This window comes from Heterodontus francisci, chromosome 25 (genome assembly GCF_036365525.1).
Source record: "Heterodontus francisci isolate sHetFra1 chromosome 25, sHetFra1.hap1, whole genome shotgun sequence".
Lineage (NCBI taxonomy): Eukaryota > Metazoa > Chordata > Chondrichthyes > Heterodontiformes > Heterodontidae > Heterodontus > Heterodontus francisci.
In genome coordinates, this window is record NC_090395.1 from 65,111,152 (window position 1) to 65,340,071 (window position 228,920).

Below are 228,920 nucleotides of genomic sequence, written 5' to 3' on the forward strand. Positions count from 1 at the left end.
ATTTTTTTTTTTCCTTTTTCCAGCCCATTGGGGTCAGGGTGGGAGGGCTGGCAACATGGTAAGGGAAGGCATCAGGAGGAGAGCCCATGTCTTCCTCTGACATGGCATATTGTCAGCAGTAGGCACCTCAAGCCACTTGGTCCAATTAAGGGCCACTTTGCCTCCAATTGTCAGGATAGCCTGCTGCTGTGTGGTGAGATTGCCAGGTAAACCCTGACGGCCTCCCAGCAGTTTTAGAATGGATGCCCTCTTGATGGGACCTCCCCTGCCCCTACAGCAATGGCTGCCCCTGACAAGTACAAAACTACCCCCCCCCCCCCCCCCCCCACCTCCCTCCCTCCCCAGCTGCCAGGGCTAGAGTTCCTGGCTCTGGCTTACTTGCCAAAAACCTACCTGCTCTGAGGGCTCTTCAACATAGAGGTGCCCTCTCCCTCATGTTGCAGCCTCAGCAGTGGTGCTGCTGGCCCTCTGCTTGGGCTGGTAGCTCTATGTGGTGGGCTGCTGTCCTCAATTGGATGGCAGCCTGTTAACTGGCTGGAGGCAAAATGCCACTCCAGGGGCTTGCTGTCCACCAGAGTGGGATCTGCACTTGCTCCTGGCAGCAGGACTTGGCCTCCTGCTGAAAAGTTCAGCCCATTTAAAAGGTTGCTGCAATGCTAATGTCCACCTTTGTGAAGTGAGGTGTTTGCTTGTGCTGTATTTTCAACTCCTCGTGCTCTCCAGTTGGGCAGAAGAGCTCTGTCAAATGGCTGGTATAAGGATCTGAATCTTCTGTATTTTGAAGAACCTGAGTCCCATTTGGACTTCAGCCAGCAGCTTTAAATGGGCCCTTGGACATTCAACAAAAATAAAACTTTGACCTACAGACCCTCAAGTAAACTTTTTTTTTTTTCCCCTTCTGTCTGTTGAGGAATTGGTGTAATAAACTGGTGTACCAAAAGGGTTGGAGTGCTGCAGTTTGGATTTAAACTGCTGCTAGTCTGATGAATCAATGGTATTCCGCAAAGTGTAATCAAGAACATATCTTGAATTGCTACAAATCAGTTTACACAAGTGGTGTGTAACTGTATGTGCTATTTGCTAAATGAAAGCAGTGGGTGCTTTTACAATTCTGTTGATTGAGCACATGTTAGTTATAATTTACAGCTAGTGAAAAGACAAGAAGTTGGGTTATTCCCTACTCAACAGATTAATTTTGGTTTGCCAGTTCTCCTCATCTTGAAACAATTGCAGGCTCCTGAATTTGAATGTTTGAAGAAACTCCCTGCCTAATAGCACTGAGGGAATATATTGGGACTGCAGTGGTTCAAGATGGCAGCTCACCAACACCTCAAGGGCAGTTGGGATGGGCAATAAATGCCAGCCTTGCCATTATCCCTATTCAAACAAAGTTTTGTGCAGCACTGTAGAAGAGAACAAATTTTAGGCTTTATGGGACTCGGCAGTTGCATAGCCAGTGAATAGTAATGTGAATAAATGTCGGGTAACTGAAGATGAGGCCATGTTCAGGCTCTGTATCCACTTGATTTTAGTTCAAAATCTTTTGTAGAGAATAATTTTTAATTTTTTAAACTTTCTCCCAGATTACTTTTGTAGATTTTCTAATGTATGAACTGTTTGACGAGCATCGTGTTTTTGAACCGAAGTGTTTGGATGAGTTTCAAAACCTTAAAGATTTTGTTAAGCATTTTGAGGTAAGAACTGGTTTAAAGCAAGCTTTTTAGCAAAATGCTTGACTGGTATGCAATCAAAATTCAGTTGAGTTTTAAAAACACATACCTGGCCAGATAATCTGAATTGAATTATCTAACTAGATACAATTGGCCTGTTGAATTGAATCTGGTAGCCATGTAGTTCTTTATCTATCTGGTGTGGAAGAGAATGGCATGCAGAAGTTGTACCATGTCAGTATAAGATGGGATCAACAGGCCAGCTGGTTTTTTTTTTTTTTTTTTCTCATGTTTGTATGAAGCTAAACTACAGCTCTGGTCATCTCCACATTATTTAAAAATAAAAAGCATTGGAGAAGGTGCCAAAAAGGACTTGCAAGGGTTTTACTAGAACTTTAGTAGAACTAGACTCAACAGGCTGGGGCTCTTTACTCTGAAGGTTGAGGGGTGACCTAATAAAGGTCTTTAAAGATATAAAGGGGTTTGATAGAATGGATGTAGAGAAAATATTTCCACTCGTGGGGCATCTAAAACTAGGTGTAAATATGCAAAAGCCAATGAATAATTGAAGAGAAACTTCTTTATCCAGAGAGTGGTTGGAATGTGGAACTTGCTACCTCAAGGATTAGTTGAGGGAAACAGTTTAGATGCATTTAAGGGGAAGCTATGTAAGTATGAAGGAGCAAGCAATAGGATATGCTGATGGAGTTAGGTGCAAATGTAGGGGAGAAGGCTAATGTGGAGCAGAAACAGCTGCACAGACCAGTTGGGACAGATGGTCTGTTCCTCTGTTGTAAATTCTCATTGCAACTAATACATATTGGGTTTTTTTTTTGCAGCTAAAGATTTTTCTTGTGGCTTTCTGCATTTTGAATTTGCAGTATGAAGTAATGAATTGAAAAAAACAAACAAAAAAAAAAAAAAAGTTGTTGAATTGCTGACCTGTGATAATCATTGGACTACCACAGGGTGGATTTAATGCATCCTACAATCCTCTACATGCTGAGTTTCTAGTGTTAGCTCTGCAGCCATGGAAATGTGGAGCAGAAGCCAAGTCCTATTCAAGAAAGGAGATAAAATTAGATGAGGTTGCACCAATTTTCAGGAAGCTGAATTCTTGTCCATAGTTGTTGCAGGGAGGCTTTTTTTTTTTTTAAAAGGAACAAACTATGTAGCTTATTTTGTTTTTGCTCTTGCTTTTAATTTTGCATTTCCTAACCTGTAGTGATAGCTCTTATTACAGCTGTCCAAATGTGTTTTTTTTTTTTTTCTGCAGGCTTTAGAGAAGATTGCAGCATACATGAAATCTGACCGCTTTATGAAGGGTCCATTCACTAACAAGATGGCTAAGTGGGGCAACAAGAAACAATGAATTATTTGACGTTCTGCAGCCAAGTAAAACCTGAATGTACAAAAGTTTTCAAAAACTTTAATAAAGGTTGAAATGAATTGTTAAAATATTGCACTACCAGTCTTTATCATTTTCATGTTCCTTTTTTATATAATGAATGATCCTTTTGTCTGCAGTCCATGTAGAACTGATCTCTTAAATTATTACAGACAGTAGTATGGTCAATATAATTCTTTAAGCAAAGGGACTCTAATGGGATGGAGAGCATCTCCACACCATGCAGATGTCAAATACCATCCACTGGGTATAAACCAGGGTAGCTCATGCTCTTATGAAACTTGGTATATTGTTGATGGACAAGTGCAAAGTCCAGGAGATTGATCAGTAAGTAACATGTTTGATTCTTTAGATCAGCCTTCTAGCTTAAATACTTTATCTTGACTGCCATGGTGTTCTTCAGAATCAGTTGCAGCAAAACTCCATGCACTTGCGTTGAGAGAATTGAAAATTTGTAGATTATATTTACATTTTATTACTGACCTGGTCAATTCAGCAGGTTGGGATATTGCATATTAAGAATAAGAACTTGATTTTCCACTTTCTTAAAATTGGACTTTGGATGAAACTTCAAGTTGTCACTGGTTACTTGTCCAGTAGATGTGTTCAGTGTTGTGCGAATTTCTGGTTAGACCATTTTATATATCAAAAACTATAGAAAAAAGTTTTAAAGTGCTTTTAAGTGTACTTATTTAACAAAACTGATTTTAAAAAGTTCAATAGTTGAACTATATATTTTTTCCCCTTCCCCTGAACATTTTTTTTTATTTTATACAGAGGAAGGGCGGCGCAGTGGTTAGCACTGCAGCCTCACAGCTCCAGAGACCCAGGTTCAATTCTGGGTACTGTCTGTGGAGTTTGTAAGTTCTCCCTGTGGCGGTGGGAAGAAACTCACGCAGACAAAGACTTGCATGTGACAGGTAAATTGGCTGTTATAAATTGCTCCTAGTGTAGGTAGGTGGTAGGGCATATGGGATTACTGTGGGGTTAGTATAGATGGGTGGTTGTTGGTCGGCACAGACTCAGTGGGCTGAAGGGCCTGTTTCAGTGCTGTATCTCTGAATATGGCTAAATTGCTTAGAAATTACATTTGTCGTGAAATGCAGCACTTTTTTTATCCATTGACAATTTGTTTCCTCCTTCACCACCTTTCTTCCTTGGTCTATCTGTTATCTTTCATCTCAGTCCTCCTGTCTCCAGTCCCATCCAGAGTTGAGTTCTTCCTGTCTGGAGCAGAGGGAAGGCCTGAACCTACCTTGGGTATTAACCATCCCACAAAGTGGCTTCTACTTTTGCCTTTTGATTTGATTTTTTTTCTTTTTGATTTAGAGATACAGCACTGAAACAGGCCCTTCGGCCCACCGAGTCTGTGCTGACCATTAACCACCCATTTATACTAATCCTACACTGATCCCATATTCCTACCACATCCTCACCTGTCCCTATATTCCTCTACCACCTACCTATACTAGGGGCAATTTATAATGGCCAATTTACCTATCAACCTGCAAGTCTTTGGCTGTGGAAGGAAACCTTTATTCTCCTATCTCTGCAGAAAGCTCCTCTGCTGTTTCTTCCCCACCCACTCGAGCAAATCTCTGCTCATCTTGTGCCTCTTTCAATTATTTCTGTGATCTTCCACTTAGAGACCCATTTATATTTCAAAAGGTACACTACAAGTAAGGTTCTTATTCACTACCCCATCCCTTGGCTGACTGAATTCTTCCCTTTTAAAGTTCATTCCCCTACCAAGATGTTCATTTTTCTGCCCAAACTGTCACAGCTGTGATGCTATCTGGACTGTCGCTTTCCAACCTGCAGCACTTTCTCTTATGAGCACCTTGCCCTGCACTACCTCTGTCTTCAAAGCCATTCTTATTTACCCACCGAACCAACCCCACCTCATTCCACTCCTCTTACATAAAATTTCGTGTTTCTCATGCTCCGTATCAGCTTTCAACTAAATTGCCAAGCCCCTTTTTGATATCTCTGCAATCTGTCCTTTCCCTCCACTTCAGCTCATTCACACCCTTGCCATCCTCCCCCTCTCCTCTGAAGTTGCTTCTAATCTGAGGATTCTGCTTACAACATTAACAAAAATTTGACCTTTTAGCAACTTTGAAAAGTGCCTTGGAACCTTCTTTAAAGCTGTAATCCATCTTAAGATGCTGAGCAGAAGGAGGTGTTTAGAAGGTTGACCAAAAAACACTTGGTCAGAGGTGGATTTTATAGAATCTTGAAATGAGGAGAATAAACTGGAGATTTATTTTTATTTAGAGATATAGCACTGAAACAGGCCCTTCGGCCCACCAAGTCTGTGCTGACCATCAACCACCCATTTACACTAATCCCATATTCCTACCACATCCCCATCTGTCCCTATATTCCCATACCACCTACCTATACTAGGGGCAATTTACAATGGCCAATTTACCTATCAACCTGCAAGTCTTTAGCATGTGGGAGGAAACCCATGCAGACACTGAGAACTTGCAAACTCCACACAGGCAGTACCCAGAATTGAACCTGGGTCGCTGGAGCTGTGAGGCTGCGGTGCTAACCACTGTGCCACTGCTGCCCATATGGAAGAGTGCTACCAACTGAGCAGAGGTGATGTCCTGTATTCACACCTAATACTCCAAAGGCTTGGACTAAATCTGAGTTCAAATCCCCTTATGGGAACTGGGCAATTCCAATTCAGTTAGTTTTTTTTTTTTTTCCCCTCCTGGTTTATTTAATTATCAGTAATGTTGACCATAACACTACTGGATTGCCATTTTAAAAACCCATTTCATGCACCAGACTTACCTGGTCATGACTCCAGACCAACAGCAATATGGTTTACTCCTAACTGTTCAATCATCTAGCAAGCCACTTAGTTGCCTTTCATGTGACAGCTCACTGCCACCATCTCCAGGGCAATAAGGTCTGAGCAATAAATGCTGGCTTTGCTAGCAATGCCCACATCCTGTGAATGAATAATTTAAAAAGTGATAGCTGCAGAGGTATTGTGGAAAATGGAAGGCCAAAGGCTTGACAATTGGTAACTTGAAAGTGCAATTGTAATTGACTTTAGGGAAGGTTCTTCTGAGTGGTAGATTCAGTTGGAAGGAGGTAGTCAGCTGTCGGTGAGGGATGCAAGAAAGTAGTCAAATGGCATTGTGATTGAGACCACGGGTTCTCAGAAGCTATGTGAGATAGCAAGAACGAGCGAATAGCTATGAATATAGATCAAGGGATTTGCATTAGAGCCCCCAATGTAAACAGACACCTTTTTTGTAGTTGCTGCATCATTCATGCTGGAGTGAGAGGTTTAGAGAAGTCAGGCAGATAGTGAAATCAAGAGATAGATCAAGGTGGGTTGAGATGGAGATTGAAATTGAGGAGGAGTCGTCTTCACAGTGCACCAAGATCTCCCCAGTAAGTGTCACCAATTATCTCCTTTTGTGAAGGGGTATTTCCTGACATTTGACACAGGTAACTAATCCTCCACTATTTGGCTGGTGCTCCACCCCTGTGGCACAGCCCAGCTTGGCTTCTATTCCTATGTGTCCCAACAAAACTAGTGCAGCTACCATGGTATTGCCTACTCAACATTGCTAAGACTATTGCCTTTTTGACTTTTGCCAAAATCTCCTGCACCTTAGCCAGACTCCATTCCTTTCACCAGATGTTTGCACAGGCTGACCTGAATGCTGTGCAACCAAAATGTCCCATTCGAATGTGAGCTCTTCAAACTTCTCATTCTACCGACCATCTACTACTGCCCATGTCAGCCTGACCTCACCTCTACGACTGGTGTCATTTTTATCTTTGCATTTATCACTTCTGGATTCTATTACTGCCGACTTTACAAGCTGTGCCCTTCACAAATTGCAGTTTGTTCAAAACTCCACTATCCACATTCCTACTCACAAAGTTCCACTTCTCCATCAACCATGACCTTGCTAATTTTCATTGGCACCTTATCTTTTAACACAATGATGTTAAAAACCTTCCTCTTACACAAATCCTTCAATAGTATAGACCTTCTGTCCCTACTTCTGCAGCTTCTTTCAGTCCTATATTCTAGCACACATCCTCCCCTTTCCTGATTCAGGTCTCCTTTACATCTCCCCTACCCCGAGCACGACACTCTGCTGGGGCATTTATTAACACTGACACTTGAGCTGCTGTTTTTCGCTCCCTTGGAAGCTATCTCAAAATGTGCCTGTTCTATCTGTGCTGCCTTTCAGTGAGGCTTAGTTACTGCCCTGTCTGCTGCAGTGCTTTGGGGAGGTTATATTGACTATTTAAGCCCAGAATTATGCTGTTTAGAGTAAGTGGTGGCTCAGTTGGTAGCACTGTCACCTCTGAGTCAGAAGGTCCCCATTCTAGGACTTCAGAAAGTCATGGGTGCAAGACCCCCTCTCGGACTTTATCACAAAAATCTAGGCTGACGCTCTAGTGCAGTACTGAGGGAGTGCTGCACTGCCAGAGGTGCTGCCTTTCGGATGAGATGTTTAACCCCCCTCTGCTCTCCAAAGTGATGTAAGAGATCCCAAGGCACTGTTTCAAAGAAGAGCATAGGATTTCTCCCTGGTGTCCTGGCAAACATTTATCTTTCAATCAACATCACAAAATATTATCTGATCATTATCACATTTGCTCTTTGTGGGAGCTTGCTGTATGCAAAATGGCTGCCACATTTCCCATACTACAACAGTGTCCTCTCTCTCTCAGGCCAACATCCCCAGTAGTGAGACAGTGGTCATGGCTAGTCAGTGATGTTGGGCAGGCCACATCATCCACATGCCTGACACAAGACTCCCAAAACAAGCTTTCTACTCTGAGCTCCATCACGGCAAGAGGCTACCAGGAGGGCAGAGGAAATACAAGGATATCCTTAAACCCTCCCTCGAGGAAAAAAAAAGCAACATCTCCGCTGATTCATAGGAATCTCTTGCCCGAGACTGCCCGAAATGGAGAAGAGGCATCCGCAAAGGTGCCAGCCAGTTCGAACGACGACGACGTGCCCAGGCAACGACCAAGTGCAAACAGCAGAAGGAGCGTTCGGAAACTCGAACATCCCATTCACTCGCCTCAGCAAACACCACCTGCCCCACCTGTGGCAGAGTGTGCGGATCCAGAATTGGTCTATTCCGTCACCTAAGGACCCACAACTCTGCAGTGGAAGAAAGTCATCCTCGTTCCTGAGGAGCTGCCTAAGGAGAAGAAGACTACAATAGCCACACTTCAAAAGTACTTCGTCGCTGTAAGGGGCTTTGGGACACCCTGTGGTCGTGAAAGGAGCTATATAAATGCAAGTTTTGTTTTGCCAGAAAGAAGGGTGAACTTTTCCAAGGGGCGGAGTTTACGCGTTGACGTCATACGCAGAGTGCTGGCAAGGCTGTCTGACGCAGAGTTAGGGCACGCACGGGGTGGGGGGCGGTCCTCCAACGTCAACACTCCAGACTTTTCCGTCGCTGCTGCGCAATCCGTATTCGACTGAAACGGTGGTCGATAGCGGAAGGTCGGCGACCGAAGGAGACTATGGCAGAGCTGCTGAAGAAAGGAGTCCCCGAGCCGGTGGAAACCAAGGACATGAAGGAGGCGCTGAAGGCCAAGGAGGTGAAGGAGAGCGCCAACGCTGAGAGAGCGCAGAGCAGCGAGAAAATCAAGGCTGACACCGAGAAGTACCCGCTCAACATGACGGCGCCGAAAGAACCATCTCTGGTCGTCTTCAACAACGACGGCGGTGCTGTCGCTTCGCATAAACCTGTCAAAAAGGTGTGTTGGTGGGGCAGGGGGGGAAAAACCCCTCAGTCCTGTGGACCGGGGGAGGAGGCGGCTGCACTGTGGGAGTTGTAGTTTCTATGGAGAGTTGGCGGCTTGTCGGACTCAGCAGGGGAACTACAATTCCCAGGGTGCCGTGTGATCCAGCGCATGCGTAGTAACTCTCACTGCGTCCCTTACTCTTTTTATTCCCCCTCACGTTTGTGGGCGGTGATAACCTTCTCTTCCCCCCCCCCCCCCCCCTTCAAGAGAATCATTGAGAACCAATGGTGAGTTAGTTGGTACAGTACAAGCTTCTTTCCCCCACCCCTGCCTAAAGTTTGAATTTTTGAAGGTTCCATTCTCCATGGTAGATTGGATCTGCGTTTTTCAGTTTTATTTTCAGTTTTCTCTTCTCTCTCTGAAAGGCATTGGGTCTTGCTAGATAGGGTGCCACCATGAATACCACTGGACCTTCAGTACCTTTGGCTAATCTGCCATTTTTTATCTGTGAACGTTCATATTGGTGCAATTTCCATGCACCACTGGCGAAATTATTGCCAGTGTCTGTGCACAAATATGAGTTGATGTGGTAAAAGCATTAAAGGGCAAGTTATTTTTGCCTCTTTTAGCAAGCACAAACTAGAAGTGTTTTTTTAAAAATGCCCTACTACCTGGGAGTAATGAAGCTATTTTAGATTGAGGTTCCAATTGTTTCAGTTAACCAAAGCACATTTGACTAGAACACCTACTGAGCACGCACAGATTCATTTTTGTTTTATATTTTATCTTATACTGTTGCAAAGAAATTTAGTGACCAGCATTGTTAACATTATCAATGAATTATCCAATCTGTTGATTCCAAAGAAGTATATAGCTATTAACCTTTTGTAGGCAAGTAACATTTCTGGTATAATGTGAATTCAAGTAAGAGTAACCATGATCTGGATCTCAGATGTTTGTCACCCTGTTTCCATGCAATATTGAAAATTGGCATGTCATCAATGGTGAATATTTAGACTTCAGGGAACACGCCATGTTGTCAGGGATCAGCTATCTTCTGAGCCATGCACTGTCCCGACTTGGAACTATATCGTTGTTCTTTCACTGTCGCTGGGTTAAAAAATCCTGGAACTCCCTTCCTAACACTGTTGGTGTAGCTACACCCCAAGGACTACAGTGGTTCAAGAAGACAGCTCACCACCACCTTCTCAAGGGCAATTAGGGATGGGCAATGAATACTGGCCTGGTCAGCAATGCCTGCATCCCACAAATGAATATTTAAAAAAAAGAATCATACCAAGTGGTTAAATCCATCAGTCATGTAGCATTCTTGGCAAAAAAATTGAATCTACTAAATAGGCTGAGCATTGTTTAGAAGGCTTACAATGCTATTAAAACCTGTGTTTTCGGTGTCAGTGTGAGCTCTTCTGGGACAAAGTCTGAGTAGTATTTCAGGTGAGGTTCACGATACTGTACTACCTGGTACCAAGAATTCTAATGTGTAATTACTGACCCTTAAGGAAGGGCAATGTTTTATTCCACAATTTCAGCCATTTCAGCTGCACTTTCAATATGTTGCCTGAATCGAAGCTTGCGGCCAGGACGCTGAAGATCTTTTTAGTGTAGCTGACCAGTTTGTCAACTTTACCAAACTCGCATTTCTACAGCTCGCTGACAAGAAATTATTTGTGCATTACATGTAATATAGACAGCATTAGACATTACATCTTATAGCACAGATTTGAAAGGTTTTGTCATGTATGTTGCATTGTTACTAATGAAAGCAGACATTTTGTTGAAATCTGCACTGCATTTTGAAATGGTTTTTATTATCGTTTGGGAAACTGTGGTGTAATTATCAGCTTCTGAGTGGATGCAGTTTGCGAGCACTGTTGTGAGCTTTCCTGACTGTACATCTTCGGCATTACCAGACATAAAATCAAACAAAACATGCAGCACATGTCTTGCTCATCGGTGGACTCATCACAAATAATTGCAAAAGGCTCACATGCATTAATCTGAGACTTCACCTCACAATGTGTAGCAAAAGCCTTCGGTACGTCATAGTTAATTTGCAGTCGGCAAGCAACCACTGTTTTGCACATTTTGTTGAATGAATATCTGCAGCTTTGGGCGATCAAGTTTTTCCACTGGTATGTTGGTGCTTGCAAAAGCATCTGCAAGTTCCATTGTAACCATCTAACGATTTTCTGAGCTTTCTGTCAACCTTTTTTTAAAAAGATGAAATCGTTGCTTGCTTTTTTTGTGTGTTCATTTTCCAGCAGTGCGGTGTTGGATGCTCTCTTTCTGCTGCGATGGCCTTCAGATTCTCAGTGGTGCTGAACTGTTGCCTACCGTGTGTGATCCAATGAAACAGTATTTCACCATCAGCATGCAGAATTTGGCTTCCAAATTCCTTCACTCGATGTGCTGCAGTAATAGTTGTAGCCGTTTGAGTTGCTCATGCTGGAATTCTCACTTGTCTGCTAATACTTGAGACTGTTTTTTTCAAAACTGCACCGGAAGCCTTCCCTCATCTACCTTGTGTCAGTCGCTAAAACGCACGATGTTTGCAACATGCCCAACAATCAGTGAGTCGAGCCTTGTGTCAGTGAATAAAATGTACAAAGTTTATAAAATGGCCAATTTCATGGAGGAGCCAAGATTTCACAGTCCGTGATGCAGTTTTCACGGCTGTGAATTTGGTAGGGCTCTACATATAGTTAAAATTGGTAATACAGTTATTTAAGGAGGGATATACTTGCATTGGAAGCAGTTCAGTGAAGGCTCACTAGGTTGATTCCTGGTATGAAGGGGTTGTCTTATGGGGAAAGGTTGGCAAGTTGGGCCTGTACTCATTGGAGTTTAGAAGAATGAGAGGTGATTGTATTGAAACATAAGATTCTGAGGGAGTTTGACAGGGTAGATGCTGAGAGATGTTTCCCCTCTTGGAGAATCTGGAACTAGGAGGCACAGTTTCAGAATAAGGGGTCGACCATTTAAGACCGAAATGAGGAGGAATTTCTTCTCTCTCCCCAGAGAGCTGTGGAGGTTGAGCCATTGAATGTATTCAAGGCCGAGGTAGACAGATTCTTGAACGAGAGAGAAGTCAAGGGTAATTGGGAATAGGCAGGTAAATGGAGTTGAGAACAAGATCAGATCAACGATGATCCTATTGAATGGTGGAGCAGGTTCGAACGGCCATATGGCCTACTCCTGTTCCTATTTCTTGCGTTCTTTTGTAGACCAGATTGAGTAAGGATGGCAGATTTCCTTGCATAAAGGACATTGCTGAACCATATGGGTTTTTTAACTATCCAGTAGTTTAATGGTCACTATTACAGATACTAGCACTTATTCCATATTTTATCTATTTAACTAAATTTAAATTCCCCAGCTACTGTGGTGGGATTTGAACTTCTGTCTCCAGTTAGTCCAGGCCTCTGGATTACTAGTTCAGTAACATAACCACTATGTCCCCATACTTGGCATAGATGACAACCAATGTGTGTACAGGAAAACCCCACAAATAATTGTGCGGTTAATTTTTTTTCTGTTGGTGCTGGTTGAGGGATGACTGTAGCCAGGAGAACACACTTTCTATTTCGAAAAAGTTATGGGATCTTTCACGCCCTTCTGCGCAGTCAGATGGGCTCTGAGCTTAACTCCTCATCCGACAGATGGCATCCCCAACAATGCAGCACTGAAGTGACAGTTTAGCTCGTGTGCGTGTCTTGGTGTAGAGCTTGAACCTGTAACCTTCTGAATTGTGGGTGTGCAATTAAGTCAGCCAGACATTTCGGTGTAGCAGATGAGGTTAGCATATTCTTGCTATGTCAGTTTGGTTTAGTTGCTAGCACTGTTGCCTCAGTCAGAAGGTTGTCGATTCAATATCCACTGTAAGCCTCTAGAACCAGACTTTAAGCGGTGATGGAAAATAGTTACAAGTGGGTAAGTTCACTGATACTGCATTCCCAGCAGGGAGCTGTACTCACTGGGAATGAAGATTGGCGATACAACATAAAGATTTGGTTCTCTAACCTGCACTTCCTTCAAGAGTAGCTCCCCACTGAGATCACAGAATTTACCCGAATATTCCATATGTGGTCCCACTGACATCTTTTGAAAATCTGAATCAGGGATGGTGTTCAGAACTGAAGGTCTATTTTTTTTAGGATTTTCTTTTCCAGTTTAAACATATTGCCATATTATTCTATTTATTTGGAAGTATTTTTATTTTCCCCCTGATTATCTGCAGAGAGAAATTCAATTGTCTGAAGCTGAGATTTGAATTTGAGTTTCACAGTTTGTGTTGCATTGAGACACGCTCATACATTCAGTGAGCTACCAACAGTGAGAAATGTGGTAAGTCAACTAACATCTGAGACATCCAAAATGATGGACAGATTAGACATCATATTAAATATGGTCTGTTGGGGCTGGGGCCTGGGGGGAATGGAAGAGACAGTAACCCCCATTGTCTTGGCTGCGTACAGACAATAACCTTTTTGACAAAAGATTAAATGTCAATCTCCTGTAGAATGAGTGTCATGCCAAGAAAGATGTCATATTTGCCAGCGGCACTTTGTGTGCACTGAAGGAAGTTTTTTTAAATCTTTAAAGTGAAGTATTTTAATCTCTTAGAGTGGTTTTGCACTTCTGTATTACTAGTTCATAATCATCGTTGATGTTTATAATCCATCATTGACCTGCCATAAAGCTTGAGATTTAAAGTCTTGGGTGTCTGTTTAAAACCAGAAGGGAGAACAAGCCTGGTAGGATTGTGCATGGGACTGATTGCTGGGACATCAAATTGGGGTTGATAACAGTTTTGCATCTGAAGTTTGAGTGTCATTGCATATTAATTGAATGAACCATTAGTATTTTTGTTGTGGTCGTACCAAGTCATAATGCATTTTTTTTTCCATGAGAAGGCTGACTATACAAGAGACACTAAAGTAGAGCTATTGAGCTATCCAGTGTCTGATCCCTGTGGATTTTCTTTGTCTGGAAGGATTAAGAAACTCCTGAGAATAAATAAACCTTAAAGGGGAACTTTAGATTTGTTACTTTTCCTATTCCTTGGATTTCTGTCTACAGTACCAAGATGAAGTTGAGGTTGGGGTGTATATGACTGGTTAGAGGTTGAGTGGAGAGGTTTATGGAGGGAATTCCAGAGCTTAGGGCCTAGGCAAGAACAGCAGCTGTTGATTCAGGGCTGTTGATTCAATTATGGCTCCTAGGTGGTCAACACCACAGGGAACTCCTTGCTGTGCACCTCCATCCTTGGTCATCCGTTGCTGTCCTTTACCCTTGCTTCTCCAATCTCCTCTCTTCCACTGTTTAAATTCTCTTGGCTCTGATCGTATGTTCATTTTATCCCTAACTGCTAGTTTCAACCACCGCTGTCCATACCCCTTCATGTGACTCCTTGCTTTCCTTAGTGAACACGCGATCTTATCTCAAATTTGTCTTCCAAATTCCTGGACTTCTGTGAACATTGAGTCTATGCTTATGCAGTGGGCTACCCTGTTAAAAACTCAGCTGCTGTGTCTCTGATCTGCTGCTCTCTTACTTAAATTTTGAAGTAATGCTCAGTTTACAATCCCTTTCCATCCCACCCACCCCTCAGCCACCACTGCAGTTCCCTGCTGAGCCTGTGATGGGCTTACTGGATCTAAAGGTTTATCAGCTTCCGTTAGATTCTGGTCCCTGGCCACAGATTCACTTTCCTGGGCTATAGTATATTTCTCTGCCGCTTCAGGATGTTATGGCGAGCTGCAACTTCGTCACAGATTTTTTTTCTGCCAGCAGTAGATTCTGCACAGCTCCTTGAATTTTCATTCCCTCGCACACTCCTCCAACTGTGTGACCTCCAATACTTGAACCTATAGCATCTGGACTTTATTTGCCTGCCACATTATCTCTGAACTTGGATAACAGTTTGCCTACCTATGTCGACACCATGGGACCTCTGACTTCAACTCTAAACTCCCTCCTATGGTCTCCTATCGATTTCCTGTTTACTACCAGGATATATGAATCCTGCTAATTGCTACGTAACCAGGTCTCTGTAACTTAAAATTTTGCTGTATCTATTCAAGTGCATGTTTTGGCTGCTGCTCCAGATCCAAGCCCATTAGTTCTGTTTCTTTCTACCCTTTTTTTAAACTTATTTTCTCCTTGCACTTCCTGGACTACCCTTTCCTGTGGTCATGCCTCCTTTCATTTCATTTTTCCTTTCTCGTCCTCTGCCCTCCTAAATTTCTACTGAGCCCTACAGCGATCCTATTTACTATTCCAGGATTGTACGAGAATGCAAAGGAAACCCCCGTATCCTTTTCTCTGCTGCATCTTCACGACCCCCTCTCCTCTGACTCCTCCAACCTCATGTCCAACAAGAAGTGTGAGGAGCTCATGAACTTCTTTGTCACTAAGATTGAGACCATCCGATCAGCTGCCTCTGCCACATCCCTCTCTTCCACTAGCATATCAGGCCATGCTTTTTCGAAGGTTCCCCCTGCCCCAGCCCTGAACTCCCAGCTTTTTCTCCTATCTCCCCTCAGGCCCTCTGTGACCTCCTCTTGTTCATGAGCCCCACTTCCTGCTCTCTTGACTTTATTCCCACTAAACTGCTGACCATCCACCTTCCCTTCTTGGCTTCCATGTTATCTGATATTGTTTATGGTTCCCTCACTTTAGGTACTGTTTCCCTGTCCTTAAAATCTGCTGTCATCGCCCATCTTCTCAAAAAAAAACCTTTTGAACCTTCTATCACCCCATCTCAAACCTCCCTTTCCTCTCAAGTCCTTGAATGTTCTGGTGCTTCACAAATCCATGCCTATCTTTCCCCGAACTCCATGTTTCAATCCCTCCAATCTGGTTTTTGCCCCGTTACAGTACTGAAGTAGCTCTTCTCAAAGTTGCAAATGACATCTTTATGACTGTAATAAAAATAAACTATCTCTCCTCGTCCTTTTTGACCTGTCTGCAACCCTTGACATGTTTTATTTATTTAGAGATACAGCACTGAAACAAGCCCTTCGGCCCACCGCGTCTGTGCCAACCAAGAACCACCCATTTATACTAACCCTACAGTAATCCCATATTCCCTACCACCTATCTACACTAGGGGTAATTTACAATGACCAATTTATCTATCACCTGCAAGTCTTTGGCGGTGGGAGGAAACCGGAGCACCCGGCGAAAGCCCACGCGGTCACAGGGAGAACTTGCAAACTCCACACAGGCAGTACCCAGAATTGAACCCGGGTCCCTGGAGCTGTGAGGCTGCGGTGCTAACCACTGTGCCACCCCACACCGTTCTCCTGCAATGCCTCTTCACTGTCGTCCAGCTGGGTGGGACTGCTTTTATCTGGTTCCATTCTCATCTATCCACTTGTAATCATTCCACCATTGGCGAGTGTGCCTTCATCTGCCAAAGTCCTAAGTTCTGGAATTCCCTTCTTAAACTTATCTGCCTCTTTTCTTCTCTTTGTTCCTTTACGACACTCCTTAAAATCTACCTCTTTGTCTGAGCATTTGGTCATTTACCCTAATATCTCCTTATGTGACTCGGTGTCAGATTTTGTTTGTTAACATTCCTGTGAGGTACCTCAGGATGCTTTACTACCTTAAAGGCACCGTATTTTATTTTTTATTTTTTTTTATTTAGAGATACAGCACTGAAACAGGCCCTTCGGCCCACCGAGTCTGTGCCGACCATCAACCATCAACCACCCATTTATACTAATCCTACATTAATCCCATATTCCTACCACATCCCCACCTTCCCTCAATTCCCCTACCACCTACATATACTAGGGGCAATTTATAACAGCCAATTTACCAATCAACCTGCAAGTCTTTGGCTGTGGAAGGAAACCGGAGCACCCGGACAAGTTATTTTTGGACAACTGAAAGCATGGCTGCCAATGGTGGAACAATTAAAATTAGGGATGTGCAAAAAATTGGAGGAGCACAGATAACTGAGGGTTGTAGGGCTGCAGGAGGTGACAGAGGGGAAGGGTGAGGCCATGTAGAGATTTGGAAACGAGGAAGAGAAATTTAAAATTGAGGCATTGCCAGACTATGAGCCAGTGTAGGTCGTCGAGCACAGGGGTGATGAGTGCATGGGGTTGGTGTGAGTTTGGATGTGGCAGTTTGGAGTTATATATTCTTGCTGGTGAAAGCCATGACTACATCCCTTTTGTGATGATGGTAATAGGGGTAATCCACACTTCTGTTTCATCTCAGTTTCCTTGGTCGGTTAGTGTTGCTGAAGAGTGCATTGGGGTTTTTCTATTATAGTAGTATGGCAGTTTGATCTACACCTCTGATCTAACACTGCACAGTAAACTGCACAATTGTTGATGGCCGAACCAAAATCAGCATCAGTTGTTGACTTAGAGAACTATGTTGAAAGGTTTGTGCGATGTACATGGTGGCTCATGCTGTACTGTTCATGGAATTCCCTGGAAATTCACTGGAGATATTTTCTTGATTAAATTTTTAGTGTAATGTAAAAAATGTTAATCATCTTGAATGAATGTCATTGTGTGCCAAGGCTATGGTAAAATTGTGAATTAACATTCACTGTGATAGCTACCATTGGTGCAAAGAATGATCAAAAACAAGTGAGCATTTCAAGCCAAAAACACATACTATTGCATTGCGAATAGAAGGAAGTAGTTAGAAATGTCTAATCTTATCTTTGTGTATAAGTAACTCTATAAAGGGCTTAAAGTTTGGTCTGTGACTTTGAGTTCTGAATGCCTCAATTAGATTACAGCTTGCATTGACTCTCAGCTAACACGTTTTCTCGTGATTTTGTGCAGTGTGTTAAAATAGCAGCATGCTGTAGAATCCTCGCTGTACTAGAGGTTCAAACAGTGTCCTTTCACCTCTGGCATTTGGGTGAAATATTGTCCACATTAGATTTTTAAAAATACTTCTGTGGAATGTGGGTGTCGCTGGCAAGGCCAGCATTTGTTGCCCATCCCGAATTGCCCTCGACAACTGACTGACTTGCTTGGCCATTTCAGAGGGCACTTAGTCAACCACATTGCTGTGGGTCTGGAGTCACATGTAGACCCGACCAGGTAAGGATGGCAGATTTCCTTCCCTAAAGGACATTAGGGAACCAGATGGGATTTTGCGACAATCGATAGTTTCATGGCACCATTACTGAGACTAGCTTTCAATTCCATATTTTTATTAATTAATTGAATTTATTAATGACTTGAATTTAAATTCCACCAGCTGCCATGGTGGGATTTGAAGCTGTGTCCCCAGGGAATTAGTTTGGGCCTCTGGATTGCTAGTTCAGTGACGTTACCACTTTGCTACTGTTTCCCCATAAGATGTATATTTCCTCTATCTGCTGGCGTCATTGGCTCTCAAGTTAGATAAATCTGTTAAATAAAAACAGAAAATGCTGGAACTACTCAGTGGGTCAGGCAGCATCCATGGAGAGAGAAACAGTTAATGTTTCAGCTCGATGACCTTTCATTAGAACTGGAAGAAGATAGAGATGTAACAGGTTTTAAGCAAGTACAGAGGCAGGGAAAGGGGGGAGGGGAGGAAATCACAAAAGAGAAGGTCTGTGACAGGGTGGATGGCAGGAGTGATCAGATCCAACCTGTGTTGGGTCTCCCCAGTGTGCTGGAGACCATCCTGTGACCCGTGAATACAGTTTACTAAATTGAAAGTACAAGTAAATCGCCGTTTCACCTGGAAGGAGTGTTTGGGATTCTGTCATTTCCAGCATGATGGCACCACCAAACACACCTTCCTCTCCCCTTTCAGCATTCCTACATATGTGGGGAGGGAGGAGGTAAAAGGCTCTGTGATGTATCTCCTGTACTTGCACGAGAAGTTGCCTTAGGATGGGGAGGGGCAGTTAGAGGTGATTGAAGAGTAGACCAGGATGTCGTGGAGGGAATGGTACTTAAACACAACCCTGAACTTCGGCCGCTTGTCATTTTAATTCTCCTTCGTACTCCCACTATGACCTCTCTGTCCTTGGTCTCCTGCAGTGTTCTAATGAGGCTAAATTGAATATTGAGGAGTAGCAGCTCATCTTTCGATTAGGCGCTTTACAGCCTTTCAAACTGAACATTGAATTCAACAATTTCCAATCGTAACCATTGCTTACATTTTTTTGGTTCGCAGTTGCTGATAATGATTCTGCTTTTGTCATTTTTGGCTGCCCTGGACCTATCATTTGTTTCTTTTATTGCCCCACTGCTATCGGTTTTGCCTTGCACCAACACCCCTTTTGTCATTTAATCTCTCCTCCCTTTCACCCTTTCCTTTTGTCTTCCTTTCCCACTTTCTCTACCTCGGTATTTGCTTAAGTTGGGCGGCACAGTGGCGCAGTGATTAGCACCGCAGCCTCACAGCTCCAGCGACCCGGGTTCAGTTCTGGGTACTGCCTGTGTGGAGCTTGCAAGTTCTCCCTGTGTCTGTGTGGGTTTTCTCCGGGTGCTCCGGTTTCCTCCCACAAGCCAAAAGACTTGCAGGTTGGTAGGTAAATTGGCCATTATAAATTGCCCCTAGTATAGGTAGGTGGTAGGGAAATATAGGGACAGGTGGGGATGTGGTAGGAATATGGGATTAGTGTAGGATTAGTATAATTGTGTGGCTGATGGTCGGCACAGACTCGGTGGGCCGAAGGGCCTGTTTCAGTGCTGTATCTCTAAACTAAATAAAACTAAGTTACTCTAACTTTTTCCAGTTCTGTTGAAAGGTCAGCTCTATTTCCATCTCCACAAATATAGAGATACTGCCTCACCTGCTGAGTGTTTCCAACATTTTCTGTTTAAGTTTCAGATTTCCAGCAGCCACGGTATTTTGCTTTTGTATAAATTTGGGGAACCCCAATACATTTTCTTTTGACCATATGGTCACAGCATTAATTTGTCACTGCTTTAAAGAAGCCTTAAGGGCCTCTTTCAGAAATGCGAACCTCACAGTAGTAGAGTAAAAGGTGCTTTTTATGAGGTTCAGATACGATGTTGTTTCACCCTAATGACTACTTAGACTTTGATATGGAAGTGCTGAGTGTAAATAGATCAAGGTCTGCTTCTTACCAGTGCAAACATCTGCCTTTGTTTTAAGTGAGTTTAGAATTCAGTGTTGTGAATTAATAAGGCAGTATAGAGATGTTGAATGATAAATCTCAGCACCCGTGATCATGTGAGCGGAATACAGTGATAAGGGATGTGCTGACGGTTGGAATTATCAAGGAGAGGTGAAAAAAAAATCACAAGATAACATCCACTGAGGCTAATGCACTAGGATCTCTGACTCTCAAGGGCAATTAAGCAGAGCCTCAGGAGATTAATTGCAGCCTTTATTGCATTGTAAAAGTTAAACCTTTTATAGACTGTCGGTATGGTTGACCGGCACTACATCCTCTACTGTTTGAGCCTACTGATTTGGTACATTTCACCTAATTTTTTTATTTTATTCATTCATGGGATGTGAGGATCTCCTGGCAAGGCCCCAATTTCCCTTGAGAAGGCAGTGGTGAGCTGCCTTCTTGAACCATTGCAGTCCAAATGGTATAGGTAGATTGCTGGGAAGTGAGGTGCTGGGGAGTGACAGGCAGGAAAGTTGGAGGACAGCCTCGTGGGCCAGCTCCTGGACCTGGTTAAGGTGGCCATTCATAGGTTGGACACGGCCCATGAAGATGGTCATTCTAGCTGTCTGCCTGCCTGCCTTCGCGGCTTTATCTGCATTCGAGTGGCCCTGGAAGTGAAGTTTGCAGTGGCCAATGGTGCACTTGAGCCCTGCCACAACCAGTGGCACAGCAGAGACTGAAGTGTGTAGTAGACACAGATAAGAGTTTAATTTTTTTTGGATTTAATTTTCTATTAGTTGTGCCCCTTTAAATAGGGTCACTTGATGACACACTGGAGCAACCTGTTAGTGTAATTTCATAAGCAATCTCCATCATATATGTAGACATAGAAATTTATAATTGGTGGGTAAAAAGTTGACAGTGCCTGCAGATGTAAGATATCTATTATTCCAGATGTAGCTCAAAAGCAGGCAGCTACATAACCCATGATGTGCTATAGAGGGGCCTGAATGGAGCAGCAATATTAAAATTGTGAGAAAGAGACTAAATTTAAAAGCAGACACCAGTTTCTGTGACATTTTAGAGGCAGAAATACTTCTACTGAGGGTATTTCTTGCAATGTTAAAAGGCATAAAAAGACCTTTTATTATTGAGTTACAATGTGAGAAAGTCTTCCAAATCTATTCGATTTTGAAGGAATTCTTTTTTTCTAATGCTGGTTTCCAGATAGGAGCAACTTAGTTTCTAAATGTAATGAATGGATTTCTGAACATTGCCCCTCTGTCATTTCTGGTTCTGTGCAATTATGGGCTTGGTCTTGATGTTAAAAAGCTGAGGAATTTGAAATATTTTTGGGAGGGTGGAATTTCTAATTAAGATCCTTATTAGATTTGTACTATTGCGTCATAGCTACAGGATTAGTATTGATACAAAGTCAAAAGCATTTTGCACCAGTGCTAACCTTGTGTAAATGGGGTTGAAAGTTCAAGCTGATTTTAAAGTAGATTGAATGAAGCAGTGAAGGTCCTCCTACTTCGGTTCATTCTGGTGTCAGATCAGGCTCCAACTCTGAATTCAAGCAATGTTTACACTATTACTGCAGTACTGGTACAAAGTGAAGCCACTATAGTTGCAGTGTAACCGCATCTTTAGATTCCAGAGTTGTACTCTGATGCACCAGTTTGGTTTTAATTTTCAGGCATCCTTTTGGATCATTTTATTTGCGTCCAAAAGTCCTGTTGCACCTGGCCAAGTGTTAATTCCACTGCTCCCTGACATGATGAAAACGGCAGAAAGTAAATACTTAATGAGGAAGACTTGACAATATACAGCTCATCTTTTTAAATTGGGCATTGAAAGATTGTCAGTCACTTCAATATAACGAGCGTGGCACAATGTGTAGAGCAGTGTATTTGCACAGAATGCTGCAATGCAGACATCCTTGTTATAATTAGACCAGTGTAAAACATCTTTTCATATTCAACTCGCTGAAATGACAGCATCACTGATAAGTAGGTGTGGAGGCGGAAAATTGTTTTGGTTGGAATATTGTAAGTGCATCAATGCGAATTATCTCTGGTCAGTATTTCATAAATATATTAAAGACATTTTTTTTTTTACGATCTCGATGAGAACACTGCACAGACGAGTTTGATATTGCTTCATGTAGTGGCCAGAATAATTCTTCCTGTGGTTAGTTTTGAATGAGAAAAAAATTCAAAGGAGTTGGGGACCAAACTTGGATGTGTGGATTTTTTTAATACAGTCAAGTGCTTTATGTCACAGTGATCTAATCATAGCGGAAATATTCACTGAAGCTTGCATGTTATTAAATTTGGCACAAAGTCCTTACAATTGCAGTGAAAGCTACATAGAACTCATGGAGCCTGTGGTGCAAATTACACAATTAATGTCGACTCCCTGTTCACCTTTAATATGGCTGCATTGAGATCTGCCTATTGTTCAGTTACTGAATTTATGCACTAACACTTAAGCACTTAAGGACTTCTTTTCTTTTGGGCCTCCTTATCTCGAGAGACAATGGATACGCGCCTGGAGGTGGTCAGTGGTTTGTGAAGCAGCGCCTGGAGTGGCTATAAAGGCCAATTCTGGAGTGACAGGCTCTTCCACAGGTGCTGCAGAGAAATTTGTTTGTTGGGGCTGTTGCACAGTTGGCTCTCCCCTTGCGCCTCTGTCTTTTTTCCTGCCAACTACTAAGTCTCTTCGACTCGCCACAATTTAGCCCTGTCTTTATGGCTGCCCGCCAGCTCTGGCGAATGCTGGCAACTGACTCCCACGACTTGTGATCAATGTCACACGATTTCATGTCACGTTTGCAGACGTCTTTATAACGGAGACATGGACGGCCGGTGGGTCTGATACCAGTGGCGAGCTCGCTGTACAATGTGTCTTTGGGGATCCTGCCATCTTCCATGCGGCTCACATGGCCAAGCCATCTCAAGCGCCGCTGACTCAGTAGTGTGTATAAGCTGGGGGTGTTGGCCGCTTCAAGGACTTCTGTGTTGGAGATATAGTCCTGCCACCTGATGCCAAGTATTCTCCGAAGGCAGCGAAGATGGAATGAATTGAGACGTCGCTCTTGGCTGGCATACGTTGTCCAGGCCTCGCTGCCGTAGAGCAAGGTACTGAGGACACAGGCCTGATACACTCGGACTTTTGTGTTCCGTGTCAGTGCGCCATTTTCCCACACTCTCTTGGCCAGTCTGGACATAGCAGTGGAAGCCTTACCCATGCGCTTGTTGATTTCTGCATCTAGAGACAGGTTACTGGTGATAGTTGAGCCTAGGTAGGTGAACTCTTGAACCACTTCCAGAGCGTGGTCGCCAATATTGATGGATGGAGCATTTCTGACATCCTGCCCCATGATGTTCGTTTTCTTGAGGCTGATGGTTAGGCCAAATTCATTGCAGGCAGACGCAAACCTGTCGATGAGACTCTGCAGGCATTCTTCAGTGTGAGATGTTAAAGCAGCATCGTCAGCAAAGAGGAGTTCTCTGATGAGGACTTTCCGTACTTTGGACTTCGCTCTTAGACGGGCAAGGTTGAACAACCTGCCCCCTGATCTTGTGTGGAGGAAAATTCCTTCTTCAGAGGATTTGAACGCATGTGAAAGCAGCAGGGAGAAGAAAATCCCAAAAAGTGTGGGTGCGAGAACACAGCCCTGTTTCACACCACTCAGGATAGGAAAGGGCTCTGATGAGGAGCCACCATGTTGAATTGTGCCTTTCATATTGTCATGGAATGAGGTGATGATACTTAGTAGCTTTGGTGGACATCCGATCTTTTCTAGTAGTCTGAAGAGACCACGTCTGCTGACGAGGTCAAAGGCTTTGGTGAGATCAATGAAAGCAATGTAGAGGGGCATCTGTTGTTCACGGCATTTCTCCTGTATCTGACGAAGGGAGAACAGCATGTCAATAGTCGATCTCTCTGCACGAAAGCCACACTGTGCCTGTGTAATATACCCAGTGAAAGCAATACAGTTTATCGTGGGAGATGAAGAAACAGATTCTTGAATGTTACCCTGTTTCCTGCAAGCTGACTCCGGGTGAATTTTGTACTCATCGAGCTGAATGATGTGAAATGTGACATTTCCTATGCTGGGAGCCCATGTTCACATCAAGTACTCTTGGGTCAAATCTGGAAGAGGTACAGAGTAAAGATCTGCACATTCTGTCCAACAAGCTTTTTCAGCCTTGGGCTTTGAAGAAGATTCACTACTGCATCCTTGTGATGTTTCTCTATTCTGCCATCAGTCATCCTGTGGCTTCTTTAAGTTTTTATTCATTCATGGGATGTGGGTGTTGCTGGCCAGGCCAGCATTTATTGCCCATCCCTAATTGCCCTTGAGAAGGTGGTGGTGAGCTGTCTTCTTGAACCGCTGCAGTCCATGTGGGGTAGGTTCATCCACAGTGCTGTTAGGAAGGGAGTTTCAGGATTTTGTCCCAGTGACAGTGAAGGAACGGCGATATCGTTTCAAGTCAGGATGGTGTGTGACTTGGAGGGGAACTTGCAGGTGGTGTTGTACCCATGCATTTGCTGCCCTTGTCCTTCCAGTTGGTAGAGGTCGTGGGTTTGGAAGGTGCTGTCCAAGGAGCCTTGGTGCCTTGCTGCAGTGCATCTGGTAGATGGTACACACTGCTGCCACTGTGCGTCGGTGGTGGAGGGAGTGGATCTTTGTAGATGGGGTGCCAATCAAGCAGGCTGCTTTGTCCTGGATGGTGTCGAGCTTCTTGAGTGTTGTTGAAGCTGCACCCATCCAGGCAAGTGGAAAGTATTCCATCACAATCCTGACTTGTGCCTTGTAGATGGTGGACAGGCTTTGGGGAGTCAGGAGGTGAGTTACTTGCTGCAGGATTCCTAGCTTCTGACCTGCTTTTGTAGCCACGGTATTTATATGGCTACTCCAGTTTAGTTTCTGGTCAATGGTAGCCCCTAGGATGTTGATAGTGGGGGATTCAGCAATGGTAATGCCATTGAATATCAAGGGGAGATGGTTAGATTCTCTTTTTTGTTGGAGATGGTCATTGCCTGGCACTTGTGTGGCGCAAATGTTACTTGCCACTTATCAGCCCAAGCCTGGATATTGTCCAAGTCTTGCTCCATTTCTGCACGGACTGCTTCAGTATCTGAGGAGTCACGAATGGTGCTGAACATTGTGCAATCGTCAGCAACATACCCACTTCTGACCTTATGATTGAAGGAAGGTCATTGATGAAGCAGCTGAAGATGGTTGGGCCTAGGACATTACCCTGAGGAACCCCTGCAGTGATGTCTTGGAGCTGAGATGATTGACCTTCAACAACCACAACCATCTTCCTTTGCGCTAGGTATGACTTCAACCAGTGGAGTGTTTTCCCCCCGATTCCCATTGACCTCAGTTTTGCTAGGGCTCCTTGATGCTATACTTGGTCAAATGCTGCCTTGATGTCAAGGGCAGTCACTCTCACTTCACCTCTTGAGTTCAGCTCTTTTGTCCATGTTTGAACCAAGGCTGTAATGAGGTCAGGAGCTGAGTGGCCCTGGCAGAGCCCAAACTGGGTATCATTGAGCAGGTTATTGTTAAGCAAGTGCTGCTTGATGGCACTGTTGATACCTTCCATCACTTTACTGATGATTGAGAGTAGGCTGATGGGGTGGTAATTGGCCGGGTTGGACTTGTCCTGCTTTTTGTGTACAGGACATACCTGGGCAATTTTCCACATTGCAGGGTAGATGCCAGTGTTGTAGCTGTACTGGAACAGCTTGGCTAGGGGCGTGGCAAGTTCTGGAGCACAGGTCTTCAGTACCATTGCCGGAATATTGTCAGGTCCCATAGCCTTTGCAGTATCCAGTGCCTTCATCGTTTCTTGATATCACGCGGAGTGGATCAAATTGGCTGAAGTCTGGCATGAAGTCAGCATCTGTGATGCTGGGGACTTCGGGAGGAGGCCGAGATGGATCATCAACTCGGCACTTCTGGCTGAAGATTGTTGCAGATGCGTCAGCCTTATCTTTTGCACTGATGTGCTGGGCTCCCCCATCATTGAGGATGGGGATATTTGTGGAGCCACCTCCTCCTGTTAGTTGTTTAATTGTCCACCACCATTCACGACTGGATGTGGCAGGACTGCAGAGCTTAGATCTGATCCATTGGTTATGGGATCATTTTAGCTCTGTCTAATGCATGCTGCTTATGCAGTTTGGCACGCAGATAGTCCTGTATTGTAGCTTCACCAGGTTAACATCTCATTTTGAAGTACACCTGGTGCTGCTCCTGGCATGCTCTCCTGCACTCTTCATTGAACCAGGGTTGGTCTCCTGGCTTGATGGTAATGGTAGAGTGGGGGATATGCCGGGTCATGAGGTTATAGATTGTGGTGGAGTACAATTCTGCTGCTGATGGCCCACAGCGCCTCATGGATGCCCAGTTTTGCATTGCTAGATCTGTTCAAAATCTGTCCCATTTAGCATGGTGGTAGTGCCACACAACACAAAGGAGGGTATCCTCAATGTGAAGGCGGGACTTCGTCTCCACAATGACTGTGCGGTGGTCACTCCTCCCAATACTGTCATGGACAGATGCGTCTGCGGCAGGCAGATTGGTGAGGACGAGGTCAAGTATGTTTTTCCCTCTTGTTGGTTCCCTCGCCACCTGCCACATACCCAGTCTAGCAGCTATGTCCTTTCGGGCTTGGTCAAAAGTGGTTCTACCGAGCCACTCTTGGTGATGGACATTGAAGTCCCCTACCCAGAGTACATTCTGTGCCCTCAGTGCTTCCTCCAAGTGCTGTTCAACATGGAGGAATACTGACTCATCAGCTGAGGGAGAGAGGTAGGTGGTAATCAGCAGGAGGTTTCCTTGTCCATGTTTGACCTGATGCCATGAGACTTCATGGGGTCCAGAGTCGATGTTGAGGGCTCCCAGGGCAACTCCCTCCCTACTGTATACCACTGTGCCGCCACCTCTGCTGGGTCTGTCCTGCCGGTGGGAGAGGACATACCCAGGGATGGTGATGGCTGAATCTGGGACATTATCTGTCAGGTATGATTCTGTGAGTATGACTATGTCAGGCTGTTGCTTGACTAGTCTGTGGGACAGCTCTCCCAACTTTGGCACAAGCCCCCAGATGTTAGTAAGGAGGACTTCGCAGGGTCGACAGGGCTGGATTTGCCGTTGTCATTTCCGGTGCTGAGGTCGATGCTGAGTGGTCCGTCTGGTTTCATTCCTTTTTATTGACTTCGTAGCGGTTAGGTACAACTGAGTGGATTGCTCGGCCATTTCAGAGGACATGTAAGAGTCAACCACATTGCTGTGGGTCTGGAGTCACATGTAGGCCAGACCAGGTAAGGACAGCAGATTTCCTTCCCTAAAGAACATTAGTGAACCAGATGGGTTTTTACAACAATTGACAATGGTTTCATGGCCATCATTAGACTAGCTTTTTAATTCCAGATTTATTAATTGAATTCAAATGCACCTTCTGCTGTGGTGGGATTTGGACCCATGCCCCCTGAGCAATATCCTGGGTTTCTTGGTTACTAGTCCAGTGACAATACCTCTACGCCACCGCCTACCCCTAAGTGAGGTGCTAAATTGGACTCATTATGGATTTGCATCAAATATTTGAACTGTCTGCATGTTCACGGACACAAACTTCAGCTTGCTTCTACTCTGTTCAGCAACTTGTTCCAAGTAGCCACTTTCCCTTTTTAATAATGACACTTTTAAGCACCTGCATTTATATTCATTTAAACCTTACTGTTTAAGCATCGATGTTAAAAAATGAAATAAAACCGAAGTGCTAGAAATACTCAGCAGGTCTGGCATCATCTGTGGAGAGAGGAACAGAGTTAACTTTTCAGGTCTGTGACCTTTCATCAGAACATTAAGAAGTGAATTTGATGACCAGAAAAATGAGACGCTTAAATTTAAGTGTTTTTCACAGTATGACGCTGAGACCTTTTTTAAAAATAGACTAAATCTTTGTTCAACAAATGCTTGCAATTTATTTCTTGCTTCCTTAATGTCTGAATGCAGCATATATGCAGGAGAATTCTATATGAATAAGCGGCAGATAAGTTTTCTGGACTTCTCCAGAAGGCTGCTACTGATTTATATTGTGCCACATATACAGTTTGTGGCAGGATGGTTTTTTTAAAATTACTGGGTAGGAGCAATCAACAGTAGAGTCACTGAAAGCCCAGTCTGTAAAAAAATAAATAAATCCAAGGTTAAACTAGATTTTGAAGCTTGAGGAAGTTTATGGAACATCTCAACTAGAACATTTCTGTTACACTTACCAATATTGCATTAAAATTCTTCCAGTGGAACACTGAGCTGCAAGTTTAGAGAAGACCATGATGTGAAAATTTCCCTTCCTCTCCCCCTCCTTTCCTAAAGGTTTGGACTCCTGATGAGCACAGTTCCAGGGTGTGTGCTGCCTTTTTTATGTCATACCCAAGTTAATGCTTTTCAGGTGGAAGCCTTGACATTTGAGTGGCACTGGGCTGTATGACTGTCAAGAGATCACAGCAGGGCCCATTGCTGATATTTGTAAACTCGCCTTCATCTGGGACTACTGGACAGTGATCAGAAACTGAATCTGTGACTTTTTAATTCCCCTTCCTAACCTGGAGGTGTTGGTCAATTGTAGCATTCTGACTATTTTCCTAATGGAAATTAGGTAACACGTGGAGGATAAACACCAGCACAAACTGAATGGGGGGTCGAATGACTTGTTTCCATGCTGTAATTTCTATGTAATTCTATGGTAAATATATTTGTAAACAAATATTGAGGACAGTAATGGAATTTGGATGATTGTAGTTTGAATTCTGAACTCTTATGTATATTATTCTCTAAAGCATTAAATATAAATATTAGGGTTCATAATTTATTACATCATGTGTTTTTGCCCTGTTCAATATCAGTACCTGGAGAACATTGGACTTGTTTCCCTTTCAAAAATTTGACGTGACTAAAATCAGGCCAAGTTTTACTGTCATTGGGAATATGAACAGGTGACTTGTTCCCAGACCATATGTGTGCTGGGGTACACCGGATGACTGTTGGGAGATACACTATGTTTGTTCCCTTTTCCTTCCTTCTACTTGCCGTCTACGCAGTTTTCTGCCTTTTGTATCATGGATTATTTCAAAAACATGCCATATGTAAAATTATAGGCGCACGCATTCAAACTGTAAATCTTTCAGAGAATCTGTGCTGAATCGGGCAGACCCTTCTCGGTTACAGCAGTGATTATCAACTGGTTTAGAATCACCATGTTAGGAAGTGTGGAAATTGTAGCTGCAGGCATTACTTGTAACATAAGGTAACCAGCAGCTTGACAATCTTGCCAAAATTACAAATTGCAGACTTTTTAATTTGGATGGAAAAGTTTTATTGCTGATAAACTTGAACTACTGCATGTGTAAAACTCAACTAATGGGAGAATTCCTCTGACACCCCTTGCCAACATTTGATTTGAGTAACTTAGCAGCAGAACAATACAATGCGTTTTATTAAACTGCTTCACGTGATTGTAAAATGTATAGTACAACTGACCTAATAAACCATTATGATTTTATCTTCGCTTCTCTTTTGTCTTCTCTTTCACATTTGAATTCGTCATTTCTCACTGGGTTTGCTTCTGGACTTTTCTTTCTTTCAGTGAAAAAACCTGCGACTGGTTCACAGGAGCAGCTTTTAATTATCCTGTTAATGGTGTAACTGCAAAAGAGCAAACCAGCCACCAAGGTCGAAGAGGACTTGAAATAATTGACAGTCGTATTGTTTATGTGGGCAATGCTATCACAGCGTCAGGCGACACCCTTTTGATAAGCAATTTCCAAATGGTGTTTAGTCCAAGGTTAGGAAAATATACAGCAATAACACTGGGATGTGACATTCCAATCTAAACCTGTTAATCTTCAGTTTGCTTGAACTTATTTCAATGACTGTGGATAAAATCCAAGGTAAATGTTTTTGGTAACTTTGTTTCTACATTTTCCCTTCCTTTCCTTCCTTCTCCCCTACCATTGTGTTTGGGCGAATTTTTCTGATTGAAGTGAGAAATGGATTACTTTTCTGTTCTTTGCACCTAATGCTGAGCACATGATGGTGTGTAGTACAAGTTAAATTTAGGGTTCAAGTCCCTTCTGTTATCCCAATAGTGTGGTTTAACCTCAACCCTCAATCTCTCAAATTGTCCCAACGGCATCAGTGTACTATTTTCTTTTTTTATTTTCGTTCATGGGATGTAGGCATCGCTGGCTAGGCCAGCATTTATTGTCCATCCCTAATTGCCATAGAGAAGGTGTTGGTGAGCTGCCTTCTTGAATCACTGCAGTCCTTGGAGTGTAGGTGCACCAACAGTGCTGTTAGGAAGGGAGTTCTAGGATTTTGACCCAGTGACAGTGAAGGAATGGCGAAATAGTTCAAAGTCAGGATGGTGTGTGGCTTGGAGGGGAACTTGCAGGTGCTGGTGTTCCTATGCATCTGCTGCTCTTGTCCTTGTAGGTGGTAGAGGTCGCAGGTTTGGAAGGTGCAGTCGAAGGAGCCTTGGTGAGTTGCTGCAGTGCATCTAGTAAATGATACCCAGTGTTGCCACTGTGGTTTGGTGGTGAAGGGAGTGAATGTTGAAGGTGGTGGATGGGGTGCCAAACAAGTGTCCTGGATGGTGTCAAGCTTCATGAGTGTTGTTGGAGCTGCACCCATCCAGGCAAGTGGAGAGTATTCCATCACACTCCTGATTTTTGCCTTGTGGATGGTGGACAGGCATTGGGGAGACAGGAGATGAGTTACTCACTGCAGAATTCCCAGCCCCTGACCTGCTTTTGTAGCCACAGTATTTATGTGGCTGGTCCAGTTCAGTTTCTGGTCAATGGTAACCCCTAGGATGTTGCTAGTGGGGGATTCAGCGATGGTAATGCCATTGAACATTAAGGGGAGATTGTTAGAATCTCTCTTGTTTGAGATGGTCATTGCCTGGCACTTGTGTAGTGCGCATGTTACTTGCCACTTATCAGCCCAAGCCTGGATGTTGTCCAGGTCTTGCTGCATCTGGATATGGACTGCTTCAGTATCTGAGGAGTCCACGAATGGTACTGAACATTGTGCAGTCATCAGCGAACATCTCACTTCTGACCTTATGATGGAGGAAAGGTCATTGATGAAGCAGCTGAAGATGATTGGGCCTAGGACACTACCCTGAGAAATTCGTGTCGTGATGGCCTGGGACTGAGATGATTGACATCCAACAGGCACAAACCTCTTCCTTTGTGCTAGTTATGACTTCAGTAATTCCCATTGACTCCAGTTTTGCTAGTTTTCCTCCTTCCACGGCCTATCTTTTGTGGCATGTCTGAGTGAAATAGCCAAGTCATATAACCATCTTTACAACAATAACTATTTATATAACACCTTTAATACAATAAAACGCACTTTGCAGGAGCATTATAAAACAAAATATGGCACAGAGCCATGTAAGATATTAGGGCAGATGACCAAAAGCTTAGCCAAAGAAGTAGGTTTTAAGGACCCTCTTAAAGGAGGAAAGAAAAGTAGTGGGGCGGAGATGTTTAGGGAAGGTATTTGAGAGCTTAGGCTTGGCAGCTGAAGGTATGGCTACCAATGGTGGAGTGATTAAAATCGGGATGCTTAAGAGGACAGAATTAGAGAAGCAGCAGTATCTCAGAGGGTTGCGGCCAACGTACCCTCTAATTTTCTTTCGGAGTGCGTGGGCAAATTATTGTAAGTGCACAAACCCTTTAATTTTTTTTTGCGCAGCTGCACGTGTGGTAAATTGAAGGGGCCAACTTGTGCATGGCCTGCATGGGAACCTTGGAGTTGCTGCAAGTTCACGCACATTAGAGGGAACATTGTGTGTGGGGCTGGAGGAGATTACTTAGAAAGGGAGGGGTGAGGCCGTGGAGGGATTTGAAAACATGGATGAGAATTTTAAAATCAAATTAAAAATAGAAACATGAATGCACAGTAAATCTGGCTGATATTTTTGCCATATTGGCGCTTGTGGTTTAAATGCAGTGCAAAAATCCCAGAGCCATCAAATCTAAAGTGACTCTGTCAACTTTGCTGCGACTCATTTACATTGATGGGAAGGTGATAAAATAATTTCCACTCCAGTGAATCAACATAATCCAAATGGATCATAATGCACATTAGAGCCAGCTTGTATCTCGATCTGTTGGTGTAAATTTGAGTTCTTAAGCATGTAGCTGATGTGTTAGTAAATATTTATAGTGTGTGTGCATCCAATTTATACTGACAACAAGCAATTGGACATTTCACTTCCTCTCTAACAGTGCAGGAGCGTACATGTTATATAATCTATTGCATGTGTGCTTGCATTTGTGATCTGAGTTTCTGAGGAAGCTACAACACTAAATAATTTGGCTGGAAAAGCATAGATATTTATTGTGCGCTACTGACCAATAGTTCAGTGCAATATGGGTATGATTTATTTCTGAATTCCTTGCATGTGCTTAGATTCATGCCTACTGAAAACTGGATAGATTTGTGTCTCAGGAATAATATCCTAGAGGTGAAAGGGTGTTGTGTAAACAAACTGCACCACCTAGTTCTACCACTTTCTCCTTCAGTCCAGTGCAGGACACTTCAGTCTTCATAGGATTTGCTGTCCATTTAGTTGTTTTATGCAGATTTTTTTATTCATGGGATGTGGGCATCACTGGCAAGACCAGCATTTATTACCCATCCCTAATTGTCTTTGAGAAGCTGATGGTGAGCTATCACCTTGAGCTACTGCAGTGCTTGTGGTGTAGGTACACTCACAGTGCAGTTAGGGAGGGACAAAAACAAGAAATGCTGGAATCACTCAGCAGGTCTGGCAGCATCTGTGGAAAGAGAAGCAGAGTTAACGTTTCGGGTCAGCGACCCTTCTTCGGAACACGAAACGTTAACTCTGCTTCTCTTTCCACAGATGCTGCCAGACCTGCTGAGTGATTCCAGCATTTCTTGTTTTTGTTTCAGATTTCCAGCATCCGCAGTATTTTGCTTTTATTACAGTTAGGGAGGGAGTTGCACAATTCTGACTCAGCGACATTGAAAGAATGGTGATATATTTCCAGGCCAGGATGGTGTGTGACTTGGAGGGAAACTTGCAGGTGGTGATGTTCCCGTGCTGTCCTTGTTCTTCTAAGTGGTAGAGGCAATGGATTTGGAAGGTCCTATCGAAGGAGCCTTGGCATGTTGCTGAGTGCATCTTGTAGATGACACACACTGCTGTCATTGGGTGCTGGTGGTGGAGGGAGTGAATGTTTAAAGTAGTGGATGAGGTGCCAATCAAACAAGCAGATGATTTGAGTTTGGAGTCTGCTTCCAGGTCTCCATGGCAGGACAAAAACATGCAAAAAGAGATTTTGTAAGAGGATACAAAGAGACAGTGAGTCTTAAAGTAGGCAGGAGGTAGTGGGATGGGCAAACTTACAGAAAGGGAGGGACAAAATCTGTGAAAGAAACTGGGAGAAAATGCAAGAACCATTTAATGATGGGATGAAGGTAGAAGGAGTTGGAGTGGAAGATGTTCAACGTCACAGTTACAGAGAAACACATTTTGTTTTTATTTTGTTCGTGAGCAATGTAACAGAAACCAGCTAGTACTCAGCAATAAAAGCAGGTTAAAATATGTTTAATTTCTTGTGTGTTGTATTCAGAAATAACACATTACTGATGTTACGCATAGTAATGAGAGGAATTCTTATGCATGGTGTTTGGTGTCACATCTTGAGGTTATTCTTATGTGGCTGTTGCTACTGGTCAGTATTTGCAAGTATGGTAGGCTGTGCAGTATGGTGAGTTAACTATATACCTGAAGGGCAAATGCTGAACGAGGGTGCAATAGATATGCTCATCAGAGTGATAATGGAGAATTCCCAAGTACTTGCTCTAGTGAGGATTTTTGGCCATATTGCAGATATCCTCCTCTCATTTTACTTAATTAATTGGTTTTCATTATGTCCAGAAACAGTCTAAGAATCAAGTTAATTAGATTTGTGTTGCTGCCTTTACATTACAGAACAGCTTGAAACTTATGATGTGGGGTAGTTTCCAATGCCCTGGAACAATAGACAAACTGTAACTACAGTTTGAAAGTCGTAGGAACATTGCTGCATTCCAGAGGTATTTCTTTACACAGTTCAGTGCCTCTGAAGGGAGCTGTGTCATACCAATTTCCTTTGTGTTGCCAGAGGCAACTGTTCTGGAAGAAATGCAGCATGAATCTCCTGGCATGGTATCTTATGAAGTGATGACTTCAGTGGGTGCTTCAGGGCTCATAATTAACCTTCTTTTGAACATTTCCAACTCGCTGATGAGTTATACTGCCACACCTAGTTAATTTGCATGTTTATCGTGAAACCCTAGTTTTCAACTAGTTGCTGCATACAAGTTTCACCAGCACGTGATGTGCTCCAATAACACTTGGCTTTATTAGAGTTGGATCAAAATTAAGATAAATGACCAGTTAATACACTGCCGGCTCGCCATTCCACATGATTCTTTTGTAGGCACCAATTGGCTCAACTACTCCTTTGTCTCCACCTTTGATGCCTTTGTCCCCAGTAAAACCTACCTTTCTCCTGTTCTAGTCTTTCCCCGTGAATACAACAACAATTTGCATTTATATACCACCCTCAAGATAGAATTTCCCAAAGTGCTTCACCGGAGCATTATCAAATAAAACTTCACAATCAACCACATAAGATATTAGGACAGATGACCAATCACTTGGTCAAAGAGTTAAGTTTTAAAGAGTGTCTTAAAGAAGGAGAGGCAGAGAGGTTTAAGAAGGAATTCTGCAGTCTAGGGCCTAGACATGGCTGCTGATAGTGGACTGATTTTGAAATAGGGGATTCACAAGAAGCCAGAATTGGAGGAGCACCGTGATTCTTGAGGGTTATAAGGCTGGGGAGATGGGGAGGAGTGAGTCCATGAAGTGATGTGGAAACGAGGGTGAAAATTTTAAAATTGCAGCTTTGCAGGACCGATGAACCAATGTATGTCAGTGAGCACTGGGGGGGTCAGTGAACGGGGCTTGATGCGAGTTAGAATACCCTCTTTCCCCCCTGCCCCCCATGTTAACTCCCTCATGTCCAAGCTGCGCAGAGTTATGGGTATCTGGTGCACAACAAGTTTAGTCATTCCTCAACAGATCTAGCTGGACCACATCAAACTCTACAGGACATTATTCTCCTCTGCCAAACTGCTCACTACTTTTGTGCATTTTCTCCACCGTCCATTTTTGTTCCACCATTGTTGGCGTATCTTTAGCCATTTAAGCCCAAACTTTGTAATTCCCTCCTTAAATTTATCCACCTCCCTCTCCTTCCTTTTGATGCACTTCTTTGACCAAGTTCTCCCCTCCTAATATTTCCTCCTTTAGATCAGCATTTGTTTTTGATTATGCCGCCTGGAAGGATGGTTTTCTAAATTAAAGGCCCTGTAAGTTGTTAATCTATTTTAGTGTAATGGTTGAGGGATGAATACTGACCAGAACATTGGGGGAGCTACCTTGTCCTCTTCGGAAAAAGCTGCGAGATCTTGGACTCACCTGGACAGGCAGATGAAGCTTCAGTTTAGCATTTCATCTAAAAGATGGGACCTTCAAAAATTAGACACTCCCTCAGCACTGCACTAAAGCGTCAGTCAAGATTATTTGCTAGAGTTCCCCGAATGGGCCTTGAACCCACAACCTTTCTTTTGGGCCTCCTTATCTCGAGAGACAATGGATACGCGCCTGGAGGTGGTCAGTGGTTTGTGAAGCAGCTACCGATTCAGAATTGAACAAAGAATTCACTTTTCCTTGCTTTTCATCTTAGCAGCCTTCTAATCCCTCACACAATGACCATTCTTCATGTATGAAAATTGCGATGACTGACTGCAGCTTATTCAGCTTCAGAATGGGAAACAGGGCTACGTCTGATTTTGCTCTTATCTGATGTCTGTGGGCTCCTACTTTCCCGTAGAGGTCACCGAGAATGATCAGAAATGGGAGTGCTGCGGCCTGTGCCTTCATTTTGGAGTTACGATGTCCTGCACCACTGGACCAGAACTAAATAAATTCTTGCATTGTTTTGACAATCCAGAATAGTCACATGAAGGTCAGTCATTAATGCACTCCCAGCCATTGTTGAGTGCTGCTCTATAAAGTCTGTAATGAACTGAGAGATGCTTGAAATAGTTGCATGCAATCAGCAAGTGTTCCTTTTGTGTTGTAGTTCTTAACTGCAGGGTTTGCTACCTTTGAAAGTATTATTTTTAGAGTTCCCAGTACTGTGCTTATTTTTTCTGCAATTGTGATTCTTCAAAAAACGCTACACTGAAAAACTCTGATATCTGTTACGTGTCCTTTTTTGTGTTTCCAACATGTTAATAAAGCTAGGCTGATGCTTCGTGCATATTGAATGTGGGAGGAAATCATAAAGCAATTTCATGTTCCATTCTATAAATAGTATTTCACTCCTGTATATTCCACCCTGTAAATTTCTTGGCAACAGTAGCATCAGTTCATCTTCATAGGTCGCATTATTTGGAAATTGCAGTGTAATGGTACATTTCTTGTCTAGCACAAAGGCAAAACAAGCACATCTGTTCCATACAAAGTCTTGATGTACTGTACAGTATGCAGTTTGTTTTAATCTTGCTTAATTATAACCTTCATTCGTTCTTGAGTGTGCTTCTTGGTTGTCCTAGCACTGGGACCCAGTAGGGACGTGCAGTATCTACTAGCAAGGTTTTACTGCCATTTTGTAGCCTACCTTTTCATGCCTCTTTTGCAAAAATGGCCTACACTCACTTGGACACGCAGCTTATATTTTCTTGTAAAATGAATTTTTTTGTCACTGATAATTTTTACTTTTTTTAAACTTTAAAGTGAGTGTTACTCTCATTTTTGTACTCCTGTCTTTGTAATTCCCATAATACATCGGTTTCCTCCCACTGCCAAAGACTTGCAGGTTGATAGGTAAATTGGCTATTGTAAATTGCCCCTAGTGTAGGTAGGTGGTAGGAGAATTGAGGGAAGGTGGGGATGTGGTAGGGAATATGGGGTTAATGTAGGATTAGTATAAATGGGTGGTTGATGGCCGGCACAGACTTGGTGGGCCAAAGGGCCTGTTTCAGTGCTGTATCTCTCTATGACTCTATGACTCCATGACATCATGTACTGTACTCTGACCAAAGGTAGCAGGGTGATAGACTTGGATACACCCAATGCTGCGCCATACCCTCTACTCACAGGAAGGCTATAGCACCGTGTACTGACTGGCTCTCATTTCTTCTCATCCTTCTCCTCACTCTTTCGATAAATCTCCAGATGGTAGTGGTTGACCTGTTTTGCAGTTTACTTAGGGTGCCTCTGTTTTGAACTTTGCTGCCTGCATTTCAGACCTATGCAGTAAAATTGTATGAGTAAAAGTGATTGGCAGTAGAATTTAGCCCACATGTGCGAAAGGGCCAATAACTCCAAGTACCTTGAGTATGAATGGATTGCAGCTAAAGGCCGGCTCGGGTCTGCAAATGAAACCCAATCTGAGCCCGACAGAACCACATCCGACCCGGCCCGAGTCCTTTCATTTTTTCCTGCGTCCGACCCGACCATCGGTAGTTAACCTACCTTCCGTTTTTCCCTTGGTTGCTTAACTGCACAAGCTTAAAATAACTAACAAAACCACCTTTCAAGCCCAAAAAGTACATTAACATTGGAGCCCCTTACCAGAGGTGGCGATAGAGCGTGTCCGACCCGACCCAACCCGAGCCCGAATGCTGGACCTGGAAGTGCGACCCGACACGTTGGGTCCCATCTGGTTCGGGTCGGGTAGCCATGTTCTCATTTCAGCTTTGATCTTCCTATGTTATAAATCCTGTATTGATCTATTGCAACAAATGCTGTTTACACGCAAAAGTGTGGTACACTAAGTTATTAAAACTGATTTTAATAACTTTCAGCCATTTATAGGCATGAAGAACCTTTTTATTATATCTTTTTGTCTGAAATTTTCATTTCTAACCAGGAAATTATTGGCCATCTTAAAAGTCCTTTGAGCAATTTTAAAGTTAGAATTTTGGATAGGTATTGAAGTTGCATCAATAATTTGTCATGAGACAAGATTTATTTGTAATGGTGCTGCCTTTTATAAGCAAAGTACCAGTGTTCAGGATACTGTTTCAGTTGCTTTCCTGACTTGTATATTTCAGTTACCGGTCACAAAGCCGCAATCTTAAAACATGTTTGGGTTCTGTGTCTTCAGCAATGTCACCAATCTAGAATCTTTAACTAGCCCTACAATAGACTAAAAACAGTACATTTTAACAGAGATCTGAGATTAATCTACAGACTCAATGCCGTATAGTAGTTATATTTGTTTTCATGGGATGTGGACATTGTATTTATTGCCCATCCCCTAATTGCCCTCGAGAAGGTGGTGGTGAGCTGCCGCCTTGAACTGCTGCAGTCAATCTGGTTCAAAGCTGAGTCAGCAGGATCCTAGGTTGAATAACTACTGAATAGTCTTGATTATAAGCACTTATCATATTCAAATGCTTACTGTGTAAATTAATCATTTTTCATGCCTTCTGAAACATAAGTAGACTTGGATTGCAGTCTTCTCATCCTGATCACATAGGCTTATCATCTTACTTTAAACAGTACAAGTGGTAAGATGGAAGGAGGCTCGTGTGGAGTTTAAACACTGGCATAGAACAAGGCTATTCGATCCAACAGTTCTATGTTTGTAAATTGCCCCTAGTGTAGGTAGGTGGTAGGGAATATGGGATTACTGTAGGGTTAGTATAAATGGGTGGTTCTTGGTCGGCACAGACTCGGTGGGCCGAAGGGCCTGTTTCAGTGCTGTATCTCTAAATAAATAAAAATAAAATAAAAATTTTATGGAAGTCCAGGTTACTGCACACCTTGTCCCACGTGTGATCTCCTCCAGCCATCTCTATAAGGCTGTGACTCATTGGCTCTACTGAGGCTTCTTCATTTTGAATTAACAGCAGAATGATCAAATGTGTGTGCATTCATTTAAATATAAAAGAACCTGGGGAAATGGACTGATGAATGGCAGATGTCATTTATTGCAAAAGGATAATAAACTGCAGCAATGTAAACAGGACAGGACCCAGGGGAGAGATTGGAAAGTACTGTTGGATAGATTGGTTCAGCAATCAGTACAGTGTGCAGCACCGCTAAAAGAAAGCAAATAGATCATTGAGCCTGTATAGGACATAAAACTTAGGACTTGCTTGAATTTGTGATGGATACATTTAAAGAATGATGTGCTGTTTTGGTCAGAGTATGGGAGGGAAAAAATCCAGATTTTGGAGACGGTGCATTGAAGGACAACAAAACAAATACCTAGGATTCGGCACTCTGTAGTGAGGAGATAATACAGAAGCTGGCACTGTTTGCACTGCAGAAGAGAAGGCTGAAGGTGCCCTTATTAAAACCTTCAAGATCCTAAAGGTTATGCACAAGATAAACATCACTCTGCTGAAATCAGTCACAGATTCTACAACAAGAGGGCTGTCACATTTTTGGGGTTTTTATAGCAGCCACTACAAAAGATTTTCTTCTCCCTGCTGCTTTCACATGCGTTCAAGTCCTCTGAAGAAGGAATTTTCCTCCACACAAGATCAGGGGGCAGGTTGTTCAACCTTGCCCATCTAAGAGCGAAGTCCAAAGTACGGAAAGTCCTCATCAGGGAACTGCTCTTTGCTGACGATGCTGCTTTAACATCTCACACTGAAGAGTGCCTGCAGAGTCTCATCAACAGGTTTGCGGCTGCCTGCAATGAATTTGGCCTAACCATCAGCCTCAAGAAAACGAACATCATGGGGCAGGACGTCAGAAATGCTCCATCCATCAATATTGGCGACCACGCTCTGGAAGTGGTTCAAGAGTTCACCTACCTAGGCTCAACTATCACCAGTAACCTGTCTCTAGATGCAGAAATCAACAAGCGCATGGAAAAGGCTTCCACTGCTATGTCCAGACTGGCCAAGAGAGTGTAGGAAAATGGCACACTGACTCGGAACACAAAAGTCAGAGTGTATTAAGCCTGTGTCCTCAGTACCTTGCTCTATGGCAGCGAGGCCTGGACAACGTATGTCAGCCAAGAGCGACGTCTCAATTCATTCCATCTTCGCTGCCTCCGGAGAATACTTGGCATCAGGTGGCAGGACCGTATCTCCAACACAGAAGTCCTCGAGGCGGCCAACATCCCCAGCATACACACTACTGAGTCAGCGGCACTTGAGATGGCTTGGCCATGTGAGCCGCATGAAAGATGGCAGGATCCCCAAAGACACATTGTACAGCGAGCTCGCCACTGGTATCGGACCCACCGGCCGTCCATGTCTCCGCTTTAAAGACGTCTGCAAACGCGACATGAAGTCCTGTGACATTGATCACAAGTTGTGGGAGTCAGTTGCCAGCGTTCGCCAGAGCTGGCGGGCAGCCATAAAGGCGGGGCTAAAGTGTGGCGAGTCGAAGAGACTTGGCAGTTGGCAGGAAAAAAGACAGAGGCGCAAGGGGAGAGCCAACTGTGCAACAGCCCCGACAAGCAAATTTTTCTGCATTACCTGTGGAAGAGCCTGTCACTCTAGAATTGGCCTTTATAGCCACTCCAGGCGCTGCTCCACACACCACTGACCACCTCCAGGCGCTTACCCATTGTCTCTCGAGATAAGGAGGCCAAAGAAGACTACAAAACAAGACTTCATGTCTCCTACAATCCAGATTGTATCTTATTCTGCCTAATATCTGGGTAAGACTCGGGGATCCTGAGATGCTTTTTACAACAGGACTGTACCCCATGTTGCCACCAGATTCTGTCTTCAAAAGCACTGAATAGACATTCTCTTGTCAGACTTAGACCAAGAGTATAAACCAACATTAAGACTGGAAATGCTCAGCAGGTTTGGCAGCATCTGTGGTAAGAGAAACCATGGGGCTGAATTCTGTTGTCCCGCCTCTGGGAGCGGTGGCGGGCGCAGAAAATGGCGGCCTCACCACGTGGGATCCATGTCGCCGCGTTTCTTCAGCAGGCAGCTACTTAGCATATTCACGGTGGCCATGCCCCCCCCCCCCCCAATCACATGGCTGGGGCAGCATTGGCGACGCCGTTCACAGCATCACCTGCTGCAGGAGGAGGTGCTTGTGCCATTTTTAAAAGGCTGCCAGCCCTGCAGACAGTTCAACAAAGTGCAGTGTTCACTCCTTCCCTCCCTCGCCCTCCCCCCACCTTCCCTATACACAAAATGCAGTGGTGACCCCTTCCCTTCCTCAGTGGTGCCATCTTCTGGACGGGAAAGCAAAGGCGAGTGAGTGCCGCACGTTGTGCTGAAGATCGGGAATGGATGGGAAGATCGTGGTGGATGACATGGTCGTATATGCAGATAGGTATTTTAAATATTTAAAGCAGGGTCCTGTCGCAGAGCAGCGGAGAGGCTGCCACAGAGCTTCCCGCTGCCGGGAGGATCAGACCTGGCAATCCCAGTGTCTGGTTCCGTGGAGGTTGCTGCAGCTCCAATTCTCCGGTCCCCCCCGCCACGAAACCGACGTCGGGCTGGGAGCAAAATCCAGCATATTCTTTCTACACAGATGCAGCTGGACCTGCTGAGTATTTGCAGCATTCTCTGTCTTTATTTCAGATTTCCAGTGTCCGCAGTATTTAGCTTTTACATTAGTGTGAAGCAACAAATGATTTTATTTAAATAAACCAGATAATTGAAAAACATTGAGTATAAAAGATGAATCATACACTTCATTATTCTCCTTGATTATATAATATAATAAGTGTCCCACCCACTCACTCTCTAAACATAGATTTCTAAACAGAAGCTCACTTCTCTTGCCCTGAAACAAGCTGCAGTATCAGATGGACCTAGCTTTTGGACTGGCATAAACTCTGATGACTGGGAAGTTTCAAATTGACTCCAAAAATCAAATGGGCTTCCCACAGAAAATATAATCCAAATCTCTTTTAAATAATACTGAAAAAAAGACAATAGATATTCTATAATTACATTAGATTAAAAATTATTTACATAAATTTACATTCTCTTATCAATATTAAATAGGTAGCCAATCTTTGACACTGCTGAGGATTTTTGCCCTTTCATTCAACTGATCTGTGATAATTGGAATTAATTGCCTCTTTCATCCTGCCATTAAAGACACTGTGAATCAAGTACCATTCAATGCCTGTGCACTCAGCCAGTATTAACATGTGAAAACGCCTTCTGTTTCACAGAAATCACCACTGCATTGCATATTAATTGCAGAGACCAACTCACAGCATAGTGCAATTAATCCTGTATATATTGTTTTGAGTAATTATCTAAACTATTATCTAATGCAGACAAAACGTAAATTTTTGTCAGAAAGATGCAGCCTCAAATGCAGAAAAGGGAGGGTGAAAAAGGATTTAAAAATGCACATTCAAAGCCTGGGTCCAGAGCGTAAACTTGGTACTAGATGGCAGTCTGATTTGGAAAAGCTATTGAGTGCCAAGTGTGGGAAATGGGAAATATTCAGACAAATCAAGAGCTTATTCTTTGGCGAACTGTGCACTGTACCGGACTGAGGTTGCTTGATGCTGATTGTGGATACCTCAAATGGGGCGTTCTTCAGTTTCCTTGCAATAGCATCACTCACCTGAACATTATTTTTTTTTTAAGGCAGTGGGAGTGAGGTGATTGGCATCAAAAGGCATGCATGGTGAAATTATGATCCTTACATGTGGAATTTTGGAACAAATGGTTCACATTTGCTCTCCCTCCCTGTGATAAAAGTGTCTAAACAAAGTCTGATTCAAATCTTGCTCTTGTTATTATCTTACAAAATGTTGACCCATAGCTGGGTGGAGGAAATGTTTCTCAATAGAATCAAGACCTCATAATGACATGGTTGCAAGTTAAATCGTCACTACAGTTTCCGGTAAATTACCTTATATGAGAGGACCTAATTATTTATTTTGCAGTGTTATTCCCTATTGTTAAACTATTACTTCATCCTTGTTCTCCACCTTGTCCTCCTCCAGATTCTGAATTTAATTTCGGAAGATAATTGACCAGTTCAACAAAAGTTCATCAAAGATTGGTCTTGTACTGTTCCTTTATTTACTTTCTTTCTCACTGAGGCAAATGGAGTTCAAGTGAGGAGAACGCAAACACCTATGTATTCTCGTATGTGGTTGTAATTTTCACAGCTTTACAACCTGATGTAATTTTTACCTTTTATAAAGCACTCGGGAAGGTTTTTTTTTTAACCTCTGTTGTTTGTACATGATGCACATTTTTGCAGATTTGAAAAGAATTTACGTTTTTAGGGAGACTAATTCAGGGTGAGCATCTTCTGTCTTGCCAAATTTGAAGGAATCGATGTCCTGATACTGCCATCTCCATGTTGCATCTGCTGTACACAAACTCATCCACGTCCTCCATTTGTATCTTGCTTGTTCTGTGGCTTCCAGGATGACTGATGGCAGAAGCCAAATAAATTGCAGCTTGAAAAATGAATAATAAAATTTGAGAAGTATCTGTTAAATGCAGTGTGGTGTAAAAGTCGGAATCATACAGAATGCGTTACTTTGTCTGGTGGCGTGAACAGGATATGTTGGAGTGATGACAGAGCAGTGACAAACCTGTGCAAGTGCTGCTGGTAAACCCCATTCTGTGCATGTTATACTAACCTCATGCTCGCAATCCTGTTGGGTGGCTCTTTAGTGTGATGCTTTCCTGTCTTTACCACTCCTGAACCAACATTATGATTTTGAGGGTGCCGAGCACCCACGTGTCCTTATGCCATCTAAGGTTGATATTCTCCATTAGGATTCTTGGCTTATGTCGTGTGTGTGTGTTTCGGAGAGTGGAAGGATCAATCAGATTGAATTTATCCTTGATTGTACTACATTTGTCCTTTAAACTTCATTTTATTTTCTTCCTTCCTCACTGCATTACCCTCACTCGAGCAGTCCTGTGTTTCAGTTTGTGCCATGCCACTGAATCTCACCTAACCAGTCTTTTTTTAAGTTGGTGAGTTCTAGGGAACTCATGATTTTACTCCTGGGTCTCTACTCTGCAATAATTCTTTATTGGAGCTGTTAAAAAGTTCTAATACGCGGGAATGAGTGCAATCTTTCAAATGAAGAGTCTGGAAAATTTGAAGGTTTTTTTTTTATTCATTCATGGGAAGTGGGCATTGCCCATCCCTAATTGCCCTTGAGAAGGTGGTGGTGAGTTGCCTTCTTGAACTGCTGCAGTCCATATGGGGTAGCTACACCCACAGTGCTGTTAGGAAGGGAGTTCCAGGATTTTGACCCTGCGACAGTGAAGGAATGGCAATATAGTTCCAAGTGAGGATGGTGTGTGGCTTGGAGGGAAACTTGCAGGTGGTGATGTTCCCATGACTTTGCTGCCCTTGTCCTTTAGGTGGTAGAGGTCACGGATCTGGAAGTGGTGTCTGAGGAGCCTTGGGACATTGCTGCTGTGCATCTTGTGGATGGTACAGACTGCAGACGCTTTGCATCGGTTGTGGAGGAGTGAATGTTTGTGGATCGGGTGCCAATCAAGCCTCTAGTGATCAATCACTCTGGTATACTGCATAGGTGCTGTCAGTCGGGCATTTAAAAATTTTTTGGAAGAGTATTCCGAGAGGAATGTGTGGCACGAATTATGACATCATGATTTGCTTTGAAAAGCGAGTGTGTGGGGAGCTTACTATTGTCTCAGTATAGTGGTTATGTGGTCATTTCATGGTTTACAAGTAATTCATTTTTCCAAACAGTAATTATTTCATCGACAGACTTTGAGGCTGATTTAAGACTCTTCCTTAGTGTTGCATAAAATTTGTTTTCTGAAAACAGCAACTGTTACAGCAGGCTGCTTTATCCTGGGTGGTGTCGAGCTTCTTGAGTGTTGTGGGAGCTGCACCCATCCAGGCAAGCGGAGAGTATTCCATCGCACTCCTGACTTGTGCCTTGTTGATGCTGGACAGGCTTTGCGGAGTTGGGAGGTGAGTTTCTCACCGCAGGATTCCTAGCCTCTGACCTGCTCTTGAAGCCATGGTATTTATATGGCGATTCCAGTTCAGTTTCTGGTCAATGGTAAGCCCCAGGATGTTGATAGTGGGGGATTCAGTGATGGTAATGCCATTGAATGTCAAGGGGAGATGGTTAGATTCTCTCTTGTTGGAGATGGTCAGTGCCTGGCACTTGTGTGTTGCAAATGTTACTTCTTACTTATCAGCCCAAGCCTGGATATTGTCCAGGTCTTGCTGCATTTTTACACAGACTGCTTCAGTATCTGAGGAGTCTTGAATGGTGCTGAACATTGTGCAATCATCAGCGAACATCCCCATTTCTGACCTTATGATTGAAGGAAGGTCATTGATGAAGCAGCTGTCGATGGTTGGGCCTAAGACACTACCCTGAGGAACTCTTGCAGTGATGTCCTGGAGCTGAGGTGATTGACCTCCAATGACCACAACCATCTTCCTTTGTGCTAGGTATGACTTCAACCAGCAGAGAGCTTTCACCCTGATTCCCATTGACTCCAGTTTTGCTAGGGCTCCTTGATGCCATACTCGGTCAAATGCTGCTTTGATGTCAAGGGCAGTCACTCTCACTTTACCTTTACTTTCTGCTTTTCTGTTTTAGACATTGACCTTTGGTTAGGTTTACATGGGATACCATAATACTTGAGCATTTCTGAAAAGTGCCTTTAGAGTCTCAGGATCTTCTGAAGAAATGTTTTAAAAGCTGAAGTAATGTGTTCTTAGTGATTGGTTACAAATGGACTGCTATGTTTGGATTCTGTAAACTTTCAGTGTTAGACTCTATTCAATACAGGTTTTTATTACTGCACTTAGTTGTACAGCTCATTCAGAGTTTTTGCATTTTGTATACCTGAAACTTTCAGTACACTTTGTATTTATAAGGAGCCATGTGCCTGTGTTGGTGAGAAGAGCTAATATTACAGTTCCACCAATTTTAAGAATGTGCATTGACTTACTATTTCCTGTTGGTTAGCTGTTTACGATCATACATTGAATGGATTACCTATTCTGCAGGATGTATGTAATCATAGAGAGAAACATTGTACAATGGCCGTCAGTGTGTCATGCCAGCTGCTGTCTATTTGGGAGAATTTTGGGGGTACAATTTGAACATGATCACCTCAATAAAGTTCACAAGTAATGGATACTCAGGGAGTTGTTGTATGGCTGCAGTATCATCTCGGGCATCCTAGTCCCTGCTAGGTATGTGGCTGGACCCAGCAAACCACAGCTATAAGGACCAGACTCATTTCCCAGGTATTGCATGAGATTGAACTAGTGAAAGTTCATAAAATTTCTGTTAGTCATGGTAGAACTTTAAGTGCCTACTTAGAAAGCCAATGCTATCACTGAGTGAGAGTGTGTGTGTTTGTATGTGTGTGTCTGTGTGTTAGGGGCGGTGGGATGGTGTGGGGTTGGCAGTGGGGCAATGATATTAACTGTGCACAAAAAGATCTTCTATGTCCTTTTGATAAAGACAAAAGTTAATACTCTTCCTTGGAGCTAAATGTCTATTTAAAAATTTGCCTAATATGGTTCGACCACAAGTTCTGATGGTCATTGAGCCTCCAGTGATCAGTCACTCTGGTACACAGCATAGGTGCTATCAGTGGGACATTTTAAATTAAATGTTCAACATTGTGTATTTTTTTGGAAGAGTATTCCTGGAGGAGTTGGCACGAATTGTGACATCATGATTTGCTTAGAAAAGTGAGTGTGTAGGGAGCCTGGCATTGTCTCAGTTTAGTCGTTATGTGGTAATTTCATGGTTTACAAGTAATGCACTTTTCCAAACAGTAATTATTTCATCGACAGACTTTGAGGCTGATTTAAGATGCTTCCTTAGTGTTGAATAAAATGTGTTTTCTGAAAACAGCAACTTAAGTGAATTCTTAAATCTGAGGGACAAAATCAGCTGTTTGCCTTAGCAGCTCACTGCTGCTGTTTCAGCAATGTGGAATAAAAGCATCACAATTGAAACGGCTCACCATGCGATTAACGCAAACCATGCAGAAGTTGGCAGAAAAAGATCTTACTGAAGTCAGCTGAAAGATTTGAATATTAATTGTTTTGTATACACTTCAGTCCACCCAGCAGGAGTATGCTGAGAGTGAGCAGTAAACTTGAATTCAAGTCTGGGCTGGATAAATTTTTTAAGTAAAGGTGACCTTCAAAGCTTTTGTTTAGCTCAAATATATACAGATCTTTTAATAAGCTCTGTTTGACCTTTCCTGTTTGCTTTATGCACTCGTGAGTGCTATGGAATGCCCTAATTTGCTTTTAAGAGCATATTTCTATTGTCAGGTTAAACACTGCATTGTAGTTAAGGTCATGTAAGGAGAGTGGTCACTGTCAAGGAAGGGGAAAGACCAAGAGGAGTCATGCACAGCGTTTTATAAACCTTTTGGTGATGGTGATACATTTTAATAAAAATGATGTATTTGTATTTGTGTTGCATGTGTTACTGAACAATAGGTGTTTGCATCAGGTTTTTAGGGCATTGCTACCCTTTGGTAGACGCAAGTGTGTGATGTTGCTGATATTGTCTGGCTATTTTTGCCTCTTGACTGTAAAGTAAGACAGACCATCACTGAAGAAATACCCTTGTCCTTGTATGTATTTCTGGTTTGACAGAATGGGTGAACCCTAATAAAGGCATTTGATAATTGTTTAATTGATACATTAAGATGATCTTTGCTTTATAATGGCCCATAAGTAGGTATTGAGTACTTAAGAGTTTTGAATATCAGACGCTGTCAAGAAATTTCACAATCAGTTAATATGAAGGCTGTTTTGTGAACGCCTCTGGAAGGTTATGGGAAATCAGGTCAGGTGACTAAATCTGTTCAACAGTGAAGTTTACTCAAAGCCTTGGGTGGGGGTTAGACCAATTCAATCCTTAGGAAATGAGTTGGCTGTGAAACACAAAATTATAAAAACACGCATGGGGAATTATTCTCCAGGATACAAAAGGAAGAAGAATGTCTCAGAAGCATATTAAGGTACAGTTTTAATTTTCTTCCAGTTTTTTGTTTAGTGCTAAATGTTTTAAGGCACCAAAGAGGATCTTGAATGGACTCTTGTCACTTAATTTATAAACTGGCTGCATGCTTTTGACTTGAAAACCCATCAGAGGTTTACTTTGAATCTGTGCAGTTAAAAATATGTACAACTACAGTGATCCAGAATCCAGAGTAAGAAGGTCCCAGTTCATTTAGAAGGGAAGCGTACATTTCATTTTATTTAAATGTTTTAGATTAACGTATGCTCATTCTTCAGCATCATGTATGCTTTAGAAAAATGTCTGCTCTGCTTTATCGCTACCCAAATGGCTTAGAGAGTAAAATCACTGCCCAATGTAGCACTGCCACTACTCTTATCGGGAAGGTTCCATGTTCAGTTTCCAGTTTATACTGGGTCAGCTGATATTGGCTTGGCTAGCAGTAGGGAGGCTGTTTGGCTACAGTGTTCAGGGTAGAACAAAATCAGCCAAGCTTCCCCCATCCAGCAGTAGCTGCTATTAAGAAGTGTGCTTGCATGTGTATGCCAGATGAAAGACAAGACAGGGTTCAGCTGTGATTGTCCCTAAAATTAAATAATCTGTTGATGCTCATTGCCTCAGTGTGAAAACCTGGGTGAGGTGCTGTGGGAGAACAGTACCTGGGGATATATGCCCCAATGGATGAGGGGAGAAAATCTGGATCTAAAAATATTTTTTGCCATATCTTTAATTCAGCTACGCTCTCCAGATCAGCTACACTAATGGATATATGTTGATTAAGCGTAAAGTACTGTGTGTTGAAAGGAAAAAAATGGGCAACAGAGGCACTTAGTGAATTATTTCAAATTAGCTCAGAGTGAAGTTGAAAGGGACCTAGGCAATCCTGGGACTTTTACTGGTGCTTTTGGGATAGCAGCCCATGATTCCATCTGTATTTGGGTGAAAATCAAAAATCAGTTGCCCGAGTTACAAGGAAAATCTGAAGAAACCTTGAAAGGAGGTGACTAAGAGGAGGTCATTTGATATACTAAATGTTATAGAAAAGTTAAAGCTGGAGCACCAGGTTAAGTTAAACCTCGATCATAGGGCAAGCACTACAGGATCAAACTGATGAAAGGTAAAATTAAGACAGGTCAGATACGACACCAAGGTTGCAAAGAGTCTGGTTCCGCCAGGGAGAGGGATGGACTCAATAGCGAGGGAACGGGAGGTTCAGTGTCACTAAATCTCTGATTGTAAGCATTTCTGAGATGTGAGCATTAGGAGTTTTGCAGAAATGAGATGTCCATGTTAATCTTTCATTGCTAAAATCAAATAAATAAAACTGTTCCGAACTCTTGTCACTAATTTATACCATACAATGTCCGAACCAAATGATAACTTCTCTATTCAGTTGGAAGTTCATGTGGGCAGATCACCTGGTCTTCTGATGGTGGATGATGGCAAGATGAAGAGCTGGAGAAGAAGGAGGAAGTGCAATCTGTAATCTTTGGAACTGCTATATATACATTTTTACTAACAGTGTAATGTAGTGAGAAGTAGGAAAGTAACTTTTCCTGCCTGCTTGCTAGCACCGCTAAACCTGGTACGTGTGTACAGTTTCCTGCACGAGAACACAGGATGGGTGGACTCGGAATAGCCATGAGGTCATGCTTTTGGAATTATAGCATTGGTTTCTTACATAATTTCAGTTTTCATACATTTTAAAAAAAAAACTTTGTGAGGAAATGTATCCTGAGGAGTTTCTGGACCCTTTTCCTGAAAAGGAGATACAAAAATAAGAAATGCGATCTTGGTTGGGCTTAGTCGGGCCACCAGATTCAACTTTAAAGGTAGGGACGCTTTTTTAAAAAATTGCAACTGAGGATCGAGCAGAGTACAGCACTGATTTTATATTATGTATTGCAGTTTCTTTGAAAACCCCTTCTCCAAGCAGATCATGTTTGCACAATTTTTATGACTGATTTTGTGAGGTTAGCAATCCTAGTTGGTTACGTAGGTACCTTGTATCAGGTATTTTGAAAACAGTTGCTGAAAACCCTTGGGCGTTTTGATTCCCATGCTAGTAATGGTGGGGGAGCTGTAGCAGCAGCTTCGGGGAGTGTCCAGACAGGATATGAGGAAATGTACTACAGATTCGTTGTGCTGTGGAGTCATCTTATTTGGCTGAGTTCCAGTGTGACATCTGAAGAGACATGCTATTGAAAATGACTGCTTAAGATCAGAATAGTCCAGCACAGGAGACCAGTCAGCCCATTGATTCTGAACCAACTCTTAGGAAGAACAATCCAGTTAGTCCTATTGCCCACCCCCCTTTCCCACATCCCTGATTTTTAAATATCTCTTGTTGCCCTAAGTTCAATGAGGTAAAAGTGCCTGTGACACTATTTAAACTGGTGTGTGTGTGTATGTGCGCTCTTGATATATTGAGATAGTACTTGTGTGACTAGGAGAGGCTCCGTCTAAAGCCTGCTGAGTTCATCAGGAGTACTGGTATTTCAACTTTATCCATAATAAAACAGTAATAAGCCAAAGATGAATGCTGGTTGGGCCCTTTTAAGTAATAAAGGAATGAATATTGCTGCCTTGGGACGGGGTTGGGAAAGAAGCGTTCCATTTTGGTCAAGCATTGTGATAAGGTGCAGTTGTGTGGAATCTGTGTTGTTAGTTTGGCCAAATCAATATGGTGTAAGCTTTTAAATTTTCCCAAATAGTTTTGAAGTATAGTTATTGATTTGCATCATTTCCACATAAACTCCTCTAGCGTGAAAAATAGAATAACCCTTAGGTTTGTGTGAGAGTGGTATTTTTGTTTTTATTTTACACCGCTCTAACTTGGAAGGTAGCTGCAAGGGGGTGGGTGAGAGCAGTGATTTGTCCTCCTTTCTGAAATAGTTTTAAAAACCACTTCTGTAGGTTGCTTGCTACCCTCTGCTGCAAGTTTCAACTGTTGATGTGATCAACTGCGATCAGGAACTACAGGTGACAATTTGGGTTCTAACAGTTCGCAATACAGCGAGTTGATGTATCTCAATTGTGTGCCACCATCTCTTTATAGTATTAATATCTTGTTTGTACATAATGTTGCAGGGCACATTCTTATGGGGTAATGGTGTTAAATATTGATTCATCCAGAAGGAATATAAAATTAAGCTCTGAAAAGCTGATTAAAATAATCAGGACATGTGGAACAAATAATTTCTGATTTAAAACATTGAAATCATTGCTGGGTTTTCTGTCAACAACATAGTCCAAAAATATCATTTATTGAAAGCTGTAATTCCCTGATTTTTTAAAACTCGTGTCAAATATTTTCTGGTTTGACTTACTGTCCTTTTATATTTCCATTCAGTTTAATGGAATGGACTTCAAATTTGTAACTAACTGAACTAAACAGATTTAGAAACCTGAATATAAACTGATAGGGCCAGTAAACTGAACCAGGGAAGTGAAATAAGATTCCTTGTGATTGTCCCTCTTAACCTAAAATCCTACAGTGGGGCTCCTTTCTAAAAAGGATTATCAAATGACCAGTTATACTGCAAATTTTGTGTTAGTTCAACGTGGATTTCACATCTTATTGCTTTTGGTTAACACAAGGGCAGCATAATTGCAAAGTTTACTTTTTGATTTAAAACGTACATAGGTGATCTGCCAGACTGTTTATACCGTTTAAAGGTTAAAACGCAGCTGATTATCCTTTAGGATTTCTTCTAATATTTGAAAATGTTGGGATACTTGAGTAGAACTGTACACATGTTGAGCTCCACTCTCTCAGAGAATAGAGTGATTTGAGCGGGGAATTATAACTTGGTCAGCAGACACAACTCTGATAGCAGATACCCTGATCCAATTAGTGCCTGCTGTACAGCGACAGCTTCCATTGTTACAGCTTATGCCAACTTAATGGTAACTCAAGTATATGCTAGCACCTGAGTATTTTTTTGAACAGCCCCCAGTATCTGTATGTGGGACAGTGCAGAATAAACACTATAGCAAATATCCTTAGAAAGATGGTCGTAAAACAGAAGGTTGTGAATATGCAGTTGGGGCTGTTCATACATTCCTTCCCTGTGTGCTTGACCAGTAATAGGGCATTGCACATAAAGCTCAATATGTATGTGTTGACAATTGATCAGAGGGATGCATGAACAATGTTGCTTTCCAATATCGAGTTCTGCAATGTGATCTTGGCACTATAACCCAGTCTTCTAGCTTTTACCTTTTGTGTTTTCCTCTCGTTCACATATGTTGTTTAAGTACCATCTGGGTTGTTCCAGTTGTGACTGGCTGAATGCTCCAGAGAGTTTTAAAAGAAACCTGTGTCTGCTGGAGAAGATTCAAAGATATGTCTAGAGAATTCTCTTTATTCTTGTGTAAGCATTATATAGCAACAGAAACCATATTCTTGTCTAAATGGCAAAAAGGACATTTTTGGTCGCATTTAAAATGGTGAGAAAAGACCTTTTTAAAACTTTGAACGAGGCTAGTTGGAGGTCAGAATTGGATCTGAAGTCTGCCAACATTCAGCTTCTAACTGAGCATGTAATCTCTCAGAGTTTTAAATGTCGAATCCACTCTGACTTCAAGTGCACTCGTGGCATGTGCTGACAAGTATAATTGCTGTGAAGATTTATGGTTAGACATGGCCTGACCATTGCCAGTAATGTCAGGGAGGAGAATGTTTGAACACACAGCATTTAAGATGTAAGCATACAGAATGGCTGTACTCTGCTAAAAGTCAGCAGTATACTCTTGAGGTGTTTTGCTATTACAGTGCCTTACAAATGGAAGTTGTTATTTAAATGTGATGGCTCTGTTCAGTGTGCATTTGGTCTAAGCAAGGGAGCTGCATGCAGGGCTCACACGATGAGCCTGCCACCAGTAGGGCTCAGTGTAAATAAGGCAGCACCACTTGATGAACAGATCTGGACAAAGCAGCTCCAATCATTAAAATAAAAGCAAAATACTGCAGATGCTGGAAATTTGAAATAAAAGCAGAAAGTACTGGAAATACTCAGCAGGTCAGGCAGTTCTGATGAAAGGTCACAGACCTGAAACGTTAACTCTGCTTCTGTCTCCACAAATGCTGCCTGACCTGCTGAGATTTCCAGCACTTCCTTTTCTTATTAGCTCCAATCATTATGCATGCCTGGATTCACACACTGAGCTGAGACTGTGATGCATCATTTATACTCATTTAAACCTGGCCATGTATTGCAGCTAAGAGGCAGCGTCACCTTCAAGGAAGGCATAAATAAACTTTGTTTAAAAATTGCAGAAAACTACCAGAACTTCCCTTTTCTAAATTTAATCATTAAAGCCTGGCTATCCAACCCAAACCCGACTAGACCTGACTACATGTGTCAGGTTCGGGTCCGGTTGAGTCAAAATTCCGAGTCCAGCATTCGGGCTTGGGTCGGGTCAGGCTGGACACTGCTTCCGGGAAGTCACGCGATCAGGCTTACCCATGATTCCCCACAACTGCAGCTGCAGGAATAGCCTGCTGCCGGAATAGACGATTGAGATTCATGTCGGGTCGGGCACGAAAAAAATTACAAGGCTCAGGCTCGGGTGGGTTTGGGTTGGCAGTGGTTGGGTCGGGCCCAGGTCAGGTTTTAATTTTATACCCGAGCCAGGCTTTACCATTCATTGTCCTGCTGCTGAAGAAAAACAGCAGTTTTCTGATTTGTGTAACCTCTAGGTCCGTGGCTACAGTGGGTTGTCCGTCTGCAGCTGACAATTGCTGTAGTTTGTTTTTGCGCTAAGCTGATAGTGAAAAACTTTCTCATTCAAAAAAAAATCAGTGTGCCAATGTGCACAACTGCAGTAAGTGCATGTTTCAGTAAATGTTTCTTTAGTGGTGTGTGTTGTGGATTTGAGAGCCTGCGGCAGAGAATGAGCATGCTGGAAGCCGCATCTCCTGGAAACACAAATAAACTGTAATATACTATGCATGCATCCTAAAAATACTGACCAGCCAGAGCATCTTCAGAAAATAGACTGAGACACAACCAGAGCTTCCTCTATTTATCACTGTTTAACACTTTACATTTAATATCGTTAAAAGTGACTTAAACCTTGATTTTGTAGCGAAATTCTTCTGATTATCCTCTCGGCAACAGGCCGACTTTACTAAAGCAGTGTGTGGGGACAGATCAAAAGTAAGCTGATCAGCTAACAAACTAACTGTGGAGCTGTGGAGCCAATTTATAAAAAATAACAAGCAGAAGCTAACAGGACAGCTGCAGAAAGCTTAATAGTAGCCTATTGTTTAATAATCAGCCTAACTGTTCAAGGAGGGGGGGCTATGAGACTACTGAAATAAAATGCAAAAATAAAATGCTGGGATGAATGAACCAATCATGCACTGATAACAGAAGTCTGCAAACCACTCAAACAAGGGGGGGGGGGCGTTACTAGTTTTGTTTGAATAACTATAAGAAAGGCTTGCTGTAATGAGCGCATGTTCTTTTGTTTTGTTTGTTTGTTTTGCTTTTTTGTTGCTTTTGTATCCTTGCAATGTAACAACCGTATACTGCAATAAAGTTTCTAAAAGTTACGGTCAGACTTTGTCTCTCTTTGTAACTGATGGGATCCAACACAGTGACCTTTTGCAGTATAGAGTGGAATAACTACTAAAGTCTTGTTCTATGTGTGTATTGCAATGTCAAGTACTCAAGTAATTAATTATAAAAATGAATCAGTTTCAAAATTGATTAACCTCATCTCTACTCATTGGCATTGATAGCTTGCATCATGGGTATTGATGCATCATTAAGATTTCTCAAGCTGCTGCCTGTATCATTGTTAGTTTGCTGAGGATCTGGGCAGTTGCATCCTCACAGTCCCATTAACTTGGGTCTGAGGGCAGACATCTTGATCCTTTCCCCTTTCCACTGTATGTTCACCCAGTTGTGATACAGTACATGAATTTTTTTTGAGGGTTTTTTTTAAAAAACATCTCGCCAAAATTAATCGTGTTTTATATCCAGAATGGATTTGAGATGCTTCCCTGCAGTAAAGCTAAACTCATGGCTACACTGAATACAAGTGCTGAACTGACCATAATTTATTTAAATTTAAGTTGATTTGAAATCTGTTTTTAGCTGTTGCAACAACCTTGTGTAAACTGGTGGCTGTTAAGCTTCTTGAGATGTTTGAATGGTTGCTAAAAATATTATCAGTCATTAGGATTTCGCTAACCTCCAGTGTTGGGTTAGCCCAGATAATGGGCAGATTCACCATTTTAATCCAGCGTCTGTTCATTTAGCAGATGATTTCAACAGTGGGAATTACTCTTTCCAGACCTGATCTGCTAATTTTCTTTCCATCCACCTTCCTCGTGTTCAGCAATGTACTTTAACGACATCTCATATTGGACATTTGTGTGTTTTTAAAAATATGTCCAATTGTTGGCAGATGTAAAATGAATAGTTCTTAATTATTCCAGGAATGTCGGTACACTGGAATTTCCATTCCTTGTTATAAAAAGTGGTCGCTTGCCTCGATGGATAATGGAATTTATCCCATTAAATCCAGCCCGTTTATCTCCACGCAGACATAAAGACTGGGTCTGAGAGTCTGGCACTGTGGTGTGGAAGCTGGATATATGAGTAAATGCTGAGAGCTCATGGATTCCAGTCTTCCAGAGTCCAAAATAAAATGTTACCATAGCAAGACTATTTTTCAGCTTGCAAGAATGCCAGTAGAGTGGAGCTTCCACTATTTGCTGTAAAGAAAGGACCCACACATCCTCCAGTTGATGGCAGAAAATGTCTGTCAAGGACCTCCAATTTGTCCTTGCACACATGTAGCAATACAATGTTCTGATCTTGGGAACATATGCACATAACAAAATGAACATTTTGTATTTTGTCGCATCAAGAAAAGGAGAAAATACAAATAACAAAAGAAAAAGTGCAATGAGCCAAACCAAAGGCTTGTTCTGCAAAAGGTGTGGTGCAGTGATGGAAATTCCATTGTGGTGAAATTTTGGATTTTCTTTGTTTTTGTCTTGTCTTTGTAATATGAATGTGGATCTGCTGGGTGAAAGCCCAGCACATTTAACAAAATATTGGTAACCAAGGCAATGTGACTCGTTTGCTGGGTGACTCATTGTTTCCAGGCCCATTGTATGCGCCCCCACATATGTAGCAAGCTTCTTGAGCATTGGTATACCCAAGTGACTATTTTTTCTTTAAAGTTTTGCACTTTTGACGGCATGTTTCTTGTGTCAGCCATTGATGTCCTGTCGTGTAGCCATTGCAGACTTGGGTTTTACCAACTGCAAGTTCTAGACATTGCCTTGAATTATATGGGTGTCTGCGATTATGTCAGGAGGAAAATCATTCATAGTGGATGGCACAAATATTTAACATATCATGATGTCTGTTTGCATGATTGCTTTTTTGTAAACCTGTTGAGGGTGGAAAGAAGCTCGGTGTATTAGAACCCAAGCTTCCTGTGTGATGCGATAGTGGGATATGGTTAGTGCCCGTGATTTCCCAAGTAGTGAGTTTCTGACCTCAACTTGCTCATTGTGGGAAGGCGCCAAATCAAAGCCAGATGCTTCTCCATACTGAAGTCGAAAATCGGGGAGATAATTTTCTGAGCTGTTCTCTTGCATCTAGCAGCAACTGCCTCGATTGTGGTATTGGCAGTATTGAGGGGGATCTTTGAGTTGAGTTGGGGGGGTGAGCTGGGAACAGTCTCTAATTGAAATTTTCAGTTTGAGATCAATAGATTTTTATTATGCGAGGGTATCAAGATAGATGGAACAAAGGCTATTTCCAGTGGGACTTCACAGGGCTGAGCACTAGGTCCCCTGCTTTTTGTGGTATATATTAACGATTTGGACGTAAATACAGGGGGAATGATCAAGAAGTTTGCAGACGATACAAAAATTGGCCGTGTGGTTGATGGTGAGGAGGATAGCTGTAGACTGCAGGGAGATATCGATGGACTGGTCAAATGGGCAGAAAAGTGGTAAATGGAATTTAACCCAGAGAAGTGTGAGGTAATGTATTTGGGAAGGTCAAACAAGGCAAAGGAATGCACAATAAATGGGAGGATACTGAGAGGTGTAGATGGAGTGAGGGACCTTGGAATGTATGTCCATGGATCCCTGAAGGTAGCAGGACAGGTGGTTAAGAAGGCATATGCAACCCTTTCCTTTATTAGCCAAGGAATAGAATATAAGAGTAGGGAGATTACGCTGGAACTATATAAAACTTTAGTTAGGTCACAACTTGATTACTGTGTGCAGTTCTGGTCACCTCATTACAGAAAGCATGTAATTTCACTCATGAGGGTACAGAGGAGATTTAATAGGATGTTGCCTGGACTGGAAAAATGCAGCTATGAGGAAAGATTGGAAAGGCTGAGGTTGTTCTCCTTGGAACAGAAGAGGCTGAGGGAAGATTTGATTGAGATGTACAAAATTGTAAGGTGCCTGGATAGAGTGGATGGGAAGGGCCTGATTACTTTAGCAGAAGTGTCCGTGACTAAGAGGCATAGATTTAAAGTGATTAGAGGGGAGGTGAGGAAAACGTTTTTTCACCCAGAGGGTGACGGGGGTCTGAAACTCACTGCCTGAAAGGATAGTAGAGGCAGAAAATGCCTTCTCATTTCAAAGGTGCCTGGATGTACACCTGAAGTGCCGCAACCTGCAGGGCTACAGACCAAATGCTGGAAAGTGGGATTAGGCTGGGTGGCTTCTTTTTTCCGGCCGGCTCAGACATGATGGGCCATGTAGCCTCTTTCTGTGCTGTAAACTTTCTATGATGCTATGAAAACACCATGTATGGCTATAAATAGGCATCACATACATTGTCTGAATAGATATTCAGTATAGTGTTTTCTCTGTGTTTTCTGTTTAAGATTTTAAATGGGCCATACCTTGCTATGGAAAATTTGGACTAGCAAGCAAACTGTGGTAAATTATTAAAGTGACACTGTGAAGTCCTGACAGGATATAAGCCTTCATTTTTGATGTTGCCCCTTGTTAAAGGAGTTTTTTTTCTTTTATCCATAGCCATAACTATTTTAAATACAGTGAAACTCACTTAATTGCAACTGCTCAGGACAAAGTTGTGAATTGGGATTAAGCAGGAAGGAACAACAGCAACAAAATATCAAGGCTGGTCTGGTGCACAACAACCTTAATTTGCTTGAATTTAATACAGCAACTTACAGCAAGGGTGAATACAGAATTGCTTCATTAATAAAGTGACGAATGCTGATATCTCACGAGTAACAGCAAAGAATTATTACAAGATGGCCACTGAACCCAATCAGATTGATAGATGAAAACTTCAGGTTCAAAGGTGACAAGTCTTGTTAAAGCGAGATTGCTGCACACAGCACTTGCATGTAAGTGGGAATTGCAATAAATGGAATTACAATAAAATGAACTTTTTGGGAAAGCACTAAGTATATGAGAAAAACACTTTAGAAATGTTTGCGTGAAAACAGGAATGACAATTAAGCGAGTTGTCAATAAACTGGTAGGGCTGTACTGTATAATTGCATTGTATGTACCTTATAGTGGTGCAGGAAGAACTCTACATTCAGGCTTGTTAGAAATTATGCAATATTTGCAAGTTTTGACAATCACAAAACAAATTTAAAAAAAAAATGATATTTGCTCCAACCTTTAAAAGTCCAATCCAGCAGGAAAGATACCTCGACAATGAGTTTGAAAATGTTACACACAGATCAAAGTCAATCACTGTTAGTCAGGACTGATATAATATGATTTTTTAATAAGTGAATTTGTTGGGATGTCTCTAGTAATGTGTTTTCCAGCTTCGTTTTATTATGGCTTCCTTCTTATTGGCAAGCAGCTGGCCTCTGAGTTACCTCTATATAGTGGGATGCTAAGATGCATATTGGGGCAGAGAGGGAGGTTCCAGCACTGATCTATTTCTGCTTAGTATACCATTTCCCAGGTGTGAAAATTGTGCCCCTTTTTGTTTTCTCTGCCTTTTTATCTGGCATTCAGCACTTTCATGCAGTCTCACAGAGATTGCAAGCCCTGGAAGGGTGGGTGAATTATCTCTTTATCCTTTTCACTCTACTGCACTGACCAACTTTGACATATCTATTGCAAAAACTGTAGTGGCTAAGCTTGCCTTGTGTGAACTGTTTAAGTTCTTTTCTCTTTATATGGATGCTTTGTGTTTGCAGCAAATCCAGTTTGCAGATGAGAAGCAGGAGTTCAGCAGATTCCCCACCAAGACTGGCCGAAGGTCTCTGTCACGTTCCATTTCTCAGTCTTCCACAGACAGCTACAGCTCAGGTAGTAACTCAAACATTTCCTTTATTTACCTTGGTCTTTCTCTTTATTTCTGTGTGACGAATGTTGTACTTGGAAACACTTTGAGGATAAATTAACAGTTTGTAGGTAAAAGTTGGGCGTGTAGTTTGTGGATACTTACAGTTCTTTCAAAGAACTCTTCATGTCCACTTGCCTAAGGTTTTCTAGGGTTAAAAACCTAGCTAGTATCTTGCCAATTTATTAAAGTTCAGTTTTAGTGGAAATAAGACCTGTAATTTTGGAAACCTCCAGAGAATAAAGAAACATACCTTAAGGCTTGGTACTTAAAATATGGCCAAAAAAACCTAATTGGTTTTAGTCACCCTTTGAGTATTGGACCTGGGGGTGACTTGGAGAAATTAGACCATCCTGAGGCAATATGACGTCCGGACATCATCTGTTGCATTGGACCGGTTGGATTGTATGTGAATTTCCAACTGATTTCAGTTTTGGCTCATGTCATGCCAAGTGGTTCAAGGTTGTAAATTACTGTCCCAATATAACGTGCCTCATACTCTGCTGAATTCAGTATTTTAAAGCAACTGCGCTTGTGTGGCCTCACAACTTGGCGGTTCACTTTCTCATGAAACTATGTTCTGAAGTGCTGATCCTCAGCTATGGACGCAATTGGCTGGCTGTAACCAATTTCTATTTATTCAGCAGGGTAACAATCACTACACTACAGAATGTAGTTCATTACTTGAACTGTTTTGCATCATTATACTGTGAAAGACAATAAATGTTTATTATTGATGTATGTTGCTCTATGTACAATAAAGCATCTAATATATGCACTGAAATGGTCACATATTTCTGTTTTCTGTTGCCTGCTCACCCCCCTCTCCTAAGGTCAAAGAGAAAGTAGTCTGATTTGGTTTTATTTTGTTCATTCTTTCAATTTCTTTTTTCTCTCTCTCATTTTCTTTCTCTCTTCTCTCTTTTTCTCTTTCACACTCTTGCTCTCTTTCTCCATTTGACCTCTAATGCTGTATTACTGTTTACTTTTTAAGTTGTAATGTTGTTGTCCTATTTGATAAGTATGTACCTGTCAGGCAGGGAGGAAGTTGTCGAGCGAGGGAGCCGTGGTTTACTAAAGAAGTTGAAGCGCTTGTTAAGAGGAAGAAGAAGGCTTATGTTAGGATGAGACGTGAAGGCTCAGTTAGGGCGCTTGAGAGTTACAAGCTAGCCAGGAAGGATCGAAAGGGAGAGCTAAGAAGAGCAAGGAGAGGACACGAGAAGTCATTGGCGGATAGGATCAGGGAAAACCCTAAGGCTTTCTATAGGTATATCAGGAATAAAAGAATGACTAGAGTTAGATTAGGGCCAATCAAGGATAGTAGTGGGAAGTTGTGTGTGGAATCAGAGGAGATAGGGGAAGCGTTAAATGAATATTTTTCGTCAGTATTTACAGTAGAGAAAGAAAATGTTGTCGAGGAGAATACTGAGATTCAGACTACTAGGCTAGATGGGATTGAGGTTCGCAAGGAGGAGGTGTTAGCAATTTTGGAAAGTGTGAAAATAGATAAGTCCCCTGGGCCAGATGGGATTTATCCTAGGATTCTCTGGGAAGCTAGGGAGGAGATTGCTGAGCCTTTGTCCTTGATCTTTATGTCGTCATTGTCGACAGGAATAGTGCCGGAAGACTGGAAGATAGCAAATGTTGTCCCCTTGTTCAAGAAGGGGAGTAGAGACAGCCCTGGTAATTATAGACCTGTGAACCTTACTTCGGTTGTGGGTAAAATGTTGGAAAAGGTTATAAGAGACAGGATTTATAATCATCTAGAGAAGAATAAGTTCATTAGCGATAGTCAGCACGGTTTTGTGAAGGGTAGGTCGTGCCTCACAAACCTTATTGAGTTTTTCGAGAAGGTGACCAAGCAGGTGGATGAGGGTAAAGCAGTGGATGTGGTGTATATGGATTTCAGTAAGGCGTTTGATAAGGTTCCCCACGGTAGGCTATTGCAGAAAATACGGAAGTATGGGGTTGAAGGTGATTTAGAGCTTTGGATCAGAAATTGGCTAGCTGAAAGAAGACAGAGGGTGGTGATTGATGGCAAATGTTCATCCTGGACTTTAGTTACTAGTGGTGTACCGCAAGGATCTGCTTCACAAACCACTGACCACCTCCAGGCGCGTATCCATTGTCTCTCGAGATAAGGAGGCCCAAAAGAAAAAAAGAAAAAAGAAACCGCAAGGATCTGTTTTGGGGCCACTGCTGTTTGTCATTTTTATAAATGACCTGGAAGAGGGTGTAGAAGGGTGGGTTAGTAAATTTGCGGATGACACTAAGGTCGGTGGAGTTGTGGATAGTGCCAAAGGATGTTGTAGGGTACAGAGGGACATAGATAGGCTGCAGAGCTGGGCTGAGAGATGGCAAATGGAGTTTAATGCGGAAAAGTGTGAGGTGATTCACTTTGGAAGGAGTAACAGGAATGCAGAGTACTGGGCTAATGGGAAGATTCTTTGTAGTGTAGATGAACAGAGAGATCTTGGTGTCCTGGTACATTAATCCCTGAAGGTTGCTACCCAGGTTAATAGGGCTGTTAAGAAGGAATATGGTGTGTTAGCTTTTATTAGTAGGGGGATCGAGTTTCGGAGCCACGAGGTCATGCTGCAGCTGTACAAAACTCTGGTGAGACCGCACCTGGAGTATTGCGTGCAGTTCTGGTCACCGCATTATAGGAAGGATGTGGAAGCTTTGGAAAGGGTGCAGAGGAGATTTACTAGGATGTTGCCTGGTATGGAGGAAAGGCTGAGGGACTTGAGGTTGTTTTCGTTGGAGCGAAGGAGGAGGAGAGGTGACTTAATAGAGACATATAAGATAATCAGAGGGTTAGATAGGGTGGCTAGTGAGAGTCTTTTTCCTCGGATGGTGATGGCAAACACGAGGGGACATAGCTTTAAGTTGAGGGGTGATAGATATAGGACAGATGTTAGAGGTAGTTTCTTTACTCAGAGAGTAGTAGGGGCGTGGAACGCCCTGCCTGCAGCAGTAGTAGACTCGCCAACTTTAAGGGCATTTAAGTGGTCATTGGATAGACATATGGATGAAAATGGAATAGTGTAGGTCAGATGGTTTCACAGGTCGGCGCAACATCGAGGGCCGAAGGGCCTGTACTGCGCTGTAATATTCTATTTCTAAATTCTAATTCTAATACACTGTGCAGATACTGCATGTATTCTGTGTCTGTCTATGGCTTGAGCAAGACATTTTCCTCTAATTTAGGAAACATTTCAATATAAGCCAAGTTTCTAGCTCCCGCAATGTCATGTAATAATCTTTGGCCATGTTTCCTGCCTTCTAGTTTCTACAGTTGTCCCGACTAGTCAGGGAGTCTGTTCCCTCAGACTGCCCCCCCCCACCCCACCGCCACCGCCACCCACCCTTCCTGCTTTCCTTGTTGTGGTATCCCTGATGTATTTTCCTGCTGTTGTCCGGCTCAGTCTAATTATGAGGTGAGCCACTTGCCAGCAGGCATTTCTTTTCAAGCAATTTGCTCATGAGAAGACTGAGAGATCTGAATGAAAACACTTATATTTCACATATCCCCCTTGTTTGTGTCCCTGTGTCTGTTGTACTCCTCCAGTAGGGAGGATAGGATGGGACGGTTGCAGACATCAATGTCTCAGTATTTAATGACTAGGTGTAGTGATTTGTTTCGGGACGTGAGTATGGATATCTCCTTCCTGCGTCCTTTTCCAACCCTGCAAAAAAATGCAGGATTTAACCTAACTGAATTCTTCACACAGTTTGGGATAGTTAGAATGTCAGTAAAAGCTCTGGTTTGAACACAGTTTTCCATAATGGAGTACATTGTCGAATACGCGATATTTGTCTGTGAGGTGCTGCAGTCCAACATTATTGCATGTATGTTAATGATCCCTTCATATCCTGTTTCTACTGCTTTTGTATTTACATGCTGTTGACTCATATTACACTCTGTGCATTGCATGTTTACCAGTGACATTATTGTTTGTGCATTGCCTTTCTTCCTTTAGCTGCATCCTATACAGACAGTTCTGATGATGAGACCTCCCCAAGAGACAAGCAGCAAACCAACTCAAAGAACAGTAGTGACTTCTGTGTAAAGAACATCAAGCAGGCAGAGTTTGGACGCAGGGAGATTGAAATTGCTGAGCAAGGTATGTTAGGGCAGAGATTTTACTGGGTGCAGCAGCAGATTACCCTTTTAGAAATCTTATCTCTCAATGTAATAAGTAAACTGAATCATGATTATAGAGGTTGCTTGAAGTCCTTTGGTAATATTTGGATAGGTTTCAGTAAAATATGAAGTTGTTATGCAGGATCAGAAGATCTGTATTGTTTTCTCTTGCTCTCTCTCTGTCCCTTCTCCCTCTTTCAGAAGCCCTCTCACCTTTGTGAGATGCAGAACACTGATGCTGTAAAGTAATAACAGCCAGCAGGCTGAACCCTACAGGTAATTTCCCTCTGATATTGCACTTCGCCTGTGTCCTAAATGCCTTGTTGCAGTAAAAGCAGAATCAATATTCCTATTGGACTACAGCTTCTGCCTTGTTGCTGATCCATAGAAGTTTGAACGATTGTTGCTCAGGGCTCAAATGAAATTGAGAGCTTTCCCTTTCAGATGATGTGCTGAAAAGGTGACTGGCTGACACCCTGTCACATGCCCATCTCATGAGAGCATCTTTAATTGGGCTGGTGATGCCAGTGTTTGCACTCGCTTGTAATGGCACAACTGTTGGAGTCTCATACATGGCAGCATTTCCATTGAAGTCAGTGTTGCTGTTGGTGAGAAATAATACAAAAGGAGCTATTAGTTAGCAAAGATCTCACTGAAAATTTGAGTACAAGCAGCTCACAGATGTTCTCTAGTGAGACAATCTCCAAAGACGTGCAGAGTACCACCATTAGTGCTAATTAATGGTGTCAAGAAAATTTACTAAATTTACTTATCTCTGTTTATTCTGTTACTCTGCTAGAATTATGTGAACTTGTTAAAAGTATTAATGCTTAAAAAGACACATTTGATCTTGGGCATAATTGCTTTTTTTACTATTTTCCATAGTTGCTTCAACCGTGCTGGCCTCAGTTAGGAAAGCCCAGAGCATGGAGATCTCCCACAAAAAGATGTTTTAAATTAGACCTGAGAGAGGGACAGCAGTGTGTTTCCATCAGAGTGGGTGTCGATCTTTGCTTAACATCATGGAAAAGTAATTGGCCACTGACCTGTGGAATATTTTTAACCTTAAACTTCATAGATACATTCATTTACTAATTTAGGGAGAGTAGAAGAAATTGAAAATTAATCTCACATTTGGAAATGTATGGATGCTCCCATAAAAATGCGAGTCCTAAGAAACACTTGTGGTGTGCTGAAACTGCAAAATCTGGGACTGTTTGTACAACAATGACACTATGGCCTTTTGTAACCAAGCAGTATTTCATATCAAAGACATCAGTACACTTGCTGGTTACTGCGTGACTTCAAAGGGCTTAATCATTTTAAGCTTCAAAATGTTTTTCATTTCCCACAGGATCACACCAATGCATTGCGTTTTGGTGGTAGAGTTCAGTTCAACTTTTCATTGCATCATCATACTAAGGCATTATCTCTGGGAATGAATTACTGCAAGTTGCTGCCTTTTGAGTTAAAGGTCATGGAGTCAACCCCCACTGTAAAACTTGTACATAATCTAGGCTGACACTTCAATGCAATACTGAAGGAGTGCTGCATTGTCAGAGTTGCTGGGGTTATTTTAGTGGAAAGGTGTAAATGGGTGCTGTGCTAATAAGGCATGCCTGTTTGAAAGTCTGGTTCTAACATGCAGTTTTGGGTCTAATTGCTGATTACCATGATTTGAACCACCTGGAGGTGCTAAGCAGACAACTGCAAGTTTAGCACACAAGTGCTGATTAGATGCAATTTTCATGCAGCATTGTATGTCGGCTCCACGCACCCACTTCCACTGAAGGTGTGGTTGGAGTGTGCTGGCTGACACGCATATTTCTGGATGGCTTGGACAAAGTGAAAGAGTGCACAGGTTTCCAGATAGAGGTACTATTGGAGGAGGTCCAGAGGAGGGATGTCCTGTACCCGCAGTGGGGGAAGGAGTCCACCTACTGTTGTGGGTGGGGGGGTGCGGGATTTAAACTAATTTGGCAGGGGGATGGGATACAGTGTGGAGGTACATATAATAGAAACTAAGTCAGTCTGAAAGGCAGAGCAAATATAGATCTGTTAAGGCACGAGCGATTAATGCAAGGCTGGATTGCATCTATTTTAACGCAAGGAGTCTTACAAATAAGGCAGATGAATTGAGGGCGTTGATTAACACATGGGAATATGATATTATTATTATCAGAGAGACATGGTTGAGGGAAGGGCAGGACTGGCAGCTCAGTATTCCAGGGTATAGAATCTTCAGGATTGACGGGGGGGGGGGCGGGCGGGGGTTGTAAAAGAGGAGATGGCTCAAGGAGTCAATTACTGCAGTAAGGAGGGATGATATCTTAGATGGTTCCTCAAATCTGGCCATATGCGTAGAACTTGAAAACAAAAAGGGGGCAATCATTTTGCTGTGAGTGTACTACAGGCCTCCAAACAGTCAGGGAGAGATAGAGGAGCAGATATGTAGGCAAATCTCAGAGAGGTATAAAAATAATAGAGTAATAATAGGGGATTTCAACTTCCGCAATATTAACTGGGATAGTCTTAGTGCAAAAGGCTTAAAGGGGATGGAATTCTTAAAGTGCATCCAGGTGAGCTTTTTGAGCCAGCACGTAGAAAGTCCTACAAGAGAAGGGGTGGTACTGGACCTAATCTTAGGGAATAGAAACATAGAAAATAGGAGCAGGAGTCGGCCATTTGGCCCTTCGAGCCTGCTGTGCCATTCAATATGATCATGGCTGATCATCCAACTCAGTAGCCTGTTCCGGCTTTCGCCCCATGCCCTTTGATCCCTTTAGACCCAAGAGCTATATCTAACTCCTTTTTGAAAACATTCACTGTTTTGGCGTCAACTTCTTTCTGTGGTAGCGAATTCCACAGGCTCACACTCTCTGGGTGAAGAAATTTCTCCTCATCTTAGTCCTGAAAGGTTTACCCCGTATCCTTAGACTATGACCCCTGGTTCTGGACTCCCCCACCTTCGGGAACATCCTTCCTGCATCTACCCTGTCAAGTCCTGTTAGAATTTTATAGGTTTCTATGAGATCCCCCCTCACTCTTCTGAACTCCAGCGAATATAATCCGAACCAACTCAATCTCTCCTCGTATGTCAGTCCCGCCATCCCAGGAATCAGTCTTGTAAACCTTCGCTGCACTCCCTCTATAGCAAGAGCATCCTTCCTCAGATAAGGAGACCAAAACTGCACACAATATTCCAGGTGTGGCCTCACCAAGGCCCTGTATAATTGCAGCAAGACATCACTGCTTCTGTACTCGAATCCTCTCGCTATGAAGGCCAAGAAACCATTTACCTTTTTTACCGCCTGTTGCATCTGCCCACTTACTTTCAACAACTGGTGTATGAGAACACCCAGGTCTCGCTGCATATTCCCCTCTCTCGGTTTATAGCCATTCAGATAATCTGCCTTCCTGTTTTTGCGACCAAAGTGGATAACCTCACATTTATCCACATTATACTGCATCTGCCATGCATTAGCCCACTCACTCAACTTGTCCAAATTACCCTGAAGCCTCTCTGCATCCTCCTCACAACTCGCCCTCCCACCCAGTTTTGTGTCATCTGCAAATTTGGAGATATTACATTTAGTTCCCTCATCTAAATCATTAATGTATATTGTGAATAGCTGGGGTCCGAGCACCGATCCCTGCGGTACCCCACTAGTCACTGCCTGCCATTCGGAAAAAGACCCATTTATCCCTACTCTTTGTTTCCTGTCCGCCAGCCAATTTTCTATCCATCACAATACACTACCCCCAATCCCATGCGCTTTAATTTTACATGCTAATCTCTTATGTCGGACTTTGTCAAAAGCCTTCTGTAAGTCCAAATAAACCACATCCACTGGCTCCCCCTCATCAACTCTACTAGTTACATCCTCAAAGAATTCTAGTAGATTTGTCAAACATGATTCACCTTTCGTAAATCCATGCTGACTCTGTCCGATTCTACCACTATTCTCCAAGTCCTCTGCTATAAAATCTTTGATAATGGACTCTAGAATTTTCCCCACTACCAACGTCAGGCTGACTGGTCTATAATTCCTTGCTTTTACTCAACCTCCCTTTTTAAATAGTGGAGTTACGTTAGCTACCCTCCAATCTGTAGGAACTGTTCCAGCATCTACAGAATCTTGGAAGACGACCACCAATGCATCCACTATTTCTAGGGCCACTTCCTTAAGTACTCTGGGATGCATACCATCAGGCCTGGGGATTTATCGGTCTTCAATCCCATCAATTTCCCCAACATCATTTCTCTACTAATACTGATTTCCTTCAGTTCCTCCCTCTCACTAAACCCTGTGTTCCCCAACATTTCTGGTATGATATTTGTGTCCTCCTTTGTGAAGACAGAAGCAAAGTATGCATTTAGTTGGTCAGCCATTTCTTTATTCCCCATAATAAATTCCCCTGTTTCTGACTGTAAGGGACCTACATTTGTCTTCACCAATCTTTTTCTCTTCACATACCTATAGAAACTTTTACAGTCAGTTTTTATGTTCCCCGCAAGCTTGTCTCGTACTCTATTTTCCCCTTCTTAATCAATCCCTTGGTCCTCCTTTGCTGAATTCTAAACTGCTCCCAATCCTCAGGTCTGTTGTTTTTCCTGGCAAGTTTATATGCCTCTTCCTTGGATCTAACGCTACCTCTAATTTCCCTTGTAAGGCATAGTTTGGCTACCTTTTCCGTTTTACTTTTGCGCCAATCAGGGATAAACAATTGTTGCAGTTCATCCATGCGCTCTTTAAATGTTTGCCATTGCCTATCCGCCATCATCCCTTTTAAGTAACGTTTCCCAATCTGTCATCGCCAACTCTCGCCTCATACCCTTGTAGTTTCCTTTACTAAGATTCAGGATCCTTGTCTCAGAATCAACTACGCCACTCTCCATCTTGATGAAGAATTCTAGCATATTGTGGTCACTGTTCCCCAAGGGGTCTCGCACCACTAGATTGTCAATTATCCCTCTCTCATTACACAATACCCAGTCTAGGATGGCCTGGTCTCTTGTTGGTTCCTCAACGTATTGGTCCAGAAAACCATCCCGTATACACTCCAAAAATTCCTGCTCTACAGTATTGTGACTAATTTGATTTGCCCAATCTATAGGCAGATTAAAGTCACCCCTAATTACAGATGTTCCTTTATCACTTGCATCTCTAATTTGCTGTTTAATGCCATTCCCAACATCACCACTACAGTTTGGGGGTCTATATACAGCCCCCACTAACGTTTTTTGCCGCTTAGTGTTTCTCAGCTCTACCCATGCAAATTCCACATCATCAGAGCTAATATCTTTCCTCACTATTGCGTTAATTTCCTCTTTAACCAGCAATGCAACTCCACCGCTTTTTGCTTTTTGGAATGAAGCCGGACAAATGGTAGAAGTGTCAGTGGGGGAGCATTTTGGGGATAGTGACCATAACTCTGTAAGATTTAAGGTAGTTATGGAAAAGGACAAAGATGGACCGGAAATAAAGGTACTGAATTGGGGGAAGGTCGATTTCATTATGATGAAACAGGATCTGGCCAAAGTGGACTCGTATCAGCTACTTGTAGGAAAGTCTCCATCAGACCAGTGGGAGCCATTCAAAAGGAAATAGTGAGAGTTCAGGGCCAACGTGTTCCCATAAAGGTGAAGGGTAGGACCAACAAGTCCAGGGAACCCTGGATGTCAAGGGATATAGAGGATTGGCTAAGGGGAAAAAAGCCTTTGGCAGATTCAGAGGGATGAAAAATGCGGAGGCCCTCGGAGTAGAGAAAGTGTGGGGGGGAGGTGCTTAAAAAAATAATTAGAGAGCAAAGAGGGTACATGAAAAAACACCGGCAGGCAAGATGAAGGAAAATCCCAAGGCGTTTTATTAGTATATTAAGGGCAAGAGAATAACCAAGGAAAGAGTAGGGCCCATTAGGGACCAAAGTGGCAATGTGTGTGTGGAGCCGGAGGACATAGGTGAGGTTTTGAATGATTACTTTTCATCTGTGTTCACTATGGAGAAGGACGATGTAGGTGTAGATATCGAGGAGGGGAATTATGATATATGTGAACAAATTAGCATTGAAAAGGGGGAGGTATTAGCAGTTTTAGCAGGCTTAAAAGTGGATAAATCCCCAGGCTCAGATGAGATGTATCCCAAGCTGCTAAGTGAGGCAAGGGAGGAGATAGCAGGGGCTCTGACACAAATATTCAAATCCTCTCTGGCCAAAGGAGAGGTGCCAGAGGACTGGAAGACAGCAAATGTGGTACCATTATTCAAGAAGGGTCGCAGGGATAAACCAGGTAATTACAGGCCAGTGAGTTGAACATCAGTGGTAGGGAAACTATTGGAAAAAATTCTGAGGGACAAGATTAATCTGCAGTTGGAGGGGCAGGGATTAGTCAAGGATAGTCAGCATGGCTTTGTCTGGGGGAGATCATGTCGAACAAATTTGGTTGAATTAGTTGTGTGTAGATGAGGGTAACGCAGTTGATGTCGTCTACATGGACTTCAGTAAGGCTTTTGATAAGGTCCCGCATGGGAGATTGGTCAAGAAGGTAAGAGCCCATGGGATCCAGGGCAATTTGGCAAATTGGATCCAAAATTGGCTTAGTGGCAGGAGGCAGAGGGTAATGGTCGAGGGTTGTTTTTGCGATTGAAAGCCTGTGACCACTGGTGTACCACAGGGATCGGTGTTGGGACCCTTGCTGTTTGAAGTGTACATTAATGATTTAGACATGAATATAGGAGGTAAGATCAGTAAGTTTGCAGATGACATGAAAATTGGTGGTGTTGTAAATGGTGAGGAAAGCCTTAGATTACTAGATGATATAGATGGGCTGGTAAGATGGGTAAAGCAGTGGCAGATGGAGTTTAATCCTGAGAAGTGTGAGGTGATGCATTTTAGGAGGACTAACAAGGCAAGGGAATATACAATGGATGGTAGGACCCTAGGAAGTACAGGGGGTCAGAGGGACCTTGGTGTACTTGTCCATAGATCACTGAAAGCAGCAGCACAGGTAAATAAGGTGGTTAGGAAGGCATAGGGGATACTTGCCTTTATTAGCCGAGGTATAGAATATAGAGCAGGGAGGTTATGATGGAGATGTATAGAACATTAGTTAGGCCACAGCTGGAGTACTGTGTACAGTTCTGGTCACCACACTATAGGAAGTATGTGCTTGCACTGGAGAGGGGGCAGAGGAGATTCACCAGCATGTTGCCTGGGCTGGAGCATTTCAGCTATGAAGAGAGACTGAATAGGCTAGGGTTGTTTTCCTTAGGGCAGAGAAGTCTGAAGGGGGACCTGATTGAGGTATACAAAATTATGAGGGGCATAGATAGGGTAGATAGGAAGAAACTTTTTCCCTTAGTGGAGTGGTCAATAACCAGGGGTCATAGATTTAAGGTAAGGGGCAGGAGGTTTAGAGGGGATTTGAGGAAACATTGTTTCACTCAGAGGGTGGTTGGAATCTGGAATACACTGCCTGAAGGGGTGGTAGAGGCAAGAACCCTCACAACATTTAAGAAGTATTCAGATGAGCACTTGAAACGCCATAGCATACAAGGCTACGGGCCAAGTGCTAGAAAATGGGATTACAATAGATAGGTGCTTGATGGCCTCCTCCCATTCCTCTTACAGACCAATGACTCTTGCAAGATGGCAGTGACAAAGCACTCCCTTTATACTGGTGACTCCTGTAAGGTGTCCAATGAGGTAGAGTAGTACAGCACTTACTCTATTTAGGCAAAGTCTTCAGAGAATTTCTGGAATAAATGTTGATAGAGTGTTGGTGAAGCTTTGACAAAGTGTCTCAAAGTCTCCTGATGTGTTTCAGAAGTCCTCTACAAACCAGCAAGTGAACAGTAAAAGGTGAAATACCTTTAAGTAGCACTTGAAATCCTCTGCGTGACTAGTTTGCTCCGAAACAGCTGATTGCTGTTAGTTCAAGTACTACCCACCAAAAGGCCGTGCAGCTTCCTGAATGAATGCTAGCGGGTGGTTTAAGTGGCAGTCAGCTTTTTAATGATCCTCTGGATGGCCTTTTCTAGCATAAGCTTCAACTGCTCTATAAAGATGGATATTACGCTAAATGAGGACTTAAACCAGTATCTCAGCTTAAGATCTCATCTTGGAGGTTCCTTAATGCCTAAAGTATCTGGGGAAAATTGCCCCCACTGTCTTTTGGATGGGTCTTTAAAATATGGCCGTGTCTGATAGTTCAGTTGGACATAAAATCCCACAGCACTATTTGAAGAGGAGCAAGAAATTCTACTGCCCTGGCTGTAAATGTATCCGTTAACCGACACTGCCAAAATACATTAGCTGGTCATTTATCTCACTTGCTAATTGTGAAAACTTGCTGTGAACAATTTGGCTGCTATGTTTCCTATGTATCTACTGCGACTACACTTCAAAAGTAATTAATTGGCAGTGAAGAGTATTGAGATATCCTGAGAATAGAAAAGACACTTGGGGTGAAATTTTATGCTGGTGGTGGAGGTCTCGACATTGGGGGAATCAGGCGCAGCGATCCTTTTGTACGGAAGGCCCGCCGAATTCATTGCCAATCAGCCACTTAACTGGACAGCGGTGGGCCTTCCTTAGGATTTAGGACCCTGTTGCTGGAAGTCCCAGCCTTCCAGAGCTGCTGGCCATTCGAAGGCAGCTGCAGCAACCAGATACCATGGAGTGACGCTGGAACCAGGCTTAAGATAGGTCAGGGTGGGAGGAGTCTTGTGGGGTGGCGGTCACGGGGGAGGGGAGGAGTGGGTTGGCAGCAAGAGGGGGGCGGGGGGTGGCCCTCTCTTCCAGATGACGGGTCCCTCATGCAGGCACCAAGTGCCTTTGAGGCCCGCCCACCCGCACAGCCTGGAAGCAGCCCGCACAGTTTCTTGTGCTATGCTTCCCGTGCGGCGATAGTGCTGCCCGGTGCACGGATAATTGTGGCTGCGGTGGGAAGAGGCCCTTAATTAGGGGTTAATTGTTCAGTTAAGGGCCTCAATTGGCAGCGGGATACGAAGGCTGTTCATGCCCCGGACTAAATTTTGGCCGAGGTGGAATAATGGCGAGGCCCCCCCCCACCCGGCCACCTTCCCACCCGCTTTTATGCACTCCCTGCCACCAACCCACCATGGGAGAAGAGCATAAAATTCTACCCTAGGTAAATGAAAATTCCTTTTGATTTCTTCCAAGTCTAAAATGGGATGAGGAACGGAAGGGGGACAAGGCAAGTTTATGAACACCCAAATTTTTATGTTTTCTGTACTGACCTGGGAAATTCATTGTAAACATCAATAACTATAAGACAGAGAAGTATGGGAAGGGAAGCAGAGTTTGCTTTTTAAACATTAGACTTCTGGTCTGCAGTTTACACTTTGGAGGCACACAGGTAGCCCACTCAAAAGCAGGACTGTCCTATCTGAAACAAGAGAAATGGGAACCCTAAACTTATCATTAAATAGCAATAGTTGATAGAATCAAAAGGCATTGATATTAAGAGTAATGAATCATTGTGGGACTTGTTGGCTGAGGTTCCCTTTCCTTTTTCTACCTTCCCCCTGCCACACTGGAAAAAAAAAACTTTCTCCCATCTTGGTTGTACTGCAGGTTAAGTCGCTATCTCCATTTTCTTTTTTTGCTCTCCTGGGTACTTGGCTGAAAATGATTCTCGATTCCCATTTTCTAGCAGTGCTCTAATGCACCAATGCATTGGGCCATGGTCATTCTTTGTGATTTAATAAAGTGTGGGCTTAGCAAATTCTCTTTGAATTGAAGGGATGTTCGTAGTTGTATTGATTCATTGATAATCTGTTTTGCCTTGTTAATTATTTCTTTCTAGAAATGTCAGCTCTTGTTGCTCTTCGAAAACGAGCACAGGGTGAAAAACCACTAGCTGGAGCCAAAATTGTGGGCTGTACCCACATCACTGCCCAAACTGCGGTAAGCGACTGGTACAGTAAGTTTGGGTAGCTATCAGTGACTTAAAATGGTCAGTTTGCTATTAGACGTCTTAAACTTGTCTCTCGGCTTCTCTCATTTGTGCGGTGGGTAAAGCCATTGCTTAGTGTAACATAAAATCATACAGACCCGGACATCATCACTGACAAAATGAAAAGGACCAGCTGCTTAAATGCGGTGGCTACTAGAGCAGCTCAGATGTTGTGTATTCTGCAGTGAGTGTATCAGTACTTGTCTCTCCAAAACCTCTCTACCACCTGCAAAGCACATGTCAAAGGTTCCCTGGATGCGTGTGGCTTCCACAACACTTGACACTATCCAGGACAAAGCAGTGTGCTTTATTGGCACCCCAACTACTGGCTTAAACATCCACTCCCTTCAGCATCTGCATACCATGACTGCAATGTATACTGGCTGCAGGATGCATTGCAGCAACTTGCCAAGGCTTTTACAGCAGCACCTCTCAAAACCTGAGACACTCACTAAGGGTAGCTGGCGCATGGAACACTAACGTCTCCAAATTCCCCTCCCAGTCACGCAGCTTCCTGACTTAAACATATATCAGCATTCCTTCTCTGTCACTGGGTCACAATCTTGGAACTGCCTACCTAACAGCATTGTGGGAGCATCTTCATTACACAGACTGTGTCAATTAAAGAAGGCCCACCACTATTTCAAGGGCATTTGGGGTGGACAATAAATACTGGCTCTGCGATCGACACCCACATTCCAAAAATGAATTTTTAAAAAAAATCTTGAACTTTTTTTTCCTTTGTTGACATCAGCAGTGCTGCAGTGGTTGTGTTGTGGTTAGTTTCAATCCACTAGACTAGGGAGACGAGAACTCTTCTACTGCCCTGTAACCAGCTATCCAGTAACCTGTGCTCAAAAGTGCATGGTTGAACATCAGCTGGTCAAGTAGTCTACCAGCAGTCACTGTCTGGGTTCACATGTATAGAATAGCTACTTTAGCAAAATACCAGTAGAATTGTACTGCAGGAGGGGCTGATGTTATTTAATGTGCAAGGTGGAGTAAATTGGAAAGTAAAAAACCTATTCCAGGATTTTTATTTCTCTATCTCATGTATCTTCAAGATCCGTTGTCATTGTGTAAGTATAGTAGAGGACATTTGGTGCCGGTGCTTCCTGGCTTACTGTCAGTAAAAAGTACATTAGACACAGATGATCAGCATGCAAGTCTCTTTGCTGTTGGGACTGTAGAAATAAAATGTGTGGAATATATTATTTGGTGGGGTGAAGTTTTCGTGGGTTATTTTCAAAGAGCCGGGAAGAAATTTCACAGTTTTGTGCTTATTCATTTCCATCAGGCAATGAACTCTTGATAGGATACTTACACTTAAGTTGTGAAAGAAACTGGTCCAACAGGCTGAATGGACATAAATATCATAAAAAGAGTTCCAAACGTGTCTCATACAGTTGGTTTAGTGCATTTTAAAACATAACTGAGTGGATCCTGTAGCTGCATAGAAAAGTTATTAGCTTTGTTTGAGACACAGTGTGCCACTTGTGTGAGAATTGCATTTTTTTTTTAAGGGCTGCATAATAAATATCTTCACTCCAGTGCACTGTCCAGAAATACTCAGGCTAACTCCATGTTTATTTTGAAATGCAACTAATGATGCAGGTGCTTTTTATGCTGGGTTTACTTGAATGGTGTGCCTCTGGGTGTGAGCTCTTGCATGGCCGGCACTAATGCATAATTAAACTGAACAGGTTCAGTAAGTCATCGTACTATAGATGCAGAATAAAAGCAGCTTGTGTGGTGGCATTAATGTGTTAACTTCTTCCTCCTTGTGTGCTTGCTGCAGGTCCTCATAGAGACCCTGGGAGCTCTCGGAGCACAGTGTCGCTGGGCAGCGTGTAATATTTACTCCACACAGAATGAAGTTGCAGCTGCTCTTGCTGAGGCAGGTATGTTCATATTTTATTTACATACCAGTTCACACTTTTGTATTTCAATTTATTTACTGCCAAAGGCTTCATTAACTCTTGTGTGCTGTTTATTATTCTGTACAGACTGCAGGCCAAATGCAAATATATTATAACTTGTCAGTTTTCTGCTCTCCCTTTTCTCTGAAGGCATTGACTCATTACTGGGGTACAGATCCATGAGTGCTGGTTACCATCTGTACTTCATCCAGGTGACGATTATTCATGTGACTCTTCACAATGCATTGTGAAAACTATTCAGGGGGACATCCTCACCAAACCTGAATCCTGTCCTCCAAAAATGTTTACACGTACAGCAGGGATTGTTAGATTGGGATCATTTTCTTCCTAATCGAGGGGAGCTGAGACTAATTATAGCACCTCAACTGTTGTCCTGACTCAGATTAGTGAACACGGAAAAGACTGGGGTTTGAAACTGCATTCTTGGTTTGTGTGACTTAGCTACTCATTAGATAATCTTGCTCGAGTCCTCGGGGCGGCCAACATCCCCAGCATATACATCCTACTGAGCCAGCGGCGCTTGAGATTGCTTGGCCATGTGAGCCGCATGGAAGGTGGCAGGATCCCCAAGGACGCATTGTACAGTGAGCTCGTCACTGGTATCAGACCCACCGGCCGTCCATGTCTCTGCTTTAAAGGCGTCTGCAAACGCGACATGAAGTCCTGTGACATTGATCAAAAGTCATGGGAGTCAGTTGCCAGTGATCGCCAGAGCTAGCGGACAGCGTAAAGGCGGGGCTAAAGAGTGGTGAGTTGAAGAGACTTAGCAGTTGGCAGGAAAAAAGACAGAAGCGCAAGGAGAGAGCCAACTGTGTAACAGCCCCGACAACCAGTTTTATCTGCAGCACCTGTGGAAGAGTCTGTCACTCTAGAATTGGCCTTTATAGCCACTCCAGGTGCTGCTTCACAAACCACTGACCACCTCTAGGCACTTACCCATTGTCTCTCGAAACAAGGAGGCCAAAGAAGAGGAGATAAATTTGCTGAACCATCAATGGAGCCGATTCTATTTTTAAAAAATTATACGACACATCCGTAAACCCAGTATCATACTTAACATCCATCAAATTGTAAGAGTAAGCAATCTTTGGAGTTTCTGTTTGCCTACTATGAAAGGCATGTTAATTGTATATTATTTGAGTGTTTAGTTGTATTCAGGGGTGGGCCTTTACTGGGGATTCACTTCTGCTCCTATAATATATGGGAGCAGACTGAAAGTGTGGTTGTTGTATTTAGACATACATATTTGTAGTGTGTGTCTCAGCAATTAAAAGCTTATAATTGTGTAAAGACTGGGCTCCAGTTCTATCCTTCACTGCCTGGCTATCTGAAATAGAACAAGTCATACTTAGAGACATACCCCACTTTCTTTAAATCTAGGGAGCTTAACTGAAGGTTGGCAAGAATCAAAGCAAAGGCACCCTCAAGTATACCCATGAATCCTACTGGAATTATTGCATCTAAAACCATGCAGTTTACCATAATGTTGTAAACGTTCTGCTGTTTCTCCAGCTAGGATCATAGTACCTATTGGCTCGCTGGGTTACCTGAAGCTGTGTGCCTGCACTGTTGGATCTTCTGGCCACCAGTCTCGGTGAATTCCAACAGTTTTACATTGGGTTTTCTGCTGGCTGCATGAAATCAGTGTTTCCAGGATCCTTTGTCACAAATGTGGTTCCCTTCCAGTGTAAAAGCTGCTGTAGCTACTCCTGCAAATGTGCTATTTTACATATACCTTTATAGGCCACTTCTGGGAGTGGATTCAGTTTTTTTTTTAAGGGAAGAAAGTATCTCAATCTTTGGGAGGGGTGGGTGGAGGGTGGTCACGGTGACAGTGTGGAGAGGGAGAGCTGGTATATGGGGATGAGATCTGGTAAGAAATTGGTTGAGTGTCTATATGTGTTGATGCCTTTTTCTCATTCCAGTTACATAACATAATATTGTGGCCAAGACTTGAAATTTTAACAAGAATCATAGAATGATTCAGCGCAGCATTGTGTATTACGAAGCAGCAGAATGATTAGTGCCAATCATTTAACATTATCTCTATTATATAACAAGGTTTGTATTGGCACAAGACAGTATAAAGAAAGCACGGAAGCATGGCACCACTAAATCTCCTCAAATTGTCTTCATTGTGTAAGTGATTGAGGAAGATATCAATGGACTGGTTAGCTGGGTGGAACAGTGGCAAATGGAGTTCAGTCGGAGAAGTGTGAGGTAATGCATTTTGGGAAGTTTAACAAGGCAAGAAAATATGCCATAATGGTAGGATACTGAGAAGTGTAGAGGAGCAAAGGGACTTTGGAGTGCATGTCTACAGATCCCTGAGGGTAGCAGGACAAGTAGATAAGGTGGTAAAGAAGGCATACAGGATACTTGCCTTTATTAGCAGAGGCATAGAGTATAAGAGCTGGGTGGTTATGCTGGAATTGTATAAAACTCTAGTTAGACCACAGATGGAGTACTGTGTGCAGTTCTGGTCACCACACTATAGGAAGGATGTGATTGCACTAGAGAGGGTACAGAGGAGATTTAGGAGGATGTTGCCCGGACTGGAGAATTTTAGTTATGAGGAAAGATTTGAGAGGCTAGGGTTGTTTCTTTGGAACAGAGGAAGCTGAGGGGCGACCTAATTAAAGTGCAGAAAATTATGAGGGGTCTAGATAGAGTGTATGGGAAGGTCCTATTCCCCTTGGTTGAGGGGTCGAAAACTAGGGGGCATAGATTTGGGGTAAGATGAGGAGATTTCGAGGGGATTCGAGGGAAATATTTTTTACTCAGAGGGTGGTGGGAATCTGGAACTCACTGCCTGAAAGAGTGCTAGAGGCAGCAACCCTCATGACTTTTTATAAAAAAGTATTTGGATATGCACTTGAAGTGCTGTAACCTACAAGGCTACGGACCAAGAGCTGGAAAGTGGGGTTAGACCGGATGGGCTGATTGGTCTCCTTTCGTGCTGTAAATTCCTAAGATTTCTATGATATTCTGTATCTTAATACCGTAGGATTGTCATTTTGATTTGCCTGCGGGTTAAAGTGGGGCATTAAATGTAGTAAATATAAAATGTACTGAACCCAGTTGATACGGAATGTGTGTCGAAGTATATCTGCACACCTGGTCTAAATTGTTTTTAAAAATTAAAAAAAAATTCCAGGCATAAGTTTTTCAGAAGTCCAATTAGTAAAACCTGTACACCCACTGATATGTAGATCTAATGTTATTAGAGCTCAAAGCAAAGCAGTTACAATGGACTATAGAAATGGAAGATGTTGATAGTCGATTGCACAGAGGTAGATTTAAATAAAGCTTTTATCATTGTGGATTTGGTGACAAATGACTGCTGACCAAGCTTCCTTTGCTCAGCAAATTAAGCAGTAAAAGCAAGGGATTAAGTTTAGGATTGTTGTATTTCAAGTTGCTGTGCTTCAAAATGAGAGAGCTTGCAGGTGCACAAAACATATTTAACATTGCTGCAATATTTGTTTTTCCACGCTCCTATTTAATTGTATTTTGGCTCTGGGGCAGTCCTGCAAATGTTATAAGTAAGTCCATGTGTTGTGTTGTCCTGTCCTGTCTGTCCCACTGATGCTCTTGAACCAGCTAATGACCTGTAGCTCATGAATATCAGGTTTAAGTGTCTGTGTTTATTTATGGAATAAAATAATTTATTTGCATTTGCTTCTCCATTTGCCCAGTAATTGTTTTAAGTGTGATGGATATCGATCCAAGGGACTAAAGGGCACTGGATGAAAGAGATTTATGAGTAATGCAGAAAAAAATAATTTAATCCCTCGAAGTTCTTTTCTTCTCCCACCTCTATCCTCCTCCAACTCCCATCAGTATCTATTTTGAAATATGTCACTGTGCACCTTAATTTGGTGGCAGTGAAACAATCTACTGACAATTTTTCAAGCAACCTGCCAAAATAAAACCTTCCGATCTTCTGCAAACTTGAGCTCATCCAAAAATAACCTGCGCATGTCCTAATTTGCACTAAATTGTGTTCATTTGTGACCACTGTGCTCGCTGACCTTTATTGGCTCCTGGTCCTACAGCACCTCAATCTTAAAAATCCCCTCCTGTTTTAAATCCCTCAGTGGCCTCGCCCCTCCCTATCTCTGTAATCTGCTCTAGCCCTACAATCCTCTAAGATATCAACACTCCTCCAATCAGCCTCTTGACCATCTGCGATTTTAATCATTTCACCATTAGCAGCTGTGCCTTCTGCTGCCTGGGCCCTAAGGTCTGGAATTCCCTCCCTAATCCTCTCTGCCTCTCTTCCTCTCTTTTTTCCTTTAAGACATCCCTTAAAACCTACCCCTGGTGATGACCAATGGTCAGCTGCTCTAATATCTCCTTGTGTGGTTCAGTATCAAATTCTGTTTGATACTGCTTCACTGAAGTGCCTAGGGATCTGTTTTGATAAAGATACTATATAAATGCAAGTTGTTGTTGCATGGGAATTGAACCAAAATGTAGAGTTGAATTGACAAACAATGCATTGATCTAATGACTGTGTTTGCTCATGCTAACTTAGCTCCCCAATGCTTTCTGATTCTTTAACTTTTCCATGTCCATTCTGCACCCCACTCTCTCTCTTCCCCTCCCCCCCCGGCCCAGCCTCCCAACCACCACTGCCAACTACATTGGGGGGGTGCAGGGAAATGCATTCAGCATATGGTGAGGAGAAAAAAATGTGGCCGCAGGTTATAGAATCTTGTAGTAAAATCGCTGTGATCTGTGAGAATCCTGACCAATAGTTTCTATCAGTTGCAATGAAAATGTGTTCTAACAACAGTTGGTACGTGGCTTAAACCAACATGACTCAGCAAGGGTGCCTAACCAACTAAGGTAATCAACGGATATCTCCAGCACTCCTATATTGGTGTCAGAAACGCTGTCCAACCCAAGGCTTGTCTTCAGCACTGAAATTCTAGCCACACTAATGGTGCGTTTATATGTCCACTTTAGCTGCAATGCTAAAGTCAGTGTGTAAATGCTGTGTCAGATCACTGATTGCACTCGGACTGTAAAATTGAAATCTACAGCTGCAGGTGCCTTACTGCAGTATAAACGTGGTCTTCATGCCAATAGTGAGCTCCAGAGCGTTTGGCTCAGTTTGCTGCATTCAACATAAAAGCATCGTAAAAATATTGATACTGAGACTGCCCAGTTCACCGTTACCAAACCCCACCCCTCTAAAAGAGTAGAAAATTTTTCATAAGGCTGACTGGAAAGTAATTGAGAAATGGCACACATGAGTAGTAGAAAAATATTATTTTTAAAGTAGAACTTGCTGAGAAAATATTGTTTTTTATACACTGGTTTTATAGCCAGCTGTGGTTGCTGAAAACTAAAGCTGCTTTTGCATTTTCCTTAAGAGGATGTTTGCTCAATTTGCTAAGACTGGTGATTGGGAGGATCTGGCTTTTCTTAAAGAGGACCTGGTCTTTCCAGAAGCTGGCCTTGGTGAGGCAGGCAAGTTTATATTGGGGTTGTCACCAGGTGCACAAGACGTGCAGGAACCAGAGGTTGCCGCACCCTCTACGGTGAATGTAAAAAGCAGCTGTATGCAATCTGAAATTGCGTGGGCCCCTCTTCCCACCTGCTGTAATGACACAACAGCATAACATTCTTGTCAAATTCCTTCAGGCATAAAGGGTAACCTACTCAAGCGTACCTACCAGCATCAGTCAGAAAATTGTGGTATTTCAAGTATTGGCAGTTGTATTACTGACCAAAAATTTAAATTCAAGTGAAAGTTTGGTAAAAGTTGGCAGTTCATTTATGTTCAGGACTGTGTGTAGTGGTTTGTGCACATGACTTTTATACTTTCATGCCATATAGTAATAGTAGTTTGGCAAGTATTTTTATATGCAGTAACAATATATTCAGAATAATAATTTTAGTGGCCAACCATTTTATAATGGCCATTTTATGGACCTGGATTCTAATTGTGTTGAGCACAGGACAGTTTAGACAGATGATTGTTGTACCCTCCCGAGGTATATTTACTGGCCCTCGTTTGGAAATGACCTTCTTTCGGCAGTGAGTAGCACATCCTTCTTTGGGGAGGAACAAGAGGATGATTTAACCACTTGCTTATCCCAGCTTTGGGCAGCAACACCGATAAATTTCCTGAAGTCGTCTGGGGCCCAGACTGTGCTGCTGTTTTTGCTGAGGGAGAAAGAATAATGGAGAATAAAAAAACAATCAGGTTCATTTCATTACTGGAACAGGGAAAGTTGAAATTCTGAAGGTGATCTTGAGAGAAAAAGCTTCATGTGAACAAAGATTATAGGTTTAATTTTTTTTAAAAGCCAGGAAAGTGTATATGGAGATGCGTTAGTTATAATTGCACCTTTTGAACATCTGCGTGGTTTGTATAAGCATAATTAATTTTGCGGATGTTTTGAATTAATCCCACAATTCTAACTGGGCAACTAGTCACGTTCTTTCAATAGAAGATCTATTGCAATATAAATGAGTATGAATCAGCTAGTTCTGTTTAGCTGAAATTCCTTTAACGAAAGATGATAGACTCCCTGTTTTTCTTTGCAGTTAATGGCACTTAAATGAAACTACTGGAATATGTGGCTTTCAAACATGCTGTCTGAGAAAGTGCTTTTGCTAATGGGCCTTTAATTAATGAGATACAAACAGTGATTTTCTGTTTTTCATTAAAAGGAGGACCTCTCCCCAAGGACTCTTCAAACTTGTGGGCAGTTGTTATTGGGGATGAACTATTCCTTCAATCACATGTTCTTTTAAATTAAACTTTTTAAAAGGGTGAATAATGTTTGTCTTTTTTGTTCCTAGCATAACGTTATCTCAAGAAAGTCTTCATTTACTTAAAATACTTCGTCTGCTTATGTAGTAATGTGTAGCTCTGTTTAAGTCTGATGTCTATAACACACTAAATGAGCCAAGATAGCACTCTGAGTTTGAGCTGGATTGAGTACCTAATGTCGGTGAACAATCCAGTACAATACTGTGGCAGTGGTGTGTTGTTGGAGATGGCGTTCTTCAGAGAAGATTAACCTGAGGTCCTGCCTGTTCAAGGTGATGTTAAAGATATAAAGAAGACAAAAGGGATGGTATTGTGGAAGGACAATAGCAAATGGACTGGTGATAAGGAGCCTATTTTGTCTCGACTTATCTGAAAAGTTCCTGAAGTACAGAAGATCTTCAATTAGAAAATATTGCCATTAGCAGTACTTCTGTGTTTTAATACAGTGTAATCTTTACATTTTTTTAAACTCCATTTTTGTCAGTTTGGTAAAATTTCCTTGCTAGTACCAAATAGCTATCATTAAATGAATTTAATTGTGTTGGTCTTTGTAAGCTTAGTAAAATGCTTTCACCCATGAAATGTCATCAGCTGATCCTTTTAGATTCTCATACTGAATACTGGAGAGTGTAGTTCATTGAGTTACCTTTCCTGCAGTGAAGTTTTTTTCAACTTGTATTTTGCAAATGTTAATCTGATAATTATAGAAAATCTGCTTGAAGTCAGTGGAACTCACTCAGTTGAACTCTCTGTCCACTCTTGAATCCTTTTAAGCTTATTATAACTCGGGTTCAAATATTTGAGCATTTCCCCATAATTATTGTTTTTTCCCCCCTTCCCCCCCCCCCCCCCCCCCACACCCCTCCCCTCTCAGGATTTGCAGTATTTGCTTGGAAAGGGGAGTCTGAAGATGATTTCTGGTGGTGCATCGATTGTTGTGTGAACATGAATGGCTGGCAAGCAAATATGGTAAATGAGCTACTTTTCTATCCCAGTTGAGGACTGAAAACTCTGATCATTGGGTTTTCTTCCTCCAAAGCATTCTATGCTCCAACAACTCTTTGAGCAAACTTCTCCTAACTTCTCACTCTTTAACAATTTTAAGTTGATAGGGCCTCATCATTAACTCCTCAATGAGAGGAAATAGTCTTTCCCTATTCACTCTGTCAAACCTCATACTTTTAAAAACTTCAATTAAATCTCCTCTTAGCCATCTTTGCTCCAGTGGAAATAGTCCCAGTAGTTCAAATCTCTTTTTTGCAACTGTAGTTTCCGATCCATGATATCATGTCGTCTATAAAGTCCTTTTTTATAATGGGCTGCCAAAGCTATACACAGTGTTGCCATTGTAACCTAGCCAATATCTTGTACAAATTTATCATTGCTTCTTTATTCTTGTAGTGTAATTCCCCCATCTACTGTACATGCCTTTCTTTCGTGCTGACAAGGATGCCAATGATGTGTGTCAGTGCTGGGAAATGGAGTGCTTTTCAACTTTTGTCAGCATTTCCATTAACTCCAGTCTTTGGAAGAGATTGTGGCAACATGAAGTTTTCTGTTTTTTCACACCAGCTGTTCTTGTGGTCTCTCAGACCAAGATTGCCAATATGTACCAAATGGTGTTTGTGCTACATGCCAATATGTGCAAGGAAATTGGCGCAGATGGTTCCTATGTGTTTAAGATCTTCAAGCCACAAATTGGGCTGGTCTCACATTCAGATTTTAGAGTTTAAAGGGCGATGTACTTAAACCAAAATTATAGTAGCGGCGAATGAGCTGTAAAGCTTTTCAATCAAAACTGGCATTTCATGTCATTCCTTAATCGTAAGACTGCAGTAATCAAATGACTTTTAGCCTTTTTAATGAGTACCAAATCCATTTATAATCTCCATAGTACCCTTTGTTTTCTTCCTGTCCTCCACCTTGCCATTCCCTAGCTGCAAGGAAATATGCAAGCAACCAGTTGCGATTCTTCTGACAGTCTAATGTAACTGAAATGGAATGGTGGGGTGAAACCAACATCCAATTATTTGGCCCTTTGGAACCTCAGCATATTGTGCTTCTGACGTGACTAAGCTTTTCTTAATTGGATAAAGGAGATTAGATGGCCTGAAAAAATATATAAGCAAGAGCTTTAGAAAAGTTAAACAGCATTTCGCAATATAGTAATTATTGATTTAGGGAAATTAAATTGCATTGTGAAAAGATAGACTGACATTTCGAAACCTGCAATATCCATTTCATTGCAAGTTTCTGTACTTCAGAGAACTGTAATTATTGAAATTGATATTTTTTATTCAGTTTTCATTTTTAAAAAAACTGAAACTCATTTAAAACAGTCACCCAAATGGAAAGTACAGAATTTTAAATAGCTGTTAGTTAATAGAGCCCCCAAGAGGAAGTAATCTGCTAGTACATTGCATTTGCTGCATAAAAATATTATGAAATGTTCGCAGCATTGTGTAGTAACTTATTACAGGTTGTATAACCATTAACACTTTTAAAATCTGTGAATGGGAAGGGTAATTAAAGGGAAGGAGTACAGATAAGAGTGACCTTGCAGAAGTTGAGATTAAACTAATGTGTTCTTGGAGGATACCATATCATAGAATTATTTTATAGGCTCCAGAACCCTGTTGCTACTCACCTTGGGAAAGGCATGGAAAGTTTATCTTTCCTTTTCAGTTCTGTTGTATAACCTTGACTAAGATAATTATGCCCATTGCACTAACTCCAGTGGCACTTGAGCAAAGTCTAGCAATGTCAAAGAGGTTTAGTAAGCTGCTTTTTTAAATTATGGGCTTGTGTTGATAATTCTAGGTCACAAAATAAGTAATTAAATTTTCCAAACTCCTATCTAGTTAGTTTTGGATGTTTAACCGTAATAGAAACAGAAACTTGATCAGAGTCATGAGCTGAAAACTTGAAATGAATTCACCTCGTAGTCTCCTTTCCTTTAAATAAGCTACGCCTAATTTCCTTAACCTTCCCTCATAGCCTAAAAATTTGTGGTCAATTTACCAGATTTTGTTGCACATACAAAAGTTAGTGATCTGTTTCTGTGTTTTTGCTCCCTCTTAGATTCTGGATGATGGTGGAGATTTGACTCACTGGGTCTATAAGAAATATCCTAATGTTTTTAAGAAGATCAGAGGCATTGTAGAGGAAAGTGTGACTGGTGTTCACAGGTGGGAACATTAAAAGTTTTCAGCCAAAAGAAAAATCTTGACAACTAGTAATCAGAAATCTTCAGTAAAACGGAGAGCGAGGGCATAGTGGTGGAAAACAGTGATTCTATACATAGTTAACGGAAGAATGAAATAACTAAGATCACTACTGCTGCATCAGCCTTCAGTGTAAATTTCTAGAAAATATGTAAAATGGATGAATAGGTGACTTAGTAGCTTAGTGCAATAGGGTATGAGCTGCTTCTGCTGTTTACCACATGCGAGATCCTGATCTCAACTTTCCTGCTACTTGGCAGTGCCGTGGGGAGCTCAGGCGCTATCCCTTAGGGACTGTGTTCTTGAGTGTAGGCACTTTTTACACAGCATTTCTAAGCTGAGTCTCATGCCAAAGGCAACATACACTATGGGATATTTGGGAAAGGATTTTGTTCTACCCTTGGAGGTGGGCACGGAGATGGGGGGGCAGGGGGCACTGCCAAACAAATTGGCACAGGTTGCTGCTCCTGGCATTGTACAGGCCCCCTGCCATTTTGGGATGGGGAAGGCAGAAGACGATCTTCCCACCCCAGGCCAATTAATGGTCACTTAAGAGCTTTCTTCCTCAACCGCACTCATCTGTGCCAGGGTCATCTCCAGTCTTGGATACTGCAGGTCCTCCTGTAAAGTCATAGACTTTTACAACACGGAAACAGGGCCTTCGGCCCAACGTGCGTGCGCCGACCATCAAGCATCTGTCCAAAACTAATCCCACTTCACAACACTTGGCCTGCAGCCTTGTATGTTATGGCGTTTCACGTAAAGTACCAGCAGTCACTACAGCTCCTTCCCATTAGCCGGCAGCTCTGGAGGCAGGAGCTTGTTCCTTAAAGGGATAGATTCCCCGACGGCGAGCAGTTAATTGGCTGCCTGCTGTCAAATGGCTTTGCGTGTCTGACAGAGGGCCCTGGTGGGATCTCCCCTCGCCTTCCGGCCCGCTGCTTGAACCCCCATCGCCAGAATAAAATACAACTCTTATATCTCATCTAGGAATGTAGTACCTGTATTTCTCACTTGTTTATTGGGCTTATGCGCACCAGTAGTGTCCTTCCTGTATTAAATATGCATTTTCTGTTGAGGTAAAAAGCAGTTTGGATTTCATATCAAGGCCAAGTATTCAGTTCAGCTAGAGTAGGTAGCTTCACTAGTGGCTGCAAAATGGCAACGATTGTGAATGCCCAAACTGACCACCGGGGAATATCATGAGTTTATTTTTCATCTTTTTAATATTAGTGCTATAATTGTTGAGTTTTCCACAGGTGCTGTCAAGGGTAAAGTGTGTTATGAAAGTGCTTCCATTTTTAAATATTTTTTGAGAACTCGCATTTAAAAATTGTGGAAATGGATTCATTTTCAAGACTGAAGAGATGCTGGACTTGTGCTTTTTTTAAAAAAAGATCACTGGAAGGACTTAAGATTTTATTTAAAAACAACCCTTACTGGATGTCACATGTCTTAAGCTAAATAAACGGCAGGAGCCTTGGTGACTAGGGGGAGTTGCTTACAGAGAAGTGACATGTCAGGATTTGGTTTCGTTTTGGATATTTGTGTGTGTGTGTGTATTGGGCTAATGTAGAAGGGAACGTTCATATTTCAGTCTGTGTGTTGATGCTTTGCATCTTTATTGAATGAGTCTTGTTTTATAATTAATTTGTTCATTAAAGAAACCTAGTTGGTGAATTTTATTCTGAAATAAAATTAGAGTATGTAATTGGCTGTATCGGTAACTGGGTAAACATTTAAATATATGTTGTGACCTGTGGAGAAGTGGAACTAGAAAAGATAGTGCACTCCTTCTGTCTTGGTCGTAACAAGTGTTGCGTAGCTAGAAATATGAAGACAGATAGTAAGAGTTTCTATAGATATTTTAAAAAAGAATTGATAAAGTGAGTGTTGGTCCTATAGGAAGTGAGTCTGGGGAATTAATAATGGATAATAAGGAGATGGCAGATGAATTGAACAGATACTTTGCATCGATCGTCACCTATTGAGGATGTAAGTAACATCCCAGTATTAGCTGTTGTCATGAAATGGAAGGGAGGGAGGAACTCAAGGAAATTACAATCACCAGGGAAGTGGTGCTGAACAAATTGTTAGAGCTGCAGGCTGACAAGTCGCCAGGTCCTGATGGACTTCATCCTAGGGTGTTAAAAGAAGTGGCGAGTGAGATAGTTGATGCGTTCATTTTAATTTTCCAAAATTCCCTAGATTCAGGAAAGGTTCCATTAGATTGGAAAATAGCGAATGTAACTCCTTTATTCAAAAAGGGAGGGAGACAGAAAGCAGGAAACTGCAGGCCAGTTAGCTTAACATTTGTCTTAGGGAAAATGTTAGAAGCTATTATGAAAGACGTTATAGCAGGGCATTTAGAAAAATTCAAGATAATCAGGCAGAGTCAACATGGTTTTGTGAAAGGGAAATCATGTTTAACCAATTTATTGGAGTTCTTTGTGGGAGTTACATGTGCTGTGGATGAAGGGGAATCGATGGATGTATTGTACTTAGATTTCCTGAAGGCATTTGATAAGGTGCCACATCAAAGGTTATTGCAGAAAATAAAAGCTCATGGTGTAGGGGATAATATATTGGTGTGGATAGAAGATTTGCTAGCTATCAGGAAACAGAGAATAGGTATAAATGGGTCATTTTCTGGTTGGCAAGATGTGACGAGTGGTGTGCCACAGGGAACTGTGCTGGAGCCTCAACATTTTACAAATTACATAAATGACTTAGATGAAGGAACCGATGATATGGTTGCTAAATTTGCTGATGACACAAAGATAGGTAGGAAAGTAACTTGTGAAAAGGGCATAAGGGGGCTATAAAGGGATTTAGATAGGTTAAGTGAGTAGCCAAAGACCTGGCAAATGGAGTATCATGTGGGAAAGTGGGAAATTGTCCACTTTGGCAGGAAGAATAAAAAATAAGCATATTATCTAAATGGTGAGAGATTGCAGAGCTCTGAGATGCAGAGGAATCTGAATGTCCTAGTGCATGAATTGCAAAAGGTTAGTATGCAGGTACAGCACGTAATTAGGAAAGCTAATAGAATGTTATCGTTTATCATGAGGGGAATTGACTACAAAAGTAGGGAGGTTATGCTTCAGCTATACAGGGCATTGGTGAGACCCCATCTGGAGTACTGTGTACAGTACTGGTCTCCTTATTTAAGGAAGGATGTAAATGTGTTGGAGGCAGTACAGAGAAGATTTACTAGACTAATACCTGGAATGGGTGGGCTGTCTTAGAAGGAAAGATTGGACAGACTAGGCTTGTATCCACTGGGGTTTAGAAGAGTAAGATGCGACTTGATTGAAACGTAAGATCCTGAGGGATTTTGACAGGGTGGATTTGGAAAGGATGTTTCCCCTTGTGGGAGAATCTAGAACCAGGGGTCACTGTTTAAAAATAAGGGCTCGCCCATTTAAGACCGAGATGAGGAGAAATATTTTCTTTCAGAGGGTTATGAGTCTTTGGGACTCTGCTTTCACCGCCTTTTGAGAAAGAGAGACTTTGAATATTTTTAAGGCAGAGTTAGATAGATTCTTGATAAGCAAGTTGGTGGAAGGTTATCTGGGTAGGTGGAAATGTGAAGAAATCAGTTTAGCCATGAACTTATTGAATGGTGGAGCAGGCTCAAAGGGCCGAGTGGCCTACTCCTCCTCCTAATTCGTATGTTTGAATGTTCGTAAATGTCACCAGTTGCTCCCCTAAATAGACCTTGCATTCACTACGATCCAAAATGTACCCAGCATCCAGTGAAACGATAGCATAACTCAAACTGTAATGGAGAAGTCCTCTTTATACAGGTTGCTTAAGTATAATGTGTGCCACCATGTGAATTAATTGTTTCCTAACGGAAGGCAGACTGAAAATTTAACCAAAAAGAGGCATACTTTCAAACAAACAACATGTTTATTTACACGATTACATGAATGAACAGTATTCAGTTTTCATAGTGAGAGCAATCAATTTTCCTTTTCTCAATTGTGGAAAGTAATGACAATGCTATTCACTTACTGTCTAAAAATAAGCTCACCTTTAGTCGCTAAATTTTTGAAGTGAAGCTGGTTCAGATTTTTAAAATGCAGATTATAGATGCTGTGAAAACTGAAACTGATTTTGTGTTCGTCTGTGAGACAGAACAAGCAAGGAGAGTCCCTTCCCCATAATTCTGCAGGATAAATGGTACATCTAAATGTGCAGTCAGTTGGTTCACTACCCTGAGGTGGCAGCCTACCGCTTTGATTTGAGTGTTGGGGGTCCTCATGCAACTACCTTAGTGTGTCTGCCTCGCTCGTGGAATGATACTTGGACCATCAGGGGTTAGAAGGAGCCATCTTCTTGCAGTAGCAGAATATGTTTGAGGTTATGCATAACGATCCTCCCTCTGAATAACTAATGCTTCACATCAATGATTAGTGTTTAAAAATTTCTGAATCCAGCACCACAGAAATATTACAAGTCTTTAAAAGAAAATTCAACTTAAGCAGCCCAGGCAAAATCCATTTTGCCACAGTTAGCAAAGATACATTAATTGGCTTCTTAACATGATAACATAATCCGAGTTTGGATGCTGTGAATGCTGCTCTGTGAATGTATTTCTTGTAAGCTACATATAGGGCCAGAAAGCAACAAGAAACATTCAGGATAACTCTTGTATATTATCTGCATATCATATCACCAGCATCCACGTTATCACTATATCGTTGATATATATCAAAAGTTAGTAAAAATGTTCAGACATTAAGATTTTGTCTCTTTTTTAATTTCAGACTGTATCAGTTGTCTAAAGCAGGAAAGCTCTGTGTCCCAGCCATGAATGTGAATGATTCTGTTACCAAACAAAAATTTGATAACCTCTACTGTTGCAGGGAGTCCATCTTGGACGGGTAAGGAAGTAGAAATGCAGTTCTGTTGAAAGTTTATCAACCTGAAACGTTAACTCTGTTTCTCTCTCCACAGATGCTGCCAGACCTGCTGAGTATTTCCAGATTTTTTTTTTTGTTTTTATTAGAAATACCGTAGTTAGTTTTTTTGTTTGGAAGGTTTTTGTATGTTATTTACCTGTATAATTTGTGGGCAATCCCCTCAATTTCATCAGAAGCATATTTCCATGTTTCTAACTGAAACAAAATTGCTTATAAGTCTACACAAAAAGCTCTGTTGAATGGATGATGCTGGTTTTGCACTGTTAATGTTGGCATGTTGGGACGTGCAAGTGGGTGCACAGTAGCACGATCATGGCTTATTTTAGTGTGACGTGAAAACTGCATCAAAATCCACTTGGGGCTGTTTGGGGATTCTTTGTGTTTGTTTAATCATTGGTCATTGTACCCAAAACACGTGTTTTCTCCCCTTGCTCCTCAATGATTCTCAATCATTGGATCACCCCATATGTTCCTCAAACTGTATTTTGTTTCCCTACCCAAGGGCGGGTTCATAATCTATTGAGCAGATAAAATGTTGCACAACCTTGGGGGTGTGTTGAATTATTTCAGTAAATGTTGAATGTGGCTACATGACCCATTCTCCTGTTGTGGGAGTCCCGTAGCATGACTGGAAGCAGTAAAGGAAACTTAAATGTATTTACTAAAGCTGGTAGCCAAGATGATCAGGTTGCAACAAAAAAAAAATTGTCATGCAGCATTGACCTAAATAAATTCAGCAAGTTTATTTTAATGCTGCTATTGGCTGCGTGAGTTTCACATGTTAGGAGCTAGGGACAGTAATACCGCAAGAAAGCAGCTGTTGAAGCTGCTTTAAAATCATTATCAACAAATAAGTGTCACCAGGAAGCTCCCAAAATCTGTTAATTCAGGGTATAATTGAAAGTGTGCTGTCACATTGCTCTCCCCTTCCCCAGTTATTTGCTTCCCACTTCCCTTGAAGGTACTCTGATGGGGGATATATCTCAACTGGTGCCAGCTGGCCTTCTATACCCTACTCAAGCAGTTATTCTTTGTGAACTTTGATATTGAAGGCAGGCAGGTTGTTGGGAGTATCACAGTTCAACTCAATCCCAAATGCAAATGCAAGCCCCTCGTTTCCAGCAGGAATCACTGAATAGCAATCTGGAGCAGGAACTCCTGCTGTGCTAGTTTTGTTGTTCTTCCCTAGCTCAAGGACACAGGCCATTTCAGCATCCATTCTGCTGCAGCAGTTTGAGATCAGCCAATCCTGCTGTCAGGGGAGCCATTTCCCTTTTAGCACCCTAACTAATGCAAGAGCCCCAGTGCGCCCAGAGGATTATTATTTTGGTTAAAGTTATAAACCTGCTCTTCACAGACAGCTCATAAACTATGAATCTCATGTTCTGCTTCTGTGTTTCAATGCCAGCTTAAAGAGAACAACAGATGTGATGTTCGGTGGAAAGCAAGTAATTGTGTGTGGATACGGAGAGGTAATGTCCAACCTACTCCCCAGTACTTCTGTAAATAGAGATTTTAAAACCATTTGCCTGAATGGCTTTTTAAAATTTTGTTTTGCAATCCTGTTTGCAATCTAATCTTGGTGTTAAATGTTATCAATTAGCACTCATTCCAGTTTACTGCAGTTTATGGATCTTGATTTTTGTAATTTTTGCCTAGTCACTAAGCAAACATCAAACATCTGATTTGTAAGCTGTTATCAGAGCATGTTCCTATTGATTTGGGTTGTGTGACTAATGCTGCTGCAGCTATTGTACATAAATGGACAAAGTGCTGTGACTTCTGAGCAAGCTAATATAGCACCAAAGTATTGAGTTAGAGCCCCTCTGCCAGTAAGAGAGCAACAATCACAGAAAGATAGCAAAGTCATTCATGTGTTACATATATTTTGTTCCCGTATGTTCCTTGCAAATGCAAAACTGAAATAACCTAAGTAAATGCTTTTGGTGTTCTAGGGAGCACTTTTATAAAGCTTGTCCCACATCCTCTTATCTATTTTCCAGATCAGGTAGAATGATGAATGCAGTAGTGAGCATGTCATATCTGTCACTCTACCTAGGAAACCAGGCAAGGCTTCATGTGTGGAAGATGGCTTATGCAGGGAGGTTTGGCGAAGTAGCAAGAATCTGGCTTTACTGGTTTTGAATTTAGGGAAATGAAAGCATTATTAGTAACTCTGCTGGTGGTAATGTTGGATCAAGAGGAATGGCTCTTTGAAAATAAAGAACAAATGCAGAAAGTATTAAAGAAGAAGTGGATTAATATTCTGGGTGCAAAACCTCATCACAAGTTCTAAAGAAGAATTGGCATCAGAAACGTTAGCCTGCCATTCTAAATCCAAATTTTTAAGGGGAAGGTGGATTAACAAGTGAGGGTAAAAGGAATAGAAGGTTATGCTGACAGGGTTAGATGTAGAGGTGTAGCATGGACTATTTGGGCTGAATGATCTGTTTATGCTGTATGTTCTATATAATTCTATGAAGCTGATGGCTGACTTGTGCATATTTCCCACAGTTTCAGTTTTCATGTCAAATTCTGTCTTTTGTGTTTTTCTTTATATTCTCCACAGCCACTTTAAATTTCCTTACAGCTTTGCTTTCAAAAAAGTTTGCAGCAAGCCACACATCAGTAAAATAATTCTGTTTAATATCTTTGTTGTTCCTCATTGTGAAAAATTGTAAAGAAAAAAAATAATGCAATGCTTTTCACGTTAATGTGTTTTATAGGTTGGAAAAGGTTGCTGTGCGGCTCTGAAGGCACTGGGTGCAATTGTATATGTGACAGAGATTGATCCAATTTGTGCTTTACAGGCTTGGTAAGATGACTGTTTCAGTGATTATTATAGCTCCATGCTCAAATTGCAGCTATCTTGGCTAGGGGAACTGGGGGGTTAGCAGAGTCCCTAAGGTGTAACTGAGCAGAATCTCCCTACCTGGTTTATAAGATACTTTATTTCCACGCATCTGATATGATGAATGTTTTGTCATGGATTAATTTCTGCACTGTTTAGCCAGCTACCTTATTGCTATGCTTCCCTTGCAGAAATATATCTAATTGAATTTTCTGAATTTCTGAATTTTTCATAATTGAGCAATGCAGGAAGACTTCAACATTGGAATTTCTTTATTTTCATCTGCATTTGCCACAAGACTGCAACTACAAGTAATTGATAAACGAAAGAAAAGGAGGATAATTTCAAAAGTTAAATTAACTTTTTTTTGATAATGAAGGAGTTTATATATTAAAATTTTTTTTATTCCTTACTAATTTTTGTCATTTGGTTTTTTGGGTGCTTGTGCTCACTCAACCACCCATTGGGCCTTAAAGGTGAGGGTCAATGGGTACTTTGGCCAACCAGGGTACCAAAGCTGAAGTTGGTCTTTTCCTCATCTAAACTCAACACCCTCCCATTTTTAGTTTTTTTTTAGTTTTTAGAGATACAGCACTGAAACAGGCCCTTCGGCCCACCGAGTCTGTGCCGACCATCAACTACCCATTTATACTAATCCTACACTAATTCCATATTCCTACCACATCCCCACATGTCCCTATATTTCCCTACCACCTACCTATACTAGGGGCAATTTATAATGGCCAATTAACCTATCAGCCTGCAAGTCTTTTGGCATGTGGGAGGAAACTGGAGCACCCGGAGGAAACCCACGCAGGCACAGGGAGAACTTGCAAACTCCACACAGGCAGGACCCAGAATTGAACCCGGGTCGCTGGAGCTGTGAGGCTGCGGTTCTAACCACCGTGCCACTGTGCCGCCCATTTCTAGTAGGTGCGACTGGATATCAATTTCATTGACTTTTTTCCCCTATATCAAATTGCCTAGGCCAATGTTCGTGCTCCAACAGGAGGCACACCAGAGATCAAACCAAGGATCATCTGGTCTGTTTTACGCTGGGTGGTGTACCTAAACAGTTAGCCAACAGAAGTATTAAGTAAATCTTCTACAAATTACATGACCACCAATTTAACGTCAAGAAGATCTTTTAAACACTTCCAAGCAAATAAGAAAGATCCAAGATGTGCATGAACCTCCAGTAGTATACTTAGCTTTGGCTTGCTTCCTAACCAGAAGCTAGAACAATCAATGTCATTATGTAAGCTTTTGGGTGAAGTACAAGAGGAGGGGAGGAAGAGTGGGTATCTACTTGCATCTGGAGGGCAGAAGAAAGCTGAACCCCATTTTTTCCCACCCTGCACCTGAAAAGAACAAATTAGGCTTCCCTCGAGATTCAGTGAGTAGCTGGCTAGCCATGATGTTCCTAGATTGAATTCCTTGTCCAGGTTGTTAACTAATCTTCAGCCACTGAAGGTCACCTGGGTCAGGGAAGGAAAAATAATTAATTGTGGGTTCTTGCTCTTGATCACTGTCCAGTGACTACAGCTGCGGACAGCATGGTGTTCAGCAGTGATTCCTCAAGAGTAACATGAGGAATGGTCATTTGAGATATGTGCTTGAGGCAACTGGCACAAGTGGAATTGTATTCCAGTAGGAATTAGTGGCTTCAGGAGGGAAGGAGAGCAACCTGGCAGGGAGAAAATAAGTTGTAAAAATAACACTTGTTAATTTGCAGATATTTTTTAGTGAGCTCCAAATCGTGCAACAAAATGTTTCGGTATCACCAGAGGATTAAGCCAATCGTTCAATAGATCTACAAAAAAATTATAATGAAGATCTTAATTTTTGTGCAATTAACTGATAAATCCATTGGACTATTAGTGATGTCTAATCAATCAACTTAATTTTGTTGAAGAACATATAACACCTGTTAATGCATGTGAATCAGAGAAAGTTAGCATGCAAGTACAGCAAGCAAATTAGGAAGGTAAATGGTATGTTCACCTTTATTGCAAGGGGGTTGGAGTATAAGAGTAAGGAAGTCTTGCTGCAATTATATAGGGCTTTGGTGAGACCACATCTGCAGTACTGTGTACAGTTTTGGTCTCCTTACCTAACGAATGATATACTTGCCTTAGAAGAGGTGCAGCAAAGGTTCATTGGATTGATTCCTGGGAGGAGAGGGCTCTCCTATGAGGAGACATTGAGTACAATGGGCCTCTATTCTCTGGAATTTAGAAGAATGAGAGAGAATCTTACTGAAACGTATAAAATTCTTGGAAGGTTTGACAGGATAGATGCTGAGAGGCTGTTTCTCCTGGCTGAAGATAGTCTCAATGAGGAGAAATTTCTTCACTCAGAGTTTTAAATTCTCTACCTGGGAAGGCTGTGGATGCTCAGTCACTGAGTATGTTCAAGACGGAGATCAGTGGGAATCAAAAGATATGGGGATACGACGGAAAATGGAGTTGACATAGGAATTCAGCCATGATCTTATTGACTGGCCTACTCCAGTTTCTGAGTTCTTATGCTGCCCAATAATATTCAACCCATCTGACAGAACTGACTAAAGAGACAAACTGTTTGGATCTCAACCTAAATGAACCTTGGAAATCACCAGACCATGGGTTATCGCTAGCATTAAAAAAAACTATGGTTCTCACTTTGCAAGTGCCATAGGAGTCTTCAGTGTGATCTGATAAAACTGTTAGTAGATGACCCTCGTGTCAAAAGCAAAAAACTTTCAGATCAAGGCATTTACTGCTTTATTTTTATTGTGAACTTTTTTCCCTCTGTAGTATGGATGGATTTCGTGTGATGAAACTGAATGAAGTCGTACGACAGGGGGATTTGATCATTACCTGCACAGGTACTGGAGAGATACAGGTGTAGTTACTGCATGCACAAGGTCTTAATTTGCAGCCCAGTCTATCTACTGTGATTGCAAATATTCCTCTCAAAATGAGATATGAGATGGGGAAAGGCAAAAGCTGTGGCATGCTGAAAAATGCCCTGAAAATACATTAAAAATGAAATGGTGACAGAGGTGAGTGAAGTATTAACTTCATTTACTGAATGTACTGTTTAGAAGCTGAATTGGAAGCATCCTTATGTATGATTCCAGGAGGGTTTAAATAAATTGGGGTTTTGGCGCCTGTTAAATGAAACCCTTTCAACGAACATTTAATTTAGTTGAAAAATACAGGCATCAAGCAGGATGTTTTAAGAACCACAAATTTATTGCACTTTTTTTGGTTTTCCTCACTTAAGTGAAGTTTTCTTCCGCTTTATTACCAGAAGCGAGTGTCCAGTACAGTGTGCAATGACTTGCGTGACGATGTCAAACTGACTTTTTAATGATTGGTAAAATGATAGCAGAGCTTCTGATTCATGTTCCTCAGTAACCTGCTGTGAATGAACATTCTTGTATATTATTAGCAATGATGCATTTTGTAAATTGCTTTTTAGTTGGTGTTTCAAGTGTATGGCTGTAGCTGTACTTACATATAGTGTGTTTTCTTTTTAAATGAATACATTCTGTTTTTAGGTAACAAAAATGTTGTTACTAGGGACCAACTTGACCGAATGAAAAATGGTTGCATTGTCTGCAACATGGGGCATTCCAACACAGAGATTGATGTGGTAAGGAAAGATTTGTCACAGACATTTACAATGAAATTAAACACTTGAGAAAGATACTAAAGCTGCAAGGAAAGAGCAGGAAATTGGGATTCGAATAGATAGTTCTCGTGGAGCTAGCACACAGGCAGGTGCATTTGGCCAATGGCCCCTTCTGTTTTGAGATTTCACTGATTCTGTGTAATCTTTGTTTAGTAAAGTGCCTGATATTTTCAGAAGCCTGAAATGTTTATGATATTTTGAATGTTATTCTTATTTACAAAAAAAGTTAGCTTAACAGTTTGCTACACTATTAAAACTTTTACTAAAATAAGAATCATTATTAGGTCAACAAAATATGAATTACTTTTGAGTATTGCTGAAAACAGAGACATTTTGTTGAAACTTTTCATCTTGCACTCATCAGGACAAGTAGCAAGAATACCAATGTAAGGGAAAGCAACAATTTATACTACATGAGAAGAGAATGCTGATTGGTTGGCAAGTGGACTCGGATTGGTCGAAGACGAAAGGCTTCGACAAAATGTCTCTTGTTTTCGACAATGCTCAAGTTCTGTGCTACCAAACGACTAATTAATTTTGAATGCAAACAATTAGAAATATACGAGTTTTTTTGTTTTGTTTTCCCAATAGTCTCATTGATCTGGATTTTGTAATATTAACATCTGCTTTTCTTCGCAAAATTCCTATTGCAGGCTAGCCTACGTACACCAGAACTGACATGGGAGCGTGTCCGGTCTCAAGTTGATCATGTGATCTGGCCTGATGGGAAGCGTGTTGTGCTTTTAGCTGAGGTTTGTATGCTTCATTCTGCTTCTAGAGCAATAATCTGTACAGGAATAAGTTCAAGATAGCCAACCTTATAGATGATAATATCATGGGTTCAAAGCTGCTGTGAATCACAAGGCAAGCATTTATTTATTTTTCTCCAATCCTGAAGGCACTGATTTTTATCTGGGTACAGTTCTATTGATGCAGGCAGCCATTTCGTAGCTTTTTCAACTGGCCTTTCGGTAAAATCAAAGGTAAAAACAGCAACCACTGTGGACGGAATCTTGCTAACCTAGCTTTTAAACGCAGGCGTGGACCATTTCTGTGCGCTGCCCTTGATGGTTTCTGAGGTTCACCCGCTTGCGATCTTCCTGGAGGTGGCCAATTAACAGGCTGCCTCCGGGTCTCCTGTCTGGTTAAGGATGGCAGGCAGGCTGTACAGGCGGGAAGGCCAGTGGGAGTGCCCGATGCTGTGGGCAGCAGCAGCCCCATCGGGAGAGGTGGGCACTGCTGCTGTAGATGGGAGACAGGGAGGTTGGCTCAAGGTGGAGTCTTATGAATGTTTAAAAATAAAGTATGGCCACAACTGACAGACCAGAATTATGGAGAAGTCCCTCCCCAGGATGACCTTTAGCAACTGCGGCTCCTTTAATTCCCCCAATTAAAGGAGCCCTTGGTGGCCCCCTTCCTGCCACTGGGAGGCCACCTCCAGGCACATGCCAGGCTTCGGCCTCAGCAAGGTGCCTGTCTGCTGTCAGGAATATACCAATGGCATCACTAATCTTCCCCCAAGCAGGCACTTAATTGGCACTAATGGCTACCTGCTGCTGCCAGGCAGGTAGATGGTACCGGTCTGACTTCGCCTCTGTCAAGATTACTCTGAGGCGGGAATGCATCAGGTAGGCAATCCGACCTGCAACGTGGCTGATAAGATTCCACCTGGCAAATCTGAAAGAGCAGCAGAAAATTCTGAAAACACATTACAAGTCTGTCAACTTCTGTGGTGAGAGAAAGACATGTTAAGAATTTAATAGGATCAGGAAGAAAAAGGACGGGAAAGGAAAACACAAGCCAGCAGTAGATACTGGATTCAAAAAAAGGGAAGGTTAGCAAAAGCAGGTACATTTTTGGGTGACATAATCAATCCTCTCAGACTGGTAGTAGATGGATGTTAAAGACACACTAAAACTGCTTATAGCTAAAATGGTGAGAGGGCCAGCTTTGAAAATGGCCAGCTATGGAGGAGAACTGGAAACAAGATAGCAAGTCTGCGGACAAAAACAGAAAATGCTGGAAATATTCAGCAGGTTGAGGTCACAACCTGAAATGTTAACTCTGTTCTTCTCTCCACAGATGCTGCCTGACCTGTGGAATATTTCCAGCATTTTCTGTTTTGTTTGAGATTTCCAGCATCTGCAGTATTTTGCTTTTGAGAAAGTCTGTGATCTCTGGTCTGGACATTATACTGAAATGCTGGAAAATGGAGGATTTGGCTAAGGTCTAAAGTTAGAGTTCAGAACAGAGGGCTGCAGAATGCCCATGAGAAAGATACGATACTGTTCCTGAAGCTTGCGTTGAACTTGTCTACAATAGTGTACAAGGCCAAAGGTAGACAGGCAAGAGTGGAAATGGAAGTGGGAGTTTAGGTGGCGCATTATAGGGAGCTCAGTATGACAATTATGGATGGAATGAGGATGTTCAGTTAAGAGGTTACCTAATATACATTTAGTGTCTTTTAATTTAGAGGAGACAGCACTGAGATGTAAAACTCATATACTGTATTAGAGGACCTACTTGTAGGTTGCTGTCTCACAGCGTAGAGTTTTGAGGCCTAGACAGTGGCATGGGGAAAAATGAATTGATAAGGATTTGCACCTAATGCAATTGCACAGGAAAGTATTTGATAACTATTTGAATCAGGAAAGGATACAGGTCTGTGGGGCAGTGTGATTAGTTATGGATTGCTCTAGCTAAGATCTGGCACAGCAATGGACCAGTTGATGTTATTCTGTGCTGTAAATAAGTCTATGATGTTCCATGGATCAAGAAGACCTGAGTGGAATTGAAAGAAAGGGCAGGATTTTCCCTGCGGGCTTTGGGACCCCAGCAGCTGTGTCAAATGGGGTTCAGAAACCTGCTCTGTGTGGGGAACAGTCACCCGGCTGTGAGTTTCCCTGAATTAGCCAATTAATGGCCAGAGGACAGGCTCGCAGGCTGTCTTTTCAGGTGAGAGAGAGAGGCGGCCTCAAGATAAAAATGACCTCTCCCCAGGTTTTATAGCATTTAAATAAAAAATGCCCTTCCAGCTGAGCCACCATTATGGAGGGGGAGCCCTTCCACAAGGTGGCCTGCAGCTGCAGCTGAAGCCAGGCAGGCGGGGACAGCCTCAAAGCCTGTCTGGAGCGCTTGTCCAACGGGTTGCTGCAGGAGGCTGCCTCCAGGCAGCTGGGCTGTTACTAAACTCCTCCTGGGGCCCAGAGGCCAACTGGAAAATTCCTGTTGGCCTCTGACAATAGGCCTTTAAAGAGCCTTAATTGGCTAATTGCTGCTTGTGGTTGGGTAGCCCTGCTGCCCACCATCCTGCCTTCCGGAAAATGGTAGTGTGAAATTCCACACCAGCCCGCCTCCATGCTCACCCATATAGGGGCCTAAGAATCTAACCCAAAGTATTCCATGTATTCTGAAAAAGGACTGCCACATCTGAGTGCCACATAGGTTTCTGTATTTATCGGGAAGAAGTGAGTGAAATAAAATTCTTTTAAAGAAGTGACTGGCCTGGAGTCTATCCTGGTGATTCATAGAGTCACTTACAGCACAAAAGGAGGCCATTTGGCCCATCGAGTCCATGTCAGCTCTCCACAGAGCTCTGCAGTCAGTCCCACTTCCTGGCTCAATCCCCACAGCCCTGCAAGTCTATTTGTTCAGATGGCCATCCAACTTCTCTTGAAGTCAGTGATCATCTCCACTTCTACCACCCTTGTGGGCAGTGAGTTCCAGGTCATTACCACTCGCTGCGTAAAAACTGTACTTCGTTATATTCCCCCTGCACCTTTTGCCCAAAAGATTGATCTGTGGCCCCTAGTCCTTGTACCATTTGTTAATGGGAACGGTTTTTCCTTGTCTAAGTTATTAAGGCTGTCATAATCTTGTACACTTTGATTAAATCGCCCCTCATTCTCCTTCGTTCTAAGAAGAACAAAACCAGCTTTTCCAACCTAATCCAGTAATTAATGTCCTCCGTCCCTGGAACCATTCTGGTAAATTTCTTCTACACCTTAAGGACTCTCACATCCTTCCTGGAGTGTGGTGACTAGAACTGGACACAGTACTCCAGCTGGGGCCTAACCAGAGCTTTATAATGGTTCAGCATAACTTCCATGCTTTTATACTCAATGCCTGTATTTATGAAAGTCAAGATCCCATATGCTTTACTAATGTTATGACCAGGTGAGAAAGGGGTCTTGGGGTTCCCTGTCAGCCTTTTCCTGGTTTGGCCGTAACAGGGTTTACTTTTTAAAACACCGTATTTTAGCTTCCCTCTTGGTGAGTCCTTGCTCACTGCTCTCTAATTGTAATGGCAAAGAAATCAACCAGACAGAAAGGTGTAAGTTTATTAACCTTAAAACTCTATTTCAGTTAAAACTACTAGAAATACGTGACGCAACCACGCTAGCATGCATACACAATAAACACACACGCAAATAGAGACAGAGGAGCAGAAAGAAGGGGAAAGGTTTGAAGTAATAGCTGGAGTTAAGTTACTTGTTTTGAGTTAGATATAAAGTCTTTGAAGCTAAGTCTCTCAGTTCTCGTTGGGGCCCAGTACACACTTTCAAACTTGTTTCGCTGATCTTCAGTCTTGAGGCTTAAGTTACTTCCGTGGGTCCCTGGAGCTTTGCTTGGGACAGGGAGAGACCTTCATTCTCTTTGGTCTTCAAATTGCAGTCTCTCCCCAAAACTGTTCTGTGAGCACAATTCAAGAAACTCCAAGTTGGCCAGCAGGTTAGTCATGTGACGAGCTCCTTATTTGGAACAACCTCTCTGGCAAGGTTTGTGGATTCCCCCCAAGTTGAGCAGACACTCTCTCTGGGTGGGGGGGGGGGGTGGGATGTGGAATGCTGGCTCTTACACATTCAGTGTCTCTTGATCAAAAATCCATCTGGCTAATTGAATCAGGGAGGCACTCCCATTGTCTTCTCCAAGCAACTGTGTTTTAGAATGCAAATGTGCTGCCATGTTTTCAGCCACTGTTGTGGTCTTTTTAAACAGGCTATTTCAATCCAGTAGCAGTTCAAAAATAATGTCTCATTCTGGCAGGTGTGGATTTAGTCACACAAACCACTCCCTGCCGCCTTCAAAGATTGCTGTACGTGCATCCCCAGGTCCCTCTGTTTCTGCACACTCTTTTTAGAACTGTGCCATTAAATATATACTGTGGGCTGGAGGCATAGCATGACTATACATCCACAGTGAGACGGAGATGAATGGAGCTGTTGGAGAACCCACAAACATCAAAATGGTAGGAGGTGTCACTAGTCTCAGATGTAGGTGAGTATACATATGAACAAGGAGTAAAAGAATACTGTTGTGATGGAGTAAAGGCTATCCTTCACACAGCCCAGCTCAGTGGCTGTAGGCAGACTGTTTGAATGGAGAAGGTCACAGGCAATTGCAGTGCTATCTTCACTTAACATCCAGACACAGACCCTTGCCAGCAGGAATCACTGATTGGGACGTTTCTCAGTAACTGTCCTAGTTTTCCGACTGGAAGCAAAGTTGCTGGTAAATTCTGATTTGACATGGAAAGGGCAGAAGTGGTATTTAGACTGAAATAAAATGCTGTTTGTTAAAGAGGGTAGTGGAAATTGCAAGTCAAAGAAAAGCTGTTCCCATTAGCTGAATGTACAAGGACTAGGGGACACAGATTTAAAGTTTTGGGCAAGAGATGCAGGGGTGATGTGAGGAAGAACTTTTTTACGCAGTGATTGGTGATGACCTGGAACTCACTGCTTACGAGAATGGTGGAAGCAGAGACGATGAATAATTTCATAAGGAAATTGGATGGATACTTGAGGGAAATAAACTTGCAGGACTACCTGAGTAGTGCAGGGGAGTGGGATTGATTGAATTGCTCTACAAAGAGCCAACATGGACTCGATGGGACGAATCGCCTCCTTCCGTGCCGTGATGACACTGGCTTTAAGGCAATGACCCATTTGCTGGAGACAGAGGATGTAAGCTGCAAGTATAAAGCTCAAGTGATACAGGTTTGTCATGTGAACCTTGAGAGGGAGAGATGGAAAAATCAACAAGTGGATCAATTCGGGCCACAAGCTTGCCTCCTAGCAACTGATTATGGATTAGGTGAAACCTGAAAGCAGGATACCTGCACTTCCTCTAGCCTGAATTCTATGTCCAAACATTGGGTTGGGAAGCAAGCAAATCTTTGAGAAGTGAAAGAAATGTAATTAAACTGATTACACTGTGAGGCTTGTTTCCAGGATTGTCTGGGGCTTGTGGTAAATTATTGCAAGAGAGGAGGTGAGTTAGCACTTGAACAGGAGCTCATTCTATGGTACCCTTGTGCATCTTTTGCTTGTGTTTCTATAGAAGGCTTGTGTTGCCTGTCAGTGGCTCACTTGTCTGCCATGTCAGTCAAGGAATGGTGCTCGGTGAAGACTGGTGTACAGTTTAAAATGTCAGTTTAATAATTTCTCAATTTTTTTGCTTCAGGGTCGTCTTCTAAACTTGAGTTGTTCAACTGTGCCCACTTTTGTGCTTTCAATCACAGCAACCACTCAAGTAAGTGATTGGATGGGAACGCCAATAAATAATTTAACTGCAGTGTGGCAGAGTCCTTCTCCTGTCACAATTTTTTTTGTGGGATGTGGGCGTCGCTGACTAGGCCAGCATTTATTGCTCATCCCTAATTGCCTTTGAATTGAGTGGCTTGTTAGGCCATTTCAGATTGTAGTTAAGAGTCAACCACATTGCTGAGGGTCTGGAGTCACATGTAGGCCAGACCAGGTAAGGATGGCAGATTACCTGCCCTAAAGGACATTAGTGAACCTGATGGGTTTTTACAACCATCTGCAATGTGGTCACGGTCATCTGCCGTGGTGGGATTCAAACCCATGCCCCCAGAGAATTAGCCTGGGCTCTGGATTACTAGTCCAGTGACAGTAAGACTACGCCACTGCCTCCCCACATATTACGTATATTCTGTACATTGCTATGATCATGTGACACAACTGACTAGTTTCACTCACCTCTCGGGCAGTAGTACTGGTTGGAGATGATAAACAAACATCCTGCATCTCTAAAAAGTTGCATGTGAAAAACACAGATAGCTGTAGAGATGGGCCAAATCTGCCCTGTTGAGTGAGTTCAAAAGCAAGCATCAGTTAAAACTATCAGATCTCTGGTCTACTTGTCACAAGACCCAGTGCTGAACTGTTGCAGCTGCCGAGCCACTTAATTTGTTTAATGGGCAATGCTGAAATATGAGCAACAAAATTTAAACAATGTTTTACAAAAGTGAAATTCCCAGGTGAGTATATCCTGCTTATCACGCACAAGTTAATAATCTGTACTGATCTCTGTGCAGGCACTGGCTCTGATAGAGCTCTACAATGCTCCTGAGGGGCGCTACAAACAAGACGTGTATCTTCTGCCTAAAAAGATGGGTAAGTAATAATGTGCTTTGCATTGTAGATGGAAAGAAGCGGAAGGACTGACACTGGCACTGAGGTGTTGAAGTTCCAGAGAAAGTTTAGTTGTCCTGATAAGTATTTCAGTCAACAGCTGGGACGCACAATTGTCAGAGTGCTAGCAGCTACTTGCATCAGTTATCCAGTATTGCTATCTGGCATTTATTTGTGCATAAATCTTGTTTCCTTACAGATGAATATGTTGCCAGTTTGCATCTGCCAACCTTTGATGCACACTTGACAGAGTTGACAGATGATCAGGCAAAATATCTCGGCCTAAACAAAAATGGACCTTTCAAACCTAATTACTACAGGTACACTTCATATAATAGACCTTGACATCAATGCACGTATTTAGTGGAATTATTTAAGATTTACCATGTGAAGCTATTGTTAGTATCGACTTAAAGAAACTAACCTGCCCTTGAGCACAGGATACTTGCATTGAAAAACATTGAACATCTTGTATCTTTGAGCATATGAATCTTTTATTGCTGTCGTAACTCAAAACACTTCCTAAATATTTCTGGTATGCATCGTTGAAAGAAATCCAGATATTCAGCTTTACCTTTACTGCCTTTACCAACTGAGCCTTCGGAGGGAGCTCAACACACACTAAACATGATCTTTCCCTTCATAAGCTTGTACCTTCATAAAAATATGGGTAGTTCCTCAATTTATGATCCATAGCTGTTGTCATTAATCCAAAAAGTCTTGAAGTAAAGAACTGTAATCACCTCATTCAATAACATACCAGTCTACAATACAATTTGATGCCCAAGTTCTCATCGTAAATGAGCACCTCATCATGTGGGAATTCTATTGTAGAGGGAAGGAAATGTTAACACAAATATTGAATAAATAAGCTGAGAAAAACTTTGAAGTATTGAGTTAAATCATACTGCGAGCATTTCTATGCAAAAATAAACATAAGTAAAATGCAGGACCATTCTATTTAATCTATAAATTATCGTGCGACGTCTAACCTGTAAGAGGGCACCTTATTTGAACAGAAGCAACTATTTTGGTGCTGAATAAGCAGGTAATCATCGTCTGTGCTTTGTTACAAGCACTCTTAAAAATAGCCTGTTCTATCAATTACTTTGAGTTTACTATCAATTACCACTAATAGTTCGATGATCAATAATCCATTGACTAGTGAAAAAAAATTTAGTCTGCAAGTTTAGTGTAGCAACTCTTCATGTAAAGAGTAGGATAGTAAGTACAATTATCTGTGCTTAAATGGAGGGGGTAGGACTTGTATAGACATTGCTAATCATTAATGGAGTTTTCAAGAGAACCCTTTACACACAATTTTTTTCCCTCTGCAGGTATTAGATGGACCAGAGCTACAATGATTGAAAGAAGGACCAAGTTGTCTGAAACCTCAGTAGAAGAATGTATAGTAGGAGCCAGCCTAGCTGTTTAAATGCTCACTAAATGTATTTGAAGAGCATTTCTGCACTCCTAGGCATTTTATTTCTTTAACAGCCTGGTTTTTTGCTTGCATTTTCTTTTCTATACTCTTCCAATTATAAATGAGTGTTTTGATTTTCTAATTTACTGCCGAGAGATGTAACTGTCCTATTATATTGTGACAGCACAGTCTCCATGAAATCACTTGAGCCTGTATATGATTGATGTGCAAACAAATAGTACTGTAATAATTTAAAAAAAATCTTTATTTGTTTGCTTTGTTGTTCCTGTTTTGTTTTAGTCCAAGACCTGAGCTTTAAGCTCAGTTCAAAATGTTCCAAAGGATCCTCTTGTTTTAACTATATTTTTTAAACCTTTTCTTGGCGGCAATTGAAACCTCATAGAGTCATAGAGACCTGTTTGGTAATTGTCAATATAGTTGCATGATACTCATGTCTTTTCAGGAACCAGTGCTGACTATAATAAATGATGAGTATCAACTTTTAAACAAACCCAATTCAGTACTAAAACAGCTGTAAATATCACTCTGTAGCCAAAAAAATGTGAATGGTTTTGTTCATGCAGAATTTGAGTTCACGTCTCTTTTCATGCAATGCTAGCCTTACTTATGCGCTTTAATAAATTGACGCCACTAGATAGTACACTTCAGGACACAAATCATTTTCAATCAGGCAAAGAAAATTAGAAGCTTACATCTGCCGGTTTAACAGGGAACGTAATTTTAAGGTGTCAGTATTCTAATTCTAGACTATTACATTTTGACAGAATCATATTAGCAAGTTTTGTCATAAGATAGTGCCAAATGGAGTTTGTGGTGACGAGCACTAATCGCTGGTTGAGTTTTGATGGTTTCATATTCCACAGGCACTTGCTGTATACAAACAAAACATTTCAGTGATTACGTACTATTTGTGACAGGGATTTTTATTTTGTCAATGCTTTTTTCTGGACCATGAACAAGCACTGGATTTTGATGGTGACCTCTATTAATACTGTGGGTTTTATGCCAATGAGCCTCTAAAGTTGTATACCCAACAGTGGGACCAGAAAATACTTTCACTCCAGTTACAAAGAAAAAGATATATTTAAAAAAAAATAAAAAATTTAAAAATCATTGTAGAAGCATGAAGGATTTTTCAATCAAAAAAGCTTCTGTATTGTCTTATGGGAATTGACCTGGGTGAGAGTGACACTGATTTGTTAATTTCGGATGTACAATGCAGCATCTGATACAGAAGCATAAGTGAGAAACATTAGTATTTTGAATGGTGAAGTCTGTTTCCTGTCACCTTATGTTCATTTGTTTAAAGTTAGATTATTAAATAGGAAGGAAGGGGGAAAGTCTCCCTTGCAATATTTTCAGGACTGCTAGTGTCTCAATTTGGAGCAATATGTGCAAAAGGAACTTAGTATATTTGATTTGTGATGCAGATTTCACATTCAGACCATCATGCCTATGCCAACTATTGGAAAGTGTTATCCAATTAGTCCCATTGACCCTCATTCTATCTCCATCGCCCTTCAAATTTCTCCTTCTCAATTATTTAGCGAATTCCCTTTTGAATCTGCTTCCATTTTAGGCAGCATGTTCCAGGTCAAAAGAACTTCCTGCGTTTTAAAAAAAAAAACTTCTCATCGCTCCCTCCCTACCAACCCAAAACATTGATCTGGTTCCCTTTCTCAATACATTTGAATAAATTTACGTGTTTTTTTAAATCTGTAGCCACCACCACAAAAATAGATGGGTTGTTAAATGTTGTTCTGAGATAGCAGCAAAGCTAATTGCTATATGAGTATGGAATGAATTGGTCCATTTTAACAGTAGGATATTGATCTTGCATCTGTCCTTGTTGGGGAGGGAGTTGTTGGATCTTGCTTCAGCTGCTAAGCAGAACACTTTTTTTGAGAGCTCCATCTCATGCAGGTAGGGCAATACCAGGAGCAGTCTTACCAGCAATGCATCTTCTTACTGCCAATGATGGAAGATCAATTGTTGAGAAGTCTAATGCACTTTGTCCTGGGAACTAAAGTAGGAAAACAAAGCATGGTGATGAACACTAGTTGACCAGTCTTATTTTTAAATTAGGAACTCTTGACTATACTGATGTGAGCTGAGCGATGGCACTGTAGCTCCAACTTGCATTAATTTAACACATGTAGCCATTTTTCTGAAACAAAAACAAGTGTCACCGAGGAAGCAGATGTGGCCATTTTTCTGCTTTGATTGCTGGGCTATATATATAATGAGCTCATTGCAGCCCCATATCATTGCCAACTTCAGGTAAATAATTCCTAAAATGTCATCTTAATAGCTGGTAATTAAACTTTTGCCCCATGAGTATTGAGGTCTAACATTTGATAAATGCTAATAGAGTAAGGCCATGAGACTGAAAACTTGCAGTGTGAATCTAACAATATTAACAGGCAGTAGCAGATAATAAGTGGTTCTGTTTTGACCATAACATCTTATTTTCCAAAACTGGTAAGATATCTCCTGCAGAAAAGAGAAGAGGAGGAGAGAAAATTGATAAGTTCAACTTGATGTCAAAAGTTACCACCATTCTTAATGTGGAAATGGAAGATCTAGTCGCTGCTTTTTAAATATGAGTATCTCATGACGGTCCAAACAATTTTTTGTAAACAGGCATTTCCCTTAACTGAGTGCTGCCATTAACAGGGTTTAGCTGTATTTACATTTACAGTATTGGTGGAGATAAGCCTGGATAGCCGCTGCTTGTTATGTAGTATTGTAGAATTTGTGTATTATGTCTTAATAAATGTGGAAATTCATGTTTTAATTTCAAAAACTTAGAGACCTCAAATTATATAATTTGTGTTTGAAAGCAGACATGCTAAACAATGAATTGTCTTCCTTTTTAAACACCCCAAACATTAATCTACAATAAAAACAGAAAATGCTGGAAACACTCAGCAGGTCAGTCAGTATCTGGAGAGAGACAGTTAATATTTTAGCTCGATGACCTATTATCCGAATGGGAAGATATTAAGCAAGTGCAGAGCTGGGGGGAGAAGGACAATTACAAATAGAAGAGAGCAGTATTAGGGTAGAGGACAGAAGTGATTCAATGTCAAAATTGATGAATGTCAAAAGATAAAGTTAGGTGATAATCAGACAGAAGACGGATCCAGAGGGGATGTAAATGGCTACAGCAGAGGAGGAGGGAAACATGGAAAATCTGACAAAGAAAGGAAAGCTCCCATGGCCTAGGAGTGTGACAGAAGAAAGGCAAGGAAACCCCAGGGGTTCAGACTTACCCATCCATGTACAGATGGTGTTCAGAGACAGACAATGAGGTGGTCTCGTTGAATGTCCACTCTGTATCCTAGCATGCATCAAACTTTGCCCAGTCCCCCTCATAAGAGGGCATGTTGTGGCTACAGAGCAAGTTTGAACTGCATAATTCTTTGAAGACTGTGTATCCTCATCAATTTATATGACTGCGAAAGAAACACAAAAGATGTACTAATTATATCTGCCTATACACTTCAGCCAGTAGACGGACATACAATTTAATTTTGTAGTTATTTTGAAGGACTGTAAAAAGGTTACCAGCTGGCTGCTACAGTACTGTTAAAATCTGCTTTCAAGATAATCAGTACTTTTCTTGCTACATCTGTGATTGGAGATTATTTTTATGAACATTTCTTTATGCTTCAAGGAATAGGGTTTTGTTTTCTTGTATTGAAATGATGTTCCTTGCTTCAGCTTAATTATGGGATGTACAACTCAGACTGTACCTGATTTGCTCATGATAGTGATTTCTAGTTGGAGTAAGGTTTTTGCATTCTTTAAATAGACCCAGTAATTATCCCAATGGAAAACAAAGATAAGCTAATCCAGCAAAGATGTTTGCTGTTGCAACAAACCTTACAGCCAAAGAACTCAAATATTTCTTGCTGGGAACAGGTGTTCCTTATACAGTTTGGCACAGTTGAGTGGGGAAGGTTAATGAAGAACGAACCAGGAAGCTGGTGTATTTTATTTTTTGTTCTTCCGTGTCCCCTGTACTGAATTAAAGGAAAAGTAACTCTATATTTATGAATCGCCAATTCAGCCCTTTCCCGCTGAGCTCTGCAGAGATCTATCTCTAGTAGTATGGGAATCAATGCATTGAAGAGACATGGCAGGATAATTCTCTACAGCAGGTGCAATCTGTAGCATGGGGATCCATGTTTGTGGTGTTTCAAGTGACAACGATTTTGCACAGATTTTCATTTTGCAGCCATTGCTGGCAAAATTTGGCACACAGTTGGAAAGTTTTTCATCCCACTCCCCCCCCCCCCCTCAACCACCCTCTGCTAGCCTCTCGAGACTAAACTCTGTCTAAGTAAACAGTGATGACAATTCAGTGGACTCTCTGGGAATCTTCTCTTTTACTTGACTTCAATGGTTTTTCTCCACCCACGGACACTCAGAATAAGAACAGCATAAGAAATAGGAGCAGGAGGCGGCCATTATGTTCCCTTGAGCCAGCTTCGCTATTCAGTAAGATCACGGCTGAAATTCAATATCAACACCAATTCACTATCCTTTCCCATATTCCTTGATTCCCTCAGTGTCCAAGAATCTATTGATCTCAGTCTTGAATATACTTAGCAACAGAGCATCCACAGCTGTCTGTGGTAGAGAATTCCAAAGAAAGGAAGTTTATAGAACTCAATGAACTAGCTCTGTAATTGACTATAATTTTTTTTAAAAATTAACTTTAAAAATTAACAGGATGGGTTTCTTCATGTGACTACATATCTGCAGTGGTATGTAACAGGTCATGGGATGTACCAGGTGGGTGATTCTCTTTTATAAGTCTGTTTTCGATCAGAAATCACCAATGCTGACTGACCATAAGCAGCTAAATAATACACTCCCTATCATTTGATGGTCCAGTGAAAATCCAAGTTAAATACTCATTTATGGAAGGTAGGCAAAGATATTAAGAATCAGGAGAAATTAGTTTTAGGAGTTATGTGGGCTTTCTGGAATTACCATTTTCTATTAAGCATCATTAACATGTTACATGTGGTAAATGTGATCATAAGCTAGCAGAGATGGGAATATGGCCCCGAGGGAGCTGTGTTGGTTTTGGTGTATCTGTTGTTACTGACCCATGTCAAATCTTAATGGAGACCTATTGAATACTTTAAGGAGATGCAAAGAGGGATAAAGAAATTCATTGCCTTATATATTCTACAGAATTTTGATAACATTAAAAAGGACGAATACTTGCTTTTGTTATATGTTGATTACAGCTACTTTTGTGGTCCCCACCACTTGCATCACACATAGCAGTGACAAAAAATACCGGGTTTGTAAACATTGCTGCATACTCCTACCATATGCTTTACTGCAGCCGTTTGTAAATTTAAACATTCAGAATTTGTTCTTTTTATGAATTTTCTTTCCATAAGCTCCTGCTCAATGTTTTGATTTTGTCCCCGGCCCTAAAGCAGTGTCTTTAAGAAAGAACAAAGTGGAAACAATTAAGGCAAATCCAGAAGTAAATCAAATAACATTCGCAGCACAAAATCTCTACTGTTTTAAGTTTTGTATACCCTTCACAATAATGAAAACTTGTCCTTTTGTGATTTAAACTATAATGGATGTATATATAAGTGGGAAACTAGCTTGCTGGTAGCAGTCCATTTATATGGGTTGATTTCATTTGTGATGAAAGACTTGTGATTCATTACCACTTGTAATGCGTGTGAATTACACACATATCGTGGCTTGTGGAAGAACAATTAGTACAAGAAGTAGTGCAATATCCTGTTAGTTAACTTCTAAAAACCTGCAGAATTGTAACTGTGAACTTGGTGACCAAACCTTCTCTGAAAGTTTGGACTTTTTATACTGGTGTATGTTGTGCTTTGGATGAATATAAACCGTGACCACTGAAGCCAGAAGGTGTGAATGGGGGAAGGACACTGCCATGGGTGGATTGATCATTGTGGTTTTCTGTAACCACAGCAGTTTGAGACAGTAACATATTGTCACTGAAGTATGGTGTGACCTTTGTCCAAATGCAAAGTCATTGTCGTCATCTGGACCGGATATTGGATTTTATAGTGTGTTTAAAATAGGTAGTGCAGTTTCTTAACCAGTACTACTCATTGTTTTCAGTCTGATTTTTCAAAGGGTAAGGCAATTGCTTGAACAATCTAAAAGGTCACTGGGTGAACCAGCAATGTGGAGTCTTACTCAATTTCAGCTAATTAAGAAATACTTGATACATTCAAAGTAGAGAACACATATTGTTCTACATATTATTTGATAATTTTCTATTGCATACAACCTTTTTCATTGCTGTACTGAGGACTAGTAGATGGAAAATGTCATTAACCTTAATAAAGGTCTTCTAAACAACCGTCAAGTTTCATTCGCACTTGTCTTTTCCGCCTCGTCGAAAAGTTTGTGTTTTTCATTTGTTGTATATTATTTGTCCGTTTTGCTTCAATACTTCGACGCTGAAGGTCATCCCATAATCGAAATGGAAGTATCCTGTTAATCTCTGATCGTAGCTCTGTTTCAAGTTCCAGTTCCCAAGAAGGGTCACTGACCCGAAACGTTAACTCTGCTTCTCTCTCCACAGATGCTGCCAGACCTGCTGAGTATTTCCAGCATTTCTTGTTTTTATTTTAGATTTCCTATTGCCCTGACTGTACTGTCTCATGTTCACTGCTCACCTACTGCAGCATAAATCTGTTGGTAGCTTTGTCCATTGCTCAAGCAGCAACTTCATGAATGTAATACATCGCAAGATTGACATCAGGTTAAAAAGAAAAGTTATAAACCTTATTGATTCTGAAAGCTAAAGCTAACATATTTTAATACTATTTACCTACAGAAGCAATAACAATTCCGGTAACTCACTGGGCATAGAGTGCTTTGGGATATTTTGAGAGACTTAAAGCACTATATAAATCCAAATTTATTTTATCTTAATTTTACTAAATTTGTTTAAGAAGCAAGTAACTTTGTTGATTCCTTTGCAAATCATGTCAGTTTGTTTACACTTGAAATATTTTTGTTCTTCCTCCCATGGGGAATTTGCAGTATTTATTCTTCCCTCCTTGAAACAAATTTGTATGGATGTAAAAAAGTTTATTTTCCCTACACAGTAGATTTGTAGTTCAACATTTTAAGTTTATAAGCATCTTGCCAGCACAAGCATAGTGACCCAAAGCCTGGTCCCCAATAATGCTGAACTCAGAATTTATTAATTGCCCTATATGCATTTTTAAAAAAAAGCATAGTTTAATTATTATTCTGATCTGACCCCTTGCCATGTATTCACTATACCCTCTGACCTTCCCCTCTCTGACGCTGACTTCTGTATTCAGCAAAGGACTCAGTTTTATCCCCTTACATCCCCACCTCAATGAATTCTGTGCTCGGCATGACGTTGAGCTCTTCTTCCGTCGCCTTCGCCTCCGGGCTCACTTCTTTGACCAGGAGTCCTCCCCCCGAACAGCGGACCCGTTCGCTCGTCTCCAGAATTCCCCCTCTACCTGGACCCCTTCCTCTTGCCTCTTACCCGCTCTTGATCTTTTCATTGAAAACTGCCAGCGAGACATCGGACGTCTCAATTTCTCTGGCACCCCCTCCCCCCCCCTGAACTTGCCGCACTCCATTCTCTCAGGTCTAACCCCGACATTGTCATCAAACATGCAGATAACATGCTGTTGTTGTCTGGCGTACTGACCTCTACCTTGCAGAGGCTCAGCGCCAACTCTCAGACACTTCTTCATACCTCCCCCTGGACCGTGACCCCACCAGCGAACATCAAGATACTGTCCACAGAACTGTCACTGATCTCATCTCCTCTGGAGATCTTCCCTCTACAGCTTCCAATCTCATAGTCCCGCAACCCCAGACAGCCCGCTTCTACCTCGTCCCCAAAATCCACAAACAGGACTGTCCTGGCAGGCCCATTGTTTCAGCCTGTTCCTGCCCCACTGAACTTATTTCTTCTTATCTTGACTCTATCTTTTCTCCGCTGGTCCAGTCTCTTCCCAACTACATCCTCTTCTGATGCCCTACGCCATTTTGACAATTTCCAGTTTCCTGGCCCTAACCGCCTCCTCCTTCACTATGGACCTCCAATCTCTCTACATCTCCATCCCCCATCAGGACGGTTTGAGGCCTCTCCGTTTCTTCCTTGAGTAGAGGTCCAACCAGTCTCCATTCACCGCCACCCTCCTCTGCCTGGCTGAACTTGTCCTCACATTGAACAACTTCTCCTTCAACTTCACTCACTTCCTCCAAGTAAAAGGTGTTGCTATGCGTACCAGCATGAGTCCCAGTTATGCCTGTCTTTTGTGGGATATGTCGAACATTCCTTGTTCCAGTCCTACTCGGGCCCCTCCCCAAACTCTTTTTCCGGTACATTGATGATTGTATCGATGCCGTTTCCTGCTCCCGCCCGGAACTAGAAAACCTTATTAACTTTGCTTCTAATTTCCACCCTTCCCTCACCTTCACATGGTCCATTTCCGACACTTCCCTTCCTCGACTTCTCTGTTTCCATCTCTGGGGATAGGCTGTTTACAGATATTCATTATAAGCCCACGGACTCCCACAGCTACCTCGACTACAATTCTTCACACTCTGCCTCCTGTAAGGACTCCATTCCATTCTCCCAGTTTCTCCATCTCCGACGCATCTGCTCTGATGATGCTACCTTCCACGACAGTGCTTCCGATAAGTCTTCCTTTTCCCTCAACCGAGGATTCCCCCCCCCACTGTGGCTAACGGGGCCCTCAAACATGTCCGGCCCATTTCCCGCACCTCTACCCTCACCCCTTCCCCTCCCTCCCAGAACAGCGACAGGGTTCCCCTTGTCCTCACTTTCCACTCCACCAGCCTCCAGATTCAGAGGATCATCCTCCTCCACTTCCGTCACATCCAGCGTGATGCCACTACTAAACGCATCTTCCCCTCCCTTCCCCGACAACATTCCGAAGGGATCGTTCCCTCCGTGACACCCTCATCCACTCTTCCATTACCCCCACCACCTCGTTCTCTTCCCACAGTATCTTCCCCTGCAATCGCAGCAGGTGTAATACCTGCCCATTTACCTCCTCTCTCCTCACTATCCCAGCCTCCAAACACTCCTTTCAGTTGAAGCAGCGATTTACTTGTACTTCTTTCAATTTAGTATACTGTATTCGTTGCTCACATTGGGGAGACCAAACGGAGATTGGGTGACCGCTTTGTGGAACACCTCCGCTCAGTCTGTAAGTGTGACCCCGAGCTTCCGGTTGCTGGCCATTTCAACACACCCCCCTGCTCTCATGCTCACATCTCTGTCCTGGGATTGCTGCAGTGTTCCAACGAACATCAACGCAAGCTCGAGGAACAGCATCGCATTTACCGATTAGGCTCACTACAGCCTGCCGGACTGAACATTGAGTTCAATAATTTCAGAGCATGACGGTGCCCCCTTTTTATGCTTAGTTCTTTTTTCTTTTTCCTTTTTTATTTGGTTATTTTATTTTAGGTTTTTCAGTTTGTTTCCACTGTACTTACTGTTTTGGTTTTTTTAATGTATTTTTTCATGTTTGTGCTTGGAGTGCTCTGCTTTGCAGTCATTTGCGGCACAGTGGTGCAGTGGTTAGCACTGCAGCCTCACAGCTCCAGCGACCCGGGTTCAATTCTGGGTCCTGCCTGTGTGGAGTTTGCAAGTTCTCCCTGTGTCTGCGTGGGTTTTCTCCGGGTGCTCCGGTTTCCTCCCACAAGCCAAAAGACTTGCAGGTTGGTAGGTAAATTGGCCATTATAAATTGCCCCTAGTATAGGTAGGTGGTAGGGAAATATAGGGACAGGTGGGGATGTGGTAGGAATATGGGATTAGTGTAGGATTAGTATAAATGGGTAGTTGATGGTCGGCACAGACTCGGTGGGCCGAAGGGCCTGTTTCAGTGCTGTATCTCTAAACTAAACCCTATCTGTACTAACGCTTTGGCTTTCAGCACACCATTAACATACCGTTCACCTTTGTTCCATGACCTTCTGGTCAGCTATTCTCTGTGACCTTGTCCTATCAACACCTTCACCTTTGTTATCTCTTGCCCCACCCCCGCTTTACTTGCTTAAAACCTTTTACATTTCTAATATTTGCCAGTTCTGAAGAAGGGTCTCTGACCTGAAAAATTAACTCTGCTTCTCTCTGCACAGATGCTGCCAGACCTTCTGAGTATTTCCAGCATTTCTTGTTTTTATTTTAGTTTAATTATTGTTGCATCCCTCAATTGTTTGTAAATTTTCTGACTGGTTGGCATGTGATATGGGTCATGTTGCACTTTGAATGGTGCAGTTCCATGACAGCATACTTCCCCATTCATTTTCTCACCATAACCCTGAAAATCTCTTCTCTCTCCCAAATCTTATCAGCTGCGCTCCATCCTTGAGCCAACGGAGAACACAAAAACTTATTCCCCAAACTTTTCCAATACCAACTTTGACCCAGTAACTAGGACTCATGGGTGTTAACTACTCTACCCTCCCTGTTCTTTTCTCCGTATAAGTAAAGCTTGCTGCCTTGAAGGCATGGTGCTGTGGGAAATTACAGGTGTGAACCAATGTCATGCAATTCTGACCATAATCCTGTTTATGGATCAAGGCTGGTGCACCAACAGGAAGGAATGAAATGGCCACGGGAAGTCTGCCTCTATTTTAGATGGTTTTTTTTCTTTATAGTAAGATCATTTTAAACAAGGCATTTGCATGCTTTATAGAATAAACATCATAAAAAGTGACGAATGCTCCTCAGACTAAACAATGGCGAAAAGTGAACTAGAAACCACCACAGTAAATAGATTCAGAGAGACATTGATATCACTTCATGGAAAGGAAGGGTCAATGCTACCCCATCCATTCCTATTTTTCTCCTTACTAAGATCTGAAGACCACGTTTTCTTGAGTAAAGGCAGCATAATTCAAAGATCCTACTACAGCTGGAGTGTACTTATGGTTCATTTAGTTGGCCAGGTGTTTGTTCACTGAGCTACTATAGACTATCACCCGGCCATTTTCAGGCAGTTCCAGAACGGTGTTCCAGAAAGAATGCTTAGCCGGATCTGTAAAAGCTCCCAAGGTCCTTGACTTACTTGATATACCACTTTGACAAGCTTCCCAACTTATGACACAATCCAGTTCAATGAAGTACCTTCATGCATAAAGATAGATGAGAACAAAATGATGCAAAAAGCAGTTTATTTAAAATATTTTCACACATGGTATACTATATCAAAATAATGAACTATTCAATGAACATAATTTTCATGACCAAATCTAAAGTAAATGTTTTTGTATAGGGTTATATCTGATTAGTAAATGAAATTGTATATCTTGCAGATATAACATTAAGTCAAAGTTGTTGACCAAGTGAATTGGATCCCACTAGTACCCTAACCTTTGCAAATTACCTAATTTATTTCTTCTTAGCAGTCTGTTCCAAATATTTCTTTAAAGAAGCTCATGTAAAGTACATTTGGGACAGATATCATCAATTTAATTTAGAGTCTTTTGGTCCTACTGTCCTGCTTTAGAGTCATAGTCACAGAGCCATGCACAGAAACAGGCCCTTCGGCCCATCGTGTCTGTGCCGGCCATCAAGTCCCATTTTCCAGCACTTGGCCCGTAGCCTTGTATGCTATGGCGTTTCAAGTGCTCATCTAAATACTTCTTAAATGTTGTGAGGGTTCCTGCCTCTACCATCACTTCAGGCAGTGTATTCCAGATTGAACCACCCTCTGGGTGAAAATTCTTTTCCTCAAATCCCCTCTAAACCTCCTGCCCCTTACCTTAAATCTATGCCCCCTGGTTATTGACCACTCCACTAAAAGTCTCTTCCTATCTAACCTATCAATGCCCCACATAATTTTGTATACCTCAATCAGGTCCTCCCCTCATCCTTCTCTGTTCTAAGGAAAACAACCCTAGCCTTTTCAGTCTCTCTTCATAGCTCCAGCCCAGGCAACATCCTGGTGAATCTCCTCTGCACCCTCTCCAGTGCAATCACATCCTTCCTCTAGTGTGGTGCCCAGAAATGTACACACTACTCCAGCTGTGGCCTAACTAACGTTTTATACAGCTCCATCGTAACCTCCCTGCTCTTATATCCTATACCTCGTCTAATAAAGGCAAGTATCCCATATGCCTTCCGAACCACCTTAACTACCTGTGCTGCTTCATTCAGTGATCTATGGACAAGTACACCAAGGTCCCTCTGACACTCTGTACTTCCTAGGGTCCTACCATCCATTGTATATTCCCTTGCCTTGTTAGTCCTCCCAAAATGCATCACCTTACACTTCTCAGGATTAAATTCCATTTACCACTGCTCTGCCCATCTTACCAGCCCATCTATATCGTCCTGTATTCTAAGGCTTTCCTCTTCACTATTTACGACACTACCAATTTTCAAGTCATCTGCAAACTTACTGATCATACCTCCTATATTCACGTCTAAATCATTAATGTACGCTACAAACAGCAAAGGTCCCAGCACCGATCCCTGTGGTACACCAATGGTCACAGGCTTCCACTCACAAAAACAACCCTCGACCATTACCCTCTCCTGCCACTAAGCTAATTTTGGATTCAATTTGCCAAATTGCTCTGGTTCCCATGGATTCTTACCTTCTTAACCAATCTCCCATGTGAGACCTTTCCCCTAGTATAGGTAGGTGATAGGAGAATTGAGGGAAGGTGGGGATGTGGTAGGGAATATGGGATTAATGTAGGATTAGTATAAATGGGTGGTTGATGGTCGGCACAGACTTGGTAGGCCGAAGGGCCTGCTTCAGTGCTGTATCTCTCTATGACTCTTAAGTCCATGTAGACTACATCAACTGCTTTACCCTCATCTACACATCTAGTCACCTCCTCGAAAAATTCAATCAAGTTTGTTAGACATGATCTCCCCCTGACAACGCCGTACTGACTATCCCTGATTATTCCCTGCCTCTCCAATAGTTTCCCAACCACTGATGTTCGACTCACCGGCCTGTAATTACCTGGTTTATCCCTGCTACCCTTCTTGAATAATGGTACCACGTTCGCTGTCCTCCAGTCCTCTGGCACCTCTCCCATGGCCAGAGAGGATCTGAAAATTTGTGTCAGTGCCCCTGCTATTACCTCCCTTGCCTCACACAACAGCCTGGAATACATCTCATCTGGGTCTGGGGATTTATCCACTTTTAAGCCCGCTAAAGCATCTAATACTTCTTCCCTTTCAATGTTAATATGTTCAAGTATATCGTAATCCCCCTCCCTGATCTCTACACCTACATCATCCTTCTCCACAGTGAAAACAGATGAAAAGTAATCATTTAAAACCTCACCTATGTCCTCCGGCTCCACACACACATTGCCATTTGGTCCCTAATGGGCCCTACTCTTTCCCTGGTTATCCTCTTGCCCTTAATATATTTATAAAATGCCTTAGGATTTTCCTTTATATTGACTGCCAATGTTTTTTCATGTCCCCTCTTTGCTCTCCTAATTACTTTTTTTAAGTACCCCCTACACTTTCTATACTCCTCTAGTTCCTCCGCTGTTTTCAGCGCTCCGAATCTGCCACAAGCCTTTTTTTTTCCTGATCCAATGCTCTATATCCATTGACATCCAGGGTTCCCCGGACTTGTTGGTCCTACCCTTCACCTTAACTGGTACAGGTTGGCTCTGAACTCTCATTATTTCCTCTTTGAATGACTCCCACTGGCCTGATGTAGTCTTTCCTACAAGTAGCTGCTCCCAGTCCACTTTGGCCAGATCCTGTTTTATCAAATTGAAATTGGCCTTCCCTCAATTCAGTACCTTTATTTCTGGACTGTCTTTGTCCTTTTCCATAACTACCTTAAATCTTAGAGTTATAGTCACTATCCCCGAAATGCTCTCCCACTGATACTTCTACCACTTGTCTGGCTTCATTCCCTAGGATTATGACCAGTACTGTCCCTTTTCTTGTAGGACTTTCTACGTACTGGTTCAAAAAGCTCTCGTGTGCATTTTAAGAATTCCTCCCCCTTTAAGCCTTTTGCACTAAGACTATCCCAGTTGATATTAGGTAAGTTGAAATCCCCTACTATTATTACCCTATTATTTTTACACCTCTCTGAGATCTGCCTACATATCTGTTCCTCTATCTCTCCCTGACTGTTTGGAGGCCTGTAGTACACGCCCAGCCATGTGATTGCCCCCCTTTTGTTCTTAAGTTCTACCCATATGGCCTCATTTGAGGAACCTTCTAAGATATCATCCCTCCTTACTGCAGTAATTGACTCCTTGATCAACAGTGCAATACCACCTCCTCTTTTATCCCCTCCCCTATCACGCCTGAAGATTCTATACCCTGGAATATTGAATTGCCACTCCTGCCCCTCCCTCAGCCATGTCTCTGTGATAGCAATAATATCGTAATCCCATGTGCTATTGATCACTCAATTCATCTGCCTTATTAGTAAGACTCCTTGCATTAAAGTATATGCAATCCAGCCTTGCATTTTTCACTTGTGCCTTAACAGATCTATATTTGCTCTGCCTTCCAGACTGACTCAGTTTCTCTTCTATATTTGGCTGTTCCTCACCCCCGACTGTATCTCCACTCTGTATCCCATCCCCCTGCCAAATTAGTTTAACCCCCCCCCCACCCCCTCCCCCTCCCACAACAGCACTAGCAAACCTCCCAGCAAGGATGTTGGTCCCGTTCCGGTTCATGTGCATCCTGTCCAACTTGTACAGGTCCTACCTTTGCCAGAAACAGACCCAGTGATCCAGGAACCTAAAGCCCTCCCTCCTGCACCATCTCCTCAGCCACGCATTCATCTGCTCTATCCTCCTATTCCTATACTCGCTAGCATGTGGCACCGGGAGTAATCCAGAGATTACAACCTTTTGAGGTCCTGCTTTTTAATCTGCTACCTAGCTCCCTAAATTCTTGTTGCAGGACTTCATCCCTCTTTCTACCTATGTCGTTGCTACCAATGTGTATCACGACCTTAGACTGTTCACCCTCCCCCTTCAGAATGTCCTGCAGCCGCTCCAAAACATTCTTGACCCTAGCACCAGGGAGTTAACATACCACCCTGGAGCCTCGTTTGCGGCCACAGAAATGCCTATCTGCACCCCTTACGATAGAATCCCCTATCACTATAGCTCATCCACCCCTTTTCCTCCCCTGCTGTGCAGCAGAGCCCTCCGTGGTGCCACGAATTTGGCTCTTGCTGCTTTCCCCTGGGAGGTCATCTCCCGCAACAGTATCCAAAGCGGTATATCTGTTTGAGAGGAGGATGGCCACAGGGGACTCCTGCACTACCTGCCTGCACCTACTACTCCGTCTGGTGGTCACCCATCCCTTTTCTGCCTGTGTGACCACCTCACTAAACGTGCTATCCATGATGTCCTCAGCATCGCGGATGCTCCACAGTGAATTCACCCGCAACTCCAGCTCCGTAATGCGGGTAGCCAGTAGCTGCAGATGGATACACTTCCTGCACACATGGTAGTCAGGGACACTTGCAGTGTCCCTGATTTCCCACACAGCACAGGAGGAGCATATCACGGGGCTGAGCTCTGCTGTCATGACTTACCCTTAGATTAATTAGTTACTCCCTTAATTAAAAAATACTAATTACACTAGGGGCCTTGTTCTACCCACTACAATCTAAAGTCCTTAATAAGTTGCACTGAATTTAAAAAAAACACTTTAGTATTACTCACCTTATGACTAGAGGTTTTTTCCAACAAAAAAATTTCCCCTTTTTTAAAGCTAATTAAATGCACTAGCAGCTGCTACTCACCCAACCAATCACCTTGCAGATTTCCTGTGATGTCACTAAGTTTTTTTTTCGAGTCTCAGCGCGCACCGAGAGAGAGAGAGAGAGCAGGTCCGCCAGCTGCCGCCGCTCCTGTCATCAGGTAAGTGAGGGCCTCGAGCCACACGCTCTCTCTTTTACAGCTCCCGCTCCGGATTAGCTTCCGCCCAGGTCCGCCAGCCGCCGCCGCCGCTGTCTTCAGTTAAGTGATTTAATAGTAAGGGATTAACTTGTGCCATTTAAAATAGCAGTTCATTTTTTATACATGGATGGAGCTTCCCCAATTTTACTAAGTGCTGCTTTTCTAAACTTTTTTTTTCCAAAATATACTTTATTCATAAAAATCTGTAAAAATTACATTACCAGTTTCAAACTGCACGAAGTCAAAAAATACAAACAGTGCAAAGGAGGTCCGTTTGCTTCATTACAATCATGAGTTGCCTCACAACCCTTCCATTTCACATTTAGTTTAATTTAGTTTAGAGATACAGCACTGAAACAGGCCCTTCGGCCCACTGAGTCTGTGCCGACCATCAACCACCCATCTTATACCAATCCTACACTAATTCCACATTACTACCACATCCCCACCTATCCCTATATTTCCCTACCACCTACCTATACTAGGGGCAATTTATAAAGGCCAATTAACCTATCAACCAGCAAGTCTTTGGCATGTGGGAGGAAACCGGAGCACCCGGAGGAAACCCACGCAGACACAGGGAGAACTTGCAAACTCCACACAGGCAATACCCAGAATTGAACCCGGGTCGCTGGAGCTGTGAGGCTGAGGTGCTAACCACTGCACCACTGTGCCGCCCATTTGTCATGCCAATTACATTTTTACATTTTACAGCAAATGAAAATTTTTCCGATACAGTTCGAGGGGTTTCCCATGGATTCAGCCCCTCAGTTCACTATGGAGGGAGGACCTTATACAGTGGTCTTTCTCCATTGAGCCTTTGCTGCGGCTGCCCCAAGCCTTAGTGCGTCCCTCAGCACGTAGTCCTGGACCTTGGAATGTGCCAGTCTGCAACATTCGGTCGTGGACAACTCTTTGCGCTGGAAGACCAGCAAGTTTCAGGCAGACCAAAAGGCATCTTTCACCGAATTGATAGTCCTCCAGCAGCAGTTGATGTTTGTCTCGGTGTGCGTCCCTGGGAACAGCCCGTAGAGCACAGACTCCTGTGTTACAGAGCTGCTTGGGATGAACCTCGACAAAAACCACTGCATCTCTTTCCACACCTGCTTTGCAAAGACACATTCCAGGAGGAGGTGGGTAACCGTCTGTTCCCCACAGCCGCGGAGGGGGCAAGACTTTGGGCGTGCAGGAAGGATCTGATGGGGAGGACTCTTCTCACCACCAGCCAAGCTACATCTTGGTGCTTGTTTGAAAGTTCTGGTGATGAGGCAATCCGCCAAATGACTTTGGCGGTCTGCTCGGGGAACCATCTGTTTTTCTAAACTCTAGAACCTTTTTAAAAAGGTTCTATTCATGGGAAGTGGGGTATTGCTGGCAAGGCCAGCATTTATTGCCATCCCTAACTGTCCTTAAGGTGGTGGTGAGTCACATTCTTGAACCCCTGCAATTCTTGTGTAGGTTCACCCACAGTTTTTCTTTGAGCTTCTTTAAATAATTTTGTTGTTTTTAAAACATCAAAGAATATGATTGGAAAGAAGGATTCAACCAGACCAGAAAACAAAAGCATTACTTTCTCTGTAATTTTTGATTTGTTTCATGCATACAAGCCCCTCTTCTTGCCTCCCCCATTTTCTTTAGTCTCATAGTCTTCAGGTGAATTGAGACTCTGACTTATCATCCCCCTCCAATAACATATATACAGTTCTCTTAACCTTTAGTCTCTTCCCTGCCCCCCAACTAAAACATCCAGATACAGAATAATTTTCAGAACCCTGATAAACTAAGGTTCTGGTAATTTACAAGGTCTACTAAAAGAATATTTCTCAGCAACTTTGCAAACCACTTAAATTCAACAAAATCAGATGCCAAACAAAACCAATCCACTTTTTAAAAAAACATTTTCAACTTAGTGCATCTTAATGACAGGAAAGTTTAACTGTCTTAGACAGAAGATGCTGGAAATACAGGAGGCTAATAAGAGCTGAAGGACAAAGGCAATGATGCAACATCCGATGAGGTTCAAAGGTGAAGGATGTAATGAAAAGAAAGGTACGTGAGGTAGATCAACAACAAAATGGACTTAATAGTTGTTTCTGGTTCAAAATTCTGTGTTTTTCTTGGCCTATTCAAAACTCGGATGGGATGCAAGCAACTCTAATCCCTGCCCTATCCCCCAAACTGCAACCCCATCTCTCTTGTTCTTTACGTTTCAGGGAGTTCTCCAAATCTATGTGGAAATTTTTGCACGTTGTGATTGAATTTTCCATTGCCAATTTTTGTTCCTAATGTGGGTTCAGAGTTAAACTCTTGATGCTTTACAAAAAACATTAACAAGGGTGCATTTGGTGTTTTTGTCATTCTTTCTCTTCACTTGCCAATGAAATCCAGCAAAAATGTGGAATTTTTTTTTGTTCTGTCCGGGAAGATTAAGAGCACAGGGAGAATTCAAGTGAAAATAAAGAAAAATAAAATTTCAAAGTGCATTCAGACTCAGAAAACCTGGTTTTAATAGATCTCTGGCATACATCTTATTTCTTGTAGATCAATTATTAAGAATAATTTTGGAATGCTTGAAATACAAATATATATAGAAATGATGGAATATTTATAGGGCAGGTCTGGAGACAAAACAGTGTTTCAGGTCCATGACCTTTCATCAAAACTGATGAAAAGTCGTTGGCCTGAAACATTAACTCTGTTTCTCTCCACAGATGCTGCCACACCTGCTGAATATTTCCAGCATTTTCTGTTTTTATTTCAGAATTCAGGCATCCGCAGTATTTTGCTTTTATAATTATAGAGCACTTTTTAAACTCAAGATGTAATTGCACTAGGATCTGAATGCCAGTGTAGAATATTCAACTGATTCTGAAGAATTGATCTTGATATCTCTCTTTTCCTTTTCCAAATCCTTCAAATTGGTGTAAGTTGCAGAACTTCCCTCCGTTTGAGCAGAAGGTTGAATGGTCACAGTGGAATAAATGATCGTATCTTCAGCTTCCCTGTTAAACTAAAATAAATACACCATTTAAATGCTTGAAGCTCTGTAAAGGTGATCCAACAAAGTATGTACATTGAGCTAATTACATTTCAATCAGAAATCGAGTCAGTTTCAATGCATATATTAGCTGGCTCTGACATTTAGCATTTCCAGCAGAATTTGGTTTGCACCCTGTTTTGTTTCTATCAAGTGGATTGTTCTGGACCTCTGTTCTCCAGTATATTGACAGCTTGCTGATTTTAAATGATTGAATATCATTAAAAGACTGGAGATTTCACTATGAAGGAAATCTTGCATGAAAACTATACTGCTTTCATTTTGATGTATAAAGCATTATGCTGGTGTAATACTTTAAAGTGAAGGTGTTGGGTTGGCTGAGCACTGCAACAAAGTGCCATCACCATGGTGGGTGAGTGTACATGAGCACATAGATGTACATACAGCAGAAGTGTGGTAAATTGTGTGAGCTCTTTGAGCAGTGTCACAATCATCCTCTCCTCTTGCTTCAGGGGCCTTTATGAAAAGTGCCAATCTGCGTGAATATGCAGTTAAAACTGAGTCTAGCAAAGAAGCTTGCATTAAGCAGCAAGACCAGCTGTGCAGATACATTTAGCTTGCATCTCAGATCATTGCTGTAACTGTGTCAGTGGTATAGTAGATCTGTATCTCTTCTATATCTCTAATATGATGCATGTATCAACATCAGCTTTTGTGCACTGTGTAATATATCACTAGAAGTCTTATAATTATTACACAAGCCCAGCGATGATAAGCACAGAAAAGAGTCATAGATTTCCATGACTCTAAGCTTAATCTATTAAAATCTGTATTGGCAAGGGTATACTGTGGTTGCTTTTCTGAGTAGAAGGAAAAGAAGAAGCAACAGAAAAGTTGGCATAGGCTGATATAAAATTGGCGAGAATGGTTTGTAGGATGCCGATGAATGCATATGTGGGTAAGGCAGAGGGATAATTCTAAAAGTACAAACATTCATAAAGACCAGCTGACCCAATAAACCTGTCCCATACTGATTGCCCACAGTGTCTCATAGATGCCCAGTTTTGAGCTGCTTGATCTGTTCTGAACTTATCACATTTGGCACGGTGGTAGTGCCATGCAACACGATAGCAGGTATCGTCAGTGTGTAGAGGGAGCTTTGTCTCCATGTGGATTGTGCGATGGTCACTCGCACTATGCTGTCATGGATACATGCATCTGCAACAGGTAGATTGGTAAGAGTGAGGTCTGATAGGTTTTTCCCTCTTGTTGGTTCCCTCACCACCTGCTGCAGGCCCAGTCTGTCAGATATGTCCTTCAGGAGTCAGCTCGTTCAGGCAATAATGGTGCTTCCGAGTCACTCTTGGTGATGGGCATTGAAGTCCCCCATCCAGAGTACATTCTGTGCCCATGCTACTCAAATAGCCTATCCACATTATTTTAAAAGACTTCAATGATATCTCCCCCCAGTCAGTTCATTTCTAGCTATGATCTTTGAACTCAGAAGCAAGAGTTCTAACCACTGAACCATGGCTGACACCTGCTCTCAGTTCCTATTGGTCTCAGTATTAAAAACAACCAACTTACTTTTTAATTCACTACCCTTACTTCAAATACCTAACTCAGATTTTAGTTCTTAAAATGAAGCTTTTGTTAAAATACATCTTATGAAAATGCAACAATAGTGCTGTTTGTGCTTAAATTTAACAATTACTGATCTACTAAGTGTAGAATAATTGAGAAAATCCCCAGAGTTTGCAACAGTTCCTTGAACCTACCTTTGATATTCAGCTGTTGTCATAATATCACCAGTTTGTATTTCATGTTTAATATAGATTTACTTTTATTCTCTCTCTTTCTTTCAGTGCCTGTCTGGCTTAACAACCTAGAAAATGACTCTAACTGTTCCTGTCTGTCACTTGCAATAAACTCAGTTCCATCTCTAGAAAAAAGTCCCACCGGCCATGGTACCTAAGGGTCTTTAAACTGAGATCAACCTTGTGACCCTCTAAAGCTTTTCCAGGACATCTATATCACCTAACATGTGGGTGAACCAACATTTGGACACTGTATTCTAGATGGGGTCTTACCAAGGTCTCGTACAAGGATTGTATATTGTTTTAAATTTTGTACCTGATCAATGCATCCTAGGAGTCTCTCTGCTTTTGTTATAGCCTCATGGCATTGGTAATGAACCTTCAAAGCTTTAACAGCAACAATAAATTGTATTTATAGAGCACCTTTAACGTAAGAAAATATCCCAAGGCCCTTCACAGGAGCATTAGAAAACAAAATATGACGCTGACCAGATAAGGAGATATTAGGTCAGATGACCAAAAGCTTGGCCAATGAAGTAGGTTTTAAGGAGTGGCTTAAAGGAGGCAAGTGAGGTAGAGAGGCAGAGAGGTGTAGGAAGGCAATTCCAGAGCTCGGGGCCTAGGTGACTGAAAGTACGGCCACCAAAAGTGGAGCGATTAAAATTGGGATGCTCGAGGCCAGAATTAGATGAGCATGGGTATCTCGGAGGGTTGTAGGACTGGAGGAGATTACAGAGATAGGGAGGGGGCGAGGCCATGGAGGGATTTGAAAACGAGGATGGAAATTTTAAAATCAAGGTGTTGCTTGACTGGGAGCCGGTGTAGGTCAGCAAGCACACGGGTGATAGGTGAATGGGACTTGGTATGAGTTAAGACACAGGCAGCAAAGTTTTGAATTACATCAAATCTATGGAGAGTATAATGCGAGAGATCAATGAGGCATGAATGAGGGTTTCAGCAGCAGATGAGCTGAGACAGGGGTGAAGTCGGCAATGCTACACATGTGGAAATATGTGGTCTTAGTGATGGCGTGAATAGGAGGTCGGAAGCACATGTCTGGGTCAAATATGACATCAAGGTTGCGAATAGGCTGGTTTAATCTCAGACTGTTGCCAGGGAGATGCTTGGAGTCAATAGCTAGGGAACGGTGCTTACAGCAGGGACCAAAAACAATGGCTTCAGTCCTCCCAATATTTGATTGGTAGACGTTTCAGTTCACCCAGTACTGGATGTTGGGTAAACAGTTTGATAATTTGGCAACAGTGGAGGAGCTGATAAAGGTGTGGTGAGGTAGAACTGGGTGTTGTCAGCTACATGTGAAAACTAACTCTCTGTTTTCGAATTGACGTGCAATGACACTAGTTCTTTCTCTCACTTGACTGCATTTGCAACTCCACGTAATGCACCCATGCTTGATCTGATCCCGATCCATAATACTCCATTTATTTCTATTAAGTGACCTGTCATTGCTTCATCACATATAGATTTGCTTGTATTCTATTTTTCATCTCAATATCTCCATCACATAAAGATGGCAGAAAGCAACAGCTTTAACACAAATCCCTGTTTGACTCCACGAGTAACTGATCCGCACTTAGAAATAGTGTCACTAATAATGGTCTTCTGCCTACAAAGATGCAACTAATTCTATACCAAACCCCATATCTACCCACTGATCCCATGCAACTGTATTTTGTTAGAGTCTATCATGTACACCTTGTCAAAATCTTTGAAAACCAAGGTATCCAATTACAATAAAAGCAAAATACTGCGGATGCTGGAAATCTGAAATAAAAACAAGAAATGCTGGAACCACTCAGCAGGTCTGGCAGCATCTGTGGAAAGAGAAGCAGAGTTAACGTTTCGGGTCAGTGACCCTTCTTCGGAACGCTGACGCCATTGCCGGGACAGACATCCACGTGATCGGGAGGGGGAGTCGACCCACCCTGGCTATTTAAATGAGCTGCCGTGCATAGCTTCAGCACCCCAAATGCAGGGAGAGAAGAATTGGCCAGAATTTCTGCCCCAGATGCTATCCAGTAATTCCTGTTAGATGTTCTATTCGTGGACATTGGGTGCGAACAGGATAAGCCTTGGCTGTGGTACCCACTGCAGTTGATTAGCCTGCTGATATTCACTGCCTAGGCTTGTGTGAAAAACGGCCAATTGGCTGAGGTGCGAAAGGGCAAACAGTGGCAATTGTGTTTTAACAAAGCGTCAGTGTCTTGAGAAGGAGGGGGAGAGAAAGGAAATAAAGAATTGAGTGCCTGTAATTTTGTAAACTGCATGGAATTACTGCAAATTCGGCTACGGTGGTGAATGCTGGAATGAAATGACTCAGGATCTCACACGATATTTTGTTCCATTGGATGGTGAATTTTAATGGAGTTCCCTCTCTCCCCAATCCCATGTGTTGGAATGGAAAGATTGCTTTAATCATTATACTTCTCATTAAATTTTTATATTGCTTATACGTCAAATAAATACCTACAAAGTTGTCCAAAATAGGTTTGGTGCGAGGGGCGAAATGTTCTTGGTTGGGTCACAATCCCAACGTCGGCTACAATGCAGGGTGGGGAACTCTGAATTGGCTGTGGCGGGATGTTGGTCGCAATCTTCCTGGAGGCGTTCAATTAAGAATCCGCCTCCAGGAGCCCCATCCCATTAAGGGCAGACCATGGAAGCGGGAGGTCCAATAGGAGGACTTGCAGCAATATCCGGTTGGCAGTCCCACTGGGAAAGGTGGGGGATACTGAGGCAGGCAAGAGGCTGTGACGGTGCCTCAAGATGGAGGCGCTCTCTGCAGCATCGGAAAAAGTTAAAGATTGCGCATGGCCACAGTTGTAAGGCCATCAATGTGAAAGTGGAGCCCCTCCACAGGAAGGCCTGCAGCCCCGGCTGTGGCCGTCGCATCCCTGTGGATCTGTGCTGGAGTGGAGGCGTAGATGGACACCCCCCCGGCTCTAATTGCCTGCTGTCTCCAGCCTCAATGGGGGATGGTGTGGTGGGGTGGGGGGAGCCCTTCTGCTGTTGGGAAGATCCCGGCTGCTCCATCACCTTTCCCCCAAATGGCACCTTAATGAGCCTAATCGACTACCTGCCACTGCCTTGCAGGTAGCTTCTGCCACATAGACTCTGCCTTGGGCAAGAGCGCTTGGAAGTGGGAGTGCATCTGATAGCCAACACAACGCACTATTTTGCAGCTTTACTCCTAGTTCTGCTTCCTAGCCCTCCTCTGCGGAACTGGGTAAATATAGCCCATCTATGTGTCTCTGATTAGAAAGTAGTTATTTTCTATTTTATATCAATTTTAATATTGTACTATTGCACTGTTCCATTTGCCTATTTATTTCAGAAAAATGTTTTCCTTGCTACTTACCCCCATTTCCGGTTGTTTTCGGCCTTTTCTTTCTCCGTATAAATAGAACCAGCACAGCTGCGAGGATGATGTACCATATTTTTTGGGCAGTATTACTAAAATATTGAAGTAGAATAGTTGAAACTAAGGCTTTGTACAGACAATAAAATAAGGGAAAACAATGCTTAGTTGTTTGAACTAAATAGAAGAATCGGTCTTTACTGTAATTATCCCTGAGCTATGTTCTGGTGAGACTAGCTCTCACTGAGGGTGCACTGCAGCAACTTGCCAAGGCTTCTTGGACAACACCTTCTAAACCTACGACCTCTACCTCCTAGAAGGACAAGGACAGCAGGTGTATGGGAGCACCATCAACTTCAAGTTCCTGTCCGAAACACATTATCCTGACTTGGAAATATATCACCATTCCTTCACCATTGCTGGGTCAAAGTCCTGGAACTCCCTACCTAACAGCACTGTGGGAGCACCTTCACCACATGGACTGCAGCGGTTCAAGATGGCGGCTTATCTTCATCTTCTCAAGGGCAATTTGGGATGGGCAATAAATGTTGACCTAGCCAATGATGCTCAGATCCAATGAATGAATAAAACTGAGTGTTTTCCATGTTGGAAGGAAATCAGAAGAAAGTAGTAATGCATATCTCTCATAGGATTGCCGAATAAACCATTATTGCTAGGGCCTGGAAAAATTCTGCTTCCTGATTTTTGAAATGATTGTATTAAACGGGGAAACAATTAACAAGAATTATGAGGAAATGTACAGCACTATGAAGGATGTGTGGACTGTGGTAGGTTTAAAGACGTCAGCATTGCTTAGCATAACTCGTGAGGGCAGCAGAATTATTTATTGATTGTGACTTCAATCAAAATGACTCAAAAATTGTTATTTTGAAGACAACTATTAAATCTTACCTTGTGATATTGCTGGGATCTGTTGGCCTTCCGATTGTCACTAGGAGATTTGTTAAAGTAAACAAAACACCTCGATAAATAACTGATCGCAATCCACAACACAACTTTTATCTTCATTAAAACTTACATTACTTAAGAAGATGAACGCGATGGACGTGTGGGGGCGGGTGAGCGGCAGAGGGGACATATTTTATTCAGTCTGAACATTGGCTGATTTCATTTCCTTAGGCCAATTGGTCAAATTCTGGATGAATGAACAAAGATGGATTGACCAGACTTCTTTGTCCTTCCAAATCCGCTACCTCTACTACCTAGAAGGACAAGGGCAGCAGATGCATTGGGAACACCACCACGTGCAGTTTCCCCTCCAAGGCACACACCATCCTGACTTGGGACTATAATCGCCGTTTCTTCACTGTTGTTGGGTCAATGTCCTGGAACTTCCTTCCTGCCAGCACTGTTGGTGTACCTACACCCCAAGGATTGCAGCAGTTCAAGAAGGCAGCTCACCACCATCTTCTCAAGGGCAATTCGGGATGGCCAATAAATTCTGGCCTAGTCAGCGATGCCACATCCCATGAACGAATAGTAACAAAAAATGCCATGTAATCTTGTGAAAAGGCAGTCTGAGGAAAAGCTGGATTCAGTTAGTGGGAGAAATGACACACGCATTTTATAAAGGGGCTAACAGTGTTAGAGACTCAACACTCTGTGAGGTGTAGCACAACCTTTCCATTTATTTTTATGAAGGTACTAGTGTACGTTTCTAAACTGTTTCTGGACTTTTATCCCATTTTTCTATGTACTTCTGGCCTGGCGCCACTGTTAAGAGGATGGGTGAACAGCTTGTTCTGAGACCACCATCAATGATCACTTTAATCAGCCACCAGGGGCGGAATTTTCTCAGCTTTAAAAGTTTCCAGACACTGGGTCCAATTCCAGGTCCTGACCCCACTCGCTTCTGCAGTACGCCTTCCAAAGCAATCTTATGGGAGATGGTCAATTAAGAGGCTGCTTTCACATTCACCATCCAATTAAGGTTGGCAAGCAGGGTGCTGAGGCAGGAGGCCCAATGAGAGAGCCCCGAGCACAGGATGCCCAGCAGCCCCACAGGAAGAGGTGGGGATTGGGAGGGCGCCTCAAAATGGAGACGCTCTCGAAAGCCTGCTGGAGGGCCAGTCCTCTTGCGCTTGGTGTGCTCTCATTGGGCTTCCTGCCTCGGCAACCCACTTGCCATCCTTAATTGGATGGTGTATGCAGAAGCGGCCTCTTAATTAGCTGTTAGAGCCATCAGTGTGGTGGGGGGGAGCCCCTTCACAGGATTGATTGTGGCCGCAGCTGGAGCCCTTTCATCCATACAGCTCAGTGATTGGGGGATTGAGAGGAGGCTCCAATGGCTCCTGGGCCTGCTGCCAGGAGGCCGCTTCCAAGTAGTTGCTGGGCACCGGCCTCAGTGGTGTCCGGCCCGACACCAGGAACATGCCGGCGGCTTCTGAAAATGGCCCCTAAATGCGGCCTTTAGGTGTCTGAAACCACCTAGATATGACTCCACCCTCTGATACTTTTCTCCCCTGTGTAGGGAAATACTACTCAATTTCTCGCTGGCCAGTGTGGGAAAACTCAAAATGGGAGAGAATTTACGACAGAGCTGCGTCAATATATTTGCCACTGAATGGAGCTGCTCTCCCTCCCCCCATAAACTGACTGAGATACAGCACTGGACCAGCGACTGAAATAAACAGGAATAATCCTGTCTTCATTGACTTCCCATCCTCACATTGTATTCATTGAAAGTGATTCCAACACATGTTTTATGTCCAGGTTAAGATGTCAATTAATCTAAATTTTTTGAATTCTATGTCTTGCCGCAAACAATAATATAATTAAACTTTATCGTACAATATGTATGAGCGACATACCATCCTGACTTGGGAATATTATTTTGTTCCCTCACTGTCAGTGGGTTAAGATTCTGGAACTCCCTACACCAGAAGGACTGCAGTGGTACAAGAAAGTAGCTCTCTACCACCTTCTCGAGGGCAATTAGGGGTTGGGCAATAAATGCTGGCCTTGCCAGCGATGCCCACATCCCACGGCTGAATGAAAAAAAAAGATGCAGAGATGTTTCCACTTACTGGGGCGGTGGGGGGTGGGGGGGGGGGGTGTTGCGAGGTGGCAGTGGGCAGTGGTGATGGTGGTGGGGAACCAAACCTAAGGAATTCAGGGAAAAAAGTTCTTTACCCAGAGAGTTGTTGGAACGTGGAACTCACTACCACAAGGAATAGTTGTTATGAATCGCACAGATGCATTTAAGGGGAAGGGAGATGAGGAAAGGAATAGAAGATATGCTGAAAAGGTCTGATGAAGTAGGGTGGAAGGATGCCCATGTGCAGCATAAGCACTGGCATTTGACCCATTGTTACATAGAGCTTACAGCACAGAAACAGTGAATTATCACAATTTTATATTGATTCTTACCTTCAGCAATTGTCAGGACTTTAACCTGTGTGATCTCTATGTCAAGTATTTTTTCTCTTCCACACCAGTACTCCCCTTTATCTCCTTTACTAACGCTGCTCATGGTAACAGCAAAATTATGATCATTGTTAGTAGTGATTGAAACTCTTCCATTATACAGACTTCCTATAACTCCATTAGAGCTGGCTATAATGGTGCACTTATCTTCAGAGGTTACTTTACACAGGAATTTCTTATAGTATTTATACTGCTTTGAGTACAGACATGGTACAGTGGTGGCATTTCCCATTATGCCATTGACCTCTGATAGGATTGGTTCCCAAGAATCTGTTGGTGAATGAAAAAAAGTCATTAAAATTTCAAAATGCGGAAAAACTGAACATCTTGCATCGCACAAAATATAAACTTAATTAGCCAAATGTTGAAAATGTCAAAAATCTTTTCTATTCTTCAAGTACGAAGAGCATTATAGAGCCATAGAGCCCAGTGTAACCACTGACGGCCCATGTGTTCACTTTCTGCCCATTCTAATACTATATTGTGTATATTTTTCACAATATTTCATATGTTGGTCCAAATTTGGTAAATCCTCTCTGCTTTCTGTAAATGCGGTGCAAACACTTAACATGTTAGGGTAACATTTCTAAATAGATAGGTAACTCCATATATAGTACAAGTCAAGAAAGAGACCTGTGGATAGTGTTGGTTATACACTAAAGATATGCAAGCAATGTTAGGTTGTTATTTATAAGTCAGATAGAGTTTTAATGTGTATTGCTAGAAGCTGATTTTTTTAACTGTATGCAAGTGGATGGGTTTGAATGAGTTAAAATCTTGCCCATTCAGTTCAAAATGGACTATGCAAGGCTGAGTTCATTCACCCTTGAAGTATTGAAGGTGAAGTCAATGGAAAAGAAAATTAGGAGGCATGGGAAACAGGCTGCCGATTCACAATCACCCATTTTGTGCTATTGCCCAAGACCAATTGCATCCCCATTTGGGCCTGAGTTCATTACTGCCCGTAGCCGGATGCAATCTGTGCAGCATGAAGAATGGAGAGGCCCATGGATCTTCCTAAATTAGGGGAGGGGAGGAGGAGGTGATGATTGAAGGTTGTTGGGGGAGGGGGTGGTGGTGTAAGCGTGGACTTCATGTGTTTGCAGCCTTAATGTGGCGGTAGGAGGAACAGGGCTGCAGGCTTTTCCAAGGCCTCCACTTACCCGATTAGGCTGCTGTAAAGCCTTTAGTCGAAGCTTGAAGTAACATGCCCTCCAACTTGTTTTGATGAAGTGACACCAATGGGTCACAGAAGATTCATTTCAATATTGAAATGACGACTACATTCATTTCAGGCAGCTGCCATTGCTGCTTTATAAAAGGGCGCACTGAATTAAACAGTATCCCAGACAGCTGGAGAAATTAGCGATGTTTTACTATGGAGATCTGGAGGTTCTAATGGAATTTAAAAAAATTCTTTCATGGGATGTGAGCATCGCTGGCTAGGCCATCATTTGTTGCCCATCCCTAATTGCCCTTGAGAAGGTGGTGACGAGCCGCCTTCTTGAACCACTGCAGTGCCTCTAGTGTAGGTACACCCATCATACTGTTAGGAAGGGTGTTCCAGGATTTTGACCCGGCAATAATGAAAGAATGGTAATCCACACCCAAGTCAGGATGATGGGTGGCTTGGAGGGGAACTTGTAGGTGGTGGTGTTCCCATGCATCTGCTGCCCTTGTCCTTCCAGGTGGTAGAGGTTGTGGGTTTGGAAGGTGCAGTTGAAGGAGCATTGCTGCAGTGCATCTTGCAGATGGTACACACTGCTGCCACTGTGCACCGATGGTGGAGGGAGTGAATGTTGAAGCTGGTCGATAGGGTGCAAATCAAGCAGGCTGCTTTGTCCTAGAATGTGTTGAGCTTCTTGAGTGTTGTTGGAGCTGAACCCATTCAGGCAAGTGGAGAATATTCCATCACACTCCTGACTTGTGCCCTGTAGATGATGGACAGCCACTGAGGAGACAGGTGGTGAGTTACTTACCACAGAATTCCCTGCCTCTGATTTGTTCTTGTAGCCACAGCATTTATGTAGCTAGTCCAGCTCAGTTTATGGTCAATGGTGACCCCCAGGATGTTGATAGTGGGGGATTCAGCAATGGTAATGCCATTGAACGTCAAGGGGAGATGGCTAGATTCTCTCTTGTTTGAGATGGTCATTGCCCGGCACTTGTGTGGCGCAAATTTTACTTGCCACTTATTAGCCCAAACCTGAATGTTGTCCAGGTTTTGTTGCATGTGGACATGGACTGCTTCAGTATTTGATGAGCTGTGAATGGTATTGAACACTGTGCAATCATCAGGCAACATCCCCATTTTCTGACCTTATGGTAGAAGGAAAGTCATTGATGAAGCAGCTGACGTTGGTTGGGCCTAGGACACTACCCTGAGGAACTCGTGCAGTGATGTTCAGGGGCTTAGATGTTTGGCCTCTAACAGTCAATATTTCTTTGTGCTAGGTATGACTCCAACCAGTGGAGAGTTTACCTCCTGATTCCCATTAACTTCAATTTGCCTAGGATTTCTTGACACCACACTTGGTCAAATGCTGCCTTGATGTCAAGGGTAGTCACTCTCACCTCACCTCTTGAATTCAGCTCTTTTGTCCTTGTTTGGACCAAGGCTGCAATGAGGCCCGGAGCTGAGTGGCCTTGGCGGAACCCAAACCTGCATGGTGAGCAGGTTATTGCTGAGAAAGTGCTGCTTGATAGTACTATTGATGATTCCTTTCATTGCCTTGATGATGATCGAGAGTAGACTGATGGGGCGGTAATTGGCTGGAATGGATTTATCCTGCTTTTTGTGGACAGGACATACCTGGGCAATTTTCCACATTGCCGGGTAGATGCCAGCGTTGTAGCTGTATTGGAACAGCTTGGCTAGGGGCGCGGCTAGTTCTGGAGCACAAGTCTTCAGTACTACAACCGAGTTGTCGTCGGGCCCCGTAGCCTTTGCTGTATCCAGTGCCTTCAGCTGTCTCTTGATATCACGTGGAGTGAATTGAGTTGGCTGAAGACTGACATCTATGATGCTGGGGACCTCAGGAGGAGGCTGAGATGGATCATCCACTTGGCACATCTGGCTGAAGATGTTTGCAAATTTAAGATTTGTAGAATTATGAGGGAAAGGATGTCTAAATAGGTTGATGGAGATAGTTAGGAATGGTAGGATGAGAGGTTATTATTTGATGCATAAACATTCCTAGTATGTGCTGCATTGTGCACAGGGAGCATGACAATAGCTGAGTAAGCTGAGCTCATATTATGGCCCACACAGCCCCCTGAAGAACAACAGTCCTGGTGTTATTGCAACCAGATCACATTATCAGCCCTATAATCTTTTGAAAAATTCTTACCTGTGAAAACTTTCAGTAATATAACATCTGAAATACTGATAGAAGTCTCATGTTTTGGTCCACAGAAGTAAGTTCCTGTGTCTGTCTCCTGAAGTTGTGTTATGGTAACAGAAATCAATCCATTGGCATTAGTGATCGATGTTCTTCTGTCATAATTCCTGTCCATATATTTGTTTGTGCTCATTATAATATTGCACCAAGTTTTGGAATTTGCTTTACACCAGATTACAGAGTTTTGGATCCCTGCCTGTGGACATTCCACAGTGACTGTTTCTCCCACTGCAGCTTTCACCACTGTTGATGCAGTTTGTGTCCGCAAAGCTGTTGGGTGAAATTTAACATTTTAAGAAAGCTGGAAATATCACAACGATCAATTTTAGTCAATCCTTTTGGCACATCACAGATAACAAATGCAAATGCTTCATCAGGGGGCAAAAGAAGTCCTGAAAGGGACTGGAATCAGAGAATCTTACAGAAGGGACCATTCAGCCCTTCGTGCCTGTGCCAGCTCTTCGAAAAGCTGTCCAACTTAATCCCACAACCCAACTCTTCTTCATAACTTTGCACATTAGTTCTCTTCAACTGCCTTTTGAAAATTCTTATGGAATCTGATTCCACCGCCCTTTTAAGCATTCCCGATCATAACAACCTTACTTGGGAAATAATTTCTCCTGCTGTCTCCTCTAATTCTTTTGCCAGTTATTTTATATCTATGACCTCTGGTTACCTACCCACATACCAGAGGAAACAGTTTCTCCCTATTTGCTCTATCAAAACCCTTCATAATTTCAATACCTCTATTAGCTTTCCCATTAACCTTCTCTGCTCCAAGGACAATAATACCAGCTTCTCCAAATAACTGAACTCCCTCATCCCTATTATCATCCTGGTAAACCTCTTCTGTACCATTTGCCAGGGCCTTGATATCCTTTCTAAAGTGCAGTGCCCAGAATCGAACACAATACTCCAACTGAAACCAAGCCAGTGATTAGTAAAGGTTTAGCATGACTTCTTGTTTTTGCATTCAATGGCTCGATTAGCAAACCCAAGTATTCCATAACTGCCTTACCATCTTGCCCTGCCATGTTCAAGGATTGTAAATATGCACCCCAAGCTCCCTCTGCTCTTACATCCCCCACAATATTGTACCATTTAGGTAATACTGCGCCTCCAAGTTGTTCCGGCCAAAGTGCATCACTTCATACTTATCCACATTAAATTGTATCTGCCATGTGCCTGCCCATTTTGCCATTCTTTCTACATCCTCCTGTTACTATCCTGATTTTCACCCTACCAGATAGACAGTGATGAGGTTGGCAGACTGGCTGCCACCATTATTTAAAGGGGCCTTCCCTTGCATGGCAGGAGCAAGCACATGTTTTGTGCAATAGGCCTCTTTGTTATTCAAATCGTACTTACCCATTCACATTCTTGTAATGTTCGACAGTATTCCTCCGTTCCCCTCCCTGAGGGAACTCGCTATTAGTATAGCTCAAATTTCTGGTGCATTGTCTCCTCCCTTTGCCTCACCATTGAGGGCTGCATTTTCAATTAAGTCCAACTTTCTGGAATTCTATCGCTAAACCCCTCCTCCTTGTCAACTCGCTGATCTCCTTTAAGACCCTCTTTAAAGCCCATCTCTTTTACCAAGCTTTTGGTCACCCCCCACAAACTCTCCTCCTTTAGCTCAATGGCTGTATTTCTTCACTCCTCTATGAAAATCTTTGAGACATTTTTCTATGCTGAAGGCACTACATAAATTCAAGTTGTTGTTTCAAATATATCATTGATAATCTTACTTGATATCAAAGTGAGGAACAGCAGAGCAATGAACTTCATGGTTCCAGCGAAGGTATCCACAATTTCCAGTAACCTATCTCTGTGTTGGTCAAAGGATTTGTACTGAATCATTTACTTTCTCGTAGAATTACAGATATCTTCCCTGTATTGCATAGCATAAGAAATATTGACAAATCCTACTGTTTCACAACTTGTGTGTGTAGACATCAACAGTTGCAGTTATGTAAAGATTTTTTTTAAAATTCATTCACAGGATGTGGGCGTCGCTGGCCAGGCCAGCATTTATTGCCCATCCCTAATTGCCTTTGAGAAGGTGGTGGTGAGCTGCCTTCTTGAACCGCTGCAGTCCATGTGGGGTAGGTACACCCACAGTGCTGTTAGGAAGGGAGTTCCAGGATTTTGACCCAGCGACAGTGAAGGAACGGCGATATAGTTCCAAGTCAGGATGGTGTGTGACTTGGAGGGGAACTTGCAGATGGTGGTGTTCCCATGTATTTACTGCCCTTGTCCTTCTAGTTGGTAGAGGTTGCGGGTTTGGAAGATGCTGTCGAAGGAGCCTTGGTGCAGTGCATCTTGTAGATGGTACACACTGCTGCCACTGTGCGTCGGTGGTGGAGGGAGTGAATGTTTGTAGATGGGGTGCCAATCAAGCGGGCTGCTTTGTCCTGGATGGTGTCGAGCTTCTTGAGTGTTGTTGGAGCTGCACCCATCCAGGCAAGTGGAGAGTATTCCATCACACTCCTGACTTGTGCCTTGTAGATTGTGGACAGGCTTTGGGAAGTCAGGAGGTGAGTTACTCACCTCAGGATTCCTAGCCTCTGACCTGCTCTTGTAGCCACGGTATTTATATGGCTACTCCAGTTCAGTTTTCAATCAATGGTAGCCCCTAGGATGTTGATAGTGGGGATTCAGCGATGGTTAAATGTCAAGGGGAGATGGTTAGATTCTCTCTTGTTGGAGATGGTCATTGCCTGGCACTTGTGTGGCACGAATGTTACTTGCCACTTATCAGCCCAGGCCTGGATATAGTCCAGGTCCAGGTCTTGCTGCATTTCTACACATTTCTACACAGACTGCTTCAGTATCTGAGGAGTCTTGAATGGTGCTGAACATTGTGCAATCATCAGCGGACATCCCCACTCTGACCTTATGATTGAAGGAAGGTCATTGATGAAGCAGCTGAAGATGGTTGGGCCTAGGACACTACCCTGAGGTACTCTTGCAGCGATGTCTTGGAGCTGAGATGATTGACCTCCAACAACCACAACCATCTTCCTTTGCGCTAGGTATGACTCCAGCCAGCAGAGAGTTTTCCCCTTGATTCCCATTGACCTCAGTTTTGCTAGGGCTCCTTGATGCCATACTCGATCAAATGCTGCTTTGATGTCAAGGGCAGTCACTCTCACCTCACCTCTTGAGTTCAGCTTTTTTGTCCATGTTTGAACCAAGGCTGTAATGAGGTCAGGAGCTGAGTGGTCCTGGCGGAACCCAAACTGAGTATCACTGAGCAGGTTGTTGCTAAGCAAGTGCCGCTTGATGGCACTGTTGATGACACCTTCCATCACTTTACTGATGATTGAGAGGAGGCTAATGGGGCAGTAGTTGGCCAGGTTGGGTTTGTCCTGCTTTTTGTGTACAGGACATACCTGGGCAATTTTCCACATTGCAGGGTAGAACCACTCATGGTGATGGACATTGAAGTCCCCCACCCAGAGTACATTTTGTGCCCTTGCCACCCTCAGTGCTTCCTCCAAGTGCTGTTCAACATGGAGGACTACTGAGTCATCAGCTGAGGGAGGGCGGTAGGTGGTAATCAGTAAGAGGTTACCTTGCCCATATTTGACCTGATGCCATGAGACTTCATGAGGTCCGGAGTCGATGTTGAGGACTCCCAGGGAAACTCCCTCCCTACTGTATACCACTGTGCCGCCACCTCTGGTGGGTCTGTCCTGCCGGTGGGACAGGATGTACCCGGGGATGGTGATGGCAGTGTCTGGGACATTGTCTGTAAGGTATGATTCCGTGAGTATGACTATGTCAGGCTGTTGCTTGACTAGTCTATGGGAAAGCTCTCCCAACTTTGGCACAAGCCCCCATATGTTAGTAAGGAGGACTTTGCAGGGTCGACAGGGCTGGGTTTGCTGTTGTCGTTTCCGGTGCCTAGGTCGATGCCGGGTGGTCTGTCCGGTTTCATTCCTTTTTATAGACTTTGTAGTTACAACTGAGTGGCTTGCTAGGCCATTTCAGAGGGCATGTAAGAGTTAACCACATTGCTGTGTGTCTGGAGTCACATGTAGGCCAGACCAGGTAAGGACAGCAGATTTCCTTCCCTAAAGGACATTAGTGAACCAGATGGGTTTTTACAACAATCGACAATGGTTTCATGGCCATTAGACCAGTTTTAATTCCAGATTTTTATTAAGTTCAAATTCCACCTTCTGCTGTGGTGGGATTCGAACCCATGTCCCCAGAGGAATACCCTGGATCTCTGGGTTATTATTCCAGTGATAATGCCACTACGCCACTGCCTACTCAAAGGAAAGGGATTTTCTCTTTAAAATAAATTTGAAAATACCTTCTCAATTCAAACCTTTTAAAATTTTTTCTTGCTGTAATGTGTATTAAAATAGAAAATAACCCCCCCTCCGCTTCATGTTTAACATAGGAAAGCAATTCAAATGCACTCTTTTTGGCCATGATCCCCAACAATTCAGTTCAAGAGATGGGAATCAGTGTGAACTGGTATTGAGAGAGTGTGCAGAGGGTCTGAGGGCACTCTAACTTAACTATATATAAAGCATTTCAAACTGGGGCATTTGAACTCGAGAGTCTTTGAAATGGCATCCAAAGGGTGCCTGAGTTCATCAGATTTCTATTCTTTTGTTACCCAATGTCCTGTGGTCCTTTAATGTTTAATTGACCAAAAGAGATACTCAATTACAGAGGCTTAGGTGCCATAGTCAAAAATGTGAAATTTAACATTTAGTAAGGCCACCAAACCTGCCATGACCAAACTCTGTGCCTTTTCCCTCACCCATTCCAAACCTACGTCCTGGCTGAAAATGCAAATGTCCCTCACATTAGCACATCACTGGAGAATCAGATGGGGTCAACGATCCATCCCAGACTAGTGGACGATTCAGAGCTGTGCAGAGGAAACTCCTTGTTTTCAATCCCAATGCGAACCAGACATAATTCGTAAATTCAATGATTTAATGTACAGTTCTCAGTTAAATTAATAAAGCTACTAATGGTTCAGGTAGCACCATTTGGGTGTGGGAGATTGACCTCCTCCTGAATAGTGAAATGTTCTGTTTAGTCTCAACGTTGAAACCATTAACTCCAAAGGGTGTTAAGCTGCGTCCCTTGGTTCACTATCAGTGCTGGTTTATGTGTAACAAGAAAAGAGTGATACTTAACTACTGCACTTGAATAATTTGTATGGAGCAAAACGTGACTGTAGCTGCCGGTCATCTTTGTACATCAACTGCTCACATTTTGTACAGTGTTTTTATGTTAGAACAAATTAATGGCTGTTCCCTTAAAGTTCTAGAAGTAGATAAATGTTGGTAACTCGGGGAGAGAAGATGGGTTGGAAGGCCGAAGGGTGAGGGGAGCTGGGGTTGGAGCAGATGGAGGTTGGTTTTAGACCATTTGTCTGCTCTCTCCCCATTGATTTGCTTTTCCTCTTTTTGGAACTGGTGGATCTGCTGAAATGTTGCCAGCATCCCATTTCTTTAATTCAGACCTGATCATCATTTTATCTGTTTCCCATTTTCTCCCATTTATTTAGGCCGGTGAGCTGAAGCATGGAGGCACAGGCGGACTCCACTGGTGGGCTTCAAGCATGGAATGCAACCTGGTCCCCGTCCCCCAGCTCAGAACAAGTTTCTGGCAGTGTGAGGCTGGATGATGCTAGAGATGCACCCACAGTGGCACTTAACGCCCACCTGCCACATCCCAATGAGTTGCCCCTCGACTGACCTGAGCAAATTCAAGATGTTCTGCTTTGTTCATTATATTTATATTAATATTTTATCTAAATGTTGACCATCTGTTCTCTCCACAAATGCTGCTCTTTCTGGTGTTGTTTTGATGTCCAGCATTTAGATCTTTATTGAAATCAGTAAACCATGTTGTTGATTTTTTGCACATGGAGCTGTGACGACCAGGATGTAGAAGGCAATGTAGATGGATATCTATCCAGTTTCTTGTACAAGGCAGCCTTGATAAGTTTTATCCCTGTGTGCCAATAAGCATTGAACAATTTATAGTTAAAATAAAGTACAGCCTCTAACATTGCTTTCTGCCTGAAGAAAAGCATCTGTGGTGGAGTGAGCTGATCATGTTCATGAGCTAATGTGCTGGGAGGATCAGATCCGAATCACAGCATTTGCTGGCCTTCTGAAGATGGCAAGCTTTAATCTTGGAAAACCAATCATTTCAAGACCTGAGTGGAGTCAGAAGTGCTCAGCTGACTGACTGAGGTTCACTCGTCCTTACACACTCACCATGGGAGTGACTGATAGAAGAAGATCTCCTCGCCAGAGGTCAGGTTGAGAGGTTTGTGTGATACAAAGGAGGGAGAGAGCATGAGAGCTGGATTGTTGGAATTAAACAAAAACAAATTAAAATTGTTCAGCCACCGGGTAACTCAGCAATGAAGTGTTTAAACTTTTCCTGCTCAGAACGATGCATGTTACGCTGCCAAAGTTGTCAGCCATTCACGATTTGCTTTTTTTTTGTCAGTTCCTAGTTGAACCACTATATGACATGCTGCACCACAGCAAGGCTTTCAGACCTGGAAGGAAAATGCAACAATGGATGGAAGTGAAAGTTTTCACAGGCAAGGGTTAAACCTCAGTTACAGTACTCTGTGCAGTTTTGAATACACGATTACAGAAAGGATATTGAAACCACAGGCATTACCATGGTATGCATTCCACCAGCAGATGGAGAAGCAGAGTTTATCAATGAGTTTCTCCTGTGATCCTGTTGTGCATTTCTTGGCAGCTGGTTTCAGACTGCTGTTGGCAGTCTTAGCAAACAGTTCATTATCTTTGCCCAAGGAATGATATGTGTTCTATAAAATGTGAGGAAGATTCACCAAGTTGATATCAGAGATGTAAAAGTATAGTTATAAGGATAAAAGCAAAATACTGTGGATGCTGGAAATCTGAAATAAAAACAAGAAACGCGAGAAATACTCAGCAGGTCTGACAGCATCTGTGGAGAGAGAAGCAGAGTTAACGTTTCAGGTCAGTGACCCTTCTTCAAAACTGGCAGATGTAAGAAATGTGAGGCAAGAGATAACAAAAGAGGTGTTGATAGGACAAGGTCACAGAATAGTTTATTATTTATTTAGAGATACAGCACTGAAACAGGCTCTTCGGCCCACTGAGTCTGTGCCGACCAACAACCACCCATTTATACTAACCCTGCAGTAATCCCATATTCCCTACCACCTACCTACACTAGGGGCAATTTATAATGGCCAATTTACCTATCAACCTGCAAGTCTTTGGCTGTGGGAGGAAACTGGAGCACCCGGCGAAAACCCACGCAGTCACAGGGAGAACTTGCAAACTCCACACAGGCAGTACCCAGAATTGAACCTGGGTCCTTGTAGCTGTGAGGCTGTGGTGCTAACCACTGCGCCACTGTACCGACCAGAAGGTCATGGAGCAAAGTCAAACAATATGTTAATGGTGTGCTGAAAGACAAAGCATTAGTACAGATAGGGTGTTAATGGACTGAAAACTGAAAAGGCACAAGCACAACCCCGAAAAAAACACAGTGGGTAGGCATAGTAGAAACAAACTGAACAAACTAAAATAAAATAAACACAAAAAATAAAAAAGGAAAAAGAAATAACTAAAAATAAAAGTAAAATGGAGGGCCCGTCATGCTCCGAAATTATTGAACTCAGTGTTCAGTCCGACAGGCTGTAGTGTGCCTAATCGATAAATGCTGTCCCTCAAGCTTGCATTAATGTTCACTGGAACACTGCAGCAATCCCAGGACAGAGATGTGAGCATGAGAGCAGGGGGGTGTGTTGAAATGGCAAGCAACCGGAAGCTCGGGGTCATGCTTGCGGACTGAGTGAGGTGTTCCGCAAAGCAGTCACCCAATCTGCGTTTGGTCTCCCCAATGTCGAGGAGACCACGTTGTGAGCAGCGAATACAGCATACTACATTGAAAGAAGTACAAGTAAATCACTGCTTCACCTGAAAGGAATGTTTGGGGTCTTGGATGGTGAGGGGAGAGGAGGTAAATGGGCAGGTATTACACCTCCTGTGATTGCAGGGGAAGGTGCTGTGGGAAGGGGATGAGGTGGTGGGGGAATGGAGGAGTGGACCAGGGTGTCGCGGAGGGAATGATCACTTCGGAATACTGACGGGAGGGAAGGGAAGATATTTTTGGTGATGGCATCATGCTGGATGTGACGGAAATGGCGGAGGATGAATCTTTGGAAGTGGCGTCTGATGGGGTGGAAAGTGAGGACAAGAGGAACCCTGTCGCGGTTCTGGGAGGGAGGGGAAGGGGTGAGGGTAGAGGTGCGGGAAATGGGCCGGACACGGTCGAGGGCCCTGTCAATCACAGCGGGGGGGGGGGGAATCTTCGGTTGAGGAAAAAGGAAGACATATCAGAAGCGTTGTCGTGGCAGGTAGCATCATCAGAGCAGATGCGTCGGAGACGGAGAAACTGGGAGAGTGGAATGGAGTCCTTACAGGAGGCAGGGTGTGAAGAAGTGTAGTCGAGGTAGCTGTGGGAGTCGGTGGGCTTATAATGGATATTAGTAGACCGCCTATCCCCAGAGATGGAGACAGAGAAGTTGAGGAAGAGGGAGGGAACTGTTGTAGATGGACCATGTAAAGCTGAGAGAAGGGTGGAAATTAGAAGCAAAGTTGATAAAGTTTTCCAGTACGGGGCAGGAGCAGGAAACGGCACCGATACATTCATCAATGTACCAGAAAAAGAGTTGGGGGAGGGGGCCTGAGTAGGACTGGAACAAGGAATGTTCGACATATCCCACAAAAAGACAGGCATGACTAGCGCCCATGCGGGTACCCATAGCAACACCTTTTACTTGAGGTAAGCAGTTGAAGGCGAAGTTGTTCAATGTGAGAACAAGTTCAGCCAGGCAGAGGAGGGTGGCAAAGGATGGGGACTGGTTGGGACTCTGCTCAAGGAAGAAGCAGAGTGCCCTCAAACTGTCCTGGTGGGGGATGGATGTGCAGAGAGATTGGACGTCCATAGTTGGTTGGGGCCAGGAAACTGGAAATTGTCAAAATGACGTGGGGCGTCAGAAGAGTCACGGATTCAGGTGAGAAGAGACTGGACCAGCGGAGAAAAGATAGAGTCAAGATAGGAAGAAATAACTCCATTTCATTCTCCCAGTTTCTCCATCTCCGACGCATCTGCTCTGATGATGCTACCTTCCATGACAGCGCTTCTGATAAGTCTTCCTTTTTCCTCAACTGAGGATTCCCCCCCACTGTGGCTGACGGGGCCCTCAACCGTGTCTGGCCCATTTCCCGCACCTCTACCCTCACCCCTTCCCCTCCCTCCCAGAACCGTGACAAGGTTCCCCTTGTCCTCACTTTCCACCCCAACAGCCTCCATATCCAAAGGATCATCCTCCGCCATTTCCGCCACCTCCAGCGTGATGCCATTACCAAACGCATCTTCCCCTCCCTTCCCCTGTTAGCATTCCGAAGGGATCATTCCCTCCGTGACACCCTGGTCCACTCCTCCATTACCCCCACCATCTCGCCCTCTTCCCACGGCACCTTCCCCTGCAATCGCAGGAGGTGTAATACCTGCCCATTTACCTCCTCTCTCCTCACTATCCCAGGCCCCAAACACTCCTTTCAGGTGAAGCAGTGATTTACTTGTACTTCTTTCAATATAGTATATTCGCTGCTCTCAATGTGGTCTCCTCTACATTGGGGAGATCAAATGCAGATTGGGTGACCGCTTTGCGGAACACCTCCGCTCAGTCCGCAAGCAGGACCTGGAGCTTCCGGTTGCTTGCCATTTCAACACTCTCCCCTGCTCTCATGCTCACATCTCTGTCCTGGGATTGCTGCAGTGTTCCAATGAACATCAATGCAAGCTCGAGGAACAGCATCTCATTTACCCATTAGGCACACTACAGCCTGCGAGACTGAACATTGAGTTCAATAATTTCAGAGCATGACGGGCCCCCCATTTTACTTTTATTTTTAGTTATATTTTTCTTTTTCCTTTTTGATTTATATATATTTTTTGTGTTTATTTCATTTCATCTTAGTTTGTTCTGTTTGCTTACTCACTTTTTTTTCATGTTTGTACTTGCAGCTGTTCAATTTTCAGTCCGTTAACACCCTATCTGTACTAATGCTTGGTCTTTCAACATAACATTAACATATTGTTTGCCTTTGCTCCACGACCTTCTGGTCAGCTATTCTGTGACCTTGTCCTATCTGCACCTACTCCTTTGTTATCTCTTGCCCCACCCCCACTTTACTTGCTTATAACCTTTTACATTTCTAATATATGCCAGTTCTGAAGAAGGGTCGCTGACCTGAAACGTTAACTTTGCTTCTCTCTCCACAGATGCTGCCAGAGCTGCCGGGTATTTCCAGCATTTCTTGTTTTTATTTCAGATTTCCAGCATCCGCAGTATTTTGCTTTTATATATAGGAGGAAATAAGTTCAGTGGGGCAGGAACAGGCTGAAACAATGGGTCTGCCGGGAGAGTCCTATTTGTGGATTTTGGGAAGGAGGTAGAAGCGGGCTGTCTGGGGTTGCGGGGCTAGTTATAAGGAATTGAGATACTGGGACCATTTCCTCTGGAGCAGAGCAAGTTAAGCAATTTCATAGAGGTTTTTAAAATGATGAAGGTTTACAATAGAGTGAATAGGGGAAAGCTATTTCTTTTGGTTTGAATGTCAGTAACAAGGAATCACGATTCAAAATTGTCACTGATAAGAGTGATAAGAAATGGTTGGGAGTTACTCATTTATACAAAAAAATGTTGGAGTACAGAATTCTTTGCCACAGGGAAAAGTTGAGGCAGAGACCATTATAACTTTTAAGGGAAAATTGGGTGGACAGTTATTGAATCTAACAATATTTCTCTATCCAACTCATTCAAAAACTAGATTGTTGTTTGAGTATTGATAGAGTGATTCAGTTGAAATTAAGAAAATAATTTTGTATCAATGGTCTGGGCTGTTCCACTGTCAAACAATAGACAATGTACAAATGCTAATGTAGTTCTGTTTTGCCAAACATCTATTTAAAGTGTTACGACCAGGTGAGAAAGATGTTTCGGGGTCCCTCTCAGCCTTCACCTGGTCTTACTGTAACAGGGTTTAACTTGAAACACACCGTGTTTTTAGCTCCCACTTGATGAATGCTTGTTTACCGCTTTCCAATTATAAGGCAAAGAAACCAGCACAAACAGGCTTTCTTAGGTTTCAAGAAGAAAAGTTGAAATTTATTAAACTTAACCTTAAACTCTAATTTGGTTAATACCTATGGATACACGATGTGCCCATGCTAGCATGCATACGCGATACACGCATGCATACGCGATACACGCATGCAAATAGAGACAGAAAAGAGCAGAGGAAAAATAAAGTGGAAAAGTTTGAAGCAATATCTGAAGAGTTGTTGGTACGGTTCTTTGAGCTCACTGTAGAGTCTTTGATTGTAGGTAGATCCTGCTTTTCGTTGGGGCCCAGTATTCCTCTTAAACCTTGTTTGCTGCAGCAGACTTTTCTCTCTTGGGGTTCATGTGTCTTCAGTGGATTCAGCGGCTTGTGAGAAAGAGATGGGAGCAGACAGGAAAGAGATCTTCTCAGTTGAGGAGCAAACTGCTTTCTGCTCAAACTATTTATGAAAATTCAAAAAACTCAGGTTGCCCAGCAGGTTGGCCATGAGACTAGCTGGTTTGACAATGTATTCGGCCATCTTAGCACTCAACCTGGAATGCGAGTTCCCCACCTTCAACATCTGGTGATCAAAAGTCCATTGTGGGTTGAATGTCAGGGAATGGCTGCTTTGTCCTTCCAAACACCGTCTGTTAATATGCAAATATATTTTTTCCAGTCCTTGTAACAGGCCTTCTCTTCTTCCCAGAAACAATTTGAAATTTAATGTTCATGTGGCAAAATTAATATGCCTCATTCTTGGCAGGTGGGGGCCTGCATGACAAATGTTAAATTAATAGGTTGCTTCTGAACTTCACTAATTGGTATTCAAGGGCAGGCATAAATTAATCTGCAAAGTACATTTCCTTTGCAAATTCTGATTAAGCATACTTCGTCAAGACACGGAATTCTTTAGCTTAGACAAACCTGCTGATATGAAGTGGAGAAATAATATACATGATTATTTTTGCAGTGCCAAAGGGATGTAATGGTAAATTGCAAAATATTTACTATTGTATATGAGGTGGCACCAAAGCTACTAAGTAACATCACCTCATTCCATGACAAAATGAAAGGCACAATTCAGCATAGCGATACCTCATCAGACCCCTTCCTATCCTGAGTGGCGTGAAACAGGGCTGTGTTCTCGCACCTACACTGTTTGGGATCTTCTTCTCCCTGCTGCTCTCACATGCGTTCAATTCTTCAGAAGAAGCAATTTTCCTCCACACAAGATCAGGTGGCAGGTTGTTCAATCTTGCCCGCTTAACAGCGAAGAGCAAAGTATGGAAGGTCCTCATCAGGGAAATCCTCTTTGCTGACGATGCTGCATTAACATCCCACACAGAAGAGTGTCTGTAGAGACTCATCGACAGGATTGCAGCTGCCTGCAACGAATTTGGCCTAACCATCAGTCTCAAGAAAACGAACGAAATGGGACAGGACGTCAGAAATGCTCCATCCATCAATATCGGCGACCATGCTCTGGAAGTTGTTCAAGAGTTCACCTACGTAAGCTCAACTATCACCAGTAACCTGTCTCTCGATGCATAAATCAACAAGCGCATGGGAAAGGCGTCCGCTGCTGTGTCCAGAGTGGCCAAGAGAGTGTGGGTAAGTGGCACACTGACACGGAACACAAAAGTCCAAGTGTATCAAGCCTGTGTCCTCAGTACCTTGCTCTATGGCAGCGAGGCCGAGACAACGTATGTCAGCCAAGAGCGACGTCTCAATTCATTCCATCTTCGCTGCCTCTGGAGAATCCTTGGCATTAGGTGGCAGGACCGTATCTCGAATGCAGAAGTCCTTGAGGCGGCCAACATCCCCAGCATTTACACCCTACTGAGCGAGTAGCACTTGAGATGGCTTGGCCATGTGAGCCGCATGGAAGATGGTACTATCCCCAAGGACACATTGTACAGCGAGCTCGTCACTGGTATCAGATCCACCGGCCGTCCTTGTCTCCGCTTTAAAGACATCTGCAAACGTGACATGAAGTCCTGTGACATTGATCACAAGTTGTGGGAGTCAGTTGCCAGTGATCGCCAGAGCTGACAGACAGCTATAAAGGCGGGGCTAAAGAGTGGTGAGTCGAAGAGACTTAGATGTTGGCAGGAAAAAAGACAGAAGCGCAAGGTGAGAGCCAACTGTGTAACAGCCCCGACAACCAATTTTATCTGCAGCGCCTGTGGAAGAGTCTGTCACTCTGGAATTGGCCTTTATAGCCACTCCAGGCGCTACTTCACAAACCACTGACCATCTCCAGGTGCTTACCCATTATCTCTCGAGACAAGGAGGCCAAAGAAGAAGAGCTAGTGGATTGTTAATTTGTGTTAATGCTTCCTAACTGGGCAAAATGCCAGTCTTATTGGTTGGACTGAGGAGAAAGACTGGGCTGGAATTTATGCTTCTGCCGCCATAATCTGCAGCGGATGAAAACAATGGCGGTCCGCCTGTGTGGGTCGCATGTTGCGGAGCTGCCGCGATATTAATTGTGGCGGCTCATTTAAATAGCTGGCAAAGACTGCCCCCAGGCCCCCGATAACACGGAGGGAGCTGGCTGTCCGTCTCCGGCAACGGCTGCCTGTGCACAGACGCTGATGCCATTTTTAAAGGGCTTTGAGCCCTAACTTTCAATTTAAATATTTAAATAAATAAGTTGATCTTGTCCCCTTCGACCCCCCCCAATAACCCTAGATTTAAATACCTGCCCTCTCTCCACCCCACCCCCCCGCAAAACACTTACCATGTGCACCTGACCTTCCCTCCCAAAGTGCATCAACTTTACACTTTACCCCTTCCCACCATCCCCTACACCAATGAGATGACTTTGACCCCGCGCGCCCCCCCCCACCACCCCGCACAGAGAAACATACCTGCTCCCCCCTTCCACTAGCGTTCTGCCTCGGATTCCCAGATGGGGATCCAAAGGCGCAGGAGTGCTGGCCATCGGCACCAATATCGCACCGGGACAGATGGCGGGGGCAAGAAAAGGTATTTAATTCATTTATTTAAATTAATTTAAATATTTGAATTGGGCTCCGGTCACTGAACAGCGCGGGCATAGGGGGTGCGGGGTGGTGCCGCCATGAGGCTTCGTCGCTGCTGACAATATTGGGCCAAGCCTTCTAGTCGCGAGGTCCGTGGTGGGCCTTTCCCGGAGACATTTTCCGGCCCTCCCCTGCCACGATCCATGACGTCGATGGGTGTGTAAAATTGGCTCTACTGACTGCATGGCATACACTTTCCCAGCAGATGAGAGGCAGAGTTTTTCAATGTGATTCTCCTGCACTCTTGCTATGCATATCTTGTCAGATTGTTTCAGAGTGCTATTGGCAGGGTCTTAGCAGAAGTTGTCTCAGCCCAAGGAATAATGTATAGTGTATAAAGACATGTTCGAATGAATTTATTGAACAGTTTTTGAAATACCACGATCTTCCTTCATCCTTGGTCAGCGTGAAAGTGCAGTAAAGTCTTTTTATGAGATGTTAAACCTAGGCTTAGTCGCCCTCTCATGAACGTTCAAACCCCATAATACTATTGAAAGAACAGCAGGAGGGTTTGCCAGGTGGCTTGGCCATCATCTAACCCTTAATCAACAGTACCAAATCAAAGTATCCGTTCCTCTATCTCATTACTGTTTGCTGTGTGCAAATTGGGAGCCACTCTTTCCTACGTAACAACAGTGACTACACTTCAGAAATACTTCATTGGCTGTAAGGTGCTTTGGGACAGACTGAGGAGATGAAGGGTACTATTTAAATGCAAATAAATTTGTTTTTTTCTTTCTTTCTACAACACAAAAAGGAATGGCAACAAATAAAATCCCAAGTCGGGTCCCGTGTACGTGTGCTGTAATGCTTAAACACAAGTCTCGAAGGATAAAGGGATAAGTAATCAATCATCACATTTCCCTATCATTTCATTTCAGTACTGACTCTTTTACATTGCAACAGTAACTACACTTCAAAAGTACTTCGTTTGGTATAAAGCACCTTGGGACGTCCTGAAGTGATGAAAGGTGCTATGGAAATGCAAGTCTTTCTTAGTCTGTACATAGAGCATACTCTATGGAAATGTCAAATATATAAATTCACTGAGAAATGGGTGAATTGTTCATCTAACATTACAGAAGAGCCAATTTTAAAGTGAATTTGTGGTGCTAAGGGAATAGCTCCCATTATGATATGCATGAAATTAGATGACTATTTGTGTATCAGTGCTGTATATCTTGTATATTTGGTTTCAGTCACTGTTTTTTTATTTATTTCAGTTCAGAAGCTCTACATATGCCATTATACATGCAGATATATATATATATATATATAACAAAACAGGCATAGTCAAATCATTACCAACAATTGACAAAGTTACAGTCTATAGTAGAATAAAACAGTATGCTTGCACACATTTCCTGTTCTTCACACCTTTTTGTTTGCTTCATGTATCACATTTAACAAAAGCACAAGGAAATGAAAGCAGTCATTAGAGTCAGAATATCTACAGCCTTTTAACTGACATGACCAAACAGACTTCAAACAAAATCAAAAGTCAAGGTGAATATTTGTAAGGGAGGTAACTGAAACTATTAATATAAAAGAGTCATTTTATATTCCTTCTGGGCCAGAGGGGAGCTTCCCTCATTTGAAGAACTGGGATTAGGATGAGGCTTGTTATGAACACTGGACTCTGTAGTATGTTTATGTTTTAAAAACGGTGATCTTTAATGCAGTGTAAAATGCAGAGGAGACATGTGACCTCATACCAATTCTGCTCAGAGTCAAGCCAGGGGTCTTGGTTACCATGAAAACAAGGAACCCAGATCAAATATCCTTTTGCAAGCAAGGTGCAAAGTTGTAACACCTAAAGGACAATGGGTTTCACTCTTACAGACTCAGCTGGTAAACAGGGAGCCAGGGACTCTAAAATGCAAATTCAAGTGCAATTTTTAACACCTGGAAACAAAGGAAGGCCCAACTGGTTTTGCTATGGTCAGACTTATGGTCTCTGAGAATTGTAAAAGGCAAACAACTCTTGACTTTCGATCTGGATATATTCAAGAAGCTTTCCTAAGTCTCAAGACTGTAAAGGAAGAAACAAAGACCAATAGTTGCTGAATAGCCTGAAGGGAGGGAGGAAGGGAGCAGTGGCTGTTTCTGAGAAAACAGTTTCCCTTAGATCATCAATACAGAAAAATGGCTGCTAAGATTTGAATGCGGTTCAAAGGCTCAAGTTTTGCGGAGGAGAAAAGACCAACGGGGTCACGAGATTGCTTTATTAATGACAGTCCAGTCGAACGTGCTCGGAAGAAGTAAGTGAAGAGCACTTTGCCTGTAAGAAGGACTGGGAGATCCAGCACATTGCAACTGGGAGGAATTTGAGACTTTTAACTGCAAGGATACCATTTCAATGAGAACACCGTGTACCGTATAAATGTGGTGTTGGGGTGTTGAGCGTGTTAATAAACTAAAGGGAATAACTTTTGTTGTAATTTAGTGTATTAGCTCCCTACTAAGTACTGTTTAGTTAATGTTGATTTTTAGTTTAGTTATTACAGTAAAGTTTTTAAAATGTGAAATCTTATGTAATCTTTTACTCAATCTGGGGAGTGCATATGTCTTGTTTTAAAGTTAATGGCCTCAACGGTCATAACAGGCTGCAGAATTAACCCATTTGTGAAATGGAAGAATGCAGGTTTGTTAGACAAGCTGTATCCCTCATGTATTTTTAAATTGCTGTTTTGCAAATTTAAAGTTATTTCTCGACAAGCCATGATGGCTCAGTGTAAGAATGAACCACTCACTGTGGAGACATCCATGCCACGAATAGCCCCATAAAATCCCTGATCTGTTTTCAAATTTAAAGGCCACCTGAGCAGAACGTGGATTCAGTTCAACGTCTCAACTGATAGATAGAATTTTTGACAATGCAGCAATCCCTCTGTATTGAGTTGCAATGTCTGACTAGATTAGGTGTTCAAATCCTGGGGAATGGCCCTGAAAAATATCAAAAGCTTGCAGTCGTATAGCACCCTAATGTGGCAAGATACCCCAAGGTATTCACAACCTACAGGCTCAGAGCTGAAAGTGCTAACAGCACAGCCACAATAATAGAGATATCAACGTCAGATTATTTAGTGAGAGGACATGCACATGTTTCTGCCTTATTGCATGCTTGATGCCCACAAGATATGTTTCTTTCAAATGATAATGACACATATTTCAAAAGCTAGAAAAACAATGACTCTTCAAAGAGTCAAACCTATGTTCATGGCCAAGGCTGTAATTGCTCAATAAAAAGCTTATCTAAGTTCACATGGACAGTCTTCTTGAGACTATAACGAAAGGTTGTTCTTTTGAAGCCATGTTCAAGGCACATTGCTAAAGTTGTCTGGAAAAACACTCACATGATACTTTTTTTGGGTTGTTTCATTCGGATCTGAAAAGAACTGTAGAATATTCTACAGTTTCCGAGGCACCTTGGCTATTAGCTGTTTTTTGGGCTTTAAGATCCTGAACATTAATGTAAGTGCTTTCCAAATCAACTCTGGGTACCTTCTTCACAGTGGCGTATGTCACTCCTTCATCTTCCTTCGAAAACTGAGACAAATGGAAAACCGTCAGCACAATACGTCACAACGTTAACCAAACTCAGGTTTTATCATAACCAATAAATATAAAAGCCGTAAATGTTATGTGTTATTGTCTACTGTGCCAATCTTTTATATTTACAGAAGCTCAAGTTTCTCTTATTCATTTCTGTGGGCGATTATTCTGTATTTTTTTTTTTAAGGTTGAGAAATGTGAATGAAGGACCACGATCCAGAATGGAGAACATCATCAAGGTGGAAAGGAATGGAAGAGAAGCTGAGGTAAGTCAGAAAGTAAAGGAAGAAAGAACTTGCATAATGTAGTGTCTTTCACGATCTTAGGATGTCCCAAATTGTTTTACAGTTAGCTAAGAACCTCAGACCCCCGACCTTTGTGCCCCCTGACTCTTGCACCCACATCTCTCTTGTTTCCCTAGACTCTGGCCCCTCTACCCAAACAATGATGGTTTCCAGCTCTCACACCTTCGACTCACGCCACCTAATTCTCATGTCATCCATCTCTCCTGTCCCTAGAACTCTGGCTTGCCCACGGCCCCCAGTTATTTTCAGCACACCAGCCAGTCCTGGGTCTCTGCTGGCATTGGACGGCAGGGGGCCCCAAAATTTAGGGATTGCTTGGGCACTGCCATATGCTGCATTCTGGGAGACTTTGGGTAATCCAGATGCCTTGACTATTCCATGGGAACTGCCCCAAGCGCTGAGCCTGCTGCCCTTTGTGTGTTCTCTTAGTTTGCTTCAGGTCAGTCTGTGCCAGCCAGTTTTGATGTATGAAGCACGAGTATAGATTCGTTCTGACTGAGGTTTCCAATTCAGAGTTGTCACCTTGACACGGAACCGGAAACCGAACCACAGTTTAAGAGGATAGGGAGGGAGATCAGGCCTGTTAAAAGTGGCATCGACTGGGGAGCCTGACTGCACCTGCTGCAGTGCAGGAGAATTCTAGCTGTGGTTTCAGGGTGAATATCAGTAAGTTGCTGGGTCATTTGAGACCTCGGGGGTGGTCATCCCTGCCCTTTTACGAGTCGCCCCAGGCCCAGATAAGTGTCCCATGCCCATGAATACGAGCCATGGCAAATGGCAGAACCAGCGAAATTTCGGCAGTGATGGTGGAATAGCTTGAGGGACAAAAACTGCATACAGGTGGAGGATTCTTTGGGAAGAGGACTTGTGTTTCCTTTAAAGCACACATGAGGAAGGCAGTGGAAAACCACCTCATGTACTTTTTTCCTAGACATATTGCTAATTTCTCATGGAAGTTAAGAACTGGGAGGCAACTGAAAAGGAAAGCGCAGGACCGTAAGGCATTGGAAAATGAGCAGACGACCTATTATCACGACTATCAGTGAGTTATAGGATTATAATTAGTCTTGAGTAGGACATTGTGGTGCTACACCTATTAATGCTAGTAGACTATCAATGAGTTATTCTATTACTTTCACTTATGAGGGAATCTGAATGTTACCACTATCTCTATTAGTTATCAGTGCAATTCCAGTGTGTCGCTTCTAGTTAATGGTGGAATAAAAGTTCCTCTCATCTGGTTTTCCCTTCTGCGAATCGCTGCCCTGCCTTTGATTTCTCCTCTTCCCTGCCCTATGTTTCCCCTCTCCACCTGCTCATGAATGTCTTCCTGATGCTTAGAAATTTTTGCACAAAAGCTACTGGTTCAAACTCATGAGCAACTACAGGTGACCCAACCTTTCTTAGGTAAATGCAAGGACTTTTGCAGATGTCACGCGATTGAACATCATGTGGTCAGAGGCCACATGATCAAGTACCATGTGGTCAGAATGTCATGTAATTAAACTTCCAGGATGCATCCAGCCAGAGTTGGCAGCCCTCTTCGCAGCCCTACCATTACCTCTGCATTTGTTGTGAGTTTGACATGGCAACATCTTACCTTGCATGTTGCTGCAGGATTTTCCACAGCAGTAATGCTCTGTTCATTTGTGCCTGTAAAGTAAAATTATAATCAAAACATCATTTTATAATAAATTTATTGAGATCAAGCATGCAAAAATTCCTGCTGGGTTTTATTTATTTAACCAATATTTGATACGTGTTTTATGGAAAACGTCATGAAGCCAACCTATTGTTTGCTTTATAGAGATTTTATTTGTCTGAAAGGTAGAAGTAATAACTTGTATTTATATAATTCCATGTCACATTCTCAGGAGGTCCCAATGGATTACAGAATCCAATCGTTGCGAAAGAACTTGATTCATAAATTAGACTGTTCAGGACATTACTAAACCTCTTACAAAACCCTCAAACTATGCATCTTGTATTGGATTACATGGGAACAGCAATGTAGAGGAGGATTGGGTAGGGACTTGCTGCACGCCCATGAGTTTGCTTACCCAATCCTTCTTGAACTGCGCGCAGGCAATCCAATCTAACCAGGCACAGTCATAGGGAACTCCCCTCCGCCCCCCACAGTGTTATCAGCTCCTTACAATGGCCTGGATCTTTCACTTGTAATGATGCTAAAACTGTCAGCATCCGCTGTCATTGCTCCATGAAAATGACAGCAACTTCTGCTATACGCACATGCGCAGTTAAACACGTAAATCCAGAAGTTGCTGTCAGTGATTCACCATTCCTACACAGGGTGCGCTGTTGAGTCCTTGCAGATGGAAATCAATTAGAAATCACTGATTTGACATTAAATTCCACTTATTATGCTGTTAGTCTCGCTGTAAAATGCTTGTAAAAGTTAAAGCCTTATTGAATGAGGTGTAACTGAGATTTTTACGGTAGAATAAATTATAATTACTGCTGATCAACTTCTCTGGCTCTGAAACAACAATTTTGTATTTGTGGAAAGTCAAATTTCTCCATTATTGCTAAAAATTCCACAGATTTCAGCTTCTACCTTATTCCCATTTGCATGTCTGAATCTTTATTTCATTTCTGTAAAATTATTATAAGTGAATGAAAGAAACCTGCTTCATATTTCCTGGTTTGCTGTCTGTGAGAAATCTTCAAATTGATTGGCTGCTTAGTCTGTTTGATGACATCACTGTTACCAGATGCTGGAGACAGTTGGTGCCAGAATGAAATTAATGTCAGGAAGATGAAATCTGTGCAACAGAGATTGCCAGATCTTTGTGGGCAGTTTTCTTCGAGGTCAGGAGCGAGTGCTGTCACTTCACCACTGATTGTAAAATCCAGGCCTATGTTTGAGTTAAAATGATGTAAAACAAACATAGTTTTCTCACTGGCGACAGCCAGGAGCGTAATGTTATTGGAATTAGCCTGATTGTGTTCCCGTGTGAATACCCCATTCTTTTTTTCTCCTTTTGCACCTTTTTCTTTTGCTAATTTTCTCCCCCCTTTCCCCTTTTCTTCTGTAGATGTTGACTTTTGCTGGCCTTCATTTCAATCACTACCAACCATCTCCTGATACCTTGACCAAGTGTCCATCCTTTGAGAGTGGGCCTGCACAATGATAATTGGCAGGCGATCCAATTTTTGAAGACAACACAGTCAAGCACTATCTGACCCCTCTAGCCATCCTCAAGTATAGATTAGGGTGCAGAAGATATTCATAAGAATGGTTCCAGGGATGAGGAACTTCAGTTACATTGATAGGTTGGAAAAACTAGGTGTGTTCTTCTTGGGGAAGAGATGATTAAGAGGAGATTTGATAGAAGTGTTCAAAATCATGAGGGGTCTGAATGGAGTGGATAGGGAGAAACTGCTTCCATTGGACACAGGATCCAGAACCAGAGGACACTGATTTAAGGTGACAGGCAAAAGAAGTGACAGCGACATGAGGAAAAACTTCCTTACGCGTCGAGCTGTTACGATTTGGAATGCACTACCTGAGAGTGCGATAGAGGCAAATTCAATCGAGGCCTTCAAAAGAGAACTGGATAATTATCTGAAGAGAAAAAAAAATGCAGGGCTACAGGGAAAGGCAGGGGAGTGAGCTTGGCTGAGTTACTCTTGCAGAGAGCTGTCACAGACATGACGGGCCAAATGGCCTCCTTCTGTGCTGCAACCATTCTATGATTCTGTGATCAATTGCATTACCTTGATTGGGACAGCTAATTCAACACAGACTGGACTTTAGCTTTCTATGCCTTAAAACAACTTTGATGAAGCTCATTCTGGCTCCTACTAGCAAATTTGCATCTTCGCTTTTTTGCACTGCTCCCAGTTTAATTGTTGACTCACTGTATGGGGAATTGCAGAAGTAAGTCAGGGTGCAACCAGTTCTGGCCCGATATGCAAGATCTTAGTTTTCACATACGATTTTTTTGTTCCAACAATGTACTGCAAAATCTTCAAATATTAAACTGTGTTTCAAAGCACATCAGATATATTGAATTTAATTCTTGATGTATGTTCCTGCCCTGCTGCGATTTGCTTTTTCATTAAAAAAAATCTCTCTTACGTGAGCTAGCCCTAGTTTAATAGTTCTTTGCACATATGTAAGCATGAGATGATCAGAAAATGCTGGAAAACTTTTTCTTTTTGTAATAGACATTAAATCAAGGTGCCGTCTGCTTAAAAAGAGCCAATGACACTACTTCAAAGAACAGGGGAGTTCGGTGTCATAACCAATATTTATCCCTCAAGTCGCATCACCAAAACAGATGGTCTGGTCATTTATCTCATTGCTGTTTGTGGGATCTTGCTGTGTGCAAATTGGGTGCGATGTTTCCTATATTACAAATATTTAATTGGCTGTTAAGCGATTCAGGGATGTTCTGAGGTCATAAAAGGCATTATATAAATAAATGTAAGTGCTTCTTCATGGATATTTTAAATACGGGCGCTCATGATTTTTACATTTTGTCCTGGATTGAACATACCACTTTTCTTCTGCTGCTTTACTTTTAAATAAAGAATTACAGCAACAATGAGCAGTAGGAGGATGATCACCACGACAACTGAAAGAATGACTTGCCACGGAAATGCACTTCCCTTTCTGCAAAATACAATTGAGATAACTGGAACATGAGCCAGAGAGAGAGCTGAGACAATTACACATTTCCCTCAAGTCCTGTTCATTCTGGTTCAATCTGATAAAGCATAAATGAGAAATACATTTTAACATTGTTATATCTGTAACTCTAAATGAAATAAGCAACTACTCTTTCTATTGACATTTAAGAAGACTCTATGGCCTTGGAATTCTAGGGCTGGATTTGGTAGAGCCAGCAGGGTTCCCAATGCTGGTCTAAAAAGGTGAGAAACCTGCCATTCCGAACCCCCCGCCTGGCTCTATTTAATGTTGCTTGGGCAATTAACAGCCTGGCGCCAGGATCCCCGTCCCTTTAAAGACAGGAATCCCACCTCCTAAGAGCTGCTGGCCAATCAGACGGCCGGCAGCGCCATTGGGAGCGGTGGCCACTGCCGGTACTACAGGAGGCCCGGGACCAGGCCCAGCGCTGGAGACCCAGACCCAAGCTAAGTGAGGCGGGATCACCAGGGCCAGTCCGGCAGGCCCAGTGATGGGGGGAGGGAGGGTGGTCATTGAGTGTAGGGTGTGCGAGGTGGGTTGTTTTCCACCAGGGGCCCCCTCCAAAGCTCGCAGGGAGGCCTTGTTTTAAAGCGCAACCTCCCCGTGTGGTGGAGACCCTCCTGACCTCTGGCTTAATTCAAGCAGCGGTGGGAAGAGGTCCTTAAGTGGATGATAATACGGCTCTTAAGGGCCTCATTTGGCCTCTGGATGGGAAGGCCGTCATCAGCCTATACCGCCCCCGACTTCATTGCGGTGCGATAGGAAGGCGACAGGCCCTCTTCTCCCTCGCCTCCTGTTGCAATTCTAGGGCCCCCTGCCTCCTAGCCCATCTCCAGGGTCCATTAAATCCAGCCCATGCTGTGCATAAATTAGTGTGTGAACATTTAATATATTCCTACTAAATTCCTTTCTCTGCTATATTAACAGAGGTTTTTCAAAAGTGAATGAACTGTTAAGTAGGAATTTAATACAAATGGGTTAAATGCTTGTGAATTTACTGATAGGCTGGATTCAAGTAATTAGATTTTGAGATGGTCACAGTCGAGTGCACGTCTTGGCTCAGTTGGTAACATCTCTGAGTTAGAAGGTTGTTAATTTAAGACTCACTATGGACGTACCACTGTGACGTCTTAGTGGGGTTAAGAGTGGTGCATACTTGTGTGAATGTCGCAGATCTCATAGCAAAAAGAGAGCAGGCTGCTCGTCTCATGTGCTGTTCAGCATTCATCCCTCCACAGGATGAGAATTAAACCTCCTTGATGTTTCTGAGGAAGCAACATCCCAAACAGATTGTGGTAAGCCTAGAGCTGAGGTTCAGGTGTTTTCTGTCTGCTGCCAATGTCAAACTAAGTTTTTATTTTTGACTTTTTGAATAAAGGATGGTTTTTCTACCTCAGGATTTGTGTAGAATCCTATTAGCCTTGGCTGCACATAATGGGGGGATTTTATCTGGCGACAGAGGTCTCGACCATCGATAAAGTGCTGGTGAGAGGCCCGCATTGCCTCCTTTGGGGAAGGCCCGCCAGATTACATGCCAATTAGGCATTTAAGTGGATAGCGGTCGGCCTTCCCCTAGGATTGAGGACCCCGGTGACAGAAGTCCCACTCGCTGAGAGCTGTCGGCTAATCAGGTGAGCATCTTTTATTCCCAAAAATATACTTTATTCATAAAAATTTGTAAAAAATACATTACAAAACAGTTCAAAACAGCACCAAGTTGACATTCCAGAAAGTGCAAAGGAAATCAGTTTTCTTCAATACAGGAGTGAGTTGCCTCACAACCCTTCCATTCCATTTTACATGCCACGTACATTTTACAGCAAACCCATATCTAGTGTATACAACCCGAGGGGTTTCCCATGGGTCCAGCCCCTTGGTTCACATTGGTGGGAAGACCTTACTTAGTGCTCTTTCCCCATTGAGCCTTTGCAGCAGCTGCTCCAAGCTTTAGTGCATCCCTCAGCATGTAGTCCTGGACCTTGGAATGTGCCAGGCTGCAACACTTGGGTGTGGACAACTCTTTGCGCTGGAAGACCGGCAAGTTTCAGACAGACCAAAGAGCGTCTTTCACTGAATTGATGGTTCTCCAGCAACAGTTGATGTTTATCTCGGTGTGCGTCCCTGGGAACAGCCCGTAGAATACAGACTCCTGTGTTATGGAGCTGCTTGGGATGAACCTCGACAAAAACCACTGAATCTCTTTCCACACCTGCTTTGCAAAGGCACATTCCAGAAGGAGGTGGACAACAGTCTCTTCCCCACCACAGCCACCTCGAGGGCAGTTTGCGGAGGGGGTGAGACTTCGGGCATGCAGGAAGGATCTGACGGGGAGGGCCCTTCTCATCGCCAGCCAAGCTATGTCTTGGTGCTTGTTTGCAAGTTCTGGTGATGAGGCATTCCGCCAAATTGTTTTGGCAGTCTGCTAGGGGAACCATGCGACAGGATCTACCATCTCCTTTTCCCATAGGGTCTTGACATTCCGTGCAGACCACTGCCTGATGGATTGGTGGTCAAAGGCATTTTTTCGCAGAAACTTTCCCACGAAGGATAGGTGGTACATCACAGTCCAACTGGATGGAGCATTCCGTGGCAATGTGACCAGACCCATCCTTCGCAACACCAGGGACAGATAGAACAGATAGCATGTAGTGACACTTGGTGTTTGCGTACTGGGGCTCTAAGCACAGCTTGATGCAGCCACACACGAAGGTGGTCATCAGGATGAGGGCGGCGTCGGGTACATTTTCCAGAGGTTTGAACATCATGTCCCTCCGGACCCCGTCCATTTTGCATCTCCAGATAAAGCGGAAGAAGGCTCGGGTGACCGCCATGGCGCAGGAGTGGGGTGTGGGCCAGATCTGCGCCACATACAGCAACAACGTGAGCGCCTCGCACCTGATGACCAGGTTCCTACCCACAATGGAGAGAGATCGCTGCTCCCACATGCTCAGTTTATGGTGTACCCTGGCTACTCGCTCCTTCCAGGTTTTGGTGCACATCCCAGGCGTTCCGCACTATATCCTCAGCACCTTAAGGTAGTCTGACCTGACGGTGAAGGGGACAAAGGAACGGTCAGCCCAGTTCCCAAAGAACATGGCCTCACTCTTGCCGTGGTTAACTTTGGCTCCCAAGGCCAGTTCAAACTGGTTGCAGATGCTCATCAGTCTGTGAACGGACAGCGGATCAGAACAGAAGACGGCGACGTCGTCCATGTACAGGGAGGCTTTACCTGAGTGCCTCCGCTGCCTGGATTGTCACCCCTCTTATGCCCGTATCCTTCCTAATGGACTCAGCAAAAGGTTCGATACAGCAAATAAACAAGACAGGGGAGAGAGGACAGCCCTGTCTGACTCCAGAATTGATCGGGAAACTTTCTGATTCCCAGCCATTGATTGAGAATGCGCTACTGATGTTTGTATAGAACAGTTTGATCCAATTGCAGATTCCCTCCCCAAACCCCATTTTGGAGAGCAGGTACATCATGTATGTGTGTGATATCCTGTCAAAAGTCCCCTCCTGGTCCAAGCTGATGAGTCAGGTGTGCACTCTCCTGTCCCGTATATAGATGATCGTATCCCTGAGTAGCGCGAGACTATCAGAGATCTTCCTGCCGGGTACAGTACAGGTCTGGTCAGGGTGAATTACCAACTCCAGAGCAGACTTGACCCGACTGGCGATGACTTTGGACAAAATCTTGTAGTCAACATTAAGCAGTGAGATGGGCCGCCAATTTCTGATTTCCGCCCTCTCCCCCTTTCGCTTGTAGTTGAGGGTGATGATGTCTTTCCTCGTGGATTCTGACATGCTGCCGGCCTGAAGCATACTCTTGTATACTTCCAGCAGGTCTGGGCCGATCCAGTCCTACAGAGCTGAATACAACTCAACCGGTAAGCTGTCACTTCTGGGAGTTTTACTCGTCTCGAAAGTACTGATGGCGTTTGTCAGCTCATCCATAGTTAACAGTTTGTCCAGCCCCTCCCACATGCTGTCATCCAAGACCTCCCTGATAGATGACCGGAAGGACTGGGAGGCCGTGCTGTCCGTGAGCTTCACGTCATACAGCCCAGCAGAAAAGGATTTGTTGATCCTTAGTATGTCGGACTGCGATGACGTAACTGTGACATCCTCTTCCTTCAGGCTGCTGATCACAGAGCTCTCACTGTGTACCTTTTGGAAGAAGAAACGCAAGCACATCTCATCCCGCTCAACAGAGCGGACTCTGGACCGGAAGATGATCTTGGATTTGGGGCGCGCTGGGCCCATCACAGCTTCCAGTGCCCCGGAGCTGGGGGCTTTATCTTCCAGCTTCTTTGAGTTCTCCCTCTTCTTTTGCAGGTGCCGTCATTCTGGCCATTCCTCGTCCAATCAGGAGCAGCTGCTGTAGTCTGTCTCATTCGGTAGCCTCCTCTTGCCACTGGTTTGGGTGGTGGCCTCTCTTTAACTGAACAGGGCCATTGTGGAGGTGGTAGATGCTGCCAGTAGAGCACTCACTGAAGGCACTGGAACCAAGCCACAGGTAAGTCAGGACGAAGAGTTTCGCCAGGGAGCGGGGGATCGGCAGCAAGGGCAAGACGTGGCTGTCAGCGGAGTCCCGACCACCTTCCCAATGCTGGGTCCCCTGTTCAGGCACTAAGTTCCTTTAACAAAGGAGCCCCTGGTCCCCAGGAACTGGAAGGCAACCCACACAGGATTGGAAGGCATGCTCCCGATGCGACGACAGGACCGCCTGCCGCTGGGCGAATATCAGCAATGGTGGGATGAGGCCCTTGTTTGGGAATTAATTGTCCACTTAAGGGCCTCAATTGGTGGCAGGGTGGGAAGTCGGTTCACAGGCCTTCCTGCCCCGGACTTAATTTGGGTGGAGGCGGGTAGGTGGTGGGATCCCCACCTGCCACCAACTCGCCCGATTATACACTCTCCCCACCTCCAAACCTGACACTCTTCCCACCCAGAATGGAGAGGTTGGGAATTTCCCGATCAGTGATCCCTGGAAACTCTGAGTTATTTACAGAAATATGGTAACGATGCAGAATATTGATTTCAACTTTTCAGACACTAACCTGTTTGTTCCAGTGCTGTGAAAAGTGGTGAGAGCTTCAGTAGTTCCTGTTGTCCAGGTGGTTGGGCCTATTATTGACCTGGAGACAACGGGAAGAATTTTAAATTGACAACGCGGCTCTTTGCGGCAGCACCGGAGGTCGTGCTGTCGCCCCTTTAGTGAAATACAGCCGGGTGACCGTGATCATGCAGCAGCCAGCCAATTAAGGATGGGGTGGGAGGGCCCACTGCAATCAAGGACCTGAGGTGGGAAAGGGACACCAATGCTGCCATCATCTCTCACAACGGCACGTGCTGGCACCAGAAATAAAGGGTTGCCAGCCCTGCACTCACTCCTGGATGGAAAGAAAGCCTTCCCGAGTGCCCTCTGTTCCTCGGACATTGTCTGCTGCCTATGCTGCATAATAAACAAGGTGCTGATTGCGAGCCTGCACTGGCCATGGCTGAAGGAAGACCCTGGGTGGCCCCACGGATTAGCGATGCCTCCCTGCAGGATCTCCTCCAGGCTGCAAGGAAAAGGCGGGAGGTCCTCTGTCTCAGGGACAAGAGGAGGAGACCTGCCCACCTGACCAAGCAAGCCTGGACAGAGATTATGGAGGAAGTCAGCAGCCGTGGAGTCACCCCCAGGGCATGGCTCCAGTGCAGGAATTGGGGCAATGACCTCATCCAGGCTAACTGCAAACACTTTGGACCCTTTGGGCATTGCATGTGTCTAAACTGAGAGGGAGCGTTTGGTGGAAAGGCAGTGGCCACCCAGTCATGTTGATTGGGGAAAGGCAGCAGGACCTGTTGCCTGTGGCTGGGCTGCATCTCGATTAGGGGCGCACGTCAGTCATTGTTAAATCCTACACAGTCCCTCGGTAGGGGCCGCATGTTGGAGGTGTATGTGTGCTCCCATCATGGCCCACTGGACTATCACCATCAGAGGTATGGGGCTTTTTGCCACTGGGAGACTAATTTTGTTCACTTTTCTGTCTGCAGGAGAAGACAGCCCCAATAGGAAGGAACATGCCAGCGCTGAACTCCCTTATCTCCATGTCCTCGCCCTGATGTAGGAGGAAGCCATGGAACAGGCTGGGCACAAGGTGACCAGACCAGAGCTGGGGGACAGCCGGCCATCTCAGAGAAGGAGAAGGGAGCCTCAGAGGTGCACCATCACATCATTCCCACCAACAGGTGAGGCAACAGTGGACGATGGAGAAGCCTATCCAGGCCCTGGGTGCTGCACTCTCTCTGCCAATCACATGACTGGCTCCCTCCATTGCAAGGTTCAGAGGCAGACCTGCACACCATCACTTTGTCTGTGAGCTCTATGCATTGTTTGCAAGGAGAGAGGGGGATGAGGCACCTGAAGTCTCCACCAGACACATGTCCCTCTCAGGTCAGCAGGGAGTTACAAGCGTCCTTTATAAAGGGGGAAGTGGAAGAGCAGCTTCCTCCTGAATCAAGGGTCTCCTCTCAGGGTTTTCCTGGTGTGAGCAGTAGCTCCAAAGCCCCTCTGCTAGTGATGCCAGCGCCAGATTGTGAGGCAGGGGCACCGATCCAAGACGGTGAGTGAGCATCGACTGAGCTGCAGGAGGCACTGAGTGTTCTTGGGCCCCCCAGGTTGAGATAGTCAGAGGACGACCACATAGGTCATCCCAAGCCAGGAGGCAGTAAGGCCAGCTACCAGCCTCTGCCTCAGCCTCAGCTGCCAGTGCAGGGGGCAGAGCCACATTGGAGAACCCAGAAAAGAATTAAAAAGAGCATCAAAATGCACTTCGGGGATCATGGGTGAAGATGCAGTTGAGGTGGGTAGTTGTGCATTTGGTGTGACGCTGAATAAAGAAATGATGTTCACTCACTTTCTGTGATGTCCTTTGGGAACTCATTTAAACCCTTCCTCCCAAGGAGCTGGTATTGAGGGACCAAGCCCCGAGTGCTCATCCTTTGGCTTTGTCACTATGTGAAGTGCACCTGGGTGCTGCAGTGCGGAAGGAAACGGGACAACAGGGCTGTTTAAAGGTAAGGCTTTATTGTTGTGGTTCTAGAAGGTGGTAAGGCTCAAAGGAAATGTGAATATAAGGGCGTCTCATGCCTCCCTTACGCGTATCTCATGGCACGTTTTCTGCTCTGCCTGGGACCGTTTATCTGGCACTGCTTGGGCAACATCCTCCTCCCCATCCTTGTCATCAGAGGAGGCATCACATTCCACGATATCCTCACTAGTCAATGCCTCCGCCCCTCAGTAGTGCCAGGTTGTGCAATGCACAGCAAACCACCGCATTATGCATAACCCTCGCCAGGGCATACTGAAGGGCTCCACGGCATTGATCTCGGCACCAATGGCCTGCTCAATGGTTGCTCAGGTTAACCCATTGCAAGTGTACCTCTCCTCTGCATCTGTGTGTAGATTCCTCTCAGGCATCAGTAGCCATGTTCTCAGTGGACAGGCCTGGTCTCCAAGGACCTATCCCTGAAGGGATGTGGGGCATGGAAAAGGTTGGGCACCTGTGATTGACTCTTAGTCTGTAGGCATCATGGCTGCTTCCTGGGAGTTGTGCACACACCTGCAAGATCTGTTTGAGGTGGTTACACTCCATGTGTTCATTGAGTGAGTGGAAGCCCTTCCCATTAATGAAGGGAGCAGGCTGGTCAGTGGAAGCCTTGATGGTCACATTCATGCTTTGATGACCCACTGCACCTGGGGGAATCCAGCGATGGCCCTGAATCCTATAGCCTGTTTGGATCGTTGCGGAAGCACACATCGTCGCCAGCCTTCCTGAATATGGCATTAGTGACCTTCCTTATGCAGCGATATGCCGCGGACTGGGAGATTCCACACGTATCTCCAGTAGATCCCCGGAATGATGCAGTGGCGTAGATGTTCAGTGCTACGGTGACCTTCAGTGCCAAAGACATCAGGTGCCCACCAAGTCCCATCGGGCTCAGATCATCCTGCATCATGGCACACAGAGCATTGATGGCCTCCCTGGAGAGACAGAGTCTTCAAAAACACTGCCTCTTGGACATCTGCAGGTAGTTGAGTCTCGGCCGGTATACCCTCTCTGAAGGGTAGCTTCTTCTGCCTGCAGAAAGGAGCTGGTGTGCCCTCTGTATCCTTCTACAAACTCCAGAGCCCGAGGGAGGACCTCCTGTGTACCCCCAGACTGTGGTATGCCCCTCCCAGTTCATGCGCCTCCCTCCCTTTCTGCTGCTCCTCCTCCTCAGTAGTGGTCTCAAAGCCAGGGTCTCAAAGCCAGGGTGAATGAGGCCCATGAGAGTTTGCTTCTCCCTAAGTACAAGACCTTCAAGGTAGATGGACCCCCTCCCCCACCCTCTCATCCCCTTACTTGTGACCTCCGATGATGTGGCACTGCCCATATGGTACACTCGTATGGCTTCCTGCAGTGCTGGCACCTTGGCCCCCTCAGCCTTCACTACCAAGCAATGCTGCCTCACCTGATTGCTTCCTTGTGATCGGTATAAAAGTCTGAATTAAGTAGAATTTGGAAATAGTGTATTATGCCTTTTAGAGTTAGAGATTGAATGGATGGTCAGTTTTTAGAATTCACTGCCATTCCCCTTTAAGAAGGTAGAGTTAGAAAATGTCAAGGTCACTGTTATGAAGCAGAAACAAGTTGGGAAATCCATTTGTGTCTCTGTTGTCAGGACCTTGGAAGATAAACACACACATTGAAATATCCTGTCAGTAAGAGGTAGCAACAGACTTAATTGGTTTGTGGGTTTGTGCAGACAGGTTGGCTCCAGAGGTTGCTTTGAGGTGCCATGGAAAGGGCAATTATAGATAATGAAACAATAAATGGAATGTAGTCACAGGAATAAGAAAGGTTAAGTAAACACAATTATAAACATTTTGACCAGATAAATGCTCACATCTTCAACAGCAAAGGAAGTTCATTAAGTGGAAATGCTAATTAAAGATACGGATTTTAAAAGGAAGACAGGAAGGTCACATCTATGCTAAAAGTCAGATGACACTTCAGAAACAGTATAAACATGAGAGGTTTTTGAAGCCAAATTTAGAAGTGTTGAATCCTCAAACAACGCTACGCAATGAAGGGACATTTAAGGTAAAAAGTTTACTTTACATTTTTATGGATATTCTGGATATTCTAAGATATTTTTGCTGTAACATTAGTAAGGTTAAACTTTTGGATTCTATGTTAGAAATAAGATTATGTGTTACATCTTTTAGTCATATTTGATATTGTTATATACTTATCCACTGAAGTGTATTGCATGTTAAATTCTTTAATAAATCTATAAAAGTCAATAAATCATCTCACGTAGCATTCTGTATACAACCACAAAGAACCCCCTTTCTGTATCTCTTTAAGTGGAGAGATATGTATTGAAGAGAATTCTCAGACCCTTATAATATCTGGGATATTTATGACTTAGCTTATTTTAATAATTACGGCTATCTGAAAGATGGTAATATTCTCTGTTGGTTTTCTTTATTTGAGTGAAAACTAGTACAATTCTTTGGAGCCAAATAAGTGTCTCTGAGAATTTGTCTGGTTTGAACTTGATTAAAGGAGATTCAAAGGGATGTACTCCTGATTTGGTTTAGTCCCTATTAGGGATTAAAGTCATAAATCACTTCATCCCAGTGACGCCAACACTGAGCTCCTGTATCCTTGTCACCTCCTTTCACCAGTCGAGGCCCGGAAGCCCTGTGATTTCCATCCATCATCAGATAAATGCACAATGGAGAACAATATTGCTGTGTATTGGGCTCTCATGTACCTTAATTGCCTTCCCGCCTTGTGGATGTATGACGTCCGCCCTCCATGTTGATTGCCAACAGTAAAATCCAGAAGGGATGTCACGATGTCGAACTTCCTGTCTGATGCCTCCTGTCCCTATTTTATGCCCCCCCCTCACCTCTGTTCCCCTCAAACGGCCCCTTAAAATACAGCCCAATATTGCTGTAAGAGACTGGGATTGATTTTACGCAAACCGACTCCTGTCTTCCCATTTTCTGAACTTTTCAACACCTACTGCTAGGGCCCCAGAAAAAATTGGAACGCTGAACATGTTGGTGAAGTAAAGCCCACTTCCCGTGGGCTCTGGAATATTTGCTCTTCGACGGTACCAGAAGAGGAAGATCAGCCCAGGGAAATATAAAGGTTATGAGTAGGACATCTCAACATAGCAGTGTGGAAAAGAAAGGAGAAAAACATGAATTCTATCAGTCTAATTTAGTTAATCTCTGTAAAGAAAAGGTGGGTTTTATCAGAAACCCTTGAAATCTGCTTTAGTGCCAAAGCTAAAAAGAATAGAATCAATTGTAAGTTTCACCACAGATTACAAAGGGTCTGGAATCTGTATAATGTATTTGTCCCTCCAGTTCAGCATTTTAAAAAGGACTCAGTTAGTTGAAGATTACTTTCATACTTATGACACAATATTGAATTCAACTTTTTAGAGACTAACCTGGTTGTTCCAGTTCTGTGAAAAGCAGTGGTGAGAGCTGTAGTAACAGAAGCCTCAGTAGTTTCTGTCACCTTGGTGGTTGGGCCCATTGTTGTCCTCAGTACTGGGCCTATAACAGATGAACTTGCTGATCATTTTATCCCGAAAAGCACTTTTCATATACAGTTTACTCCTCTTAATTGAGTCATATAATGATCTAATCAATCATTTTTAAAAGGAATTTCCCATTTTGTATTGTTTGTGTTGCTTAATTCAAATGATCAGATCATTCCTGCTTTTTTAGGGAAGAATTTGACTGAATTAGCAGCACTGGACTGTGGCATAAAAGGATGAAATCAGAGACACCGACAACAATATACATGGCTAGTGAATTTCAGCTTGGTGGCTACTAGCTGAATATCTGGTGCTGGTTTCCCTCCTCCTGTGTGAGTTGGCAGAGGTTCTGATCACAGAGCGATCGATTGGCATTGGGGAAGTGACACGATAACAACGGGTTGTATTTTACCAGCCCACTGGAGACAGGCTGGGAGGTGGGAGGCTGCAGAAGACGGCAGCCGAAAGGTGTCAGGAGGGGAGTCCATGTTTCCTCGCTGCCACGGAATATTACCAGTGACGGGAAGCTCAATGGTGCTGCCACCCGCTGAGCAGAGGCGGACGGCCAATTAAACCAATTAGTTGCTCAATTAAAGGCCACTTCCCATTCTGGCAGCCTTCCCGGGGTGGGGGTCCTCCTGTACGGCCACTCCCTGGTCCATGAGGGATCCCTGGCGCCCCCAAGTCTATGTTGCCACCGCTGGAGGGTGCAGCCCTACGACCGGGTCTGTGTGCCTGAACCCAGCTTGGTAAAACAAAACCTATCTTGCCTTTGAGGGTGCCTCGGGATGGAGGTTCCCTCTCCTCCTTCCTGCATCCTCAGCAGTGGCCACTTCTATCGGTGGTGCTGCTGAGACTGCTGAGCTATCGGCCCTCTGATTGGGCTGGCAGCTTGGCGAGGCGGCCCCCATCCTCAATTGGACAGCAATGACGGCCGCAGCCTCTTAATTGCCCACTGCTGCTAAAATGCCACCCAGTGTCCCTCTGCTCACCCACGTGGGTTCAGGTCTTGCTTTCGGCCCTGGCGACAGGACAACCCTTTCGATGAGAAAATTCCGGCTGTGAACAGAACAATTGCCAGACAAATCCTTTCAGTCGGAACATGTTTTTCCAGTCTGTTTCTCTTCCCTCCTTCCTGACGGAGTGGAAGGATCTTGCTCTGGAAATCCAGTGTCCCCATGAGCCGGGTACCCCAGTAAATGGGCGTCCACCCCTTAGGTGCAAATGAACATGCCCCTGGGATTAGCACAGGGTTACTGTCAGAGCAAACTGGAGAGAATTTCTGGTTTCAAATGTTTCAATTTGGACAGAATAAACAAAATAGAAATACATTAGTCATCTTACCTTCAGAAACTTCTAATTTTACAGACATCTTGATATTTTGTACAAGTGTTGGCATTTCTATCACACACCAATAATATCCTTCATCATTCTTCATGAGGTTATCCATGGTTACTGAAAATATCCTTTGTGTTTTGTTATCAGTCAGTGAGAATCTTCCTTTTTTTGGTTTATCAGTAGAAACCACCACCTCACAAGATAAGTAATAATAACCTTTACACCATTGTTTAACATGGTCCTTGTAATTCCGATCATACTGACAGTCCACAGTGACTGATCCTCCCAATTCACCATGAACCTTCTCGGGTCCAGTTAATTGAAATGAACCTGTTGGCATATTAATGATGAAAGATTATTAACAACTCTGGCAGGATCAACAAAAACAGTATTTAACCAAATAAACACCGCTATTCCTGTTGTTATGGCAATCTTCATTGTAATTACAGATCGAATCCCATTTTTAATATCAAATTCTTTCTGCTGATTCTCATGTCACCAGCACTGTTACTGAAATTATTGCATATACTCTGGTTTTGATCCTGATTTTCCTCAATATGGAGTCCTGTGATTTCCTGTTGTGAGCTGGTTGTGGAGCCAGATTCCCCACAATCACTGCATTCTGACAAAATCATTCCTGTCATCATTGTTGATTTATATTCTTCATTTACACAGATCATCGCTATTAAGACAAACTAAAAATCTTTCAGAAAAACAATTTCTTTCATTCTTTCTGACAGTTTCTCTCAGTCTGCCCATTTCTAAGCCCAGTTATTTTATTTCACTTTTTACAGTTGAGTTATCTGGGCCTAAACTGCTTTTTCTGATCATCGAAACAGTGAAACATTTGGAACAGGTGTGGGCCACTCACCCGCCTTGGCTCCATATCCCTCGATGAAAGGGTACAGACCTGAAACGTTAACTCTGTTTCTCTCTCCACAGATGCTGCCTGACCTGCTGAGTATTTCCAGGACTTTCTGTTTATAAATCAGATTTTCAGCATCTGCAGTATTTTGCTTTTATTTTCTTGCACGAACTGTTAGGACCAGACAGTTCGGGCAATATACTCTGTCTGTCTTCTGGAGAAAAAGACTAGATTTATGGAAGTGGTGGGTTGATATGTGATGGAGGATGGGAGTGTGGGAGGGATCTTGTGGATGATTGATCAGGCTCAGCTTGCCTGTGATAAGTCAGTAGATGCTTTTATTCTTGCTGCTGAATGATTGGCTATTGCATTCTGTGATTTGTCAGTATATGGTATTGTTGCTCCTGATTGGTCAGCTAATCTATCCTCTGGTAGGTTAGTACATGTGAATATTCTTGCTGTGTGGTGGATCTTGAGTGTGTTGGGGGTTTGTATGTGTTGAAGTTGGTTGAACATTGGCTGCAGAGCAGTGGTGATATGATGCATGAGTAGGGGTAGCCAGATGTCACTCATCTCATCCATCACGTACCGGCATATTAGATACAACAGGGAGGTCCTGGAGATCTATCAACACCATATTGTCCCCACACACAGCGGCCTACTCATCAGTGACATCAGGATGAAGCAGCCCACATAATTGGCAAAGTATTCACCACCCTGAGCATTCACAGTAACGCACAGTGGCAGCAGTGTGTACCATCTACAAGATGCACTGCAGCAACTCACCACGCCTCCTTCAACAGCACCTTCCAAATGTGCAACCTCTATCAGCTAGTAGGACCAATGGCAGCAGATGCATGGGAACACCACCACCTGCAAGTTCCGCTGTAAGCCACACAGTAACCTGACTTGGAAATATATCGCTGTTCCGTCAATGTTGCTGGGTCAAAATCCTGGAACTCGCTTCTTAATGGCACTGTGGGTGCAGCTGCACCAGATGGATTGCAGTGGTTCAAGATGGCAGCTCACTACCACCGTCTCAAGGGCAATTAGGGGTGGGCATCAAATGCTGGCACTGCCAGCAAAACCCATATCCCAAGAAATGAATTTAAAAGGAAAACACATCAGGAATATTAGCATGCACTGACTTACTACAGGATATATTTGCTGACCAATCAGGAGCAAGAACAATAGCTAATACTGACCAATCACAGAATACAATAGCCAACCAATCATCAGCAAGAACAATCACATGTACCCACCAATCACAGAGACACTCAGCCTGACCAATCATCAGCAAGATCCCGCCCATCCTCCATCACCAAAAAACCCACCTTTTCGACAGATTCAGTCTTTTCTCCAGAAGATGGGCAAAGTATGTTGCCTGAAATGTTCTTCTAAGTGATTGTCTTCAAGGAAAGATTGTCTCTTTTCTGAGCAATTCACGTGGTGTAAATCTTCAATTGTCTTACTGAAGATGCAGTTCTTGTTCATATTACAAATTGTTGTCTTTGAAGTATTTTGTGAAGTTGCTGATTCAAATATTGTTTAACCACAATAATTTGCATTTATACAGCGCATTTAACACAATAAAACGTCCAAGGTGCTTCACAGGAGCATTATAAAGCAAAATAAGATACCGACACACATAAGGAGATATTAAGTCAGTTGACCAAAAGTTTGGTCAAAGAGGTAGGTTTTAAGGAGTGTCTTAAAGGAGGCAAGCAAAGTAGAGAGGCAGAGAGGTGCAGGGAGGGTTTTCCAGAGCTTTGGGCCTCGGCAACTGAAGCTGCAGCCACCAATTGTGGAGCAATTAAAATCAGGTTTGTTCAAGAGGCCAGAATTAGAGGAGCACTGATATCTCGGAGGATTGTGTGGCTGGATATGATTACAGAGATAGGGAGGGGTGAGGCCAGGGAGGGATTTGAAAACAAGGATGAGAATTTTAAAATCAAGTGTTGCTTGACAGGGAGCCAGTGTCGGTCAGCAAGCACAGGGATGATAGGTGCATGGGGTCTGTCGTAGTCACATAGGATGTCATTTGTGACTTTGATAAGAACTGTTTCGGTACTGTGGCAAGGGTGGAAACATAGAAACATGGGAAAATAGGAGCAGGAGTAGGCCATTCGGCCTGTCGAGCCTGCTCCACCATTCATTGTAATCATGGCTGATCATCCAAACTCAGTAACCTGTTCCTGTTTTCTCCCCGTATCCCTTGAAACCTGACAGGAAGGATTCAAACATGGAATTCCAGGAAAGATGGGAAATGGATTTGGGAGGCGACAACACCTTCAAGGACTTTGGAGAGGAAAAGAATTCTGGATGGAACCCTACGTGAATTGGGTGCAAGTAGAGGGACCTAATTTCTGTGGGGGTCTGATATCCAACACAGCAGCAGGTTTAATGGGACGCTGTACCAATATTTAACATATCCAATAATGAGCTGCTAAACTACCCAAACCCCACCCTCCGAGGACTTCACAGGAGCCAGAAAGCTGGCAGAGCCAGGCTGAGAGCACCCACTGTATGGGCACTCTTGAGGTAGACATGACATGAAAATTGTTCCTCTTTTCATGCAGCATAGCAATGAGAAATGTAGTATGAGGACAGGAAGATTAAGATAGTTTCTTTGTGACACTGTTGGTATGTTAACACACACACAGCATTGCAAAATAAGGATGTGAGCTGTGCAGATTGGTTCACAACAGAGCATTTGGGAAATAGTTATCGAGGGGCTGGTTGTAGAGCTCACCATGAAAAGCCACAGGTCTATCAGCTCTGAGCTGGTACTGAGAAATATGGTCAAATAATTCCTAGTAAACTCATAAGTCACCTGACAAATGGTTTTAAAAAAAAATGATTTATTTGAGTTTCAGAGGTTGGGTAAAACACAATATGAAGAAACACTTGAGGCACCCATTCAATTTCTGTTCTGATGCAATTCATTTTTGCTGAATTGAAGTCACAGATTGTGTTTTTCTTTCTCCAAATCTACTTCAGTTCTAAACATTAGTATTTCACACAGTTTGTCTTCTAAGAGACAAATGTGTTCGAGGTTCACCATTTTTCTATGCAGTCTTCAGAAGGAACTCTATGTGAAGCGCCTTGGATCATTTTAACAAGTTGCATTATGTCGCATCGTTAACTTAGTGTTCTAAATAAAAAGGAAATGCAGTTAGATTCCTGCCATTGATAAGGAGCTAGAGTTTCAGGAAGGACAGAGCTGCAACAGGAAAGCACAGAAAGAAGAAAAGGTGATTGAAGATACAGGAGAAGCAGATGAATATCATAAAAATGAACTGATAAGACCAAGTGTGGTTCACCTTTCGCTCACCACAACAGAATTACGGGCGACAGAGTAAGTAGAAGTTTCTGGTCTTCACCAGCTCTGATGACAAAAGTGCTTTTTCATAACATTAAGGAACAGGATTTTAAAAAAGAGACTTACTTGATGCAGACATAAGAATCAAAAGAGCAATTAATTCCATCATTCTGGACTGTTTCTAGCAGGTGAATTAACCGTGCTCAGACATCTGAGCTTTGCTTTCTTTGAGTCGGTTGGTTTTTGTAGGTCACTTCCTCATTCATCCTGTAGTCAAATAAACCATTTCCTCTTTCACAATAAGGACGAGGTCTGGGGCCAAGTGCAAACGCTGAACCCATGCTCCCCACCCAGAATAAAGGACTGGGGTCTTATTTTAAGTGGTTTGAGACACTTACCCCCATTACATTCAGAGACTTAGCAGTAAATTCATGAAATCTCTTTTTCACGCATATTTATGCAACCTCTAATACACAGTATTCACATACAATACTGTTTTATACTCTTATTACACATTCATACTTCTACAAGCTTACTCACAACATTTATAAAAAGAAAATATTCTCCGCTGATTCTATCACCATGACAACAGAAAAATGGCCACTGAGGAAGTTGTAACTTTCCCCCAAATTTCTTTGAAGAATTTAATTTTCTCGAAGTATTTATGTGCAGGACTTAAACAAGCTATGATGTGTATTCTGATTAACAAGAACACTGGTGAATGAAGCAATTAGAAAAGTTTATAATCCTAAAAGCAGTAATGATACATTTCTCACCCTTCTCTTTTCCAGTGAGAAGATGGCTAATTTATATAATTGCTCCTCATAATTCAATCCTTCCATCCCTCCATTCACTCAGTCATTCTGGTTGCTCTCCTCTGCATCCTTTCAGTAGCTGCAATATCCTTTTGTACCACCTGTCCGTTATATTGGAGGCTTAAATTTGCACCCGAAAATGTACTTAGCATTATCGAGGTTTTAGGCCAATATCTGAGTGCATGCCTTAAATGAACAAAGTCGCTCTGCTCCCTCTCTCGATGTGTACTTCTAAATAGCATATCTTGTGAGAACATCACTGGTTGTGCAGTGTGAGAGCAAATGTCTTCACACCTTTGACCCTTATCATCTGGAAAAGCTGTATAGCTTGGTAGCTTGATATCAAACTGGTAATTATATATGACGTCAAAGATGAATGTGGAAAGTAACCAATTTGTCCTATGACCATTATGGTGCAAAGACAGTCGATTGTTCTGTAGTGAAAATACAGTAAAAGAGTTTTGCATAAAGAGGTAACCTGGATCTGTGCTGACTGAGGTAAGAAGGACTTCACTTGTAAACAAGTTACTTGTGTAATGTGTACATCACTAGCAGTTTATTAGAACAGACTAGAGAAACAACTACACAGTGAGGCCTTTATCTTTTTTTTAATTCATTCATGGGATGTGGGCATTGCTGGCAAGGCCAGCATTTGTTGCCCATCCCTATTTGACCTTGAGAAGGTGGTGTTGAGCTGCCTTCTTGAACCACCTCGCCCTCCTCCAGATTCTAAACTTAATTTAGGAAGATAATTGACCAGTTCAACAAAACTTTAACAAAGATTGGTCTTGGGCTGTTCCTTTGTTTACTTTCTTTCTCACTGAGGCAAATGGAGTTCAAGTGAGCAGAGCGAAAACATCTATGTATTCTCGTATGTGGTTGTAAATTTCATGGCTTTGCAACCTGATGTAATTTGGTCAATTTGCCTTTTAAAGCACTCTGAAGGGAAGGTATTCTAAAGTGGGTTTTCTTTTTACCTTTGCTGTTTGTACACGATTAACATTTTTGCAGATTTGAAAAGAATTTACCTTTTTAGGGAGACTAATTCAGGGTGAGCATCTTCTGTCTTGCCAGCATTTGAAGGAATCGATGTCCTGATACTGCCATCTCCATGTTGCATCTGCTGCTCACAAACTCATCCATGTCCTCCATTTGTATTTTGCTTGTTCTGTGGCTTCCAGGATGACTGATGGCAGAAGCCAAATAAATCGCAGCTTGAAAAATGAATAATAAAATTTGAGAAGTATCTGTTAAATGCAGTGTGGTGTAAAAGTCGGAATCATACAGAATGCGTTACTTTGTCTGGTGGTGTGAGCAGGATATTTTGGAGTGATGACAGAGCAGTGACAAACCTGTGCAAGTGCTGCTGGTAAACCCCATTCTGTGCATGTTATACTAACCTCATGCTCGCAATCCTGTTGGGTGGCTCTTTAGTGTGATGCTTTCCTGTCTTTACCACTCCTGAACCAACATTATGATTCTGAGGGTGCCGAGCACCCACGTGACCTTATGCCATCTAAGGTTGATATTCTCCATTAGGATTCTTGGCTTAAGTCGCATGTGTGTGTTTCGGAGAGTGGAACGATCAATCAGATTGAGTTTATCCTTGAATGTACCACGTTTGTCCTCTAATCTTCATTTTATTTTCTTCCTTCCTCACTGCATTACCCTCACTCGAGCAGTCCTGTGTTTCAGTTTGTGCCATGCCACCTAACCAGTTTTTTTAAAAGTTGGTGAGTTCCAGGGAATTTGTGATTTTATGGAATTATCCTAGGTCTGCAATAATTCTTTATTGGAGCTGTTAAAAAAGTTCTAATACGCGGGAATGAGTGCAATCTTTCAAACGAGGAGTCTGGAAAATTTGAAGGTTTTTTAAATTCATTCATGGGAAGTGGGCATTGCTGGCTAGGCCAGCACTTATTGCCCATCCCTAATTGCCCTTGAGAAGGTGTTGTTGAGAAGGCCTTCTTGAACCACTGCACCCATATGGGGTTGGTACACTCACAGTGCTGTTAGGAAGGGAGTTCCAGGATTTTGACCCAGTGACAGTGAAGGAATGGCGATTTAGCTCCAAGTCAGGATGGTGTGTGGCTTGGAGGGGAACTTGCAGGTGGTGGTGTTCCCATGACTTTGCTGCCCTTGTCCTTTAGGTGGTAGAGGTCATGGGTTTGGAAGGTGCTGTCTGAGGAGCCTTGGGAGGTTGCTGCAGTGCATCTTGTATATGGTACAGACTGCTGCCACTGGTGGTTGGTGGTGGAGGGAGTGAATGTTTGTGGATGGGGTGCCAAACAAGCCCCCAGTGATCAATCACTCTGGTATACCACAAAGGTGCTGTCAGTCGGGCATTTTAAATTAAATGTTCAACGTTTTGCATTTTGTTTGGAAGAGTGTTCCTGGAGGAGTGTGGGGCACGAATTATGACATCATGATTTGCTTTGAAAAGTGTCATGGTTTACAAGTTATTCATCTTTCCACGCAGTAATTATTTCATTGACAGACTTTGAGGCTGATTTAAGACTCTTCCTTAGTGTTGCACAAAATTTGTTTTCTGAAAACAGCAACTGTTACAGCAGGTTGCTTTACCCTTGATGATGTTGAGCTTCTTGAGTGTTGTTGGAGCTGCACCCATCCAGGAAGTGGAGAATATTCCATCGCACTCCTGACTTGTGCCTTGTCGATGGTGCACAGGGTTTGTGGAGTCAGGAGGTGAGTTACTCGCTGCAGGATTCCTGCCTCTGACCTGCTGTTGTAGCCACGGTATTTATACGGCTCCTCCAGTTTAGTTTCTGGTCAATGGTAACCCCCAGGATGTTGATAGTGGGGGATTCAGTGATGGTAATGCCATTGAATGTCAGGGGGAGATGGTTAGATTCTCTCTTGTTGGAGATGGTCATTCTCTGGCACTTGTGTGTCGCGAATGTTACTTGCCACTTATCAGCCCAAGCCTGGATATTGTCCAGGTCGTGCTGCATTTCTACATGGACTGCTTCAGTATCTGAGAAGTCGTGAATGGTGCTGAACATTGTGCAGTCATCAGCGAACATCCCCACTTCTGACCTTATGATTGAAGGAAGGTCATTGATGAAGCAGCTGAAGATGGTTGGGCCTGGGACACTACCCTGAGGAACTCCTGCAGTGATATTCTGGAGCTGAGCTGATTGACCTCCAACAACCATAACCATCTTCGTTTGCGCTAGGTATGACTCCAAGCAGTGGAGAGTTTCCCCCCTGATTACCATTGACTCCAGTTTTGCTAGGGCTCCTTGATGCCATACTCAGTCAAATGCTTCCTTGATGTCAAGGACAGTCACTCTCACCTCATCGCTTGTGTTCAGCTCTTTTGTCCATGTTTGAAGCCAGACTGTAATGAGGTCAGGAGCTGAGTGGCGCTGGCGGAACCCAAACTGAGCGTCACTGAGCAGGTTATTGTTAAGCAAGTGCCGCTTGATAGCACTGTCGACGACGCCTTCCATCACTTTACTGATGATTGAGAGTAGACTGATGGGGTGGTAATTGGTAGGGTAGGACTTGCCCTGCTTTTTGTGAACAGGACATACCTGGGCAATTTTCCACATTGCTGGGTAGATGCCAGTGTTGGAGCTGTATTGGAAACACTTTCCTAGGAGTCCGGCAAATTCTGGAGCACAGGTTTTCAGTATTATTGCCAGAATATTGTCAGGGCCCATAGCCTTTGCAGTAACCAATGCCTTCAGTTGTTTCCTCATATCACGCGGAGTGAATCGATTTGGCTGAAGACTGGCATCTGTGACGCTGGGGACTTCAGGAGGAGGCCGAGATTGATCATCAACTCGGCACTTCTGGCTGACTATTGTTGCAAATGCTTGAGGCTTATCTTTTGCACTGATGTGCTGGGCTCCCCCATCATTGAGGAGGGGATAGTTGTGGAGTCACCTCCTCCATTTAGTTGTTTAATTATCCACCACCATTCGCAACTGGATGTGGCAGGACTGCAGAGCTTAGATCTGATCCTTTGTTTAGGGGATCGCTTAGCTCTGTCCACCGCATGTTAAAGGCCTGCTTGGGTCTGCAATTGAAACTCGACCCGAGTCCGACAGCACCGCCTGACCTGGCCCGAGTCCTTTGTTTTTTTTCCCGCACCCGACCCAACCCGACCCAACCACCAGAATGAAGTTGATTATATTAAAGAGGTTGTGCTCTACCTTGGATGGAATCGCTCATTGCAGACTAGTGCGGAGTCCGGATGCACGTTTCTCGCCTTGACGTCCTGGCTGTCACTGTGTACGACTCAATCTGAGCCGAGCCCGAATGCCAGACCCGGAAGAGTATCCTGACCTGACCCGACTCGAAGCCAACACATGTCGTCGGGTCCGGTCGGGTTTGGGTTGGGTAGCCATGATCTATCGCATGCTGCTTCCACAGTTTGGCAAGCAAGTAGTCCTGGTTTGTAGCTTCACCAGGTTGACGCCTCATTTTGAAGTATGCCTGGTGCTGCTCCTGGCATGCCCTCCTGCACTCTTCATTGAACCAGGGTTGCTCTCCTGGCTTGATGGTAATGGTAGAGTGCGGGATATGCCGGGCCATGAGGTTACAGATTGTGGTTGAATACAATTCTGCTGCTGCTGATGGCCCACAGCACTTCATAGATGCCCAGTTTTGCATTGCTAGATCTGTTCGAAATCTATCCCATTTAGCACGGTGATTGTGCCACACAACATGATGGAGGGTATCCTCAATGTGAAGGCGGGACTTCTCCTCACAAAGTCTGTGCGGTGGTCACTCCTACCAATACCGTCATGGACAGATGCATCTACGGCAGGCAGATTGGTGAGAATGAGGTCAGGTATGTTTTTCCCTCTTGTTGGTTCCCTCACCACCTGCCGCATACCCAGTCCAGCAGCTATGTCCTTTAGGACTCGGCCAGCTCGGTCAGTCGTGGTGCTACAGAACCACTGTTCACACTGGTGGTGGACATTGAAGTCCCCCACCCAGAGTAGATTTTATGCCCTTGCCACCTGCACTGCTTCCTCCAAGTGGTGTTCAACATGGAGGAGCATTGATTCATCAGTTGAGGGAGGGCGGTAGGTGGTAATCAGCAGGAGGTTTCCTTGCCCATGTTTAACCTGATGCCATGAGACTTCATGGGGTCAAGAGTCGATGTTAAAGACTCCCAGGACAATTCCCTCCTGACTGTACACCTCTGTGCTGCCACCTCTGCTGGGACGGTCCTGCCGGTCGGACTGAACATACCTGGGGCTTGTGATGGCGGTGTCTGGGACATTGCCTGTAAGGTATGATTCGGTGCGTATGACTATGTCCTGTAGCACTGGTGCTAACAAATGGTGAGAGAGCTGATCCTCTGCCTGCAGAGCCTGTGTTGGGGATCTCTCTTCCTTGAAGCTGGAACTCTGAGTCTGCCCTGTGGAGCTGCAAGCAGCTGAGGAAAAGGCAGCTGGTGCTGCTGGTGGTGTTGCTCCTGCTGCAGATGTTGATGTTCCTGCTGCTCTTGCTCTTTGTCAGAGGTGCAAGGTGGGGCTGCACAGACTGCTCCCAAGCTGTGGTGTAGGCTGATGGTGAGTGATGTGTGTTCTGAAAGTACTTTCATTTTTTGTTAAATTTTGATGACTTGTGTTTTATTTGGGAAAACTGAAAAGAATTCCATTTGGGGTCAGAAGGCTTGACTCTTCTGATATGCCTTTGGTTTCGTTTTGGACAGTCAAAAAGGAGTTTAAAAATCAACCTGAAAGACAAAACCCCAGCTCACCCTGTTCCATCTCTTTGAAAAGCATGCCAGTTTTTCCATCTCTTTGAGAAGGTCTTTGCAGTGAATGTAAGAAATAGAGAAGTTGTGATGCATTCTTCCTAAATGGCCTGTTTGAAACCCTAATAATAATTAGGGCTCGAGGAAGAGCATCTCAACTACCGACTAGGCACGCTACAGCCTGTTGGACTGAACATTGAGTTCAATAATTTCAGAGCATGACAGCCCCCCATATTACTTTCATTTTTAGTTGTTTTTTTCTTTTTTTCTTTTTTACATTTTTTACAATCTTTTTTTGCATTTATTTCATTTCATGTTAGTTTGTTCAGTTTGCTTACCCACTGTTGTTTTCACGTTTGCACTCGCTGCTGTTCAATATTCAGTCGGTTAATACCTTATCTGTACGAATGCTTTGTCTTTCAACACACCATTAACATATTGTTTGCCTTTGCTCCATGACCTTTTGGTCAGCTATGTGGCATTGTCCAATCTACACCTTCTCCTTTGTTATCTCTTGCCCCACCCCCACCTCACTTGCTTATAACCTGTGACATTTCTAATATTTGTCAGTTCCGAAGAAGGGTCACTGACCCGAAACGTTAACTCTGCTTCTCTTTCCACAGATGCTGCCAGACCTGCTGAATGGTTCCAGCATTTCTTGTTCTTATTTCAGATTTCCAGCATCTGCAGTATTTAGGTTTTATTTTACTGTTTGAAACCCTGGTTGCTGCATTTGTTCTGAGATGCTGGAAAAACCAGCCGGATAAATTCTTGATGCTGCTTGAACAAATTGCTCCAGAAAAGGATCCCAGTGACAGCCGTTTACGCGTATTTGGGCCGCCAGACCAAAAAGGGACAATGGGCATCTTTCCATATTTTCTCTTTTTTTCTTCAGGAATCAGCAAGTATTTGGCCGAATTATTCTTTTTTGTCTTTTTTTTTGTAACAGAGCTGTAAAGAAAAAAGTTATTTTTCGGTGTGTGTGGTGTGTCTAAGGTAAAAAGGGAACTTTCATATTTCACACTGGGTGTTCATGCTTCATTACTGATTAAGACTTGTTTTGTAATAAACTTAAAATTTTGTTGCTTTTTAAAGAAACCTAGTCGGTGAATTTTATTCTGGGGTAAAGAGTCTATGATTGAACCTATCGGTAACTGGGTAAACATTTAATTATGAGTTGTGACCTGTGGAGAAATGGAACTAGAAAAGACAATGCACTCCTCCCACCTCAGCTGGAACAAGTGCAAGACAGGAGAAGTGACTTCCAAGAAGTTGGCAATCAAATATCAGGCAGTGATAGCATTCGCTGCGAAGGAGTGCTGTGAGTAGCAACCTCTCACCAGGCCATGGCTGCAGCCCGTCAGTTTTAATGATCAAAGGCTTCCCAGCCTGTCAGTTTCACTGAAGAAGCAATCCCTGCTGTGCACTTGCCTCGGTGACCCTGACGAGTTCCACACAGCTCAAGACGTAGGTCCACTGGCGGTTAAAGCCAGAATCCTTGGTTAAAAGAGTACTTAATTGCCTATTTGAATATTTAAGTGACTTACCTGACAGTTGCACGTGGGTTCCCCTCTCTACCTTAACGATACCTGGGTGAAACCCGGAAGAAGGCAGGATGATGTCGGGATCCTGACCTGACGTGACTTTTAGGGGATTTAACTCTCCAGACACACCCAAACCTGCCTCCACTTCCCTGTAAAAACTGCCCCAATCATTTGGTGATAGTTCCAAACCATAATGCGACACCTTTTTAACAAGTTAGTGCTGGTTAATGAAAAGTGGGAATCAATTATCTGTTTGAATCCCATCAGTTGTGAATATTTCAAAAAAATAACTGCTCCCTAACATAAAAATTCAGCAAATCGTAACTCCTCTTTTTATTATCACAGAAATAATTCACACAATTTCTACAGACCTTACAAAGCATTTCATATGGTAATAAAATACAAAAACGACAATATTGAAAAATAACTACTGAAAGAAAGTGAAAATATTCTGGACATTCATGTATGATTTAGTGAATTTTCTGTCTTGCCTTCAAATGCAGCTCTGATCCATTTGTATTCTCTGTTTCCATATAACCCATCATTTGCTGGCCTGGAAAACTGAATAAAATTTGATTTGAAGCAATTGAGCTTAAATAATTGAATTGAATTCACACTTCAAGACATTCTGGCCAAAAATATGTCGATGAGCGGGTGGGTAGGGATATTCTGGTGTAAGTGCTGAGGTTCACCTGCCATTACCTCTGCTCTTGATACTGTTTGACTTTCTTGGGGTTCGGGAAGCTTTCTATTGTGCATGTGGGTGCCCACAGCACTAGGGCACATCTTGTGTGCCAGGTTGCACAACGTAACATATGGTGTCTGGTCCAAGAGAGGAGATGGTGCTCCTTCCCATCCCCTGCTCAAGTTCGCCCTTGTGTGGGAGGAGGGATGCATTTTTATTGCAAAAGAATTCATTCCGTTCTGGCCGAGACATCCAGGTTTGTTATCTGAGTTAATGGTCTACTGCTATGACAGTTCCATCTTAGGACCATTGGAAGTCTTCGCTCCTTCCTATGCCTCTGGCTTGATTGGCAGAGACTCAAGGCCCCACCTTAGTTAATTATTGTAAAAGCCTGAGATGGTGCTGCAGAGTTTCACGATATATGTGGCGGTAGCACAGAAGCAGAAATTTTACCTTGTTTTGCCCATAGATCAATTATATATTGACAACAATATCACTTGCACTTACATAGCTCCTTTACTGTAGAAATAGGTCCCAAGATGCTTCACAGGAGCATTATCAAACAAAATTTGACACCAAGCCACATAATGTGATATAAGGCCAGATGAGCTTGGTCAAAGAGCTCGGCTTTAAGGAGCATCTTAAATGAGAAAAGAGAGGTAAAGAGGTGGAATGGTTTAGGGAGTGAATTCCAAAGGGCCAGCGCCAATGGTGGAGGAATTATATAAGCACTCAGGTGGCATTAGAAAATTATATGGATAGACTTCATTCGACACACTTGGTCTCAGGTTACACTCCCATGTTTGATACTGGGTCAAGCAGCAACAAAACTACAGTCAGTTCTGTTCTGTAACCAGTCACATCAGTCAGTAACAGATGTACGTGAGTGATTTGTATCAAAGCCAATTTTGATCTTTTTCTCTCTTAGATTCCCACATGAAACCGAGAACTCCACACTAACCGGCATTTTTAACCTTTCTGTTGATAAGCACAAATTTCACCGCGAAAAGCCATTGTCATAACACTAGAATGATGGCAATGCATCCGTCACAAAACTAATGAGCAGCAGTTATTTTCTTTTGGGTTATTTGCTGCTTTTCTCGGCAAGTTTCAAATTGCTTGAGCTTTTGGACTGAAATGAAATAATTTTGAATATTACAGTGATAAGATTTAAAATATTATACCTGGGCCTTCTGCAAAGCATGTGACTGAAACTGTGCAAATCACCAGAGCACCAACGAGAAGCCAACGGAATATCGGCCATATACGGTGACTCTTCAGTTTATCATCTCTGATTAAACAAGGAACTATAATTAATAAACTACAAAATATTTTATACCTGAAGTTGAGAAATACATTTCAATCACATGGAGACAGGTAGGTGGTGGGATCCCCACCTGCCACCAACTCGCCCGATTATACACTCTCCCTGCCTTCAAACCTGACACTCTTCCCACCCAGAATGGAGAGGTTGGGAATTTCCCGATCAGTGATCCCTGGAAACTCTGAGTTATTTACAGAAATATGGTAACGATGCAGAATATTGATTTCAACTTTTCAGACACTAACCTGTTTGTTCCAGTGCTGTGAAAAGTGGTGAGAGCTTCAGTAGTTCCTGTTGTCCAGGTGGTTGGGCCTATTATTGACCTGGAGACAACGGGAAGAATTTTAAATTGACAACGCGGCTCTTTGCGGCAGCACCGGAGGTCGTGCTGTCGCCCCTTTGGTGAAATACAGCCGGGTGACCGTGATCATGCAGCAGCCAGCCAATTAAGGATGGGGTGGGAGGACCCACTGCAATCAAGGACCTGAGGTGGGAAAGGGACACCAATGCTGCCATCATCTCACACAACGTCAGGTGCTGGCACCAGATATAAAGGGTTGCCAGCCCTGCACTCACTCCTGGATGTAAAGAAAGCCTTCCCGAGTGCCCTGTGTTGCTCGGACATTGTCTGCTGCCTATGCTGCATAATAAACAAGGTGCTGATTGCAAGCCTGCACTGGCCATGGCTGAAGGAAGACCCTGGGTGGCCCCACGGATTAGCGATGCCTCCCTGCAGGATCTCCTCCAGGCTGCAAGGGAAAGGCGGGAGGTCCTCTTCCTCAAGGACAGGAGGAGGAGACCTGCCCTCCTGACCACGCAAGCCTGGACAGAGATTATGGAGGAAGTCAGCAGCCGTGGAGCCACCCCCAGGGCATGGCTCCAGTGCAGGAATTGGGGCAATGGCCTCATCCAGGCTAACTGCAAACACTTTGGACCCTTTGGGTATTGCATGTGTCTCAGCTGAGAGAGAGCATTTGGAGGAAAGTGTGTGGCCACCCAGTCATGTTGATTGGGGAAGAGCAGCAGGACCTGATGCCTGTGGCTGGGCTGCATCTCGATTAGGGGTGCACGTCAGTCATTGTTAAACCCTACACAGTCGCTCGGTAGGGGCCGCATGTAGGAGGTGTATGTGTGACCCCATCATGGCCCACTGGACTATCACCATCAGAAGTCAGGGGCATTTTCCCGCTGGGAGACTAACTTTGTTCATCTTTCTGTCTGCAGCAGAAGACAGCCCCAATAGGAAGGAACATGCCAGCGCTGGACTCCCTTATCTCCATGTCCTCACCCTGATGTAGGAGGAAGCCATGGAACAGACTGGGCGCAAGGTGACCAGACCAGAGCTGATGGTGAGGCGGGGGCACTGATCCAAGACAGTGAGTGAGCATCGCCTGGGGTACAAGGGTGTATCTGGTACTAAAGAGCCATAGTGTGCCTGTAATCACCACTGCATCAGTGGAGCTGCACAGTTGGGGTGGTTGGAATGTGACAATGGGCAGATCCTAACCCTTCAATGTCGATGTTTTCTTATGCAGGTAAAGCTGAATGACATGGGAGAGGGGCTGGAGAGACTGGGGGACAGCCGGCCATCTCAGAGAAGGAGAAGGGAGCCTCAGAGGTGCACCATCACATCATTCCCACCAACAGGTGAGGCAACAGTGGACAATGGAGGAGCATATCCAGGCCCTGGGTGCTGCACTCTCTCTGCCAATCACATGACTGGCTCCCTCCATTGCAAGGTTCAGAGGCAGACCTGCACACCATCACTTTGTCTGTGAGCTCTATGAATTGGTGGCAAGGAGAGAGGGGGATGAGGCATCTGAAGTCTCCACCGGACACATGTCCCTCTCAGGTCAGCAGGGAAGTACAAGCGTGCTTCATAAAGGGGGAAGGGAAGGAGCAGCTTCCTCCTGAATCAAGGGTCTCCTCTCAGGGTTTTCCTGGTGTGGGCAGTAGCTCCAAAGCCCCTCTGCTAGTGATGCCAGCGCCAGATTGTGAGGCAGGGGCACCGAGCCAAGACGATGAGTGAGCATCGCCTGAGGTACAAGGGTCATCTCGGATGACAGAGGTGGTCCCTGCACCTGTGCAGGAGGCTCTCAGTGTTCTGGGGCCCCCCCAGGCTTGAGGTAGCCAGAGGACGACCACATAGGGCATCCCAAACCAGGAGGCAGCAAGGCCAGCTACCAGCCTGCCTCAGCCTCAGCTGCCAGTGCAGGGGGCAGAACCACATTGGAGAACCCAGAAAAGTATTAAAAAGAGCATCAAAATGCACTTAGGGGATCATGGGTGAAGATGCAGTTGAGGTGGGTAGTTGTGCATTTTGTGTGACGCTGAATAAAGAAATGATGTTCACTCACTTTCTGTGATGTCCTTTGGGAACTCATTTAAACCCTTCCTCCCAAGGAGCTGGTATTGAGGGACCAAGCCCCGAGTGCTCATCCTTTGGCTTTGTCACTATGTGAAGTGCACCTGGGTGCTGCAGTGCGGAAGGAAGGAGGCGACAACAGGGCTGTTTAAAGGTAAGGCTTTATCGTTGTGGTTCTAGAAGGTGGTAAGGCTCAAAGGAAATGTGAATATAAGGGCGTCTCATGCCTCCCTTACGCGTATCTCATGGCACGTGTTCTGCTCTGCTTGGGACCGTTTATCTGGCACTGCTTGGGCAACATCCTCCTCCCCATCCTTGTCATCAGAAGAGGCATCACACTCCTCAATGGTCATTGTCTCCGCCCCTCAGTAGTGCCAGGTTGTGCAGTGCACAGCAAACCAACTCAATATGCGTAACCCTTGCCAGGGCATACTAAAGGGCTCCACGGCATCGATCTCGGCACCAATGGCCTGCTCAATTGTTGCTCAGGTTAACACATTGCAAGTGTACCTCTCCTCTGCATCTGTGTGTAGGTTTCTCTCAGGCATCAGGAGCCATGTTCTCAGTGGACAGGCCTGGTCTCCAAGGACCTATCCCTGAAGGGATGTGGGGCATGGAAAAGGTTGGGCACCTGTGATTGACTCTTAGTCTGTAGGCATCATGGCTGCTTCCTGGGAGTTGTGCACACACCTGCAAGATCTGTTTGAGGTGGTTACACTCCATATGTTCATTGAGTGAGTGGAAGCCCTTCCCATAATGAAGGGAGCAGGCTGGTCAGTGGAAGCCTTGATGGTCACATGCATGCTTTGATGACCCACTGCACCTGGGGGAATCCAGCGATGGCCCTGAATCCTATAGCCTGTTTGGATCGTTGCGGAAGCACACATAGTCGCCAGCCTTCCTGAATATGGCATTAGTGACCTTCCTTATGCAGCGATATGCCGCGGACTGGGAGATTCCACGCGTATCTCCAGTAGATCCCCGGAATGATGCAGTGGCGTAGATGTTCAGTGCTACGGTGACCTTCAGTGCCAAAGACATCAGGTGCCCACCAAGTCCCATCGGGCTCAGATCATCCTGCATCATGGCACACAGAGCATTGAAGGCCTCCCTGGAGAGACAGAGTCTTCAAAAACACTGCCTCTTGGACATCTGCAAGTAGTTGATTCTCGGCCGGTATACCCTCTCTGAAGGGTAGCTTCTTCTGCCTGCAGAAAGGAGCTGGTGTGCCCTCTGTATCCTTCTACAAACTCCAGAGCCCGAGGGAGGACCTCCTGTGTACCCCCAGACTGTGGTATGCCCCTCCCAGTTCATGCGCCTCCCTCCCCTTCTGCTGCTCCTCCTCCTCAGTAGTGGTCTCAAAGCCAGGGTCTCAAAGCCAGGGTGAATGAGGCCCATGAGAGTTTGCTTCTCCCTAAGTACAAGACCTTCAAGGTAGATGGACCCCCTCCCCCACCCTCACATCCCCTTACTTGTGACCTCCGATGATGTGGCACTGCCCATATGGTACACTCGTATGGCTTCCTGCAGTGCTGGCACCTTGGCCCCCTCAGCCTTCACTACCAAGCAGTGCTGCCTCACTTGATTGCTTCCTTGTGATAGGTATAAAAGTCTGAATTAAGTAGAATTTGGAAATAGTGTATTATGCCTTTTAGAGTTAGAGATTGAATGGATGGTCAGTTTTTAGAATTCACTGCCATTCCCCTTTAAGAAGGTAGAGTTAGAAAATGTCAAGGTCACTGTTATGAAGCAGAAACAAGTTGGGAAATCCATTTGTGTCTCTGTTGTCAGGACCTTGGAAGATAAACACACACATTGAAATATCCTGTCAGTAAGAGGTAGCAACAGACTTAATTGGTTTGTGGGTTTGTGCAGACAGGTTGGCTCCAGAGGTTGCTTTGAGGTGCCATGGAAAGGGCAATTATAGATAATGAAACAATAAATGGAATGTAGTCACAGGAATAAGAAAGGTTAAGTAAACACAATTATAAACATTTTGACCAGATAAATGCTCACATCTTCAACAGCAAAGGAAGTTCATTAAGTGGAAATGCTAATTAAAGATACGGATTTTAAAAGGAAGACAGGAAGGTCACATCTATGCTAAAAGTCAGATGACACTTCAGAAACAGTATAAACATGAGAGGTTTTTGAAGCCAAATTTAGAAATGTTGAATCCTCAAACAACGCTATGCAATGAAGGGACATTTAAGGTAAAAAGTTTACTTTACATTTTTATGGATATTCTGGATATTCTAAGATATTTTTGCTGTAACATTAGTAAGGTTAAACTTTTGGATTCTATGTTAGAAATAAGATTATGTGTTACATCTTTTAGTCATATTTGATATTGTTATATACTTATCCACTGAAGTGTATTGCATGTTAAATTCTTTAATAAATCTATAAAAGTCAATAAATCATCTCACGTAGCATTCTGTATGCAACCACAAAGAACCCCCTTTCTGTATCTCTTTAAGTGGAGAGATATGTATTGAAGAGAATTCTCAGACCCTTATAATATCTGGGATATTTATGACTTAGCTTATTTTAATAATTACGGCTATCTGAAAGATGGTAATATTCTCTGTTGGTTTTCTTTATTTGAGTGAAAACTAGTACAATTCTTTGGAGCCAAATAAGTGTCTCTGAGAATTTGTCTGGTTTGAACTTGATTAAAGGAGATTCAAAGGGATGTACTCCTGATTTGATTTAGTCCCTATTAGGGATTAAAGTCATAAATCACTTCATCCCAGTGACGCCAACACTGAGCTCCTGTATCCTTGTCACCTCCTTTCACCAGTCGAGGCCCGGAAGCCCTGTGATTTCCATCCATCATCAGATAAATGCACAATGGAGAACAATATTGCTGTGTATTGGGCTCTCATGTACCTTAATTGCCTTCCCGCCTTGTGGATGTATGACGTCCGCCCTCCATGTTGATTGCCAACAGTAAAATCCAGAAGGGATGTCACGATGTCGAACTTCCTGTCTGATGCCTCCTGTCCCTATTTTATGCCCCCCCGCCCCCCACCTCTGTTCCCCTCAAACGGCCCCTTAAAATACAGCCCAATATTGCTGTAAGAGACTGGGATTGATTTTATGCAAACCGACTCCTGTCTTCCCATTTCCTGAACTTTTCAACACCTACTGCTAGGGCCCCAGAAAAAATTGGAACGCTGAACATGTTGGTGAAGTAAAGCCCACTTCCCGTGGGCTCTGGAATATTTGCTCTTCGACTGTAAAAGAAGAGGAAGATCAGCCCAGGGAAATATAAAGGATATGAGTAGGACATCTCAACATAGCAGTGTGGAAAAGAAAGGAGAAAAACATGAATTCTATCAGTCTAATTTAGTTAATCTCTGTAAAGAAAAGGTGGGTTTTATCAGAAACCCTTGAAATCTGCTTTAGTGCCAAAGCTAAAAAGAATAGAATCAATTGTAAGTTTCACCACAGATTACAAAGGGTCTGGAATCTGTATAATGTATTTGTCCCTCCAGTTCAGCATTTTAAAAAGGACTCAGTTAGTTGAAGATTACTTTCATACTTATGACACAATATTGAATTCAACTTTTAAGAGACTAACCTGGTTGTTCCAGTTCTGTGAAAAGCAGTGGTGAGAGCTGTAGTAACAGAAGCCTCAGTAGTTTCTGTCACCTTGGTGGTTGGGCCCATTGTTGACCTCTGTACTGGGCCTATAACAGATGAACTTGCTGATCATTTTATCCCGAAAAGCACTTTTCATATACAGTTTACTCCTCTTAATTGAGTCATATAATGATCTAATCAATCATTTTTAAAAGGAATTTCCCACTTTGTATTGTTTGTGTTGCTTAATTCAAATGATCAGATCATTCCTGCTTTTTTAGGGAAACATTTGACTGAATTAGCAGCACTGGACTGTGGCACAAAAGGATGAAATCAGAGACACCGACAACAATATACATGGCTAGTGAATTTCAGCTTGGTGGCTCCTAGCTGAATATCTGGTGCTGGTTTTCCTCCTCCTGTGTGAGTTGGCAGAGGTTCTGATCACAGAGCGATCGATTGGCATTGGGGAAGTGACACGATAACAACGGGTTGTATTTTACCAGCCCACTGGAGACAGGCTGGGAGGTGGGAGGCTGCAGAAGACGGCAGCGAAAGGTGTCAGGAGGGGAGTCCATGTTTCCTCGCTGCCATGGGATATTACCAGTGACGGGAAGCTCAACGGTGCTGCCACCAGCTGAGCAGAGGCGGACGGCCAATTAAACCAATTAGTTGCTCAATTAAAGGCCACTTCCCATTCTGGCAGCCTTCCCGGGGTGGGGGTCCTCCTGTACGGCCACTCCCTGGTCCATGAGGGATCCCTGGCGCCCCCAAGGCTATGTTGCCATCGCTGGAGGGTGCAGCCCTATGACCGGGTCTGTGTGCCTGAACCCAGCTTGGTAAAACAAAACCTATCTTGCCTTTGAGGGTGCCTCAGGATGGAGGTTCCCTATCCTCCTTCCTGCATCCTCAGCAGTGGCCACTTCTATCGGTGGTGCTGCTGAGACTGCTGAGCTATCGGCCCTCTGATTGGGCTGGCAGCTTGGCGAGGCGGCCCCCATCCTCAATTGGACAGCAATGACGGCCGCAGCCTCTTAATTGCCCACTGCTGCTAAAATGCCACCCAGTGTCCCTCTGCTCACCCACGTGGGTTCAGGTCTTGCTTTCGGCCCTGGCGACAGGACAACCCTTTCGATGAGAAAATTCCGGCTGTGAACAGAACAATTGCCAGCGAAATCCTTTCAGTCGGAACATGTTTTTCCAGTCTGTTTCTCTTGCCTCCTTCCTGACGGAGTGGAAGGATCTTGCTCTGGAAATCCAGTGTCCCCATGAGCCGGGTACCCCAGTAAATGGGCGTCCACCCCTTTGGTGCAAATGAACCTGCCCCTGGGATTAGCACAGGGTTACTGTCAGAGCAAACTGGGGAGAATTTCTGGTTTTAAATGTTTCAATTTGGACAGAATAAATGAAATAGAAATACATTAGTCATCTTACCTTCAGAAACTTCTAATTTTACAGACATCTTGATATTTTGTCCAAGTGTTGGCATTTCTATCACACACCAATAATATCCTTCATCATTCTTCGTGAGGTTATCCATGGTTACTGAAAATATCCTTTGTGTTTTGTTATCAGTCAGTGAGAATCTTCCTTTTTTTGGTTTATCAGTAGAAACCACCACCTCAGAAGATAAGTAATAATAACCTTCACGCCATTGTTTAACATGGTCCTTGTAATTCCGATCATACTGACAGTCCACAGTGACTGATCCTCCCAATTCACCATGAACCTTCTCGGGTCCAGTTAATTGAAATGAACCTGTTGGCATATTAATGATGAAAGATTATTAACAACTCTGGCAGGATCAACAAAAACAGTATTTCATCAAATAAACACTGCTGTTCCTGTTGTTATGGCAATCTTCATTGTAATTACAGATCGAATCCCATTTTTAATATCAAATTCTTTCTGCTGATTCTCATGTCACCAGCACTGTTACTGAAATTATTGCATATACTCTGGTTTTGATCCTGATTTTCCTCAATATGGAGTCCTGTGATTTCCTGTTGTGAGCTGGTTGTGGAGCCAGATTCCCCACAATCACTGCATTCTGACAAAATCATTCCTGTCATCATTGTTGATTTATATTCTTTATTTACACAGATCATCGCTATTCAGACAAACTAAAAATCTTTCAGAAAAACAATTTCTTTCATTCTTTCTGACAGTTTCTCTCAGTCTGCCCATTTCTAAGCCCAGTTATTTTATTTCACTTTCTACAGTTGAGTTATCTGGGCCTAAACTGCTTTTTCTGATCATAGAAACAGTGAAACATTTGGAACAGGTGTGGGCCACTCACCCGCCTTGGCTCCATATCCCTCGATGAAAGGTTACAGACCTGAAACGTTAACTCTGTTTCTCTCTCCACAGATGCTGCCTGACCTGCTGAGTATTTCCAGGACTTTCTGTTTATAAATCAGATTTTCAGCATCTGCAGTATTTTGCTTTAATTTCTTGCACGAACTGTTAGGACCAGACAGTTCGGGCAATATACTCTGTCTGTCTTCTGGAGAAAAAGACTAGATTTATGGAAGTGGTGGGTTGATATGTGATGGAGGATGGGAGTGTGGGTGTAGCTACACCAGATGGATTGCAGTGGTTCAAGATGGCAGCTCACTACCACCGTCTCAAGGGCAATTAGGGGTGGGCATCAAATGCTGGCACTGCCAGCAAAACCCATATCCCAAGAAATGAATTTAAAAGGAAAACACATCAGGAATATTAGCATGCACTGACTTACTACAGGATATATTTGCTGACCAATCAGGAGCAAGAACAATAGCTAATACTGACCAATCACAGAATACAATAGCCAACCAATCATCAGCAAGAACAATAACATGTACCCACCAATCACAGAGACACTCAGCCTGACCAATCATCAACAAGATCCCGCCCATCCTCCATCACCAAAAAACCCACCTTTTCGACAGATTCAGACTTTTCTCCAGAAGATGGGCAAAGTATGTTGCCTGAAATGTTCTTCTAAGTGATTGTCTTCAAGGAAAGATTGTCTTTTTTCTGAGCAATTCACATGGTGTAAATCTTCAATTGTCTTACTGAAGATGCAGTTCTTGTTCATATTACAAATTGTTGTCTTTGAAGTATTTTGTGAAGTTGCTGATTCAAATATTGTTTAACAACAATAATTTGCATTTATACAGCGCATTTAACACAATAAAACGTCCAAGGTGCTTCACAGGAGCATTATAAAGCAAAATAAGATACCGACACACATAAGGAAATATTAAGTCAGTTGACCAAAAGTTTGGTCAAAGAGGTAGGTTTTAAGGAGTGTCTTAAAGGAGGCAAGCAAAGTAGAGAGGCAGAGAGGTGTAGGGAGGGTTTTCCAGAGCTTTGGGCCTCGGCAACTGAAGCTGCAGCCACCAATTGTGGAGCAATTAAAATCAGGTTTGTTCAAGAGGCCAGAATTAGAGGAGCACTGATATCTCGGAGGATTGTGTGGCTGGATATGATTACAGAGATAGGGAGGGGTGAGGCCAGGGAGGGATTTGAAAACAAGGATGAGAATTTTAAAATCAAGTGTTGCTTGACAGGGAGCCAGTGTAGGTCAGCAAGCACAGGGATGATAGGTGCATGGGGTCTGTCGTAGTCACATAGGATGTCATTTGTGACTTTGATAAGAACTGTTTCGGTACTGTGGCAAGGGTGGAAACATAGAAACATGGGAAAATAGGAGCAGGAGTAGGCCATTCGGCCTGTCGAGCCTGCTCCACCATTCATTGCAATCATGGCTGATCATCCAAACTCAGTAACCTGTTCCTGTTTTCTCCCCGTATCCCTTGAAACCTGACAGGAAGGATTCAAACATGGAATTCCAGGAAAGATGGGAAATGGATTTGGGAGGCGACAACACCTTCAAGGACTTTGGAGAGGAAAAGAATTCTGGATGGAACCCTACGTGAATTGGGTGCAAGTAGAGGGACCTAATTTCTGTGGGGGTCTGATATCCAACACAGCAGCAGGTTTAATGGGACGCTGTACCAATATTTAACATATCCAATAATGAGCTGCTAAACTACCCAAACCCCACCCCTCCGAGGACTTCACAGGAGCCAGAAAGCTGGCAGAGCCAGGCTGAGAGCACCCACTGTATGGGCACTCCTGAGGTAGACATGACATGAAAATTGTTCCTCTTTTCATGCAGGATAGCAATGAGAAATGTAGTATGAGGACAGGAAGATTAAGATAGTTTCTTTGTGACACTGTTGGTATGTTAACACACACACAGCATTGCAAAATAAGGACGTGAGCTGTGCAGATTGGTTCACAACAGAGCATTTGGGAAATAGTTATAGAGGGGCTGGTTGTAGAGCTCACCATGAAAAGCCACAGGTCTATCAGCTCTGAGCTGGTACTGAGAAATATGGTCAAATAATTCCTAGTAAACTCATAAGTCACCTTACAAATGGTTTTAAAAAAAAATGATTTATTTGAGTTTCGGAGGTTGGGTAAAACACAATATGAAGAAACACTTGAGGCACCCATTCAATTTCTGTTCTGATGCAATTCATTTTTGCTGAATTGAAGTCACAGATTGTGTTTTTCTTTCTCCAAATCTACTTCAGTTCTAAACATTAGTATTTCACACAGTTTGTCTTCGAAGAGACAAATGTGTTCGAGGTTCACCATTTTTCTTTGCAGTCTTCAGAAGGAACTCTATGTGAAGCGCCTTGGATCATTTTAACAAGTTGCATTATGTCGCATCGTTAACTTAGTGTTCTAAATAAAAAGGAAATGCAGTTAGATTCCTGCCATTGATAAGGAGCTAGAGTTTCAGGAAGGACAGAGCTGCAACAGGAAAGCACAGAAAGAAGAAAAGGTGATTGAAGATACAGGAGAAGCAGATGAATATCATAAAAATGAACTGATAAGACCAAGTGTGGTTCACCTTTCGCTCACCACAACAGAATTACGGGCGACAGAGTAAGTAGAAGTTTCTGGTCTTCACCAGCTCTGATGACAAAAGTGCTTTTTCATAACATTAAGGAACAGGATTTTAAAAAAGAGACTTACTTGATGCAGACATAAGAATCAAAAGAGCAATTAATTCCATCATTCTGGACTGTTTCTAGCAGGTGAATTAACCGTGCTCAGACATCTGAGCTTTGCTTTCTTTGAGTCGGTTGGTTTTTGTAGGTCACTTCCTCATTCATCCTGTAGTCAAATAAACCATTTCCTCTTTCACAATAAGGAAGAGGTCTGGGGCCAAGTGCAAACGCTGAACCCATGCTCCCCACCCAGAATAAAGGACTGGGGTGTTATTTTAAGTGGTTTGAGACACTTACCCCCATTACATTCAGAGACTTAGCAGTAAATTCATGAAATCTCTTTTTCACGCATATTTATGCAACCTCTAATACACAGTATTCACATACAATACTGTTTTATACTCTTATTACACATTCATACTTCTACAAGCTTACTCACAACATTTATAAAAAGAAAATATTCTCCGCTGATTCTATCACCATGACAACAGAAAAATGGCCACTGAGGAAGTTGTAACTTTCCCCCAAATTTCTTTGAAGAATTTAATTTTCTCGAAGTATATATGTGCAGGACTTAAACAAGCTATGATGTGTATTCTGATTAACAAGAACACTGGTGAATGAAGCAATTAGAAAAGTTTATAATCCTAAAAGCAGTAATGATACATTTCTCACCCTTCTCTTTTCCAGTGAGAAGATGGCTAATTTATATAATTGCTCCTCATAATTCAATCCTTCCATCCCTCCATTCACTCAGTCATTCTGGTTGCTCTCCTCTGCATCCTTTCAGTAGCTGCAATATCCTTTTGTACCACCTGTCCGTTATATTGGATATATTGGTTATATTGGGTAAAACACAATATGAAGAAACATAGAACAGTACAGCACAGTACAGGCCCTTCGGCCCACGATGTTGTGCCGAACCTTTAACCTACTCTAAGATCAAACTAACTACCTACCCTTCATTCTAATATCATCCATGTACCTATCTAAGAGTCGCTTAAATGCCCCTAATGTATCTGCTTCTACTACCACCGCTGGCAGTGCTTTCCACGCACCCACCACTCTCTGTGTAAAGAACAACCTCTGATATCTCCCCGAAACCTTCCTCCAATCACCTTAAAATTATGCCCCCTGGTGATAGCCCTTTTCACCCTGGGAAAAAGTCTCTGGCTATCCACTCTATCTATGCCTCTCATCATCTTGTACCCCTCTATCAAGTCACCTCTCATCCTTCTTCGCTCCAATGAGAAAAGCCCTAGCTCCCTCAATCTTTCTTCGTAGGACATGCCCTCCAGTCCAGGCAGCATCCTGGTAAATCTCCTCTGCACCCTCTCTAAAGCTTCCACATCTTTCCTATAATGAGGCGACCAGAACTGAACACAATATTCCAAGTGTGGTCGAACCAGGGCCTTATAGAACTGCAGCATAACCTCGCAGCTCTTAAACTCAATCCCCCTGTTAATGAATGCCAACACACCATACGCCTTCTTAACAACCCTATCAACTTGGGTGGCAACTTTGAGCGATCTATGGACATGGACCCCAAGATCCCTTTGTTCCTTCACACTATCAAGAATCCTGTCTTTAAGCCTGTATTCCGCATTCAAATTCGACCTTCCAAAATGAATCACTTCACACTTTTCCAGGTTGAACTCCATCTGCCACTTCTCAGCCCAGCTCTGCAATGTGTCAATGTCCCATTGTAACCTACAACGGCCTTCCACACTATCCACAACTCCAGCAACCTTTGTGTCATCGGCAAACTTGCTAACCCAGCCTTCCACTTCCTCATCCAAGTCATTTATAAAAATCACAAACAGCAGAGGTCCCAGAACAGATCCTTGTGGAACACCACTGTCACCGAGCTCCATGCTGAAGACTTTCCATCTACTACCACCCTCTGTCTTCTATGGGCCAGCCAATTTTGTATCCAGACAGCCAACTTCCCCTGTATCCCATGCCTCCTCACTTTCTCAATGAGCCTACCATGGGGAACCTTATCAAACACCTTGCTAAAATCCATCTCCACCACATCCACTGCTCTTCCTTCATCAATGTGTTTTGTCACATCTTCAAAGAATTCAATAAGGCTTGTGAGGCATGACCTGCCCCTTACAAAGCCATGCTGACTGTCTCTAATCAAACCATGCTTTTCCAAATAATCATAAATCCTGTCTCTCAGAATCCTCTCCAATAATTTGCCCACTACCAACATAAGACTGACTGGTCTATAATTCCCTGGGTTATCCCTATTCCCTTTCTTGAACATGGGAACAACATTTGCCACCCTCCAATCATCCGGTACTACTCCAGTGGACAGTGAAGACGCAAAGATCATCACCAAAGGCGCAGCAATCTCTTCCCTCGCTTCCCGTAATATCCTTGCGTATATCCTGTCTGGCCCCGGGGACTTATCTGTCCTCATATCATTCAAAATTTCCAGCACATCCTCCCTCTTAACCTCAACCTGTTCGAGCATATCAGCCTGTTCCACGCTGTCCTCACAAACGACCAGGTCCCTCTCACTAGTGAATACTGAAGCAAAGTATTCATTTAGGACCTCCCCTACCTCCTCCGACTCCAGGCACAAGTTCCCTCCACTATCCCTGATCGGCCCTACCCTCACTCTGGCCATCCTCTTGTTCCTCACATAAGTGTAGAACGCCTTGGGATTTTCCTTAATCCTACCCGCCAAGACTTTCATGTCCCCTTCTAGCTCTCCTAAGTCCATTCTTCAGTTCCTTCCTGGCTACCTTGTAACGCTGTAGAGCCCTGTCTGATCCTTGCTTCCTCAACCTTAAGTAAGCTTCCTCCTTCCTCTTGACTAGCTGTTCCACATCTCTTGTCATCCAAGGTTCCTTCACCCTACAATCCCTTCCCTGCCTCATCTGGCCAAACCTATCCAGCAGTCGCAGCACGTGCTCCCTAAATAACCTCCACATATCTGTCGTGCATTTCCCTGAGAACATCTGTTCCCAATTTATGCTCCCCAGTTCCTGCCTAATAGCATTGTAATTCCCCCTCTCCCAATTAAATATTTTCCCATCCCGTCTGCTCCTGTCCCTCTCCATGACTATAGTAAAGGTCAGGGAGTTGTGATCACTATCACTGAAATGCTCTCCCACCGATAGATCTGCCACCTGGCCTGGTTCGTTGCCAAGCACCAAGTCCAACATAGTCTCCCCTCTAGTCAGCCTATCTACATATTGAGTCAGGAAACCTTCCTGGACACACCTGACAAAAACTGCTCCATCCAAACTATTTGCACTAAGGAGGTTCCAATCAATATTAGGGAAGTTGAAGTCACCCATGACAACAACCCTGTCGCTTCTGCACCTTTCCAAAATCTGCCTCCCAATCTGTTCCTCCGTGATCTCTGTTGCTATTGGGGCGGGGGGGGGGGGGTGGGCAGGGTGTGAGGGGCACCCATTCAGTTTCTGTTCTGATGCAATTCATTTTTGCTGAATTGAAGTAACAGACAGTGTTTTTCTTCAAATCTATTTCAGTTCTAAACATTAGTATTTCACACAGTTTGCCTTCTAAGAGACAAATGTGTTCTAGGTTCACTATTTTTCTATGCAGTCTTCAGAAGGAACTCTGTGTGAAGCGCCTTGGATCATTTTAACAAGTTGCATTATATCGCATCGTTAACTTAGTGTTCTAAATAAAAAGGAAATGCAGTTAGATTCCTGCCATTGATAAGGAGCTAGAGTTTCAGGAAGGTCAGAGCTGCAACAGGGTAGAAGTAACCAGATGGGAAAGCACAGAAAGAAGAAAAGGCGATTGAAGATACAGGAGAAGCAGATGAATATCATAAAAATGAACTGATAAGATCAAGTGTCGTTTACCTTTAGCTCACCACAACAGAATTACAGGTGATAGAGTCAGTCATGGTTTCTGGTCTTCACCAGCACAGTTGACAAAAATAGTTTTAATAACATTAAGGAATAAGATTTTAATAAAAGAGACTTACTTGATACAAACGTAAGAATCAAAAGAGCAATTAATTCCATAATTCTTGACTGTTTCTGGTGGTTGAATTAACTGTGACCATAAGCTGTGCTGTGTTTTCTTTGAGTCGGTTGGTTTTTGAAGGTCACTTCCTTATTCGTCCAGTAGTTAAATAGACCATTTCCTTTTTCACAATAAGGAAGAGGTCTGGGGCCAAGTGCAAACGCTGAACCCATGCTCCCCACCCTGAATAAAGGACTGGGTTCTTATTTTAGGTGGTTTGTGACACCTACTCTCCATAGCATTCAGAGAGGGAGACCTAGAGGAGTATAGAATGTGTAGTGGGGGGTGGGCGGCGGGGTGGGGGATACTTAAAAAGTAACTAGGAGAACGAAGAAGGGATATGAAAATACACTGGTGGGCAAGATAAAAGAAAATCCCAAGGCATTTTATAAGGATATTAAGGGCAAGAGGATAACCAAGGAAAGAATAGGGCCCATAAAGGACCATAGTGGCAAAGCTATGTGGAGCCGGAGGACATAGGTGAGGTTTTAGTTGATTACTTTTCATCTGTTCTCACTGTGGAGAAGGACGATGTAGGTGTAGAGATCAGGGAGGGGGATTGTGATATACTCGACAGAAGTAATTACCTGAAAAGAAGGAAGTATTAGCTGTTTTAGTGGGCTTAAAAGCGGATAAACCCCCAGGCCCAGATGAGATGTATCCCAGTCTGTTATGTGAGGCAAGGCAGGTGATAGCAGGGGCTCTGACACAAATTTTCAAATCCTCTCTGGCCACATGAGAGGATTGGAGGACAGTGAATGTGGTACCATTATTCAAGAAGGATAGCAGGGATAAACCAGGTAATTACAGGCCGGTGTGTCTAACATCGGTGGTAGGGAAACTATTGGAAAAAATTCTGAGGGACAGGATTAATCTCCACTTGGAGAGGCAGGGTTTATTCAAGGGTAGTCAGCAGGGCTTTGTCGGGGGAGATCGTGTCTAACAAACTTGATTGAATTTTTCGAGGAGGTAACTAGAAGTGTAGATGAGGGTAAAGCAGTTGATGTAGTCTACATGGACTTCAGTAAGGCTTTTGATAAGGTCCCGCATGGGAGATTGGTTAAGAAGGTAAGAGCCCCTGGAATCCAGGGCAATTTGGCAAATTGGATCCAAAATTAGCTTAGTGGCAGGAGGCAGAGGGTAATGGTTGAGGGTTGTTTTTGCAATTGGAAGCCTGTGACCAGTGGTGTACCGCAGGGATCAGTGCAGGGACCCTTGCTGTTTGTAGTGTACATTAATGATTTAGACGTGAATATAGGAGGTATGATCAATAAGTTCACAGATGACATGAAAATTGGTGGTGTTGTAAATAGCGAGGAGGAAAGCCTTAGATTACAGGATGATATAGATGGGCTGGTAAGATGGGCGGAGCTGTGGCAAATGGAATTTAATCCTGAGAAGTGTGAGGTGATGCATTTTGGGAGGACGAACAAGGCAAGGGTTAGGTAGGTTAGGATGGTAGGACCCGAGGAAGTACAGAGGGTCAGAGGGACCTTGGTGTTCTTGTCCATGGATCACTGAAGGCATCAGCACAGGTAGATAAGGTGGTTAGGAAAGCATAGATGGATACATACCTTTATTAGCCAAGGCACAGAATATAACAGCAGGGAGGTTATGATGCAGCTGTATAAAATGCGAGTTAGGCCACAGCTGGAGTACTATGTACAGTTCGTTGCCTGGGCTGGAGCATTTCAGCTATGAAGAGAGACCTGATAGGCTAGGATTGTTTTCGTTGGAGCAGAGGAGGCTGAGGGGGGATCTGATTGAGGTATACAAAATTATGAGGGGCATTGATAGAATAGATAGGAAGAAACTTTTTCCCTTAGCGGAGTGGCCAATAACCAGGGAGCACAGATTTAAGGGAAGGGGCAGAAGGCTTAGAGGGGATTTGAGGAAAAATATTTTCACCCAGAGGGTGGTTGGAATCTGTAAGACACTCCCTGAAGGGGTGGTAGAGGCAGGAACCCTCACAACATTTAAGAAGTATTTAGATGAGCACTTGGAACGCCATAGCATACAAGGCTACGGGCCAAGTGCTGGAAAATGGGATTAGAATAGATAGGTGCTTGATGGCCGGCACAGACATGATGGGTTGAAGGGCCTGTTTCTGTGCTGTATAATTCTTTGACTCGATGACTTAGAAGTAAAGTCATGAAATCTGTTTTGTTTTCAGGCATAATGTACTGTATTCACATACAATACTGTTTTATACTCTTGTTACACATTCACACTTCTACAAGCTTTCTCACACATTTATAAAAAGAAAACATTCTCCGCTGATTCTATTATCACCATGGCAACAGAAAACAGGCCACCGAGGAAGTTTTTTTCACCAACAGAAAAATAACTTTCTAATCAAAATTCACCCCAAATCATTGGACATCATTACCTTAAACTCCAAGAATTAAATGACTTGTGATCTGTGAAGGTGATTTTCTCCCACCCGCCACTTTTTGACTACAAGTGGGATTTATGCCATTATCCATTCGTGTAAACTGGGATTGAGCTAATGAGAGATGTTAATGGGCCTGAGGGTGGCAATTTGTAATATTTTTTCCCCAATTTTCTAGAAGTGTACATGTGCAGGACTTAAACAAGCTATGATGTGTCTTCTAATTAACAAGAATACTGGTGAATGAAGCAATTATTTATTTATTTTTATTTAGAGATACAGCACTGAAACAGGCCCTTCGGCCCACCGAGTCTGAGCCGACTAAGAACCACCCATTTATACTTCTTCTTTGGCCTCCTTATCTCGAGAGACAATGGGTAAGCGCCTGGAGGTGGTCAGTGGTTTGTGAAGCAGCACCTGGAGTGGCTCTAAAGGCCAATTCTAGAGTGACAGGCTCTTCCACAGGTGCTGCAGAAAAACTTGTTTGTTGGGGCTGTTACACAGTTGGCTCTCCCCTTGTGCTTTTGTCTTTTCTCCTGCCAACTGCTAAGTCTCTTTGACTCGCCACACTTTAGCCCCACCTTTATGACTGCCCGCCAGCTCTGGCGAACGCTGGCAACTGACTCCCACGACTTGTGATCAATGTCACAGGACTTCATGTCGCGTTTGCAGACGTCTTTAAAGCGGAGACAAGGACGGCCGGTGGGTCTGATACCAGTGGCGAGCTCGCTGTACAATGTCTCTTTGGGGATCTTGCCATCTTCCATGCAGCTCACATGGCCAAGCCATCTCAAGCGCCGCTGACTCAGTAGTGTGTATAAGCTGGGGATGTTGGCCGCCTCGAGGACTTCTGTGTTGGAGATACGGTCCTGCCACCTGATGCCAAGTATTCTCCGGAGGCAGCGAAGATGGAATGAATTGAGTCGTCGCTCTTGGCTGACGTACGTTGTCCAAGCCTCGCTGCCATAGAGTAAGGTACTGAGGACACAGGCTTGATACACTCCGACTTTTGTGTTCCGAGTCAGTGCGCCATTTTCCCACACTCTCTTGGCCAGTCTGGACATAGCAGTGGAAGCCTTTCCCACGTGCTTGTTGATTTCTGCATTGAAAGACAGGTTACTGGTGATAGTTGAGCCTAGGTAGGTGAACTCTTGAACCACTTCCAGAGCGTCGTCGCCAATATTGATGGATGGAGCATTTCTGACGTCCTGCCCCATGATGTTCGTTTTTTTGAGGCTGATGGTTCGGCCAAATTCATTGCAGGCAGCCGCAAACCTGTCGATGAGACTCTGCAGGCACTCTTCAGTGTGAGATGTTAAAGCAGCATCGTCAGCAAAGAGGAGTTCCCTGATGAGGACTTTCCGTACTTTGGACTTCGCTCTTAGACGGGCAAGGTTGAACAACCTGCCCCCAGATCTTGTGTGGAGGAAAATTCCTTCTTCAGAACACTTGAACGCATGTGAAAGCAGCAGGGAGAAGAAATTCCCTAAAAGTGTGGGTGCGAGATCACAGCCCTGTTTCACGCCACTCAGGATAGGAAAGGGGTCTGATGAGGTGCCGCCATGTTGAATTGTGCCTTTCATATTGTCATGGAATGAGGTGATGATACTTAGTCGCTTTGGTGGACATCCAATCTTTTCTAGTAGTCTGAAGAGACCATGTCTGCTGACGAGGTCAAAGGCTTTGGTGAGATCAATGAAAGCAATGTAGAGGGGCATCTGTTGTTCGCGGCATTTCTCCTGTATCTGACGAAGGGAGAACAGCATGTCAACGGTTGATCTCTCTGCACGAAAGCCACACTGTGCCTCAGGGTGGACGCGCTTGGCCAGCTTCTGGAGCCTGTTTAGAGCGACTCGAGCAAAGACTTTCCCCACTATGCTGAGCAGGGAGATTCCACGGTAGTTGTTGCAGTCACCTTAATTTTTATAGAGGGTGATGATATTGGCATCGCGCATGTCCTGAGGTACTGCTCCCTCGTCCCAGCACAGGCATAGCAGTTCATGTAGTGCTGAGAGTATAGCAGGCTTGGCACTCTTGATTATTTCAGGGGTAATGCTGTCCTTCCCAGGGGCTTTTCCGCTGGCTGGAGAATCAATGGCATCACTGAGTTCCGATTTTGTTGGCTGTATGTCCAGCTCATCCATGACTGGTAGAGGCTGGGCTGCATTGAGGGCAGTCTCAGTGACAACATTCTCCCTGGAATACAGTTCTAGGCTCAACCCAGCGGTCCATTTGTTTGCGTTGGTCAGTGATTATGTCCCCTGATTTAGATTTGAGGGGGGCGATCTTCTTGATGGTTGGCCCAAGAGCTCTCTTAATGCCATCATACATTCCTCTGATGTTTCCGGTGTCAGAGGCCAGCTGAATATGACTGCATCGGTGTTGCCAGTAGTCATTTGCGCAGCGCCTGGCTGTTCTTTGTGCAGTGCTTCTGGCTGCTTTAAGTGCTACGGATGTTAACTCACTGGGGGCTTTCTTGTAGTTCAACAGTGCAATGCGCTTTGCGGCTATGACAGGTTCCAGCTCTTCATTATGAGATTGAAACCAGTCTGCATTTCTCTTCGCACGTTTGCCGTAGGTGGTCAAAGCTGACTCATAGATGGCGTCTCTGATGTGGGCCCACTTGGTCTCAGCAAGCCCTGTGGGAGTGTTTTGAAGGGCTGTTACAAGTGAATTTAGAAATTTTTGTAACAGCTGTGGATGAGAAATTCTGCTCATGTTGATGCGCGGGTGGCCCTTCTGCTTGGAATGATGCAACTTCTTTGGTCTGAGTCTAACCTTGCTGCACACCAGAGAGTGGTTGGTGTCGCAGTCCGCACTGTGGAAGCTGCGTGTGATTTGAACACTGTTTAAGGAGGCTCGCCTGTAGGGTTATACTATTTACTATTATACTATTAGTATTGCCCGACAGTAATCCCATATTCCCTACCACTTACCTACACTAGGGGCAATTTACAATGGCAAATTTACCTATCACCTGCAAGTCTTTGGCGGTGGGAGGAAACTGAAGCACCCGGCGAAAACCCACGCAGTCACAGGGAGAACTTGCAAACTCCGCACAGGCAGTACCCAGAATTGAACCCGGGTCCCTGGAGCTGTGAGGCTGCGATGCTAACCACTGCGCCACTGTGCCGCCCATGTGCGACATGATAACCAAAGGTAACAGAGAATAACTGACCAGAAGGTCATGTAGCAAAGGCAAACAGTATGTTAATAGTGTGGTGAAAGACAAAGCGTTGGTACAGAGAGGGTGTTAATTGACAGAAAAATGAACAGCCCTGGCCCCAAGCACAAACATGAAAAAAAAAGTGGATAGGTTCAGTGGAAACAAACTAAACACGCCAAAGTAAAATAACCAAATAAAAAGAAAAAATAACTAAAAATAAAAAGGGAAACATTTTTGTTTGACTTCTTAACTTTTTGTTTGGTTTTGCTTTTTTGTCGTGCCACTTTGTATTTTCGTGCTGTCAATGAAAGTCATCAAAACAATTTGTTTTTCTGAGCTTGATTGTCTGAGGCCTAGAGACTGTCAGTGCTTGAGTTAACAAGCCAAAACGTTGAATAATTGTTTCCAAATAGTACGGGTGGAATTTTCAAATAATGATCCCTGCTGAAACAACAAGACTATTAAAGGGTTGGGCACCCATTGACAGCTTCAGTGGGCTTTGCCCAGGCTCTTTAACTCAGTCACGGCATTAGCATCCCATTTCTGGGTTCTCCAACCAATCAGAGAGGACAGGTGGGATGGCCCACCGAATCTGTCAAAAGAAGGTTTTGTAATTAAAGGGACCCTGGAATGGGTCAGAAGGGCTCAACTGCACATGGATTTTTGAGCTGCAGCAACCACAGGAATGGAGAGGAGACATGGGAAGGCTGCTCCCTGGGTCACTCACTCTTACCTTGAGGTCCTGCTGTGGGATCTGAGGGACTGCAGGAGGTGAGCTGCCCAAAGATGGGAGGAAGAGGACAACCTCACCAACAGCAATTGTGTGGTCCCTCCAACCTCGAGACAGTACACCAAGAGGATCCAGAACCTCAGGAGGCTAGGAAAGGGGAGTGGCATAACATTTCCAGCTGCCAAGCACCACACTCAGACTTTCCCAGCATCCTCCTGCACAGCAATCGTCAGACAACACACCTGACAGATTCACTCATTTCTCTGTCTACAGGCACCTCACATTCCCAACTGAGCAGACAATACTCACACTCACCCTCATCCTATTGCCCTCCTGCACACATGCCTCACAGTTACCCTCCCCCCCCAAACGTTTTCCTTCATTCCTATTTACACAAAGCCATTTCAAAGACTCATTACTCTCTACTTTCTCTCCTTGCAGGAGAAAGGAGCACACAACTTGAGGCAGAGTCCCCTTTGGTGGTGATGGGGTGGGGGCAAGGGGTTACCCTCCGGTGACAGGCACCTAATGGGCCACTGGCAATGGGTGCACACCTAGCTCACTGGGAAGGAGGTCTTGTTCCAGAAGGCTGCAGATGGTGGCAACAACCTGCTGAGAAGAGCTGAGCCTCCTGTAGCACTGCTGTTAACAAATGGCGAGAGAGTTGATCCTCTGCCTGTAGACCCTGTGTTGGGGATTTTGCCTCCTTGAAACTGGACCTCTGAGACCGTCCCCTCTGCCCTATGGAGCTGCATGCGGCTGAGGAAAACGCAGCTGTTGCTGCTGCTAGTGTTGCTCCTGCTGCAGATGTTGATGTTGCTGCTGCTCTTGCTCTTTGTCAGAGGCGCAAGGTGAGGCTGCACAAACTGCTCCCATGCCGTGGTGTAGGCTGATGGTGAGTGAAGTGCAAGACAGGTGAAGTGATTTCCAAGACGTTGGCAATCAGCTGTCAAGCAGTGATAGCATTCTCTGAGATGGAGTGCAGTGAGCAGCGACCTCTCAGCTGACCCTGGCTGCAGCCCTTCAATTTCACTGATCAAAGGCTTCCCAGCCTGTCAGTTTCACTGAAGAAGCACTCTCCGCTGTGCACTCACCATGGTGACCCTGGCGAGTTCCACACAGCTCAGAACTAGGTCCACTGGCGGTTACAGCCAGAATCCTTGGTTCAAAGAGTACTTAATTGCCTATTTGAATATTTAAGTGACTTACCTGACAGTTGCACGTTGGTTCCCCACTCTCCCTTAAACCTGCCTGGGCGGGACGATGTCGGTATCCTGATCTGATGTGACTTTTAGCGGATTTAACTCTCCGGACACACCTAAACCCACCTCCACTTCCCTGTAAAAACTCCCCCGATCATTTGGCGATATTTCCAAACCATAATATGACACCTTTTTAACAGGTTGGTGCTGGTTAATGAAAAGTAGGAATCAATTATTTGTTTGATTATCAATTATTATTACTATCAATTATTATCAGTTGTAAATATTTCAAAAAGCAACTGCTCCATAACATAAGAATTCAGCAAATCGTAACTCCTCTTTTTATTATTACAGAAGTAATTCACACAATTTCTATAGACCTGACAAAGCATTTCATATTGTCATAAAATACAAAAACTACAATATTGAAAAATAACTACTGAAAGAAAGTGAAAATATTCTGGACATTCATGTATGATTTAGTGAATTTTCTGTCTTGCCTTCAAATGCAGCTCTGATCCATTTGTATTCTCTGTTTCCATATAACCCATCATTTGCTGGCCTGGAAAACTGAATAAAATCTAAATGGAAGAAATTGAGCTTAAATAAATGAATTGACATTTCAAGACATTCTGGCGGGTGTGCGGGTGGGTAGGGATATTCTGGTGTAAGTGCTGAGGTTCACCTGCCATTAACTCTGCTTCTGACACTGTTCGACATTCCTGGGGTTAGGGGAGCTTTCTGTTGTGCATGTGGGTGCCCACAGCACTAGGGCACATCTTGTGTGCCAGGTTGCACAACGTAACATATGGTGCCTGGTCCAAGAGAGGTGATGGTGCTCCTTCCCATCCCCTGCTCAAGTTCGCCCTTGTGTGGGAGGAGGGATGCATTTTTATTACAAAAGAATTCATTCCGTTCTGGCCGAGACATCCAGGTTTGTTATCTGAGTTAATGGTCTACTGTTATGACAGTTCCATCTTAGGACCATTGGAAGTCTTCGCTCCTTCCTATGCCTCTGGCTTGATTGGCAGAGACTCAAGGCCCCACCTTAGTTAATTATTGTAAAAGCCTGAGATGGTGCTGCAGAGTTTCACGATATATGTGGCGGTAGCACAGAAGCAGAAATTTTACCTTGTTTTGCCCATAGATCAATTATATATTGACAACAATATCACTTGCACTTACATAGCTCCTTTACTGTAGGAATAGGTCCCAAGATGCTTCACAGGAGCATTATCAAACAAAATTTGACACCAAGCCACATAATGTGATATAAGGCCAGATGAGCTTGGTCAAAGAGCTCGGCTTTAAGGAGCATCTTAAATGAGAAAAGAGAGGTAAAGAGGTGGAATGGTTTAGGGAGTGAATTCCAAAGGGCCAGCGCCAATGGTGGAACAAGTAAATAAACACTCAAGTGGCATTAAAATATTATATAGATAGATGTTCTTCGACACACTTGATCTGAGGTTACACCCTTTGTTTGATACTGGGTCAAGCAGCGACAAAACTACAGTCAGTTCTGTTCTGTAACCAGTCACATCAGTCAGTAACAGATGTACGTGAGTAGTTTGTATCAGCTGCCTATTTTGATTTTTTCTCTCTTGGATTCCCACATGAAACTGAGAACCCCCCACTAACCGGCATTTTTAACCTTTTTGTTGATAAGCACAAATTTTACCCCAAAAAGCCATTGTCATAACACTAGATTGGTGACAATGCATCCCTCACAAAACTAATGAGCAGCAGTTATTTTCTTTTGGGTTATTTGCTGCTTTTCCCGGCAAGCTTGAAATTGCTTGAGCTTTTGGGCTGAAATGAAATAATTTTGAATATTACAGTGATAAGATTTAAAATATTATACCTGGGCCTTCTGCAAAGCGTGTATAGCATGTGACTGAAGCTGTGCAAACAGCCAAATCACCAAAGAGAATCCAACGGAATATTGCCCATATATGGTGACTCTTCAGTTTATCTTCTCTGATTGCACAAGGAACTGTAATTAATAAACTACAAAATATTTTATACCCAAAGTTGAGAAATTCATTTAAATCACATTCATACGTGACCTTTTTCAGCCTCCCAAGAAATTGTGCAATGTAATATTGAATGCACTGAGAGTTGTGCAAGTATGGGGTGACTTTCCAACATGTCCTCACGTCTAGGGGGTCTTGAGCTGTCTGTGAACTCTGGTAAAATTGAACTTGTATACTCCAAACACATCAGTACACTTTTGCAGAGCACACATAACCAGGACAAAATCCACAAATGAAATACACAATAGGACAGTAAACTGTATTTCTAAATGTTAACCAATACATTGGTTTAGATTTTGAGGAATTCTGATAGTCGGAAGTATCAATTCATGGGCCAGAAAGGTTCAGTTTTTGTCACATGTAACATTGATCCTTTTACCTTAACAGTAATGTTTATCTTTGTGCTTGAATTTAAATTAGCATACATGTGAATGGCTTGGCCAGAGCTAGCCAGGTCAAAGATATAATGCGACAATTTTTATTTAGTTAACCATCTCATGAATAATGAACATGGAAAAGTGCCTTTCAGGAGTCCTTGAAATTTGGTTTATCAAAAAAAGGGAACTGGCCTGAATCAATAGCATCTTCGATCAATAGCTTAAACTGAGAGCCTCACTGCCCCTTAGAATACTGAAGCTCGACATTGTAGTCAGGCCCATAAGAAAATCCTTAAAATATTCTGTGATCTATCATTCCTTACTTATGTTTATGTCAAAAATCTCACAGCAAAAAAGAGAACAGGCTGCTCTTCTCATGTGCTGATCAGCATTCATCCATCCAAAGGATAGGAATTAATATGGATTCAGAAAGCGAAGATCCAGCATGACCAACCTTCTTGATGTTTTTGAGGAAACAACATCTCAAGTGAACTGTGGTAAGTCTTGTTCTGAGGTTTAGGTATTTTCTGTCTGCTATCAATGTCAAACTAAGTTTTTATTTTTGACTTTTTGAATAAAAGATGGTTTTGCTACTCAGGAATTGTGTATAATCCTATTAGCTTTGGTTGCACATGGTGACACCACTATTCCCATCCAGAATGGAGAGGATTGGATAATTTCCCTATCAGTCATCCCTGGAGACTCTGAGTTATTTACAGAAATACGGTAAAGATGTGCAATATTGATTTCAACTTTTAAGACACTAACTTGTCTGTTCCTGTGCTGTGAAAAGTGGTGACCGCCTCAGTAGTTCCTGCTGTCCTGGTGGTTGGGCCCAGTGTTGACCTGGAGACAATACTGCTGCACGTGACTGGGATTGATTTTAAGCATACCAACACCTGAACTTTTCAACACTGACTGTTGAGAAAATGGACAGAAGAAAATGGAACTTTTTCTGCAAAAGTGGAATGAAGTGTTTGGAGTATACAAGTCCAGTTTTACCAGTAGCAAAGCCCACTTCTGGTGTGCTCTGGAATAATTGCTCTCGGACTCCGTCAACAGAGGACGATCAGCCCAGGGAAATATGAAGGATATGTGCAGGCAGAATCAGGAGAATTTATAATGGGGAATAGAGAAATGGCAGAAACGCTAAATGATTACTTTGAGTCTGTCTTCACTGAGGAAGATACAAGAAATCTCCCAGAATTAGAGATCCAAGGGATTAGGGGGAATAAAGAATTGAAGGAAATTAGGATTAGTAGGAAGGTTGTATTGGAGAAATTAATGGGGCCGAAGGTTGATAAGTCCACAGGACCTGATATTCTACATCCAAGAGTGTTGAAAGAGGTAGTTATGGAGATAATGGATGCATTGGTGATCATCTTGCAAAATTCTATAGATTCTGGAGTGGTTCCTGCAGATTGGAATGTTGCAAATGTCACCCCATTATTTAAGAAGGGAGGGAGACGGAAAACAGGGAATTACAGACCTGTTAGCCTTACATCAGTCATTGGGAAAATGCTAGAATCTATTCTAAAAGACATGATAAATGGACACTTGAATTACAATGATCTGATTGGATATAGTCAACATGGATTTATGAATGAGAAATCATGTTTGGAGTTGTTGGAGTGTTTTGAGGATGTTACTAACAGAATTGATAAAGGGGAGTTGGTGGACGTGATATACTTGGATTTTCAAAAGGCTTTTGATTGGTTAGACAAATTAAAGCACATGGGATAGGAGGTAATATACTGACATGGATTAAGGATTGGTTAACAGGCAGAAAGCAAAGAGTAGGAATAAACAGGTCATTCTTGCATTGGCAGGCTGTGAATAGTGGGGTACTGCAGGGATCAATGCTTGGGCCCCAGCTGTTCACAATATAAATCAATGATTTGGATGTGGGGACCAAATATAGTTTTTCCAAGTTTGCAGATGACGCAAAACTAGGTGGCAATGTGTGTTGTGAGGAAGATGCAAAGCAGCTTCAAGGGGATTTGGACAGACTTAGTGAGTGGGCAAGAATGTGGCAGATGGAATATAATGTGGAAAAATTTGAGGTTATCCACTTTAGTAGGAGGAATAGATGTGCAGAGTATTTCTTAAATGGTAAGAGATCAGAAAGTGTAAATGTACAAAGGGACTTGGGTGTCTTTTCAATAAGTCACTGAAAGCTAACATGCAGGTGCAGCAAGCAATTAGGAAGCCTAATGGCATGTTAGCCTTTATCACAAGAGGATTTGAGTACAGGAGTAGTGAAGTCTTGCTTCAATTGTGTAGAACCTTGGTTAGAGCGCACTTGCAGTACAGTGTGCCATTTCAGTCTCCTTACCTTAGGAAGGATATTATTGCCATAGAGGGAGTACAACGAAGATTCACCAGATTTGTTCCCGGGATGGCGGGACTGTCCTATGAAGAGAGATGGGGGAAACTGTGCTTGTATTTTCTAGAGTTTCAAAGAATGAGAGGTGATCTCATTGAAACCTACAAAATACTTAAAGGGATAGACAGGGTAGATGCAGCTTAGATGTTTGCCCTGGTTGGGGAGTCTAGAAGCAGGGGACACAATTTCAAAATAAGGGGGAAGCCACTTAGGACTGAGATGAGGAGAACTTTCTTTACTCAGAGGGTTGTGAATCTTTGGAATTCTCTACCCCAGAGGGCTGTGGAAGCTCAGTCATTGGGTATGTTTAAAGCAATGATTGACAGATTTCTAAATATCAATGACATAAACGGATATGGGGATAGTGTGGGAAAAAGACATTGAAGTGAATGATCAGCCATGATCATATTGAATGGCAGGGCAGGCTCGATGGGCTGAATGGCTTCTTCCTGCTCCTTTGCTCCTATGTTCCTGTGTTCCTCGGACATCTCAACATGGCACTGTGGAAAAGGTGAAACACCTAATGCTATCAGTCTTATTTAGTTAATCTCTGGAAAGAAAATGTGGGTGTGCTTGGAAATCCTTGAAATCTGCTTTAGTGCCAGAGCCGAAAAGAATCAGATCAATTATAAGTTTCACCACAGATTACCAAGGGTAGTGAATCTGTATATTATTTTGTCCCTCCAGTTCAACATTTTAAAAAGGACTCAGTTAGTTGAAGATTACTTTCATACTTATGACACAACATTGAATTCAACTTTTAAGAGACTAACCTGGTTGTTCCAGTTCTGTGAAAAGCAGTGGTGAGAGCTGTAGTAACAGAAGCCTCAGTAGTTTCTGTCACCTTGGTGGTTGGGCCCATTGTTGACCTCTGTACTGGGCCAATAACAGATGAACTTGCTGATCATTTTATCCCGAAAAGCACTTTTCATATACAGTTTACTCCTCTTAATTGAGTCATATAATGATCTAATCAATCATTTTTAACAGGAAATTCCCACTTTGTATTGTTTGTGTTGCTTAATTCAAATGATCAGATCATTCCTGCTTTTTTAGGGAAACATTTGACTGAATTAGCAGCACTGGACTGTGGCACAAAAGGATGAAATCAGAGACACCGACAACAATATACATGGCTAGTGAATTTCAGCTCGGTGGCTACTAGATGAATATCTGGTGCTGGTTTTCCTCCTCCTGTGTGAGTTGGCAGAGGTTCTGATCTCAGAGCGATCGATTGGCATTGGGGAAGTGACACGATAACAACGGGTCGTATTTTACCAGTCCTCTGGAGACAGGCTGGGAGGTGGGAGGCTGCAGAAGACGGCAGTGGAAGGTGTTAGGACATGAGTCCATGTTTCCTCGCTGCCATGGGATATTACCAGTGACGGGAAGCTCAACGGTGCTGCCACCCGCCGAGCAGATGCGGACGGCCAATTAAACCAATTTGTTGCTCAATTAAAGGCCACTTCCCATTCTGGCAGCCTCCCAGTGGGTTCCTGAGGCAGGGGTCCTCCTGTATGGCGTTCCCTGGCCCATGCAGGGATCCCCAGAGTAATTGTCCGCCCCCGAGGCCACGTTGCCACAGCTGGAGGGTGCACCCCTACAATCGGGTCCGTGTGCCTGGCCCCAGCTTGGTAAAAAAAAACTTAAATAAAAGCAAAATACTGCAGATACTGGAAATCTGAAGCGAAAACAAGAAATGCTGGAAATACTCAGCAGGTCTGGCAGCATCTGTGGAGAGAGAAGCAGAGTTAACGTTTCAGGTCAGTGACCCTTCATCAGAACTGGCAAAGGTTAAAAATGTAATAGGTTTTCAGCAAATGAAGCTGGGGTGGGGCAAGAGATGACTTACCTGGCCTTCAAGGGTGCCTCTGGATGGGGGTTGCCTCTCCTTCTTCCTGCATCCTCAGCAGTGGCCACTTCTATCGGTTGTGCTGCTGAGCTATCAGCCCTCTGATTGGGCTGGCAGCTTGGAGAGGCGGCCCCCATCCTCAATTGGACAGCAATACAAAATAAAATGCTGCGTCAGGCCACCTGCCTGCGTGGGATCAAGTCCCGCTATCGGTCACGGTGGCAGGACAGCCCTTTCGATGAGAAAATTCCGGCTGTGAACAGAACAATTGCCAGCGAAATCCTTTCAGCAGGAACATGTTTTTCCAGTCTGTTTCTCTTCCCTCCTTCCTGACGGAGTGGAAAGATCTTGCTCTGGAAATCCAGTGTCCCCATGAGCCGGGTACCCCAGTAAATGGGCGTCCACCCCTTTGGTGCAAATGAACCTGCCCCTGGGATTTGGCACAGGGTTACTGTCAGAGCAGACTGGGGAGAATCTTTGGTTTCAAATGTTTACATTTGGGCAGAATAAACTAAATAGAAATACATTAGTCATCATATCTTCAGAAACCTCTAATTCTACAGAAATCTTGATATCTAGTTCAAATATTGGCTTTATTATTACACACCAGTATTGTCCTTCACCATTCATTAGGTGATCCATGGTTACTGAAAATATCCCTTGTGTTTTGTTATCAGTCAGTGAAACTCTTCCTTGTTCTGGTTCATCAGTAGAAACCACAACAGAAGCGAGAGGATATTAATAACCTTTACGCCATTGTTTAACATGGTCTTTGAAAATCCGATCATACCAACAGTCCACAGTGACTGATCCTCCCAATTCTCCGTGAACCTTCATGAACCTGTTGGCATATTCATGATGAAAGATTATTAACAACTCTGGCAGGATCAACAAAAACAGTATTTAACCAAATAAACACTGCTATTCCTGTTGTTATGGCAATCTTCATTGTAATTGCAGATCGAATCCCATTTTTAATATCAAATTCTTTCTGATGAGTCTCATGTCACCAGCACTGTTACTGAAATTATTGCATATACTCTGGTTTTGATCCTAATTTTCCTCAATATGGAGTCCTGTGATTTCCTGTTGTGAGCTGGTTGTGGAGCCAGATTCCCCACAATCACTGCATTCTGAGAAAATTATTCCTGTTGTCATTGTTGATTTATATTCTTTATTGATACTGATCATTGCTATTAAGGAAGACTAAAAATCTTTCAGAGAAACAAATTCTTTCATTCTTTCTGACAGTTTCTTTCGGTCTGTTCATTAGTTTATTTCACTTTCTACAGTTGAGTTACCTGGGCCTAAACTGCTTTTTCTGATCATAGGATAGGTTGTGGCGTAGTGGTATTATCACTGGACTAGTAACCCAGAAACCCAGGGTATTTCTCGAGGGACATGGATTCGAATCCCACCACGGCAGAAGGTGGAATTTGAATTTAACTATTCAAAAATCTGGAATTAAAACTGGTCTAATGATGGTCATGAAACCATTGTCGATTGTTGTAAAAACCCATCTGGTTCACTAATGCCCTTTAGGGAAGGAAATCTGCTGTCCTTACCTGGTTGGCCTACATGTGACTCCAGACCCACAGCAATGTGGTTGACTCTTACATGCCCTCTGAAATGGCTTAGCAAGCCACTCAGTTGTACCTCACCGCTACAAAGTCAATAAAAAGGAATGAAACCGGACGGACCACTCGTCATCGACCGAGGCACCGGAAACGACAACGGCAAACCCAGCCATCGACCCTGCAAAGTCCTCCTTATTAACATCTGGGGGCTTGTGCCAAAGTTGAGAGAGCTGTCCCACAGACCAATCAAGCAACAGCCTGACATAGTCATACTCACGGAATCATACCTTACAGACAATGTCCCAGACACTGCCATCACCATCCCCGGGTATGTCCTGTCCCATCGGCAGGACAGACCCACCAGAGGTGGCGGCACAGTGGTCTACAGTAGGGAGGGAGTTGCCCTGGGAGTCCTCAACATTGACTCCGGACCCCATGAAGTCTCATGGCATCAGGTCAAACATGGGCAAGGTAACTTCCTACTGATTACCACCTACTACCCTCCCTTAGCTGATGACTCAGTACTCCTCCATGTTGAACAGCACTTGGAGGAAGCACTGAGGGTGGCAAGGGCACAAAATGTACTCTGGGTGGGGGACTTCAATGTTCATCACCAAGAGTGGCTCGGTAGCACCACTACTGACCGAGCTGGCTGAGTCCTAAAGGACATAGCTGCTAGACTGGGTCTGCAGCAGGTGGTGAGGGAACCAACACAAGAGAAAAACATACTTGACCTCGTCCTCACCAATCTGCCTGCCGCAGATGCTTCTGTCCATGACAGTATTGGTAGGAGTGACCACTGCACAGTCCTTGTGGAGACGAAGTCCCGCCTTCACATTGTGGATACCCTCCATCGTGTTGTGTGGCACTACCACCGTGCTAACGGGGATAGATTTCGAACAGATATAGCAATGTAAAACTGGGCATCCATGAGGCGCTGTGGGCCATCAGCAGCAGCAGAATTGTACTCAACCACAATCTGTGACCTCATGGCCCGGCATATCCCCCACTCTACCATTACTATCAAGCCAGGAGACCAACCCTGGTTCAATGAAGAGTGCAGGAGGGTATGCCAGGAGCAGCACCAGGCATACCTCAAAATGAGGTGTCAACCTGGTGAAGCTACAACCCAGGACTATCTGCGTGCCAAAGTGCTTAAGCAGCATGCGATAGACAGAGCTAAGCGATCCCATAACCAACGGATCAGATCTAAGCTCTGCAGTCCTGCCACATCCAGCCATGAATGGTGTTGGACAATTAAACAACTAACTGGAGGAGGTGGCTCCACAAATATTCCCATCCTCAATGATGGGGGAGCTCAGCACATCAGTGCGAAAGAGAAGGCTGAAGCATTTGCAACAATCTTCAGCCAGAAGTGCCGAGTTGATGATCCATCTCGGCCTCTTCCCGAAGTCCCCAGCATCACAGATGCCAGACTTCAGCTAATTCAATTCACTCCGCGTGATATCAAGAAACGACTGAAGGCACTGGATACTGCAAAAGCTATGAACCCTGACAATATTCCGGCAATAGTACTGAAGACCTGTGCTCCAGAACTTGCCACGCCCCTAGCCAAGCTGTTCCAGTACAACTACAACACTGGCATCTACCCTGCAATGTGAAAAATTGCCCTGGTATGTCCTGTACGCAAAAAGCAAGACAAGTCCAACCTGGCCAATTACCGCCCCATCAGCCTACTCTCAATCATCAGTAAAGTGATGGAAGGTATCATCAACAGTGCCATCAAGCAGCACTTGCTTAGCAGCAACCTGCTCAGTGGCGCTCAGTTTGGGTTCCGCCAGGGCCACTCAGCACCTGGCCTCATTACAGCCTTGGTTCAAACATGGACAAAAGAGCTGAACCCAAGAGGTGAGGTGAGAGTGATTGCCCTTGACATCAAGGCAGCATTTGACTGAGTATGGCATCAAGGAGCCCTAGCAAAACTGAGGTCAATAAGAATCAGGGGGAAAACCCTCCACTGGCTGGAGTCATACCTAGCGCAAAGGAAGATGGTTGTGGTTGTTGGAGGTCAATCATCTGAGCTCCAGGACATCACTGCAGGAGTTCCTCAGGGTAGTGTCCTAGGCCCAACCATCTTCAGCTGCTTCATCAATGACCGACCTTCAATCATAAGGTCAGAAGTGGGGATGTTCGCTAATGATTGCACAATATTCAGCACCATTCATGACTCCTCAAATACTGAAGCAGTCTGTGTAGAAATGCAGCAAACCTGGACAATATCCAGGCTTGGGCTGATAAGTGGCAAGTAACAATCGCGCCACACAAGTGCCAGGCAATGACCATCTCCAACAAGAGAGAATCTAACCATCTCCCCTTGACATTCAACAGCATTACCATCGCTGAATCCCCCACTATCAACATCCTAGGGGCCACCATTGACCAGAAACTGAACTGGAATAGCCACATAAATACCATGGATACAAGAGCAGGTCAGAGGCTAGGAATCCTGAGGCGAGTAACTCACTTCCTGACTCCCCAAAGCCTGTCCACCATCTACAAAGCACAAGTCAGGAGTGTGATGGAATACTCTCCACTTGCCTGGATGGGTGCAGCTCCAACAACACTCAAGAAGCTCGACACCATCCAGGACAAAGCAGCCCGCTTGATTGGCACCCCATCTACAAACATTCACTCCCTCCACCACCAACGCACCGTGGCAGCAGTGTGTACCCTCTACAAGATGCACTGCAGCAATGCACCAAGGCTCCTTAGACAGCACCTTCCAAACCCGCGACCTCGACCAACTAGAAGGACATGGGCACCAAATGCATGGAAACAACACCACCTGCAAGTTCCCCTCCAAGTCACATACCATCCTGACTTGGAACTATATCACCGTTCCTTCACTGATGCTGGGTCAAAATCCTGGAACTCCCTTCCTAACAGCACTGTGGGTGTACCTACCCCAAATGGACTGCAGCGGTTCAAGAAGACAGCTCACCACCACCTTCTCGAGGGCAATTAGGGATGGGCAATAAATGCTGGCCTAGCCAGCGATGCCCACATCCCTGAATGAATAAAAAAAAATAGGGACATCGAAATATTTGGAACAGGTGTGGGCCACTCACCTGCCTTAGCTGCATCTCCCTCGACACCCATAGCTATCAATAATCTATCATTCTCAGTCTTGAAAGCTTCACTTGTCCCATAATCCACAGCTTTTTGGGGAGAGCTTTAAAAATTTCTTTTAACTTTTATATGAAAAAGTGCCTCCTGATTTCGTTCCTGAATAACCCAGCTCTACTGTTAAGATTATATCCCCTTGTTCTTGATTTCTCCATCTGTGGAAATAATTTCTCTGTATCCACCCCATCAAATCTTTTTAAGATTTTAAATATCTTGATCAGATAAGCTATCAATCTTTAAACTCTCGGGAGTTCAAATCAATTTTATGTAACCCCTCCTCGTAATTTAACCCTGTAAGCCATGGCATCATCCTGGTGAATCTGCATTGCAACCCCTTCAAGGCCAATGTATCCTTCCTGAAGTGTGGTGCTCTGAGCTCCAGATGATGTCTGACCAACGCTTTCTACTACTGAAGCATAACTTCCTCTCCGTTGTAATCAACCCCTCCTTGAGATAAAGAACAACATTCCATTAACCTTTTTGATTGCTTTTTCTAACCTGTCGACTAGCTTTAATGATGTGTTTACTTGGACTCCCAATTCTCTTGAGGATGTAACTAGTAGAGTTGATGAGGGACAGCCAATGGATATGGTTTATTTGGACTTTCAGAAGGCTTTCGACAAAGTCCCACATAAGAGATTAGCATGTAAAATTAAAGCGCATGGGATTGGGGGTAGTGTATTGCGATGGATAGAAAATTGGTTGGCAGACAGGAAACAAAGAGTAGGCATAAATGGGTCTTTTTCCGAATGGCAGGCAGTGACTAGTGGGGTACCGCAGGGATCGGTGCTAGGACCCCAGCTATTCACAATATACATTAATGATTTAGATGAGGGAACTAAATGTAATATCTCCAAATTTGCAGATAACACAAAACTGGGTGGGAAGGTGAGTTGTGAAGAGGACGCAGAGAGGCTTCAGGGTGATTTGGACAAGTTGAGTGAGTGGGCAAATGCATGGCAGATGCAGTATAATATGGATAAATGTGAGGTTATCCACTTTGGTAGCAAACACAGGGAGGCAGATTATTATTTGAATGGCTATTAACTGAGAGAGGGGAATATGCAACGAGACCTGGGTGTTCTCGTACACCAGTCGCTGAAAGTAAGCATGCAGGTGCAACAGGCGGTAAAAAAGGCAAATGGAATGTTGGCCTTCATAGCAAGAGGATTCGAGTACAGAAGCAGGGATGTTTTGCTGCAATTGTACAGGGCCTTGGTGAGGCTACACCTGGAATATTGTGTGCAGTTTTGGTCTCCTTATCTGAGAAAGGATGTTCTTGCTATAGAGGGAGTGCAGAGAAGGTTTACCAGACTGATTCCTGGGATGGTGGGACTGACGTATGAGGAGAGATTAAGTCGGTTAGGATTATATTTACTGGAGTTCAGAAGAGTGAGGGGGGATCTCATAGAAACCTATAAAATTCTAACAGGACTTGACAGGGTAGATGCAGGAAGGATGTTCCCGATGGTGGGGGAGTCCAGAACCAGGGGTCATAGTCTAAGGATACGAGGTAAACCTTTCAGGACTGAGATGAGGAGAAATTTCTTCACCCAGAGAGTGGTGAGCCTGTGGAATTCGCTACCACAGAAAGCAGTTGAGGCCAAAACATTGTATGTTTTCAGGAAGGAGTTAGATATAGCTCTTGGAGCGAAAAGGATCAAAGGATATGGGGGGAAAGCAGGAACAGGCTACTGAGTTGAATGATCAGCCATGATCATAATGAATGGTGGAGCAGGCTCGAAGGGCCAAATGGCCTACTCCTGCTCCTATTTCCTATGTTTCTGTGTTTCTTTGACCCTCTACAGTCTCTAGTTTCTCACCATTTAAATGCTGTGATTTCTCTTTACTTCACACTTGCCCACATTGAACTCCATTTGCCTTGGTTTTGCCCACTAACAAACAATCTGTCTATGTCCCTTTGCAACGACCTGTTTTTATCTGCACTACTTACCAATGCTACCTCAAAGCTGTTTGGCTGCGCAGCCACCCGAAAGTCTCCACACTGGTCGTGCACAAGTCAGCCCCTTGAAAGTACCGCAGCCATGCACTTAGATAAATTATCACACATGCACAGCCATGCACTTAAATAAATCACCTGCACGCTCTCAAAAGAAATTAGAGGGAAAGTTGCTGCTTACTGTTGCTCCTAACATACTGTGAGTTGCAAACTTATTTTACAACCCTCTATTGCTTCATCCAAGACATGTTAAATGTAGTGAAAAGTGAGACCCAGCACAGATTACTGGAGAACATCACTTATCACATCGTGCCAATCTCAGTACCTACCCGATAGACTCACTCTCTGTCCCTTACCTCCCAACCAATTTTCAACCCAAGTCAAAAGGCTACCTCCAGTTCTGTGTGTTCTCATTTTTGCGAATAACTTTATGTATTGAACTTTCCTGAATGCCTTCTGAATCCAAATCTATTCCATCAAATATTTAGTTTGTATTGATCTGATTGAGATGGCTCCCGTAAAAATTCCCTCTTAGATTTTCCCTGTGCTATCAACCAATCCTTGTGAAAGAGGATAGGCAGTTGACCAGATTCAAGGCTGTTGCCACGCATCTCTGTGAGTGAGTGTTAAGGACTCTAGGCAACATTTTGGCGTTAGTAACAGTATGTAGTTCATGTGCATATTGCAAATCGCTGACCTCGAAGTATCTTGTGAAGTTGCTTATTCAAATATTGTTCAACAACAACTTATATTTACATAACGCCTTTGACATATTAAAATGTCCGAAGGTACTTCACAGAAACATTATATAAACATTAAGAAGTGAAGATATCTTGGAGAGTTTGGGGCTGGAGAAGATTGCAGAGATAGAAATGGAGGGATTTGTAGAAAAGGATGAGAATTTTAAAATCAAGCATTGCCTGTCAGGGAGGCAGTGTAGGTCAGCAAGCACAGGGATGATAGGGAAAGGGACTTGATGCGAGTTAAGACATGGAGTGCAGTGCTTTGGCTGACCTCATGTTTCCAGAAGGTACAATATGGTAGACCAACCAGGAGTGCATTGGAATAGTCAGGTCTAGAGGTAACAAAGGCATGAACCAGCGTTTCAGCAGCAGATGAGCTGAGACAGGGGCAAAGTCAGGCGATGTTCTGGCGGTGGCAGTAGGCAGTCTTAGTGATGGTGTGAATCTGAGGTCAGAAGTTCATCTCGGGGTCAGATTTGCCACCGAGCTTGCAAACAGACTGGCTTAATCTCAGACACTTTCCAGGGAGAGGAATGGAGTCAGTAGCTAGGAAATGTCGTTTAAGTGGGACCGTAAATAATGTCTTCAGTCTTACCAATATTTAATTGCAGGAAATTACTGCTCATCCAGTACTAGATATTGGATAAGCAGTCTGATAGTTTAGCAACAGTGGAAGAGTCGAGAGAAATGGTGGTGAGGTAGGGCTGGGTGTCAATACTGTACATGTGAAAATTAACGCTGTGCTTTTGGATGATGTTGCCGAGGGACAGGTAGAGAAGCCGTTGCAATTGATTCTCTGGTTACGATTAGATAGGTAAGAATGGAACCGGGTGAGAGCAGTCCCACCCAGCTGGATGACTGTGGAGAGGTGTTGGAGGAGAATGGTGTTGTCAAACCGTGTCAAAGGATGCAGACAGGTCAGGAAGGATGAGGAAGGAAAGTTTACCTTTGTCACAGTCAGGTAGGATTTTATTTGTGACTTCGATAAGAGCTGTTTTGTTACTGTGGAAGAGACAGAACTTGATTGGAGGGATTCAAACATGGAGTTCCGGGAAAGATGAGAACGGATTTGGGAGGTGACAACACGTTCAAGAACTTTGAAGAGGAAAGGGAGGTTGGATGGATCCCAGCATGGATTGGGTACTAAGAAAGGCATAATTTCTGTGGAGGCATGATATCCAACACAGTAGCAAATTTAAAGGGATGTTGTACCAATCTTTAACTTACCCAATAATTGAGCTGCCAAACTATGCAAGATCTCCTCCTTCACAGGAGCCAGAAAGGAGGCAGAACCAAGCTGTGAGCACCCACTATACAGGCACTCCTGAGGTAGATATAACAGGAAAATTGTTTTTCTTTTCATGCAGGAAAGCAATGAGGAATGTTGTGTGAAGACGGGAAGGTTAAGATAGTTTCTTTGTGACAATGCTGCTTTGTCAACACACAAAGAGGATTGCAAAACATCATGGATGACTCAGGTAAGAACATGACCGGTGCAGATTGGTTCACAATGGAACATTTGGGATATTGTCATAGAGGGGTTGTAGGGCTCATCATGAAAAGCCGCAGGATTTATCGGCAAGAGTTGGTGCTGAGAAATATGATCAAATAAGTCCAAGTAAACTCATATGTCACAATACAAATGTATTAAACAATTAAATTATTTGACCTTCAGAAGTTGGGTAAAACACAATATGAAGAAACACTTGAGACACCCACTCAGTGGCTGGAATTTTACATCGGGGTGGAGGCCCCACCCACTGGCTTAAAAGTTGGAGCCTGCCTCCGATGGCCTGGGAGCCATGCAGAAAAGGCCCTTAATTGGCCTTGGGTGGGACTTCTGCCCCTCTGAGGAAGGAAGTCCCACCTCCAGGAGTTTCCAGCCAATCAGGGGGCAGTGGCCACTGCTGGGACCCAGCTTCAGGAGGATCATGGACATCAGTGCTGAAAATGTTAATTGGGTTTTGGGCCTCACCGGAGACAATCATCTGGGCCCCGGCGATGAGGGATGGGGGTCTATCAGGAGGGAGGTGTGAGGTGCATGAGCGGGGGCGGCAGGAGCTGCTCCCTCTTGGGCCTGCAAGGAGGCTGCCTGGTGTCACTGTTGACAAAGTGCCTATTGCAGTGGTGGGAGAAGGCCCTTTGGCAATTAAATGGCCACTTCAGGGCATCAATTGGCCTGGGGTGGGTGGGCCATTTGTGACCTCTCTCGCCAATTGTAAAATTGCAGCGGGGGGTGGGAAGGAGATCGGAACAGCAGCCCCTACATCCCATACAATTTTATGCCTTCCTGCCTCCAACCGACTCCTGTGGGGGGCGTAAAATTCCAGCCAGTATCTGTTCTGATGCAATTCATTATTGCTGAACTGAAATAATGGATTTTCTTTCCCTCCAAATGCACTTCTGTTCTAAACACAAATATTTCACACCGTTTGCCTTCTAAGAGACAAATGTGCCCTCGGTTCAACATTTTTCTATGCACTCAGAGAGGGAACTCCATATGAACCGCCTTGGATCATGTTACTAAGTTAATGGTGCTATATAACGCATCTTGTTGTGTTATACCAAAAAGAAATGCAGTCAGTCTCTTTCCATTGATTTTCAGGTAGGACAGAGCTGCAAGAGGGCAGAAAGAATCAGAGATGCAGCAGGAAAGGCCAGGAAGAAGCAAAGGAGGATTGCAGATGCTGGAGAAGCAGATGGGCATCGCAGCAACAACAACTGGCAAGGTCATGAGTGGTTTATCTTTAACTCAGCACAACAAAACTACAGGTGACTGAGCCAGTAGAAGTTTCTGGTCGTCTTCAACTCTGATTACAAAAGTAATTTTTAGTAACACTAAGGAACAAGATTTTAAAAGAAGCGACTTACTTGATAAAGACATAGAATCAAACAAGCCATTGCTCTGGACTGCTTCTGGTGGGTGAATTCACCGTACCCAGACATCGTATTTCAGCAGTGCTGTCTTTGAATTGGTTGGTTTCCTATAATGTATTTGTGTAGGCCACTTCCTTATTCATCCAGTAATAGAATAGACCATTTCCTCTTTCGCAATAAGGAAGAGGCCTGAATCCATGCTCCCCACCCTGAATAAAGGGCTGGGTTCTTACTCTAAGTGGTTTGAGGCACTTACCTTCCAAAATATTCAGAGATTTAGAAGTAAAGTAATGCAACCTGTTTCATTTTCAGGCATATTTATCAAAACTCTAATACGCTCTATTCATGTACAATACTGTTTTCTACTCTTCTTACACATTCACACTTCTTCCACATGTTTTCTCATACATTTATAAAAAGAAAACATTCTCAGCTGATTCAATCACCATGACAACAGAAAAATGGCCAATGAGGAAGTTTATTTTTGACCACCCAAAATCATTGGAAATCATTACCTGGAATTAAATAACTTGTGATCTGTGAAGATGATTTTTTCCCACTTTCTGACCACAAGTGGAATTTGTGCCATAAACCAGGATTGATCTACACTGGAGCAACTAATGGTGGGAGGAATCTCCACGAACAGTAGCGCTCTGAAAGGGCCCCTTGAAGTTCTATCCAACCTACAACTCGAGTACCTTTTTAGAATAGGCTTCTATTATTGATCCTGTTGACAATTTATGGTTTTTATTCAAAATTTTATTGCCAGGCATGCTCCCTTAATGTTATAGAGTCATAGCATGATAGACATTCGGGCCATCATGTCTGTGCCAGCTGAAAAAAGAGCTATCCAACCGATTCCCACTTTCCAGCTTTTGATCCATAGCCCTGCAGGTTATGGCAAAAGTGCACATCCAAGTGTTTTGAAATGCGATGAGGGTTTCTGCCTCAACCGCCCTTTCAGGCAGTGAGCTTTAGACCCCCACCCATCATCTGGGTGAAAAAATTTCTCTTCGAATCCCCTCTAACCTTCCTACCAATTACTTTAAATCTATGCCCCCTGGTTATTGACCTTGCTGCTAAGGGGAATAAATTGAAAAAGGAAGGTTCCCTCGCGGTAGCCAATAGCAGCCTCTCTACTTCAATAGGCATTGAACCAGCCATCGACTGCTGCGCGCTCCATCATTTGCCCACAGACTCCATTTAATGTCTCAAATCGATGAAATACCCACAAGGCTTTGCACCAAACAGCCCCTGGAAAGGCTGAAATTTATACCTTTCAAATATTTACCGATTATTTCAAAGGCTGACCAAATTTTTTGTCCCCATATGTGACTACATACCTTTAAATGCCAACTCCTGTAATTTATCCAGAGCCCTTGAAGGATGCTGGTGAAGCAGTTTCCCACCCTGTCCTTTAGGTGCTCTGTCATTGACAGGCCCATTATGGCATGGGAACTTGCTTAGATATCCAATTAGGACCAATAGTGAGAAAACTCACAGAAAATCTACACTGTAATTGGAACAATGTCACGACAAATGTCAACAAAATGTCAAATGCAGCTTGCCAGTTTACAGTTTTGCATTTGCAGAATAATCTTTGAGACGAGGCAACAGAATGGACATGAGGTGAGCATCGTGGACACAGTGTGTGTGGCAACAGTAGAGACTGAGTGATAGACAAGCATTATGTCATTTTTTGTTTTCAGTGTCCTTTTAGGCACTGATTTACTTGTTTGTTCTATTCTAGGCAACCTCTAACTAAAAAAACTACTCCTGCATCTTAGCTGCCAGTTTCCAGCCCAGGCCTGAATCAGGTCAATCTCCTGACTGACTATCCATGTGTCTTTCTATCCTCCATTTTCTTTGTGTTCCCAGTAAGTGCGAAGGTTGTCCCTCTAACTTCTTCCTCATTCAGTAATTTGCCAGTCACTAAAACAGACCACAGATCAATTCTCCTCCCTCTCTATAGGTTCAGAAAAAGATTTCCTACTCTTCTCAAAATGAATAGCAGCTAATGATAGACTTTTTATGAGCCTTGAACTCATCAATTTACCTTCATTGTCTCAGTTTAAAGTAGATTTTGAGTGACTACTTGCAACAAACTGGCTTATCAAGCTTCAATGCATACTTTTGATGCCTGACCCATTAACAGATGAGCTGTTTATCACAGTGGCTGAAGCCTATAGCTTTTTAATCCTGTGCAAAATAACCTTGTTTTAAAATATAATGCTAAAATATAATTCATTCCCAAATCCGTTGCACAGAGGAAAAAAAAAGTGCTGGAGTGGTAAGTAGAGTCCAGTGACAGACACTGATCAAGTAGTTTGCTCTGCAATGGAGGGTGTTGAGCTTCTTTAGATTTGTTGCAATTGCATTCCCTCAGGAAAGCCATGAGTATTCCAACAGTCGAACCTTGTAGATGCTGGAGAGACTTTAAAGGCTCAGGAATGATCCACTTTTTACACAGCATCTGGTCTGCTTTGTAGTAGCAGTCCAGTTAATCCTGTAATCAATGTTGACCTCCAATATTTTGATGGTAGGGGACTTGGCACTGCTGACGTCATTGAAGGTCCTTTGTTCTGAGGTGGTTGTAGTTATCTCGTTGCCTGGCACTTATATAGCGTAAATGTTGCCAGACATTTGTTGCCAGGTCATGTTGTGGTCTGGCAAGGCTGCTTCATTATTAGAGGAGATGTGAATGGAGTTGGGTACTATAGGACACAGTAATTTTTTTTCTCTGCTTGTAAAGTAATAGTCCCTGAACCATTTCAGATTTATCTAAGGTGATCACTTAGCACCAATGGAACAACAGCCGTGTTGATACTATACACAGAATAAGTAAATAATGTACCATGAGTGATCAAAAGTACACATGACCAAAAAGAAAAGTTGGATTAGTTAGTTTTTTTATCCTTTCATGGGATGTGGGCATCGCTGGCAAGGCCAGCATTTGTTGCCCATCCCTAAATGCCCTTGAGAAGGTGGTGGTGAGCTGCCTTCTTGAACGATTGAGTGTTATACGAGACTGGTAGTCATTGCCATGCTTTATTCTATTTCTATAGCAGAGCAGCATTGAAGCATCAGTATTTAAAAATCTATCCCTTTGAAGTTCAAACGTGAATTTTAAGATGTTGCTTCGACAGGTAGAGAGTACTTGGCACTGTTCAGTGAACTGGTTTACAAAACCATGTTACTGTAGCATGCAAGTGCTTTGTAATCTTGCAGGACATGGGCATATTGTTATCTGAACAAATGTTATTACAGATCTTTGGGCGGTCATTTTCAGAGAATTAATGCACAGCCTAATGAAAAATTCTTTTTTAAGCACTAAAAGTTTCATTTTTTGCCTTCTTGTGTCTCACATTAATCCAATGATCGTAGGTTCTGAGTGTATTTAAGACCAGCGTCATTACATAGTGATTGACTATTTAAATTGCATCAGCTGACATGTCATCTGAATACTGCATCACCTCTGTATAATAAAATATACACTGAATGATTGTTACCAAATATCAGAACTTGCATTATTTAGGTGACAATTTATTAGCAAAAATACTTAATTTGTTAACAAATTGAACCTCAGTCTTCTGTTGCCATTGCATGTGGAGATGTGCAATTAATTTGATATGTGATCAATGTTTATCAAAAGCATCTTTGTGTGAATTTATAAAGGCAATGGAAGGCAATTTACATAGTAATTATTAGCAGT

The 228,920-nt window shown here is 43.3% G+C and overlaps 5 protein-coding genes across 12 annotated transcripts in view; 2 read left to right on the forward strand and 3 right to left on the reverse strand.

Moving 5' to 3' along the window:
• Positions 1 to 3,128, forward strand: part of LOC137383946 (glutathione S-transferase Mu 1-like) — an 18,606-nt gene extending 15,478 nt beyond the window's left edge. The window contains exons 7-8 of the mRNA XM_068057377.1: positions 1,584 to 1,694; positions 2,947 to 3,128. Coding sequence (XP_067913478.1) covers positions 1,584 to 1,694; positions 2,947 to 3,042 — 207 coding nt within the window. The 3' untranslated portion in view covers positions 3,043 to 3,128. The remainder of the gene's footprint in view (positions 1 to 1,583; positions 1,695 to 2,946) is intronic.
• A 5,369-nt stretch (positions 3,129 to 8,497) lies between these two features.
• On the forward strand, positions 8,498 to 112,166 carry LOC137383947 (S-adenosylhomocysteine hydrolase-like protein 1). Of its 3 annotated transcripts, none has more exons than XM_068057378.1 (17): positions 8,498 to 8,847; positions 59,216 to 59,327; positions 63,345 to 63,488; positions 73,338 to 73,438; positions 75,286 to 75,388; positions 83,095 to 83,189; positions 85,302 to 85,408; positions 90,220 to 90,336; positions 91,784 to 91,847; positions 93,102 to 93,190; positions 96,025 to 96,095; positions 96,774 to 96,868; positions 97,561 to 97,659; positions 103,370 to 103,438; positions 104,244 to 104,322; positions 104,540 to 104,660; positions 105,678 to 112,166. In XM_068057378.1, exons 1-17 carry the CDS (start codon positions 8,611 to 8,613, stop codon positions 105,682 to 105,684), a joined length of 1,710 nt encoding a protein of 569 aa, XP_067913479.1. In that variant the 5' UTR covers positions 8,498 to 8,610; the 3' UTR covers positions 105,685 to 112,166. The 3 variants fall into 3 exon arrangements, with proteins under 3 accessions (XP_067913479.1, XP_067913481.1, XP_067913480.1); XM_068057380.1 differs by lacking the exon at positions 8,498 to 8,847 and adding an exon at positions 47,877 to 48,026; XM_068057379.1 differs by lacking the exon at positions 8,498 to 8,847 and adding an exon at positions 49,795 to 49,857.
• Positions 112,167 to 124,231: 12,065 nt separating this feature from the next.
• Positions 124,232 to 138,685, reverse strand: LOC137383948 (polymeric immunoglobulin receptor-like). 2 transcript variants are annotated; one of them, XM_068057381.1, is made up of 6 exons: positions 138,551 to 138,682; positions 136,752 to 137,072; positions 133,345 to 133,671; positions 130,867 to 130,906; positions 129,955 to 130,049; positions 124,232 to 124,770 (listed from the first exon to the last, which is right to left on the reverse strand). In XM_068057381.1, exons 1-6 carry the CDS (start codon positions 138,660 to 138,662, stop codon positions 124,766 to 124,768), a joined length of 900 nt encoding a protein of 299 aa, XP_067913482.1. In that variant the 5' UTR covers positions 138,663 to 138,682; the 3' UTR covers positions 124,232 to 124,765. The 2 variants fall into 2 exon arrangements, with proteins under 2 accessions (XP_067913482.1, XP_067913483.1); XM_068057382.1 differs by lacking the exon at positions 129,955 to 130,049 and having other exon boundaries at positions 138,551 to 138,685.
• Positions 138,686 to 152,195: 13,510 nt separating this feature from the next.
• LOC137383949 (CMRF35-like molecule 7) lies at positions 152,196 to 176,567 on the reverse strand. Of its 2 annotated transcripts, XM_068057383.1 has the most exons (8): positions 176,453 to 176,567; positions 175,803 to 175,943; positions 171,496 to 171,819; positions 170,059 to 170,167; positions 164,619 to 164,696; positions 159,407 to 159,522; positions 156,484 to 156,536; positions 152,196 to 154,572 (listed from the first exon to the last, which is right to left on the reverse strand). In XM_068057383.1, the coding sequence occupies exons 2-8, from the start codon at positions 175,843 to 175,845 to the stop codon at positions 154,402 to 154,404; spliced, it is 894 nt and encodes a 297-aa protein (XP_067913484.1). In that variant the 5' UTR covers positions 175,846 to 175,943; positions 176,453 to 176,567; the 3' UTR covers positions 152,196 to 154,401. The 2 variants fall into 2 exon arrangements, with proteins under 2 accessions (XP_067913484.1, XP_067913486.1); XM_068057385.1 differs by lacking the exon at positions 164,619 to 164,696.
• Positions 176,568 to 184,084: 7,517 nt separating this feature from the next.
• LOC137383950 (CMRF35-like molecule 3) lies at positions 184,085 to 200,851 on the reverse strand. Of its 4 annotated transcripts, XM_068057388.1 has the most exons (7): positions 200,726 to 200,803; positions 197,425 to 197,564; positions 196,775 to 196,915; positions 193,172 to 193,495; positions 191,736 to 191,844; positions 186,030 to 186,107; positions 184,085 to 184,336 (listed from the first exon to the last, which is right to left on the reverse strand). In XM_068057388.1, exons 3-7 carry the CDS (start codon positions 196,815 to 196,817, stop codon positions 184,246 to 184,248), a joined length of 645 nt encoding a protein of 214 aa, XP_067913489.1. In that variant the 5' UTR covers positions 196,818 to 196,915; positions 197,425 to 197,564; positions 200,726 to 200,803; the 3' UTR covers positions 184,085 to 184,245. The 4 variants fall into 4 exon arrangements, with proteins under 4 accessions (XP_067913489.1, XP_067913488.1, XP_067913487.1 ...); XM_068057387.1 differs by lacking the exons at positions 196,775 to 196,915; positions 197,425 to 197,564 and adding an exon at positions 185,645 to 185,751 and having other exon boundaries at positions 184,234 to 184,336; positions 200,726 to 200,851; XM_068057386.1 differs by lacking the exons at positions 197,425 to 197,564; positions 200,726 to 200,803 and adding an exon at positions 185,645 to 185,751 and having other exon boundaries at positions 184,234 to 184,336.
• Positions 200,852 to 228,920: the final 28,069 nt, after the last annotated feature.

Bases quoted from the DNA above. Each gene is read 5' to 3' on its own strand.
- LOC137383947 (XM_068057378.1), top strand. From the start codon at position 8,611: ATGGCAGAGCTGCTGAAGAAAGGAGTCCCCGAGCCGGTGGAAACCAAG. The intron at 59,328-63,344 runs GTAGTAACTCAA...TTCTTCCTTTAG, and splicing joins CACAGACAGCTACAGCTCAG to CTGCATCCTATACAGACAGT. The intron at 97,660-103,369 runs GTTTGTATGCTT...TTTTTGCTTCAG, and splicing joins GTGTTGTGCTTTTAGCTGAG to GGTCGTCTTCTAAACTTGAG.
- LOC137383948 (XM_068057381.1), bottom strand. From the start codon at position 138,662: ATGATTCAGTACAAATCCTTTGACCAACACAGAGATAGGTTACTGGAA. The intron at 137,073-138,550 runs GTAAGATTATCA...TTCACCCAACAG, and splicing joins GTTCCTCACTTTGATATCAA to CTTTGCGGACACAAACTGCA. The intron at 130,050-130,866 runs GTAAGATTTAAT...TCAATATTTTAG, and splicing joins GATCCCAGCAATATCACAAG to TAATACTGCCCAAAAAATAT.
- LOC137383949 (XM_068057383.1), bottom strand. From the start codon at position 175,845: ATGATGGAATTAATTGCTCTTTTGATTCTTATGTCTGCATCAA. The intron at 164,697-170,058 runs GTTAGTCTCTAA...CGTTGTCTCCAG, and splicing joins CACAGAACTGGAACAACCAG to GTCAATAATAGGCCCAACCA. The intron at 156,537-159,406 runs GTATGTTCAATC...TTTACTTTACAG, and splicing joins AAAGCAGCAGAAGAAAAGTG to GCACAAATGAACAGAGCATT.
- LOC137383950 (XM_068057386.1), bottom strand. From the start codon at position 196,817: ATGATGGAATTAATTGCTCTTTTGATTCTTATGTCTGCATCAA. The intron at 186,108-191,735 runs GTTAGTCTCTTA...CGTTGTCTCCAG, and splicing joins CACAGAACTGGAACAACCAG to GTCAATAATAGGCCCAACCA. The intron at 184,337-185,644 runs GTATAATATTTT...AATTTTATTCAG, and splicing joins ATGCTTTGCAGAAGGCCCAG to TTTTCCAGGCCAGCAAATGA.